Below are 288,358 nucleotides of genomic sequence, written 5' to 3'. Positions count from 1 at the left end.
TGTAAAATACGTACATGGATGTTGAACATGGCAGCTATTACTATTTCTACCCTGCCCTTTGTGTCTGTGTTGTTGATCTAAAGTCACAAATATCCTGATGCGACAGGGGCTAGAGTTACACAAAACGGACACCCAATCACTGCTTCAGAAAGTTGAGAAGTGCAACCTTCAGAACTCTCAGAAAGTTCTCATGCAGGAGGTCCCCGTTCAATGTTCCAAGGTGGTAAAAAAAGTCTTCGGCAGGACGTAAATTCCACTCAGGCCTCAGTAAAAGAGTCACATAAGTACACCAAGCCTCCTGTCCTCTCTCCAGCAGGCTGATCCTCACAATTCTCATTTCCCTGTAAAAAGGCAATTCTCTGGAAGAATTTTTAGATCACACAGCACATTTTAGAACGTCTTCCCTCCAAATGCAAACCTCTATCCTGGCACAGCCCAGGAGCAGGATTTCAGATGAAGCTCGTGGGAATGTTTGTATTGCTGAGTCTTTTTCTATTTCTCAATTCTTGGAAATGCCCCACCATGTGATCAAAACTGCTGCCCCCGTTTGCTCCAGCTTCCATGTGCCTTTTTGCTTCATCTCGTCTCCTGCTCTCACATGGTTCCCACAGATGGTTTTCAGGCCTCCCCGCACTCAGCCAAGCTGGGCTCTAACACTGGGGCTTCCACAGAAATGAGTGCTACTGGGTGCCAGGTGCTGTGCTGGACACCAAGGATTCCACCAGGAACAAGACAGATATAGCCCTGCTCACCCTCACCCTTCCCCCCACACCCTCCCCACACCAGAGCTCAAGGGCTAGTGCAAGAGACAGTAAGACAGTTGTACCTTGGGGTGCTGGAGGCTCCCAGATAGCAATTCTGGCGGCTGCTGGCAATCAGAGGAGGGGCCCATAACCTCCTAGAGAGTCAGGGAGGGCTTTTTTGAGGAAGTGATGTCTACACTGTGACGAAAAGGATGAGTGAGAAACAGTCCAGAGAAGGTAAGTGGGGGTAAAGAAGGGTCTTCTGGGCAAAGTGTATCGGTTAGTGTATGCTGCATGACAAACAGCTCCAATAATCTTATGGCTTAAAACAACACAGCATGGGGGTGGCCGGTTAGCTCAGTTGGATAGAGCAGTGGTGCTCTTAACAATAAGGTTACCAGTTCAATCCCCGCATGAGCCACTGTGAGCTGCGCCCTCCACAACTAGATTGAAACAACTACTTGACTTGGAGCTGATGGGTTCTGGAAAAACACACTTAAAATAAATAAAAGTTGGAAAAAAACACACAAAAAACCACAGCATGTATTATTGCTCACAACTTTGTGGGTCAGCCAGGCAGTTCTGCTGATCCAGACCAAGCTTGGTTGATCTCCACTGGTCTGATTCAAGTATGTGTGGTTCACTGGAGGGTTGGCTGGTTAGTCAGCTGTTGGCTGAGTAATAGGTAACTGGGCCATGGGCCTCTCGGCATCCAGCAGGCTAGCCAGGGCTTGTGGTCATGGGATTAGCATAACATCATTTCTACCATGTTCCATTGGTCAAAGCAAGTCATAAGGCCAACACAGCTTTAAGGAGTGTGGGAGGAGCTACAAAGTTACATTGCAAATGGGCATGGGTAAAAAAAATTGGGACCATTTTTTATATCAAACACACACCCAGAGGAAACACAATGGGTAAAGCCTCAGCACCTAGCCCATTCCAAGAACAACTATGTGGGTCTAGGGGTGTTCAGGGTCAAGGAGCCTCCAAAAGCCAGACTAAAGAGGTCAAACTTTCACCCCTGGCCAGTGGTGAACTATACAGGGTACTAGGCAAGGAAATGATATCTGATTGCACTTTAAAACACTTTGATGGCCACTGCCTCCCTCAATCCAGACCTCTGGAGATGGAGAGTCCCCTGGGAAAATTCTGAAAACAAAGAGACTACAGAGAGAAAAATGCAAATCTGTTTTAAACCCATCTCCTCGAAATCCTATGTCTTGCTCAGAGGTAACCCCTGCTACTACCTTGGTATGAATCCTTTCAGATCTGTGCCTTCACTACGCACACACACACACACACACACACACACACGATTTCTGTCTTCTCAGAAGTGGGGGGCATATTCCTCAAGTATATTCTGGCTCCTTCATTTTCACTGCTATATACTGTTCCACCATGTGAATAGACCACAATTCATTTGTCTACTCCCCTCCTGATGGGCATTTAGGTTGTTTTGAAATTTTGCTAAGATTACAGTGGGCATCCTTGTATGTCAGCATTAGAATTTCTGTGAGAATCTTCCTAGAGTAACATGGGTGGGATGTGGCATGAGTATCTTTAGTTGTGTTAGATGTTACTGAATTGTTACTAAAGTGGCTACCAACTGACCCTCCTAGCAGTTATGCATTTCTACACGTCCTGGGCACTCAGCACTGATAGACATTTAAATATTTGTCATTCTACTGGGTGTGAAATACAACCTCATCCTTGCTGCAATCCACTGCGTCATTTGAAATGGCTGCAGAGTGTTCTACAATAAAGCAGGAATTTAGCCAGACCCAAGTAATTCACTTTGAAGTTAGTTCTATTTTCTTTTCTTTTCCAACTATTGCACTTCTAGGACAGAGAAGTTGCTGGGCTCAAGGAAAAACCTTTCCAAAGCAGGCTGCACCCCGATTTACACCCTGGCAGAGGCAGCTAGGGCCCCTGCATCCATCTCCCTGCATCCTTGCCAACCCTTTGTGTTCAATTTTTGTCATTTTGATGGGAATATAGTATCTCATCATTGTTTCAATTTGACTTTTCCTGAATGCCAAGAAGGTAGAGAATATTTTTCTGTGTTTATAATATTTTGGGTGAATTGCCCATTTGTACTTTTTGTCTATTTCCCCAATGAACATTGTGGACATTTTTGCTAATCAATTTTATTTCAAAATTCCGCTTTTTTTCCCTTAAAGATTTCTTTCTTTAAAAATGAAAGGACAGCTACAGTTTGACCTAGAGATCTCTCCTCCAATCAAACCCCACTGGCCAGCCTCCAGGTGCCACTTTTTGAGAAACTGAGGCCAGCAGTGGCGAGGGAAAAGGAGAAGGCGCTGGGGCTGTGGAGCTGGAGGGCCTCAGTGGCTGCGCACAACCCAGCTGTGCCCAATTCCCCATCAGCGTCTCTAGTCCCTGGTGAGCAGAGGGTGCAGGAGGGACCACGCGTCCCAGCCCCCATCATTTCACCACAGGGGCTGAGACCCAGAGAAGTCAAGCAACTCATCCAAGGTCACACAGGAGTGGGTGGCTGAGCTGAGGCACCAGCACACAAGGTAGGGCTTCAGGCCCCATCCCAGGCGTCCTGCCCCAATCAGTAGCTCAGTCTCCCAGCCCAATCAGCGGCTAATTGGAGTTGTGGGGCCAGGCTACTGGTATATAAGACCAGCAGGCAGGCCTGGCAGCCTCACGTCTGCGTCTGCGTCTGCCTCTGCCTGTGCAATGGCTCCTGGGAGTGTGGCCTCCAATGACAGCTCAACCTCCTCGACCTCCTTGGCTTCCTCAGTCTCCACAGTCTCCACATCAGGGTTGTCTGGGACTGAAAAGCCAGGTGAGCAGGGGGGCACAGTTCTTCTCTCATCCCTGTAAGTCCATTCCCTGGGTGTCTGGGACCCTTCCTTCTCCACCCTACTTCTCCTCTCCCAGCACTCATCCTAGAGGCTGTTGGGCTCAATTACCTATTTGACCTAAGAGCTGATGCCAGAGGCCGGGGCCAGGTAAGCCTGAGGCTGAGGCTGGCCCAGCTCAGGGTAAGAGGCAGCGCTGGCCTCCCCAGCTGGAACCCATTTCCTGTTGGGGGGAGGGCTGGTAGCCCAGCTGCTGCTGCAGGGCAGCTACTTGGAGGTTCCAGAGTGAGGAGTGTTTCCTACAGGACTGGACTTTGGATTTAGGGCTGCATCCCAATTTTCAATCAACAAACAATGTCTTGTGGTTTCTCTGGATATGGGATCCACTGAGGTAAACAGACCCTGTTCATACCCTACAGGAACTCCCAGTCTGGTGGACCAGCCTGACTCATTAATGGATGCCATTTGATGATGTGGCCTGTGCTTTAATGGTGGGAACCCAGAGGGCTGTAGGAGCCCAGAGAATTCCCCTGACCCACTCTGGGAGGTCAAGGAAGACTTCCTAGAGCAGGTGACCCCTGAAGGAGGGATTAGCCTCACCCTGGGGAAAGAGGGCGGTAGAGCAGGGGAAGGGTCTGAGTATTTGTAAAGGCTCCTTCAGAGGAGGAGGGCGTGGGTTCCAGGGGTCTCAGAAGCACCGGGAAGAGCTGCCAGCTCTGGCTTGGGAAGTCAGGGCAGGTGTTTAAATCACGGTGCTGTTTGAGCCTTGAACATTGAGTGAAAGCTGCCTGGGTGAGCATGGAGGAGAAAGAGCGCTCTGAGGGAAGAGCGTGGGCAAAGAGCCAGAGGTGGGAATGCTGAGGGAGCATGTGGGGAGTTGCAAGTCTTTCTAGCGAGGGGCAGAGTTGGAGAGAACAGTGGTGAGAGGGGGGCAAGGGCCAATCAGACTGGGCCTCCCAGGCCTTGGTCAGGTGTGTCCATTCTTATACTGAAGGCAGCCAGGAGGTGAGGGATGTGAGATGCAGTGATGAGAATGGATTGGAAGGGAACAGAGGTAGCAGCTAGGAATCTGGGACCCTGGGGATGGAGAGGAGAGGCCAGAATGAAGGGAGAGATGCCTAGAGGAAAGGACAGAGTGGGTGTGGTGGTGAAGAGGAGGGGAGGTGTCCCGTGGGTGCTGGCTTGGGTGTCTGGACAGAGATGGGGGGAGGTGCCATTCCTGGGAGGGAGAAGATGGAGGGCAGGTGTGGGGGAGGTGTGAGTTTTGGTCCTGACATCTGGAAATGCTGCAGGCATTGAATAACTGCCAAATAAGGTGCTGAATCCAGCTGGAGTGCCTCAGGAGGGAGGAGACTTGGGGGGGGAGGGGCTCCCTGGGACAGAGCATGGTTTGGGGGAGGCACGACAGTGGTTAGAGCTGTCACCCCAGGCCAGGCCCAAAGACCCCTCTGGAAACACTTTAACACTGCAGCTGGGAGGGCTCAGACCTCTTTGGAATCCCCCATCCCCACTGTGCAGATGAGAAGACCGAGCCCAGAGAGGAGGGCAAATTCCTGAGGTCCATGGGGTGACTAACCCAGGGCTGCACCGATTCACTGGCTTTGGCCCCAAAATGAATATTCCCAAACACTGGGCTCCTCCTGGCCTGGAGGCAGCAGAGGTCGAATTGGATTAAGTCTCTTTACAATTTTGCTCAAGATCTAGAGTTTTGGGGTGTGTTTGTCTTCTTTAAAATGCGTTTTTTAAAACATATTTTAGCCAATTGATTTCTGTTTATTAGTCTTTAATTTTTGCAAGTTGATCAGAAATCAACATTTCTAATCACCACCTTTAAATCAGGTTTCATATTTAAACCATTTTTATGCACCTTGTGGTGACTGACATCTCCCGCTCACCCCTTGATTCTATTCTCTTTCGTAACTTTTTTTTACAACAGTTTATTGAGCTACCTCAATAAATCACATATGATACAATTCACCCATTTAAAGTGTACAATGGCTTTTAGTATATTCACAGTTGTGTATCTGTTTCCACAGTTGATTTTAGAATATTTTCATCACCTCAAAAAGAGAATGTGTACCCACTAGCAGTCACTCCCCAGCCCCAGCCCCCCCACACCCAGTTCCTGGCAAACACTAACCTACTTTCTGTCTCTATGATTTGCCCAGTTGGGACCATTCATATAAATGAAATCATACAATATATGACTTTTTGTGACCGACTTCTTTCACTTAGTGTAGTGTTTTCAAGGAAGCACTTTATTCCTTCTTTTGACTGGATGATATTCCCTTTTATGGCTATACTATATATATTTTTTTATCCATTCATTAGTTTATGGACATTTGGGTTCTTTCTACTTTTTGACTGTAATGCGGCTGAACATTTGTGTACAGATGTTTATGTGGACATATATTTTCTTTTGGGCATATACTTAGCAGTGGATTTCTTTTGTAATTGTATTATGAAAACTTTCAAACGGATACAAAAGTACACAGAGCGGTTCAATGATGCCACTCCACCCCTCATCTAACTTCAACAGTTATCAGCTTATGGCTCCTCTTATTTCATGTACTGGGCTATTCCAAAGCAAGTGTCAGTGCTATCATTTCATCTATAAATAGTCCAGGATTTATCTTTAAAAAATAAGAACATCTTACAAAATAATTGCAATACTATTAGCATATCTGAAACAATATAATCAATATTATGATCAAATATTTCCTGTGTTCACAATTATCTAGTTGCCTTTTTTTCCAGTTGGCTCATTCAAATCATGTTCCATGTCTGAGCAAGGACCCCACTTTGTATTTGGTTGAAAGGTGTCTCCAGAAACTTTTATCTCTGGGGACCCCTCCCACTTTTTCTTTTCCTCCTTATTTATTTATAGAAGAACAAGGATTGTGTGTCCTGGAGAGGTCCTTCCAGTCTGGGTTTTGCTGATTACATCCCCATGGCCCTTTCACAGAGGTTCTGGATTCCCTGTAAACTGGTAGTTAGATCAGACAACTGACCTGATTTAGGGTTGTTTTTAAAAAATATTTAAGTCTTTCAGTGAGCCTTCGTGGAGTGCCTGGTGTGTGCCCAGCCCCACACCAGGCTCGGGGAGACAGTGGCCAGCCAAGCAGCATGCCCTGCCCTTGGGCTGCTTGCAAGCCAGTGGTCAGAGGCACCAATGGGGTTTATTTGATTCCCCCAGGCCCCTTGCCGTGGGGCCTGGCTGGTGCCTGGTGCATTCTTCACCTACCATGTTTGTTGTCAGCTGGGCCTGAGGGTAACTGGGCTCTGGGTGATATCCTGCTGTCCATCCACAGGCCCGGGCCATAGCAGCGTCCGAGTGCCACGCCGCCACCCACCTGTGCTCCGCATGGTATTGGAGGCACTGCAGGCGGGAGAGCAGCGCCAGAGCACCTCAGTGGTGGCCATCAAGGTTTACATCCTACGAAAGTACCCCACGGTGGATGCCATCCGGCTCAAGTATCTGCTGAAGCGGGCCCTGGACACTGGCATGCAACGCGGCCTCCTTGTCAGGCCGACCAACTCCAAGGCCAAGGGGGCCACGGGCAGCTTCAAAGTGAGCCTGCTGGGAAGTGGGGGGAGCGAGGGGAAGGGAGAGAGCGACTCTGCCCCAGGGTTTGAACTTCAGTTCCAGCTCTCTCTTCCTGGCCTCTGTGTGCTATTCTGCTGGAAGGCCTTTCCCCCCTTCTTCTCTTCTGGTTCTTCCTGAGTCTTCTCAGAGACCGTCTCCTCCTGGAAGGCCGGGGTGTGTGTGCCCTGCCCGAGTCCCCACAAGGCTCTGGTCACCCTGCTGTGTCCACCTTCATCCTTGTTGGGTGTGTTCAGTGACCAGGGACCATCTCAGCTGTGCTCCCTTCTGCAGACACCCCTTCCTAAAATTCCTAACCACAGACGAGGCAGCCCCCACTTGGGCTCTGACAGCTCACAGTTGGGGTTTTCTCCCCATGCTCTCTGGCTCTAAACCAGAGCTGGCATTTCCCTGAGCCACCACATCCTCCATCCTCCTCTTTCAAAGGGGGAGGGTCCCAGTCCAGCATTGTGACTGTCAGCTGCCACCAGGGAAATCTCAGGGATCCAGACATGGGGTTTTCTTGTCACTGCTGTACCCCAGCAAGTAGCAGTCGCTTTGATAGTCGTAATGGAACACTGGTAACCAGTGGCTGAGCACGGGAAGTCCCACCCTCATAGAACTCCTGGGCATGGGTCAAATCTTGGACACAAGCCATGGCAAGGCCCTGAGTGGAGTGCAGGAGACCAAGAGAGGTGCTGGAGGGTGTGTGGCTGGATTAGGCTGCAGGGTCTGGGAGCCAGTCAGGAAAGTGGACTGAGGGGATGGGAGGCATGGAAAGGGCCCCAAAGTACCATGGAGTTAGGCATGCATGTGTGCTGGGAGTGAGGGTGATTTCTGGTCTGGGTGGAAATTGGGGAGTCCTGAGAACTCGGGAGCAGGGGAGCAACATCATCAGGAGTGGGCTCTAGAAGGGCAGGGACCACCTGTTTCCCAGGGGCCCTCACATCCCCCTGATACTCACATCTTCCCTGATGGCCCCATTGTAAAGATGGGAAGACTAAGGCCAGTGGGGACAGAGAAGACTTGGCCGAGTTGCACAGATGGGGAGGGTTGTTAAGCTGTGAACTCTGAGCTATCTGGCCTTGAAGTCCATGTTCCACCAGTGGGTATAAAAGGTGAGGCTGGGAGGCTGGAGAGCTGCAGATGTGAGGTGAGGTGGGCTTTACTGGAGAGAGGGAGGACGAGTCAGAGCCATAGTCCATGAGAAAGTGTGGGTGGGGAGGATGCCAAAGGAGGTTCATAGCTTAGCCTCTCAGAAGACGAGGTCAGGGCTCACAGTGTGTACCTTTGCTCCCAGAAGCCTGGCTCTGAGGCTTCCAAATACAGGGGTGGGGGGATGTGCCTGTGCCCTCATGAAGCAGGAAGAGCATCTTGGGGGGTCTGTGGGACTCAGGTTCCCTAGCTCCTAAATGGCAACAGCTCTCCCTTGGAGTGCAATGAAAGGATTGACTGCGTCACTGGGGGCAGGCATTTGGGAGATGGTCGTGTGTCTTCTCCCCACCTCTGCCCGCCCTTGACCACCTCCTTCGTCCTCCTCCTTTCTGAATGGGGCCTTCTTCTCTGAGCCTTACGTAGGGTGTAGGAGCTTGAAATACCCAGAACTTTGGCTCTCAATCCCACCCTATTTTCTCCTCTGCCAGTTAGTTCCCAAGCACAAAAAACAGATCCAGCCCAGGAAGACATCCACTGTGACCGCCCCCAGGAAACCTGGCGAGGCCAAGGAGGAGGCCCCCAAGAAAGGTGGTCAGACCAAGGACAGAGAGGCAGGAGTGAGCAAAGCCAGGAAAGCCCTCCAACAGCAAGACAAGGCCACAAACGCCCCTCCTGGTGCCAGTGGGCCCCGTGGGAAGTCAAAGGTCAAAGGCAGAAGCAGCAGCCCAGGTAGGTGTGTGGGAGGTGAGAGGAGGGCATGGCAGTCACTGGATGTGAGGTGGGGTGGAGGGGCTGGCTCTGGGGGAGGGAGATTTCCTCATCTGGTAAATGTGCCCTGAGCATTAGACTTATTCTGGAGAGACAGAACTCATGGTAGCTTGGGGGGTGGGGAGGAGGAGACTAGTTCATTTCTTAGAGGGGTCAGGGAAGGCTTCCTGGAGGAGGTGTCCAATGAAGGCGAGCAGCCTGTGCAAAGGTCTGGAGGCATGAAGAAGGTGGAACTTCAGAGGAAGTACAAATAGTTCTGTGTGTGCAGTGTGGGAAGGGGAAGTGGCAGCCGTGAAGGGCAGCCTGGAGTCTGGACTTTATCTGGACGACAATGAGGAATCTTGGAAGGACTCTGAACAGGGAGCAGCTAGGGTCTGAGATATTTTTTTAAATGTATCCAGCCACCGTGTAGAAGATGTGGTAAAGACGAGAGGCTGATAAACCTGTTAGGAGCCTTTGTTGTGGGTGGGCGCAGAGCAGGGGGTCTACCCCGGTGCTTGGCTTGGAGTGAGGGATGGTCATTCAGGATCCGGTTGGTTCTCCAGCCATCCTGTGATGGAGATACTGTTAACCCCAGTTTGCAGACTAGGGCACCCGGATTCATAAGCTAAACAATTTGCCCCAGATCACATAGCCTGTATGTGTCAGAGTGAGGCCTGGGGCCCGAGCAGGATGGGGATCCTGGAGCCCCTGACCTTCCTGCTCACCAGCAGCTCCTCCTGAAAGGGGTCCTTCCCACATGCCCTCTCCCACCTTCCAACAGATGCCAAGACCCACAGGAAAACCAAAGCTGGGAGTCAGATTTCAAAACCCCCAGCCACCAAGGTAGGTACCTGCTTGCCTTCCCTGGTCTGGGTCTCTACCCTGCACGGGCCACAGTTTAGGGGTCCCCCACCCAGCCACTGGAAGGGTCAGCCGGGGAAGGGGGTCGTTTATTTTCCTAGAAAGTACAATTCAGTTTCTCCTCCTCTCCGGCCCGCCAGCACCCTGAGGGTCACCGTCCCTATCTTACAGATAACAGACTGAGGCTTAAAGAGGTGAGGTCACTTCTCCAAAGACACCCACAGCTAGGATTTCAACCATTCGCTCAATGGGCTCCAAGCTGTGTGCTCTAGCCTGCCCAGCTCCATTGCCTTGCTCCTTGGTTTGCTTTGTTATAGAGCAAGAGTGGTGCTGCTTCCCAAGCCAAAAAGAAGAAGAACAAGGTCCCTAAAGAGACTGCCGCCCAGGGGGCCGGGAAAGGGCCGAAAGCCAAGGCTGCTGCTGCTCCTAAGGGCAGTGGGTCCAAGACGGTGCCTGTACCACTGACCAGGAAGACAGAGGTCCCCAAGGGCCCAAAAAGGTCTGGCGTGCCCACCAAGGCCTCGTCATCCAAAGGGGCCAGTAAGAAGGCAGAACCCAAGAGCTAGGGGGTGGGGTGGGGGGTGGAGAGAGACTAAGATCCCACTGGAGTTTTTATTCCCCAAAAAATCATCACACTATTTATTTCACTGTAAACTATTTATCAATAAAGATTTTTTCTTCTCACAAATTGGTGTGGGTGGAGGCTGAAGTCCAAGGATTTGGCCAACGTTGCCAGGGCCCAGATAGGAACTCCCACCCTGGGGGGAGGTAGACTGTACAGTGCAAAGGGCACCGGAGAGGAGTTTAACACAGCCTGAGCTCAGGGACTGACTCCTGGAGGAGGCAGCTTTTGGTCATAAAGGATGAACAAGAATTGCCAGACAGATGAGGGGAAGGGCATTGCTGGCAGAGGGCCCAGCATGAGGTATGGTGGCGAAAGGGGGATTTGTGGTTTTGACAGAAGCATGGGGGGAGGGGTGGCATGAGCCACGGGGCAATGGGGGAAGGTGCAGGAAGGTGTGGAGAGGCAGACTGGGGAAGGTAGACTTTCTCTTAGGGGCAGTGGGGAGCCAGGGAGGGTTATAGGCAGGGGAGACTGATGTGTGTTTAGGAAGAGCCCTTTGACTGTGGAGAAGAGAGATCAGAGGAGCTGAGAGGAGTCAGAGACCTTTCAACAATTAGTTCCTGAGCATGATTGTGGGCCCTGCTCTCATCAACAGAAGGAAGAGACAGTTCGAAGGCCCTGAGGTGAGAACATGCTTGGCAGGCTCAAGGAGCTGCAGGGAGGCCCGTGTGGTTACAGCCCAGTGAGGGAGGACTAATGGGATGTGAAACCTGGGGTGCTTTAAAACGTCTGTGACACTCTTCCCGTGGAGGAGTAGCATCTGCGTCCCTGCACTTTGAATCTGGGCTCTATGATTGCTTGAGCAATAAAATACAGTGAAAATACATGACAGTAAATAGGCCCAGACCTTATGAGACTGGCAGCCTCGACTTCGTGTCTGTATGTATATGTTTTTAATTCCTATCTCCCAACCCTTTCCCCCTTTAGCAACTATCAGCTTATTCTCTATATCTATAGGTCTGTTTCTGTTTTGCTTTTTCATTTATTTTGTTTTGTTTTAGATTCACGTATAAGTGGACTCATATAGTATTTGTCTTTCACTGACTTATTTCACTTGTCATATCCTCTAGGTCCATCCATGTTGTCACAATGGCAAAATTTCATCCTTTATTATTGCTGAGTAATATTCCCTTGTATATGTGTACGACGTCTTTTTTTATCCATTCGTCTATGGATGAACAACTAGGTTGCTTCCATATCTTGGCTATTGTAAATAATGCTGCTATGAACATAGGGGTGCATATATCTTTTTGAGTTAATGGTTTTGTTTTCTTCAGATAAACACCCAGAAGAGGAATTACTGGATTATATGGCAGGTCTAGTTTTAATTTTTTGAGGGACCTCTATACTGTTTTCCATAGTGGCTATACCAATTTTCAACCCCACCAACAGTGCGTGAGGTTTTGCTTTTCTCCACATCCTCACCAACACTTGTTATTTGTTGCTTTATTGATGATAACCACTTTGACACGTGTGAGGTGATATCTCATGGTTTTAATTTGCATTTTCCTGATGACTAGTGATGGTGAACTTCTTTTCATATGTCTGTTGGCCTCTTTGGAGATATTCAGGTCCTCTGCCCATTTTTTAATTGGGTTGTTTTTTGAGGTTAAGTTGTATGAGCTCTTTATATATTTTGGATATAATGCCTTATTGGATGTATCATTTACAAATATCTTCTCCCAAAAGGTTGTCTTTTCACTTTGTCGATGGTTTCCTTTTCTGCATAAAATCTTTTTCGTTTGATGTAATCCTATTTGTTTATTTTTTCTATTGTTACCCTTGCCCAAGGAGACAGTTCCAAAGAGATATTCCTAAGAGTGATGTCAAAGAGTTTGCTTCCTGTGTTTTCTTCTAGGAGTTTTATAGCTCCTGGGCTTATATTTAAACCTTTAATTTATTTTGAGTTTATGTCTGTATATAGCATAAGAAAATGGTGAAATTTCAGTTTTTTGCATGTATCTGTCCAGTTTTCCCAATACCAAATATCAAAGAGACTCTACTCCATTGTATGTCCTTGCCTCCTTTGTCATAGATTAACTGACCATATAAGCGAGGATTTATTTCTGGGCTCTCTGTTCCATTGATCTATATGTCTCTTTTTATACCAGTACCTTGCTGTTTTGATTATTGTAGCTTTGTAGTATAGTTTGATATCAGGGAATGTGATACCTCCCACTTTGTTCTTTCTCAAGATTTCTTTATCTATTTGGGGTCTTTTGTGATTCCATATAAATTTTAGGATTAGTTGTTCTAATTCTGAGAAGAATGCCAGTGGTAGTTTAATAGAGATTGCATTGAACCTATATATTTTGTTTTAGGTAGTATGGATATTTTAACAATATTAATCCTTCCAATCTATGAGCAAGGTATATCCTTCCATTTATTTGTATCTTCTTCAATTTCTTTCTCAATGTCTTATAGCTTTCACAGTACAGGTCTTTCACTTCTTTGCTTAAGTTTATTCCTAGGTATTTTATGCTTTTTGATGCAACTGTAAATCAGATTGTTTTATTAACTTCTCTTTCTGATCGTTCATTATTGGTGTATAGGAATATACACAACAGATTCTGTATATTGATTCTGATCCTGCAACTTTACTGAATTCATTTATTAGTTCTAACAGTTTTTTGGTGGAGTCTTTAGGGTTTTCTATATATAGTATCATGTCATCTGCAAATAATGACAGTTTTACTTCTTCCTTTCTGATTTGAATGCCTTTTATTTCTTTTTCTTGTCTGATTGCTATGAGTAGGCCTTCCAACACTGTGTTAATAGGAAAAGGTAATAGTGGGCCCCCTGTCTTTTTCCTTTTCTTAGAGGAAAAGCTTTCAGGTTTTTCACCGTTGAGTATGATATTAGCTATGGGTTTGTCATATATAGCTTTTATTATGTTGAGATATGTTCATTCTATTGCAACTTTGCTGAGAGTTTTTATCATAAAAGGATGTTGAATTTTGTCCAATACTTTTTCTGCATCTGAGATGATTATATGGTTTTTGATCCTTTATTTTCTTAATGTGTATCACATTGATTGATTTACTGATGTTGAGCTATCCTTGCACGCTTGAGATGAATCCTACTTGGTCATGGTATATAATCCTTTTAATATGTTGTTGAATCTGGTTTGGTAATATATATTTTTTTAAATTGGGGAACAGTGTGTTTTTCCAGGACCCGTCAGCTCCAAGTCAAGTTGTTGTTTTCAATCCAGTTGTGGAGGGCGCAGCTTGAACTGGCGACCTTGGTGTTATGAGCACAGTTCTCTAACCAACTGAACCAACTGGCCACCCACCGGCAGCTCAGCTACAAGTCAAGACGATGTTTTCACTCTAGTTGTGGAGGGCGCAGCTCACTGGCCATGTGGGAATCAAACCTGTGACCTTGGTGTTATGAGCACTGCACTCTAACCAACTGAGTCAACCGGCCACCCCTGGTTTGCTAATATTTTGTTGAGAATTTTAGCATCTATGTTTTTCAAGGATATTGGCCCATTATTTTCTTTTTTTTTGTAATGTCTTTGTCTGGTTTTGGTATCAGGGTAATGCTGGCTTTATTAGAATGAGTTTGGAAGTATTCCTTCCTCTTCAATTTTTTGAATAGTTTAAGAAGGATAGGTTTTATCTTCTTTGAATGTTTGTTAGAATTCTCCTGTGAAACCACCTAGTCCTAGACTTTTATTTGTTGGGAGTTTTGTTTTGTTTTGTTTTACTGCTTCAATTTTATTGCTAGTAATCAGTCTGTTTAGATTTTTATTTCTTCTGAGTTCAGTCTTGGAAGGTTGTATACTTCTAGAAATTTATCCATTTCTTCTAGATTGTTGAATTTGTTGGCATAGAATTGTTTGTAGTGTTCTTTAACGATTCTTTGTATTTCTGTGGTGTTGGTTGTAACTTCTCCTCTTCATTTAGGACTTTATTTATTTGGGTTCTCTATCTTTTTTTCTTGATGAGTTTGACTAAAGGTATGTCACTTTTATTTATCTTCTCAAAGAACCAGCTCTTAATTTTATTGATCTTTTCTATTTTCTCAATTTCTATTTTGTTTATTTCTACTCTGATCTTAACTATTTCTTTCCTCCTGTGTACTTTGGGGTGTTTTGTTGTTCTTTTTCTAGTTCTTTTAGGTATAAAGTTAGATTGTTAATTTAGGATTTTTCTTGGTTCTTGAGGTAGGCCTGTATAGCTTCTTCTAAGAACTTCCCTCTTAGAATTGCTTTTGCTGCATCCCATACATTTTGAAAAGTTGTGTTTTCATTTTCATTTGTTTCAAGACAGCTTTTGATTTCTTGTTTGGTTCCTTCTTTGATCTATTGGTTATTTAGTAGCATGTTATTTAGTCTCCACATGTTTTTCCCAGTTTTTTTTTTTTTTTTTCCTGTAGTTGATTTCTAATTTCATGCCATTGTGGTCAGAAAAGATGCTTGATATGATTTCAATCTTCTTGAATTTATTGAAGCTTGTTTTGTGACCTAATGTGTTATCTATCCTGGAGAATGTTCCATGTGCACTTGAAAAAATATGTATCCTGCAGTTTTTGGATGAAATGGTCTATAAATGTCTATTAAGTGGGTCTGGTCTAATGTGACATTTAAGACCATTATTTCCTTGTTAATTTTCTGTCTGCATGATCTATCCATTGATGTGAGTGGGTATTAAAATCCTCTGCTATTATTATGTTACTGTGGATTTCTCCCTTTATGTTCATTAAAATATTGTTTTATATATTTGGGAGTTCCTATACTGGGTGTAGATATTTATGATTGTTATATCCTCTTGGATTGATCCCTTTATGATTATGCAATGTCCTTTGTCTTTTTTTTTTTACATTTTTTGTTTTAAAGTCTATTTTGTCTGATATGAGTATTGTTACCCCAGCTTTCTTTTCATTTCTATAGCATGCAATATCGTTTTCCATCCCTTTACTTTCAATTTCTCTGTGTTTCTCAATTTAAAGTGAGTCTCTTGTAAGCAGCATATAGATGGGTTATGGTTTTTATCCATTCAGCCACCCTGTGTCTTTTTATTAGAGATTTTAATCCATTTATACTTAAAGTAATTATTTATAAGTATGTACTTATTGCCATTTTAATTGGTTTTTGGTTGTTTTTATAGTTCTCTTTTGTTCCTTTCTTCTCTCTTCCCTTGTGCTTTGCTTGTTTTCTTTGGGTTCCTTTCTCTTTATTCTTTGTACATCTTTTGTAGATTTTTGGTTTCTGGTTACCGTGAGGCTTATGTATATCATTCTGTATCTATAGCCGTCTATTTTAAGCTGATAGGCGTTTAAATTCAAATATATTCTATAAGGACTACATTTTTACTCCCCCTTTCCACGCTTTATGTTATTGATGTCATGTTTTAGCTTTTTGGTGTTGTGTCTCCTGCTTATTGAATTTTGAGCTTGAATTTTTTTTTCCTTTGGCCTTTGCAGTAGCTTTTTAAACATCTGATTTGCTGTATTTATTAAATATTTGGCTTTTCCTATGGGATATTTTTCCTTTCTCATATTATTTTATTTCTGGTTATGGCTTTCCTTTTCTGCTTAAAGAAGACCTTTTCACATTTCTTGTAAAGTTGGTTTAATGGTGATAATTACTTTAGTTTTTGGTGGCTGGGAAACTATCTTCAATTCTGAATGATAACCTTGATAGGTAAATTATTCTAGGTTGTAGGTTCCTTTCTTTTCATACTTCAAAGATGTCCTGCTATTCCCTTCTAGACTGTAAAGTTGCTGCTGAAAAATCAGCTGATAGCCATATGGGGTTTTCTTTGTAAGTAATTTGTTATTTTCTCTTTGTTTCCTTCAAGATTGTCCCTTTTGCCATTTTAAGTACAGTATATCTTGGTGGTCTCTTTGGGTTCATCTTGTTTGGAACTCTCTGTGCTTCCTTGACTGGAAGCACAGTCCTTGACTGTGTTTCTATTCCTGGGTTAGGGAAGTTTTCAGCCATTATTTTCTTAAATAAAGTTTCTGTTCCTTTCTCTCTTCTCCTTCTGGGATCCTTATAATGTGAATGTTTGAGCATTTGAAGTTATCACAGAGGTACCTTAAACAATTCTCATTTAAAAAAATTCTTGTCTTTCTGCGGTTTTGATTGGTTGATTTCCATTAGCCTGTTTTCCAGGTCACTGATCTCTTCTTCTGTATCAGCCAATCTAATATTGATTCCTTCTAATGTATTTTTCATTTTAATGATTGTAGTCTTCAGTCCGCTTGGTTTTTTTTTGTTTGTTTGTTTTTAAAAGATTTTATTGGGGAAGGGGAACAGGACTTTATTGGGGAACAGCGTATACATACTTCCAGGACTTTTTTCAAAGTCAAGTTGTTGTCCTTTCAATCTGAGTTGTGAAGGGCGCAGCTCAGCTCCAGTTCCAGTTGCCATTACTAGTTGCAGGGGGCGCAGCCCACCATCCCTTGTGGGAGTTGAACCGGAAACCTTGTGGTTGAGAGGATGCGCTCCAACCAACTGAGCCATCCGGGACCTCAGTGGCAGCTCAGCTCAAGGTGCCATGTTCAATCTTAGTTGCAGGGGGCGCTGCCCACCATCCCTTGCAGGACTTGAGGAATTGAACTGACAACCTTGTGGTTGAGAGCCCACTGGCCCATGTGGGAATCGAACTGGCAGCCTTTGCAGTTAGGAGCATGGAGCTCTGGAGCTCTAACTGCCTGAGCCACCCGGGCCAGCCCCTGCTTGGTTTTTTATTATACTTTCTAATTCTTTGTTGAAGTTTTCCCTAAGTTCCTCTATTCTACTTTCAAGTTAGGTGAACATCTTTATGACTGTTTCTTTGAGCTCTTTATCAGGCTAATTACTTACCTCCATTTCCTTAGGGTCCCCCCCAAAAAAAAAAAAAAAAAACGGAGATTTTTCTTGTTCCTTCATTTAAGAGATATTCTTCTGTCTTTTCATTTTGTTTGACTTTCTGTGTTTGTTTATATGCATTAGACAAAATAGCCATCTCTCCTAGTCTTGAAAAAGTGGCCCTATGTAGAAGTAGCCTCTGCATAAGCTGTGTGTGCTCAGTGTGCCGGGTGGTTGGGCAGGCCGGTATGAGTCACGCAGGTGCCAAAGGCATCCAGGGCACTGGTCTACCCAGCTGGAGCAGCTGTAGTAGGGACGCTAGGTGTGTGTAGTGAAGCCCTGTTGATACCGTGTTTCCCCAAAAATAAGACCTAGCCGGACAATCAGCTCTAATGTGTCTTTTGGAGCAAAAATTAATGTAAGATCCGGTCTTATATTAAAATAAGACCCAGTATAATATAATATAATATAATATAATATAATATAATATAATATAATATAATATAATATAATATAATATAATATAATATATAATATAATATAATATAATATAATATAATATAATATAATATAATATAATATAATATATAGAATAGAATAATATAATACTGTGTATTATATTAATTTTTGCTCCAAAAGATGCATTAGAGCTGATTGTCCGGCTAGGTCTTATTTTCGGGGAAACACACTACTGCTCGCTCCTTTTGTTCGAGGCTGAAATGGACTTGGATGATGTGTCCAGGAATGTGCTGCAGCAATGTTGCAGGTAGGCCAGAGCACCTAGAGCTCCCACAGGCCCTATGGAGGTAGAATGGGATGTACACAGGGGCACTCACCAGCATCTCAAACCCCAGAAATCCTGCAGTCCCCAGAAAGCTCCTGTGGCTCCCCAGACACCTCTATACAGTCTCTCTCTCTTTGTTTGTTGTACAGAAAATGGTCTTGTGGAGAAGCAACCTCTGTGTGGGCTTAATGGGTCAGGAAGTTTGGGGAAGCCAGGTATGCTTATAGCTCCTATGATGCGGGCTCACTGGGCTGGAGTGGCTCCTGGCAGGGAGGCTAGGGGTGCATGGTACTGCTTTGTTGTTCCTGCTTGCTGTCTTTGTTCAGAAGCAAAAGGCTCCAGGCAATGTAGCTGGGAACTCACTGTGGTGATCCAGCAGGAGGGCAAAGCGCCCAAACAGAGCTCCCACGGTCCTATCTGTGGAAGTGGAGAAGAATGTAAACAATGGTGCTCCCCAGCTCATCCCACCTGGAGCGTTCCCGCAGCTCCTGGACGGCTCCCCCGCTTCCCAGCCTTCTCTTGTTGTTTAGATGCTGTTCATTCAGTTGTCTCACAGGTGTAACTGTTCTATGTTAATACATGTATATTAGAGTTTGCTCAGGGGAAGGGATGAGTTCAGCATCCTCTTATGGCGCTGACATCTTGGACCTCCTTGAATGAGTGAGATGTTTTTATACTTGCTCTTAGAATTCAGCTACCATGCTGTGGTGAGGCCTAAACAGCTGGTGGAGAGAAACCAAGGCACCCCAGTTTTCAGCCCCTGCTCTGCTCCCTGACCAGCCAGCACCAAATTACCAACCATGGGAGCACACCATCTTAGACTTGGATCTTCTAGCTCTAGATGAGCTGCCCCAGTTGACAACCCTGTGGAACAGGGACAAGCCTTCCCTGCCAAGCCCTATCTCACTCACAGGTGCATGAGCCACATAAATAATTGCTGTTGTTTTAAGCCACTGAGTATTGGGGTGGTTTGGTACGCAGCAGTAGACAACCATAACAAGGGCTGCAGGGCAGACAAGGGCTACATCCTGAAGGGCCCGAGGAGCCAGGGTAAGAACTTTGGGTTTTGTTTGAATTGTGATAAGAAGCCACCAGATGACAGTGCTTGGCAGAGTGAGTGCAGGGCCGCAGCAGGCCAGCGAGGAGGCCCCTGCAACGGTTGTCCTCAATGCAGGAGGGTGACTGTGGGGCAAGGGGTTAGAAGTAGTGGAATCTGGGTAGCTGTTGAAGCAGGGTAGATGAAATTGCTGAAGGGCTGGATGTAGAATGATGAATCCACATGTTTGAGGTCTTCACAGATAGGTGACTGCACGGCAACCATTTCCCAGGGTGAAGACTCAGCTTGGTCAGGAAGCTGCCAAGAGATGGTCCAGATGAGGGTGATGACTAAGCCAGATGGGGCAGAGGACAGGGTGAATTTGAAGGAAGTCAGAGATAAACTGTACGGGACTTAAGAAGGAAGCTGACAGGGCACAAAGGGCAACTGAGGCAGCCCAGCACGGGGCATCAGACTGTTCCATTCCTTCCCCTGCTCCCTCTACCCCACCCTCTTCTCCCCGAATCCCACCTGAGGCTTTGTCGAGCTGTGCCAACAGCTTCCTTGGCGTGTCTGTAACGTAGCTGCCAGCAGGGTTCCAAGGGGCACTGTGAGCAGACACCAGGAGATGGGCTGGTTCTTCCCCGGGTCGGGGGCGGTGTCTGGTTCAGTGTCTGCTCCTTTCAGGACTTGGCCAGGGACTGTGGGAGGCACCCAGGCTGGGTCTGGGATGGCATCACTGAGCATCTCACCTCCAGGAGATGGGGGCAGTCCAGGATCCCTGGTCTGGCAGAGACTGGACCGCATCTGGCACCCATAAGACTCGGGCAAGTCTCCTCTGCTGTGTGAGGACACTTTGCCAAAGGCCCCCACTTCCCGTGACCCTCACAGAATGAAGAAACACCCATAACTGCAAGGCAAGTCTTCAGGGCCTCAGACAAAGACTGGGGGTGGTTCACAGAGGTTGGCCACGTCTGTGCTGAGAAATGACCCCAGAAACTAGAGATTTCCTCCATTGGCAAAGCATTTCTAAACTTCAAGAAGGAACTGCATGTTAATCAGGCATTAAAACAGGCTGTGGAATATTTAACGACATAGAAAGATGTTCCTCACAGATTGTTATATGAGGGAAAAGGCAGGTTACAAAATGGTGTGTAGACCCTGGTCCTGATTTGACTCCTTAGCCCCCAGACCAGGCAAGCACAGGATTTGGAATAGCATTCTCTGAGATACTAGCCATAGGTACGTTAGGGTAGCTTTTATTTTCTTTATGCTTCTTGTACTTCCTGACATTTCTGCAGGAAACGTATTCAATCTAGAATCACACCAAAAAAAAAAAAAAATATCCCTATCAAACGTGTCAATAACTTAAATTAGAAAATCTGCTGCTTAATAAGCAGGAACCAGTGCTCAGAATAGAAAATTTGAAGATGAATTTTTCCACCCAGAAGCCACTACAGCAAAAGGCTATTTTTAAAGTTAAATATTGTTTACTTTTCTCACTTTTCTGTTCTCATCAATTCTAAAACTGGCATTTGTGGGATTTTGTTTAAATTGTATGAATTTTTCTGTCCTAGTTCTTACCCTTGATAAATGTGTGTGCTTGTTTTTCCTTCATAAAGGGACAAAACTAACCTGAGTTGCTACTAATTTGGATGTGGCTTTGCTTACTAATGACCTTTTCTGGAGCGTCGGGGATGCACTTTACCTCCAGCTCAGGCCCAGAGTCTACTGGGAGGGCTGGGGGTCTCTGGGCATTTGCTGACGTCAGGTTAGGTTAACCACCTTCATGGGCTGTAGTGGGGAACAGCCTGCCTTACTAGAAATAGTTCAGGGTTACACTGACCTTGGGGAAACTGCCCGTTTCCTCATCTGAAAAATGGGGTTAATGATACATATTTTTTGAGGTAAAAAATTCAGGGTGTGTAAATGTAATCTCTCTTTCCAGGGTGGTTATCTTTGACTTCTCCACACACTTTGGGGGCTGCTGTGGAGGCTCTGGCCTGGAGGAAGCAGGAAACAGCAATGAAGGCCCACACAACCTGGTTTATGCCCCCACTCTGCCGTTTCCTGGCTGTGACCCGGGGAAATTCCTCCTGCTGCTATTTCTACATCTGTAAAATGGGGACAGTATTATGTTCCGCACAGGCTTGTTAAATAAAGGTAAGTGGGTTGGGAGATATGATTTCTTCCTGGAGGTCACATGGGTGCCCTCAGAGCCCTGAGAATGGCAGGTGTAAGCCAGGCTCACGGCCAGCAGGCAGCTGCGTTGTCCCTTTAAACCCTCCCATCGCCGATAGCCTCTGAAGGCTGAGGCAGGTTCTGAGCTAGGCTCCCCTGCCTCCTGCTACAGCACTTCTTTTCCTCCTTGTCCATCTCAGAATAAAGGCTGGAGCCCACAGCAGGTTTTCCCATCAGGCTTTTATTATAAAGAAGATTCCAGAGCATCCCGGCCACCCCCTTCCAGCCCCTGAGGCTCCGAGCCAGGCCCTGCGCTGGCTAGGTCTGCTGCAGGGGGCCAGGTCAGCCAGAGGGGCGCTTGTGACGGGAACAGAATGGGTGATTTTCTCAGGGGGTTGGGGGGGGGGGTCTCTGCCAGGTCTGGCTGTCCTCTGGAACAGTCATTTCCAGTGTTGTGTTGGGAGCCCCTCGGTTCCCCTCCCCAGGTCCTCTGCACAAGCGGCAGCTATTCACAGTTGGCGTGTGATAAGTTTAATATATAAAAGCTTTCTTAAAAAAACAAAAAGTGGTGCTATCGTTAGGAACACTTCCAGCAAGATCAAGTAGCCCAGCTACAGCCTTGGTGCAATTTACCCCTCTCCCCGCCTCAAGACCAGGACGGCCCATACCTGTCCCCGTGTCCCTGTCTCCACCCTCCTCCCTGGCTCTGGCCAAAGCCCACGGAGACTCCCACGGGCCGTGGGCGCTGCCCACTCCACCACTAGCTGCTTAAGCAACAAAACTCTGACACTGCTTGACTGTTGTGTGCCCAGGGTCCTCTCTGGGTGAGGGGAAATGGAGACAATGTTTTGGTGGTTGAAGCAGAACCCAATCAAGGGCTGGTTCAAGGAGGCGTCCCCTCTGTCAGAATGGATGAGGTAGTGTTTCCGGCTGCAGCCAGGCGGCCTCTTTCTTCGTTTGGTGGGCCGCATTAGGCCGGGCTCTCAGCAGCGGGCTGTGACAGAGCGAGTGGGGGCACCATCCAGGCCGCGCTGGTGGACGCTGGGAGCCTTACCAGAGACTGGCTGTGCCATTCAAGTCTCTGTCCCAGAGGCTGGGTCTAGGGGCCGGCGGGAGGGGACAGAATGCCAAGGGGCCAGGGTTCCTCTGCCTGGCTCAGAGAGGCCCCTCGTTCCCCCTTCCAAAGCTGACTTTGCTTAGTCATTACCCAGCCGGGGTGACAGGCACTGGGGACCAAATGAAGCTGAGGGGCCGGGCGCCCTGTTGCGCCCCAGCACCGCGTCCGCAGGCTCAGGCCTCGCTGTAGCACTCGTAGATATTGTCCTCCATCAGAGCCACCACCTGCTCGAACTTGTGCTGCAGCTGGGTCCTCCGGGCTGTGGGGTTTGCCTCCAGGGCAGTCATAATCTGAGGGTGAAGCAGACGAGCAGTTTCATCACAGCCCTGGGCCCCAGTGGGTTCCCCCCACAGATCTTGGGGAGAACACCCTGCCTGGGTTTCCACCACTGGCAACCTGCCGCTAAAGTAAAAACGTCCTGGGATGTGAATACTGAAGCAGAAACCTCTTCCTGGGTTTTCCTGAGCAGAGTGGAGGTGAGCAGGGCTGAAATGGGGGTGCCTCACACCAGGGGTACCCACCTGCGGGCGATACCTCTTGGCATATTTATAAATCTCTGCCATGGCCACATTGGTATTGAACTCGTTCTGGTATTTCTACAAGGACAGAGAAGGAAGGAGTGGGGAGCAGTGGTTAATCCCACGATCAGACTTGGGCCCCGCCCGTCACAGGTGGTCCCGGCCTCCCTGCACACGGCCGTACCCGCGACTCCTCAGCCAGGTGCGCGTTCATCTCCTGCTCGCTGAGTGGAGTCATGTCATGGATCTGCTTGTAGTAACGCTGCACGATTTTCCGGTACTCAGGGATCTCCTTGGCGTAGAGGAGCTTGTTGGTTGGCGAATCCTGGGGAGAGAGGAGTGAGGGAATAAGTCTTTTCCTGGATAAGCCCTGGTCCCTACTGCCACACTAATGGTCCCATCAGTGACCAGGGGCTCCTCACCCCCTCACCCCTGTCCTGTTTTCTATGGCACTGTCACGGTGATGACCTGAAAGGGGACCTACTTCTCTTAGGGGGAAAAGTGCATGGGCTTTGTGCCAGCTCTTTGTCACACGCAGGCTGTTTTGTTTACATCCTTGCTTAGGGTTATGGGTCTTGGTGGCGAAGATTTCTGGAAGCCTGATTGCTGGCTCAGTGGAATATTTCCCACCCCATGTTTCCAACGCCCAAAAGTGAAACATGCCAAGTACACTCCCAATTCTTTGTCACAGGCATCCTGCCTTCTGAGATAGTGAGGAAAAGGGTGGGCATTCTCTACCTCTCGTGGCCTGTCGCTGAAAGTCATGGGCTAAATGCAGGGCCCTGTACCCACCATCCTGCCCTGCCATCTCAATGCTCACAGCAACCAGCGCTCTCTCTCCTCTCGACCCTCTGAAGCCTGCTGGCTCCTCTCCCTGCAGAAAGATGCTTCGGAGAGCTCCCTCCTGGGTCTATCTCAGAGGTCTTGGTCGGCCCTCTGCCCACCCCTTCTTCACTCAGAGCCCACTCAGATGGCTCTTGACCATCAGGAATGCTGCTTGGAGCCTGGCTGACTCTCGGATGACACGATGCCTCACCAGCAGGTTATCCACACTCACACTGGCTTCTCGGGCCTGGCGCTATGACCTAAATGTCCTGAGCTGGTGCTGGGCACTCCTGAGACAGGTGCAGCTTATCTGCAGTGATGCAGAGTTTCTGACTATAGGGGCCAGCGTGTGAGTCTCTCTCCTTGTCAGAATGTCCCCACTCATCCCACGTCCCCCAGCCCTGAGCTCTTGCAGTTCCCCTCCCAGAAAGATCTCAGTGCCACCACTGGCAGCCTGGCCCCGAGAGCAGCTGACCTTGCCTAGCTGAAGGTCAGAGATGGAGCAGGCGTCAATGAAGGCCTGTGCGATGACCGACAGGCAGGCGTCGATATGGTCCGTCTTGTCGATGTCAAAGACAAACTGGGGGTTTTTCAGGATGTTCACCCAAAACCGAAGAGGAAGGCTGTGGGATGGAGGCAACAGAGAAACTGAGCCCAGCTCAAAGGTGGGGTGGCCAGGACCAGAAGACAGGCTGGCTTTACCCTTCGAGGCCAGTTGAATCTTGTCATGAGATGGAACCTCTGGAAACCTGTTTGCTCCTCCATAAATGGGGCTGATAACCACCCCTGCTGACCAGGGTGGCAGAGCGGCTAGGAGCAAGGTTTCCTGTGTAGAGAAGGGCAGAAGGTGGAGGCAGAGTTGCAGGCCTAGCGGGGGCATGGGGACCTGAGTCCATCCTCACTGCCCATCCCTACCCTCACCCCTCACAGACAGAGCCTCTTGCAGGAGCCTCAAGCCAGGTCCTGGTTCTCATTAGAAGCACCCCCACCCCGCCTGGCAGTCCACAGATCCTCCCTCAGCTTTGCACGGCAGCAGGAAGTCTGCCATTAGCTGGACTACTGAGTCGGCAAGGAGGGTGGGGTCTGGATCCTAAGCGTTGGCTTCAGGAGGCCAGAGGGTTGGTAACAACCCCACTCTGCGGCCTTCCAGTGACTCAGCAGCCCAGAGCTTATGGAACCCTCAGAGTCCGGAGAAGCCCTTGTAACTGCACAGAAACTTCTGGACCCGTGGTATTGTTTCTGAGGGTCAGGCTGAGGTTTTCAACAACGTCTTGTTGGAATCTATGACCCCAAAAAACTAAGACATGCCTCAAAGGAAGGCTACAAACTGGGTATGAAAATCAGACCACACGGCTTTGAGCCTGGCTCTGCCATTGCGAGGGCTGCGTGACCTCGAGCAGGCGCTTCTCTGTGAGCCTCAGTTTTCTCATTTGTAACATGAAGCTGACAGTGGCTTCCTGAGGAGGGTGGAGGGAGAATGATGGTAGAGCAACATTCCTGCCCCACTCCACGCAGAAAACCTGGCTTCTAGCCGCTCTGCCACCCCAGATGGCATGGATGTATTCTAGTTAATTCTTATACTTTGGATTACTTTTATTGCTCTGATTGTACAGCTGTGGGACACTTAAAGCACAGAGAGGTTAAGTTACTTACCTATGATCACACAGCAGAGTAGGGACTGAATCCAGGCAGGTGGACTGAGAGACTGAGCTCTGAACCCCCACACTACTGCTGCCCCTAATGATACATGGAAGCTGCACAGCCCTCCCCACCTATGCACCACCCACCTGTTGGTCTTCCAGATGTGAAGGGTGTCGGGATCCGAGATCCCCCTCTTCTCAGCCTGCTCCTCCAGGAAGTCAAAGAAGTACTTGACGGCCAGCGGGGGCTTGTCTTCACGGATACTCAGAATGGCCTTGAACAGGTCATCCAGAAATTTCTGCAGCGTGCCCTACAGGGGAGCAGGGTGGCTGCTGTCAGTCCAGACCGTGTATAGAGGGTAAGTGGGCACCTCTGGTGGCTCCAAGGAGCCCACAGTGCTGGGGCTGGTGAATGTGGAAGCCATGTGGCATGAGACTGGTCTCCTAACCTCTCTGAGCCTGTTTTTCCATCTGTGCAACGGGTTAGTGAAACCTATCTTACAGGGGTGTTGAAAGGACTAGGGCAGAGAGGGGGAAATTGGTGGGGCCAGGGTGTGGTCTTTAAGGTGCCAATTGCCACCTGAACCGTGTGACCTTGGGGACATCACTGACTCCTCTGGGGCTTCTGCTGCCCTCTCGGTTACACTGGGTAACATAGAAGTCGTCTGTCCAGCACCTTTCATGGTTGTGAGCAAAACCCCCCTTGGGCAGGACCCTAAGCCCTCACCGCTTGCCCTGGGAGCCCATCTGGCCCCACAGAGGAAGAGCTCTCACCCCTACCCAGGTGAGTGTACACAGCTGACCCTCCCAAGATGTGGAGATGAGGCCCGGCCTACCTTGGTGGACAGCAGGCGAGTCAAGTAGATCTCTGGTAGCACCTTCTTGCGGTGGCTCTGCCGATGGGACTTCTTGGGCTCTGCCAGCTCGTCCGTGGGCAGTACCTGGGAGACGGGGGTGGTGGTCAGTGCCAGCACCGGGCACCATCCCTGGCCGTCCTGGGGGCAGTCCTGTCCTTTTCCTACAGGCACTGGGTCTGCATACACTTTGTGTGTACAGATGCCCAGGCTCCCTCTGATTCTGGGTCCCATCCCCGCTCCCCCACCCCTAGTCTTTCCCAGGGACTGGGAGTGTCCCCAGAGGCCCAGTGTGATAGGAAGCCAAGTCCACACCCCGTGATGGGCGGGAACCCCCAGGGCTGGAGGCTGGGCACTCACCAAATGGAAATACTTCTCGGTGTCCAAGTCTTTTACTGAGAGAGGAAAAACACACACAATAAATAAACAGAGAGGAGGTGGGAAGAGAAAGAGAAACCAATAGAAATAGAGTTCCAAAGAGACACATGGAGAAAAGGAGATAGAGAGAGAAGCAAAGAGAAAAATACAGAGATAAGAGAGAGAGACCCAGAGAGACACAGAAAATGAGACAAAGATAAAGGTAGAGGCATTGAGAGACAGAAAGATACACAAGGTTTTAAGAGAAATGGGGAGAGTGATGGAGAAACAGAGATGGTCACACATGGAGATGGGAAAGGCCCCCGGGGTGGCTGTCCTCACTCACCCTACCCTCCAGCCAGAGCCTCTGCCAACCCCGACCTCACAAGCTGCTGGGAGAGACCCAAGATCCTGCTCCTGACCTCAGGAGGGGACCCTGAAACCCACAGGAGCCAAGGACCCCAGGCCTGGCAGTTAGCCAGCCAGGCCTGGGGCATCTGAGGGTGTGGATCGTGGGACTTGAGGCAGGGGCACAGCCCCAAATCCTAGATGGGCATGCCAGCCTTCCCCTCTGCCCTGGCAGCTGCCCAAACCTACTGGAACCACATCCCGCCCTCCTGGGGCTGCTGCCCGAAGGAAATCAGCCTGAAGCCTGGCCACAGGGCCAGCCCAAAGGCTCTGCCCAAGCAGTATTGGGGCAGAGGGGCCTGGCCTGGCCCCTGCCCCCACCAAGGAGGCCATAGCCCAGCCCAGCCTTGCCTCTTGAAGCCTCAGTTTCCCCACTAGGATTGCTCAAAAGGGGCCCTAGACACCCTCCCCACGTCCACCGGCACTACCTCGGCCCAATGTGTTGTCCTTCTTGTCTGTGAGGCTCATGGCCAGGGAGGCACCTTCAGGGATCTGATAGGAGGGGAGAAGCTGAGGTCAGAGGTCAGGTTAGGGAGGCTGGGAATGGGGTTTGGTGGGGCTGGGGACCCCACCTTGTAGTGGGCCAGAGTGTTGAGTTTCTTGCGGCCATCCTCCATCACGGAGGTGTCATCCAGGTCCCGGAGGATGTAGCTCTGTGTGCTCGAAGCGAACCATTCTGGAGACAGGGAGCAGGGTGTCAGGGCCAGGGGAAGGGAGCCAGCCCGGGGGGCAGCACCAGCCTGGCCACACAGGGAGAGGCCACTTGCTACCTCTGTGGAACCTGGGGAATGCCACGCCTCTCCCTGAGCCTCTATAAAAGGAGATGGAGAGATAACTGGGGAACAGGGTGTCCCAGTCGTAAGCACAGAGCAGGAGTTCTGGAAATGTCCTCGTCCTCGGGGCTCTGTTACTATTGCTGATTAAAGAAAAGGTGCCACCTGTGAAAGGCTCACACCTCTTAAGGGGCTCCCCGCTGTCCTCCACGTAAAGCACAAGGGCCAACTCTGCCCTTCCAGGATCGGGGTGACTGAGTGCCTGCCCAGCCTCCTCTCACAGCCCACTCTCTCCTGCATGCCAGCCCTGGAGAGCCACCTGAAGTTCCCTGCTCTGAATGGACAGTCGCTGTGCCAGCCTGTTCACCATCGTAGCCTCGTGCTTACAATGAGGCCTGGCACAGACCAAGCACTCAGGAAAGGCCGGTGATCATAAGGTGAACGGCCCTCGCTTCTTGACCAAACCAGAATCCTGTGCACCCTTCAAACCTCACTCCAACATCCCCTTCTTGGAAAAGCCTTTCCTGAGCACTGCTTGCTGTTGCCCGTGCCTGCTTACGCTGCAGGGCCTGACTCCCTACTAGAGAGGAGCTCCTTGCCGATGGGCACCTTGTCTGACCAGCCGTGTCCCCGGTGCCAAAATGAATGCACATTTGCTGAACAAAAAGAGTGTATGACCAAGATGGGGGCTGGTTCCATCAAAGCAGCCCCATGCCAAGTTGTGCCACCCCACCCCTGCCCACCGAGGTCGACGTCCTCGGCGCGAGGCCACTGGGAGTAGGGCACATTCTTGCAGAAGGCCTCCAGGATCTTCTCCTTCACCTGCGTCAGCGTGTCAGTGTCCATGGCCCGCACGCTCAGCGAGTCCATGCCACAGCCCTGGAAGGACACGTTCAGGTTCTGCACGAGAGGGGGCGAAGGGTCAGCAAGTCCCCACATCACTACCTGGGGCCCAGGTGGGGTGACAACCTGCTTGGGGAGGCCGGGGCAAGGTGGGAGCCTCCAGGCATGCGAGGACCCCCTCCCAGCCAGCCCAGGAGATGGTGCCACCTTGCTGCCCAGCTGCCCTCGCCCCACCCAGCTCACCCGGGGCTTGGCCTCAATGTTCTCCCGCAGCAGCCACTCCTCGTTGAGTGTGTAGCGGGCCTTGCCCGTGATGGCGTCTATAGAGCCCTTGTTGATCTGCTGCTTGATGGCGCACAGGAGCAGGAAGAATGGCTCCCCCACGGTCTCCTGGGGTGGACACGGGCTGTCAGGGGCTGAGGCCCCACCTGCCCATCCCAGCCCCTACCACCTCCCTGCTCACCCTCCATATTTTAGCGCCCAAGCCTGTGGCCATGCTGCAGCCCCCACCTGGAACACTTTCACTACCCCTTTCCACCAATGCCTCCATTGCTGTCTGTTTAATATCCTCCTTTTGGATCTGGTGCCATCGTCGTCCCAATTCCCTGGGTGTCTCCATGGACTCTAAGGTCTAACACTGCCAACTGTGGCTGGGCACATTCATTTCATCTTCCCAACAACCCTTCCACATACTGCCGAGGCTCAGAGAGGGCAAGCCACCAGCCTAGGGTCGCCCAGCTGGGAAGTGGCAGCGCTGGACTCAAATCCTGGATCAGCTCACTCCCAAGCCTATGACTCTTTCGGCTAAGCCTCACAAGGTGAGTTCAAGTGGAACCAGAACACAGACACGGCCTCCAATAGTCCAAATCACAGCCTGGTGAGCGTGGAGAGTCTTGGACTTGACTGGGGCCTCAGATACCCCAGCCCTCGACAATTTCCCTTTCATAAAGTGCACACAGCCAGAAAGGGACTCTGCTGCCATCCATAGCCATGAGCTGACTTTCATGGTCACTTTATAGCAAGTGACCCACGTGTTCCATTGATAGTGGATATTTAGGTAAACACAGAAGGCTGATTTAAGGGAAAAAATAAGCATATAATAGTATTAGGCAAATTTGGCAAAGATTATTAAGGCAACATGCCAGATCTTATTCCTGATCTAGTTCTCCAGTTCTGGGGGCAGGGGGGAGCCGTGATGCCCCATTTTCTGGAGGAAACAGAGGCTCAGAGGGAAGACCTGGCTGAGGCCACACAAAGAGGCCAAGGGAGCTGGGTCCAGAGTCCACTGTCGCCCCTCTGGTTCCTGTTGCAGCTGGGTCTTTGCTGATGACTCAGAAGGCAGACAGTGGAGACCAATACTGGGGCGTCCTGGTGATCCCTCCCTAGGACCAGCCTCCCCTATTCCACCCCACTCCCCCACTCACCCCGAGAGGACCCACAGGGCTACCTGGCCCTAATAAGCCCCAAGGCCAGGGACAGAGGCCCCACCTGACAGACAGAAACCAAGGTCCAGAGAAAGCAATGCCTTGTTCAGGGTCACACAGCTGGTTTATGCCAAAGACAGGACTCAAACCCAGGACATCTGAGGCCCTGGTTCTGGGCTCCACCCAGGCCTGTGCCTTTCTTGCACGATCCCAGATGACTCCCTGGCCTCTACCACTGCAGGGCAGCTGGACACTGGGACAGGACCAGGGGCTGAGCAACTTGTTCTGCAGAAAAGCCCTAATCGGGTCCCTTTGGCAGAGTGCAGAAGGCCTTGACTATATAGCCCCACTGGCCTTTCTAGCCTCATGTCTCATCAGAAAGTCGCCAGACTTCTTTCAGTTCCTTTTATAAACATCCCTTTTTCCTGGCCTTTGTCCATGCTGTCATTAGAACACCCTCCCCACCCAACTTCTTACCTGGCTCATTCCACTAAGCCCTCAGGCCTCCGTTTGGAGTCACCCACTCCAGGAAGCCACCTTGAACCCTCCAGTCGGGTCTGAGGCCTCAATGGCTGAGCTTCGCAGTATTTTAATTTGTTTCCACGTCTATCTCCCCTAATGCTGGAAGAGCCTGAAGGGCCAGGCCCAGGTCTAATACTCCCACACCAGGAGCGGCGGCCCAAAGCCACACCAGGGAAGGTTTGATGACTGAGAAAACAATCTTCCATAACAAGGCCCTGGCATGGCCTCTGTTCCTCCCTGAGCTGGCTCTGGGCCCTTGCAGGAAGCCAGCCTCCTCTGAGCCTCAGTTCCTCATCTGTATAATGGATCCTCTGGGCCTGTACCCACCCTCCTCAGAGTCCCTCTGTCCACATCTGCACAAAGGACATGATAAACCTCCTGGAAATGCTAGTGGGAGGATAAAACAAAGTCCGACCTATTACAGGAAGGCTCAGAGGGGGTGGCCCCTGCAGTATGGGTGCACCGCTGCACCCGCCTCACCCGCAGACAGCTGTACATGCAGATGGACATCCAGTTGGTGAGCATCTTCTCGACCACGGACTCCGTGCGCCGCAGCATGAGCTTAGGGTTCTTGGCGGCCGAGGCGTCGATGAGGTCCACCAGCAGCTCCTTCATGATGCTCGTGTAATACTCGAGCTTGCTATGGAGCGCGATGGTCAGCAGGGAGGCCAGGCTGCACCTGTGGGTGGTCACGGGGCGTCAGCTCCTGCCGTTTCTCATGGCTTTGGGATGTGGGGACCACAAAGTGGGGCCCTGGGGCCACTACGTCACTGGTGTGCCTGTGCAGGAGGAACCCCAGCCCAGGAAGGGGTGGACCCCCAGGACCTGAGGTTGGGGGCCAGACAACTGCCCAGAGAACATGATGATTTGTAAACTGCCCCAGCCAGGACCGGCCCTGTGGCCTCAGATGGGCCCCTGTCCCGCTCCCAGAGCCTGGCAGCCTGACCTGTCGCGTACAGCGAAGTCTTTCTGCTGCTCCAGTGCGTGGACGAAGACAATGAGGAAGTGCTTGTTGTTCAGAAGTGAGGAAAACAGGCCGATCCCCTCTTCCATGTTGGGCCGGCAGCTCTCAGGGATCTGTGGACGCGACTGGTGATGCAGTTTTCACAGGGGCTCAGGGGCCCAGTGCCTCTACCTGGTCTAGGAGTTAGCACTTATAATGCCATGAATGGCTCCTTGAATGATTCCAGGGATGGGGAGCTCACTACCTTTTAATAGTGGATGCTTTCTAATTCCCTGTGATTGGAACAATGGCTCAGTTGAATTGAAAAGTGGGGCACAGAGAAGAGCAAGGGTGCCTGGAGTTAACCTAGTGTCCCCATGTGTGGGACTGTCTCACCTTCTAGGCTCTAAGCCGCAGGTAGAGTGGGATGTCCAGGGAGGCCCAATCCTCTCCCCTCTCTACCTGGCCTGGGGGTCAGCATTTATAATAACACCCTGAAGGGCTGCTTCAATGCCTCCTGGGATGGAGGGCTCACTACTATCCCATGGCAGGTGTCTCCCAGCCCCCAGTGATTGGGATCAATGGAGCAGTGGGGCCAGAAAGGGGCAGGGTGGCCCTGAGGCAGCCCAGTGTGCACGTGCACGGGGAGTTGTGGGTACTTACCTTCCACTCTCCCAGCAGCGGGTGGGTCTCCTGCACTGGGGAGCTGCCCTGGGAGTTGAGGGTCTGGGAGGGCAGTATGTAACGCTCTTCGTAGAGGGAGGAACACTGTGGAGGCAGACCCCCCAGCATCTCAGTGGGGCTGCAGACTCTCTTGACTGGCATGCAAGGGCCACTCAACAAAGGCAAAGGGACATCTTATAAAGGAAGAAGAGACAGTGGGCCGTGCCCCGGGAGCCACAGGATTCCAGAGGAGTGGGGAGGGGTGTCCCAGGGGGCTTCCTGGAGGAAAAGGAGGCGTAGAACCAGCGGAGCCAAGGTGTGCTAATACAAGAGGGCACAAGGCTTAAAAGGAAGCAAAAGTAGCGCAGTGTAGAATAAGGGAAACTGAGGCAGAGAGGCTGGCAGAAAGGAACCACGACATGGGCTTGTTTGGCTGCTGTATGGAGAACAGTGTGGACAGTGCAAGAGGGCACTGGCCACTGACACAAATGCTCTGGACAGGTCAGGGAAGGTGGGGACAGGGCCGCAGCCCCTGGAACAGAAAGAGGCATGGAAAGGATGGAGCAGAGTCCAGCGGGAAGAGGGGACATGTAGACCAAGGAAGCCTGGCTAGGAAAGGACCCAGAGATGAGATGCTGGCAGGGCACATGGGGCCTGGGAGCACCTGGGCTGCCTCTACTGCCCCCTCAGTGAGGGGAGAGGTAGGCTTGGCAGCCTAGGAGCAGTGAGGCTGGCAGCTGGCTTCCATACGGACAGTTAAACATCAAGTGAGTAGAGAAGGAAAGTGGGGGAGAAAGGGCCTCCCCTGACAGGCCCTGTGAGTGGGCGTGGAGGGTTTGCATCGCTTAAGGAGCCCACACTGCACTAGCCAAGTTTTCCCAGATGCATAAGTGCCCTCCAGAGCTGCACAGCCTCGACAGGCCCAGGAGCCGCTGCGGTGGCTGGTGAGAGCACAGGCTGACCTTAGGGAAGAAGGTGCGGGTCACAAAGTGCTTATATTCCAGGAAAGGAATGCCCTGGCTGCGGTTCAGCTCCTTGGTCAGATCCGTCATGTCCGTCTGCAGCTCAGCAAAGCCTGGCGACAGGCAGGGGGCAGTGAGTGGATCTCAAATTCATTCCCCAGTTGGGAAAGCCGAGGCCCACACTCCTGCATGGTCCCCACCAGCTACCTTTACGGATTTCCTCTCGGATCTGAGATTCCATCTCCTCCATCTGCAGCAGCGTCTTCTGCCAGTAGCGCTCGGCACGGCGGCTCTTGGTGCAGAAGACGAACAGGGCTGTGGGCAGCAGAGGGGAGTCAGGCCTTGAAAGCCCTTTGGACAGCATTTTTTGGCACCTGCTATGTACAGAGCCTGGGCCTGGAGGGAGAGGTCCTGCCTGGGGTCTCAGCTCCACCTCCTCTGGGGAGGGTGTGGGAAGGTGGCGCTCAGTCCTCCACTCCTGAGGGGGCTGACAAACTCTTCTGGGGCAAAGGGCTTGGGGAACAGCCAGTAAAATAAAGCTCAATGTCCCATTCTTATAAAAAGCAGAGAGAGCGAGCGAGCGAGCGAGCGAGAGAGAGAGAGAGAGAGAGAGAGAGAGAGATAGTGATAAACTATTTTTAGTGGCTTTCCCTAGGTGAGAGAATTATGCGTGATTGCTGTTCTCTGTTTTTTTTAGCATTTTCAATTCTTTCTACAATAACCAGATGCTATCTGTGAATTAAGAAATATTTAAAAGCAGATTACAAAGCAGTATATTATAATCACTTTCTGGGGTGGGGAAGGGACTATATATAATACTGAAATATTTCATATTTTTATACATAATATACATTCATATATACTACACACATATATAAATTTTTAAGAAAAGAGACTAGTAGGAAACATACCAACATATATAGGGTGTTAATGACGGGTATTTTTTTCCTTTTAGCTTCATCCAGTTTTCTCTAAAAATTTCTATATTGAATATTTACTTTTTAAAAACAGCTTCGTAAAGATAACAACGCACATGCCATATAACCATCCATTTAAAGTATACAAGTCAATGGCTTTTAGTATATTCGCAGGGTTATGCATCCACCAGCACCTACTTTTAGAACATTTGTATTGCCTCAAGACTCATAATCACTAGCAGTCGCTCCCTACCCCTCCTTTCCCAGACTCTGGCAACCAATAATCCACTTCCTATCTCTACGGATTTACCTATTCTGGATATTTCATATAAATGGAATCCTAGAATATGTGGTCTTTGTGACTGGCTTCTTTCATTTCACATGTTGTTACGGTTCATCCACGCTGTAGCATGAGCCAGTACTTCGTTCCTTTTTGTGCCTGAATAATATTCCGTTGTATGGATATACCGCATTCTGTTCATTCATCAGTTGATGGACACTGGATTATTCTGCTTTTTGACTGTTATGACCAGTGCTGCTAAGCATTTTCATGCACAAGTTTTTGTGTGAACGTGTTTTCACGTCTCTTGGGTAGAGAGTGGAACTGCTGGGTCACATGACAGCTCTTTAACATTTTAAGGAACTGCCCAAGTATTTTCCAAAGTGGCTGCACCATTTTCCAACCCACCAACAGTGTACGAGGGTTTCAATTTCTCTGCTACGTTGAATGTATTACATTTATAACCATTATTTTAATAGTGGTATAGCCTAGATTAACTGCCCTGAACAACCTTCTCTTGAATACCTTCAGTAGCTCCCTACTGACTGGAAAGCAAGGTTCGAAACTCTTCTGCCTGGCACTCGAGCCCTCGGCCCAGCACATCCTCCCAACATCCATCATCTTCCACCCATGTGGGCTACAGCCAAGCACACCTCTCCCCCCACCTCTGGGTGCGGGACTTACTTCCACCCCCAGGCCTTGCTCAAGCTGGACGCCCGCCCATTATGCCTTTCTCTGCCCATCTTCAGAGGCAGGTCCTCCCTCCAAGGTGTCACAAGGGTGGGCTCCTTACCGACTACAGAAAGCAGCAGCAGGACACTGCAGATGACGATGGACACGATGATGGCGGTCTCACTGCCACCCAGCTGTAGCGTAGCAATGGTCTGGTTGAAGTTCCCTACCTGGATCTGCACAAAGGTGGGGGGAAGGCGTTATAGCTTCCCTGGGCTTATGCCTTGGCTCTTCTCCTCATTAGCTGTGTGGCCTGGGGCAAGTTACCTAACTTCTCTGGGCCCCAGATGCCACATCTATAATACAGAGATAACCACACCCAGCGCCTGGGGATACTGTGAGGGCTAAATGAGATGATGCTTGTCATCCCTTAGTCCTGGGCCTGGCACAGAGGGGAAACTGAATACAGGGGGCTGTGACTATTATTATAGCCTGGGAGGAGCAGCAGAGGAGCCAGAGGCAGGGCAGTTCACAGGGCCTGGCTGCTGTCCCCAAGTATCTGTTGGTTTGTTCTGGGACCAGGGGAGCAGGTGGTGTCTGAGGACTCAAAGGGCAGAATTGGAGCTGGGGTGTGGGTGAAAGGGAGCTTTCCCAATCAAGCTGTCCCGGGGTGGCAAGTACTCCCCATGAGGAAATGACCTCCCCATCTCAGCTGGCATGCAAGCAGGTACAGTGCAGAAAAGATCCCACTTTCTGGGTTCTCTCTCCACTCCTGCTTCCCTCCCCTCTGTGACTCTGTGTGGTGGCCAGCAGCCCAGACTCGGGGTGGAGCACCTAGTGGAAAAGGGGTCCACTTATGGCCTCTCAGGGTCCAGCCCCACCATGCCTCGCTGGGGCTGATCACTGACCTTGAGAAGGTCACTAAATTCTTGCCCCTCAGTTTCCTCATCTGTCAAGTGAGGTTGTAAAGCTGCTTTGTTCTATTTGCCTGAGCTACTGAGTATGAAAATGTTCCGCTCCCATGTTCGGGCGCAAGGGGCAGCTGCTCGGGTAGATGGGGCTGGGGTTCAGGTCCACTTCTGCCTCCAGTGCCCCGTCCACTCACCGTGATGGGCAGCTGCCCCTCGGCTGTGCCTAGGGACTCGTTGACCGAGCAATGGATGACTCTCTCTGAGATGATCTGGATGTCGCAGGCCACTTGGCCTATCTTGACACGGTACTCGTGGCTCTCGAGCCCTAGGCTGTCCTGCTCCTTCTGCGGGAAAGGAGGTGGGTGCTCACTGAGGCCCGTGGCTGAGCCTGTCCCTCTTACTCCTCCTACCTGGCACCTGCTGGCACTCACATGGATGACCAGGGTGAGGGGCTCCCCAGGGTGGTGCTTGATCCACTTCTCCCTCTTGGCCGTGGAGAACTGTGGGTCGGGGAGGTAGTCCAGGCGGAACCGGCTGCCACGCTGTGTCTCCTCGGGGTCTAGCAGCTCCTCAGCCACTGCCACCTCATCGGCATAGGCCCGCCCATTGATGAAAAAGTCCACTGGTGCCGAGGCATTGCTCAGGGCCCCAGGGGATGGGCAAGTGATGAGGGTGGAGTTGAGAACCTTGCAGAGCTGGTGGGAGAGGGTCATAGGCCAGGGGATGGACAGACAGACATGGAGAAATGGGGAGAGATTGATGTTTAAGGAGACACAGAGAGACAGAGAGGGAGAGATGGAGACAGGGAGAGACGGAAAGATAAGAAGGGATGGGGAGACAGACAGGAGACAGAGACAGACAGAGAGGCAAAGAGATAAGGAGAGACAGAGACGGGGAGACACAGCAGCGTGAGGCCTGGTCAGTCCGGGCTGCGGGCCACCCCCACTCCCCCGCCTGCCTCAGTGCCTTGCCCCCCTCACCGTGGGCTGCCGGCCAATGTGGTGCACAGCCATGGATACATTCTGCACCATGTGGAAACGCTCACCAGCCACCGTGATGGTCCTGCCACCGCTGTGGGGACAGCAAGCCCCATCAGCCCAGCTGCAGCCCCAGAGAGCGAGACCCACCTGGGGGCTGGGGGCTGGGTCTCACCTGACAGGGCTGCGGCGGGGACTGATGGCTGTGATGACTGGGTTCTGCATGTACCAGAAGGTGAGGTTGCCACGCACGCAGCCCCGGTGCTCAAAACGCACACACACGGGCACTGGGGCTGGCAGCACACCCCCAGGCACCGTGCAGGCAATGCTGGTGTCCGTGCGCCTGTGGGAGGGCAGCAGACATGATCATCAGGGTCCCCACCTCTCACTACTTGCCCCCCTATCACCCAGGGGCACAGGCCTGTGCACTCGGCCTGGGTTTAAGGCCTTTTCAATCGGCCTCCACCTGGTCTTCTGCCCCCTTGTACGTAAGTCTGTTGTTTCTGTATTCCCACTGCCACACTTTGCAGGGGCTGTCCTCCCCACTGCGAACACCCCTTCTCTCTGACCCTGCCTGTTCTTCCCAATTGCCCAGTCCCACCTCCTCCAAGAAGCCTTCCCAGAGCGCCTGTCCCAACTGGTGCCCCTGGTAAGGACCCTGTCCGAGGCCTTGAAAGCCCAGACTTTTCTCCCAATCCCAACCCCAGTGGAATTCTTATTTCCGGTGGGAGTATCTGCTATCCTGAGGGCTGAGATGTGTTGGGTTCATCTTGGTGTCCCCAGAAATGCCCATCGGTGGGGCCTGGTACACAATAAGTGCATAATATAGACAGAGCTACTTCACCAAGAGCCGAGGCTCTCAGAGTATGCACAATCATCACCATTTTCACTGCAGTGGTCACTGAAGGGGCACCGACTACTACTTGCTGGGCACAGAGGACTTCCCACGACTCACTGGTACTGGTCTTACCAAATGAGAAAACTTGAGGCTCAGAGAGCGGAAACGCCTTGGCCAAGGGGTAGTGCTGGGATATCACCCCCACCCCTCCAGCCCCCTGGTTTCTATGGGCTGGAGGAGGGTGGCTGGGCTCAAGGGGCTTACACAAGCTCTGTGCAGGGCTCTGTGTCATTCAGCAGAACCTGGAGCTCGGAGCCCACGTGGAGGTCACTCCCGTGGATGGTGACCCTGGTGCCCCCGGCCTTGGGGCCCATGGCAGGCTCCAGGGAGTGGACCAGGGGCAGCTGTGGAGTGGAAGGTAGGTGGTCAGGCCTCGGGCCAACCCCTTAGGCATGCACCTGGTGGGGTGGGCGGGACGGTGGGCAGACGCCTCCCTTACCACATAGGAGAAGCGCTCCCGTGACTTGCCCTCCTTGGAGGCGTTCACCGTCACCACGTCGGAGAATGCCCCTGGGGCTGGCCCTGTGGCGCACACAATCCTGGGGGAGGCATCTTTGGTCAGGGGAGCAGCCAGCAGATCCCGGGGGCCAGGCAGGCACTGCCCCATTTTTCCTTTGAACAATGCCCCCTACTGTACCCCAGGGTGTGTGAGTTCCCCATGCTTGCACTCAGCCACCCACTCCTCCCACGCACAGCTAAGGTTGGCATTCAGCTGGTACACACCCAAGGGCATTACCCCCTTGGTTCCCTATCAGTTGGAAAACAGCCACTGAGTCTCCTAAGTTTCACCCTGGCTCTTTCTGGGGACCACCCCCTACCTTACAACTTTCCCACAATTCTGCAACTATAAGACAAGGGGTTAGACAAGATGGTCTCTTAGGACACTTGAAAATTCTCTGACCATGAGGACATTTTCTGGATGGACGCCTGACTTATGGGCTCCCGAAAGGAAATCCAATTTATTCACTCTCCACTCCTGTTTCCTAGAGCCCCCTGGGCCAGGCCCCACAGCTGCAGGCCCAGATCTTTGCACGCCACAGCAGCCCCCATACTTTCTCAACTGCGTTTTTTCCACCAGAGCAAGGCTTCTGTGGAAGTTGGGCTGGTCAAAGCGAACACGGGAGGGCTTCCCAAAGGAGCAGGCACTTGAAGGATAAGGAGTAGTGTCCTGAGCAGAAAGGTGGGAATGGCTTGAGTAAAATCCAAGAGACCTAGGAGGGAGCTACTTCTGGGGACAGAGAGATGGTTGGCACTGCCAGGTTGGGTAGGGCCTGGAGGTCACGTGAACGGCCCCAGGGGTTGCCCACTCCTTACTCCTCTGACACCGTGTATCTGTCGGCCAGTGGCTCACAGGCCACGCTGCCAATCCACACTCCATGGGCCACGTCGCTGAGCCGCCGGCCCAGGTTCCTGCCACGGATGGTCAGCAAGGTCCCGCCGTCCAAGGGGCCACTCAGGGGTTCAATCTGCCAGGTGACCAGAGAGAGGGGCAAATGGGGACCTGAGGTAGGGATGCTGGAGGCTTCTTCGCCACTGTCGCAGGCACCCAGGGGAAGGCCGGGCCCTACAGACCCACCACTTAGGGGAGAGCATTGGGGCTACCGTCACTTGGGAGGTCACTGAGGCTGCCAATGAGTATGTGTGTGTGTTACTGAGCCCACTAGGGTCTGGGGACACAGAACGTGCGGACAGAGTCAATGCTACCTGGGGGAGTGGGGTCTCCTGAGGACACCGAGGTCCACTCCCAGTGGTCACATCTGACCACACAATCCTGCATTCCAGCCAGAGCTGACTGAGCCTGGGAGGGCACCTGATCCAGGCTAAGCCAATCAGAATCCTTCCCTGAGACTTTTCATATTTAAAACAGAGGCTTGGGAGTAATTGGCAATCTCAATTATCACCATATTAGCAAGGTTTTCCTGCCCTGGCTATAAAACTACACACACTCAGCCCAGTATCTCCTCCACCCAACTCCCAATGCCCTGTCCTGCTATTTTTCTTCCTAGCAGTTACCAACTTGTATACATAAATGATTTCCTTATGCATTATTGCCTGTGCCCCCTGCCTACCCACAACAAAAACATTAGCTCCATGAGGGAAAGTATTTTCTTTTGTTCACTGCTATGTCTCCAGCACTGAGCAGGGGCCTGGCACCCAGCAGGTGTTCAATAGGTAACACTGCATGCGTGTGCCTAGGCATGAATAAGCACATGTGTTAGGGGTCCATGAGCCCAGGTGGGGCGGTGGTGCAGGTACACGTACAGGGATGTATGTACCACAGGCTTCCATGGTTGGGGGAGTGTGCTTACCGTTCGGATCTCAGGGGCAGGACAGGTGCCAGGCAGGGGCTGCAGGGGCCCCCGAAGGCGGCAGCCATCACTCCACACACACAGGTGGCCTAGGTCCTCCCGGCCCAGGCACTGGGAACAGTCGGGGCTGCCCATGGCGCAGTTATAGACCTCCACTGGGAAAGACACAGAGGCAACATGGGCCAGCACCCCCATTACTGCTCTCCCCTCCACCTCGCACTGTGGGTCCACCCAGAGGCAGGTCCTGGTTCTGAGGGTCAGGACCCAGTGAGGTTCTTAGTACTTTCTCCAACACGCCCCCCACACCCTCAGGGCCTGTGCTAAGCACAGTGCAGCTACAGCCTCATTAATATCATTCATGCTCGCTGTGATTCTATTAGATGGGAGCTGTTTATTAGCCCTATTTGACAGATAAGAGATGAGGCTCAGAGAGGTAAAGTGACGTGCCCAAGGTCACACAGCCTGTGCGTGGCAGAGCTGGGATTCATACCCAGGCCTGAGTATGTGTCAGTGGGTGTCTTTACCCCACAGCAACGCTCCGGGACGCTGAGGAACACTGAGCAATGTGGGCTCTACAGGCCGCAGACACTTGAGTGATCCAAGGAGTCACGTGGGGCACACTCTCCAGAAACCCAGTGTGCAGGCTGGTTCTAAGGCCTTCATGTGGGCACGGAGGGAGATGTCTGAGTCTCCCCATGAACAGACAGCCCTTGGAGAGTTGACTCTAACATATGATTACAGTAAGGACAACCACCACCACTTCGGGGTGCTGGCCGCCCCAGACACACTTATAAGGCTTTGAGAGCATCATATTAGCAAATCCTCACCAAGCCCTCTGCCAAAGGGCCTGTGCCCTCCTTTCACATGGGGACAATGAGGCTCAGAAAGGGAAGGGTAAGTATATGCCCAAGGTTGCATAGCCACTGGCATAGAGATGCACCGAGGGCATGATGCCTGGCCCAGAGCAGCTGCTCCATCAGTAAGTACTGAGTGACCAGACACTGAATGGCAGGGCTGGGATCTGAGTGTCCATGCGTGTTGGGGGGTGGCGATGTGGGGCATCTATGCAGTGAGCACTCCCAGGCTTAGCCCCACCCATTGCGGCTGAGTTCCTGGTGGCCATACGGGGTGGATGGGGGCTCCAACCTGTCATGGGGTCAGGGCTGTCCAGGAATCTGGCTGACTGTCCCTTTAGTTGTAGGCTGAGTGGAAACACCTGGCTCTTCTGGGTCGTGTGTAGCTGCAAAAAGGACGGGAAAAAGTATGAGGGGTGTGGATGGTGTCCAAGTCTCTGCTGGGGAGGGGATGTCATGGAGACAGATGAGGACAGGGCTACTGGGAATGCGGGAACCAAAAGGAGGAAAGAGGGAAGATGGGAAGAAGGCAGTGCAGTATCTGGACTTGTGCAGGTCTTCTCCTGCCCCCTCTGAGGCCACACCACTCACCACCACTTGGTTGCAGCGTACAGCTGATTCATTCACCCACACAGCTTCAAAGATCTCCTCCTGCCCAAAACTACATTCAAGAGCTGCACTCTGTGGGAAACAAGGGGGTGGCGTGGGGGGAGTTGGGTCAGTGCCCACTGCCCTCCACCTCCATCATGACATCGTGAACTGCTGCCCTGAAGAGTGGGCTCCATCCTACTATCAGGCCTATTCCAGGGCTGTACCCTCCTCCAGAATGTCCTTCCTGGCCTCCATGTCCAATGTTTGAGGGATGCAAGGAGAACTTTGGCTTTGTGCTCTCCACGCCACTAAAAGCCTCTCCAACATCCCTTAATGGCCTAACCTAGGGCCTTTCACTCAGCTCATAAAGTGCTAACTCCTTAGCAAGACCAACATTCAAGGTTCTTCCCAGTGAGATCCCACCCACTCTTTGAACCTAACACCCCCCACCACCACCACCTGTGCTCCTCAAGGTCCATAATCCGGCCACACCAGGACACTCCTGGACATGGCAGACTATTCTGCCCTCAGGCCTTGCACCAAATCTGTTCTTCACCTGAAAGGCTTGCCTCCCCTTTTGTCACCGAGCGAAACTCCACACAACCTTCAAAATCCTGCTCAAATATCCCACATTCAAAGTTTTCCCAGGTGCCCCTCAGATCCAGCACTCCTCATTTGATCGTTCACCCAATCACTCATTTAGCAATAAATATTTGGGTGTGTGCTGGGGGCGCTATTAAGCTCCTAAAGCCTGTCCCCCACCCCCCGTACGTCAAGAACTACCCTTATCCCGCTGCCCAGGCTCTGTTTCCACCTGTCCCCTCACCCACTGGTGAGGTTTGGGGCTGGGTCTTAGCCCCTCTGACACCTCCAAGGACAGCAGATGGCAGTTTAAAAAGCTCAGGTTCTCATTGTGTGTTCATCACCCAGAGTCAGTTCTCCTTCCATCACCATATATTCGATCCCCCTTACCCTCATCTCCCACCCCCCACCCCCAGAATTGTACACCTGAAATCTATGTAATTTTACTAACAATTGTCACCTCAATAAATTTAAATTTAATTAAAAAAAAAAAAAAAAAGCTCAGGTTCTACTTCATACAGGCCCGTGTTCGAATCCCATCTCTGCTGCTTCCTAGCTGTGCAACCCTGTGCATGTGGTCCTCCTCTCTGAGCCTTGGTTTTCTAAACTGCAATGAAATAGGCTTCCCTACTCCGCAGGGTTGCTGAGAAAACTGGAGCTCGCGTATCTTTAGTGGGTGGCATACTGTGGGTGCCTAATATATGTTGTTATTAGCATGCAGGAGGTGCTCAATAAATGTTTCTTGAGCGAATAAACAGGGTCCAATTCTCCAGTCTCATCTTGTCCTTGGCCCAGCACAGAGCTTCCAGGGAGTAATATCAGTAAATTTTTGCTGAGTGAACAAACTCAGGTTTCATGAGTGTTAGGCCAGCCACGTGGCAGGACTTCCTGTTTATGTCCCTGTCATTGGCAGATGTGACACTCCGAGGAGAAAGCAGATTCAGTAACCTCCCCCCTACCCTGCCCCCTCTCCCCCTTTGCTCTGAAGCTAACACAGGAAAGTGGCTGTTGACAGGGCTCAAAGCTCATTTGTCCTGGCAGGTTGGTCTGTCCTCTGAGTCCCTGAGCTCAGGACACGGCCACCGTAGGGACTGTAGGGCCAGCCTGTCCTGGGGACCCCCAGGGTGTAGGCTCAGCAAACAGGGCTGCTGCAGAGTGCATACAGGGGGCTCTTCCCCTGCCGGCTGTCCTCAGTGTTCTAGAAGCAGACCCAGGGACAGGAGGGCAGGGATCACTGAGGCCCAGTGAGGATAGACATGTGCCCCCCAAAAGAAGTAGCCAGGAGCCAAACCCAGGGGTTGGGCCTCCCCATGCCAGGTTCCTATAGTCCAGGGGAGCAGCACTACCCCCCAAAACATCCCAAGACCCCTGGAGGCTCGGCCCTAACCACTGCAGGGCAGAGCTTGAGGGCCAAGGGCAGTCCCTGCCTGCCCCTCACAGAGCTCCAGCCCAACCACAAGGCTGCCCGACACGTCCCAGATGCCCGGCACGTGGCCTCCACGTGTGACAGCAGGCCCCCGCTTCCCTGTGGAAGTGACAGATGGCGAGTCCCCAGGAGCTGGGGAGGGGGGTGGCTGGCATGCTTCCAGGACTCATCAACGCTTCCCACCCAGGATACTCCTCCAGGAGGGACCCAGAAAGGGGCGGCATCCCCTCCCCCAGCCCAGATGGGCAGTGGGGGAAGGGAAGGCTGGCTGCAGGGAAGAGCACTCAATTGGGAGTCCAGGGCTAGGCTGCAAGTCTAGTCCAATGTCATGTGGCCCAGGGGCATCAACTTCCCCTTTCTGGGCTTCATTTTCCCCATCTGGACAGTGGGGCATGGGTTGGCAAAGGGGTTCTCTGGCCATTCTCCAGGGAAAATGGAGACATGTGTCCAGGGGTCACAGTTCAGCCTGGGGGTGGGGTGGGGGATAGCATGGGCAGTGACTACCATGGGCTGGGGCCCGGCTCTGCCAAGGGAATTTCAGCGGGTAGGGGAGTCTGGGGATCCTGGACAAAGCGTTTTGAAACCCAGTGGGTCCTGGCCAGGGTTTCCCTCAGGCTGCTGGTGCCCTGCTGTCTGTCCCCTTGGCCTGGCCCTCACCACCCACTTCCCTTTCCCTTAGCCCCATGCAACTAGAGCGGGGCTTTCTCCAACAGAACATGGAAATTCAGAGTAAGGAAACCAAGCATGGGTGGTGGGTCCAGAGCAGGGGGCCCCACGTGGGACTGCACTCTCCCAGCCCCTCCCCCACCAGGGCCTGGCCTCCACTTACCTGGAAGAACGCAGCGTTGGCCAGACGCACTGGGATGGTCTGGGAGCCACCCGTGGGCATAGGTGCCAGGGGTGAAGGCAGGATCTGGGGGCAGTCCTGAGGGCTCTGCAGTCAAAACACACAGGGATGGGGGTGACCAGGGCATTTCAGAAAAGATAAGCTTCATGGCCACCCCAGCCTGCCCATGCAATTTTGCCTCCCTGGGGAGGCGCCAGTTAGACGGTGTTATGAGAAAACACTAGTAACAAAATCATAAGAGCCACCAGCACCAAGCAACATGTCAGCGCCTCCCACACACCATCTTATTTGATCCTCGTGGTGACCCATGGGCAGGAGGGTCTACTGGCTCCATTTTACAGATGAGGAAACTGAGGCACAGAGAGATTAAATAACCTGCCCAGTGATGGAACCAGATCCCTCTGTGGCTGTTCAACTGCATGCCTCTCAGAGGAAGCCAGGAAGCTGAGGTAGAGGGCTGGCCCCACACCCCATCTCTGGGCCCCACCTTTCTCAACTGTAAAATGGGGGGCTGCACTCTCCGAGACGCCATCCAGCTCTGGAATGCCGGTTTTCAGATGACGCATGTAAAATGATTTAGAAAAAAGAAACCCCGACTTCTGAATGGCCCATGAAAAATGGGCTGTGAGGGCCTTGGTGCCACCAGGCTCCAGTGGACAGCCCTTCCCACCGCCTGGACACAAGTCACAGCCCCTGGGCAGAGGGGCCAGCTCCCAGAGTCCCACGGCAAAGGTGGAGCCACTGAGGCTGTGGCGCATGGACTACTTCAAAAAAGGAAGGGAGAGAGGGAGGGCGGTAACCTGAGGTTCAGAGAGGTGGAGGCTGCCTGAGGTCAGAGGGCAGAGCTGGTTTTTGAGCTCCCATCTGTCTGACTCCCCGGCCAGGGTGAGGGGCAGAGACCAGGGGCAGGGACCAGGTGGCCTGAGCTAGGAAGTTTGGAGCCCCCATCTTGCCCTGAGTTCCCAGTGGGCTCTGTCCTGCTTCCTCACACCCCAAGAGCCAGACCTACTGGGACCGAGAGAGGGGCATATTGGGGACCCTGGAGCAGCCACAGCCTTACCAAGGGGCCAGCACCCTCCAGCCTAGGAGCTTCCTGCTCTGCTCTCCTGCTGCCCAAATTGGGTCGGGGATGATCCATGTGTCTGTCACTTTGAGGTCACCAGCCAGGGCCAAAGGCCTGTAGGCATGGAATTTAGAGGCCTTCCTTCCGGGGGTCTCTTCTCCTTACTGTCAGTCAGGCAGGGAGCTCCTTAAGGAGAAGCTCAAGGGCCCAGCATCAAACCAGACCTTAAAGGGACATCAATGCCAATAACTAATGGTCATGCTGATGACAGTGGCAGCTGCTTGACACACGGCCCTCACTATACCTGGACGGTTCTTAGCACTTGGCCCTGTATCAATTCACCAAATCTTCCTCCAAGCAACCCTATGAGATAGGTACTATCATTACACCCAGTTTACAGAGTAGGAAATTGAGGCAAAGAGAAGCCAAGTAGTTTGCCTAAGATGGGATAGACAACACAAGAGGGCTCTAGTTGTCCAGACCACTTGCTGACCACCAGTCCAGAAATACTGCCCAGACAGGTGTTTCCCTGGGAGCAGTGCCTGCAGAGCATGGGGGCTTTGGCAGAAGAAGCGACATGCCAGGCCTGGGGAGCTGACTACATGGTGGGGCTGGGAGGTAGGAGCTGGTTCCAGCCCCCCGGTGTTGCTGTTCCTCTCTGAGCTGCTGTCCTGTGCTGCCTCATCTGTACACCCCATGGAATTTCAGAAAATGGAACCCACAGGTTTTCAATCAGGTTTCACGGTTGCTGCCAGTTCTGCTTTGCAGCTGGCTGGAGAGCCAGTGGCTCTGTCCCCCCAACTCCTCTCCACCTGTGGGTATGTAGTCAACAGGAGGGGCTGGGGGTGAAGGTCAAGGGAGGGGGAGCTCCCACAAGAGGCCCCCAGAAGGAATGATGGGAGACCATCTCTGAAGGCCCCGTGACTCCCCTCTGATCCTTATACCCCATGGCCACTTGGATACTTGTACCCATTTTACAGAGTGGAACCAAGGCTAGAGTGCTGGCACAGCTTTGCCCTCTGATGCCTCTCCATAGGGACAGCTGGTGTATCTGCCTCCAAGCCTGGTTTGTCCTTTGGGGAACCTCTCCCACCCCTAGGACTGTGGTTTGGGAAGACCTTATTCCTTAGACCCAGGGATGGGTGGGTGCCCCAGACACTCTGGCCTCAGCAATTGGTTCTGGGAGTGTATGTGACCGCAGTTCAGCCAGTGAGACTTGACTATGGGACTTCTGCAGAACCAATGAGAAGAAGCTCTTGCTGTTTCCCAGGGCTGCCGGGGGATCAGGAATGGCCTGGATTGGCTGGGCCCATCTTGCTACCAGGAGGGAGGGCCTGACTGAGCATCGAACCCCCCCAAAGGGGTAGGGAGGTCCCTGACCACATTGTTGGAACCCCTGGATCCAGCTGTGCCTGAAGATGATGCCAACCCCCAAGATTTTTTCACTCATCTGAGCCAATGAATTCTGTTAGGACCGAGCCAGTCTGAACTAGGGCTTCCCTACTTGCTACCAAAGGATGAAGGCCTCCCTGTCCTATTCCAAGCCAAGCCATCAATGCCTCAAAAAGAGGCTGAGTAGCTTCTCCCTTTGCTGGAGCACAGCCTTCAGGCTCAGGGAACCAGGAGTGGCGACAGACGTGAGGGCAGCAATGCCGGGAGCCACAACAAACCCGAATGTGAGCCCAGCACGTGCCAGTTCCGAGGGCCTCACCTGTCCCACACTGGAACTCACAGACTCTCCCACATTTTCTACTAAGTTCAACGCTCAAGAACTGGTGTTCCCATCCAATGGGAACGTGATCCCACCTGACCTGTTCCCTTCCTACTTCCCACACCCCCCAGCCCCCCTAAACTGCCCCCACGTTCCTACAAAACCACTCTCCACACTGGCTCCTAATGAAGCTGAGCTTCATGGAGGTGTCCATGCCAGGCTCCCCAACAAGGGAGCCCGCCTTCCCACCTGCCAAACCCTCCCACTTCTAAGGCCTAAAGTCATACTCCTTAGGGAAGCCACCACTGGAGAGGCCACACCACACTTGCACAACTGAAAGTGGAGGATGTGGCCAGCTTCCTCACTCCCCTCGCCTCCTCAGGAAAGCTGGAACCCTGCTCCCAATATCCTCTATGCCCTCACTTCCTTCCTCTGGGGCCCACAAGGAAATAGGGAAGTGACGCAAGACTCAGGCCCTAGGTCCTGCCTTCCCAAGGACAGTCCTTGGGCCGAGCCCAAGCCCATCACCTCCTCCCAGCTTTTGAGGGGTCCAGGAGGAGGTACAGACCCGCTGCCTGCTGTCTGACCAGAGGCAAATTAAATGGCAAATTAAGCATCAGTTCTGAGCCTTGCAAAGGCCTAGGGAGGGGGTTGCCTCTTCTCCTTCTAGAGCACCATAATCCTCTAAGACAGGCCCTTTCTGTGCCCCCACCCCAACTCTTGACCCACAGAACCACAGACCTAGAGGGGAGCAGGTTATGGGAGCACAGCCAAAGCAATACCTCCAGGCTGGTAAGCTATGCCTGTCAGAACCAGGCACAAAGGTCCCCTCCCCCAGAGAAATTCTCTCTGTCCTACATAAACTTTAATGAGCACCTACTATGTGCCAAGTATGAAGTCAGTGCCTTACAGGTCTAATTCCAGATCCCCACCACAGCCTTTGAAATAGGCCCCATTTTACAGATGGGGAAACAGGCAGGGAAGTTTAGTAGCTTACCCAGGATCATACAGCCACAAGTCACACCTCAGGTCTTGGCTCATGATGGGAAGGGCAGAACTATGTCTAACTGGGTTTTTTCCCAGTGCCCAGTACAGATTCAGGCATACAACAGGTACTCAATAAATGGTGAACACACTGTGTTGAGGCTGGGTCCCCCTTGCCCTGCCACTCTTCTAGCTTAGAGTGCAGGAGGCAGACTGCCAGCGCAAATGCTTCCCGCTGACATTCATTGAGTCCCTACCAGCTCACAACGTTGGGCTGGGGGCTAGAAGATGTGGACCCAGGACAGGACTCAGGACAAGAGCATGAGACCTGGTTGGCCCAGACTGGAAATCCCAGCGTTCAGCACAAAGGCTTGGAGCCTCCTCTGTGGTTTGGCCACAGAACCTCCACTGGGCCTCTTTCCCAGTGAAGAAACCCACATTTATTGCCTCACTGCTTTGAGTTAAACATTGATCCTGCTAAATTCCCCATTCTCAAAGCACTTCTGAGGCTCAAACAGGAGAGCCTGAGACCGGAGGACTCCAGGTGCAGGCCATGACATGGTACCTGCCGTGGGGAGACAAGGCTTCAAACATTCCTGACTAGGTTCTCTTAAGCCCAGTGCCAAGAGGCTGGGGCTGCTTCCTGGGATGCATGTGCAGAGTGGGGCCCCAGTGACCTCCTTCTGCTGGGAGCCAGGGCACCTGGGTCATATTGACTCCCTCAGTTGTGCTATCTGGAAAATGGGTGGGAACATCCCTTTCCTAGAGAGATGAGCTGAAGTCAGGAACTCAGTACCTCACCTGACCCCTCGCAGCCCTGCTACAAGCTAGACAGCCCAGCAGCCAGCTGACAGGGGAGGAGCTCAGCAGGATCCTAGCACCCGCCCCGGTCTAGCCATCCCACCTGGTTGGGCATTACCACCCCAGGCAAAGTCTTACGAATCCTGTTTGGTCATCCCTGACACAAGGCTAGGCTGGGTTTAGAGGCTCTTCGGGCAAAGGCGAGGGGCCACCCTACAAGAACACACATCCTAGAAACAACCAGCAGTAAGGTATGTGGTATTTCCATTTGTGTTTTTCTTCCTATTCCTTCCTCTCTCACCTCACTGCACCTGGTGTAACTGCTTAAATCCAGTCATCCCGTAGCACTAGGGAGGGGCCTCCTCCAGCCAGTGCAGAATCACCCTGTGGAGCCTAAGGGAATGAGCAAAAGGATCTGGGAACGTGTGGTTCCTGAGACTAGCTTGCCCTCTTCACACAAGGAGAGCCCGGCGTTCCCTGCCCCAGGGTCCCCAGTGCCAAGTGGGGCCTTTTCAGCCCAGCTCCTGATTTTGGGAAAAGGGGAGAACATGTGGTCCAAACAGAGAGTCTTGGATTCAAGGCCCAAGCCTGATACTTCCTGACCCCCCAGGGCTGCTGAAGATGTTGAAGGTAAAATTGAAACCTAGCCAGCATTGGCCTGGTGAGTGCAAAGGTGGAAGTACAAACTGACTCGGGCTGCCTGGAGCACAGCTGAGCTAAAGGCGCAAAAAATAAATTGGCCACACTATCACCCCAAAATGCCATTTCTAAGAATTGGTCTCCGGCAAATAACCAAGGCTGTGCATAGTGCCCTGGCTGCACTAGAACACAAAAAAGAAATAGGAAGTGATCACTACGTCCAATAACAGGGAATTAGTGAAATGCACTATTATGTGATGAGCCCAGCACAGCTTTGAAATCTGGTGCCAAAAAAGAAAATTAAATGACATGGAAATGTTCTCAACATATTAAATGAAAAAAAAAAAAAAGGTAATGAAACAGTGGAAGCAGAGGGCATTCCCCAGGCCCGGCTTACCGTGGGATTTGGTGAGGCCGCACAGCGAGACTGATTGGAGACACAGGTGTGCTGCTGGATGCACCAAAAACAGGACCACTGTGCCGACAGGCAGCTGGTGCACCTGGAAGACAGGAGGCCCCTCAGATACTCAGCTCCCTACCTCCCACTTCATCCCTGCCCCCAGTAACTGCAACCCAGGGGGCAGACCCTAGCACTGGGGAAGAAAGTCTTTCTCATTATCAGAGCTGACAGGAGGGGTTGGGCACTTTGTAGGGTAGTGAGCTCCACACTGCAAGAGGTATGCAAGGAGGAAACAGGCAAGTGGGGCCTTTAGGATACTAAATTAAGTACAATGAAAGCACTTCTCTCTGCCCCTACCAGCCTAGGTGCTCACAGAGGACAGGCACTTAAGTGATGAAGAGTTTGCTGCCTAAATACATGAGTTGGCGAGTGAACAACTGCGGGTCTTGTCTGCTCCTAGGACACTATCATCTTTCTCCCAAAGGCCTCCCCAGGAGCGAAGACCTCCTCCCACCACCCGGAAGCAAGGCCCCCGACCCACTCACGCTGTGTGGGGGTACACTTGGCCGACGCGGCTGCAGTCGTAGATGGTGAAATTGGCCTTGACAATGTTCCGCCTGTTGACCCTCACGGACATCTCCACGGTTACATGGTCTGCAATGGATGAGGGGAGCCAGGGAAAGAAAGATGAGGGGGCAGGGGATCTCCACTGACATAGGAGGCCTGAGATCCACCATTATACCCCGTCAGGGCCGGGCATCTGAGGGCCCCCACATGGCTGTCCCCACAGCCCATTGCGTGGAGAGCCTACCTTGGTGGGGTGGGAAGGGTGGGAACTGGTCCTTCGGCAGGAGGTTGCAGTAGGCGATCTGGTGGCCAAAGGCAGGGCCTGGCACCCGGGCCACAGTGCGGATGTTGTTGCCATAGTCACAGGCCATCTCCATGCCACTGAGGCTGGGCAGGCTGCCGGAAATCTGGAGGATCATGCCCTAGAGGCAAGGGACCCTTAGCTGGGGGCCGGCCCTTCCCTCACAGCCCTGCCCCCAGCCTAGCAACCCCGGGAGAACAGGTGGCTAGGACTCCGGACTGCAGCCTACATGTGACCCCCCGGGCCTCAGTTTCCCCATCTGCAAAATGAAACTGATCTTACAGGAGCCAAGGAGGTGCTGCGTGATCTGGCCCGTGACCTCTCTGACCCCAACCCCTAAGACGCTCTCAAATCTACCAATTTTGTTCTCACCTCAGGGCCTTTGCACTGGCAGTACCCTCTGCCCAGATACTCAATTTGGCTCACGCACTTCATATCTTTGCTCAAATGCCACCTTTGCAGTGAGCCTCCCATGCTGACCCGGTCTAAAATGTCAAAACACCCCCACTCGATTCCCACCCCTCTCGGTTATGCTTTCTTTTTCTCCATTGTACTTATCACCATCTTGACATTTTATCTTGCTTATTCTCTCTCCCTCCGGAGCACGTCAGCCCCTCAAGGGCCAAGGGTTTGTCTGTCTTTTTCACTGATGTACCCCAAGTCTAGAACTGCTCTTGGCACAAAGTACTCAACAACATACTAGATGAATGGATGGATGGATGGATAAACCTACGTCCTGCTTGCTGACATCAGGTGTGTGAAGGACTCTGTGATACGTAATAATGGGGAGGGGGCACAGAGGAGGCGCAGGCCCCACCTGGCCTATCAGAACCATCATTGCCCCACAGGTGATAGATGAGGACACCCAGCCTCAGAGCAGTCACTGAGGGCAGGGCTGGGTGAGCCCCAGGCCGCCTGTCCCTCAGTCTAGCCACTTGGCAGAAACATCCCTGCCCTGATGCCGCCTGCTATGGGTGGGGAGGGGGCAGTGGCAGCTCTAGGCCCTCCTGGTCACAAGCAAGGGGGGGAGCCACTTGCCCCCACGCTGCAGATTCATCTGTTTCTGAGAAAGAGAAACAGCAGCCTGGTACTTGGTGGCCCCTCCATCCCCTCCCTCCCTTGTTCTGGGGTCGGGAAAAGGCAGGAAGGTCAGATGGGGGTGGGGGGTTCTTCCTTCCTGGGACTCTGGAGCCTGCCCCCTTGAGTTTAAATCCCATCTCTGCTACACCCTAGCTCAATGACCTGGAGCAAGTCAGTTTACCTCTCTGTGCCTCAGTTTCCTCATCTATAAAATGGGGATGCTAAGAGCATCCACTTTAAAGTTATCTGAGGCCTGATGGAGGTGAACATCATGCACACAGCATGTTCTGGCACTTGGTAAATGCTCAGGAAAGCCCAGTCACTCCCACTGTATTACTGTTTTTGTCTGCAGGTCCCTGGGACACTATGGACAGGAGCCCCCACCTCTGTGGGCTTGGGTGAAGAGCCCCACCCGGTATCCCCCAAGCTGGATCCTGGCCCTGCAACTCACTGGGTACTCCTGGCGCACATCAATCTCAGCAGGCAGGACAGTCATGGTGGGACAGCGGCCGGGGCCCTCACTGGCGCTGGTCCAGAAGTGCTGCTGGCTAGAGTTGGTGCAGTCCTGCTGCAGGGTGCACCTGGAGTGGCGAGACACAGGTCAGGACCCAGGGGGGCTCTCCCCGCCGCAGCCTCCCAGCCCTGCCCCTGCTGGGGGCCTCACCGTGTCTCCAGGGCGCACCAGCCACAGTAGGCGTCGGCCGCCCCCACGCACTCCTCACAGGTAGTGTGCGCGGAGCACGCAGCGACTTTCACCCTGGCCATCTGAAGGCAGAGGCAGGGGCGCAGCTCAGTGAAGCTGCCGGCCCCTCCCCCAGGGACCCAGCCTGGCTGGCAAGAGCCATGAGAGGCTGGGGAAACAGGCTTGGTACTATAAAGGGGGAAACATGGAAACAAGGCTTTTCTGCACAGGTGACATCTGTACTGAGAGGTGAAGGGGGAGCAGGCCAAGCAGGTAGGGAAACAGCATGCTCCGGGCGGAAGGAACACCATGTGCAAAGGCCAGGCAAGCAAGAGAGCTCGGGTCATCCTGGGACCTTGTCAGGCCCGGGCTCTGGCCTTACCTGGTGGGACGTCATCAGATAAAGGTAACCAGGGTCTGCTGGGTCAAACTGCATGACGTGGTGCACAGGCTCCCCGTAGGCCACTGTCACCACCCGCCTGCTGACCACCTGCATGCTCTCATTCAGGTTGATCTGTGGGGGTGGGGGGGTGGCTGTCAGTGTGATGGTGCACTGGGAGGGTGCCCATGGCAGGGGAGGGCCAAACACTGGGGAGCTGCCCCCGGAAGGAGTGGGAGGCTGACTCAGGCTTGAGAGCTCAGCCTCCCCATCCTCTCTTGGGCCCTTCCAGGGCTGGTGGGAAATCACAGACATATAGGGGCAGTGGATCCAGCCTCTATGCTTAGCCTCTGCTGTGCTCCCACCAGCACACCCTACCCTGTGAATACATACAGGCTTTACAGTTTACAAACATTCTCTGGGAGGCTGTTTGGCATCATGCCTAAGAGCAGGGGCTTGGGTTTGAATTCTGAATTCTGGCTTTGACCTTTGCAAGCTGTACAAAAGGACAAGTAAGTTGTCCAAGGCACTTCCCCTCACTGAACCTCAGTTTCCTGAGTTTAAGAGGACTCCTGATGGTACCTGCCCTGCAGGACTGTGGGGAACGAGGACTAATGAGAAGATGAACGCAAAGTGCTGATGGAGCCACATTTCTCATGCCTCCCCTCTCACATCCATTTCACAGATGCGGAAACTGAGGCTGAGAGACTTGGCAAGAGTCATAAAATGAAGACACTCAGGGTCACAATATAAGCCTTGGCCTGTGTAATCCCAGAGTCCAAGGCACAGCTGAGATTTGGGATCCAACGTCCAGGAAGGAGGAGAGCCAGGGCTAGCTGGTGTCTGGAAGTTTCTCTGGCTCTGATGGCCCCTCTGCATGTTCTCCTGAGAACCAACAGTGCCTTTCAGAGTCCCATCAAACTGCTTTTTCGACTAGCCTCACACATTCTCAACATGCTGCTTTGTCAAGGCCCCACCAGGCTCTGAGCTGGGACCAGTGGTCAATGCTTCCCTGGAGCCACCTACTTCCCAGCCCTCCTCTATGGGCTCCCAAACCTTTAGTGGCTTCCTCCTGCTCATGTAATAAACTTGTGCTGGCGTTCAAGGCCTTGATGATCTGACCCCAACTTACTCTGCCAGCCTCATCTCCACCCACTCAACTCAACTCACCGATTCCACCTCCAGGCCTTTGCCCTGGTTCTTCCTTGTGGAATATCTCTCCTCCTCCCCTTTCGCCCCATATGCAAACAAGGCCAAGCTCTGTCCTCCCAACGTCTCCTTCAAAAAAGCTTCCCACGTGTCCTCCACACACTAAATTGAAATTTCTCTCCAGGCTCCCACAGGCTGTCCCAGCCCATGAGACACTCCTGATCCCAGGAGACGTCTCGGCAGATTCTGTCCCAAGTGGTCCAGGTTCCGTCTGCTGCCCTCAGCCCCAGCCCCATGCATCCAGAAGACACTCAATTCATTTCTACCCTCCTTCAAATGTGTGTTGAGCATTTACTGTGCTCCAGGGCCAGGGCTGGGTGTTGCGCTCTCAGCTCTGAGCAGGTGAAGAGTTGGCAGGAGATAAAAGTCTGCACAGAGCAGGATGGCAAGTGAAAAGGTTGGGTTTAGGGATAGTGTGAATTTTGGGCCAGCTGGGGTCAACTGCAGCTGAATTCAACCATAGCTCTCGCTGTGTGACTGTGTTGTTTTCCCTCCCAGAGTCTCAGTGTCCCAATCTGTGAAATAGGAATCACAGCTCTGCCTCCCTTGCAGGGGTGTAAGAATTAAATGAGATGACGCTCATGATGTGCCTTTGAGGCTGGGTAGACACTGGGTGTCCCATTACGACAGCTTCATGTGTGAGGGGCGGGGAGACTCCTTGCTTTCCACATGCACAGGCACCGTCACAGTAAACTCTGACCACAGTCCTGGACAGTCCAGCTCATTTTCCCCATGACAGACAAGGACACTGAGGCTCATTCAGGGTGAGACACAACCACCCACAGGTCACACAGCTGTGAGCAGTGGAGCCAGGATTCAAATCCCACTGTCTAAGGACCTTCAATGGGGACGTGGAAGGTTGAGGAGGATGTGCCCCCGCCCTTCTCCCCGACCCCCGGCCTGGTATTTCTGCCACAGCCACTCATGGTCCAGCAAGGGCCCTGGGGCCAGGCGGGCTAGGCTTGGACCCCCACCACAGCCCTGGCCCATGGCGTCTGCCTGGGCAGCTGAGAGAATCGGATTATCAGATCTGAGTCAATTAGGCCAGGGTCTGGTGCACACTGGAGCCGTGCCAAGCAGCTGACTTTCCCAGCAGGCAAGGAGTGGGAGGTGGCTGGGGGGCAGGCCCAGGCCCTCACCTGGGGGCCCAATACAGGACCCGTCAAGTCCACTCTGCTCCATAGTGGCAACTGGATTCCTCTCATCCTTCCCAGCTCCAAGAATCCTGGGCCAGGTATTATTATCTCCAGAAACCAGTCACCTTGATTAGGGGAGGTGGGCTTTTTCAGAGGGTGGCAGGTGGGGTGGAGGAGGAGATGGGATGACAGCCCCCATTTTCAGGCTGTGGCCTTCCCCCATCAAAGCCCCACAATAGTCTCGAAAGGCAGGGCATACAGCCCTTCACAGATGGGAAAACTGAGGCCCAGAAAGAGAAAGTGCGTTGCCCAAGGTCAAATAGCCTGCAAGTGGCAGAGCCCAGACACTTGAACTCAGACCCATCTGCCTCAAAGCCCTAACCCCAGAGACCCTGAGAGAAGGGCCAGCCCTCAGCTGCTGGTTCCCTTCTCAGCATGATGAGGCACTTACTGTTATGAGCAAGAGGGGAAGAAACAGATGTGAGAAAGCTTTGTAAACTGTAAAGTGCTAGGCAAATAGGATAAAATAAAGGGTAATACTGGACCTGCAGAGGCTCTGGCCTGGGGTGGGCCTGCTGCTTCATCCCCCAACCCCTTCAGCCTCCTGCCCAAGCCCTACCTTGAGCAGCCGCCCGCTGACTGTGCCCAGGAAGACCACCGTGTAGTTGCTGACACTGGCCACGGCCACAGAGGAGAGGCCCGGGGCTCGGAACACGGGCGTGGCCTTCAGGGGCTGCAGGATGGACAGTGGGTGCTGTAGGTGGGCAGCCCCGCAGTCCAACTGCTCCGGCTGCAGCTGGAAGAGAAACAGGACATCAGACCTCAGCTCCAGAACCTTCTTCCGCTCCCTGGCCACACTGTACGGATCTCAGTCCTCAGCATCAGAGCTTTAAAATCTTGCTCCTGCTTTATACGCCCAGCTCTGGGCTGAGACCCAAACACAAGCAGGGTCCCATCCCCAACCCCACACTGACCTTTGACCTTGGCTTTAGCCTCAGAGCTGCCCCAAGACGACATTTCAGGTACCTGGGAACCATAGAGGAGGAGCTGGGGCAGGGGGGTGGGGTCAGAAGGGTTGGCGAAGGAATACAGTTAAGTGTGCAGGGGGTCAGGGAGCTCAGGACAGGGTGAGGCCTACACACCCTCACACCCTTAGAGCTGTCCCTCCTGGCTGGTCACAGTCAGGCAAAGCAGAGGAGCCCACGCCAGACCACCAGAGGCCATCCTCTGCTTCAACTTACCTGCTGACACCCAAGGGGTGTCCTTCCTGCCACAGCTATGTCTCCACAGCAAGCATAGGGCTTTCTCCTCCCAGACCCCCTGCTTTGACCCCAGCACTACCACCCCCAAATTTCCAGCAGCTCCCCCGACTTCAGGTTAAGGACTTCCTAAACTGAGGCCTTCCCCAAGCACACATCTCCTCATCTACCCATGTTACAGGTGGACAAAGCAAGGCTAGGTGTGTCCAAATGCATAGTCCCACCATCCACATTAGCCCAGTGCCACCTCTGGTGGCAAATCAGCCCCACCTCAGAGAAGCAGGGCAACTGTGCCTGGTGACCCTAGTCCCCAGGCACTTCCTGGACTTGCTCCCACCTTTCCCACATTTCTCGGGGCCTTACTGATCAAAATTTCCTTCTGCAATTTGCACAAAAATTAAAAACAGACCTCCAGGGAGTGCCTTTGAGAAGATAATTGGGCAAATCCACAAGGATGCAGAGACAAGCATAGTTTAGAAGAGTAGACGGGGACACAACCTCATGTGTCAGGCCCAAGTCCCGCCTTTCCTGGGGTGGGGGGGACGCTTTTCCTAGGGGTTATATAATTCTTCTTCACTGAATATGGATTACTTGTGTCAGTAAACAATAAGTTGTTTTAAAATTAAAATTGTAAACCTTGCCCAGGGGACATGACTTTCCTCCCTGAGCTCTAGGAGGTGTGGGAAGGAAGGAAGGGAGACCTGGGAAGCCCCATGACACCTTTGGGGGTTTTCTGCCATGGGCCCTGCGATGCAGGGTGCCAGCCAGCCAGGGTGGCGGGTCCTGGGAAAAGCCAGACAGGCACCCAGCTCTGGGTGATCTGTTGGCCAGGGCAGCAGAGAGGATGAAGGGGAAGCACGCGGAGAATCCATCTCTCGCCTGCACGCCCTGACGTTCACAAGTCATTAATTCTACACCAAAGGAATTTTCTAAAAAGACTTTCCTCCAACTTTTTTTCTTATCCTAAAAATAAAATTAAAAAAAAATTTTCTAAAGGAGAAGTAACCCGTCGTCTGCTCCGAATGATCTGTGCTCTGAGGGGGAAGCTGACTCCCCAACCACCAAGGGAAATCACAAGGCTTCGGACTGGCTCAAAAAATGGAAGCTGGCAGGCTCGGGAAATGCCTCCCCTGTTGGGGGAGGGGCTTGGAGGCCCCAGGAAGGGGGACCGTGGGCTTGGGGACCAGGCAGCTGTCAGGTCCTGGAGAGTGGCCTCAGCCGAACTTAGTCTCCTGGGGCAGTCACAGCTCCACAGGCCCAAAATACTACCCTGACCGAATGACACCGCTTGAAATTCCTCCATTAGCACTGGCCTGTCTTCAAGTCTCAGTCAGCGTAGGTCTTTCAAAAACACAAATTCCCTGGAGAGCACGAGGAGGGCTGGGCTTCCACACAGTCCCCTCTAGTCCACGAGAGCCGCCTTTCCAAGCACAAAACCAGTGAGCACCCCCCCACTAAAGTTTTTCTCTGGCTCCCTGTGCCAGCTCTCCTCAGGATCAAGCCTGGCATTCAAGGCCTTTGCGATCTGACTCCTGCCAACTGGGCAGGCCTCAACCTCACTTCTTTCCTCTGTCCCCCTCTCTGCTCCGACCCCACCAATCTCTGCAGTTCCTCAAGTGTGGCCACTTTCCCGCCAGGGCTCCTGGATCTTCATAATGTTGCTTCCTCAGCAGCCGGTGCCCGTCCCACACTTCTAAGCCTTCCATCCCCTTGCCTTACCCCATGCTGTTCCTTTTGCCAGGGTGGCATGTTTTTAGCCAGCCTTCAAGGCGTGGCTCAAAAAAATAAATCTCCCCTTCTCTGTGAGGGCACCGTGCAGTCACCACCTCCATGTATCCTGACAGCACACGCATGAGCTTCTCCAGGGCAGACCCTGTGCTCGGGGTGAGTGTTTACTAAAGAAAGAAAACTAATTTTGACTACAGTGTGAATGACTGTATTCGGCGGCTTCCTTTTCAAGCCAAGGGACTGAGAGCAACACTGCCATGCTGGGTGCTAGAGAACTAAGGGAAAAGTATGGGTCAGCTGGATGCCTACTCTACGTGTGGCAACACAGGGGAGGCAGGGGTTCAGGTCCGGACAACACCTGGCTGCTAGTTTTGGTTCCTCTAAGAAGTTCAGTTTATCCCTCTTATAAAGGGATGAGCAATAGCCTCTGGCCTCAACTCTTTCTGAGAGGACACCCCTTGCCCACTCCAGCTGGCTGCCTCCTAGGGCCAAAGCTCAGCTCTGCCCACTCTCCCATTAAAACTCTGACATATTGATTTCACTACCAGCCGTAATTGTGTTGACTTTCTCTCCCCAGGAAGTCAGATGGGGCAAGAGCATCAAAAGACCTTCTCAGGCCTTCTACATCCTGCCCACAGAGCCCACCAAACCTTAGTCCCACCACAGGTGGCTCTGCGAGGAGGATGAGGCGTCGATGGTGGGCCCGTGGCAGGTTGCAGAACTCTGTGGTTCGGTCCCAGGTAGAGACTACACCGGCTATTGGGGCCTTGTGCATTTTCCTGCCTCAAGTTTTTTATTGTTATTGAACCATGATCCCAGGCAAGTGAGGTTTCACTGCCAGGAGTGGTAAGCACACTTTTGGTTAATTAAGTGGCCGACTACAAGCAGCCCGACGCTTACTACTCCCAGACCGGGGGCTGGAAGGGCCCCTTCCCACTCACCCTCCACAGTAGCCAAAGCGAGCTTTTAAAACTTTGAAACACTAAATGCAAAGGGAGACTCTATTGAAGTAAAAGGACGTTCATGGAGTAAAGTCTGGAGTTGAAAGTAAAGTATCAATGTTGGTTTCTTAGTTTAGACAAATGTCCCATGGGTATGCAGCAACTATCTTTGTAACTTTCCTGTAAATCTAAAATTATTCCAAAATAAAAGTTTATTTTAAAAAAACATACAAAGCAGATGGTATCAGCTCAACGGCCTTCAATGGGTCCCCAGTGCCCTCAATATAAACCCAGACTTTGCTCTTGGGCCCTCAAGGCCCTGCCCGATCTAGCCTGCCCCTCTGTGGCTTCCTTCAATCCCTGTCTGGCCCAACTGTTGCTCCCTTAGCTTGTATAGCTGAAGAGGGGCAAGGAGATGCCCCAAAGACAGGACTAAAGAAGAGGGAGCAAGCTGGGACTAGGCAGGGTACAATGTAATTGGCGTCTGACAGGCAGGAGGCCTAGACAAAAAGGCCACCAAACTCTTCTGAATTGCTGCTTCCTGAAAACCCCAATTGAGAACTCTGCCCCTCACACACACTTCTTCAGAAGCTCTGGGTTAAAGGGGGAATGTTCTCAAGGTCACCCAAGGGCAAACCTGTGACTCCTAAACCCAAATTCCACCTTCCCAGTTCAGCCTGTGTGGCCTCTTGGAACACCACAGCTAGTGGGCTCTGGGTCCACTGAGCTGGCACCTCCACTGAGGGTAAACTGAGGCATGCAAAGAACCATGGGCCTGCTGTGTGCCGGCCCCGGGAGGGGTCAGGTTGGGCTTGATTCTGGGTGGGGGGCCTCTGGCCAATGGCCCAACAACAAGGAGGAAGCCGCCTGCTACTGAGAGAGGAAATATCAGTACCTCCTTGTGGATAATCAAGCTTACTTCCTGGAGGGGCCGGGCGAGAGAGGATGGCCAACGGGCCAGAAAACAACAGTCAGGAGGTCTCGCCCTGAGCTGGAGGAGAAAAGCAGATGCACCAATGCACAGAGAAGGGCAGATGCTTTCCCAGGACACACAGAGCAGTAATTCCCCACCTGGCCCCAGGCTGCCTGAGTCTGGCAGGATGAACCGGCAAATGGCAATGGGTGCAGCGCTTCAGGTGGACACTTCCAGAGCTTCAGAGACGCCTGCCTTGGTTTCCCTGACCCTCTCATGGAGGAGGTGGGTCACTCAGCCCTAGGACACTGATGCCATCCAGGCCAGCTGGGCACCATCTGGAAGGGCCGTGTGAAACAGCCCTGAGCACAAGATGTCTGCTCACCCACAATGAACACTCCTGGCCGTGCCGCCAAGCTGGACACAGATTAAAGGGACAGCCCCCAGGCTGAGGTCAGAGGCCTGGCTCGACGGAAGACCTGCTGTGTAGGCACCAAGCAGTTACCTCACAGCCATCCAGGGGCACATACACTCTTGTTGTGTCCCCATTTTACAGACAGAAGCTGAGGCTTCTGATGTGCCAAGTCTCCTGGCTCTGCACTCAAGGTAGGTTGCCCCATCCTCTCTGAGCCTCAGTCTTCTCATCCGTAAAATGGGGACGGTAACAGCAACCCCTATAACAAATGCTCCCAATTAACTCTGCAGGCCACTGAGCAGAAGCTCAGGGGTGCCTGAGGCCAGGGGAGCCCCCTGGATGAACAAGCCACTCTATTGCTTCCCAGAGTCGAGCCTCTGAGGTTGGATCCACAGCGCTGCCCTCCCCCAGAACAGGATGTTGGGAGCTAGGCCGAGGCCTGCTCCACTCAGGGCCTGCCTGGGAACTACGGCCACAGTCGCTGACTCAAGCAGCCATTGTTTTGTTAGCTGGACGCGGCCCCCCAGATACACAGCTCCCCCTTCTTGAAGCTGTTTCTCATTCCGGCTCAGCCTGGCCCCATTTCCAGCCCTCCCCCTGGGTCCCAGAGGAGCACAGTGTGGGATGGGCAGCCAGCGACTCTTCCCTGGCCCGAGTGAAAAGTCACTCCCTCCTACCAGCTCCACTGGGGGGCGGGGGGGACAGAGTGCTGCAGCTCCAGCCCCTCCTCCCCCAGAGAAGTTTCTGTCCCAGCTTCTTCCCTGAAGGAGATGCAGGCCAGGAGAAGCTGAGAGCCGCAGCTGCCTCTCCCGGGCACAGGCGGCCTTTCTCCTCCTGGGGCTGAGGGGCCCTGAAGACTGGAACTCACACCCTCCTCCCCATCCTCTGGGGGTGCTGGCCTCCGTCCCAGAGTTGTCATACAACTGCTTGTGGGTGCAATGGAGGGAACAGGGCTGGCTTGGGGCCCCCAGCAAACATTTCTGGGCCAGGTCCCATGTGCTGAGGACATGAAGATGACATGTGGGCCCCTCACTCTAGCTGTCCACATCCCAGTTCAGAGACCACCCCAAGTTGGGAAGTGACAACTTCATAATAATAACAATACAGTATAATCAACAACACAACAATAATAAGCAGCTGTTTACTTTGTGCAGCGATCTCTGCCTGTATAACCTCATTTACCCTCACCACACCCTAACAAGTTGATGGTCCTTTATAGCAAATATGTGGGGCACAGAGAGGTGAAGTGACTTGCCCAGGGTCACACAGCCACTACATTCAGATGGTAGCCTCAAACCTAGGCAGGCTGGCTCCAGAGTCCTCACCTTTCACCACAGCCCACCTGCTGCTCTGTCAGGCATTGCCAACAGCTGCTGGGAGAGTGGACCCCTGGAGCTAGAAAGGCCCTGGGTTGCAAGCTGGGGAAACTGAGGCCCATCAAGGTAATGGCCACTGTTAGAGAGCTCAATCACCTCAAACTCAGATGGTGGACATGCCCTGAGAGGGGCACGGGGGCAGGGGTGGACATGGATCTCCATTTAGCTCCTTTCCTGGGCCTGGCCTCCACTTTAAGGCCTCTGCCACTGCCTCCCCCCCATTATTTACCGATCAGAGCAGAAAGCGCTCCATGATTAATGCCCCACTGGGGCCTCGCTGGAACTCGTAATGGAGCTTAGAGCTTCCTCCCTCCTCCAGCACGTGATTTATCGTGTTTCAGGGTAAAGGACAGTGGACTGGGCGGGGTGAGCCAAGCTGGCCGGGAGACGGGCAGATCCTGGTGGCATCGGGTATCAGCGGCAGAGCGGGCAGCGCAGGGCCCGTCCTGGCGGCCTGTAGAGTTCGGTCCTGGCCCAAACACAGGCTTTGGAAGGAAGAAAACGGCTGTACTCTGGGGGTAGCCAGGATCCAAATCCATGTGGCTGGTGCCAAGAGACTTTCCAGGCCTGTCCCCAAGTAGGGACCTGCCGGTTTCCATGGCAATACCCACACTGTTGTCAGAGCTAGAGAGACCTTGGGGAGTCACCTGGTCCAGCCACTGTGGGGGCTCTGGGAGAGCGCCTCCTGCTTCCACCAGCACCTGGCAGGACTAATGTGGGGCCAGCAGCCACGGGTCCCTTCTAGAACCAGATTAACTAGGTCTCACTCTTCCCCCAAAGCCCTGCTGGCTCCCCACCGCCCGCAGAACAGCATCCAAATCCTTGGCCTGTACCCCAGACCCCACACACTCTCAGCTTCGTCTCTGTCTTCTGCCCAAGCCATGTTCTACCACATCTCTAGGCCTCTGTCCTGCTGTGTCCTCTGCCTGGAATGCCTTCCCCTGCCACATCTGTCAAAGTCCTGCTCCAATGTCCCCCTCTTCCAGGAACCCTTCCTTGATTCTCTCAGATGAGGCTGGGTCAGTGTGCGGCTCACTACAGCACGTCTTCTGTCATGATCTCCATCCTGACTGGGGGGTAGGGATAGGGTCTGATTCATCCCTATGGGGGGCGGCCATGTAACAAAGCTGAGCCCCCTCCTGTACTGCCACACTTCAGAGCACTCTCCACCAGGAGCCCAGACAGGCAGGAGATGTTGCCCAGGAGGTGCTGGGCTCTGGTGAGCAAAGGAGGAGACAGCTGCAGTCCTGGGGCCGTGCTGGGCTCTGGGCTCAGCAGCTCTCAGTCCTCACTGAGGAGCTCTCACTACTTCCCACAGCAGCCCCAGCAGGGGCAGAACTTCCCTGGGCCTCCATGTTTTCATCTTTAAAAATGGACCCATTCACCCCTTCCCACTGTGACCTCAGGGCCCCTTTGGCTTGTACCTCTTTGGTGTTTTCAGAGGAGGAAATAAAGGTGATGAACACATACAGGTTCTGCAGCCAGACACCTGCCCCCCCTTTTACCTGCTGTGTGACCTCAGGCAAGTCACTTAGCCTCTCTGGGACTCTGTAGATTGGGGATAACACTCATCTATTCTGCTTCTGGGGGTATTAAAAGATATATCATGTGTAACCACCTTACAAAGTGCCCAACACAGAATAAGTCGCCAAGAAACAACAATAGCAACAATAATGACGCTGAGCTGATAGGAGCAATTCTGGTGACAAAGTGAGGATTTCCTTGCTATCATGGCCCAACTCAGATCAGGAAGCTGAAGCCCAGAAAGGGGAAGGGACTCCCTCATCCCGGGGGACTCAGGCCCTCATGCTCCTTCCATCACCACGGCGTCTGTTCTCCCTGCAGCAACAACACAGAACCATCCTGTTTCCTTAACCTCCATGAAAACCAGCAGCTGTGGGCGGGCAAAATGAACTCTTAGAGAGGATATTTCTGCAGGGCCTGAAGCCAACTCACACATGGCCTCTGTGTTCTTCCCTACGCCACTCCCTCTTTACAGATGGAGAAATGGAGGCCCAGAGAAAGTTAGTGACTTGCCCAAGACCACAGCAAGGAAAGTGCAGAGCCAGGGTTGGAAACCAGGATGTTGGAGTCAGGGTCCGACACTCACCCACCACTCTGGGCAAGTTTCACCTGTAGGCCTGGCCAGGGCTGTGACAGATCCTCCATTCACCCTCCTAGCAAATGCCAGACAGTGCGGTGCTGCCGAGGACGGGAGGGGGAAGCCTGCCGAGCCCCCCACCCCAGTACGGTCTGTACCCCAGAGGGCTGAGGTCAGTGTTAAAGGGATATGTCAAGTCCTCATTCAAACTGACCATATCACTTATTCACACCCCCAAAGGGCCAGGGGATTCACTCCTTCCAGAGTCCAAACGATCCCGTTTTCTGAGATGAATGCAACCAGGTGCTGCCCTGCCTCTCCAACTTCCACAGGAGGCCCCATCAGCCCCAGCCCCCAACTTAGGGCCCGGCCTCTGCAGATGCCCCAGCCAGCCTCACCCCACTCTGGCTCTGACTCACTGTAGTATCAGCTCCATCTTGGGCCCGCTTGAAGCTACTATCACAGAAGGGGATCTTGTACAAAGGGCTCCACCCAAATCTTAGGGAGGTGGGGAGGGGGAGGAAGTAACTGGAGAACCCCCAGCAGAGAGCTCACAGTTAACACCAGCCATCACCCAGAGTGGACTCTGGAACGAGACAACCAGTCTGCAGATCCCTGCTAACCAGTTGTGTGACCCTGGGTCTCAGTTTCCCTATGTGTAAACTGGGGATAACAGCACTTCCTGCCTCAAGGGGAGGACGGGTATGAGATAAAAGGCACTGGTGTTTGTGAAGGGTTGGCACAGTGTCCCTGCTCAGAACTGGGGGCTCAGCGTTGGTTATTATTCGGCCCCACAGAGCTGAGCCAGCACCTACCCTCTCTGCACACCCCTCACGACCACCAGAAACTCCGCCTCTGCCCCATCAACAGCAGTGACAACAGGCCCACTCTCCCCTTCGCAGCCTATGCTCCTGCCTCTGAGTTCGCTGGGGCCCCAAAAGCACCAGACACACACTCGCCTCATCTGTGTCTCGCCCACCCCTGCTCACCTTCAGGGCCTGGTTTGATCCTCTATAGAATCCTCCCCTCCTCTGAGCGCTCCGTGCCCCATGGCTGTTCCACACACTGAACACACTTTTCTCAGATGTATTTTTTCCCTCCTGGTACTAATACCTCTATCTGCCATTTCCTGGGCACTGCATGTGAGATTTGAACCTGCCCACATCCTCAGAAGAAGACACTGACCTATTTTATAATGAGCAAGTATGAGGCCCAGAGAGGGTAAATAACTTACCCTGGGTCACACAACATACAGGCAGGAGAGCGGGACTCAACATCAGCTTTACCCTTAGGTACCTCGCAGTCCACACAGATGACGTTGCCTAAGTGGGGAGGGATATTAACAGTCTTCTGGTCCAAGCCCTGTCTTTCTCTAGGTTAGAAGGTCATCCTGGCCAACCTTACGGGAACCCCTTCTCCTAAGTCCTGCCAAGTATCTCTACTTGTACCCTTGGCCATGGGGAGCTCACTCCCAGCCCCCAGCCCCATTCCAAATATAAAGCCCATCTTGGAAGCTCTGTCTCCCTCCACCTCCACCCAGTATTTCAGCCCCTAAATTGGTTCAGAAAACGCCTTCTTGACGACGAGCACCCACCCACCACATGCCAGTTTAAAACCGCCTGAGGGTTTTTTTCCACCTTTACTATAAAAAGACACCTTGAAAATGTGGCACTGACATATCCCTGTTGGTTTTCTTTTTTATTTAAAAACACAAATATTATGGTCATTCAAAGGCTGGGGTGAAGAGAGTAAGACAGCCTGCCCTTGTCTTGCTGGGTGACCCTGTATCGCAGTTTTCCTCCTCAATAGCTGTGGCAACTTCCCAACTTGCTTTCACCTCAAACATGAGGTGAGGAAAGGGATCCATGCTACACACAATGGAGACTAATTTCCTCACTTACTTTTTCTCTCAAAATAGTCCAACAGCCCCAAATATGCCAAAAGTCATCAGGGACACAATTGGAGCCCTCAAAGGCTGGGGAAAACCAAGGTTCCCTACCTTTGACCTCACACTTTAGCAGCTCATCCCTTCTCTACAGATTCCCAAATGGAAGGTGGCAGCAGAGGCTGCATTGCCTTAAGGGTGGAGAGCAGAGGACAACGCCTGCCAAGTGAGAAGCTGGGATGACTAAATCACCCAACCAAGGCGCTGGAGCTATGGGCTGGAGAGACCCTGAAAGCCATCCTCGGAGTTTCCAGAGGTCTGGCCAAGCCACCTCATCTTGGAGGTCAGATGTCCCTGGAGAACACAGGGAAGAATGGGGTGCTGTCCCTTAGCCCAATGGCACTAACATGCCAGGCCAGACTGGGCAGCGTCCCTCCCCTCCGTCCTGTCTGAATCTGGAGCTACGTTCAGGCAGCCACATCTGTCCCAAGCCCCCTGCTTCCCTTCATGCCCCCCCCCATGGGCCATCGTGTCCCAAGAACAAGACCTGGCCTGCTGCCTCCACCGCTGCACCCAGCACCCTGTGGGCCTGGCACACACTAAATGCTCAAGAAATATTTTTGAATGAATGAGTGAATCTCCTGCCTTGGAGATGGCACCAGCCTCCCAACTACTCTCCCTGCCTCTCATCTTTCCTTCTTACTAGCCACCTAGGGACTTTCTAAAATAATTATATTAAAAATAATCATAGTAATTGCAAACAAGTGCGCCGGGCACACTACCAAGAGCTTCAAATGTATTATCTCACTGAACCCCCACAACAGTCCTGGGAGGTAGGCATTTTATTACCATCCCCATTCCACAGAGGAGGGCACGAAGGTGCTTGTTCAGATCATATCACTCCTTTGGCTAAAACCCTTCATGGCTCCCCATGTCCCCAGGATACATTCCCAATTCCCAATACAGCCAGCCTACACCCCACAGGCCCCATCCACCTCCCCTAGCCTTTCTTTCATGCATTCCCCACTCCCCCAGCCATGCTGAATCTGACCATTGTTCAGTTGCTCTAGCCTGTCTTGCTGTACCCTACCTCCAGGCCTTTGCACAGACTGTTTCCTCTGCCTGGACCCTTTCATCTTCTCCTGCTGACCTAAGGTGGCCAACTCCTGCCCATCGATCCACCTCCACTTTGATAGCACTCCCCAGGAAGCCTTGTTGGCCCTCTCCCGGCTCCCTCTGCCCAGGTTCTCTCATTACAGTACTCATTGCCCTGGGCTGTAACAGCCTGACCACTGGTCAGGACTGTCTGTCCTCTGCTTGCCTGCAGGGTCCACAAGAGCAGAGACTGAATCACCATTGGTCTGCAGTACACAGCACAGGGGTAGGCACACAGTAGGGGCTTAGGAAATGTTTATTGAGGCTTCTATCTGGGGCTAGAAGTGGGAGATGGTGGAGTCTTCACTGCTGCAGAACAAGCCAAAACAGGTCACTGTTTGCTATTCAGGACCAAACCCAGATACCTGTGCTAATAATGTCTCCTGTAATAATAACAAGAACAGCAGACCTCTATCAGGTGCTTACTATGTGCCAGATACAAAGGGCTTTATATCAATTAGTCCATTTAGTCCTTAAAACAATCCTTAGAGATTTATTTTTACTATTCCCACTTTATAGATGAGGAAACTGAGGCTCAAAGAGGTTAAGTCCCTTGCCAAGGTCACACAGCTGGGAAGTGACAGAGTAGGGTTTGATCCTGGGGTGCAAAGTCCAAGCCTGTAACTGGGAGCTGGCAATAGCCTGGAGCAAGCATAACGACCACCCTCCCCACCCCACCCTCAGCTGTGCTGGAGGCTCAGATCCCGGGGGCTTGGACACATCTGGGAGATCCTGCCCAGTGGTACCGACCTGGGCCCACAGCTGGGTATAGGAAAAGGGGGAGAACACAGGAAAGTGGCTGAGGAGGGCTGAGAATTTGCCCAGCCGTGGGTTCAGGAGGAGGCCCTTGGCCACTCTGTCCCTGGGGCTGTGTCCCTGGAGAGGCCCTGTCCCAGTAAGGAGAAGGAAGCCCCAGCCCCCTTCAGCAGAGTGAGTCACTGCACCAGGCCAGGCTGAGAATAAGGGACCGTGGGAACCAGGACGGCTCCTGCCAGAGGGGGAGGAGGAGACTATAGCCGCCCAAGAGGACAGACTCACGCTGACAGTATGGATGGACACACGGGGCCTGGAAAGGCCAAGGAAGTCTCTAGTTCCAACAGTTCCGTAGAGGAGGGCTGACTCCCCATTCACCTCCTTTAGTCCTGAAACAAAACTCACCCTCTCAAACACAGCCCATTGGGGGATATGGCTCTGGTGAGGGGAATAGTAGATGTCCCAACCACAGCACTGGGCAGCCTGCCCTGACCTGGCTGGCCCCTGCGGGTGGCAGAGCTGCTCCCTGGGACAGTCTGCTCTGCTCACCCACCGTGACCTTTATTTTCGGGGCAGCCAGCCAGCCGGGTGGTGGGTAGCTGTGGGAGCCCGACTATAGGAGAAGGAATCTGGGTTTTCTCAAAGCCCCAGTGTTGGGCACACCCACAGGAGAATAATTAAGCTCATGAGATTCTTGCCACAGCCTGAGGACCACCGAAAAGGGATAAGGCAGGGCTTCCCTAGTCACCAGGAGAGGTCTGAGTTTGGCATTTGCAGAAGGAGAGGCTGGGGCTTCCTAGGACGAAGCCTGGGGTTCAAATGGAATACTCAGACCAGGAAAGTAGAGTATGGAAAAGGCGCAGGGCTCCACCTCCCAGGATCCCTGGAGAAGTGACCGTTTGCAGGTGGGCTTCCTTAAAGGGAACCACAGTTTCCTCCTGCACCCTTGTCATGTACCCACAATGTCAAAACAGTTACTCCAACTTGACCCCTCGACACTCCCCAACCCAGGCGGGTACCTGGGCCCCCTTGCCACCCAGCTGGTGTGCCCTCACACCTGGCCCCCCTCCTCATTCCCTCCTGAGCCCACTGCCCTCCTGCCCCGTGCATACCCATGTTGCACATAGAGCTGTTCACTTCCCTCCACCCTCCTGGCCCGGGCACCCGCCCACCCTAGCCCTTGGTCAGACACACACTCACTTGCTGTGCGTTCTGTGCTGCTGCCTTTGAGGCCCCAGATGCACACCTGAGCTGTATATGTACCTTTGGCTGTCTTCAGCGCTCTCACCTGAGTACCCATCGGCAACCTGGGCCCCTCCCACACACCTAGGTATGCCCACCTGTAACCTAGCACTCACTTGAGTACGCGCACACTTGGACCATATTCGCCCCAGCGCCCACATCAGCTGACACATGTACCCTCGGAAGTACACCTAGGTCCCCGCAAATGCACCTGTGGCCCAGAGTACACACCTGTGTCCCCACACACGCACATGTGGGTCCCAGCACGCTCGCACCAGTGACCCGCTCAGCGCACAACCCGCCGAGTTACCCGCACGCTCTCCCTCGGGAGCCCTCGGTTGGTCCCCCGCACCCGCATTGCTTGGGCGTACCTGGATGTTGCGCTTGCGCTCGCAGGCCGGCCCGGTGCCCTGAACCACGCTGTCGAGCACAGCCACCACGTCGGGTGCGGGCTCCACGAAGCAGGCGGTGCGCGCGGCGCGGATGGCAGCTTGCACGTCCGCAAAGCGGAAGGCGCAGAGCGCGGCTGGAGCCGCGCGAGTCGCGGGGGACCCCTGGGGCCGCTCGAAGACAGCAAAGAGCAGCTCACGCGCGGGGAAGACCGACACCAGGCGGCTATAGAGGTCGCCGCGGCCCGCGCCGCCCGAGCACTGCAAGCCCAGCTGGATGTAGGACTCAGTGAGCTTCTTGGCGTCGCCGCCGGCGCCGCGGGGCAGGCAGATGCGTGCCAGCAGGCTCCGCGCCTGACTCTCCTTGTCACCCGCGCGCGCCTCGCTGTTGAGTGCCAGGTATGCGTAGGACCGGGCGCCCGGCGGCGGGTCCGGCGGGTGCAGGAAGGCGCGCACGAAGCCCAGCTTGTGTTGCTCCTTGGCGCCCTGCTTGATTTTGAGAATGTTGTCGTCGGAAGGGTTGAGGTCGAAGGTGAAGAGCTTGGCCAAGTCGCCGCGCGCATCCAGGGAGCGGATGGCGATCTCGGGCGTGTTCTCGAAGCGGTGGTCCTCCAGGCTGCGGTTGCGCGGGAAGAAGGCGCTGCCGTAGCCGGTGTACGTGGCGCCCACCAGCAGGCGGCTGCCACCCGCGTCAGCGGCCGGAGGCAGCACCAGCCCCACGGTGGACGCGTTCGGGTGGTTGGCCGCCACGTTCAGCATGCTGGGGAACACTGTGACGGGCTCGGCGGGCGGCGCGGCGGGCGGGAAGAGCACGGCCACCGCCGAGATGTTGCCCCGGCGCCGTAGCTGGCAGAAGCCCTGGTAGATGGAACCGCACACGACCACCAGGCCCTGGCCGGGGTCCAGTTGCAGGATCTTGTTGTAGTTGTCGGTGAGGCGCCGCGGGTGTTCGCACGAGGTCTGCGGTAGCTGCGGGGCGTGACACAGCGGGCTGTCGGCCACCGGCCCCACCGCCGCCTCGGCCTCCAGGCTCAAGTTGGCGCCCGACAGCTGGTAGAGGCGGTTGACGGCCGCCAGGTACACGGTTCCTGCCGCGCCGTCCAGGGCGAAGTTGTTGGTGGGCGTGGGCGAAGGGAAGCGGCGCTGGATCTCCAGGGCGCTCGCCCGCGCCGCCCCCAGGAGCAGCAGCAGCAGCAGCAGCGGGCAAGGCGGTGGGGCCCGGAATGGCGGGCGCGGCGGCAGGGGGCTGGCCGCGGCGGCCGGGGCGCTAAGGGGTGCGCCGCCCGCGGCGCGACGAGCCATCCGGGCGTGCGCGGGCTGCGCTGCACGGCGAGTGCATGGGGCGCGGCGAGGCCGGGAGCCCGGAGCCCGGAGGCGGCAGGAGGCGGGGGGCGGGCCCGGGCCGCGAGGCGCTTCCTGCCCGCGCCAGCCGCCCCCGGCCCCGGCGCCCCGGCCCGGCTGAGCCGCGCCGCGCAAGCCGGGGGCGGGGCGGGGGCGGCTCCGTTGCGGACACGCCCTCGCGCCGCGCCCCGCCCGGCCGCGCCCCGCCCCCGGACCCCCTCCCGCCTCCCGCCCACCTCCCCTAGAGCCCGGTCCCGCTCCCCCGGGGGCCCGTTGGCCGCGCCCGGCCCTCCGGCCGACGGGCCTCTGCTCCGCTGACAGTGGGTCTGGCCGCCCCGCGCCCTCCAGGACCCAACCGCGCGGTGTGGCTCTCTTCCCCGGCGCAGCCTCCGCCTCCGTCGCTTGTTCCTCTCTCTTCCTCCCTCCTGGCCGCTCGGCCCGTCTCTCTCGGGCTGGTTTTCTGTTTTTCTTCCTCTCTTTCTATCCCACCCGCCCCTGATTCTGTCTCTGCGTGTCTCCGGGTCTCTGTCTCTGTCTCACCCCTCCTCCCTTCCCCGTACGTGTTGTCTCTTTTTCTCAGTCTCTGGTTCTCCTTCTTATTTCTCCCCTTGCATTCGCTCTCCCTTCTCTGTTTTTCTGTCTCTGGCTTACTCTCCGTGGCTTCCTCGGCCCCCTCCCCTTAGAACCCCCTGCCTGTCTCCCCTCCCTCGGACCCCTCTCTCCTCCATCCCTGCCTGTCCCCCCTTCGCTGCCTGTCTGCTTTCCTGGTCCACTGCCCTCTCCATCTCACACTGTCTCCCCTTTAACTCCCTTTTGCGGGGCACTGTCCAGGCCTTAGGCCCCAGGCCTGGGCACCCCCAGGGCCAGCAAGGCTGGTGGCACCACCCCCTCAGTCCGCATGATCTGTCCCCCCAAACCCCAGCCCCATAAAAGGAGTTTTATAAGTGGTGGGACAGAAGGACAGAGCTCAAGGGTCAGGCATATAAATCAGGAAAATGGAGAGAGAACCATGTTGGAGCATGTGCGGCCGCGGGGCAGCCTGGGCTGGCCACACCCAGAGTGAGGCCTGGGCCCTGTAGGCTGCTGCTCTCCTGTCACCGCTGTTCACCAGGAGGCACTTCCCCTTTGTGGGGACTCTGGAAGGACCTAACATCCTCTCAGATTTAGTGGAAAATCAGCCACATGAGCTGGCACTGGGCTGAGTCTTTCACCTGGAAGGAGTGGGTAGGCAATGGGATGGGAGGCAAGCAGTGATGACCTCAAGGTCACAGAGCCCATGTAAGGAGCCCCCACCGCATCTGGCCATGGCGGGTGCTCAAACAGGGCTTGCGTGCCAGGCTCTGTGCCAAGCACTCTACCTGAGTTGACTCCCGTCCTCCTCACAGACACCCTTCGAGGCTGGTACTGTTATGATCCCACCTTATAGATGTAGCACCTGAGGCTGCAGAAAAGGGTCTGGCCAGAGAGGCACAGCTCACAAGGAGCAGAACTATAATGTGTGAAAGACAGACTCTGTTGGCTGTGAAACCACCCCAACACCCCCCCCCCCAAGCCAACTCTGGCCTCTCAGAACTGGAGGGGGAACTCCCATCAGACTCCTGGCTGTCACATGGTTCCCCCCGGACCCTTTCTCTGAGGGTAGCCTGGCCTCCCCTCACTTGTTCCCACCTGGCCAGGAAGGAAGGACAGGGGGCTTCTCTGTGCCCCACAGGGTAGGCAGGAAAAGCCAGGCCTACAGCCTTCCCCCACTTCCCTCGCCCAACACCCTGCCTTCCTGCCATCAGCATTTGCCCAGCACGCCTGCCTCTCCCACCCCCCGACCCACACCCGCCATCCCCAGGTCTGGTCACTTTTGATAACCAGCAGTGTTCAGCTGCAGGAAATCGGAGGCTCTGCTTCTGGCACTCCGTCCTCCTGGGCTCGAGGCCACTCGGGACAGCCCTGTAGGAATGATAACCCCACCTCCATCTCCGGTAAGGAGTGCTTGTGTTGTGCCACCCAGGAGAGCAGACTGGGCGCCTAGCAGTTGTGCAGGAGGCTGCCTGCCCTAGTGCACCTCACCCCACCCCTCCGCGGAGCCCTCCCCCATCAGTCCATCTGTCTGTCTCCCTTCAGTCTTATTTTTCTCTAGCCTTCCCCACGCCATCTCTGTTTCTGTCTTCTTGCTCCTCCCAGTTTTTCTCTCTCTTTGTCTCTCTCTCTCCCAGTCTCTTCCCATCTCCCTCTCCTTCCACACTGTCTGTCTCTTTGTGTGGTATCTCTCTGTCTCTCTCTGTGTCTGTCTCTCTCTGTCTCCCTCCCTATCCCCACCCCTCTCCCTCTCTCTTACCCCTCCTAGCTTCCTTCCTGTCTCCAGCTCATCTTGCTGCATCCTGCAGCTCCCCCCACCGAGCCCTGAGGATAATGCTCTGTTCTTGCTGCTCAACCTGGTGCACAGTGCAAGATGGTTCTGGGCGCTTTGGACACAAAACTACCTGCCAAGCTGGGTGCTGGGCAGGAGCTGCCCTGGGCTGGGGGAATGCAGGGCCAGTTTAGACTGCAGAGGGCTTGGCCAGGGTCTGTGTCCTGACAAGCTGGAAATCAAAATGCTGTGTGGCCCAGGGCAAGGCACTTGCCTTCTCTGAGCCTCAGTTTCCTCATTGTAAAACAAGGACAATCATAATAGCACACTGGCTCCCGGGAGGTTGTGAGATGTGAAGAACATAACATACCAGAAAACACAGTGCTGGCAAATCACAGGTACTGGGCAAACACCAGTTCTCTCTCCTTGCATTGAGCAATGGCCCATCAGAGCCTCACTTCCTGTCATGAGTCCCACAGCAGCTGGTGGAGTCCAGCACTGCCCTGCACGATCTCATGCCATCCTCACAGCCAGCTGACAAAAGCTGGGATCATTGAACTCATTTCACAGATGGAGAAACTGAGGGGCATTAGGAAGGTTAGGATTTAAACTCAGACCTGTCTCCAGATCCTGTGCTTTCTCCTTTCTGCCCATTAGCTGGGAACTTCTTCAGGCCAAAATGGGTCATGGTGGCAGCCACCCTATACTCCTGGCTGGGCAGAGGAGGTGCTGATAACTCTTGGATGAATGAATGAAGGAAGGAAGGAAGGAAGGACCGAATGAACCCACATTTCCCCGGCCTTGCTGAGATGCAGTGGGGTGTCCTCTCAGAAGAGATTTAAGAGGGAACCAAGGGGAGATGGACACTACCTGGGAAATGGGGTTAGGTGGCACCCAACATGAGCTAACTCTGAATTAACGAACTCAGATTAACCAACCCTGGATTAACTACTAGCTAACCCCATATCATTGTGATTCAGGCCCTTTACAGTTTTTGTTCAAGCCTTCTGATTATATCAAGGAGAGTTCTCTGTTTGGAGCTAATGTCTTTAATGCCTCTCTAACATTTGTCATTGTCCATTTTTAATACAGAGAAGGTCTCAAGCTCAGCACTGTTGACATCAGCATTCTAGAATTTACTTACAGCTCCTTGTTTTCTTTGTAATATTTTCAGGTTTTGGCAAATGATACTGGTTTTCCAAGTACTATAATGATGTAAAGCTTGCTTGGTATATGCATTTATTGAAGTTTTTAAAATGTAAATTAACTTAAAGACAAATATGAAGTAGGTCATAATCCAGGTGGTACAAAACACCTGACAGTTGGGAAACGTGGATGTAACCCAGCGCCTTTGTAGACGAGGACAGGGTGGCTCTGGTGGGGCAGGTCCTGGCCTGGTCCTTACCCTCGGGGTCAGTGGCCAGGCTGGCCCAGAGACAGCAGGCCGGGCCTGGGTGGGGACTCCCCAGCCCGCCCTGTCCATCCTCAGCTCTCTGGCTACGCAGAGCAGAACTGTGAGGAGGAAATGTTTGTCTTCTACAATTGGAAAAAATAACAGTGGGGCCAGGGCTGCACTGGGAGGAGGGGGGCTCCTGCCCTCCTGTCCCTTGGGCCTGGGCTCAGAGAACACTTTCCCTGCAGGAAATGCTCCTGACACACTGACTGCTCAGAGCACTGCCTTGGTGATAGAAAGGTGCTGGAAACAAAATCCTCTGGTACAGCTCAGCACCGCCAGCCTGAGTCTTGATAGTGCCAGAAACCATCACTGAGGCTTCTCTCGGGCTTTATCCATCTCATTTCCTCCCGGAGCAGCCTGAGAGGTGGGTTTTATCAGCCCCATTTCACAGATGGGACACTGAGGGTCAGGGAGGTGTCACCACTTGCCTACATGGCACAGCTTGCCAGCCTCCAAACCCTGCTCTTGACTACTGCGTTCCTCTAACTCTTGCCTTGAAGTTGAGACCTGATTTCCAGGCCCAGCTCTGCCCCTAGCCACTTATGTGGCGTTGGTGGCACCACCTCTCTTTGAACCTCAGTTTCCTTATCTGTAAAAGGGGAATATAATCCACCTCACAAGGCTGCTATGAGGATGAAAAAACATACAAGTGTCACAGCGCCCAGCATGTCAGGAAGTGTGGTATCCACTGACTTTCCAGCTCTGAAACATGGGGCTCCTTCCCCCAGAATCCTCAAACCAATCAACTGTACCCCACTCAGGAGAGCTCACCAGACCCCAATAATGGTATAATCCTCATGGCAACTGCCACTGAGGTGCATTGTTGGTGCCGGCCCCATTAAGGGCTCAGATGCACAAGATCACCTCATTTAATTAACCCTCCACTGGGTCTCCCTCCCCTCTTCTCATAAACCAAGGCTCAGAGAGGCCTAGAGGCCTGCCTGAGGTTACACAGCAAATAAGTAGCCTGAAATGACCCCTACTCCCTCCACACCAGATCTCCTGTCATGGCCACCGTGTCCCACTGAGTGGCCCAGGAGGAACCAGGGTGACCCTCAAATGGCAGCACTGAGGAGACAGCACCCACCATGCTAATGTGTTTCAATTGCAGACAGTTGGTGCTGCTGGCATGGCTGTTGGCGTTTCCCCACTGAAGATGCTGCGGGAGGCTAGGGGTTTTGCCCCCCTCCAGAGTTCTAGAATGTTCCCCCCACCTCTGTTGGATCCCCTCCACTGCTGGCAGCGGGGAGGGCGTCGTGGCCTTCTAGGTCTGGTTTCTGGGCTCAGGAGGGGTGGCCTGCCCTTGCCTGAGGGGATGAGCCCCTGGTCGTTTTTCTCTGTCTTTGTCTCCTGTGGGGCTGGAGGAAATGGTTCTCATTCCTGCGTGTGAGAGCAGCCCTTTCGACTCCAGTGTGTCCTTGCCCTCTGTGGTGGGGACCCAGAGCCCCCGTGCACCCATCCCAGGCGTCTGGCCTGCTGAGCCCCAGCGTGGCCCCTTTGTGCTCTGTGAGTCGGATAATGGGCAGCATTCTCAGACATCCAGTCATGGGTCTGGGCCCGGGAAAGGACCCCAGCAGCTCCACACTAAGGCTTCTGTCCAGCAGCCACCGCCCCAGGGGCCCCCACCCACATTCCCAGGCTGCCACCATCTCCCGGGGACAGCGCCTGGGGCGGGCTGGGGGCAGGCAACCCCTAAGCAGACCGTAGGTGCTCCATGAATGCGTCCCCAATGAGGGGAGCCACAGGGAGGCCGGAAAACCCAGAGCTGAGGAATATGGGGAGTCATATAGGCTGAGTACCCACTGTGCCCTAGACCCTCCCCAGCCAATCCTTGCAAAATCCTGACCCCCTTTATGCCCCAATAAACTTCTAAGAACTTGGTTCCCACCTGTGATGAGCCCTGGGAGACCATGGTGGGGATGAAACCATTCCTGGAAGCATCAGAGCTGCTGAGGGACAGGCAGCTAAGGGCTGAAATCCAGGTGAGCCTGTTACCCCATCAGACCCCTCTCCCTTCCAGCTGACCCCAAACCTCACCACTTGGTTGACCTGAATGCTTGTCTTCTGAAAACATTGCTGGGTCAGAAAAGGGAAAGGCTTGCCCTGCAAGGGAGTGAGTGCCCATCACCGGAGGTATGCAAACAGGAGGCCCAAAAGAGGGAAGTCCTTCTCCAGGCACAGCCTGAAACTGAAGCGATGCTGAGACTGCCCCGACTCTGGCTGAGTACTTGCTAGGTATTGAGCACACTCATGAATTGGGTCAATCCTCAGGGCAACTGAGACGTTCCTGCCATTCAGTTGCACCCAGGGCGTATGGGAGAGGCTGGCATGGATGAGCAGGGCCCAGGCCTTACTTGCCCATGGCCTACACAAGTCCCTAAAGAAAACACAGTGTCCAGAGAAGATGTTTCCTCCCTTGTTTTCTTGGTAAACTTGTATGCAGCCGTCAGGATCCAGCCCAAATGTCACCTCCTGCCTAATAAACTCCTAGGCAAACTTCAAAGCCCAGTCTAAATGGCCCTTCTTCTAAGAAGTTTTCCTTGAGCCCTGAAACAATATTAGAAGCTCACAGTATGAGGACATGTCTTCCCCAATGGACTGGGAGATCTTCCAGGGTGGGACAAGTATTCCCTACCAATAAATGTTGGGATGAATGGATGTATCACCACCCCAGGATATCTGCCAAGCAGACAGGATTGTCATGTTGGCTGCCAGAGACCCCCTACCATGGCATTGCCAGACAGCCTCTGCCAAAGCTGCCGCCTTGATCCCCATTTTGTCTATGAAGCCACACGGACCGTCCACATTCACAAGACCAGGCCACATCAGGCCATCCTGCTCTGTTTCAGCTTGAGAGACCCACTGGCCCTCAAGGTGACCCCTCACACCTGATTCTTAGAGCTGTTTTGAGGGTCCTGCCCCCTCCAGACAAAACCCTGGGAGGAATAAAACACTAGAACAGGGTCATTCATTTATTCACTCAACAACCATTGACTAAGCACCAACTATGTGCCAGACACTGGGGATATTATGGGGTCCCCACAAGCATGGTCCCTGTTCTTAGCCCAGCCTCATGGGGGAGACAGTCTTTAACCAAATAAATAATTCCATAACTGCAAAGGGCCAGCAGTCCTATGAAGGGGCGATGCCAGGTGGTTCAATGAGTTTCTTGTAGGGGAACTTGAACCCATCTTGGGGTCGGCACGGGCTTCCCTGAGGCAGTGACCCTTGAGCTGAGATCTGCAGGGTAGCGAGAAATTAGAGGGCAGGGCAGGGCCAGGGAGAGCCCTCTGACCACGCTGTGAGCTCAGGATATTGTAAATGGCTTTCAGAGGGAAGGGGCAGGATCAGAATAGACTGAGGGAGGCCAGGGAGGAGGCTTCTGTAGACGTCCAGGCAATGACAGGGGCCTGGTCAGGTGGTGGCAGAGGCAGAGGAGAAAGAAGACGGGCCGAGGGCTAGTTAGGAGGTGGGCTCACCAGAACTGGGGTGTTGGGATGTTGGGGTGAGGGTGAGGAGAGGGAGTCTCCAGGTGGGAAATTCCCAGGTCTTGGGCTTCACCAACATGGGGGGTCCTCTTTCTGAGTCACAGAGGCCTGGAGGACAAGCAGGTTGGTAGGGGAACCAGAACTCATTTTGTGGGTGTTGTTTGAGGGGCCCCCACGGTCACTGTGTGCAGACTCTGCCCCATAGACTCTATCCTGCTTGCACACCCCAGGCCGAGGGCCCTAAAGGAGGGCCTTCTCACAGACAGCTGCCAGCGAGGGTGGGGCTAAGCCTGCTGGCCCAGCTGCCAGCTGCCAGGAAGGAGTCATCGGGGGCCCCATGGGGCTGCCCTGGTAATGAGCTTCCCCCAAAGCACCAACCTGTAGGAACCCCGTCTGGGAGCTGTTGCTGGTGTGTGCATGTGGGCCGGGTGGGGTAGGGAGAGATGGGCACAGATGTGAGGAGATGTGTGTGTGGGCAGAGGCGTGACTGTTCCTGTGTGTGGAGTGACGTCAGGGTACTTGTGTACATGGATGGGGATCCGGTTACATGTGGAGGATGAGTGTACAAGCAAAGGTCTCCACGTGTGTCAGGCTGATGTGAGGGGATATACGCAAGGGCTGCTGTGGGCCCACAGTCTGTGGTTCACACTGGGGATTCGGCCACTTAAAGGCCAGCAAGACCTTCTCTGTCAAGGCCATCGGACCTGACCCTGCTGCCCCCAGCATTGGTCGTGGGTTTCCTCATGAAATTCCATGATTTTTATGATCAACCTTCAATATCCCTCTCTCTGCTTTGTAGGGTTCAGCCTGGTCTCGTGTGGCTAACCTCTGGCCTTGGATGGTCCCACCTCTGGCCTTGGATGGTCCAGCTTTAGCCTTGGACAGCCCAGCCCAGTGATGACTTAGCCTGGCCAAAGTCCCCTCCATTGAGGAACTAGGAACTTGTTCTTTAGGGACTTTTGGGTGACGCCATCACTCATCTTACTCAAGAGCAGTCTTCACTGACCACAGGACGAGGCGCCTTCCTTTGCCTGTACTTCTCCCGGGACTTCCCCAGGCCTACTTAGAATCTGAGTCCCAAAGGCCCAGCAGCCCCTGAGTCGCTGGTGTGCAGACTAAGTCCCACTACAACCCCAAACTTCCCTCCCTGCCCTGTCCCCCTAGCGATGGCTCCAGGACTCAGCTCTGGCTTCTCTTCTTCCAGGCAGCCTTCCCAGACTTCCCATGCTGGGTTAGACCTCTTCCCCTGGACTCCCAGGGCACCCATAATGCCATCGGAGCACCCACACCAGGTGGCAATGTGTCTGTTGCTCTGGCTCCCTCACCAGCCAGGAGGCATCTCAGAAGCTGGCTTTTGTTGAGGGCATACCTCTATCCTCTGCACCACCAGGTAGAAGGTTAGACTCAAACCAGGCTTACAAGGATGGGTGAATGAATGAATGAATGAATGAATGAATGAAAGAGGAGATGAGCGAATGTTCTCCATCATTTTCTTGGCTGCTGTCCTCTCTATACAGTTCAGGGAAGCCTTGACCCTCTTCCCCTCCATCTCACCCCTGCCTCCTACAGATGTCCCCACCTGCCAGAGAAGGTCAACACCCCCTGCCCTAGCCTGGGGAGGTGTATGCACCTAAAATGTAGGTTTTCTTATGAGGACATGGTTTAGCTGGGTTGAAATTTACAGGGCCACCATATCAGCCTCCCCTCTATTTCCCCAGGTCAGGACCAGGGCACAGGAAGAGTACTTTTGGGTGCCCTGCAGCATGAGAGACTATGGGGCCAGTGGGACCCAGGTTCACATCCTGCTTCACCACTTCCCAACTGTGGAACCTTGGATAGAGCCTCTCCCAGCCTCTGTTTCCCCATGTGCAAAACGGGGGTGAGGCTGCATCTCCCCAACTCATTGGCACCTCGTCAGTCTTTACACAGCCCGTGGCACGTGGCAGAAGGTCAAGACATAGAAGGTCAAGGCCTGAGGTAGAAAAATACTTTGGGAATAAAAGCAGCTAATGTTTATTGAGGCGTCCCAGGAGCGGGCACCCTTCTGAGAGCTTCACATGGATTTTTATATTTATCCCTCACAGCAACCACCTGAGAAGGGGGGTGCTTTTATTATACCCTTTTCACAGAAAGGCAAGGTGAGGCATGGTAAAGTCAAGTGACCTGCCACAAATGAATGAGTGACACAGCCTGGACTCAACCCCAGGCCCCCACTGCAGTGTGCTCAAGGCAGAACCTGGGAGGCACCGAGTGCCCTGTGCCTTCCTCCCACCCATCCAGAAGTCACCCCCTAATCACCCCCCATCAGCCTGAGACTACTGCTTAGGTCTGAGCCCCACCCCCTCCTGCCTGGACACCTCCTCCTGCTCCCTCTCCTGCTGCCTTCCTCCTGCCTCTCCTGAATCATTTATTCATGAAGCCGACAGGAATATTTTCAAATCGCAAATCTGTTTATGCTGTTTTTCTCCAACTTGAAACCCTGCACAAGCTCTTGGGATAAAGCCGCGTTCCTTTTTCCTTTCCCACAGTCTCTGGGTGGCGGGGGGCCCCACTCCAGGTACACAGGCACTCCTGCTGGACCCACCCCCCTGTTGGCTGTCCCTCTTGCTTCCCGGCCCGGCTCTGTGGTCAGACATCCTTGCACCAGGCACACCAGTGATGTGATTATTTGGTTAATGTGATTATTTGCAGATGCCTTGAGGACAGGTCCTCTCGTTCACTGCTGTGGCCCCAAGGCCAGACCCCCAATAGGTGCTCCTACATCCTTACATGAGCAACAGGTGGATTCTGGGGATGGTTCAGTGTCCAGCAGAACACAGACTTGGGTAATCCATGGTACATGTGCAGGCCTGGGTGGGGGCTTGCAGCAGCTGTCTGTGGGGGGGAGCCCCCAGCATCCAGGGGAAGCTATTTCCAGCTCCAGGAAACAGGAAGTGAATCATGGCCTGAGAAGGCAGGCCGGACGCTTGGCACCTCGGGTGCGATTGATGAGCGCCTGGACGGAAGGGCCCAGCCTCAGCCCCGGGAAGCAGGAAGGAGGCCTGGAGGAAAAGGATAGGAGGGGAGACCCTCTCCCCAGCAAGACAGACAGCCTGTGGGGCCCCAGCGGAAGACGATGAGGTCAGCAGATTCGGTCACCCAGCCCATTATTGGCCACACCTGGGCCTGGCCAGTGGGCAAGAGTCGCTGGCCACATGCCCAAACCTCCCAACCCATCCTGAGCCCCTCCAGGCTGGGCCTACACTTATTTCATTTACTCCCCACACGAACACAGGGTCTCACTGGCCCCATTTTACAGAAGGCCCAAAAGAAGCAGGAGTTTGCCATGTCCGTAGAGGATAGCACAGTACTTGAACCCAGCTCTGTGTGACCGTGGAGACCGCTCGGGGGATACAGGAGACTCCACAGCTGGCCCAGAGGCAGCCACCGAGAAAGTTGGGGGGAGGTGTCTGAGGCCCTGGATGGAGCAGGCCTGTCTGACCTCATCCTAGGTCAGTCTCTACGTGAAACCAGAGCCAATCTAGTGCCCTCCCGCCGGCCTCAATATCCCTGAACTCACTCAAAAGGTGCGGCTGGCCAGGCTGGGGGCAAAGCCAGGGGTCTGAGACTCAGAAGGTGCTCCTAAGTTGGGGCCCGGACAGGGAGCTGGGGAACCCCGTTCCTTACTGTATCACGGCCTGGGGCTCCGGGGACCCCAAGGATGGTATTGGCTGGGTAGTAAGTGTAGCACCCTGGGACCCTCTATCCCAAGCAAGGGGCCATGTTGGCCCACTGCAGGCAGGCCTGTCAGAGCTGGGAGGACTTGGGGTACTTTCACTTCTTCTACTGGACCTGAGTCACCCCATCCCTGCCCCTCCATTCCCACTTCCCCTTTGGTGTCCATGGGCAGCGTTGGGCACCCCCTGCTCCAAAAGGAACCAAGGGCTTCGGTGGCCTGAGCCCCAGCCCCAGGTCCTGGGCTTGGATGGGCCATGCAGCTACAGATGGGTGAGACCCGGCCACCGAGGGTGTGCATCCTGGGTCATGAGGTCAAGGAGAGGCAGAATGAGGCAGAAATGCACCCCCGATCCCTTGACTTGCCAGGTTATGACTTCTGGGTGGGGAGGGGTGTTTGAAGTTTTTCTTTGTGTCTGAATTTTCTAAGTTTCCTCAAATAATGTATATTATTTGTGTTAAAAATAAACATGGGACAGAAGCCATGGGTTAGGGGATGTGAGTTCTGGTGGATTTTTATAGGGAATCAAGAGGCCAAAGGGAATTAGCTCACAGCTGCACCTGCCAGGGGAAGTGGTGGGGCCCAAGGGCTTTCATGAGGACACTCAGACTGCTGGCTGCCCGGCCCAGAACCTTTTGCCTCCCTACAGCTCCATTCTGCTAACGGGAGACAGAGGCGCAGAGCAGCTGGTTACCTGTCCAGGGTCGCCCACTCAAGAAGAGTTACCCACCCCAGACCCTCCCACCCATCGCAACTTCCATGGCTGGACTCACCTGGGTGAACTGCAGGCCCTCCTCCTTTGAAAGGCAGCATTGGTGGAACTCCAGCTCTGCAATTTCCCAACAAGTCACTGCCCTGCTCGGTGCCTCAGTTTCTCCTGGTTGTCGTGGAGCATTAACTCGGGGCAGAGCCGGGCACACGAGGAGCACTGTGTAAACGTGGGCTGCTATTTGAAGGACACGGGCTGCCTGCCATGTGCCTACGGTGGGATACCCGGTTAGTGTTAGTATCTGCAGGCAAGCCCTCCTACGTATTACCCAGCCGGAAGGGTGCAGGTGTTTGTCCAGGAGGTGCCTCCCTCTGCCTCCTCTTCCCTGGTTCCAGTCCCTCTCTCCTCACAGCCCTCAAGGCCACCAATGGGACTTGGGCATGGGGAGCCTAAGCTGGAGCCTTGACTCGTGTGCCCACCCAATGCTGGTCCCCGCCTGATTGGTGAGGGGCCAAGAGGTTAAGTGAGGAGCCTCAGAAAAGGCTCTTAAATGCTGCAGCCACAGCATGATTTACAGCAGGTTTGAGTCCCCCCTGCCTATAATTCACTTCCATTTGCAGGACCCTTGGCCTCCTTGCAGAGGATGCTGGAAGAAGGCAGGAGGGGGGTGGTCGCACTAATTTTAGCATTAGTAGCTGAGTGGCTCGGGTAATTTATGGGTCTAGGGCTCTATTTTTGCCTCCATGCCCTGGGCTTATCCAGCTAAGAGACCCCACCACCTTGGCACCAACCCCAGGTCCTGCCCTTGCTAAACTGGTTAAAGGGCCTGCAAGGTACCCCCTAGGCCTTGTGCGGGTGCCTTTCAAGTTAGTTTCGCCAGGGGGTGCTGTTATCCCCATTTTACTGAGAAGGAAACTGAAAACCCAGGGAGAACTCACTGCCCAAAGTCACACACCCAGGGTGGTTGAGTGCAACCCTTGTGTGGTGTCCCATCCACACCCTCTCTGTGCCTATACCCCCAGTCACGATGCCCTGGCCCTCCTCTGTGAATCTGACTCTCCCCTCCTGGCTTTCCTTTCCCAGATCAAGATCTTTGAACTGACAGGACAACCGGGCAGAGACTGGGTCCCTGTTTCCATGCTCTACTCTGCTGGTGTCCACTGAGGGCCATCTTTAGGCCCTGTGCTGAGCTCAGAGTCTCATGCAGAGGAGAGAACCCTATACCAACACAACCAGCCCACAGTGGAAGATGGATTGTAGCTTAATAAGAGCGTGAAGGTGCTGATACCTTGGTGGAGGTGGTCAAGGAGGGCTTCTTGGAGGAGGTGATGCCTGATCTCAGAGAGACACAGGAACTAACAACTGGGGCAGATGTGGGGTGGGGGTGGGGGGAACAGTACAAGCAACAATCCAGAGGTAGGAAGGAGCACAGCAGGTCTTTCCCTGCTGCTAGCCCTTCCTTCACCCTCCGCTCCCAGATTGCCCCACCCTGACCTCTCCCACCCACGCCCATCCTCTCCTGGCCACTCCTTGGAACACCAAGACCGGAAGGCGAGGTGGGAATCCAGCCCTACAGCTCTCAGATGAGGAGAAACTGCTCTGAAGGAAAAAATATTCCATTTTTTCCGCTCCCAGATCCTGCCTGAAAAACAAAAACAAAATCCAACCCCAGCTGGGGAGGCTTTATCTGGCAACATTTTCAGTTAGGGGGCTTGCATGGTGGATTAGCCAGAACCCCCAGCAAGGTGGAGAAAGGAAACCCCGTCTCTCTCGGCCATGGAGGGGGCAAATACCTCTGTGCACCCCCACATAGTTTCACAGTGACCGAGAGCTGTGGGTGCTGGTGCTTTTCCACCGTCACTTCACTTAGTCTCCAACCAGCAGAGGAAGGAGCCACTTCCCCTCCACAGTCATAGAACTGAGCACCTAGTCACACAGAGGAACTGGGATTTGAACCTGGGTCTTTCTGACCCCAGAGCCCACTAGCTTGCCCACTTCACAGGGCTGTCCGAGCAGTCAATGAGGAAATGTTGGTGAGGTCACCTCCCACACATCCAGCTGCCTCTGTTCACACTTCCAGGGACAGGGAACTCACTGCTCACAGTCAACGATTTTCACATATTTCACATCGTCAGGAATGTCCACTTCTGCTGCCACTCCCAGCCTGGTTCCTAACCTCTGACAGGGACACTGGAGGCTCTGAACTGACAGGAACAGGACGGAAGGTGCAACCTCATAGGACACTTCAGAAAATGGGAACAAGAATGGGGAGGCCACTGGAGGGAAAGTAAAATCTGGCCCCTTCTAGCACTAGGGTCCCTTAAGGGGGTCCCTTAGGACCTCACTTCCCCAAGCCTCTCAGCCCTGTAGGGCAGCATTACCCCCTCATGGTGCCAGGCCAGGGCAGTGCTTCCCGTTTCCCTAGTCCTCTGAGGTGGGTATAAGTAGGTCCATTTTATGGATGGAGAAGCTGAAGCCTGAGCACTGGACTGATGGCTCCAGAAGCAGCAGGAGGCCCCCAGGGCAGGCTGGGCAGACCCCTGTGCAGAGGCCTGGGTGCCCCCTCCTTCCCACTCCCCTCCAGGGTTGACCTGAACAGCCCCTGGTTGGGCTTTTCCCAGAGCTGAGGCCGGAAGCACAGGTCCCGAGTGTTTGTTCAGGTCAGGCTGGGGCTCCGGGCAGGCGAGGCGGAAACGGCCGCAAGATGTTTGTCCAAGAGGGGGTCAGGCTCCAACGCCAGGAGGAAGGAGGAAGGCCCGGAGGAGCAGAAGGCCCGAGTCAGCATGCCTTGTGGCCTGGATTCTTGCTCCAGGCCTCGCCTTCCTCACCCACAGGGTAGCTGCACACAGTAGGCACTTAGTGGATAAGGAATCAGGCCAAAAGGAAGGAGAAGCTGGCACCTCCCTCAGCCCCAACCCCAATTCCCCTCATTTCCTCTTCCTTTTCCCACTCCTCCATCAATTCTTCCTTTGGGGAAACCTGATGACTCCACGTCCCAAACATGGTAAGAGTCTGCTCCCTGCTCTCTACCTACTCACTACCCAGGTCCAGCCACCAGCTTCCAGCCTGGATATTGCAGTAGGTTCCTCACTGGGCTCCCTCTTGCCCCCTGCGTCTAGCCTTCTCCCAGCCTTGGTACCAGAGGGATCCTATTACCATGCAAATCAGATCTTGTCTCTTCTTGCTCAATACTCCCCCAGGCCCTACCTCCCTGAGAGCAAAAGCCATCTGTTCTGGGTCAAACTGTGTTCCCCCCAAATTCATATATTGAACTCCTAACCCCCCAGTCCGTCAGAATTGACTGTATTTGGAGATAGGGTCCCTAAAGAGGTGATTTAAGTTAAATGAAGTCATATGGACGGGCCCTAGTCCAATAGGACTAGTGTTCGTATAAGAAAAGATTACGACAGACATGTATACACACAGAGGGAAAGAACATGTGAGGACAGAGCGAGAAGATAGCCATCTGCAGGCCAAGGAGAGAGACCTCGGAAGAAACCAAACCTGCTGACACCTTGATTTCGGATTTCTGGCATCCAGAGCTGTGAGGAAAGAAATGTCTGTGGTTAAGCTGTGGTACTTTGTTATGGGAGCCGAAGCTGACTAAGACACCATCTGACCCCATGACCTCACCAACGTTGGCTCCTTTGCTCTCTGCTGCAGCAACTCGAGCTTCCTCACTGCTGCCTGTGTGCACTAGGCATGCTCCCACCTCCAGGCCTTTGCTGTGCCCTCTGCCTGTTATGCCCTTTCCCCACCTCTTTCCAGGGCTGCCCCTTCTCATCACCTGAGTTCTTGCTCAAATGTACCCCTTCAAAGAGGCCCTTCACAACAGAGCAGATAGGACCCAAATTGAACCCCAGCTCCATCACTTTTGATGTGGGGACCCAGTAAGCATTTACTTACTTGTTTAGTCAATAAACATTCTCTTGAGACAACTTCACACCCACTCGATTGGCTGAAATTTAAAAGACTGACAACACCAAGTGTTATTAGGTTGATGCAAACGTAATTGTGGTTTCAGACCGTGAATTTTAAATCATTATAACTAGGTTCAAACACATCTTTATTAATCAAAATAGGAACCATTACAATCAACACATTTTTGCCAACGAGAAATAAGTTCATTTATTCCTGTAGCGTAAAAACTCTGTGCTTCAGGATTCGACGAACTCTTGGAAAGCATTTTCTGCATCCTGCTGATTGTGGAAGCGTTTTCCCTGCAAAAAGTTGTCAAGATGCTTGAGGAAGTAGTGATTGGTTGGCAAGACTTCAGGTGAATATGGCGGATGAGGCAAAGCTTCGTAGCCCAATTCGTTCAACTTTTGAAGCATTGGTTGTGCAGTGAGTGGTTGGGCATTGTCAGGGAGAATTGGGCCCTTTCTGCTGTGCGCTTTTCCAATGCTGGCTGCAGGCATTGCAGTTTTTGGTGCATCTCATCCATTTGCTGAGCACACTTCTCAGATGTCATGGTTTCGCCAGGATTCAGAAAGCTGTAGTGGGTCAGACCGGCAGCAGACCACCAAACAGTGGCCATGACCTTATTGTTTGGTGCAAGTTTGGCTTTGGGAAGTGCTTTGGAGCTTCTTCTGGGTCCAACTGCTCAGGTGGTTGCCGCCAGTTGTCATATAAAATCCACTTTTCGTCACAAGTCACAATCCTATCGAGCAATGGTTCATTGTTGCGCAGAATAAGAGAAGATGACACTTCACAACAACGACTTTTTTTATTTTCAGTCAGCTCATCAGGCACCCAGGAGTTTTTTCACCTTTGCAGTTTGCTTCAAATGTCGCATGCCCGTAGAATGGCCGACGTTGAGCTCTTCGGCAACTTCTCGCGTAGCTGTAAGAGGATCAGCTCGATGACTGCTCTCATTTGGTTGTTGTCAACTTCCGATGGCCGGCCACTACGCTCCTCGTCTTCAAGGCTCTTCTCTCCTTTGCAAAACTTCTTGAACCACCACTGCCCTGTACGTTTGTTAGCAGTTCCTGGGCCAAATGTGTTGTTGATGTTGCGAGTTGTCTCCGCTGCTTCACGACCCCTTTTGAACTCGAATAAGAAAATCACTTGAATTTGCTTTTTGGCTAACATCATTTCCATTGTCTAAAATAAATATAAAATGAACCACAAATAATAAGTAATTAGCAAAAAAACATAAAGTGAGAAATGCACATTAAGATGATGTATAACATAACCACATTTATTTAAGAATGTATTCCAATATCAAAGGCAAATTTCAACAATGCAAAAACTACAATTACTTTTGCATCAACTTAATAGCAAGGTTGTGAAGCCATGGGAACTCTCATACACTGTTGGGGGGTGTTTGTGTGTATGAAATAGTGCAGCCATTCTGGGAAACCATTTAGTAGTTTCTTAAAAAGTCAAATGTAGACTTTTGCAACCCAGCAATCCCACTCCTAAATATTGAAATGAAATGAAAACATGTCCACACAAATATCTACACACATATGTTTACAGTAGCTCTATTAATAGTTGCCCTAAACTGGAAACAACCCAACCCGCACAGCTGGTGAATAGATAAACAAATGGAGGTACAACCATACAATGGAATAAAAAAAGAATGAACTATTGATACATACAACTTGGATGGCTCTGAAAGCCAGAATCAGAAGTCTCCATACTTTATGATTCCAGTTAACTGACGTTCTGGAGAAGGCAAAACTGTAGGGACAAAAAAAAAAAAAAAGAGTTCAGTGGTTGTCAGAGCTGGGGTTGGGGGCGTGGATTGAGTGGGAAGGGGCCCCAGGGAATTCTGGGGAGCTGGGGATGTTTTGCCTTATTCGGGGAGTTGGTTGCAGGGTGTAAACGTGTAAAACCTCATCAAACTTCACATTTGCGATCTGTCCATTTCCCTCCATGTAAAGTATACCTCAATTTAAAAAAAAGTTTTTAAAAGCAACCACTACCCTTGCCACGCCACCTGTGCCTGACCTCAAGGTGGGCAGCGCAGGGGCCAGAGTGGGCTAGGAGTGGACCCCTAGACTCTAGGAGAGCCGCAGGAGAGGGGAGGCTTGGGCTCCTCTAGGTGGCTCTGGCTCTGGTCCCCTCCACGTTCTAGCGCCGCTCCAGCGCCCCACTACCCCAGCAGAGAAAGGCCGGAAGCGGGTTGGGCAGGGTAGGTGGGAGGCCATTGTTCCAACGTCCGCTCCAGCTCCTCCCCTTCTATTGTCCCCAGGGTGGGACCCGCTGCCCGAGCCGGGGTCCACCTGTTAGGGCAGGAAGGGAGGTGGGGGAAAGGGTCCCTAGGTTGCGCAGCGGAGAGCGTCCAGACCCTGCCATCCCTTCTCGCTTGGAAGGGCGAGACCAGCGCAGTGGACAGGGCCCTCCTGCCTGGGGTCGTTGCGCGCCTCGGCGTCCGGGTTGTAAGGACGCCCCCCCCCCCCCCCCCCCCCCCGCCAGCCCCGCTGCGCGCCTCCGCAGGATCGCACTTCTCTCTCTGGCGGTGTATGACTCATTCAGCACGCTGTCCCCAGAGAGCAGGGCCACCGTGAGCACCCCAACACATACCCATTTCCCCCCTTGGGGCCTTGAGCCCCTCAGAAACCACTGATGCCCGGGGAGGGGGACACTCCCTCGTGGGTGATCGCCTGGGTGCAAACCTGGGGAATGAAGGAAGCAGGGACAAACATTCCCGCCCTTGCCAAAGTCCCCCCCCTCCCCCCCCCCCCCCAGGCACTGTGGACACCCGGGAAACCAGACAGACAGACAGACAGGTCCTGTCTACAGGAGCCCCATTCCCACAGAGGAAGAGGGAGCAGAGCAAGACGTCAGAGACTGATATGTGCCTGGTGGGTGCAGGTGTATGGAGAGTGGAAGGTGAGGTCAGAGAGCGGCCTGGGGTGGGAGCCCAGACTCGGGGGCGTTGGGAGGACGCGGATTTGAGAGTCTCCAACTAGCAGCTTGGTGAGAAACAAAGGGAGGCAGGAAGATTGGTTCTAGTCGCTAGAGCACTGGCCCTCTCTGGGCACCCCTCGTTGTAGAAAGCATCCGGGTTGGAAGCCCTGAAATTCTTACATCTCTCAAAGCAAGATTAATTTGGGACTCCCTGGGCGGAGTCTGTCCTCTAGCCTCGGCAGGACAGAGGGAAAGTCGGGAGCCACTCCCCGAGGCAGGGAGTTTAAAGGTCTCGGACAGTGAGGATGCGCTCCGCGCAGTAGCCACTAGGCGGCGACAAAGACCAGGTTTGCTGCGTCAGTTTGTTATAAAATAATTTCAGTTGCAGAAAAGTTGTGAGAATAGTAGAGAACTCTTGTGCCCTCTTCTTACCTGCGATTCACCAAGTTTTAGCATTTTGACCCCCTCTTTGCATATTTAAGTCCCCCTCCAAGTATCGGTGAGTAAGTTGCTGACGTGATGTCCCTCGAACCCTAAACCCTTCAGTGTATATATTTCCCAAGAACAAGGGCATTCTACTGGCAACCACAGCAGAATTTTCAAGATCATGTGATTTAATCATGATGCAATAATGTTACATAATCTGCAAAACCTTATGCAAATATTGCCAATTGTCCCAAGGAGGTCTTTTATAGTGTTCTCCCACCCCCACCCCACCCACCCTAAATCCCAGGATCCACTCCAGATCATATTTAGTTGTTCATTTTAATTTTAATTGAAATCTACCCACTAAGCTTTCCTGGGCTGAAGTAACTTGGAAAAGATGGATGTAAAGAGTTCCAGCTTCACTCTTCTTAACCGCATGACTCTGGGCAGTTTCCAGGTCCTCTCCACCAAGAGGTACCAGGTTCTGGGTGGCTCGTGAGAGAGGCTAGAGGGGGCAGAGAGTGCCCTCGCATTCTGAGATGGAGTCTTTTGTTCCTTCTTGGCCTGTCCCATTGCCCCAGGCCCTTGGCCAAGAGGTCCATCACAGTCACCCACCATAGTCTTCAAATAGGGCACAACTCCTTGAGGAAGCAGCTTCTTGCTTTGGGAAAGAAAGGCAAACCCCCGACCAAAGGAGGATGAAAGAAAGGCCAGTTGGAAGTCCTGCTCTGGGTCTGGAGAGGAAGAAAGGCTCTCAGGGCTCCAAAGCCTGGGAGATAAATCCATTTGCCAGCCAAGCAGTTTCCATTTTTTGCTTGCAACAAAATTGTAGGAGGGCCCAATCCTCTTGCCAACTAATAGAAATTAATCTTAATTTCTTTAACCTTTACTATGCAAAATGGAAACAAACACAAAAGCAGAGGAACTGGTTTAATAACCCTCATTTACCTATCACCCAGTTGCAACAACAACAAAATTCTTGATGATGGATTACTACTGATTTTTGGCATAAAACTCAAAAGGAAGTTAAAATACTTGGGGGACATGGCCCCATACTCCCCCCTTTCTTTTCCATAGCTTATTTATGTGACATATGACTGTAAAACATGAGAACTAGGAAGAGATTAAGTCACACACTCATCATAGAAATAAATATTTATCCACTGGCACACAAAAATGGGCAGATCAAATCAAGAAAAATGTATTCTAATCATATTTGGTTAAGTATCTGTCAACATTTGTAATATATTTATGTTGTTTTGATCAATTGCATACTAATATTTGTAGTTAAAAATCTCCAGAACAACCTTTTTAAAACACTTAGTGACTTAGTCACAGAAAACTGAAAACAGTTTAAATTTCAGTTTATATCCCGAGTTTTTGCTACAGACAAGTAGGGCAGTATGCTGAATAAGAGTCTTTTAGGCATAAGAACATATTACATTAGGCTAAAACTTTGTGCGGACAGAATTGAACATAAGTTTCAAAGAGAAAACAATGAGGTAAAACCTCATGAAAGACCGTGTTCGTGTACTTTTCGTATGGGTGATGGTAGGTATCCAATTGCTACATGTACTACAGAGTGGTGAGACAGTTTAACTTTATGATGTCAATATTTAAAATATCCTGCAAAGTACATCCTTTACATATATTTAAACTTTCACATTGTGGGTGTCAATTTTAAAATGTGTGAGAGGGTGCACAGTGCTCCCAAATTCTTTTGGGGGGACTACCAGTAAAAGTGTGCAGTTCTCCACTGGGTGGCACCAGAGAGCTGGGTCTGAAGTGTGAGAACCCATCGCATGCTGGCGGCTACCCTCCAGACTCAGCTTCTTCTGGGTACTTGGCCCATAAACCAGGAGATTTCTACCTCAATCACTGATTATTTCATACTTGGTATCTACCTTTCCAAAGCTGAAAGCATCCTGAAGTGCCCTTGTGGGACAACTGTCCGAGGGTGCCAGGGCCCCAGCCACTGCCTATCCATTGAGACTGTGGGGTCCCTGAGAGGAACCCGGCCCTCCCTGAGCTCCCATCACGGTCCAGCAGGGCTACACCACAACTCACTGTGCAGTTGTTACAAAGGCCCAGCATAGCTGGTGCTAGAATGCGTACTCAGAGAAGGGAGTGGAGCTGCTTTGCTGGTCTGAGGGGAGAAGGGTTGGTTCAGGAAGACTTCTGAGAAGACAGGGTCTCTGAAGGAAGAACAGAAATTTACGAAGTAGACAGAGGAACAGAGGGGCCGTGGGAACAGCATGTGCAAAGGTACAGAGGTGACAGTAAGCATGGAAACGGTGACATTTGTCCCAGCTGTAGCAAAAGACATACATGGGAGCAGGGCTTCCAAATAATAGCGACACTAGTTTATGCTAATTGAGCATTTACTGTGTGTCAGGTACTGTCCTAGGTACTTTCCATGGATTCACTCATGAAACCCTCATAAGAATCCCATGAGGCTGGTGCTATTGTTATTTTCATTTTTCAGCCGAATGAAAGAGGCAGTGAAGAGGTGAAGTGATTTGCCTGAGATCACAAAGCATCAAACTTGGGCAGAAGGCCGGACTCCTGCTCTGACCGCTCTGAGGGATTCACAGACACATTTCCTCTGAGACCCCATTATCCTTCTCTACCCTGACCGCCAGGGCTTTGCAGGGCAAACCGGGCCCCTAGCAAGTTCTGTTCTCCACGCGGACTGGGTTCCCAGGGGTGGCCGGGTACAAAAGGTCACATATTAGATGTTTCCATTTATATAAAACACCACGAATAGGTAAATCCATCAAGTCAGAGTCCAGAATGGTGGTCGGGGTGGTGGAAGGAGGGAAGGGGGAGCTACTGCTTAACAGATATGGGTTTCCTTTTGGGTGATGAAACTGTTTTTCAAACTAGATAGAAGTAGTGGTTACACAACATTGTGAATGTGACTGATTTTGTTATATGAATTTCATAAAAAATAATATTTGACCAGAAAAATAAAAGACTCAAAGACGACAAATAATGTATGCTGTCTAGTATTTGCTTCAAAAGGATCCAGCATGGAGAGCAGTGGGGAGAGAGGGCAGGTATAGATGAAGCAAGACTGACCACCAGCTGGTAACTGTTGATTGGAGTTCATTATATTTATTTTTTGCCTATGTTTGAAAAATTCCTTAAAAAAGAGTTAAACAAAAGAATGAATTAAAAGCTTGCCAGGCAGACAAATAGGGTGTGTGTGTGGGGGGGTCATTGCAAGAAGAGGGAACAGCACATGTAAAGGTGAAGAGAGTAAAGTGGTACCAGGCATGAATGAAGTAAGGAGAGACGGGACATCTACCTGCAATGAAGACTGGGGCCAACCAAGTCCAAGGTCACACTACTAGTGAAAAGCCAAGCTTGCTTGCTTGCTTGCTTCCTTCCATCCTTCTTTCCTTCTCTCTTTCTCACTTTCTCTTTCTCACTGTCTCTCTTCCTTCTTTCCTTTCTGCTTTCCTTCCTTTTTCATTCTTTTTCTTTTCTTTTCTTTTTTAATAAAATCTTGGTTTTAAGCAGAAATAAGTCTCAGAGCTGCTAGGTCAGCAGTCACAAAGTCCAAGCACATATCTTACTTATTGGTGGCGCCTCATTCAGAGCCTATTTAACCTGACTTTGGACATAAATCTGACAAGTTGGGTTATATGGAATCCCAGCCCATAGAAAATGTAAAGCAGTTTTTAGAGTGGAAATGAAAAACTTTTAGGTAAGGTAATCACATTGGCAATAACGAAATGTGACAGCCACAGACGGGGTTGGGAGGACATAGACAGGAAAGCTGATTAAAAGCGAGATTAGAGTAAAAATACATAATCATCAAGGAAATGCAAATCAAAATTACAAGGAGATAGCACTTCATATCCAGAGGATGGGTATAATTAAGAAATTTGATAATGATGAATACTGGTGGGAATATAACATGGGTGAGCCACGTTGGAAACAGTCTGATAGTTTCTCAAAATGTTCAACATAGTTACTATGTGACCTGGCAATTCCACTCCTAGGTATATACCCAAGAGAAATGAAACATATTCATTCAAAAATTTGTACATGAATGTTCACAGCAACACTATTCATAATAGCCAAAAAAGTGAAAACCCAAATATCCACCATGGGATGAATGCATAAAGGTGTGGTCTGTCCATGCAATGCTGTATTACTCAGCAATAAAGAGGAGTGAAATACTGCAACGTGCTACCACATGAATGAACCTTGAAAACATTCTAAGTAAAAGCAGCCAGTCACAAAGGACCACGTGTTATATGATTCCATTTATATCGAATGTCCAGAACAGGCAAAGCTATAGACAGAAAGATGAGTGGTTTCTTGGGGCTGGGAGGGATGGGAAAAGAGCAGGGTGAAAGATAAGGGCTGCAGGGTTCCTTTTTGGGGTGGGAAAATATTCTGGAATTAGTGATGCTGGATGCACAACTCTTGTAAGTATATGAAAAGCCACTGAATAAGAACACTTTAAATGGGTGAATTGTATGGTATGTGAATTATACCAGTTAAGCTATGTTTAAAAAAGAATAAAAGCACAGTTGGCGGGGTTGTTTTAGTGCAGGGGCGAAGAGCATTACCTTCCAGTCGTCCAGGTTAGCGTCTTGGGGCTGACAACCTGGTCATGATGATTAAATGAATTTCAGCAGGAAGTGAATCATATGTTTTGGAAGAAACCTACTGAAAATGAGTAAGAGGAAAAAAATGCTTACATCAGTGCTTAAGGCAAAGTGATTCAGGGTCTCTATTAAAAGGAAGTCCTGAAGGACCACCTGGGCAGGCAGAATGATACTTCAGGGATTCAGCCAGCTGTCCCCTTATAACGCTTGTGAGGTAGTTTTCACGTTCAGGAATTACACCTACTCCTTAGTTTTATTAAGGAAAACATTAAGAAATTCAAAATTTATATACATGTTTCCCCGAAAATAAGACCTAGCCGGACCATCAGCTCTAATTAGTCTTTTGAAGCAAAAATTAATATAAGACCCGGTATTATATCATATTATATTAGAGACTCACTCTTATATTAAAATAAGACCGGGTCTTATATTAATTTTTGCTCCAAAAGATGCATGAGAGCTGATGGTCCAGCTAGGTCTTATTTTCGGGGAAACACAGTATATTTGGGGAACCAAACAAAGAGTTCTTGAAATGAAGAAAAATATGTGATAGGGCATTTAAAATGGACAAAAACTTTGTGGCTTGGTATTTGAAATTCTTTTTAGTGCTTGAAAAATCAACTATTAAAAATAACACTTATTTTTTTAAAGGACATGAGAAAATTTTAAGCTGCTTGCAACTACTTTTCATATAACCCATGAACCTTTAATAATTACAGCAAATGAGGAATTAAATGGGATAAAACTGATACTATGTGTTTTTTGGAACACTGGTTTTTGAAATACCACAGGCGTGCTGACGTGCTCTGTAAGAATTCTGACAAGATGAACATAACTCACAGATTTCATGAAGAACATATTGAGGGGGATTTGCCCAATTATCATCATTTCAATGCTCCCATTAATGTGCTGTCATTGCCTTGATACCTTGTTTTTTTTTAGTAACAGAACACCCATGTACCCACCATCATGCAGACATTTTGTTATATTTACTTCAAACTCTCTCCCTTGGCTTCCAGCTCGTCCCCCTCCCCCCACCCCCAATCCCATTTTGGTCATACCTAGACCTCAGCTACAAATTCCCATTTTGTCCTGTTCTGACATTTAACCCTCTCAGTGGTTATGGCTTATGCTTCTAAGGAGATCATGAGATGGGAACCAAGTGCTAAGAATATCATTTTAGTGCTGGAAGAGAACTAAGGTGACTTTATAGTAAGGTCAGGGAGGCCCAGAAAAAGTGATCTGTCTTCTCAAGGTCACACAAAGTCCGAAATCCACAAACCTGATTCTTTGTCCAGCAAAACGGAAGAGTAGAAGTAGCATGGGCCTTAAGGCAAAGTCAGCTGAGTTCAAAAGCTGACTTTGCCATTTACTAGTGTAATGACTTCTTAAGACAAAATCTAAGCACCTATCTGAGCTTCCATTTTCATCTGCAATGTGAAAAGCCTCTCTTCAGAGCAGCTGTAAGAATTAGAAGTAAAACAAGTGGCACTGTGCCTGGCACAGGATAGAGATTCAATAAACAGCAATTTTTAAATTCCCCCTTTTAAACAGCACCTGTTAGGTGGCGGGCACCACTCCAGGTACTGAGGACACAGCCAGGAACAGAACGATCTCCTTGCCTGTGATAAGAAATCACCAGTAAAATCTATCATTAGCAAATTGTGTGTGCATCCATTCACAAATTTTTGTTCTCTATGGCTGTAATGCTCTCTTTTGTTGTTTCTATGGTCAGGGTATTCTTGACACATACTGATTTTCTGGTTTCCCAAACCAACTCAGGAGCCAGGGGTGACCAGGGACAGGCTAAATTCTGGCTACTGGCCCTTTGTCAGGTAAGAATGGGAGACATCATGTATTCTAGAGATCCAGATGAATATGACAGGTCTCTGTCTTCAAGGAATTCTCTGTCTACTAATACTACTAATAATTGAGAATATTTATGAAGCACTTACTCTAGGTCAGTAAGACACTGTACAATTATTTCATTTAACCCTCAATACTTTCTCTTTAAGGTATAGTGGTTGGAATTCATTTTCATCATGGTTTGCTGTACATTTACTAGGAGTCTCAATAACGATTGAAATGAAGTCTTCTGAAAGAATATTTCTTTGGACAGCTTGAGCTTTAGGGCAGAAGCCTGAAATGATTTTGAATTTTGTCAAGTCCTCTTGCTGTAGCATTTAAGGATTCTAATGCCAAAGGTGACAGGGATTTTTTTGTTTTTTGTAATAAGAATTGAACTCTGAGCTTCCTATATCCTCACTTCCCTGATCTCAAATAAAAAATTTAAGCTCCCATTATAGATCAAAAGGCAAAAGACCAAATACTTTGCACAGTATTTCTCAACCAGCCAACTGACTCAAATGACATGAAAAAGAAGCTAGTTTCCTTTTGAAAGGACTATAATTATCTTTAAACACAAGGCTGGGTCACTACACCTCCCAGTAGCTTTAATGGCTTGTCTTGTAGCCACAGGGTAAACCTTTGCAGCACATTCAAATTTCTTGCATCCTGGCCCCTTCAACCTACCATTTTTAACTGTGTTACTGATTCACATCCAGGCTCCCATCCATTGCTCCAACCACTCACCTTGACCTTTTTCACTTCCGTGATTTTGCTAATACTGTTCCTTTAACTTGGAACGCCCTCCTCTCTCATCTCCACTCATGTGAAACCCAACATCTTCAGCCCAGATACCCCTCTGTCCTCCATGGAGCCTTTCCCAATTGCCCTGTCAGAACTGCTTCCTCTTCTTCACTCCCACATGTGGCTTGACTCCATTACATGTATCTCTTACCAAGTTCCTTTTTACTTGGTTTAGCACAGTCTTGTCCACAGAATGGCTCTCAAATGCTGTTGGATGAATGAAGGCTGAACCGCATAGGCTGTACCAGCGCTGCAAGAACCTCCTCACATGTGCCCTCTGGCAGTGGCACGTCCATTTGACCACCAAGCCTAGAAATCCAGGCCTGGAAGAGAGGCCAATGGGTTGGTCCAGACTTGATCCAGAGCCCCCTGTTAGACAATCCTGAAGCAAAAGATGGCCTATTACAATCTGGCTTTAGGGACACTATCAACCCTTTTTTCATCTCTCGTCAATGGACCTATTACTTTTTTTAAAAAAGTTTTGATATTTTTAATTAAAAAATACCCAAATACATTCGTATTAAGAAGTTCACATTTTACAGGAGTCAGGCATGGAAGTCCTATTCTACCACCGTTCCTCCAACTCCCCTTCCCAGAAGTAATTACTGGGGACAGTCCAATGTGCAGCTTAGTTTCTATACATTTACATACATGTATTTATACAAAAATATTTTCAACATAAATAGGAGATAATATACTATTCCACAACTGATTTTCCCCCCCATTTCATGCACTGATTTACACGAGACCGAACATTTCCTTTTGAAAGCTTTATTGGTGATTTATTTCTTTTTATGTGAACTATTCCTTCATAACTTTTGCCTAGTTTCTACTGAGTTTTCTTCTTGGTTTTTATTAACTCTTATACTGACACATTATGGACACCTATCTTTTGTTACATATGTTGCACAGACCTATTTTCCATCACATTAATTTACCATTTCCTACCAGTGTAACTTTGAGCAAGCCATTTAACTTAAGCTTCAGTGTCTTTACCTGCCAATGAGAATGACACAGTGTACGACGGTGGGAGAATTACGTGAGAACTGAATGTCAAGTACCAAACATTATGCCTGGCATTCGGTAAGTACTCAATAAATGTTAACTACTCTTCTTTACCTAAGACTTGGGTCACAAGTTGGCTAGGTGTTTAGTTTAGCTCATAGAGTTTAACAAAAACACATTGGAATCATTTAGGTGAGGCATACATTTTCTAGCTGGCCATACCCTCCTCTGCCTCCCCAATCCGTTTTCTACACCACGGCCTCTCAGGATTGTTACCAGCCTTCCACTCTCCCGTTTTTAATGGATGAAAATAAAGCTTTGAAATTACGTATCACCTGTAATCAGGGCAGCTGTGCGTGCTCAGTATGCACTACCCAACACTACAATGAATCCTTCACAGTGTTGCTTTTACAGGGCCCCTTGGGACTGGGCAATGTACAACCTGCACTACTGTTTCTAGAAGCTTAAGGACATTCTCACAGCAATTTCAAAGCTTTCCCAAGAGGCCTCTCTTATGTTCACAACATCTGCTAGGTCGGATCAAGATGGGTGTGATCTCTCTAATTTACAGATGTGGTAGGAGGCACAGAACTAGTAAGCCAGAAGTGTGGCCCAAATAGTTCAACATATAGATCAGGGCTGTGAAGGACTAAGTCAGCAGGTCACTGCTTGGTACCCTGTCAAAGGCAAGATTAACCTCTAGATTTCCAGAGGCCTCCCAGAGATCATCAAGGAAAAGTTGTAATACATTTCTACCTTGATAACAAAACCATAGATAATAACCCCTTGCATATATACAGAATGTCAAATATTTTACAAAGTATATTTATACACCTATTATAATATTTATTAACAAAGCCTTGTAAGAATGGACAGGGATTATTATACCCATGTTGGGGGTCTTCTGATACTGAATTTGGGGTCCTGCATCTAAAATACTCCCTCCAAAGGACTAAAATGTAGTCTTACCTACCAGTCGAATGGAATTGTGGTGAAGTGCCAGTCTAAAATGACGTGTAGAGAATCCAGGGAGACAGTGACAGCCACACAGTTATGAGTTACGGTTTCAAGATACTGGCTAAAGACACACACACACACACATACACACAGGCTAGACACACACACACGCACGCACATGCAACACACAGTTTCTAATGCACAAACTAGTGGAAAGTTTTCAGACTGACAGACTTTTCATTGGAAACTGAATGTGCAAAAATAGAGAGCAAAACAAACCCGAGTCCAACCACCTCGTTAATAGCTGAGGTCTTTATTTCAATTTGTATGTACAGTAAAAGTGCTGCTGAGAATCTGCAGCAACCAGACAAAACATAAATGTAATTCTCTCTCAACAATTAGCAGCTTAAGATCTATCAACTACAGTGTTAACGTTCACACGTTCACAAGTGTCATTTCTGTACTTTTCAATTCGTGCAAGTGAGTTTTTATTCTTACACACTTTGATAAAACACACTTACAATCTAGTAGTCAATCCTACTTGAGGTTATCGCCTAGCATACACAACACACAGACAGAAACGTTAACTCTTAGAGCCACATTCAAAATCCCCAGTTCCATTTGGGGGAGGGAACCATTAATTTTGCCTTTGTCAATTTGTTGATAATATTTGGTTTTCTTTTGGATGCATATTTTCCAAAGCTCAAAGGCAGCTCCTCATTGGAACTCGCTCGGAATTCAGCGTTCCAACTGACTGTACCTCACAAAATCAGAAACAAACCCAAATGCAGTGAAAACCACATGAGAATATGCTCGTCATCAGGACGTGGCTAGCAAGGAAGGCTTGATCCCAGTGCTTTTCTTGGTATCAGATTTTCAACTGGGTAGAGGGGTTACAAGGGGGAGAAAAGACCCCAGTCATTGAAATGTAAAATTTAACCTACTTTTGCTTTTTAAGGAGCCAGTGGAAAAGAAAGCCTTCCTTGCTAGGGTGCACTGAGTATATGCCAAGGAATCGAAATTGGAGCAGACAGAGAAGTACCCTTCAATTATAAAAATGGTAAAATGTTAGTCATTCTACAATCTGAACAGAATCACCCAGGTTACCACAGCCAGCCTCACGCATCCACTAACAAGTTATCCAGGAATGTTTCATTTGAAAGGGAATGCATGTAGTCTTTAAAAGAGAAGAAGCATTAAAGTAAGGGAAGTTTCCACTCACAAACAATTGTTAAACCATAGAGCGAGGTTATAGAGGAGCTTTGCTTTGAATAGACGAGAGTCCAAGAACAGCCACGAAAGAAACTCAAAGGCAACAGGTATGGGCAGCAGAAAATGGGGAAAGGCATCAAAACAGACTCATGGTTACAGATAGCATTAAATGTAGACGACTGTTGGGCCTGGTGAACAATCAAGGGAGAAGAGAGCTGGGAGGCCATTACTGTGCCTGAGCTAGCCTGAAGGTCCTTCCTAAGACAGTTTGAGAGAGGAGGATGGAAAGTTAGCAAGGGCGTGTTTGGCTGGGAGCTCAGGGGGCTTTCCAGAGGTGAAAACTTTCCTTTGATAGAAACTGTCACAAGGCAAATGGAATAACTTCAATCCATCTATCATAGTGACTTCTAGTGCTGACAAAACTTAGTAGCCTCTACTGAATTTAGGGGACTCAAAGGTTCCATCTTAGAAAAACTGGAGGACTGTGGCTAGAGTACTTTTTCAGTGACTTCGTGTGGCTATCTTCTCTGAGCCATCAAGCTAAAGCAGGAAGGGGACACTAGGCTAGTGTGGTAAGGTCACGATGTCCTTTGGCACTCCTGCCTCAAGTCACTGCAATATTTTTAGGCAAAGTTAACATTTTAAATACACAGGCTTGGGAACAATTTGTTTTTGGCCTGAACGTGAATTGGTTCCAATTACTTTTTAAAAGAAAAATCACCCCTGTGGTCCCTGCTCTGGGCACTAATTCTGAGAGATCAACAGAGCTAATAGGTGCACTACAATCATCGGGGGACAGAGTGGAGAGTGGGGTACCTGAGTTAAAATATCAAAATGATTATGGAAACAGCATGCTAACTCTGAGAAGGCCAGCCTGCCAAAGCCAAAGGAGGCTGGAGCTGTCATGTAAACCACGGTCTCAGACAAGGCAACGCTACTCTGCTTTCAAAGGAATTTCCCGGGAAGGGGGAAACAGGCAACGCATGCTCCGCTACTCTTTTTGGGGCACATTATGTGCCCCTTGCTCATTACTTGGTTGCCCAGAGCTGAGGCCAAGAGGGAAACAGCATTTGTGATTCAATACTACGACCATGAAGATTAGCCAAACTTTCTAGATAAGCTCTAAAAACCCAAGTTTCACCAGGATGGTGGAACTGGTTGGTTATAGGATGGGGAAGAAGTCTCAGTCCGTTTTTCTAAATTGTCTATAAAAGTCCACTGAGCATAGTTATGTTAATAGTTCAGTCTATCTGACTAGGAAGCTGACAACATTTTATACCCCAAATCTGGGTCCTTCTAACCTGACATTTCCTTCTCTGCTCTTTAGTGAGAATCACCTATAGTCGATTCTCACAGGCAGACAAAATAAAGCTTTGAAATTAAGGATGCTGGGGCCAAAATGCAGACAGAAGATTCCACATCACTTTGGTTTCAGTAATTAGGGGGTGTTAAAAATAAATTAAGGAAACACAAAGAATTATTTATGACTTTCATAATATAGTCTCAATTTTTCCTGAACACAACCCCAGCCCAAGGTCACTGGGTGAACGTTTTCTTGGGGCAAAAAACCTATCCTATCTTGCTGGTTTGTGGAAACAGCCTCCCCCTCTTCCCTGCACACCCCTTTCCTCTCCAACCAAGCCAAGCCCATAAAGTGGTGGTGTGGGGGCGGCAAACACCAAAAAGCAGCAGCAGCAGCAGCAGCCAGAGGAGGGAGTTTAAGCTGAATCACAAAACAAGGGCGTCAGAGGGCAGCAATTACAGCAAGTCTTCCTTACTCAAACTGTTTCAAGACAAGAGGGAACAGCACACTTAAATATCCACACATTTCTTCATTTAAAAACATCACTTCTTTATTTCAAAGGAGAAAATAAAAGACCCTCCCAACCCTTTTCAAAAAAAACCCAATAATAATAATAACAATAAAAAATCCTATTAGAAACCATAAGGAAGCACTGAGAGATTGAGTATTACATTCTTCAAGTATGCTGTTCAGATTTTTTGTTTTTTAAATTGGTGACTATACACGTATTTTTTAAAAAACCTTAAAAGTGCGGGATTTTGCTTAAAACTAAGTATTTGGAGGGCTACTTCAAAATACTGCAGTAGGACTGTGCAGTGATCCCGTTATGCCACTCTCACTTCTGTATTCTAGCAAAGGTTAAGGGACCAGGTTCAAAAGTGATCACACTTCCAGGGTTAGCATGAGTGGCCAACTTGAATGAGAAAGCCAGGGAGATCCATGTGTTCTTCCACGGACAAGAAAAATCCACCCTGAATCCAAAAATTCAGACATGGAATGTGGTAGGATTTCACAGTAAAGTTAGTCTGGGAGGGGGAGAGGTGGTGAGCCCAGACGAGGCAGGGTGTTAGGTTTAACTGGTTTCCCTCATCAGGTTTTCGCATCTTTTTAGTGGGTTTTAGTGAAGTCCTTCCAGCCACAATTTAGATGCCCTTCAGTATGCTCCAGATTATTGGTTCATGTTAAAGGACTGTTTCAGATTTGCATCCCAAGGAAAATCATGCTACATAAAAATGATCCAAGATTTTTGCCCAAAAAACTTCTTGGATAAAAATCTAAAAAATACTATTGCAATTGCGTCTCTTGAAGAAAAAAACATTATTCTAAATGTAAACAGATTCACTCAACTCTTTTGTTGTAGAAAATGTCAGAGTAGGTAAGTTGCTGTCTAATTCTTCACTGCATGCACTCGCCAGAGGGTAGGGGAGCACTGCCTTCTGTTACCAGCATCATCTGGGGGAGGAAAAGAACCGCTCCACATAGCTGAAGAGGGCATCCCAGTGCTTCCAGAGAAAGGCAATGAAAACCACAAGGAATAAAGTGCTGAACGTCCTGTTGCGAGTCTTCATGAGAGGAACTACGCAGTTGGCTACCGTGGAGACAAAGACCAAAAGGACTGCCATGACGGCCAGAAGAATGTTGATGAGTTTCCCCAGAAGGTTCCGGGCAGTGGCATTCTCCAACCCTTCCAGCTGCACCACCTGCTGCTGCTGCTGCTGTAGCTCCATCTTGGAGATGCGGGTCTGGCACGCCTCGAGGGCCTCCTGTGGGCCAGAACAGGGAACAGGTAAGCCTTCTGCTCACAAGTGCTCTGAGTGGCTGACATGCCCTGTGGGCAAGCCAGAGGCATCTTGAGCTATGACAACGATTTTAAATATGCTAGAGTGTGATGACAGCATCACAGCAGAGTGAGAAGACTCCTTTGTTTCTCCCCTTAAATTTACAATAAATTGGACAACTATAACTCAACAAAGGATCCCCTGCTCAACACACAAACACACCTGAAAGATGCATGCATTTGAACATCTGAAGAGCCCAGCAAAGAAAGCTGAGCCCAGGGCAAAGGAGAGGTACCTACCAGCCAGGGAAGAGGAGCTACAAGATCACGAACTTGCCTCCCTTGTCCCCAACCAACCCGACAAAGCCAGGAAGAGGAGACTGAGACATCTTAAACAGTACAGTGGGGCCACAAAATTATGAAATCATCCCCGGCCCCAACCATCCTCGCTGAGCCTGGTAGAGGCAGTGGAGATGCCTCCAAAAATAGTGGGACCAGCGATCACTAGTAAAAGGGAGGTGGCTCTGGGAGCTCACAAAACCAGTTTTCCACCACCTGCCACATGTCCCCCCACCAGTGGTGCCCTGTAACCGAAGCAAGCCGGTCACAGAGGGGACACCCACCACCCCAGTGGGTATGTAACATTTTCATTAACTGAAGTGATGCCACTTCACCTGCGATCCCAGAGGCACAAATAGTAAGAGAAAACAAAAACTTGTGCTGTAACACCATCTACTGGAAAACAAAAGAAAGTATCCTACCTACCAACCTGAATTGTTGAAAGCAAAACAGTATTTAAACAAGAAAAGAGCCTATTACCTCAAATGCACAGAGAAATAATCCATCAAATTCCATGAACAACCAACGTAACATGGGAGCACAGAAAGGAAATGAAAAGTCTACTGGGAACCAAACTCAAAGTCACAGAAGACTGTGATTTAATGATAGAGAATTTAAGTTTGCAGGTATGAAGAAGCTCAACAAGACAACAAGAGAACTGAGAAAGGTAGCTCAATAAACTCAGGAAGAAAATTAATGAACAAAAGGAGTACTTTACTTAGGAATACTTTAAAAGTACTCCTAAGTAAAGTACTCCTGGAGCTGAAGAACTCAATAAATGATGCAGAATGTGTTAGAGAGCACTGGAAACAGAGCAGACCAGATGGAAGAAAGAATTAGCGAGCTCACAGACAGAAACCTAAACCTAGAAATGACCCAGGAGGAAGAAGAGAGAGAACTAAGAATTTTTTAAAAATGAAAGAATTCTTTGAGAATTATCTGACTCCATTAGAAAGAGCAACACGTGGATAATAGGCATGCCAGAAGGAGAAGAGAGGGTGAAGGGAACAGAAAGTCTATTCAAACAAATAATCGGGAACTTCCCAAACCTGTGGAGATAGTTGGACTTTCAAATTCAAGAAGCTAACAGAACACCTAATTATCTTAATTCAAAAAGATTGTTTCCAAGACACAATATATTAAAGCTGTCAAAAGTTAATGACAAATATATGGTGATGGAAGGAGAACTGACTCTGGATGGTGAACACACAATGGGATTTATAAATGATGTAATACAGAATTGTACACCTGAAATCTATGTAATTTCACTAACAATTGTCACCCCAATAAAATAAAATTTAAAGACAAAGGATTTGCAAGGCAGCCAGGGGAAAAAGACTGTAACTTACAAAGGAAACTCCATTAGATTACCATCAGACTTTTTTTCTTTTTTTTTTTTTTTTCAGAAACCCTCAAGCTAGGAGAGAGTGGAATGAAATACTCAAAATACTGAAAGAGAGAAGCCACCAGTCAAGAATAAAATATCCAGCAAAGGTATCCTTTAGATATGAAAGACAAACAAAGGCTTTCCCAGACAAACAAAAGCTGAAGGACTTTACCATAAGACTTGCATTACGAGAAATGTTGAAAGGAACTCTTCTATCTGAAACAAAAAGACAAAGTACATAAAACTTTGGGTAAGATGACAAACAGACAAAAGCAGGAATTTGCAACTCTAAGAATAGAGTATTAAACAATTATAGAATAAAGGTTAAAGGAGAAAAAAAGCTTAACTTAAAAAAGACTATAAGTTCTGCAATTTGAAAATGAATGCACAGGATAAAAAGGGATAATTTCTGACAACAAAAACATAAAAGGGGAAGAGGAAAAGGACTGAATTTGCACAGGTGAATGAAGATAAGATACAATCAGAAGAAAAACAACTACTGTATGTATGAAACTTTATTTATTTTTTTACATAAACCTAATGGTAACTACACACACAAAAAAGCTAGAGCTGTGACACACATAACATATTTGGGGAAAAAAAGGAAACAGAAGAAAAATCATAGAAAACTACCAAACTAAAATAGCAGACAGAAACACAAGGGAAAAGAAACAATGGAGAGACAGAACAACCAGAAAACAAAAGATAAAATGGCTGTAGTTAAGTCCTCATATATCAATAATCACCCTAAATGTAAATGGACGGAACTTACCAATCAAAAGGCACAGAGTAGCGGGATGGATTAGAAAAACGAGACCCAACTATATGTTGCCTTCAGGAGACCCGTCTCAGCTACAATGACAAACATAGGCTCAAAGTGACGGAGTGGAAGGTGACAGTCCAAGCATATGGCAGCCAGAGAAAAGTGGGTGTAGCCATTCTTAGATAAAATAGATTTCAAGATGAAAAAGGTAACAAAAGATAAAGATGGACATTTTATAATGATAAAGGGGACAATTCATCAAGAAAACACAACACTTAGCAATTACTAGCAGACCTAAAGGGAGAAACTGACAAAACACAATTACAGTAGGGAACCTGAATATCCCATTGACAGCAATGGACAGATCATCCAAACAGAAAGTCAACAAGGAAATATCAGTCTTTAATGACATATTAGAGCAAAGGATATATCTGATATTTATAGAACTTTCCATTCCAAAACGACATTTTTCTCAAGTACACATGGAACATTCTCAAGGACAGACCAGGTGTTGGGGCATAAAACTAGTATCAGTAAATTTAAGTAGACTGAAATCATACCAAGTATATCACAACGGTATGAAACTGGAAATTAAGAAGAAAGCTGGAAACAACATGAATATGTGGAGATTAAACAACATGCTACTGAAAATACTGGGTCAAAGAAGAAAAATAAAAGAAGAGATCAAGAGATACACAGAGACAAATGAAAATATAACAAAATTTTTGGTATGCAGCAAAAAGTGGAACTAAGAGGGAAGTTTACAGCATCACAAGCCTACCTCAAGAAACAAGAAAAACCTCAAATAATCTAACATTACACCTTAAAGAACTAGAAAAAGAAGAACAAACAAAGCCCAAAGTCAGTAGAAGGAAGGAAATAAAATTTCATTTTATTATAAATAAAGGAAATAGGAGAAAAAATTAATAAAATAAAGAGCTGGTTCTTTGAAAGGAAATAAAATTGACAAACCTCTGGCAAGATTCACTAAGGAAATAAGAGACAAGACTCAAATAAATAAAATCAGAAATGAAAGAGAAGTTACAATGGACACTACAGAAATACAAAGGATTATACAAGAATACTATGAAAGGCTATATGCCATCAAATTCAATAACCTAGAAGAAATGGACAAATTCTTAGAAATATATAACCTTCCTACACTGAAACATGAAAAACTGGAAAACCTAAATAGACTGATAACTAGTAAGGAAATTGAAATAGCAATCAAAAGCCTCCTCCAAACACAAAAGCTTAAGACCAGATGACTTCACTGGTGAATTCTACCAAATATTTAAAGAAGATTCAATACCTGTAATTCTCAAACTCTTCCAAAAAATTCAAAGGAGGGAATACTTAACTCGTTTTAAAAGGAAACATTACTCTGATATCAAAACCAGGCAAGAACACACTACAAAAGGAAATTACAGACCAATGTCTCTGATAAACATAAATGCAAAAATCCTAAACAAAATACTACCAAATAGAATACGCTACATTAAAAATACACATCATGATCAAGTGAGGTTCATTGCAGGGATGCAAGGATGGTTCAACATATGCAAATCAATCAATACACCACATTAACAACAAAAAAATAAAGATCCTATGATCATAGATACAGAAAAGCATCTGACAAGATACAACACCCACTTATGATAAAGACACTCAATAAAATGGGTACAGAAGGAAAGTGCCTCAACACGTAAGGCCATATATGACAAACCCTCAGCTAATATATTCAATTGTGAAAAACTGAAAGCTTTTCCTCTAAGATCAGGAAGGAATAAGACCAGGACGCCCACTCTCACCACTGCTGTTCAACACAGTATTCAAAGTCCTGGCTAGAGCGGTCAGGTAAGAGGAAGAAATAAAAGGCATCCAAATTGAGAATGAAGAAGTAAAACTGTCATTATTTAGAGCTGGCAAGATTCTCTGTATAGAAAACCCTAAAGACTCCATGAAAAAACTACGGGAAACAATAGATATAGTAAAGGTGCAGGATACAAAATCAACATACAAAAATCTGTTGTACTCCTTTATACTAGCAACGAAGTATCAGAAACAGAAATAAAGAAAACAATTCCATTTACTTTCGCAACAAGAAGGATAAAATCCCTGGGAATAAACTTAAAAGAGGTGAAGGACCTGTACACTGAAAACCACAAGACATTGTTGAAAGAAATTGAAGGAGACAAAGAAATGGAAAGATATTCAGTGTTCATGGATTGGAACAATTAACATTGTTAAAAAAACACATTACCTAAAGAAATATATAGACTTAATGCAATCCCTACCAAAATCCCACGAGTTATGTCTCACAAAAATAGAACCAAAAAATCCTCAAATTTGTATGGAACCACAAAAAGACACCAAATAGCCAAAGCAATCCTGAGAAAAAAGAACAAAGCTGGAGATATAACACTCTTCCAAATATACTACAAAGCTACAGTTATCAAAACACTATGGTAGTGGCAGAGAAACAGACATACAGACCAATGGAACAGAATTGAGAGCCCAGAGATAAACCCACACATATATATGCAACTAATTTTCAACAAAGGAGACAAATACATACAATGGAGAAAGGAAAGTCATCAATAAATGGTGTTAGGACAACTAAAAGCCGCATGCAAATGAATGAAACTAGACAGCTATCTGACACCATACATAAAAATTAACTCAAAATAGATAAAAAGCTTGAATATAAGACCTGAAACAATAAGACATATAGAAGAAAACATAGGCACTAATCTTAGGGACCTGGGTATCAGAGGGGTGCTTGTGAACTTGACTCCAAAGAACTCATAAAACTCAACAAGAAAAAAATAAACTACCTGATTAAAAAATGGGCAGAAGACCTGAATAGGCACTTTTCCAAGAAAGAATACAGATGGCCAACAGATACACGAAAAAATGCCCAGTGTCACTAGCTATAACAGAAATGCAAATCAAAACTACAAAGCGGTAACAACCTCACACCCATTAGAATTGGCTATTATCAATAAGACAAGAAATAACAAGTGCTGGGAAGGATGTGGAGAAAAGGAAACCCTCGTACACAGCTGGTGGGAGAGTAAACTGGTCGGCCACTATGAAAAATAGTGTGGAGGTTCCTCAAAAAAATCAAGGTGCCTCAAAAAATTAAGGGACTGACCCAACAATCCCTCTTCTGGAATATGTACCTGAAAAATTTGAAAACACTTATTTGTAAAGCTGTATGTACCCCTATGTTAGTTGCAGTATTATTTACAATACCAAAGACATGCAAACAACCCAAGTATCCTTTGACGGATGATTGGATAAAGAAGATGTGATACCTACATACAATGGAATATTACTCAGCCATAAGAAATATGAACTATTTCCATTTATGACAACATGGATGGATCTTGAGAGTATTATGCTAAGTGAAAGTCAGATGCAAAAGGATAGGAACCATATAATTTCATTCATATGTGGGACACAAAACAAAAAACAACAAATGAATATAACAAACAAGCAAACACTCACAGATCCAGACAACGGGTGGTTGTCCAAAGTAGGGGGCGTGGGGGAGGAAGAATAGGGTAACGGGGGTAAAATACAAGGTGAGGGAAGGAGACTAGACTTCTGGTGGTGAGCACACAAAATAAGATTATACAGATGATGTATTATAATGTTGTAGGCAATTTATAACCTGAAATTTATATAATGCTATTAACCAATACATTTTACCCCAATACATTTTAATTTTTATAAAATGAATGCTTAGATGGATCAGCATCGTCACACCACTGTCTTTTCTGCAAATATTTTCCGAAGGTGTGGTAACCTTTAGGCCAGTAATCTACTCTGTGATACATGATTTCAAATAGAATCTAATTTTTGTTACAAACAAACAAACAAGCAAGCAAGTAAGCTAGAGTCTTGACTGTGAGAGGCCAAACGCATAACTCACTATTCCAGTAATTATTATTCACCTAAACTGCCCTCCATTGCATTCCTGTGGGGCAGTTCACAGAGGAAGCAGCGGTCTCAGTTCGGTTTGGTCTTGAACATTTTGACGACAAAACCTCAAATATATTATTTTGTTTCTCGTTTTCATTTAAAAATTATTAAGTTGCACAGGACACACATACTTGCACAACATTAAAAAAATTTCAAATAGGACACATAATCTCTCTTGATATTTTCCTCAATTCTAGTCCCTGCCCTTGAAGTAATACTGTCAGTGTGGTGTGTGCTCATCCTTTCACCTGTGTGTAAGTGTACACATATGTGTGCCTAGGGAAATGCACGGAATTGTTTTTGACTGTCTATTTTAATATAAATAGTATCACACTATAGGAACTGTATATGTACGTCAGTACATAGAGATTCACCTCATTCTTTTTAACTGCTACACACTATCATCATAGTATGAATGTCACAGTTTAGTCAGCCAGTTCCCCACTGGAGAGATTCAGCTCCCACTATTCCACTGTAACAATGGAGAGGTGAGTATCCTTTGGACATCCTCACACACACTGCCTGGTGCTTTTCAAGGCGAGTGAATCCCTGACACGTCAGTGTAAAGGGCTCCCTGCTCTCTTTTTAAGCATGCTCCTCTTTTTAAGGTTGATCTCTGTAAAGAGGACATTATGCCCAAATATAACCAAACATTACAAGTGATTGGCTCCCTTCAAGACCATGACCTTCACCCGTGAGTTTGTGTGAAATTCACTGTAACACTCAGAGGCCATAACCTATTTCCTTAGCTATGGCCAGATACCCTCCAAAATTCAAGCCCTGGGTTTTTCTTGTCTTGGTTTCAGTGGGTCCTGGTTTCCTAGGATTTGAAGTGAAGGACAGGCAACTTTAGACTGAAGCTAGCTAGAGAATGGACAGACAACGGATACTTCTCAGCTCACTATGATCTTGGGGAAAAAAAACTAAAACAGAATTCAGGGGCCTGGAGAAGATGGCAGCTGGGCAACTGATGTAGACATTCTCGATTCTTTTAGGCTACTGTAATACAGCTTTCCTGGACTGCTTCCCTTCTCTAAGACTAATTTCAAGATGCCTTCATATGAAACCACCAACTGTTCCCTTAGAAACACCTCCCAATTGGAATGAGAAAAAGTTAAATATTCTATTTTCCCACAGAACAAACTAGAGGGCCACCAGCCCTCTAAATATTACTGTCTCTTGTATTTCTCACAAGCTACCTGGCAATATGCCTGTAAAAGGTTTGGATTTGGAAGCTAGGACAAAAGCCCCCTTTGCTATAGAAGGAGAAGATATAGACGAGACAGCCATGAGACTTGTCAGAGCAGATTTGAAGCAGGAACTAACAGAGGTGATGCATGTGGTTTTCCGTAGACTGAGACCACTGTGATTCTGACAAACATTTCCCAAGATTGCAAGCAAACATACCGCCTCCAAATGGGATAGATATTTGAGAAATGCACCTCACTTGAAGAGCAGGTGAATTACAATTGGTATTCACTTCTTTTGATACGCTATCCTTCCCATCTTCTTTTTCTAAACTTCTTTTCATTGTGGTAAAATACACGTAACATAAAACTTACCATTTTAAAGTGTACAATTCAGTGACATTTAGTAAATTCACAATGTTGTGCAACCATCACTACTATCAAAATTCCAGAACATTCTTGTCACCCGAAAAAGAAGCCCCCTACCCCTTAGCTATTACTCCCTACTACCTCTTCTCACACCCACTGGCAACCTACTTTCTGTCTCCATAGATTCGCTTATTCTAGACACTTCATATAAATGGAATCATACAATATATGACATTTTGTGAGTGGTTTCTTTCACTGAGCATGTTTTCCAGATTCATACATGTTATATAGAATGTATCAGTACTTCATTCCTTTTTCTCTTTTAAAGATTTTTTTTTTAATTGGGGAAGGGGAACAGGACTTTATTGGGGGAACAGTGTGACTTTCAGGACTTTTTCCAAGTCAAATTGTTTGTCCTTTCAGACTTAGTTGTGGAGGGCGCAGCTCCGCTCCAGGTCCAGTTGCCATTGCTAGTTGCAGGGGGTGCTGCCCACCATCCCTTGCCGGAGTCGAACCGGCAACTTGTGGTTGAGAGGATGCATTCCAACCAACTGAGCTACCCATCCGCCCTCCTTTTTCTTTATTGTGGTAAAATACATAACATAAAATTTATCATTTTAACCATTTTTAAGTGTACAGTTCAGTGGTATGAAATACATTCATACTGTTGTGCAATCATCACTACATCCGTCTCATAGCTCTTTTCCTCTTGTAAAACTGAAACTGTATCCATTAAGCAATAATCCCCCCAACTCCCCAGCCCCAGGCAACCACCATTCTATTTTCTGTTAATATTTTGTTTTTACACTCGATCCTTCATACTAACCTGGATGTCCCGGGCCCGTTCATAGGACTGATATGCAATTTTCTCTTCCATGCTGGCCAATTCCTGTTTCAAGTTCAAGATTTCATTCTGATGGAGCTCTGTTAGGTCATTTAGTTGTTCTTCTAATCGTTCACATCTAAGAAGGGGGAAAAGTTAAAATTGTAGGCATTCTGTATTTTTCCTGGTATTACTCACATCCAATCCCCAAAACTCCTTCTGCAAAGGAAGAAAACAAAAGCACAAAGAAACGGAGTGGCCGGGGCTAAGAGGGCATGCTGGTGGCTACAGCGTGTCTCTGGAATGGAGAGCTGATCACAGGGCCATATCGTAGCAGCAACGTGGCTCTTCCACACTCTTTTCAACACATAGTATTTGCAGTGATGCAAGCAGCCACAGTTAGCTTTGAGCAAACCTGAATAATAAATGAGGCAGTTCTTACTCTGTTCTGAGTAGCATATGGGAGAGGCAAAAACTGGAGTATACTTTAGCAGGTCTCATCAAAAGATAAACAGCATGTAAATGGAAAGTGACCCAGCAGTCACCAGTAGCTTATTCTGACACTGGACAGGTCACTCACCTGGGTGTTCATGATCACAGCCCATCATTCCCATGGCGAAGCACAGGGTCTGGGACATCTCAGTCCACAAATATTTACTGAAAGCCTGCTGTGTGCCTGATATGTTCAAAATACTAGGAAACTATGATAAATAAACAGGAAAACCTTGTCCTCAGGAGTTTACGTTCTAAAATGGGAGGTGGGGGAGAGGAGGAAGGAGGCAGAAAAAACAAGATGACTGCAGATGTGGGTAAGTAAAGCAAATAAGACCCCTAGGGGTGTACAGCAGAGTGCCCGGAGGCTGGTTAAGCTGGAATTGTCAGGTAAGGCCTCGTCCCTGTTCAACGCTCTTCAACAAAGAGAGCTGGAACTTGAAGGATGACATGAACCAGCCTGGGGAAGATGGAGGGGCATCTCAGAGCACAAGGAATAGCGAGCACGAAGTTCTCAAGATGGGAACTGGCTTGGCAGGTTTCAAGGACAGAAAGTAGGCCAGTGTGGCTGTAACTAAGTAAAAAAGAGGGAAAAAGAAGGGAGATGAGATTCTTTGGGAGCAGGGATTTTAATTCATTTTAATTACCTTGTATCTCTCGCACCTAGGACTACATATAAGAAAGTTTACATAAAGATGGAACCTGGGCAGGGCATCTAAGGACCATCAGGATTGGAACAAGTTTAAAGGATGAGATCAGAGATTCCAGGTGGAAAAGAACATGGGTAAAGGGCAGGAGGTAGGAATGTACAGGATAAGTGAAATGGTGGCTCTAGGTTGGAGGGCGAAAAAAGGAAATCTGGTCTTAAAAGGTAGACAGGGGAGTGGAGGTTCTGGAATAGACAATACACGGGCTCAAAGCAGACTGCTGAGGGGAGAGGGTGACATGAGGAACAGTGTTAGGAAAATGGGTTATCAGGTAGAGGTGAGGAGGGCAGAGCGGGAGAGGCTGTGTGTGGAGACCCAGGAGTCAAGCAGAGCTAGCTACACAGGTAGGAGAAAGACTAGAAAGGAAAGAATAAACACGTCCCCACCTTACGGTGACTAGAACGGAAGCCTCTCTGTCAGACAGAGGGCTCATCCCAACAGAAGATGCAACCAGAGCCCCACTCGGCGAGCACACACCTAACGCTAGCACACGAGCCTCCGAGGGCTTTGTATTAAAAAAAATAGAAACGCTAGAACTCAAACATTTAAAACTGTCCTCCCCTTCCCCTTGTTTTTAACATCTATAGTACACAAAACTTTTAAGAAATACATGGAAGTTTAAGGTAATTTTTATGTTGCAGCATTACCAACATTCTCCCTTCCAATAATTATGTGATAAATAACTAGATCCTTAAACTTCATTCCTTCTCTAAGAAACAAGGATTTTCTTTTTAAAAGGCACAGTCTGATCCTTTTAACTATGTTACTGAATCCAATTTCGTTCTCCTTTATCTTTGATAGGAATCTGTACTGCTTTCTTTTGTGATGAAACTGTTACTAAAATGACTGAACAGAGTGATCAGAAAGTGTTTCCACCTTTTGTCTGTAACTAAGGCAGATATTATCTGTGATTCTACCTTTTCAATCATCTGCTGCCCAGGGCATGTGCTCGGAAACAGCTGCCACCTCTGGAATTGATTTTCTACCAAATGCCTCAATATTATGGTAATATATTGTGTTTTTATGAATTTAAGTCCACTGTTTTGTGGTGCTTTTAGTGTTTGGTGATTTTTATCATTCGCTCTCCTCACTAGAGAGGCATTTTCAAGAATGTGTCCCAATATGTCAGTCCCTTGGGTTAAGGGAAAGGCTGGGTCTGGCAGCAAAGAACTCTCCTAAGCTAAAGATTGATGTTGGTGGCAGGGTGGTCGCAACCGGACTGCATGCTAATGACAGCAGACCCAGGTGACATCTTTGGCTTCCACAGGCTACTGCCCCAACCTCTTGGCCTACAAAGTGTATAGTCTTTCAGGACTGTTGGGGAATCTTATTTGATGTTAAACATGGCTCAGATTAGAACAGATTAAAAAGTAACAGCAGCAGCAGCAGAGCTACCATTTATTCAATGCCTACCATGCAAATTCATTTCCACAACCGCAAGGAGGTAGTCGGTATTGTCTGCACTTTACAGATGAGGAAACTGAAGCTCAGAGAGGTAAAGTGACTTGCCCAAGGCACACAGCAAAAATCTGAATCTAGGTTGTTTGACTTTAAAACCCAAATTGTTAATCTCTACACTGTGACACCATTTTGAAACTACGCAAGAAGCCCAGAGAAGCTAACTCCTTGTATGCGTAAGAGTCAGATCTATAGTTGATCCAAATCACTTAACTACAAAGGGAGTTGGACAATACTGCACTGATACGATGGTTTAGATTTTGATGTCAAGGTAGAGTCAGTGGGAGGAGGCGTGTAATAAAAAGATTATGGACCTGGGGCGGCCGATGGCTCAGTTGGTTAAAGTGCAAGCTCTGGGCAACAGGGTTGCCGGTTCAATTCCCACATGGGCCAGTGAGCTGCGCCCTCTGCAACTAAGATTGAATATGGCACCTTGAGCTGAGCTGCCGAGGGGCAGAAGAATAGCTCAGTTGGTTAGAGGGCGTGCTCTTACCAACAAGGTTGCCGGTTTGACTCCCGCATGGGATGGAGGGGTGCGCCCCCTGCAACAAAAGATTGAAAATGGTGACTGGACTTGGAGCTGAGCTGCGCCCTCCACAGCTAGATTGAAGGACCACGACTTGACTTGGAGTTGATGGGCCCTGGAGAAACACAGTTTCCCTTCCCCAATAAAATCTTAAAAAAAAAAAAAAAAAAAAAAAAAAGATTCTTAGCCACACTGGTATACTGGTATTGTTCCAGCCACTATTAAGTAATATTTAATTAAAAAAAAGATTATGGACCTACAATAAAAAAGGAGATAATAACAAGTGTTGGTAAAGATGTGAGGAAATTCAAACCTTGGTGTATTGTTGGTGGACACGTAATATGGTGCAACTGCTTTGAAAAACAGTTTGGCAGTTCCTCAAAAAGCTAACCATAGAATTACCTACCATACACCAAAGAGAAATGAAAACTTATTTCCACACAAAAACTTGTACATGAATGTTCACAACAGCAAAAGAGCGGAAACAACTCAATGCCCATCAACTGATGAATGGATCAACAAAATGCGGTGTGTTCATACAATGGAATATTATTTGGAAAGAAAAAGACATGAATGACACATGCTATAACATGGCTGAGCTTTGAAAATACTCGGCTAGTAAAAGATACCAGTCAGAAAGGACCCCAAATTGTATGAGTCCACATATATGAAATGTTCAGAATAGGGAAATCTACAGAGACAGAAAGATAAATGGTTGCCTAGGGGCTGGGACAGGGCTGGGAAGATTGGAGGTTGATGAAAATGTCCTAACAGTGAATATGGTGATGGTTGCATATATCTGTGAATATACTAAAAACCACTGATTTGTATGATTTAAATGGGTGAAATGTATTGCATATGAATTATGTCTCAATAAAGCTGTTCAAAAAGATTAGGGATGTCTGCAATTTACTTCGAAATGCATTAAAAAATGAAACAGAATAGGGATGGGTAGATGGAAAGATATGTGATAAAACAACATAGTAAAATGTAGAATCTAAGAGGTAAGTATATGGGCATACACTGTACAATTTTTTTCAAGTTTGCAGTGTGTTTGAAAGTAAAAAAAAAAAGGGAAAAAATGACTATCGGTGTTATAGCCAGGAACATTGGGTTTGAGTCCCAGTTCCTGCTCATAAGCTGCAGAACTCAGGGGTGAAGCAAGACCCACAATGGGTCCAGCTGCAACAGCCCCAGTAATTCATTAATAACTACGAGCATTTGTTTACCTCTTCAAGTAATAAGAATTACCTGGAGAATGATGACTTTCTGAAAGAACAAAAGTTGCAGCTGTTATTGTGTAACTGAAATCCTCTTACACTTACACAAATAGTTGTGTTTGGTAAGCACCACCAATCTGCAGGAAACATCAGGGAGGAAACTGATAAAGCCATAAACTTTGAGGCTTTTGCAAAATGTGATGAACAAAGAAGTTGGCAAGATGCCCTGGTGTCTTGGAATGCAGATCTTCTGGGTCGCCTCAGTACCTTGAAAGAACGTTACTGCTCTGCCATTATTAAAACACTTTTCTTAATCTGTTTACCCCGGTTATGGAGGTTTGTTCCTCAGCTCTTTCCACAACCTCACAAACTGATCACGCTTAGCAATTCCACCAAACATTTTTTCAGTGCCATCAGCCTCTACGTGGCTTAACACACATGTGAAATTATGGTCTAAAAACAGGCTACCACAAAGAACCCCGTAAAAAATGATGTGGTGTTATTTTGGGTGGAGGAGTGCATGTAGGGGAGGAATTTAGGGTTCAAGCTAATCTACTTAATCACCATAAGCATCAAAACACTAGCACCACTAATAACAAGAACAATTATAAGTGCCCTCCCCCATATTTTTATGAGTCGCGTCTGCCTCCGAGGAAGGAACTCAGATTCATGAGGACATATCTACATTAATTCTCACCTCCTTCCTTCCTGGGAGGTACCTTCAATTTATAATTAAGAAATGGGAAGCTGAGGAAGATGCAGTAACTTTCCTGTTAGTTAGCGAAGTGTAGTTAGGATCTGAACCACTTGGTTTGTGCCTTGTTTTTAGATTTTTTGTTGTTGTCTTTTAAAAAACCTTTCTCCTGTACTATTCAAATGCAAAAACTGGAGAACAAAGGGAAGAAAACACCTATACTCCAGTTCCCACTGACTTCCCACTACTCCCATTATTAATATTGTAATCTCTTTCGCTTAATTTACTGGCTAGCGTTTACTTCCAGTCTGAATCCTGAAGCGAGAAGCCAGATGCCTAGGGAATCCACAGACAGAACACCTCTGTTTTGTCATTAAATATTAACACCAAACCAAAGACTGGGGGGGAAGGGAAGGTCATTTCATACAGTCTTTTTTATAGGATTCCTTAAAACCAAGAACGCCCTGTAGGGACTTTTAATCCCTTCATCTAACACTAATTAAAGCTCTCTGGGGGGACGGGGGTCCTGGATAATACTATATATGACTTTGACTGGCACATGCTTTTCATGTGACTCCATCTGGAACACAAAGTAGCATGAGATTAATAATCTCATTCCGAGACTTTTCGACTCAAAGGTCCTTTGTAAATCATTACAACTCAAAGGGAACATAGACACCTAAATTTGGTTTGAGCATAACTATTAGCAAACAGAAAGCCTTAACGTTGTAAGATCCTTTTTTTTAAAAAGGAGGTGACATCATATTTGGGCAGGTGAACTTCCTCCCCCAACCCCGGGAGCAAAATCTGCTCTACCTACAAAGTACTACAGCACATCCAGATTTTGTTGTAGGTGAACAATTCATAAACGAATAGTGATTTTGGAAAAGTGTTTCATCCACTGAATTAGTCAAAACAGTAGTCACCTTCCTAGATCAAAGATAAGTCAGGGCTCTTTTGGGTCAAATTCCTGACCAATGAGAAACTGGGTGAGTGTACGGGCTGGGAATGCTTCACCTCATGCACCCCTCTTTGGGTGTGGTCAAAAGCTTGGAGTCATCTCTGAGAGCCAGTTGTGCCTCCCTAGTTGGGCAATAGGTCACTAGGACAGGATGGCTGAAGAATCTTGTAGAGCAGGTACTGAGAGAAACAGGAAGAACGAGGTCCCTGGGCTGACACAGACAGGCAGCTATGGGAGCCGACGACTGTACTGTTTCCCAAATGCTTGCCAGGGACCTGAGGCAGCTTCTGCCAGTATTTGGCCAGAATAGAGAGACATGGGTGGGGTGGGGGGATCTCTGACATGCGAGGCAGCTTGACTACATTCTTGGCTGAATTGGGGAAAGTGGAGTTTGCCTCACCTTCTGTTACCTTATTTGTGTTGAAGCCCGAAAAGACGCTCAGGACACTGAACTAGGCTTCCGTTGAAAAGGAACAAGTACAGTCCCCCAAACCTTCAGGGCAGTGCATTATCTTAAAGACAAGGAGCAGCAGATGCCTAGAGCAGATAGGGATGAAATCAAAGCTGGAGGGGCTTTGGGGAACTCGGTAATGACAGCTTTCTAACGTCCTGACACACCCCAGACCACAGGAGGTGCTTCCACAAACATTACCTCATTTAATAATCACAACAAACCTGTACAACAGAAATCATTACCTTGTCTTTATAGAGGAAACTGAGGCTCAGATGAGTTACATAAGGTCACACAGCTAGTGTCAGAACTGACGAGCAAAATTAGGCTTGTCTGACCTCAATTCATGAATGAAGTCATTTATTTTCTCTCCTTCTGTTCCCCCCTCCAAGCTTCCTCTCCTTCCTTCTCATATTCCCTCCATTACTTACCTCTTCAGTGGCTAAACTGGGAGGAGCTCATCTGAAAAATCTCTTTTATGGAAGGTCTTACCCTTCCTAAGAGATTCTCTAATTGGGCTTTTTTCTCTCATAAACAAAGAGCTAATCTGATCCAATATTTTCAATTTGTTTTTCTATCTTGTTTGCCAAACTTAGTCTACATATCCACTGGAGATTCTCTGATCAATTTACAGATGACAATCAGAGCTAACACCTGGTAAAGGGGCTAAAACAGCTATATCTGACCATATATCTATCTTACGTCCAGTGACAGTCAAATATTTAAACAACAGTTTGTTTAGTTAGAATGCCAATGGCCTGTGCTAAGGGGTTACCTTGTTACTGACTGTTCTACTTCATGTGATGACTGCTCATGACGACTGCCTCCTTCTGTATTTTTGCTCTTATGACTCAGTTCAATTTAAAATATGTCAGGGCTTAATACAATCTCAGAAGCCAATTTCCAAAGGACAGTAATGCCCTTAAAATAGAAGCTTTCCGAGTGGCACTACTGCTCATCAGCACCAGGCGGGTTTCCAGCCGGCCCTACACGACACTGCTGTCCACGGCAGTAGCTGAGTCAGACCCTGGGCCAGACCACCCAGGGGGAAATGACAAAGGGAACTTACAATACTGGCAATGAATTGTTTTCCTAGTTGTCTCCTAATTTCAATGCATTTTGCACGGCTGAACTTTATCCTACAGAAACTCATGAATACATTATACTCACTATGGGAACAGGAGTCATTTTCTAGTTTTTAAGCAGCAAATTAAATACAGGTTAAATCATTTTACTGTGTGACCTGGCAAAAGTTACTTTGTCTTTCTGGGCCTCAGTGTACTTGTTTGTAGAACAAGATTAAACTAGGTATCTAAGGGGCCCCTCTATCTCTGAAGTACTAAGCGAACCCCATTGCCACTAACAAAGCTGCAATAATCCTTTAATGGGATGAAGAAACAAGCAGGACAAGAAGAATTTGAAGTCAGTACAGATCTCATCACTAAAAAAAATTCTGAACCTTGCCTCCTACTTTCCCAAAATATACGATCTCACTCATATCCGAAGGCTCAATGTAAAGCGCAAAGTCTAAACTCCTAGTCAAACGTTGGGGCGGAGCTCAGATCCCAGCTCTGCGACCATGGCTTTGGAGCTAAGTGCATATGGGAGCTGAAGAAGTACTATTCAGTCCCGGCACAATTACGTGGTGAAGAGAGCGTGCGCTCCACAGGCTCCTGAATGCTTCTGCTTATTCCAGCGTAAGGAGATGGTCTTGGGCAAAAATCTTGACCTCGTGTTACTCAACTGGGGTGACATGACCTTCTAATGAGGTGATAAGGATTCCCTTCTCATGATTGAGAAGGGAATCTGAAAAGTGGGAAATAAAAATGGGAATGGGGGTTTCCTTAAGTAGTTTTCCCCTATTGCTTACATACACTGTTGTACTTGCTTGAGAAAGCTTTCCAGAGCTTGTGCATTCACGGAATTTTATAAAATATGTTTATAAAAATAGTGACTCAACTTTTAGTGAAACACATGCTTTGACCTGGAAAAGGCCCGACACCCACCGCCAATGCAGTTAAGGCGTCTTAGAGATGTCATATAGTCTTTCAACCACATAGATTTCAGGGTTGAGCTTGGGGAAGAAAAACCTGTCCTGGTATGAAAAGAACACTGGCTTTGGAGTCAGATAAAACTGGGTTTGATTCCTGGCTTTACCACTTACTGAGGTACCTTTGGCAAATTTTAGAACCCACTAGGTCTTAATTTCCTTAAACTGTAAAGTAAGGATAATATAATCTACCTGCCAGGCTACTGTGAGGATTTGCAAATATATGTAAGGCACCCGGCTTTATGCACATCACAGGAGTTTGGTAAATGCTGTGAGTGGTGGTGTCCTCCGTATCATTTCAGTAACAAGCGAAACACAGTGAGGGCCTCCCTCTGTCAACGGAGATAATACTAAATTAAACCAACGCAGAGGAAATAACCAGGACTGTAGCTAAAGCAGCCATCATGTACGCACTAATTGGTTCTTGGTCAGAGAAGGGTCCCTCAAGTCCAACCCTAGCCCACTTCCTCCCTACGCGAAACGCCAAGCCTAAAAGAGAGTAGATACAGAAATTAGTAAAGAGAGGCTTTCTGCAGGCAGCTTATTAACAGTGTGAAGGAGATATGGAAAGGAGAAAAAAAAGGAGCCATAAAAAGCAGACAAAAGAACTTTAAAAAGCAAGCTGTCTAGGATCATTTACTGTAAAGTACGTGGGTATCCTTACATACCCACTGACCTGAAAGTATCACTCTCAGTTAGAACACTACCGTTTTAAACTATTTCTAATCAAGTTAGGTTCAGTGTACTACTCTGTTAAAACAAGATAAACCCTCCGAAAATTCTTAAAACGTAAAAAGTTTTAGTGCCTAAAAGAGTAAGATTCAATCTGTGGGGAAATTTTCACTTATGTGAAACAGTTCAAAGACCAACAAAAATTAAATAGATTTACTATGTAAAGACATATGTAACAAAGGAGAAATCTAGCTGCTCTATACTTGGAAATATTGGTGCAACAAAATAGTTTAGTAAAATAGTTGTGACTTTCCCACTGCCTTTCTTGAGGGGGAAAAAGGCTTTCTTTCTTCAAAATTCTGTTTTAACAAAAAACAGATTACATGTTATATATTATGTTTTCCCTTGCCCCCCAGGTTTTATCTCTGTTTTTGAAAATTCAAAGGTTTTCTTTATTCTCTCTTCATTCCATACCTACTACAGAGAACCCAAAGTACAACGAAAGAAATGCACTTCTCATTAGCTTGTAAGTGGCTTGGACTTGATTCTTCTAATGAGGTGATAAGGAGGAGCCAGTTCTGGCCAGTCTCTGAATGATTTTAAGTGGATACAAAGGTTGGCCTTGGGAGACCTGTTTTCCCTCTGATGGTCTCACACTGATCTATATCTGACTTGAAGACATAATAAACTCTACATGAATTGTAAACTCTGGAAGAATTCATATGATGTTTTGCTATCCATTTAGGGGTCAAAGCAGGCAGTTGTGTTTTTTTGAGCAACTGACTGTGGAACGCCCAGGTCTCCGTGTTTAGAGGGGTGTATTTTAATAGCAACAGTAGCAGCTGCTATCTAACATCAATCAAGCACTTAGAGGGCCAGGCACATATGTGCTCTGTGCTCTACATAAATTACTTCATTTAAATGTCACAGTAACCTTAGGAAGGACTATTATTATTCCTGTTAGAGATGTGGGAACCAAGATTTAGAGAAGTTCAGGAACTTCAAGATGAGTAAGTGGCAGAACTAGAATTTGAACTTGGGAGTTAGGTGTAAGATGGTACAAAGGACCAGGTGTTTTATTTTTGGAGTCCATTTGAATCTTTGTTAGATTGTTCACTGCATTAGATATTGTCTTCGAAGTATATTAAAGAATATATAAAACACTGAAAGAAGAATAGTAATGTAATTGCTTTTGGAACTTCACTTCTCTCTCCCACACTCACTTTTCTTTTTTCCTCCTGGAAAGTCTTAAGTTAGAATTGAAGGACAGAAGCGTGCAGAGGCAGGGCGGAATTACTGATTAGCATTTTCACCACATGAAAAGAGCTTGCTGCTGTAACTCCTCTCAGAGCTTATTGATATACGTGAATAATTTATTTTGGGCCCTGAGATTATCTCACAAAAGCAAACTCTAAAAAAGAATCACTTTTTAAAAAAAGAGATGGAAGGGACCTTAAAAGACTGTCTGTTCAACCATTGATATCATAGAAGTATTGCAATTGGAACCAGACCAGAACCCACACCTTTTAAGACCTAACCCGACCTCTGGCTCCCATAAGACTAGCCCTTAATCCGTGCCAGTGAGGAGCCTGTCTCTGGCTAACACAGTTTGGATCTCAATGAGTACTCCACGGGAGATACTAGCTCTCCCTGTGTGCGACTGAAACAAGGGGAAAAGACACACACAGAAGGAGATCAACTGAGAGTGGTCTAATATGAACATGGAGTATATGAAACACAAAAAAGATATTAGCTTCTACCTTAGTACAGATGACCACTCAAAGCCTTTAGCCTTTTGAGAATCCTCTAACTACTGTATAACCATGTCACATTTAAATCCACTCCCATTCAAATGTTGCCAATTCATAATAAAGGTAATAGACATGTTTATCTGGATTTATTTCCAGTCTAATCTTTCTACATCAACTGCCCAGATAGCGTGTTTAAGGCCAAATATCTACAGGGTTCCTTACGTTTTGGCTGGGCTGTATCTTTGATTTCTACAGAGTTTAGAGGGTTATAATAGATCTTTTGAATTCAATGTAGTATAGCTATAGGTAGCAATGACTTGTGAATCTGTGATTACAAATAAATAGGTGGAATGCTTAGAATGCTTGGGCTTCATTTTAAAGTACTAAACTGGAATGGAAGACTGGAGAGCTATGTGACTACAACACTTCATTAGTATGTGACCTTGGGAGTCATTTAACTTCGCTGGGCCTGTCTTTTGCACTCTATGATAGGAACTCATGCAGATGTCATATGACATATCTCAAGTGCTCTGGACATTCCAGAGAAAGACATTCTACAAAATCTTTAAAAGCCACTCCCCCATATCCAAAGGGAGGCGAACCCCAAACATAAATAATTTAGCATTTTAATTCCACATGACTTACCTATACCGCTCTTCCTGTAAGGCCTGCATTATTAGTGAATAGTCCCTCTGATAATGTTCCTTGAGGGTCTCAAAAGATTCCTCTAGTCGGGCCTGGGTTTCCCGGATCTCTTGGATCTCGTGTAATAGTGCATCAAATCCTGAGCTCTGCATGTCCAGGGTGTTGGTTTTGGAGCTGGACGCTCCTACAGCAATGCCTCCAGTGGTGCTGTTGGCTCCCACGGAGCCTGAAGTGGCACTGGAACAATCTTCCTCGCTACCATATTTTGGGCTTGACTGAAAGTTTGAAATCACCCCCAAAGCCTTCCCTGCATCATCCACGGGCCCTTCCTCTAAAGAGTCCTTCAGGTTAGGTATGTTGTCTGCACTGCCAAATTTATTCCGAATTAGTGAGGCGATCTCTCTGGGCTTTGAGACCACGGCGCCTGCGGCTGAATGGGTGGCCTGGGAGAAGCTGGAGAGTCCCCCTTTGACACTGTCCACCACGCCCTCACTGAAGCCAGTCACCTTGGCTCCCACGTCCTTCAGACCTTGGTGCATGTCCCTGAAGACATCCTTTGGCTGCCGGGGGATCCCATTCTGCTCCACCTCTCGAAGCTTCCTGTGATAGTGCTCAAGTTTCTTCTGTAGCTGGAGGATAGTTTGGGCAGATTTCTGGTTCTTCTTCTCAAAGACCTGCTTGATGCGGGCGGCCTGCTGCTTGTCTGCACTGTTGGCAAGCTTCAAGTACTCGGCAACATTGTCGTCCCGGGCTGTCTGTGCAATCTTGATCTGTTCTGTGAGCTTCAGGATCTTCTGCTGCAGGTGAGCGATAGCAGCCTTGGTGCGCTGAGGGTCTGGGGTCCCATCCACAGAGTCTGTGTGGATGCTGCCATCGGTGCTGGAGGCCACTGCACTGGATGTCTGGGCGAGGCTGCTTACTTCCAACCGCTCGATCTAGCGCAAAAGCAAGAGGTGGATGTTAGAAGGAGCCCAAGGAGACTACTGCTCCAGAATCAATGGGCCACAACGTACTGAAAATTGACCTCGACTCAGACCTTAGTACAGAGAGCTGACCTAATTCCTTCTGTCCTGTCCACGCCCTGTCTCCCTCTTGTATATTGTCCTCATTTAAGGAAGTATACTTGGCTTTAAGCAAAACACATATGAAAAGATTTGCACAAAAATGTAAAGTGGGGTAGTTTTCCTTTGCTAGAGGATTTAGTATAGTATTTCTTTAAATAACAAAGCTCCTCTAGTGGGTTTAAAGCATGAATTCACATTTTGCGCACATACTTTTGTTTAGAAGCATATCTGTGAAAAACAAGGTATATCTGCATTTCAATTTAATTATTATTATCATTTTAGTATTAAGACGTCGCTGTAATTCCAATCCAGATTATGGTCACCCGAAAAAGCAGGGACGAATAGATATTTTACTGTCTAGGTTAAAAAATTCAATTTTTATCAGTGTTTTTTTCCCAAAGCATGTCAGGGGTGATGGGATCATTCTTTCTATTCTAACCGGGACACTCATTGGTAGCTGGAGACAGGTGGAGGTAAGATGGGAAGGCACTGCTAAAAGGGACAGGGATGAACATGGTACACTCTTGAGAGTTAAAATCCCACATCACAAGTAACTGATAAACTTGGGCAAGATAACATGAAGACTTGAAAGGGGCAGTAAGAACAAGTCAGTGACAAAGTTCAGGCCTTTTAGAGCTCAAATTTTGTGAGTTCTATCTAATAAACAATTTTTATTAGGCAATGGACTCTAAAACATAGACAATGACTTTTCCTTTCATATGAGTGAGCAACGATTTAAAAGACTTGAAGAAAAAGACAAGCTGCTCAAATTTTAAAACTTAAACGACCATGTTTCCCCCAAAATAAGACCTAGCCAGACAATCAGCTCTAATGCGTCTTTTGGAGCAAAAATTAATATAAGACCGGGTCTTATTTTACTATGATATAAGACTGGGTCTTATATAATATATAATATAATATAGTATAGTATAATAAATATAATATATTAATATAATGATATAATATATTAAAATAAGACCAGGTCTTACATAAGATCGGGTCTTATATAATATATTAATTTTATTATATTAATTTTTGCTCCAAAAGACGCATTAGAACTGACTGTCCGGCTAAGTCAAACAGGGTTTACATTTCAAAGCCGTTAGCCAAAGCTGGAAAGAGGTTAGTTTTCCTAACTCAGGAGGGAAAAAAAAACATTCAAGAAGGCGCCCCTGGTGGCTCGTGGTGGTAAATTAGAGTAGGGCTTATGCCAAAAGGCTTTAGAAACTCTCTGTCGAGCAGTAACAGAAATAAATAATAAAATAACCATCTCAGGGTAATAAAAGTTCCCAGTAAGGATGTCTAATCACACACTTACCATCCTGGCGGTTAAGAGCACACTCTTTTCCTTGCTTACAGTCCCTAATCTGTCACCAGCAACAATTTGCTAGATATAGGTTACCCTCATATTAAAAAAAGTTGAATTACATTTTTGTGATGACAGTAATACACCAATTCTGAAATATTTATGAAATGCTAATAATTAACTTGTCAGTCTAGAGATGCATTCTCTTATTTTCATCTTGGTTGTATCTCCTCAGTTTTCCATCTGAGCAGAAATCATGCTGATCTCTAACTCTAAAACACATTTAGTTCATTATTGGATTCAATATATTACTATTGATGTGAATAAAAACAATATTTCTTTCTAGATGAACACATAAGAAATATTGTGCATTTAAGTAAAATCAAAAGGTAATTTAAAACCAAAATGAGTAAGAGGATGATATTATGCTCCACTAATACAAAAGAATATCCAGAATAGTTAGGGACTAGCACAGCAACTCTTTTGCATCACATCCTCCATCTGCCCCATTCATCTTTAAGTACATGTTAACAAGCAGTGCAAGGGCCCGAGGAAGGCAGAAAGGGAGGATGAGTCAGAGTTCCAGATAGTCAAGTTGCCAAGAGTTGTAACAAGAGCTCCTGGAAACCCACTCTCTTCAGTGCGTTACGTTCACTCTCTTGTTGTACAGGGTTCCCACTATGTGATTTTCTTTCTGAATGGGATTTCAGATGCCATAACTACAGTATGTAACATGACTCTGACTGTTTATTTATGTTTAATAGCTCAAAATCTACCACAGTATAAAAGGAAAGAGATGTGAAATACTATTAGCTCCAATATTGCCAGCTTAAGCTTAAATATGCCTGGATTGTCTAGTTTACTTAGATTCTTTGTTATTAATTTGAATATCAACTTACATGCAATCTGTTGTCTAAAGAAGTATAGATATGGAAATCAAATTTAATTATTACTCTTGGAGGATAAAAATGGATCATACTGGTGAAAAGATGGTTTTGAGACTAGAATCAAGGTTTGATTATATCTCTAAAATTGAAAAAAAAAACCACCAATAATAATTATTTACAAATGACCACAGTTTGATGTGATCTTATTTCTCTACACAGTAACTAAAGAAATAAACCATATTGTCTTTAATCTGACTTCTCTCCTACCTGGGCTATGTCCTTCCAATGCATGGTTCCCCTGCAAGAATCCAGCTGACAGAACCACTGTCTTGAGCTTCCAAAGAAAACTAACCTACAGCTTCAGTGGGAGAGTAGTTTAACATCTGAAACCATGAGTCACTGGATTACTCAGTCACTACTCCCAATTTTGGCAGGCACTGTCCTCAAAAAGGAAGGAGAGAAGAAAGAGGAGAAATTCCAACAGGGGAGTGGAGGGAAAGAGAGAAGAAAGGAAGATACATTGACCTACAGAATTACAGGTTAGCTATGAACCAAAGCCCTTCAACATATAACAATAAAAAATTAGATTCCTATCTCACTCCAAACAACTAAATTGCAAATGTGAAAAGCAAATTTTAAACCTTTTAGAAGGCAGTATTGGAAAATAGAGAACGATTTTCTTAAACATACACAAAAGGGCACAGATCAGAACAACAAGATTACTGAATCTGGCTACATTTAGGGTAGTAGTGAAGCGTGGATTCTGGCATAAACTGCTTGGGTTCAAATCTGGCTTTGCCACTTACCAGCCATGTGACCTTGGGCAAGTTACTTAAACTCTGTATCCATTTTATCAACTGTAAAATGGAGGTAATACTAATGTCCACTTTAGAAGATGGCTGTAAGGAAGAAATGAGTCAATAAACATAAAAGTGCTCAAAACATACCAGGCACAGAGTAAGCGGTTATTACTGGCTATTATTTTTGTACCATGTAACTGGTTCTTTTTAAAAATTCAATATTAGAAGATTCAACTATTAAGAGAATATACTTCCTTCCAAGATCTTTCACTTTTCAGGTACAAACAGGGGACACGTAGAGAGTTTGAACCAAAGAAATAATGTAATTCAACACTACAGTAAAATAATAACAGTCACCTTTCTGGAGAGTTGGTCTTGTGGCTGGGCAGCTGGCTAGCTCATCTCCCATCCTCACAATAACCATCTACAGCAGAAATTGTTATGACTAATTTACAAATGACCTGCCAGCTGAGGTGCCTCCTCCCACCTCCTCATAAGGCAGGCTGACAGCAGCCGTATTGCCTACTCAACAGGGCCACCCAGTGCTAGATCCTGAAGGGACCTACCAGTCTGATCACACCCACCAGGATAGCAAATCCTAGCCACTTATGGCTGAGGTTACAATTATTTGTGTAGAAAAATGCTAGGACCACAAATTGGTCAAATGTATTTTGACTCCGTATAGGTTAAGCAATGTGCTACAAAGCTAGAGATGTGTTCAAAGCCGCGACTCATATCTAACTACAATCAGCAGACTATACTGCTTTGCTTGCATTTTGTCTCGTACTGTTAAGAATTCATTTGCCAGGCGTAAATTATCTATTAACTGATCTAAATTAATTGATCAGAAAACAGCCCAAGAGAACATTTAAGCAGAGATTCCTCAAAACACCAATTAATCAGGAGCAAATAAGAGCCATTTAGAGCAGAGTATTTGATAAGCTTTATAATGGTTTACAATTTTCATTTGGGAATGAAAGTGTCAGAACATGACATGGCAGTACCCAGCTTTGAGAATGATGATGTATAAAGGCAATACGGTGGAAAGGGCATGGACAAGAGCAAAAGCACCTGGCTTCAAACCTGCCTTTGCTACCTTACTGGCTTCGTGTTTTGGGCCATATACTTGTTCTCTTTGAGCCCAAGTTTTCTTATCTACACAATAAAGTTATTAACATTTTCTCATGAAACATGAAAACATGTTAAATGTATGTTAAATCAGATTATTCCTCCAAACATGGTACATTCAAGAAGTTACCTTTTCCTATTCCTTATAATATGGTTCATTACTCAACATCCAAATTTGTAACCAGAAAAGATTCAGAAATCCCAGACCTGACACTGGTATCTTCAGTACAAGACAACATGAAGTCATCTTATCTATGCTTTATAGAGTACTGGATCTCTTTCGGGAAATTTCATATTCTGCACACTAAATAATCCACATAATTTCTGAGAAAATGAAGAAGGCATTTTAGGGCAAAAGAAGAAGTGGGTGGTGAGTGGGGAAATCTTTGTACAATAATGAATCTGAAAACAAACAGAAGTTTGACTATTTTGGTTTTTCTGAAAGTGGGTCTTTTCCAGGGCCAATTTCATAGAACAGGTTGTGCAGTGGCCTGTGTAAACTTAATGCTGGGGCACCTGTACACTCAGTTCCATTGTTCTGCTAAAATTTTATCTCAGAGCTATAGTGACCATGTTTTTGAACCAAAATTGGAGTGCGTAGTTCAATTTAAGCGCACTTAGTGGAGGCAATTCAAGTGCACTTAGTGGGGGAGACCACTCCCCAAATCCCACACAATGGTAATCCGTAGAGATTCATAATCTTGACCACCAGTCCAGGGCATGTTCTCCTTCCCTTGTCTGGCTAACTACTATGCATCCAGACCCAGTTCAGTTACAACCTCCTCCAGGAAATCTTTCCTGACAACCTCCTCTCCCAGGTGGATTGGTGGCTCTTCCTTCATATTCCCATATAGCTATATACACACATTTCTATCACTGACCTCATCACATTATGTTGAAATGACTGTTGAGGTGTCTTGCCTCCCCTGACAGTTCCTGAGGGCAGGGATCATGTCACATTCATCTTTGTACCGCAAGATGCTAGCACATGCCTTGTACAAAGAAAATACCCAGTGAATGTCTTTATTATACGCGCTCACCAGCATCTCCCTAACATGATCCTTCTGGATCTTAGATGCCAGGCAGTGACTGAGCCTATGTTACTATAAATGGAACAAACACCAGAGTTTTTGTAAGGAAACTAACTTCCAATAGGTGATCCTTATCCCTCCGAGGCTGTTGAGTAAAAACTACTGACTGGGTTGAATATCAGTTTAGATTATTAACATCCTATCTGGCCCACCCTGCACCAGCCCAACTGCAAAATATCCATTAAGGGATCGCAATCTGCTGCTCAGAATTGCTCTGTCACACGGGAAGACTGACTTCCTGGTTTATCTGAAAGACATCCTTGGGGATTACCATTGCCAGATGTACTTCAGGCCTGACGTGTGGACTTCATGTGAGCCTGGCCAGAGGATTTATGCTTCTTTTAACAGAACTTTGCAAAATGCCTCTTACGTACACAACCTATGTTAGGCATGGGAGGTACTACAAAAAAAAAAAAAAAAAAAAAAGCAAGCTCTTCAGGAGCCTCTAACCCTGGTAGTGATGGTGTTAAGCAGACAATAACGTGCTGCTTTGTCATGGTTAAGTGTTATTTTTATAAGCAGAGTCTTTGAGCTAGGAAGGAACCTAAAGGGTCATCCAGTTAAGAAAATTTATTTTACAGATGAATAACAGATTTTAAGAGAAAGATTTCTCCCCAATACCTAAAAGAAAAAAATAAGTGACATATACTGAAAATAAGGAGATGAGGTTCTGTATGCCACTGAAAGTATCCAAGCAGAGACTTCACACCTGCATGTTAAGAATGTTATATGAAGATATACTGATTGACAGTGGGAACATATGATCCAAGTTTCCTTCTAATTCTAAAATTTTAACTGTTAAAAAAAAAAAAAGCAACTCCGGCTATGGATTATTTAAAAATCATTCTTACACGACTTCAGAATGAAGAATGATAGTTTGAAGCACACAAATCTGCTAATGCTAAAATTAGTTTCTATTTTCTGAGCATGAGCTAACCAGTAAAAGGAGGTGACACAGAAAAATGTTTTCATTGCTGAGAATTTAAAAATACATACAAAATCCATATGCAGATAAGCCAATTTGTGAAACTGCCACCAATGGGTACCCCTTTACAAGTTAATTCCCTACAAATACTTTTATGACAAGTCTCATTAAAACAAAAGATTGCTAAGACTCAACTTAATCCTATTTATTTCAAGCAATTTTGATAAAACAAAATTCTAAAGCAATGGAAGAATTTGGAAAGCTCCATGGAGTCTGTGATAACCTGGCTCTCCCTGACCTGGATATTGTCGGGCTCGTTAGGTAGTTTAGGAAGAGCAGAGGCTCTAAGGAGGGGCTGTCCAAACTATACGGCCCCATCCCATTTTAGGGCCTAATTAATCCTTTCTCTCAAAATGGTCTTAAATACCACTTATTTGCTAACAACTTCCAAATGTAAACCTCCAGCCCACACTTCCCTTAACTCTAAACTTGTATGTCCAATTATCTACTCACTATTGCTACATGAACGTCTAACAGCCATTTCAAACTTACTATGTACAGAACCGAGTTCCTGATATCCCCAAACCTGCTGCTCCTGCGGTCTTTCCCATTTCAGCTAATGGCTATTTCACTAACCCCCGTGCTCAGATACAAAGCCTTGCAGTCAGCTTTGACTCCTCTGTCTCTCCCATACCTACCCAATTAAGAACAATATTAACCCGTAGCTGTTAAAACATATAGTATAGTACTTACTGTGTGCCAGGCACTGTTCTAAATCCTTTGTATGTATACTAACTTGTTTAATTCTTACAACGACACTACAAAGTGGGTATTATTATCATATTTATTTTATAGCTAAGAAAACTGAAGCATAAAGAATTAAATTGTTAAAATCACAAAGTAAAGAAGTGGCAAAAAGACAATGGTTTAACCCAGACAGTCTGGCTACAAAGTCTGCGTTGTTATCCCTTATGTACACACACTATGTTGCCGTGGCAGATGTTGTGGGCTCTACTTGCTAAACAGAAAGCAGAATCTGACCACGTCTCAGTGAATCTCCACTGCTGCCACCCTGGTCTAAGCCACTACCAGCTCTCACCTAGACTACTGCAATAGTCTCCTATTACTGCAATAATATTTTAATAGTCAATTATCTGCAGAACAGCCAGAGTGGTCCTTTTAAAATATGTCAGATCACAATAGTCCTTTTTTTTTTTTTTTAACTTTAAAAAATTTACTTAAGTGTATTTTTTTTAAAATTTACTTAAGTGTACTTAAGTGATGGGTCCTGACCCATCAGCTCCAAGTCAAGTAGTTCTTTCAATCTAGTTATGGAGGGCGCAGCTCACAGTGGCCCATGTGGGGATCGAACCAGCAACCTTGCTGTTAGAGCTCGCGCTCTAACCAACTAGGCTACCCAGCCGCCCCCACAAGTCTTTTACCTCCAAAACTTCCCAGTGGCTCCCTATCTCAGGCAGAGTAAAAGCCAAAGCCCTTTCAATGGCCTGAATGACCATGATCTGGCACCGGCATGACATGCATTACCTCCCTGACTGTATCTCCTACTACTCATCCCTTTATTCCACTGCCACCAGCTACAACGGCCTCCGTGCTGTTCCTGGAATGTGCCAGCTATGCCCCATTTCAAGGCTTTTCCACTTAGGGTTCTTTCTGCCGGGAATGCTCTTTCCCTGACGTCATAGTTTACACCATCATCTCCGTTAAATCTTTGTTCCAAAGTCACCTTAGAATGAGGATTTCTCTGATACCCTATTTAAAACTGCGACCTCCACTTCCATTATGAATTCCTTATTCTCTCTCCTGGTTTTATTTTCCACATAGAACTTTTTATTATCTTCTGACATATATTCTTGTACTCGTATCTATCACCAAAAACTAGAATGTGAGGTCCATGAAGGTACTGATTTTTGTTTTGTCCACTTCTATTTCTCTAATACCTGAAACCGTGCATAGCACATATTCACAGGTAAGTGAATAGGAAACACTTTCATAGCACAGAATCTTAATAAATCAGAGCTTGACTTCTAATGATCCTTGAAATATTGTACCTTCACACATTAAAAACATTTGGCTCAAAAATCAGGTATTTCTTAATTTAAAAAAGCAGAGAGTTGGTTTACACTTTTATATGCATCGCACTAATACACGTTAGTATCCTCTCTCTTGTTTTATTCAAAACATGAGTTAAATGCCCAACATCATTACTTTCCTATGTGAACTATTTGGATACTTCTAGGATTGTCTCACTAGGCTTACTCCTCAGACATCTTTTGAGGCTATGAAAGCTCAAAGTTCAATCTGGTTTATATGTAAATCTGATGGTGCTGATTACGCTGGGAGTAGCAAAAGTAGCAGTAATTGAGTGTTTACCATATACCTGGTACTACTGTAAGTGCTTTGCTTGTATTTTTTAGTTAATCCTCAAAACAACCTTCGGAAATACACTATTATAATCCCCATTGTACAGCTGAGGAAATTGATTCAGGAGACGTAAAGGGAATTGCCCCAAGTCATACAATCAGGAAGTGGCAGGGCCAAGATTTAAACTCAGAAGATTTGGCTTCAGAGCCCTTGCTCTTAACTACTTCACTACAATACTTTTCAAAACAGCCGTGATCGCTACCACCGAGACCAACAGAAAAAGGAGGCACTGATGATTTCTACAGAGTTACACTCTGGATGGGAATTTCGTATTTAGGATTACACCCTCCTTCCATATATGTATATATGGAGCATGAAGTGGGGTACTACGGGTGATGTGAAGGTGGTAGCAGTATGGCACTGTCCAAAAGCAGCTTATATAATGGGAAGTATAGATAAAAAGTCATTCAACATTTCCAGGGTCTTTAAAAACTTATGACTCTTCAGGTATTAGAGAGAGCGTATACATAGGCATTTACATTAACTTTATAGGTATATCTATTTTATTCTATTGTACAAAAAAGCACCTATGTTCTCAAAATTACAGATTCTAAGGAAAAAAATAGCCCAGAGTAGCACTTGTCAAAGGTTTTGTATTTTTTTTTAATGAACTGAAACTTGATCTATTGAGAAGAGTTTATGAAGAGTACAATAATGATCTGTCTCCTGTTTACATAAATTTCTCTTAAAATAATTTTTATTCAGTTGCAGGTAGCCAAGGAATGTTAGAACTAGTCATTCTTTTGCAACATAATATTTAGAATTGCTCAGAATTTTCCCATTCAGGATCTATGATGACAAACCATGATATATAAACCAACTTTCTTAAATAGAACGTGAAGAATATAATCTAGTTTATACTTCCAAGTTACAACAGAAGAACTTGTGACTTAAAAAAGAACTAAACACATCTATGAATAATTGACATAAATATGTGACTGGTATGGATTTGAGATGATAGTCCAATTGTTTCTCAGGTTTTTAAGTGGAAGTATAACCCTTAAAAGGGGTTAAGAAATCACTGAAATTCAGGCTCCACTGCATGAGATAATAAGAAGGAAATTCAACTATTCAGACTTCTGAAAAGGCAAACTGAATACTTAAGCCTTTGTGAAAAAATTACTTAAATGAGAAGGAACTAACCTTCCCAACTTGTTTCTGCATTTCTGTACTCGGTTGTGGGGGGCAGGGGGGGGGGTGGTAAAATAGAGGCTCCAGCAGTGGCAGTACTATTCTCTCAGGGAACACTAAAAAATACTTGCGGCATTCCTCTTGCAATCCACAGTCTTATCCAGTCTTAACAATTATCCAGTCTTAAATGCCAGTAGCAACCTCCTCATGGATTCTGGAATTATTCCAGAGAATGGCAAAAGAGGAGACACAGAGAACAAGACCAGCTATGGATGCAGGTCCATAATATCTTGGCCAATTCTTTCACATGTGATGAGCAACAGCAAGATTTCAATTTTTCGGATAAATTACAAATAAAATAATGGTAGATGATGAAAATGACTACTTCAGGGATTTTGCATATGAAAGGAAGAACATTTCTACTATGTATCTAGGTTATCTGCAGGGTAAAAATGTAGGGCAGCCTACAGAAAACTAGAAGCAGAGGGGGAAGGACATTCTAGTGCTATGATATTAAGAAGCAGGTTGTGGAAAAGACCGAAATTTTACTACAATTTATTTTGCAATTATCCTTGCAATTTGTTTTCCTGATGTATGAAGAAAAAGAACAAAGTGCTGTGATAAAAGGAATGAAGTAAGGGAGGGAAACCTACTTTAGATTGGGAGGTCACAGAAGAATTTTTTGAACAGGGGGAATTGAACTGAGCTCTCGAAGACAGAAAAGGAAGTTGTCACTTTAGCCAGGTCATGAATGAAGAAAAGTATTATTACTGTAGGTTACATGAGTCAAGAGAATACAGAATTCGGAATTTTATCATCATCAAGATGAAAATACACAGTTAACACGGCAAGTCAAAAAAAAAGATGAAAGAAAAAGGATTTATCTGTTCACTGCTTCTGAGAATTCACTTGGTAAAGGTTGAGACCTTTGGTTGTGTTACCAAAAAAGCTTAAGGAAGGCCAGAAGGATGGCGAGAGAGGAAAAGGTCAGTAACCAGTACCTACCTGCCCAGTAACCTAACGGAGTATATGGATAGCTGTATTTATACGGCTTACATAACCAAATGAGTCAGCAAAATGTCAGGTGTCAATGGGTCTCTTCTGTGCCCACTACAGGCAGCTAGGAAACTTGGCTCTCTCTACTGGTGAGAAGTGGGGTCCAAGAACAAGATCTGAGGGAGACTAAACAAAACAGTTACCATATCTTCCAACAATCCTTGCCTAAGTTAAGCTAAGGAAAAGGAAACCTTAATGCTTAGAAAAACATAAAAAAGAGGGTCTAACTTAAAGCAAATTAGAGCAAGGTGATTCCAGTAAGATTCTATGGATCTAATGTGACCTATTTCTTTAACTTATAATAAAACTCTTATTAAAGATTCCAAAATCAAGACTCTAAAATGTGCTCAAAGCAAAACCTAGATTTCAAAGGGAAAATGTCTGTCTTTCTTGGGGGTCCATAAATATTTCAGGGCTATTTTCTACAACTATCTTTACTCTAATAAACGCTACTATGTATTAATAATAACAGAAAAGGGCTTCACAATGATAGAACTGGGGTCTGGCAAATGAAAATATACAAATAGAACATAAAAGAGATTAAATCACAGAATAGGCAGAATACAGCACTAATAACCACTTGATATTGAAGAGCAGTGATAACGAATCCAAGACAAACACCCACCAACGCACAACTATGAAAAGAGCAGATTCCTCCATCCCGTCTTCCTCCACCTCCATAGTTATGTTCTCAGCCTATTACTATTACTGTTCCAGTGGCAACAATTCAGAGCAGAAAGCCTTTATTTTTTTTCTTCTCCACCAGAGGCCATAGGAAAAGCTGGGGGGGGGGAAAGGGAGGTAAGTATGACTGTTCAAAGAAGGGAAAGAATATCCGTCAGACAGCATCCTTGGCTCTGTAAATTCTTGGCTTCTGCCTGTTCATGGATATCTGAGAAAACTTGATAATTATCTCTGAAGGTCACAACTGAATGACCAGAAATAATGTTTTACTTTCTGGCTCCCTTGGCCATCCCTTTCAATCAAATGTGAATCTGCAAAATGTTTTAGTTACTGCCAAGAGGCAGTTCTATGTAGCTGATACAGAAACAAACAAACAACAACAAAAAACACAAGAAAAAACAAATCCAACAAACACAAGCAACACATTTATCTTACCAAAACCCCCTGTCAGGCAGTCTGCTGATTTTGCTTGCCACAAAGCTCATCCTTCATTTGTAAATTGGCCAGAGCAAGCTTGGATTGTGAAAACAAATCACAACCTCTTTTGGCCGTAAGCTCTTTCCATTTGTCCCAGCTTCCAAGCTGCAGAGGAGCTGTGGCACAGTCTGTCACGGCTGCACATACTTGGTTTCCGAGAATAACGCTGTAAATGAGGACAGCTACCACTGGGAATGCATGGCCCTCCCGAAGAGCCAGCTGAAATGAAGCTTCTAGTGGATTCCTGGGCTTCTCACCTTCACAGCCTCAGAGAAGGGCCTTTCACAGAGCAGGCAGGCACAGCCGCACCACATCAACATCCCTGCACAGCCCGCCCTCCGCAGTGGCAGTGCCGACCTCGGCCTGCATCCAGTGCCGGCACTGTCTCCTGCAGCAACTCGTAGACCTTTCTACATCTGGGAGCCTGGGAGGACTCTGCGCTGAATAAACAGAAAGCTGCTGCCAAACAAACATCTGTGTGTGTGTGTGTGTGTGTGTGTGTGTGTGTGTAGTTTGCTAGAGCTGCTAATGCAAATGAAGTTTGACTCTGAGGATGGAGATCACAGACAGTCTCTGCCTCTCTTCTCAAGCTGTGAGCATTTTTTACAGAAGACAAAAGCATCCAACTGGTTGAATTTAAAGCTACAGGGCCTTAATTCAATATTCACATTTGTCTTCTCATTTAAAAACCAGGTAAGGTTTAGAGAATAGCTTAAAGAAGGTTAAAAACATTCTAAATAAAGTAACACTGTTTAGGTAGCTTGGTTTAATTAATAAATACGAAGAAAAAACAATCTCCCCATGTTTTGATAAAAGACTAAAAGATTGCCAGAACAGATTTCCATGCTTTCCTAATGTTTCTTCTCTTATTTTTCACTTGAGGTTCACAAAGTCATTTAAACGAAAATTGAGCAAGAAAAAGAAAATTGAGCATGAGACGTTAAAGTCTTATTTACTATGGACAAAGAGAAAAACCGTGTCTGAATGAAAGGCACTGGAGTTCTCCAAAGTTTAAGCAACAGATTAAAACACCACAATTGTAAGCCCAGGCTCAGTCCTTGACCATTATATACTACTTACTGAATACTCATGATACTGCATTAAAGAACAAAACATCTTAAAGATACTATTCCTGCTCTGAAAATGTCACTTGGGGATTTAGGCAAGCTATGAGATCTGAGCTTTATTTCTTCATTTGTAAGAGTAGTGTCGGGGAATGCACTCAGGAAGAATTTTAATGATTATAAAATACAGTGTAGCATGTACAATGTATAATACCTAGTAACATTCCTCTTCGGTTAATATGGAAAGAAATCAGATATGAAGACAGATTGATATAATGCAGTGCAATCATTCTATGAAACTACAACTGTGATAATTTCTGTTCTTTTACAGTATGGAGCTGGAAGCTCAGGCCAGCACAGCAGTAAGAGGGCAAAGGTTTTTCCAAACAGCATTCACTAGTTTCATATAGCATTTTTTCATTTAAATCAGATAAAGCCCTCTAAATTGAATCCAAAGCACCTTGAATGAATTTGAAGAAAATTCTGAGTTGAAACCATGGCTCCAGAAATTTCTCTTCTATCTCTAGAGGGACAGAACTCTGAAATTAACTCTCCAGAACAAATTAATGAAGAATTTTATGACGTAATACAAGTTTTGTCCTTGCTTAAAAATTAGCTTATAAGGTTTCAAAAGGGTAAATATGTTTCTACAAAAACAATGGCAAAATACCCAATCTTCCACCACTAGCATCAAATACTGACGTTTGCTTAATTCTGTTTACTAGGATTTTTAATATATCTTCTTTTAAGATAATCATACTCATTGTAGAAAACTTTGAAAACATGAATGGGCATAAAAGAAAGCAAAAATTATATGTAATCTCACCGCTCAGACAAAAGCAAACTAGATACTGTTATGAGGCTCTTTTATCCTCGTCCCTACCATGGAGATCAATGAAGCACCTTGAGACAAGGTGCCATAAAATCAAAACTGTCTTGATGGGATGAGCTACCATATGGAAGACAGAGGCCCTGAAGAGTTGCCAGGGTCTAAAGCAAACCTTGTGTATGAGAAATGTTCATTGTATATTTGTATGAGAGTCATGATTTTACTTTTAAAAAATGATCCTTACACAGTTTTTGAGGTTCCACTGAGATGCCAGCGAATCTACGTGAGTTGCCAGGTAAGTGCCCCTCACTGGCTGCGTTCGCCCAGGTACAGCTCTTCTTGGCTCCCAAAGTAAATCTCACATGGCAATAGAACTTTAATTTTGCTGACTTTCTGGTTCTCTCAAAAAAATTTGTTTTTCTCTTGCTGATTTTGTTTTTGTTCCCTATTTATGCACAGTTGATAAGTTACTGCTCACTGATGGCAGCACTGGTTGAGAATTTGATTTTTATGGTTGACCATTTGGTAGTCTCTGTTGAAGGGTGTGAAACAAAAAGAGAACCACTTTAAAGAACAACATTGGCTTTATATATGGAGCCAATGCCTATAAAGAAGCCCTCCCAGGAAAACTGACTGATGCCTAATTTACAAGGTCCCTGGTTTATAGGTGGTAAGGACGTTTACTTGCTTCCTTGTAAGCCTTAGCAAATATTGTGGACTTGAAGATGAGATTAACTCACCCAAATTTATCAGCACTGAGGGTGAAATCTAGTGAGAGAGTTTCTTAGGTGTGGTTTTCTAACCTTGGAATAATAACAGGTTTTTAAAAATCCAATCTAAGATTTTTTATGAAAAATTCCATATAGAAACAAATATTATAGCCTTAGTAGTTGCCCAAAACTGTATGGCTCTGGACTTGCAAAGAAATTTTAAGGATGCCTATATGACTGAATAGCACTCTTACTGCACTTACATAAATAATCAGGTCAAACCTAATGAGACTGAGAATAATCTTCGGAAAGTATTCATGATCACTAGAAGGATGGGAGATTGTCGGCAGAAATTGTGAAAAACTAAAATGATGGAAGGTTTTAAGTGTCCTTTCAGGGGAATGCCCAGTGTTTTCCTGGATTCTCTGGGGGTTATCTGATTGTGTAAAGATGTGCATCTGTCTTTGGCTAGGTTATTTTGCAGCTCTGTAGAGATGGAAATTACCTTGTGGACAGTGTTGGTGATGCAATGCAAATAAATTATGTCTAGTAGAGAATATAGATTTCCTTATGTCCAATTCTCATTTGGACTGATTTTAACATCATACTGGTTCCCAATAACTAGTTAATTAGTGAGTTAAATAAAATCTTTGACACATGTTCATTTTGTATGAGTCATAATTTTACCTTTAAAAATAACCTTTAACATTTATATCCTTACCTTTTATTTCTCAAAGCATCTAATTAAAAAGCAATTCTGTAGGTGGAGTTAGCCAGCTGTAGCCTTCTGCCTATTTTAAAAGGCTCTTACAAAAGAGCTAAGAACTATTTTTAAAAGAGTTGTAAAGAACAAAAAACCAAAGAAGACTATGGATGAGAGATCCTACGTGGACCTCAATGCCTAAAATATCATCAGGCCATTTACAAAAAAAAAGTTTGCCAATACTTGCTTTAAAGTTCTAGCATCTCAGTTGGCATTGATAATCTTAATATGAGTGATTACCCTGACAATATAGAAGAGACTGAGGATTAAATCAGCATTTTATCAGGAAAGTCCAGTTAGGACCCAGACTGGGAAAACAGGCACCCCAGAATTAAGGAGCTACCCAGAGATGTATCAGAGATACTTTATTTGATGACACAAAAGGTTTCCTTAAAAAAAATCTAAAACCATTTAAGTGTTTGTTACTTTATAAAGAAACTGTTTAATACTATTCTTTCATTGAGTATGTTTTAGACATCTCAACACTGATTAAAGTTTACTGAATATACCCTTGGGCAGAAACAAAACTGAATACAAGTTTCGTGAGAATCTAATTTATGAAATAAATTTATATATTGCTGAATAAATACAACATAATCTGGGCAGCAACACAAAAAAATGACCTACTAAGTTCAGAATTATCTCTGACAAGAAGGTATTTTTTCCCTCAGTAATACAAACCGGAGGGAACCAATAGTTTCTTCATTGTGTTCAACACTGTCAAGTATGGGGGATGTTGAAAATTTCATAAGGAAATAGATTTTATCCTTCCAAAATTCCTGGGGAAAGATGTCTTTTAAAAACTTATTAACATATATAAAAGCAGAGAAGATAATGAATTCTGTGCAGTCTTCATTCAGCTTTAATTATTAACTCATGGCCCGCGTCCCCCCCTTCCCTGCAATTATTTGGAAGCAAATCCCAGACAAAAGATGTTCTTTATAAAACCAAGGCTAATTCCAGAGGCTTTCCCATATTATTAAAGCCTATTTCAGCTGTCAGACTTCATGAATACCACTTTATTTTTCGGATAAAATGCCTAATGTTCTCCTTCTCTTCCATCCTTTATTATATTACATTAATAAAGGATCCACTGGGGGAAAATGTCCGCAGACAATGGAGCTTGTTCTGTTCCTATAGAGTGACCTTCCTGACTGACTGGATAAGTTTTTCCCAAAATGGCAAAAGATGGGAAAAGTAGAGTCAAGGAAGAACAATAATAAATCTAATAAATCAATTACTATCTGCAGTCCTAGATGACAGAGAATAGATTTGCAAGGAAGGCACTAACATTAAAATACGTCGTATCAAAAAAAAAAAAAAAAAAAAAAAGTGTTGTATCAGTTGGTTGGGCATCCTCAAGGAGTAACTCTTCTCCTGCTCTCCTCCACCTTGAAACCACTTCAGCTAAAAAGTCCCTAACTACATTAATCTCCCACTGGGATTCAATAAGAGGTAGGTTTTGTTTTGACTTCAGCAGCTCTCTTTATGCATAAGCAAATCCCCATAACCAGCCAGTGGGTGGGGGAGCAGAAAAATGACAAAGCAAGGAACTGGAAAGAGTTTAAAATCTTTTGAGATTAGTATGGTCATATGAACCTCTAAGTAAGGCAAGTACTTTCTTTTTACTGCTTAGAACCAATTCTTTCAGGAAGGAGAGCAACACAGGCTTTTGCTTAGTGCCAGATCAGAGTTAGGAGGTTTTAGGAAGGAAGAGTGTAGGCACTGACCTTCTTTAGAAACGAGCTAAACAGCCTGTCCTGCTATCCGAGACACTTACCTGAAGAAGTGCAATAAGCAGCGAAGGTCGCTTATTTAGGCTCTGCCTACCTCAAAGGAATCATGCCCACAATGTCATCCACCACCTAAGGGGCTCAAAGGGGCTGCAGGGGCTGTTTCACATTGCAAAGTACCACAAAGCCATGATTTATTTCATAAATTGAAATGGTATATAATAAAATAGTCTTTTTGATGTCATGAAGCAGAGTATAGAATAGTGGTCTCCAACATCAGGTCCACAAAAGGGTCAAGTTGTTTTCAGGATTTCCAAAGGCCCAGTGGAAACTGTACATTTCCTCACAATAAAGTTGTATGGGCAGATCAAAATGACAAATATTTAACTTTGTCTGGAATTAAAACTACTCCAGATGGTACCGCTGTATTAGTGCTATTCAGAAATGCTGACTGGCTCTTCGTTCTGAGTGTTTTTTTTTGTTTGTTTTTTTTTTAAGATTGTACTGGGGAAGGGGAACAGGACTTTATCAGGGAACAGTGTGTACTTCCAGGACTTTATTCCAAGTCAAGTTGTTGTCCTTTCAATCTTAGTTGTGGAGGGTGCTGTTCAGCTTCAAGTTGTCCTTTCATCTTAGTTGTGGAGGGCGCAGCTCAGCTCCAGGTCCAGTTGCCATTTTCTAGTTGCAGGGGGCACAGCCCACCATCCCTTGCGGGAGTTGAACTGGCAACCTTGTGGTTGAGAGAATGCGCTCCAACCAACTGAACCATCTGGGAGCTCAGTGGCAGCTCAGCTCAAGGTGCCCGTGTTCAATTTTAGTGGCAGGAGGCGCTGCCCACCATCCCTTGCGGGACTCGAGGAATTGAACTGGCCACCTTGTGGTTGAGAGCCCACTGGCCCATGTGGGAATCGAACCGGCAGTCTTTGGAGTTAGGAGCATGGAGCTCTAACCGCTTGAGCCACTGGGCTGGCCCCCCGACTTTTTTTTTTTAAGGAAAATAATATATGGTATTTGTAAACAAATATTTTCAAAATAGCAGGCTCATGAGGAAAAAAAAATATAAAGAGTTTTTGGTGGACAAGGTTGATTTAAGTTTTATTTTCTAAGTGATGTCACACCTTCAATGTTAAAACACTCAAATTTCGAAAGTATAAAGTAAATCATTAGAATATGCCCAAACATATTCTATGTCTGGAAAACTACCACCTGGAGGTTAATAGGTAGTGCTCTGTTACTATACTTGAGGCTCTCAGGAATAAAAAATAAACACAATTTTCCACATCCCAGAAAATATGAAAATTGCTAAAATGAAGAAAAATGACATTCGGTGGGCTATTTTAAGCCCATGTGAGAAGAAAAAGGATTTACCTCAATTTATTCTATCCAAAGCATTACCAGCCATAAATGTCTTGGAGGTGGGGTGGGGGAAGAGGGACAGGCTGGACAGATATGAAGCTATTACAATTGAAAATAACCTGGCTTTATTATTCTTTACTATTTAATTTTCCACTAAACTGCATAGAGCCCTAATGGCTCCAAATATTCTTTAGGAACAGCCATATGACTCAATATAGAGATACAACCAAAAAAGAGTAGAAAAGCAAAGTGAAGACTGATACTATAGGTATTAACTGGCTACTTAAAGAAATGTAACTCTTTCCAAACTTCTTTAAATTTACCATCAAAAAACAAGCAAACGGCCCGTTTTTCATTCCTTTACCCTTTCTTTTGAGATACCATCATATTACAGTATTCTATTGTTTCACATCATTATGCTTGGACAATGTGCCATATTCTGTTAGTAAGATGGGGCTGGAAGGCTGCTGCTAGCAGAGGACATGGATTTGCCACCCTTTGGTCGTGGGACTTGTGTAATTTATGGAGCTTAAAATGAATCAATGTTTAGTACCTAAGAAATAGGGCTGGAAATTGCAGGGTTGAGGTTAGAGATTAAAAACTAGAAGGTGGGAGGTGGGTAGGCTGATAAATTCCTGGACATCCGATTTTTACAATTTAAGAGTTTTCACAAAGCATGATGTATTCTTTAAATATCTCTAGGCCTTCGATCTTGATTTCACTTGTCAGAATCCAGTAATAGATGCCATCATGTTCACTGGTCTGATTTTCTTAGGCTCAATCTACTTAAAATACTTTTTAAAAAGTCTAACATAAAATGACTTGTTCCAAAATAGAAGAGAGAGGGAAATATTGTTCTGAGGTTTCAGTATTCCACTAGAGCAGGGGTGTCCAAACTGCGGCCCACGGGACAACTGCGGCCTGCAATCCATTTTTAATTGGCCCGCAGCAAATTCCAAATATATATATAGTTTACTTAAATAAACCAGGTGAGGCAATATGTACTTCACCTCGAGTGAGTGGCCCAGCTGTTTGTGTATTTTACCTCATATGGCCCTTGGTGAAAAACGTTGAAAAAAGTTGGGACACCCCTGCCCTAGAGTATACAGACTTGTCACAGTATTTAAATGGGTAAATTAGCACAGGCGATTGCTTAAACTCTTAACTGTGAAACAAGGACCTATGGCCACAGGTCAACAATCTGTCGACCTAGTGAAACCACTCATAAAATAAAGCTCCCTAAAAGTAATATAAGACCAATTCATTATAATTATTTTAAAAAGGGGAGGGAGGAGAGACACACATGGAGGGCCCTACATTCACTGCTGCTCCCAGAACCACGTATACAGTGAAGGCTCAATGAATGTCTGTTGAATGAATTATTAAGAAATAAAAACAAAATTGGATCTCCTCAAATATATGCTTATTTTGTTTAAGTCTATAGCTAGTTGTTGTTGTTCTGAATTGGAACCTTCCATTTTTTTGGATTCCATGTTTTACAGGGCTACCTCTGATTGCTAGACAGTGTTTGTTTATGAATTAATATTAATTCTCTAAGGATTGAGTTAGTTTCTGAGATTCTACGGCCACGTAAAAAGTAGAGTTAGAAAAAAAAATTTCACGGAATTCCAAATTACAGTTGCAAAAGACCTTAAAGTGTAGTGTACCCTATGATTCAGTAAAACTAGAAATGTCTGAGGGAAAAAAATCATCACAATTAAAACTAGGACTAAGAAGCAATAAATACGAAAGACCTCAGTTTACAAGCCATTATTTACAAAATCCCTACGAAACTCTCATTTGTTCCTGACTTCAGCAGCTGTTCAAGAAATAAACATTTTCTATTTTCCCACAAACATGTTCTGACAAAATTATTTTTATGTCCTTACGACTTGATAAAAATTAATTTGCAAAACATTTTAAAGTTAAAATTGACAATTTGTAGACCACTAAGCTAGAGGGTTGGAAAACAGAAGTCCCAATTAAAATTTCTAATAACTTAATGCTTTCTCTTTCCCATTGAGGGTAAAAGTTTAATAAGACAAATTTGTCCATGATTAATTGATAACAAATATTCTTTCATGATAACAAATATTATTTCAGTGTCTCTTTGTAAACAAAATTGAGATAGGGATATTGTTAGGCATTTCATTTACTCTTTTCAATTACTATACAATCGTTTTCTCTCAGGGTGTTTTAACTTGTAATTACATTGTTTCTGGTATAATATACTAATATTAAGGTAATATTAGTAATGCTTCCTTTCTAGAATTTTAAAATAAAAAAATGACTAAGACACCCTAATTTTTAAAATGTATTGCAATGTAACAAGAGCTATATCTGATAAAGGTTTAAAAAGACCCCACTAGGCAAACTCTTTTTAATGCAGTTATCTAAATCACTTTATTAACAGTTAGAAATTTGCTAGAGAACCTCGCAAATTAAGCAGCATTTAATTTATAGCTCCTGTGTTTGCTTTCTCTTTCAAAAAAAAAAAAAATGGCGTTAAGATAGTTGCCATTCAAGGGAAATAAAAGAAAAAATGAACAAATGGGACTATGTCAAACTAAAAGGTTTTGCACAGCAAAAGAAACCATCAAAAAAACGAAAAGGAAACCTACCGAATGGGAGAATATATTCGCCAATGATATATTTGATAAAGGGATAACATCCAAAATATATAAAGAACTCATACAACTTAACACCAAAACACCCCAAACAATCCAATTAAAAAATGGGCAGAGGACCTGAAGAGACATTTCTCCAAAGAGGACACAGAGATGGCCAATAGACACATGAACAAAAGTTCAATGTCACTCACCATCAGAGAAATGCAAATTAAAACCACAATGAGACACTGTGTTTCCCCGAAAATAAGACATAGCCAGACAATCAACTCTAATGTGTCTTTTGGAGCAAAAATTCATAGAAAACCCGGTATAATATAATATAATATAATATAATATAATATAATATAATATAATATAATATAATATAATATATAATACCGGTTCTTCTACTAATTTTTGCTCCAAAAGACGCATTAGAGCTGATTGTCCGGCTAGATCATATTTTCACGGAAACAGGGTATCACCTCACACCTACCAGAATGGCTACCATCAATAAATCAACAAACAACAAGTTTTGGCGAGGATGTGGAGAAAAGGGAACCCTCATACACTGTTGGTGTGATTGCAAATCAAATTGGTACAACCACTATGGAAAACAGTTTTGGAGGTTCCTCAAAAAATTAAAAACAGAGCTGCCATATGACCCAGTAATTCTTCCTCTGGGTATTTATCTGAAGAAATCCAAAACACTAATTTGAAAAGATATATGCACCCCTGTATTCACTGCAGTATTATTTACAATAGCCAAGATATGGAAGCAACTTAAGTGTCCATCAATAGATGATTGGATAAACAAAATGTGGCACATATATACAATGGAATATTACTCAGCCATTAAAAAGGATGAAATCCTACCATTTGCTACAACATGGATGGACCTAGAAGGTATTATGCTAAGTGAAAAGAAGTCAAACAGAGAAACACAAATACCACATTATTTTACTTATATGTGGAATCTAAAAAACAACTGAACAAACAAAACAGAAATAGACTCATAGAGAACAAACTGATGGTTGGCAGAATGGAGGGGAGTTGGTGCATTCAGAGATAAAGGTGAAGGGATTAAGAAGTACAAATGGTAGTTACAAAATAGATACAGGGATGTAAAGTACAGCATAGGGAATATAGCCAATAATACTGTAATAACTATGTATGGTGCCAGGTGGGTACCACACTTATTGGAGGGATCATTTTGTAAGTTATATAAATGTCTAATCACTATGCTGTATACCTGAAACTAATATAATGTTGAATGTCAACTGTATTGAAAAATAAAATAAAATAAAAAAGAAGTTGCCCTTTCCATAAATCACATAAATGTAGTATAGCTGAATCATATAATGTGATGACTTCTGCTTCTTATTTGAGAATACCACTGGATTCTAATTCTATGGCTCAAAATTTTAATTACTCTTTTCTACTGTTTGACATCTTCAATTCTGATTGAAGAGGTTGAACAGGACAGGAAGTATCTTGCAGCAAACCATCAGAGAGAGACCTTTCCTAGGCTGATATTTATCTGAGTTAGTACTCTTTTCACTCATTCATTCACTCACTCAGTTATGAATAATCAGTTATAATTTCCCCCAAAGATATAATGAAAAACTGTTAAGTGCGTCGCTGAAATCTAGATACCGTATGTCTTCAGAGTACCTCTCATCCACTCGTATAATCCTATTAAAAAAGGAAATGAGTTTAGTCTGGGATAACTTAGAAAATCTGTTTAATACTTTAGTAATTAGGGCTTCTTTTATAAAGCACTTATTTATGTACTCCTAACACAACACAACTGGTCTTTAATGGTAACAATTTAGTGAGACTGAAAATGTGTCTATTTTCCAAAGAATTAACAGTACCTAGAAAATACCTTTTTATACCTAATTTTAACATCAATAAAAAAACTCAAGCATTACAGTTTTACCTTAAGACTCAGTGTTTTTAAAACTTTAGACTATCGAGTAAATGTTAAAAGTACACCTATACACCATACAGCAATACCCATTTCACTGTACATTTTTTACTGATTTCAAATTCCAACTTATTAATTGGTAGGCCATAGAGATTAAGCTCATGTAAATTAAGATATGCTACTCTCACCTAAGGCAGGTTTTGTTCCTGCAAAATAATATGTAAATTAAAGCTTTACATGTGGAATAATATTGATTATATTTAATGATACGACACTGGACTTAAAACGGCTACTTAAAGGAATTCTAGAATGAATTCTTTTGAAAGCAAATAATCACCTGACAAGAAAACAATTCTGAGATGTTTCCAATTAAAATTATACCAGCTGGAGAGTGAGAGTCAGAGACAGAACAGTTGGCCTGTTAATAGCTGTGAACCAGCTCTGACAAAAGACTGCTCACATTCTTGTATATCTGTTGGAATTTAGGATTAATTTCCAGGTGTCTATTTCCATGATTACCCAAAGAGAGAATAGCCAGGCACCACAGAATTCCACAGACCTCCACTTCTTATTTACACATAAACTTTCCAGTCTGCTACCCACAGCTAATCCACAGGAGTGGACTCTTCTGCCTTGGGGAGTCTGATGCCTGATGGGCCTATCCCAGAACTAGCCCTGCTTCACCTCTCCCATCCCCTTTGTCTATAGCTAATGTAAATCCTTTCAGAAAGGCTTACATCTTTCTCCCCGCTACTTGATTTATAAAAATGCTTGCAAAACTCCAGTTACACAAACATGTTATCTTTCCTAACTAGCCATGGGGCTGGTGGTTTAGACTTCATGTCCAAGACCGGTCTTTTTCCTCCTTTCTTTTAAAAAGACTTAGCATGGAAGTTAAAAATCTTTTGTTTAACACACTCTACCCAAAGTTGTGACTGTCTAAATCCAGATTTTCTTACACACTACTAGTAATTCCAGTTTAAGTAAAATCCCTCGTTTATTTTCTGTACATAGTTTGTAATTGAAGAATTGTAATCAGTTAAGAAATTGCTTTTTAAATCTAATAAACTGACAAGAAACAGAATATATGCAAAGTTTGAGACCTGAGTCTCTGCCCATTTCTGAGAGCCTTAGAAAAATGTATTTTATTTTTTCAGAGCAGTTTTAGGTTCACAACAAAACTGAGCACAAAGTACAGAGTTCCCATTACTCCCTGACCTGCCACATGCAGTCTCCGCCACTGTCAACCTCCCCACCAGGGGGGTACATTTGTTATAACTGATGAATCAACCCTGACTCCTTATCATCAAAGTCCATAGGCTACATCAGCGTTTACAGTTTTGACAAATGCATGATGACATGTATCCCCTATTATAGGATGTATCATACAGAGCAGGTTCACTTCCCTAAACATCCTCTGAGCTCCATCCACTCAGGTAGGAAGAAGGGGATGCAGAGAAGAGCCATAGGCTGGTAAGTGGACTGGGGTCAGGGTGGACGAGAAGATGACCAGAAGAAAAGGGTGGATAAGATTGCCTTATCCTTGAGAGGAGAAATCTGAGGCACAATGGTCAACACCTTTAGTGAGCCTTTCCGAATGGTGGGTGACAGGATGGGATGATCAAATGTAGATTCGAAGGGCGGGAATTTTTTTTTGTTTAGTTCACTTTTAAATTCCTAAGCACATTAATAGGTGCTCATAAACATATGCTGGATGAATGAGCCAGACTTAACCTAGAGTAAAACATTTAAGTTGAGCAGTGAAGGAGTTCCCTACTGATTGGTATCAGCCTCGAGAATTGATTGCAAATCCTATCTCCAGGGGAAATCAAGTCTCTGAAGATGGACCCAAGTCAACACACATTTCTTGAGTGCTAGAAGTGGGAGGTGCTCAGAAGTGAGTAAGTGTCTTACACATTATCTAATCCAGGAGAGCAGCAGATGTACAGTTAGTCATGAGAACAGAGGGAGGCAATGCTCAGAAGTGAAGAAAGACGGAGACATGCACACCAGTGATTCCTCAAGCTGTCTGAGCAGGAGACTTTCCAAGAGAGAAATGCACAGGCGCCGTCCCAAACCTTCTAAATCAGACTTTCTAAGGTGACTCTGCGATCTGTTTTTTTTTTTCCAAAGTCTTAAAAAAAAATTTCAATTACAGTTGACATTCAATATTATATTAGTTTCAGGTGTACAGCATAGTGGTTAGACATTTATATAACTTATGAAGTGATTCCCCCCTGGAAAAATGTATTTTATTTTTAAAACCAATCTATACATGTCTGTTCATGTATATTCATATACATGATATTCACCTGAGCCTCCTAAAATCTAAAGATCTTGAGAGGTTATATTGTGAAACAGCCTTATTTAGTAGATGAGAAACCAAAGGTCCGGCATGTTAACTGAATTCCCCAAGTTCCTACCTAGTTGTGATAGGGCTGGGGCGATAAACCAGGTCTCTTGAGCCTCAGTCTCTCATGAGTATTACTCTCCCTTTTAGAGACCACTAAGGCCCTAGTGGCAAAGCAGTCTAGAGCCCTTGCCTCCCTCCAAGGTGAAAATGTTCACTTTGATCAGTCATCTGAGAACCACAGCCATCTGAGAACCAATAACCTTTTTGCTTATTCTAATCCTGCTTTCAGGCCCCAAATGAAGTAATTAATTGAATGTAGTTCTTTAGGTTTTGCTCATTGTTTGAGGTATAAACAGCGACTCTGGATGTCCTGCACTTGGCTTTACTCGCTATTTCTCCTTATCAAGCTCCAAAATTTAGAGATAATCTGGCATATAATTAATTCAGCAGAGAATAAGACTGAGTCAAATGATGCACACAATTTAATACAACATAAAATAAAGAGGCAAAAATTGGATCGTTTCATAAAATAACCTCTATTTGATAAAATATGTGCATTAAAATGTATGATAAATTTAAATGCAATGATGTAGAATGTAAAAGCAGCATAGTTTAGGAAGAAGTATGTAATAAAAGTTCCATCTTCCTCTGCTGTTCTCTTAAATTTTGTGACCTGGTTGGCAGTTTTGTGCTTCAAAATAAAAATGGAGCTTTTAGAAATGAAAAGAATTACCTGAAAATGCAGAGTTTTGGTAAACTTCCTCTAGACTACCCACCCCCCTATTTCATTTTCACATACCAACCCATGTAGTCTTTACTTCTTAAAGATTTGTTTTCAAATTAACAACTTCCTACTGTTGCCCACTCTGTTCCTAATTGCTCTTTCGTGAGTATCATCTTAGAGTATTAGAGCTTTCATTCTGAACACCTCATCTCCAGGGACAGCCATAAACAGAATAAATGAAAAGCCTTTATCTCTAGGAAACCTAAAAAAATTCCTGTGAACCCACCTGATAACCAATAAGAGAGGATAATATGGGCTCCAGTTCCTCAACAAGGAGGAAGGTTGCACTATCTTTGGGGACAGGGGGATGCCAAAGATATTTAACGTTGAACTTCAACTGGGCAACAAAACAAATTCTTCTCGTTTTTAAATTACAAACAATGTTATAATACATTTATATATATATCTCTGTGAACGTCTGTGAATATACTGATGATGTAAATTCCTAGCAGTGTATCAGAAAGTATACACGGTTTTACACTTTGACAGAGATTACCAAATTGTCCTCCAGAAATTACAGCATATGTTTTACACTTTGACAGAGATTACTGTTAAGCCATATTTAAGCCAGGAGCAGAAACCTTATCTTAAAAGCCATCTGGCCCTTTTTTGTTTTTATAACTATTTATCTACTTTTTTTTTTTTAATTGGGGAATATTGGGGAACAGTGTATTTTTCCAGGGCCCATCAACTCCAAGTCAAGTAATTGTCCTTCAATCTAGTTGTGGAGGGCGCAGCTCAGCTCCAAGTCCAGTCGCCAATCTCAATCTTAGTTGCAGGGGGTGCAGCCCACCATCCCATGTGGGAATTGAACCAGTAACCTTGTTGTTAAGACCTTGCGCTCTAACCCACTGAACCATCCGGCTGCCTCAAAAGCCATCTTGTCTTGATCCTGTCTTGCCGTTATCTCCTAGGGGCCTGTCATCAGCACGCCTGAATGGTCTGGACGGCGACCTGGGACCAGGATATGGAGCTGGTGGGCTTGGTCATGGCCTGAAACCCTTTGTTGTTGAAGGGGGAACAGCCTCGTTCACCCCCTCCTATAAAACTCCACACCCCTCTTTGCTCGGGGAGGTTATGATCTTTTCCCTCTGCTCTCGCCTGACCTCCTGCTGCTCAAATGCGCCAAATCAATTCTGATACGTAGACCAATCTTGGTCTCCCGCAACCCATTCCTCCCGCCGTGCCTAACAATTAGCAAATTGTCCTCCAGAAATGACAACAATTTACAGTACTATCAACAGTGCAGGTGAATGACCTGCCAGCTCTTTGGGGTAGTTTGTTACACAACAAAAGATAACTTAGACATTCTACTATATCTTTGATATCCCTATTGCTATTACTATCCTCTCCCTCATTCTCTAGTTATACCAGCCTTTTTCCTATTCCTTGTACCCATCAAGAACACTCCGGCTTTTTTCTCCCTGTACCCTCTACCGGGAATGCTCATTCCTCAGACAGTTGTATGGCTAATCTACTCACCTCTTTCAAGCCCTTCCTCAAATGTCTCTTTTTAAATGAGGCTTCTACTTACTATCCCATTAAAAATGGCAGTCTATCCCTAGCACTTCCAACTTCCTTACCCAACTTTGTTATTTTTATAGCCCATCCCTCTCTAACATATTCTACAGTTTAATTAGGCTTATATTTATTGTCGTCTTCCCCAACTAGAATGTTAGCTGCATAAGGGCAAAGGATTTGTCTGCACTTTTCACTGTTACCCCAAGTCTATCTCAAAGTCTAAACCCTGATGTATAGACTCAATAACTGTTCAATGAAGAAATGATTTGTTTACACCACCCTCTGTTCCAGACGGGATATACTGGAGGTGTCATTTAATCATTTCTGGTATGAATTAAAATAATCTATGACAAATGTTTTTAAGCTTTAAGTCAGAGTTCTTGACCTCTTTCCCTCCAGTAGTCTTAAGGGATATAATACATTCACATGAGTTCACTAATTTTAAAGAGACGAAGGTATTTTGAGCACTGGGAATAGGGAAACACAACTTGAAACAATCTCCTTTTGGTGCAGTGTTGTATACTTCTCATCAAATCACTGCTCTAGCTATTTCTTTTTAATGGAATTCAATTAAAAAGAAAGCCTACAATTGCCAAATAATGTGGGCAGACTTTTGTATTATTCTCTTGGAATGTGACCTTTATGTGGCACTGAGCCCTATGGGATAATGAGATTGAGGTCAAGAAGCAGTATGAAGGTTTAGATATGAGGGGAGTTTTATTTTTTCTTTCAAAAGTTCACTGTTTAATATAACGACAGCCCAATGTAAATAACACTTGTTTAAAAGGTACAGCATCTATATGTGACCAAGTGATTACACATTATGTTCTAAATTGCCACTGTAAATTCTGGGCATTTGAACAATAAACTTAGGCAATATCATTTGTACAATAAACTTGGCCTATTCCTTAGGCCAAAGAATTGTCTGTAATGTTTGCATTACATATATGCTTTTAACATAAACATACAGATGTGTAGTGTTGCAGGGTTATTAAGAAAGGAAAAGAGAATTATTAATCTTTAGAACTGGTCAACATCCACAGTATTATAATTTTATGTATTTAAAATATAGATATGTTCAACATTTATAGAATGGGTTTTATAATGTCCCACTTTTCTAAAACTCTCCATTTATTTCTTAGAATCAGATACATTTGTCCCTCTTGAGTCTTCCTTCAAAATGTTCATTCTACAGTTTAGAATGACCTCTTCACAAAGCACAGTAGTTTGTGTTCTTGCTATCTGGGTTGGTATACCCAGAGAGTCATATTAAAAATTCCAGATACTGGAGCAAGTACCTCATTTCTGAACATTTTAATCTTTGTTTCATTAAGAGTATTTTAGTACATCAGAGTTGGTGAACAGTATGAGTAAGTGAGAGAGAGAGGTGGGTAGATAAGGAAGGAAACGGTTTAATCTACAATCATTTACTCAGGTACTAAGTGTGTGTGTGTGTGTGTGTGTGTATTTTATATATGTATGCAAACTTTCTCTTCTCATGAATTAATGCAGTCAATGGAGAAAATCAAATCAAATCAAGAATATTTAAAGAATGTTCTACATTTCTCTCCTTCCTCTAGACTGTCAATAATGGAGAAAAAGTAGTTAACTTCTGTTTTACTATTGGTCTCTACCCTCTGTCCTTTTAGGGCTCTCTTAAAATTCTTTCCTTCTGACCACCCCATTCAACCTGGGCTAGCATTTTTCATAAAACATAGATATGTAAACTGACCTTTTGTAACCTTAGAATAAGCAGAGATGTGCCAGGGTTTTAAAATCCAAGATACAGAACAAACAACAGAAAAAAGGGGTACAGACCAGATGCACAAATCTGTTGACAAAGTTGGCATTTAAATTATCAACCACAGGCATAAGAGAGTAATTCAATATCAAACTTCAGAGTGAAAAATCTGTTCAGATCTTAAATCCAATGGCTCAACTGCAAACTATTAATAATGTACATTAACTTTAGAATCAGGTAAAACTATAAAGAATCTGCTTTGCTTTAGCATTTCTTAGAAAATGTCTATATCATTTATAAAACCAACTCAAAAAGTATGGTAAAAATCAAACTTTAGGCCATTTTCTACGTAAGAATATGGATGAAATGTGAAAATGGTGGTTGTGTTGCATAAAGCAGATCATCTTCCGATCCAGTTGCATCTCAGGGACCTGTTCTGCTTATCTGGAGATATGAACTTAGCACTGAGATATGTGCTCACTGCTTTACAATTCAGAAAACAAGTCTTTGGGAAAAACACACTGAAAACAAGTAGCTGAGTGGTAAGAACCTTTTTTTTTAATGTGAGAAATGTTTCAAATGGCTCTAATCCAAATTCTTATTTGTTATGAACGCCTGGCATCTTCAAATTTAACCCAAGCTTTTCCCAAGCTGCCACGGCAACCCAAACTCTTTTGTTCACTGAAGGACGCACTTACTTTTGCTAACTATTTTGCCTAAGAGAGTGAGGATGACACTGATTCTACACTGAAGCAGCCCACCATACAGGAGAGTCAGAACATTCCAGTGTGCTCTGAGCATGCCCACACGGCCAAAGAGCTCCCTGCATTCTGCCCAAATAGCTGAGGGTAAAATGTACAACTAAGGAAACACGTAACATGTTTCTCGATTATTGCAACCTCACATGAGTCAGTTTAAAAATAGCAAATGCCCGTGGCTGAAATCTATTGCTGAAAAATGCTAAGTTTCAACAGCTCAAAGCATTTCCTGTGCCTGTCTATTCAACCAGCCCCCACTTAAAGCTGTAGAATTATAGAATTAAGGAAGAAAATTCAATAAAAAAAGACAGATACACACACATACACAACATACGGTTTCTGAGGAGAGTGAGGGTTCCATGCTTGTGAGGGAGAAGGTGGAGGAATATGCCGAATAACCCTCGGGTTTCTCCCAGATTTGAACATGCTGTACTGTGCCATGAGGTCAGCAGAGACTGACTCCAGCCCTGTGAGGCTGAATTCTACCCTGACAAAGCAGTATCACTGTAATATGAAACAGGAGGATCCAGGGCATGTTGGCTGCTGTACAGAGTGGCTGTTCTAGAAAGTAATGGCAATTCCAAAACAAGAGATCTCTGCTGTCACATGAGAGAATTTTCAGCCCAGTTAAGCAATACGCACCAAAAATACTTTGAATCCCAAACATAAGCAGCTCAAAATATTAAAAGGTAGGAAAGAACTTTTCTCCTTGAACCTATTTTGTGCCTGAAGGAAACACACAGGAAATAAAACATTGAAGAACTACTGGTTATTTGATTTCTATCACAAATAATATATGGACTCTAATGTGAGACAAGACCGTGCGCTGAGCAGTGTGATCCAGCTGCAGAACCCCAAACTTTCTCCGTGACTTTACAATGGAGCATGGAGGATATTCTGAAAAAATATTTCTGGTAACAGATGTATGCCACAACCAAAGATATGGTAAATAACCTCATTTCTCACATTTACCCAAAAGGCAAACTTTGCTACAAACCTAACGCACATTCTTGTTTCTTTTCAGGACACCAAGAATGTATACAAGTGCACTGTTAGAAATAAGGGAAACACTAAAAAAGGTCTTAGATATGAAAAGGAGCCAGAACACAGAATTTCTGTCAAGAGAAAACATAGGGCAACAGACATAGTCCTTGACATCTGTGGTCTCCCTTACATTATGGAAGTTCTACTATAGACCAAAGTGATCCAATCTTTTTCACAAATAAAATGGAGCCAGGAAACAGTAGTAAACACAGGGTATGGTGATGAAATAAAAACTGCGTGATAGCACCAACAGGAAGGTCAATTTGTTAGAAGTTCTTCAATAGTTTAGTGTTAGCACAGATTGAATGAAGTTGAAATTTTAAATAAATTGAAATTTTATCCTATGTCATACTATCACTTAAAAAAAAAAAGTCTGTCAAAGCTCACTGTTACTTATAGGAAAAAGTCCAAACACTTAGGTATGTTACACAAAGAACATGACGATCAGGTCCCCACCCACTGTTCTCATTCCATCTCTCCCGTTATTGAACAGTCATTATTGCCATTTTACATGCAGAGAATGGAATAATAGAGGTTAGTTACTTGCCCATGGTTACAGGGCTAAGTGGCAGGGCTGGGACTTAAAGCCACATCACACAGTTGTGACTCCACGTTCTCACCTACTATGCAGTTTATGTTTACGATAAGAGCTCTATCTTTAAGGAATCAGTGGAGGCAGAACATGAGCACCTACAGGGATGTTCAGAGGAAGCGAGGAAAGTGTATCACTATGTGCTGGAGAAAAGATTCAAAGTTACAGGCGGAACTTGAGCTGAGCTAGTCATTCAAATATTTGAGGCACTGTTTGGGCTCTGGAGAAACGTCAGAGAACAAACAGATTATGCCTATATTCTAGCTGGGGAAGACAGCCAATAAACAAATGTAATAAATACATAATATATTCACTGGTGATAAAATGCTATGAAGAAAAATAAACCAAAATAAAGGGGATAAACGATAATGGGACCTCTCTGATAAAATGATATCTGACCAGAGATCTGAATAAAACCATGTGGATATCTGGGGAAGGCTATTCCAGGGAGAGATGTGAAGTTCGCGGGTCCTGAGACAGTACATGTTACATATCTGACATATTGAGGGAGCAAAAAAAGGTCTGTTAATACATAATGTAAGTGGGGTGGGGAGGGGGATAAGGAAGAAACAAATAAAGGAAAAAAAAGAAAGGCTTTTATTTTACTGCAAGATACACTAGCTTTAATTTTATAAATATTAGTTCACTAATCTCACATTTAAAAAGGAGATATATATATTCTTACTATTTACAGATTTCCAAGTTTTTTGGGATCTATATTTGTACCCAAACACCTGACAAATATCTTACAATTTCTAATACTATTTTCCCATTCTTTAAGAAACTTACTTAAATAAAGATACAATCCAGCATCTTATTTATTAACTCTAGGAAATAAAAATATCACCAAATAGAAAAAAAAAGAGTAGTTTCAAAACAGGTAGTTTTTAAATATTGGATATGCAGTCTCCCTTATGTTTAGTAAGTTTTGCTTTGGGTCATTTCATAAGGATCTCTGAAAAAACAATTTACTTTAAACACAAAATTTTATGTTGGTATCTAGACTATCAAAAGAAATTTTGATTCCTGTATTAAAATACACAGGGAACAGTGCCCAGAGAGGTCATTATCATCCATCGAAAAGGAATAATTAACTGTATTACATTTTTGAGTTCTGAGAGTCTTTCTTATAATCTTAACACAATATCACAGAAGATAAATTTGTGAGGGAAGAAGTAAGACATTCCTTTGGTGTATGAGTTTTAGTCCAGTGCCAAAGCTAGGAGACAAAGTAATGTTTTCTTCTATGAATCACAATAGGAACAAAAGTGGGCATCTGGTAAATTATATAAACCTACACAGGTAGATATAACACTCTATAGCTACAGACTTTAGGCCAAAAGTGAACAGGCATTAGTAGGGGACAAAAAGAGTTAGTCATACCTCATCAATAAGGGAAAGGGATAAAATTTTTACACCTCTGAATTATTCTCTTCAAAGTCCAAGATAAAATTTTCTAGTGGAGGGAGCCTATATTAATTTATTAAATAAGTGTTATATGTGCCAGGCACTGTTTTTGGCATTTAGGGACAAAAAACATAAATAGATCCTGCACTCTACTGATTTTAGAGACTATCTGTATTTTCTAGACTACTATTTCTCAACATGTAAAAAAACCTCACATCCTCTTCAGTATATTATTATTCTATATTCTATGTACTCTCACCAGCCAGGAATCTTTTATTATGCTTTGCTTTCTGTAGTTTGTATTTTGAAAATAAGAATTATACTTTTTTTTTTTTACAATTATACATCTCATCAGAGATTCTGATATCTAGAGCCTCCTAGGGATATTAAGAAGTACTATTCAGATCAAACACATCATTTTGTAGTGTGAAACTCAAGGCATTCAAAGGAGAAGTGAATGACGCAGTTGTGGCCACATCCGGTCTAGAATCCATGTTTTCTGATTCTCCATTTGTGTTCTTTATACTACACCATGCTGTTGCCCATCAAACATCTTTTTTCCCACTTCATGCATTCATTTATTCATGTTACAGCAATTTGGTTTCTCTTGCTTACTACTGGTTAAAAACAAAGGAACAAAGAAATGAGCAAAAAACAAAAACAAAACCACAAACATCCTCAATTTTTGCAATGTACTCATTTTGTAGGATATTGCTGGTTTGGTATTTCTGCCTTCTACCTCCACTATACAAATCCTCTGCGAGGGGCTTTTTGGGGACAAATTACTTCTTTGGATGCTGTGTGACAAGATGATCAACAAGATTCCTTTCCAGATCCAGAATTAATTCTGAGGGGGCCGGCAGTGCTATATGAGCTCTTTTGTGTATTTTTTTTTTAATTGAGATATAACTGACGTGTAACACTGTAGTTTTAGGAATACAACATGTATTTTGAAATTATTACCACAATAAGTTTAGTAAACATACATCACCACACATAGTTAAAAAAAGTTTTCTTTCTTTTAAAGATTTTTATTAAAATACAGCTAACATACAATATATCAGTCTCAGGGGTATACCATAGTTGCTCAACATTTATATACCTAAAGAAGTGATCACCGCGATAGTAAGTCCAGCAGCCATCTGACACTGTACCACACTATCATAGTATTACTGACTATATTCCCTATGCTGTACATTACATTATTTGTTTTATACCTGGAAATTTGAATCTCTTATTCCCCCTTCACCTTCTCCCCTCCTTTTAGAATTTTTCAATTACAGTTGACGTTCAATATTCTTTTATATTAATTTCAGGTGTACAGTATAGTGGTGGACATTCATATAATTTAAGAAGTGATCCCCATGACTAGTCTACTACCCACCCGGTGCTACACATAGTTCACAGTTATTACCACATTATTGACTATATTCCCTATGCTTTACTTTACATCTCCAAGACTATTTTGTAACTACCAATTTGTACTTCTTAATGCCTTCACCTTTTCCACTCTGCCCCCCAACACCCCTTCCATCTATCACGCTGATAAATCTAGTACCCATCTGACACCATACATAGTTATTATAATATTATTGACTATATTCCTTATGCTATATACCCTACATCCCCATGACTACTTTGTAATAACCAACTGTACTTTTTAATCCCTTCCTCTTTTTCACCCACACCCCATCTGGCAACCATCAAAATGTTCTCTGTATCTATGAGTATGTTTCTGTTTTGTTTTGTTCACATATTTTGTTCTTTGGATTCTGATATAAGCGAAATCACATTGCATCTGTCTTTCTCTGGCATACTTCACTCAGCACAATACCCTCCAGGTCCCTCAATGCTGCCACAGATGGCAAGAACCCATTCCCCTCCATGGCTGAAAAATATTCCACTGTGTGTATGTATCACCTACTCTTTATCCATTCATTTATTCATGGACACTCAGGTTGCCTCTGTATCTCTGGTATTGCAAATAATGCTGCAATGAACATATGGATGCACACATCCCCTCCAAGTAGCGTTTGGGTTTCTTTGGATAAATACCCAGAAGTGGAATTACTGGGTCCTTCTTTGTCTTGTTATAGCCTTTGTTTTAAAGTCTAATTTGTCTAGTATAAGCATTGCTACCCTAGCTTTTTTCATTTTTTTGTTTCCATTTTCATGAAATATCTTTTTCCTATCCTTTTACTTTCCAGCCTGTGTGTATCTTTCAATCTGAAGTGATTCTCTTGTAGGTAGCATATATAAGGATCTTGTTTTCTTATCCATTCAGCCATGCTATCTTTTGATTGGAGCATTTAATGCATTTACATTTAAAGTAATTGTTGATGTACAGTAATTGCCATTTTATTATTCATTTTATTCATTCATTCATTCATTCATTTTAAAGAAGTACCTCTAAGATTCCTTGTAATTCTGGTTTGGTGGTGATGAACTCTTTAGTTTTTTCTTGTTTGGGAAGCTCTTTATCTGTCCTTCGATTCTAAATGATAGTTTTGCTGGGTAGACTAATCTTGGTTGTAGGTTTTTGCTGTTTGTCACTTTGAATATTTCTTGCCAATCCCTTCTGGCCTGCAAAGTTTCTGTTGAGAAATCAGTGGCCAGTTTTATAGGAGCTCTCTTGTAGGTAACTAACTACTTCTCTCCTCCTGCTTTTAAGATTCTTTGTCTTGAACCTTAGGCATTTTATTAGGTTGGTGCAAAAGTAATTGCGGTTTTTGCAAATTTTTTTTTTTTAAACCTTTTAAACCACAATTACTTTTGCACCAACCTAGTATGATGTGTCTTGGTGTAGGCCTGTTTGGGTTCATCTTGTTTGGTACTCTTTGTGCTTCCTGGACTTGTATATTTCCTTCACCAGGTTAGGGAAGCTTTCTGTCATTATTTTTGCAAATAGATTTTCAATTCCTTGCTCTCTCTTTTCCTTCTGGTACCCCAATGATGCAAATGTTGGCTTGCTTGATGTTGTCCCAGAGGTCCATTAAACTATCCTCATTATTTTGGATTCTTTTTTTTTTTTTTAATTAAAGTTTATTGGGGTGACAATTGTTAGTAAAGTTACATAGATTTCAGGTGCACAATTCTGTAATACATCATCTATACATTATCATATTGTGTGTTCATCACCCAGAGTCAGTTCTCTTTCCATCACCATATATTTGATGGATTCTTTTATCTTTTTGCTGTTCCGATTAGGTGTTTTCTGCTTAGTTATCTACTAAACACTGACTGGATCCTCTGCTTCAGCTAATCTAATGCTGATTCCCTTTAATGTATTCTTCATTTCAGTTATTCTTTATTTCTGACTCGTTCTTTTTTATGGTTTCTATTGCTATTTTTATGTTTCCTATCTCTTTTTTTAAGTTCTCCCTGAGATCACTGAGCATCCTTATAACCAGTGTTTGGAACTCTGCGGCTGGTAGATTGCTTGTCTCCATTTTGTTTAGTTCTTTTTCTGGAGCTTTGTTCTGTTCATTTAGAACATGTTTCTTTGCACATTTTGGCTGCCTCCCTGTGTTTTGTTTTTATATATTAGGTAAAGCTGCTATGCCTCCCAGTCTTAGCAGAGTGGCCTTATGTAGTAGTTGTCCTGTGGGGCCCAGTGGCACAGTCTCCAATCAACCAAGTACTAAGAGTAAGAGAATCAAGGTCCTCGGCCAAGAGCCACAGCTGAACTCTGCGTTAAGGGCTAACATAAACTGCTAGCCATGTGAGTGAGGCCATTTGGGCCTTCCCAACATCCCAACGGGCCAGCCAACACAATGTAAAGCAGAAGAACAATCTGGTCAGTCCATGACAAATAATAGTCATTTTATGCCACTATGTTAAAAAAAATGTTTTAAATTAACACCACAAAAATGACTTCTTAGCAATGTGCACAGGTCTATGAATTTGAAAACAAGCAGAGATTCATACAACCACCAGCGCAATCAGAGCAGTTCTATTGCTCTAAAAGAATCCCTTGTGTAGTTGTACCTAATGCCACTGCTAATCCATAATCCATTCTTTTCACCAGTTTTGTCATTTTGAGAATGTGATATAAACAGAATCATACAGTATATAACTTTTTGAGATGATTTTTTTCTTTTTTACTCAGCACAATGCCTCCTCTGAGATGTAGCCAGGATGTTGTATGTATTAATGGTTCACTTCTTTTAATTGCTGAGTAGTAATTCACTGTATGGATGTACCGGTTTGTTTATTCATTCACTGACCGAAAGACATCTGAATGGCTTCCACTTGGGGGCAATTATGAGTAAATAGAGCTGCTCTAAACATTAGTGTAAAGGGTTTCTGGAAATGTAAGCTTTCATTTCTATAAGTTAAAAACTTGGGCTCACAATGTTGGGTCACATGGTCAATGTATGTTTACCTTAAAAACAAAATCACCAAACTGTTTTCCAGAGTAGTTGTACCATTCTCCCTTTCCTATAAGTAAGCTTGAGAGCTCCAGTTATTCTCTGTATTCTTGACAGCATTTGGAATTGTCAGTTTTTATTTTAGTCATTTGACTAATGGTATCTCATCATAGTTTTAATTTGCATTTCCCTAATGGCTTATAATGCTTAACAACTTTTCATGTATTTATTTGCCACTGTACATCCTCTTTTAGAAAATTTGACCATTTTTTAATTGGGTTGTTTCTTTACTGGTCAGTTTTGACAGTTTTTAAAAATATGTATATATTCTAAATATACAAGCTTTGTCAGGTATGTGATTTGCAAATGTTTCTCCCAGGCTGTAGCATGCCTTTTCATTCTCTTAAGAGTGTCTATCATTGATTAAAATTTTTTAAATTTTGAATTCCTGTTTGTCATATTTTTCTCTAATAAATCGCACTTGTGGTGTCATACCTAAGAACTTTTGACCTAATCCAAGGTCAAAGATTTTCTATGTGCTCTTCTAAAAGTTGTATGTTTTACATATAGATTTATTGTCTACTTTGCGTTAATTTTTGAGGTCTAGGTAGAGGTTCATGTTTTTGCATGTGCATGTTGAATTTTTCCAACATCTTTTTTGGGAAAACACTATCCTTTCTCCCTTGAATTGTCTGCATTTTTATCAAAAATGAATTGGAAATACTTACATGGTTCTACTTCTGAACTTTGTATTCTGTTCCATTAATCTATGTATCTATCCTTTTGCCAATATGATACCATCTTGATTACTGTAGCTTTACAGTAAGTCTTAAAACTGGGTAGAATACTTCACTCAACTTTATTCTTCTTTTCTAAGATTGGTTTGGTATTCTAGTTCCTTTGCCTTTCCATATAAACTTGTCTATAATTACAAAATATCTTGCTGAGATTTTTTTATTGGAATTTTATTAAATCTATGGGTCAACTGGAGAAAAATGACATCTTACTCTACTGAGTCTTCTAGTCCCTGAATGACATATCTCTGTATTTGCGTCTTCTTTAATTTCTTTCATCAATGTTTCAGCATTTCAACACAGAGATCCTGTATATGGTTTTCAAATTACACTTAAGTATCTCTCTCTTGCTGCTTTTATAAACAGTACCCTCCCCCACCCCCTGCAACTGTTCAGTGCAAGTACATAAAAGCTCAATTGGTTTGTGTGGGTTGACACTGGGTCTTTCAACCTTGCTAAACTCACTTATTACTTCTAGGAATTTTTTGTGGATTCCTCAGGATTTCCTATGTAGATAGTCACGTAGTTGTGAGTAGGGTCCATTTTATTTCTTCCTTTCTCATCTATACACCTTTTATTTCTTTTTCTTGCCTAACTGTACTGGTTGGGACTTAAGTACAATGTTAAAAAGGAGTGAACTGGGATGACATTATTTCCTTCTTCCCAATCTTAAAATGAAGAGATTCAAGCTTATACCATTAAGTATGAAGTGAACTGCAGCTAAATTTATTTCAGGTTAATTTTATGACCCACGATATGGCTTATCTTGATGAATGTTTCATTGGATCTGAAAAAAATATGAATTCTGTTATTGTCTGAAGTGTGCCATACATGACAAAAGATCCCATTGGTGGAAAGTGCTATTTAGTTCTACATCCTCCCTAATTTTCTGCCTACTAGTTTCTATAGATCACAAAGAGGAGTGCTGAAGTCTCCAATTATAATCATGGATTATAGTTCTGTCCATTTTTCTTCCAGTATCCTGAAGCTCTGTTGTTAAGAAAGTATTTGTCATATTTTAGCAATGTTAGGACTGTTTTCTTAGTAAACTGATTTTTTTTTTAATCCTTATGCATTATCTTTATTCCTGGTAATTTTCTTTAAAGTCTGTTTTGTCTGATATTAATACATAGCCACTCTAGACTTCTTTTGGTTTATGTTTTTCATGGTATTCTTTTTCCATCCTTTTTCTTGTAATTTACTTATATCATTTATATTTGAAATGAGTCTTTTTAATAAACAGGAGATAATCAGATTGTGCTATAAAAATCCAGTCTGATAATCTGTCATTTAATTGGCATGTTTACACTATTTACATTTAACGTAAATTACTGATATGTTTGGATTCAGATCTCCTGTTTCATTTGTTTTTTATTTGTTCTGTTTTTCATTCCATTCTTTTCTCCTTTGCTGCTTTCTTTTGGGTTATTTGAACATTTTTTAAGTATTTCACTTAAAAATACTAACAGTAATGGGTGTTGGGTGTTTTTCTGTTTAAAATATACATAAACATATATGTACATAAGCATATATGTTGATGAAATGCACTAAATTCAGAATAGTAGTTATCTCTGAAGAAGGGGGAATGGATTGAGGAGTGGTACACAAAAATAAACTCTATCTGAAGCAAATACTTCAAACTAATGAGTTTGAAAAAGCCTGGTAATGGTCTTGGGTGTTTTTCTGTTTGTTTAAAATATTTTATAACACAAAAAATATTGTTCTTTTGACTATATTTTTTGGTAAAGTTTTTTTTGTAAGTGGTTGCTCTACGGATCACAATATTCATGTACTACTTAGAATCAATATTTTACCACTTCAAGGAGAAGGTACAAACCTTATCATCAGGGTTCTTTAACCTTCCTTCCTTATGTATTATATCTATATACATACATGTCCTATCACACAATGTTATAATGTTTTGCTTTCAACTGTCAGTTGAATAATTCAAGAGAAGTATAAACATTTACTCAGATATTAACCATTTCTGTTGCTCTCCCTTCACTGCTGATGCTCCAAGTAGTTTCCTTCTGTCCTAGAACTTCCTTTAGAAATTTACAGCAGGGTCTACTGGCCACAAATTATTTTAGTTCTCCTTCATCTGAGAATGTCTTTATTTTATCCTTGTCTATGAAGAATATTTTTGCTGGATATAAAACCTAAGTTGATATCCTGCCTTCCCCCCACCTGTCATCCCCCAGAACTTTAAAAATGTAATTCCACTTCCTTCTGTCCTCCAAGATTTCTGAGGGGAAATCTCTGCAATCATTCTTTTCAGTGGATTCTTTTTCAGTTACTGTATTTTTCAGATCTAAAATTCCCATTGGTTATCTCTTTTATTCCTTTGTAGAGAATTTCTATCTTTCTCTTCATTTCAAGAGTGTTTGCCTTTAATTGTTGGAACATTTTTATAATAGCTCCTTTACATTCTTTGTCATAGAATACTTATGTCTGTGTTTCCTTGGCACTGGCATCTTTTGACTGATTTTTTTCCATGTGCTTGATTTTCTTTTTTTACCAAATGCCAAGTAATTTTTTATTGTATCCTGGACATTTTAAACACTGTTATGAGGTTGTAGGTAATTTTAAAATTCTATGGAGAATTTTTCTTTTAGCAGGCAATCAATCCAGTTTTCTTCAGGCCATAATTTCTGACCAGCCTTTGGTGCACTGTGGTTCCTGAAATTCAGTTAAGTTTTCAAAGTCTTTGCAGTGTTATTTAGATCTGTCCCACATGTGCGCCAGTCTGGTATGTGGGCAGTGATCTAACCTAAACTTCATTTTTCAAAGAGTAGGTATGGTGTGTGCGGTCGACTTTCTGCATGCACATCACATGGGTAAGTCCAGAAGTTCACAGTAAAATTTAAAGAGTTTATTTCCCACGCTCCTCCCTCTGATAATCTCCCTAGAATTTTCTAGTTCTCTAGAGTCCCCCTTTCCTGTCATCTAGCCAGAAGCTGGGGCTTTTTACTTCATTGTCAAAAAGATGAAGGAGAAAGAAAAAAAAGCAATTGGGGTTCATTCCACCTTTTTGGGACCAAAGCGCCACTGATTAGAGGTTGTGGAGCAATGGAAACTTTCAGGCACTGTTGATGGGAGTTTAAATTTTTGGAATCACTCTGGAAGCAATCTGGCAATGTCTTCTTAAATTGAAGGTAAATATACCGCACAACCCAGTAATTCCATTCCCAGGTGTATATACTGGAGAAACTCATGTCTGCAGAAGATATGTTCAAGAATATTCACTGAAGCACTGTTTATGAAGCAATAAAATACTGAAAACATCCTCTATATCCATTAACAAGAGAATCTATCTAAATTGTGATATATTCATACAATAGAATATTACAATTAAAATAAATCAGAATTATATGCATCAATGTGAATACATTTCAAAATCTAGATATTGAGTGAAAAAAGGAAGTTATAAAAATTACACACAGAGAACCATTTACATAACATTTAAAACCATGTAAAACAACACTATATATTATTTATGGATACATGCATATGCAATACAAGTACATAAGCATATATGTTGATGAAATGCACTAAATTCAGAATAGTAGTTATCTCTGAAGAAGGGGGAATGGATTGAGGAGTGGTACACAAAAATAAACTCTATCTGAAGCAAATACTTCAAAATAATAAGTTTGAAAAAGCCTGGTAATGGTCTTGGGTGTTTTTCTGTTTGTTTAAAATATTTTATAACACACACAAAAAAAGGAAAAATTATGAGAACATAAATATCAGTTACACTGTGAACACTCAAACGTTAAAGATGAAAGAACACTAATCTGATGATGTATTATCTAAACATATACACACACAAAAAAAAAACTGTTTAAGGAGAACTAGGGGTTGTGAAGGTTCAAGTACATTTCGAAAGTATGCACATGAGAGAGTGAATGTGAGCACATGTGAGAAAGCTGATGAGCAGGCTAGCTCCTGTCAAATCCTAAGTAAGGATCTCCTAAGTAAGGAGGGCTGTAGCTGTCAGTGAGCCCTGCTCTGCCCAAAATCATCTGCTACAAGACAGTACAGCAGGTTATTTGGCACATGTAGTCTGGCAGTGATTCTACTCAACAGTGCGAACTGTGTACCATGTGGAAGTGCTCTTGGAACCTCTGAGAAGGATAAGACTCAACTCAGCAGTCTTGCTCTAGAGTCTGTAGACCTCAAGTGGTATACTATGGCCAGAGCAGAAGCCGGGGTTTAATTCATTCTATGCCCTATTCTGCTAGCTCTAATATGACCTGGTGGGAAGGGGGTGGGGAATCTGTCTTTCTAACCTTATAAATGACCCAGAAGTCTGCAGGTCACCTCGATTGAGGCTGTGGATCTCTTACAAGGAAGAGTGAGCAGGTAACGGGCTCCAGGATCACCAAGTTCACGTGGTACTTACAAACATGGATGCCAAACCATCAATTCTACTGACTCCTCCACATCTGTAACTGGCAGGACAGTCTGCATCGCCTAGGTAGCCTACAGAGTCACTCAGGGCAGAAAGGATGCCGCAGTCATTGCAGCACGCAGTTGCCTGATACTTTAGTTATCCCCTTACGCTAGTAGTATAGCGTTAGGCAAAAACAAGTCTATGGAGTTGAATCATTGTGACGAAACTTCTCATTTAAAAAAACGAAGGTTGGACTAAGTACTGATAACCATTATTTTCAAGTATGAGCACCTTTTTTTCTTTCAAATATAAAAAACTTCAAATATACAGAAAAAAACAGAATGTTATAATAAACATCACACAGCCACCACCTAGATCCATAGATCCAAAAACTGTTAGCCCTCTAACGTATTTGCTTCATCTACACACACACACGCACACACACTCACACACACAACGCTTACACCACTAAAGTATATTACATGATACTCCACACCCAAATATTCAGCACATATCTCCTAAATTTGAGACCATTCTCCTAAATAACTACAATACCATCACCACACCTACTAAATTTACCTTAATTTCCTAATACCATGTAATAACCAGTGATATTAAAAGGTTAAAAAATGTACAAACTTCCAATTATAGAGAATATAGTTTTAATAAACCCTTTTTGAAAAATACATATGGGACATATGGACTACTGACAACAGGTCCACTGTCACCAAACGTCTAAGCCCATAGGCTTGAAACCATAGGTCTATGATTCATGTATCTTACACCAAGAAAAAAATATTATCTATAACATATAAACTCCAGAACTGTACTTTTTTCTCAAAAGAAAGTTTTTATTTTCACATCTGGTTCCTCAGTTCTAATATTATACGTTTCAAAAGGCGCATCTCTGCTCAGGTGCTAAATTCATTAGAAATACTGAGGCTTGGAATGGATCTATTACTACTCAATTCTGTTGTAATACCACTTACCAATTAATAATCTACCTAACTTCCAAAAAAGAACTTACAAAATTTACATATTATTTATAAACTCAATGAAAATTATAATTAAAGAACAAAAGATATATCGGGGGACAGAAAGACAGATAATTGAGTCAGAACCATAAACTAAGGCTAGTTACTACAATTGAATACTTTTGAATTTTCTGGAACCAAAGCACAACTGAAAATACTCTGCATTTTTTCATTAGCTGTTTAAAAAGTGCTTAAGAATTTATCAGCACACTTAACTGGAGAAAAATCTTGCATGTGGACTTTTATATAGCAAAAATTGACTACAAGTTCAAATCTTTAACAATGATTTCTACAAAAGATGTAAAAACATTCTTTATGGGGAATGCTTATATCCATCTATAACAAAAATCAAGGGCTTATTATAAAATCAGTTCAGTGAGTGAGTTTCTATAAGAGACAAGTGGAAATCTGACTTGATAATTGGAAGAGAGCTGGGATAGTCTAAGGAACAGATGGGTAGCATTTTCTTGAGTATATTGTTGCAAAATATCGGATCTAATCTGGGTTTTTGACAAAAGTTGGTCAGCATACAGTACAAGGCTGAGGTCATTGGTCTGGTAATTTATAATCTCCATGTAGTAACAGCCTAAGAATTTTCCCCCCAATCCCAGTTTCCCTTTACACCAAACAGGTTCAATGCCCTGTGTTCACAAGGGGTGAGAAATCTGAGAAGGATAAGACTCAACTCAGCAGTCTTGCTCTAGAGTCTGTAGATCTCAAGTGGTGTATCATGGCCAGAGCAGAAACGGGAGTTTAACTCATTCTATACCCTATTCTGCTAGCTCTAATACGACCTGGTGGGAAGGGGTCATATATGAAAGGAAGAAAGATGCTGGAAACCTAGGTAGTTGAATTTCAGATTTCCTGCTTTTAAACACTACATAGGAGAGGGGTGAACTAGGTTTTAAAAATCATACGTTTGGTTCCCTTTTCCTACTACCCATCATTTATTAAATACGTATGTACACACATGTGCACACCAAATTAGCTCACAGCATTACCTTTCTCTCAAATAATGTTTCTCAATCAACTGCCCTTTCTTCTGAATCCCAGTTCTGTCATTTCTGAGAAGCAGAACAATAAACAAGAATGGCTCAGGCCTTTGTGATCTCTGAGACTCTTACCTCATCTTCAAGCGCTTCAGACTGCCTCACATACAGCACGGGCTCAATGTGCATTATTAGCTTGGTGCACAAGTAACTGCGGTTACTTTTGCAGTTACTTTTGTACCAACCTAATAGTTACCTTTCCTAGACCGATTTCCATCACAGATCTGTTCTCATAGACACCAATCATCACAGATTTCTATGCAGAAATTGAAAGTTTGCAAATCAGAGTTAGAGTTCAAAGTTCTCTGCTTCCCCTGTGCCAGCTGACGACAACCCCAACAGCTGAACTCTATCAAAGAGAAGCATGTCTACTGCTTGATAATGGAATAGCGACAGCAGGGTAACAACTAAAGCTCGAACTTTGTACTTGTCCTCAAGAAGATAATGGCACAGGATAAATCAAGGAATAAAAACTGTTCTGCTCTTTTCTTGTATTCTTTTCGTGTACTCTTTTCCTGGTCTATTAGTTTTATAATTCCAAATAATGTTTATCAACTCCACCACGGGAAGGATAAGAAGTGTGCAAGCAGCGGAGAGGTCAGGACTATGAAGTACTCAAGAGATGCTCAGTTCCGTGACATTTAGGAATTAACTGCAGGCCCCTTACTGGTGGGATGAGAAGGGTCCTCAAAGGGTATGAACATGAGAAGTAATTCTAAGAAGTGACCACCTCATGATTCAAGGCAAAGTCTACTCTTCTCCACAAGCTGTAGCATTATTTTGGCCTTTTGCACTTACCTCTGCTTTCCATCGCGACTTCATTACTTCACTCGTATTCTGTCTTCCCCGTTCCCTGAACAAAAATTTCCAAGATTCCACTGGATACATGGATAAACCTTTATAGATCTGTGCTTCATAACATCTAGCTCTTCTGGGACTTGCAAGTTAATCAAATGGGATACACTTTGACCTTAACATCCGACACTGTTCCACCTCACCTCTGAGATCACCAATCTTAGGACTCATCAACCCTTTGCAATTATATCTTAAACTTACACGTCTAATAAGTTAAATCTCATTGGTGCTATCCCTATCCCCACCCACTTCACACACCTGGATGAAAATCATACATTTCTCATGCTCTATCTCAACCACTTTTTTTTTCTATATTGGCTTTCTTTATCTTATAAATTTGAAGTAATTTTTGCATACTTAAACTTCTCTCAAAATTTCTCTATGCACTCATCTGATTAACTGTAGATTCCATAGACTTGTACCAGCACAACTTCACTCTCTAATTCCATATTGTAACTTCTCCTTGGCAGATGTCTCATCTATTACTTCTGGTTTCCAAATGTCAGCTTTAGGCAAAGAACTCTCTGACCTAAATATCAACCTCACACTCCTTACATAATTTACCTACAATGCTTTCATTTCTGCCATTTACCTCTCCTTTGAAAAAAGGGTTAAGAATCATTTCCTTTGCCAAGACAACTCAGAGGAGAAAAGACAGTCTTTTCAACAGTGGTACTGAGACAAGTGGCTATTAACATGCAAAAGAATAAAGATGACCCTACCTCATACCATACACAAAAATTAACTCAAAATCAATCAAAGATCTAAATGTAAAAGCTAAATCTTTGTGACCTTGGATTTAGTCAATGGTTTCCTACATATGACACCAACAGCATAAGCAACAACAAAAAAATAGGCAAACTTCAAAGAACACCATTAAGAAAGTGAAAAGACAACCCACAGAATGAGAAAAAAAAATTGCAAATCATTTATCTTATAAGGGATTGTATCAAGAACGTATAAAGAAGTGTTACAACTCAATATTAAAAAGAAAACCCAATTTAAAATTGGGTAAAGGACCTGAATAGACATTTCTCAAAAGAAGATGTATAAATGGCCAGTAAGCACATGAGAGGATGCTCAATGTCATTCGCCATTACAGAAATGCAAAACAAAACCAGAATGAGATACCATTTCACAACCACTAGGATACCCACAATAAAAAAGACAGATAATAACAAGAGTTGGTGAGAATGTGAAGAAAAACGCAAACTTCTTGGACTGCTGGTGGAATGTAAAATGATACAGTCCCTTTGGTAAACAGTCTGGCAGTTCCTCAAATGATTAAACATAGAGTTACCATATGACCTAGGTACATACCCAAGAGAAATGAAGACATATGTTCACACAAAAACTGATAAATAGATTTTCACAACAGCTTTATTCATAATATCAAAAAGTGGAAACAATTCAAATATCCATCAACTGATGAATGGATAAATGTGACATATCCACACAATGGAATATTATTTGGCAATAAGAAGGAAATACGGATACATATGACAACACAGATGAATCTTGAAAACAGTGTGCTAAATAAAAGAAGCTAGTCACAAGTACCAAATCTTGTATGATTCCATTTACATAAAATATCCAGAACGTACAAAATCAAGAAAGACCGAAACTAGATTAGTTGTTGTCTAAGGCTGAAGTAACAGGGAGATTGGGCAGTGATGGCTAAGATGTGTGGAGTTTCTTTTGGGGGTAATAAAAGTGTTCTAAAATCAATTGTGGTGATGGTTGCAAAACTGAATACAGTAGAAGTCATAGAATTGTATAATTTCAATGGGTAAATTGTATGCTGTATGAATTATATTGTAAGAAGCTGTTAAAACTTGTTAAATTTGTTAAGAAGTTATTAAAACTTAAAAATCACTCCTCTATGTAATATTTCTAACAAATTGTTCTCTCCTCAGCCACCCCAACTCTTAGGACCAATATAGGTTTACTACACAGATGTATTTGGTAAGGGACGGAATGGTATATATTAAAGAAAGGTCCTAGCCAAGGAGAGAAGAAAACATAGACTGAATTCTAGTTTTGGCACCAACTACCTGTGGATACAAGTCTCACCAAGCCCCAGTTTCCTCATCTTTAAAGCCTCTTATGATAAAATTCTTGTCTAAATCAACTCTCTTAGAAAGATCTTCTTGTAATTTGTACAAATTTGAACTTATATAGGGGGGCTGGGATAAGGGATATGGAAGGAATTAAACATTCCTATCAAAAGACTTCTGTAGAAAAGTGTCATCTGTACTTCATGGTATCTGCCATGGTGAATCTGTGGAATAAGCAGCTACTCCTCTATATGTTTATGTGAAATATTCAGAGCCAAAAAATAAATCATGAAATGAGAAAAGTTGTAGTCACATTACACAAATGGCACTGTAGAATATGAGAGATTGATACCAGAATTAAAAATACTTATACAGCTGTTAGGCTGCAATGCGCCATGGATTCTTTTGGATAACAAAACATCTCCTCATCTTAAACAATATTATTATTATTTTCATTACAAATACTACTATCAGTAACCACCAAAAGAATAGTGATCTTTTATGAAGTCATATACATTACTTCATTCAATCCCCAAAATACCCTGCAATCTTGTTATTTATTGACTTCATTTTTTAAAAAAATTTTTATTGGGGAATATTTGGGAACGGTGTGTTTTTCCAGGACCCATCAGCTCCAAGTCAAGTCATTGTCCTTCAATCTACCGTTTCCCCGAAAGTAAGACCTAGCCGGACTATCAGCTCTAATGTAAAATAAGACCGGGTCTTACATTAATTTTTGCTCCAAAAGACGCATTAGAGCTGATTGTCCAGCTAGGTCTTATTTTTGGGGAAACAGGGTAGTTTTGGAGCACACAGCTCAGCTCCAAATCCAGTCGCCGTTTTCAATCTAGTTGCCGTTTTCAATCTAGTTGCAGGGGGCACAGCCCACCATCCCATGCGGGAATTGAACCAGCAACCTTGTTGTTAAGAGCTCGGGTGCTCTAACCAACTGAACCATCCGGCCGCTCACCGGCAGCTTGTTGTCTTCAATCTAGTTGTGGAGGGTGCAGCTCACTGGCCCATGTGGGAATCAAACCCGCAACCCTGTTGTTAAGAGCTCGCGTTCTAACCAAGTGAGTCATCAGGCCGCCCCTACTGACATCGGGCTGCTCCTACTGACTTGTTTTTAAAGATGAGGAAATGAAGGTTCAAAAAAGGTCAGCACTTTGCTTACCTTCGCTATACAACCTATCTTTGATATTCTTATAGCTTGACCTACCTCAAGTGGCAAACCAAATCCCCAGGGAGATGCTTCATTTTATTCAACTTATCTTAAAGGAAACTTGCTAGCTTCATTTTCTTCCAATGTCTTTAAAATCACATTGTGACAGCTCAACAGAATTGGGTGGCTTGTGCACTACATGTATAACATCCACATACCACCTCTGGGCCTTGGCTCCTGCAGCTCTCTCACCCTAGAATGCCCTTCTACTTCTCTACAGATCCAAGATCACTGTGATCTAGAGGCCCAAATGCCATTGCCCAACTGAAGCTTTCTCGAAGTTCCCTTTGTGTAAAATGTCTTCCTATTCCCAACTCTCATAGCATCTCATGAGTAAATAATAAAATACCTACACTGGTCTAGATATCCTGATGGGCATTTGAGTTAGTTATAAAAATTTACTCTTTTATTATATGTTGCAGACCAAGTAAATTAATTGTATGTATATTTCAGTCAGTGTATAAGAACTGGCAAATAGGCTAATCTGTCTGTAAAATGCCCAGCGCTGCTAAAGAAAAAAAAATCTTGACTTGGTAGGTTTCATTTGTTTTAAAAAACAATTACAGTCATAACAGCATCTAATGAAACTGTACATAGTGAAAAGCCTCTTTAATTCTAGTGACACCAAAGGGTATGATTTTAAAAGAATTTCTTTGGAATTATCCAAATTTCTAGATTAGTTAATTTGACTAACATTGTGCTCTATGCATGAAGTTAGATGACAAATGGATGCTCACATTGATAAGATATTTAAGTCTTAAATTTCTCCTTATAACTTTAACACTGGTACTAATTAGGTGCCTAGAGGTCAGAGAGCTCTTGTAGCAATTTCAGAGGAAGATGTAGGAGGGTGGGATAGAGGTTGGTTTGTTGTGGGAGTTTTTAGAAAACCAAGTATTCTTAAGTTGAGAGAACCCATTTATCTTCACCACTTTCTAAAGAAAGTGAAAATAGCATACATATGTAACCTTAGTATATTACTATATATAGTTTTACGTATACTCAATATAATCCTCATAACAGCCTTAGGAGGAAGTTATTACTATTAGTGTATTAGTATGAAACTTGCTCAAGAGAACAGAACTGAAAGCTAATAAAAGAAGGGTTTTGAAACCAGGTTTTTTAGCCTATAAGCTTATCTGTGGTTTTAACTACTTTTATGATTATTTTTGTTAATCATTTAGAGTGCAACAAAACTCTTCAAGAGACTTCCCCCATTATCACACAATAATGAAGAGAATAAAATTTCTTAGAAAACATGCACATCACTGTCATGTGATAAATCAAATTAAGGTACCAGCTACCACTGAAATCTGGAGGCACTGCAACCTAGTAGGAAAGTTTTTTTATTCAGGAGTACAAAAACAAAAAAATGAAAATATTTCCCCGAACATTTTAAACATGCATCCACATTATTTGAAACTCACTCTTCTCTTTGACTTGTATAACGAAATTGTAAAACATTTTGTTGTCATGTCCTGCACCAACTCCTTACCTTCTTTTGTGATTCCCATAGTCAGAACCTATTCCCAACAGCTTCTCAGCCACAGTCCTAAAAGCAGAGTGCTTTCCTGCACAGCTCAACCTCTGCCAAGAGCAGCTTCACATTTCTCTAAGCCTAGTTGTTTCTACAAGAATCCTCCCCTTCAGAGCAAATGCCCTGATGGGAAACCCTGTATCTTTAGAGTTGGGGTGTACAGCCTCTAGGGGAGCGCTGCCAGACATTCTGCATCCTAAGGGTTTTGCTCTCTCTCTCTCTCCATTTCAGCAGCACAAAGCATGTCCTTGCTACGAAAGGAGAGAGACACGACTGGATCTCTTTTCTTTTTGTCTATTTTTTTTAAGTCCCTGAAAGGAAGGAAAAGAAATTAAGTACTTTTAGAAAAGATTTAATAAATAGCTTTAAAACTAATTTAATTTTTTATAACATGCAGACTGATAACTATTGTGTAATATCAAGTATTAGAAAACCTGGTCCTAAATAAATTCATTCCACCAACAGACTCAATGATAATGAACCAATCAGCTTCTTTTATGCATTTGTATAATAGGTGTTTTTCCATAAGAATATTGGGAGGCTAAGGAAATTCAATACAGCATTTCTAGCATTCTTAAAAGAGAAAAACGGACCAATATAGGGAATATCTGAAATAATTTTAGTTTTAAAATTCAAGGAAATCAGACCAGTTTTATTATTCTGTACACTTGCCCCCCTTACCTTCCTTTTGAGAGCGAAAGGGGAATGGGGCCAGGTCTGCTATGCTCAGTGTGACAGCACCAGCAGCTGTGCATGCCCAGTACATAGTAGGCATTCAGTTGAAGATAACAGCATGGAACAGCAGGAAGAACACCTACTTCTTTCTAATGTGGCCTCTTATTAGCTTTGCAACCTTGGGCAAGCTTTTCAATCTGTGTCTCAGGTTCCTCAACCAGTAAAACAGAAATAATATTTACTTTGTATAAATGTGAGAATGAGATGAATTAATGTATGAGAGCTTTTTTTCTAAGCACATAAAAGGCATTCAATAAATGTTACTTCCCCACATATTTGAATCTAAAACCTAAATTTAACTCTGTAACACGTCCTCCATTAATGTAGGATGCAAAACGATTCCTAAAAATGAATTCATAGAGGCCCCCCACCCTCTATAAATTACCCACCTTCTTTTAAAAAATAAATACAATGGCTCGACCTTTTTTGAATCACATACCCCTTTGAAAATTTGATGCAAACTATGCATTCTTTCTCTAGGAAAAAATGTACACACACACAGGCTGACATATAATCCTAAGAAATCCATGGACCCAAGATTAAAATACATACCCATATGTAATTTTTTACTTTGGATACCACGAAGCCCAGGACCCAAACTGTTATTTAACTTCATCAGGTAGCCGCATCCAAGAAACTATACCTACTCTAGGTCAGATTGTTTTCTTTTGGGTAGAAGGAGAACATTTCACATGTCTCAAAATCTTTCAAAATATTCATACCCTTTGAACCAGAGAGTCTACTTTTTTAGAAGCTTTCTATGGAAACAGATCTAAATGTTTTAAAATTTTACATAAAAAAACAGAAAAAAAAATCCAAACCACTGTGATGTCTTTCCCATCTTCAATTTTCAAGTTGAATTCTCTGTAAGACTCTAAGCTGCCTGCCCACCTTCTTCCACTTACCCTTAGGAGAATGAGGCTTTAAGACCCCTGTTCCTGGAACCTAACTGCCTTTGCACGTATGGGAGGGGTTAGTATAAGATATTTATTTAACTTATGCATAATATAAAAGTTTGGACAAATTTAGACAGAAGTGAATGTTTACATTACAAAAGGACCATCTGAATCCTGACCCACAATATAACAATCCTCTATTACCCAGCTGTCAGCAGTAAAACTATGCCAGTTCTCTAGGTACCATTCTGGAAGGAGAAATGATCCTATCAGCAGGAATGCTTTCCATCATTCTCTGAGCCGTGTAACCTTCTCTCTTCCCCTCATACTTGGATTTGGGTTGTGAAACCCATCATTCATGACATTAATATTCCCATATTCACTAGTACAGAATTGTTGGTGGCTCATTACATAGATCCCTGTAGAGGTTTGAAAAAACAAAAAACAATACAGTCATTCATCACCAGAATCAATCCCAGAACTACACGTTATATTCTTGGGAGGTCAGTCTTTAAAGCTTCCAATCTGGATTGATGTATCCCAATTCTACAGCCATTTGAAAATCATCAATGAATGCTCAAAAGGTATATTAATAAGGCTAATTTAGTCCATTGAAACAGTAAGCCCCAAACATCTAAATGAGAAAAAAACCAATTTAAAAGAAAAAAGTACCTAAAACACACTATAAAATAAGTAGCCAAATACCATCTCTTAAAAGAGGGGACATAGTCTAACGTATTTTGTTAAATAATTACCTAAAAATGTACGATCTTCCAAATGACTCAGGTTTTTATCTAAAGTGCTAACTATATACAGCCAAACTTCCAAATTATAAGATGTACTAAAAGAGTAGAGTTTAAAAAGGCAGTAAACAAAGAAATCACTATCTCTAAGGTACATTTTATGTTCCATAATTGACATCAAAATGAGATATTCTGGAAGTCAATTTTTACTTTTAAAAAGCAATATAGATGGAAAAAGTCCTTAGCAAATTAAATCTAGTGACATATATACAGAAGGTGCTAAAAAAATGTATACACATTTTAAGAAAGGAAAACTATTAAAATTGTAATACTCAATATATACCGATAACAAAAGATGAATACAAGTCACATTTGACTCCTGCAATTACAAGAGGTGCTCAAAGTGGTTACCGTCAGTGTCCAGACACTTCTTGAACAACCTATTATTTGAACAACACTGACCAAAGTGTCCACTTGTATACATTTTTTTGGCAACCTCAGTATAAAGTAAATAATAAATACACTACAACCAAGTGGGATTCCATCCAGGAATGCGAGGCTAGTTCCACGTATGAAAATCAATCAATGTAATTCAGCATACCAATAGACTAAATAAAAAAACTAGATGTTATATGAATAGATGCAGAAAAAGCCTTCATTAAAATTCAACATCTATTAATGATAAACCTCTCAGCAAACTAAGAATAGAAGGGAACTTCCCTAGAGAAGGGTATCTATGAAAAACCTATAGATGACATCATACTTAATGTGAGAGAATAAATGCTTTCCCTCCCCAAGATCTGAAACAGGATAAGGACGTCTTTTCTCACAACTCTTATTCAACATTGTACTAAAAGTCTCAGCTAGCAATAAGGCAAGAAAAAGAAATAAAAGGCATACAGATTGGGAAAAAAACCCGTCTCTATTCATAAGTGACATGACTGCCTATTTAGAAAACCCCAAAATATCTACCAAAACAAAAAACAAAAACCCAAACAACAAAGCCAGTGCACACAATAAAAATAATACAACCTCCTTGAACTAAAAAGTAAGTAAGTTTAGCAAGGTCACAGGATACAAGGTCAACATACAGAAGCTAGCTGTATTCCTATGTACCAGCAAAGAGCAACTGGAATCTCAAAGTTAAAAAAACAATACCACTTACAATAACACCAAAAAACCCCCAGAAGTACTTAGATATAAATCTAACAAAGTATGTGCAGGATCTCTATGTGAAAAACTACAAAACACTGATAAAGCAAAGAAGAGTTAAGAAAATGGAGAGATATGCCATGTCACATATTGGAAGACAATATTGTTAAGATATCAATTCTCCCCAGTTTGATGAACACAATCCCAATCAAAGTCCCTGCCAGCTTTTTGTAGACATCATCAAGCTTATTCTAAAATTTATATGAAAAAACAAGAAGCTAGAATTGAGGATTACTTGACTTTAAGACTTACTACCATAATCAAGGTAGTATGGTACAGGTAAAAGGATAGACACATAGATCAATGGGATAGAAGAAGGAGCTAAAAATAGGATCTCACAAATATAGTCAACTCTATTTTTACAAAGGTGCAAAGGAAGTCAATGGAGAAAGGATGGTCTTTTAAACAAATGGTGCTGGAAATTTTTTTTAAAGAACCTTAACACATACTTTATATCTTACATAAAAATTAACTCCAAATGGCTTATCTGTGTAGGCCTAAATATTAAATGTAATACTATAAAATTTCTAAAAAACATATAGGAAAAAAATGTACATGACCATGGGTTTGGCAGTATGGTTTTACATGTAGCACCAAAAGCACGATCCATTAAAGAAAAAACTTGATAAATTAGATTTCATCAAAATTTAAAACTGTGTTAGGTACTTGTGATAGAAAGAAAAATGGATAGTATTAGGCTGGTGCAAAAGTAATTTTGGTTTAAAAGGTTAAAAAAATTGTGAAAACCGCAATTACTTTTGCCCTAGCCTAATACTTGTAAGGTATAGAAGTGGTCGAGTAATAGGGCACTTTTTGTTTGTGTCTTATAATGGGAAGGATCCTCTCAGGTTAGCAAGGCTGTAACTAATTACAAGAGGAAGTACAGATATTAAAAGTTATGAGCAACACAAGGATGACGACGGTAGTACTTTAACCAATTCACTTAACCTCTGCCCTTCTGTTGTGTCCTATATAAAATAAAATCAGCAAGAATGTACCCAGACTGAGGTTAGCAACTTGTATCAAAAGACCTTGAAGACGCCTTGTAGTGTGCAATACCTGTGGTTCTGGTAAATGTTCAAATCTAATATTTTGTTTCTGTTTTTGAAGTCCCCGCTCTAGATCTACCTAGACAACTGCAACAGATGCCCAGCTGGTCTCCCTGCTTCCAGCCCCTCTCTCCCTGCAACCCACCCTACGTACAGCCACTAAAAATGAACGTTCCTCATTCCACTGCTCAAGCAGCTCTATGAGCATAATGTGATCTGGTGTCTAGGCCTGAGAGCTTCAGGTTCCTTATCTCTAAAGGGGGGTGCTTTCCTCACATGGTTGTGAGGCTCACATGGGATAATGAACATGACAGTATTCTGTAAATGTTCATTATGATTATTTTGAATCTCTCAGGCTTACCAAATCAAAGTTAAACCTTTTATCTTGGCATTGAAACTTTTCCTTAACTAGCTGTATCTCACTTATCTCTCTGTCGCTCCTCACCAACCACCTATATAATCCCCTCATCTCCATCTAAGTCCTACCTGTCTTTTCAGAACCACTACAAATGCCTCCTTACCAAAGCTGCCTTCCCCAGACTCCAGCTCAGGGTGCTTCTCATTCCTATGAACTCTCTCTAATCCTTCCTTCTTACTGACCCCTAATAAACATCTTCAAACAGTAATTTTCATAATTCTTCCTCTCTTAAAAACCTACAATGATTTCTCAGTACCTTTAGAATAAAATCATGGCTATAAACTAGACTCACTAAAAAAACAATGGCTTATTTTATCTTAGCCTCTTTGAAATGTAATTAGTCTTTTTACAGTTTATTCTATTGTTTTTAACTCAGCTGAGTTCATCTATTAGTTTCCAAATGATTTCATGTCGTGTGCTTTCAAATGAACAAGTTTGTGTGAGGTTTTTTCCAGTTTTTGAAAATTGTAAAAACTCATAACATAAAATTTACCATCTTAGGGAACATTTTTCTCAATCTGTTGAGATGTGCTTCCAGGCGTGTCCTTTGTTTGGCTCAAATAAACTCATAAAAATTTTTTAAAAATTGCCCTCTTAATCATTTCTAAGTGTACAGTTCAGTAGGGTTAAGTATATTCACATTGTTGTGCAATAGATCTCCAGACCTTTTTCATCTTGCAAAACTGAAACTCTGTACCCATTAAACTCCCCATTTTCCCCTCCCCACCAGGTCCTGGCAACCACCATTCTACTTTCTGTTTCTATGAATTTGACTGCTCTAGGATCCTCATATAAGTGGAATCATACAGTATTTTTCTTATTGTGACTGGCTTTTTCACTTAACATAATGTCCTCAAGGTTCATCTATGTCGTCACGTGTGTCAGAATTTCCTTCTTTTTAAAGGCTGAATATTATTATTCCCTTGTATCTGTAGATCACGTTTTGTTTACCATTCATCCATCATGGACACTTGGTTTGCTTCTACCACTTGGCTATTGTGACTATTACTCTAAGCCAATTTTGTTGGGTTAGTGTTCTCTTTAGAGGACCTGCAGGAATATTAAACCACTTCTACCAGGAGTAAATATAAAGACTGAAAGCTAAAGATGAGCTACTGACTATTTGAAATAAGTAAGGAGCAAAGAGAAAGTGGACAATACAATAAACACCTTCCACTTCCTCGAACTCTTTCCTTACTTCTGTGGAAGTGCCAAAACCAAGTCAAAAAAATTCTGCTGCTTGATACAACCATTAATCCCTATGTGAGCTAGAACTGTTCAGTAGATCTGAGAGTAGACTGGCACAAAGATAAGGAAAAAGTAATGCCCTGATGTGTGGGATGCCATGCCAGAATGCCATTCATTCATTCATTCATTCATTCATTCATTTATTCATTCATTCACACATTCATATCCACAGTCATTCATTACATATTTTGAGTTTATGGCATTTGTAAGACTCTGTGCTGGCACGCATGTAGAATACAAAGCTGACTGTGTTGCTGAAAAGCTGTATGGAAACTAATGCCTAATGGGAGAAAATATAGGCTTGAAAAGACTTGGCACATAATAAGCAATCAACAAATGTTAGCCATTGTTACCAAAAAATTAAATAGTAATTTAGATGATATAACAATGTTCACTAAACAATTCTTGTGATAAATGCTTTTTAAAAACAGCTTTATTGAGATATAGTTCACACATCACAGAGTTTTAAAGTGTGCAATTCAATGGTTTTTAGTATATTCACAGAAATGGTTGTAACCATCACTACAATCAATTTTAGAACATTTTCAACATCTCAAACAGGAACCCTGCACTCCTCAGCCATCACCCTCCTATTCCCTCGTCCTTCCTGGACCTAAGTAACCACTAATCTACTTTCTGCCTCTATAGACTTGCCTATTCTAGATATTTTATACAAATGGAATCATATAATATGAAGTCTTTTGTGACTGGCTTTTTCATTTAACATACTTTTAAGGTTCATTCTTGTTGTAGCATGTATAACTACTTCATTTGAATGCTCTTTTAAAGTGAGGCTGTCTTTTAAAAAGCAAATGATGTATCCCTAATTTTAAAAATAAGTATTTCCATTTGCTTGAGGTATGTTATAATAGATGCCATGACACAGCTCTCCCTCCTAAACCAGTTTGAATATATTTTATTATAAAATAAAATTTAAAAGTCCTCAAATAAAAAAAACTTCTGAAAATCATTTTAAAAAATGCCTTCATATTTAGACATAAGGACTTTAATGTGTCCATCAGTTTATTATAAAACAAAAACAAGTTTAGTGAGAAGTGCTTAGCGAGAAATGATTTAAGCAACTTGATCTAGGTATTTTGTTTCCATTTATGATAAATCCCACTGATTAGATGTTTCTTTCCCCCCTCCTATTGTCATCTGCCCTGAGAAACTTACACCACCCATTCTTTTTCTAACTCATGAATAAGATTTGAGAATTAAATTGCAAAGAATAACATAGATCTGGTTTAATACTTTACACCACAGTCCCAAGTGAAATTAATCTATCCCACAGGAGAAAATCAAGATAAAATATAACACTACTATTTATTTAGTTCAAAGTATTTCTAGTCTCACATTTAGGAGAGCCAGGAAAGCAGTGTTTCTTCATCCGTAAAATAAGGGGTTGTATTATGTAATTTTTAAGGTCTCCTCCCTCTTTAAGAGACTATGACTTACTCTTTAATCCTTTTGAAAACCGGCATAAAAAGCTGTACTATGACTTGCCTGAGGCTAACAGAGAAGCTTGTCAGCGTGGCTAGGGTTAGACTCCTGATTTATCCCTGCGTTCACTGGGGATATAGAAATATGTCAGACTCAGCTCTGACCTCACAGAGTTCACAATCTAGTAGGGGAGGAAGGACACGTGAATGGTAATGGACGTGACAGAGTTTTAGATACAGAGCCAAGGGACGGTAAGAGAGTAAGAGCCGGGAATTTTGTCCTTTCTTCTTCCAAGTCCACATCTCTCTGCCAAACCAGATTATTTTACAAAGCAATCTGGGTTAGCCTTCATACAGCTATGCTCTTACATTAACATCTGAAAATTATATATAGTTCTACATTTTTATTCTTGACCAGGAGTAAAAATGAACCAAGAATAATTAAATCACACTTCTTATGGCACATAAGCTACAATGATTTAAAAGGAGGTAAAAACTGTAAAATTTATTTTTAAAATGCTCTTCATTATTAATTACAAACTCTCCCTGGATCAGAAGCAATGAAGAATATTTTTTTCTACCTTTTCCTTTAACAATTAAAGGTCTTTCTAAAGTGATAATTACCAAAGGGTTATTTTAGCCAACATACTCTTTACTTTCTCATTTTATTATGTTTGTCATAAATTCAAATGGGTCTACCCTGCATTGCATTTTTAGTACAAATGGAACTTTTATTTCCCTTATATTATTAAAAAGGAACATTCTGTCATTGACAAGCACACATTTTTGTCTGAGGTTATAACTATTTGGGGCTCTAAGGAATTCTGTAATTATCTCAGGTCCAATTAAATGAAGGAGCAAAAAAATAAATAAATAAAACTGTAGATGTATTTTTTGAGGCATTAAGAACATAGGTTTAATACAATACAGTTGACCCTTGAACAACACAGTAGGGACACGGACCCCCATGAAGTTAAAAATCCACATGTAGGGCCGGCCCAGTGGTTCAGCCAGTTCTCCTAACTCCGAAGGCTGCCGGTTCGATTCCCACATGGGCCAGTGGGCTCTCAACCACGAGGCTGCCGGTTCAACTCCTCGAGTCCTGCAAGAGATGGTGGGCTGCGCCCCCTGCAACTAGCAATGGCAACTGGACCTGGAGCTGAGCTGCGCCCTCCACAACTAAGATTGAAAGGACAACAACTTGACTTGGAAAAAAGTCCTGGAAGTACACACTGTTCCCCAATAAAGTCCTGTTCCCCTTCCCCAATAAAATAAATCTTTAAAAATAAAAATCCACATGTAACTTTTTGACTCCCCAAAAACTTAATTACTAACAGCTTATTGCTGACTGGAAGCTTTACTAATAACATAAAGAGTCGAGATAACACACATTTTTTTAAATGTTATATGTATTATATACTGTATTCTTACAATAAAGTAAGCTAGAGAAAAGGAGATGTTGTTAAGAAAATCATAAGGAAGAGAAAATATATTTTATAGTATTTATTGAAAAAAATATGGTTATAAGTGGATCCAAGCAGTTCAAACCCATGGTGTTCAAGGGTCATCTGTATTTGAAAATACAACCAAAATACTCCTAAGCTACAGATTTTAATTTAAAAATCTCACCAATTTATAGAGAATCTAAACTGAAAAATTTCCCACATCCATAGGAAACACACTCTGAATTTGGGTTCAGGGATACTATAGTAAAATTGAATTTGCAAATGCAATTCGTACACTTGAAGAAAAAGACAGAGTATAATTAGGTCAAAACCAAAATTAAATTTCTTGTCCCCTAAGCAGTCATAATTACCACTTTAATAAAAATGAAGAGATGTGGACAGCAGAAATAGCACTGTCCTTGGGAGATCAGATGAATCAATTAAGAAATGTGTGTGCTATTAGTTTTCTGTCAGAATACAATTTATCAAAATCTCTGGATCTACGATGGCCATCTCTCTTAATACTTTCTTAATTCTAATGGTCCCCAACTAGAATACTCTCAGAAATCAACTTGACCATAGTGAGAATCATGGGAATAGTAAAAGAGAGGTATTATGGGAAGGAAGCATCTGATTTCGGCTTAAAGATTGGATAAGATAATTGGAAGTGAGCTGGGAAGGGGAAGATAAAGTGATCTAGGCTGTAGGAAAAACCTGAGTGAAAAACAGAGTGAACGAAAATGGAGCCTATATAGGAAACAATGAACACTTTGATTTGGCTGAACTTAGGCTCACTGGATGATGAAGTTAGGCCAACTGGTGCTAAGTCATGAACGGGCTCCAATAATAAGCTGAGGAATATGAATTTCACTCTGAGTACAGAAGGAGCAACTGAAGGCTGTACTGCAAGAGAAAGACATACAAGTAAGAGACACAGTTTAGAAAGATTTATGTGGTGTACAGGCAAAACAGATTTGGGGAAGGCCAAGTTGGAGATGGTAGGAAATACTGTGTTTCACCAAAAATAAAACCTAGCTGCACAATCAGCTCTAATGCATCTTTTGGAGCAAAAATTAATATAAGACCCGGTCTTATTTTACTATAAGACCGGGTATATGGTATGAGATATAATTAATATAATATAATATAATATAATATAATATAATACCTGGTCTTATATTAATTTTTGCTGCGAAAGACACATTTGAGCCGATGGTCTGGCTAGGTCTTATTTTTGGGGAAACACGGTAGCACAAATCAGCCCCTCTCTTCATCTCCATTGTTAACCACCCTATTGCAAACTACCATTATTGTGTTCCTCCATGGTCTCCATGTACGTGTATCTTCAATTGCCTAGTCTCCATACTGTAACCCTTGACTGATCTTTTAAAAATATGTATCAGATCATGTTGCTCCCTATTTTAACCCTCAAAGGGGGCTACCTATTGAATTTTAGAATTAAATCCAACTCCTTATCATAGCCAAAAAATTCCTCCATGATATGCACCCTTCTTCATCTTTATCAATCATTCTCATTCATTAATCCTTACCTACCTTGGCCAAGTTCTCCCCTGCTTTTAGGACTTTTGGACTAGGGAACTGCCCACTTCCCTTTATTCCCTTATCCTCCCTCAACATACAAGTCTGTTCTTTGCCTTTATATCTCATCTCAAATATCACCTCAGAGAATCCTTTCTAACCACTTTTATTGTATTGCCTGGATTTACCGTCTTCATAGCACTTACTAGAATCCGTAATCTTGTTTATCCCCTACAATATAAGCGCCACGAGAATTGAAACTTTATCTTTCTCACTGCTATATTTTGTGTAGATGGTACAGAGTTGATCTTCAATAAATGTTTACTGAATTAACAAATAAGTAAATGAATAAAATAAATGGAACTGAAGCTCAGCTCAGAATGAAAATCTCAGCTGGAGATATTGATTTGGGCGTCTTCCACACGTGAATAACAAATGATGCCAAGGAAACAGATATTACCCATGGGAGGTATAGAGAGAAAATAAAAGAGAGCTTAACACAGAGCCCAGAGGAACTTCAACATTTAAAGAACGAGCAGAAGAAGAGGGGCACCCAAAAAGGAGTAAAAAGGAAGGGCCAGAGAAAAAGGAGGAAAACCAGAAAATATTCCCAAAGTACTGGATGCTGTAGAAGAGCATTCTTTACTAGAAAGGCAGCTTGGCATTAAGGAAAAGTATATAGTCAAAGAAGTCACATATATAGTCAACAAACATTTTTAAAGTACCCACCATGTGCCAGGAACTATACTAGAACAAAAAAATTAAATAAGAAAACAGATTAATCACTATTTAATGCCTGTTCAAAGATGGGTACAATCTTCTCTAAGTGTGCTATGAGCAAGTCTCAATCTGGATCTTTCTTTTCTTTTTTTCTTGGAACAGGACTTTATTGGGGAACAGTGTGTACTTCCGGGACTTTTCCAAGTCAAGTTGTTGTCCTTTCGGTCTTAGTTGTGGGAAGGTGCAGCTCAGCCCCAGGTCCAGTTGCCGTTGTTAGTTGCTGGGGGCGGAGCCCACCATCCCTTGGATTGCGGGAGTGGAACCGGCAGCCTTATGGTTGAGAGCCTGCGCTCCAACCAACTGAGCCAGCTGGCTACCCATGAACTGAGCGGCAGCTCCTTGACTTCATTCTAGTGGTGGAGGGCGCAACTCACTAGCCCATCTGGGAATCGAACCGGCAGCCCTGTTGCCCAGAACTCGCACACTAACCAACTGAGTCACCTGTCCGCCCTCAATCTGAATCTTAATGTCACAACTGCTGAGAGGATTAAATGAGATCTTGTTCATAAAGTGCTGAGTATAATATCTTTAACACAATAGGCACCCAATAAATCACAGCTACTACTGTGTTTCCCCGAAAATAAGACCTAGCTGGACAATCAGCTCTAAATTAATATAAGATCCAGTCTTATTTTTCACTATTTTGCTCCAAAAGATGCATTAGAGCTGACTATCTGGCTAGGTCTTATTTTCGGGGAAACATGGTATAAAATGATCTTCCCCTCACGGATGAAAAAAATGTACCAAAATAATAGCACACTATAGCAATTTATAGCAATCTTCCTATGGGAATAATCTGATTTTTTAAATCCCTATCTATTCTGAGACTACTAACACAAGCAAAGGGACAAGATTCATTATGGAGAAACTACTGAGAGGTGTCATCTCAAGGTTTTTTCCTAAGATTCCAGTTTGGTTTCAGCACAGACACAGAAGCAGCATTTAACTGACTTAAAAGCAGCTCAACAGACTCACTTCAGTGCACAGCTATTTATTTAGTGACCCACCCCCCAGAGATAACTCAGGGAAGACCACATACCTGCCTTCCCCCTCAAAACACAAGCACCTTGGTTTATCTTATTCCAGAACAAGACTTCCCAACTTTTCTAAAACTAGACAGATTAGAAGAAAAAGAACTATCACAGGCCAATTATATCTCATTTTTTGTGCTTTTATTTGGTCAGATATTTTTGGTTATCTCCATGAGAGTCAAGAGGTTTGTCTGTTTTTAAATAAAGAACAAAAATAAAATGAGCTGAACACCGATTTCTCAGAAACACTCAATGAGAAAAATGCCAGAATCTTTCTCACTTAAATTCCAATTGGGAGCAGGAGGCTGAAATACCATTAACCAATAGGAACCTGAATTTTGCATGCCATGCAATCCAACCCCCAACCAAAATGCCTCCTTCCTACCAGCACACACTACTTTGCATTGATTTCCCTTTACTTTCCTCGTTGCCTAAATTCCAGTGATCAAGGCTCCAGTGGTATCTTCTGGCCAAAGGAAAATTATTTTTCTTGCTTCTTTTGTTCTTCTCTAACAGACTGCTAGTTCTTTTGTCCAGACCATGTGGGCAGCAGGGCTAAAGGCCTCTGCCAGTTGTACATGCTTAGCAAGCAAAAAGTAAACAAGACACATTCTTCTAAGCTGAAATATTCTAAAAGCAAACTACAGCATTAAGTTTCTGAATATTCTCAGGTAAATAGTCTATTAGCAGAGTATATGGATAGACTGAGGTCTGGAATGAAAACAAACTAATTCAAAATTTAAACATGGAGTGACGTTTTTATTTCATTTTAAGGCCAAAAGAACATGAAATAGAAAACTAACAGACAGATATCCTAATCATGATTTTATCACTATGAAATCGTGCTTGTTGTGCCTTTGTTTACTCGTTGATGAAATAAGGCTACAGATACTTTTCCCCTTTCTGCCTTCGGTATAGGTTGAATTTCATAATATCTGATCTTTCTGTAGAACAGCGTAATTGCAAGAAGTATACTACTTTCTGAAGGTAATATATTCCCTTTTAAAAAATTATTAAACAGCCTAACTCCATCCTAACAGGGTTTCGTTTTGTAACTTGTGGGTGTTTTCTTCTGAGAATCTAGCATTAAATAATTGTATCTTGATTTGGCAAATCATTTGGAATTTAATGACTTACAACAGAAGCACAACATTTTACATCATAATATCCAGCCTACCTAGCAGCAGTAAATCAAGTAAGAATGGTCATAGAATTAATATAAGACCGCTTTATATTATATTATACCCGGTCTTATAGTAAAGTAAGACTGGTCTTACATTAATTTTTGCTCCAAAAGACACATTAGAACTGACTGTCTGGTTAGGTCTTATTTTCGAGGAAACACGGTAAATTTATAGCTGTAAAACTAAATTCAGTCTTCATCTTTAATTTCTCTGTATTTAACACTAATCACCACTTCTACTACTTGCTCAAAACTTCTACTCATGACTTCAAGTATTCTCTCTAAGCTACTATCACCACTATTTCCTAACCCCAAATTCTCTATTTCCAAATATAAAATCTCTCTACTTTGCCATTCTATCTTCGCCAAAGACATGAACTTGAACTTATACCCAAACCAACTAACCACTCTTCTGCTTGCCCCCAAATTCTATTTCCTTAACAATTTTATTCCTTATCACCCAGAGTCTTGGTTTAAAATGCAAATCTTTCATCTTATTTTTATTAAATTCTGTTGATCCCTCCTTCTAAATAACAAATGTTTTTACTTTTTTAATTTCATCATTCATGGCTAGATTACTCTCACAGCCCACTTACTGCTTATTCTCTCAATCCTAGTCTGTTCACTCTCCAAACCATCCAATATTCTCTTGTACTGTTCAATATAGTAGCCACTAACCACAGATGGCTGGCTATTCAAATTAAAATTAAAATCTAAAATTCAGTTCCTCAGTCACACTAGCTGCAGTTGAAGTGCTCAACAGCCACATGTGGCTAGTGATTATTATACAGGAAAGCACAGATAGAGATACATTCCCATCCTCACGTAAAGTTCTACTGGAAGGAGCATTTGTAATCTTCAACAAAACTTCTTAGCACACTATGTTACATCATGGGTTTTCTTCTATTTAAGAACATGGGCTGGATTGCAAACACTTAACCAAGCCAGTCCGGAATCTTTATCCTGGCACCTAAACCCTCCAGACTTAGCTTCGTCAAACTACTTCGTCTATTTTCTTTGCCAACAACACATACCGTGTTGGCCAAGCTGCTTTCACTGATCTCGTAGCGCACTATGCTCCCATTATTACATTCATTCATTCGATAAACAATGTGTGAGACACTTCCAGGTTTCAGGTACACTGCAGCAAAGGACACAAACAGTTTTGGACTGATTCTTTGTTTCCTCTCCCTTCACTAGCTCTCTGTCCATCTATCTTACAAGTTCTCTGAGCACCAGCATATGGCCTACATTTGGACACAATTAAATAGAACTTAGTTTTGGCTTCTTTTGTGCTTTGTCTTCCCAACTGAAATTTAAGCTACTTAAGGAATTGGGCATTTACTATCAAAACAGTGTTAATGTCCACTGAATTTAACTAAAATCAAAGAGTTATAAGAAACACTGGAATGTTATTTTATATCTCTACAAACTGGGACAATAACCTTTGTCCTACTTTATAGGATCAACTGAATGAGAGATGTGAATAACTTTGATTTTTCTTGATAGCAATAAGAAATCTCCAGGGATTTATTATTTATAAAAAAGCTAACAATAACAACTGGGCAAAAGATTACGGTTTTGTTGTTGTTATTACTACATACAAGGGAAATGAGGAAAGCACTTCAAAATACTTAAATACTAAATTTCCTGTTTGATAACAAAATACAATGTTCCATGGAATACTGTGTTCTTAATTCGGGATAACTCCTTCCTTGCATTTTTTTTCAGATAAATGATTCATTCACATATTCAATAAACAGGAACTAAGCATCCACTGTATTCTAGGTTCTGGGGATACATTAATAAACAAACAAAAACTCTCCAAGGGTTTACTTTCTTGGGGTGGGGGAAAGGAGCAACAGACAAAATAAATTAGTAAACTATATAGTATATTAGAGTTATAGGATATTAGAAGGTAATAAATGCTGGGGATAAAAAATCATAAAACCATACTGTAATTTTATATTTTAGAGTGCACAGCGAAGGTCTCACTGAGAAGATGACATTTAAGCAAAGGCTTGAAAGCAATGAGCAAATGAAAGAAGCATTTGGAAGAAGAGCAGCCCAGGCAGAGGGCAAAGGTTCTGAGGGAGGAATATGCTTGGTATGTTACAGGAATAGCAAGGCAGCCAGTACGGCTGGAGGACAATCAGCAAAGGGGAGAACAGAATATGAGGTCAGAAAAGTTCACGGAGACACAGATTGTGTAGAGCCCTAAAGCCCATGTAAAAGTGAGCAGAAAAGGAAGACTCCAGGTTTGATCATAGGAATGGCATCATTGGTTTCAGTTTCAACAGTATCACTCTGTCTTTTGTGATAAGCATAAACTCTGGTGGGGCAAGAGTGGGTGCTGGGAGACTAGGTAGGAGGGTGATGTAGTATTCCAGGTGAACAAGGATGGTAGCAGAGATCAGAAACAGGCAAATTTCAGATATATTTAAAAGTGGACAAGAGGATCTGCTGGTATATTGGGAGTAGAAAGAGGCATCAAGGATGACTCAAAGGATGGAAGTCCCTTTAACCGAGCGGGGAACACCTAGAGAACCAGGGAGGAGAAAGGATATCAGAAACTTAGTTTTGGACTTATGAGATTTGAAGTGTCTATTAGACAGCCTAACGGAGATATCAAATAGGCAGCGGAATATACAGGTCTAGAGTTCAAAGAAAGATTAGGACTGGGAACATGTATTTGAGAACTGTCAACATATAGATGGTATTTAACACCGTAACACTGGATGAAATCACCAAGAAAGTAGTAAATTGGACTGAGCTTAGGCTACTGCAATATTAATTAAAGATCAGGAAAGATTAAGTGACTAGTGAAGTGGTGGGAAACCCCTGAGTGTGGTATCCTGAGAGGCAAGTACAGAAAGTGTTCACTGAGGATACAGTGACTAACATGCCAAATGTTGCTGAAAATCAAGAACTAAGAACTCAGCATTGGATTTAGCGATAGAGGACACTGGAGACTTTGGCAAAGCACAGGCAGGGGAGCAGCACAGGTGAAATTAGCAACAACAATACCAAAGGTCTATATTTTCAAGCCGTCGAAGCTGTAGAGTTAGAGTGGTGGTACTCAAAAAGTAACAGTCTCTCTCACTGCTTACTTCTTTTAAGGGGAACTACTTTTACTGGAGTAGAAGAAATTGGAAAAAAGGGAGAGGGGCATCTCTTGGGCACGTGTGCCATTATCTCTTCCATGACTTTTCAGGTGGTTGCTGAATACCATTTGTTTGTCGTATGAGTTGTGGTATGTTATTTCCTTTTTGTTGTTTTATTTGAGGGTAGACACAGGAAATATTTGGAAGCTAGTGGTAGAAACAGCTTCCATTTATCAGCTAAAGCACTATTCCTAACAACTTAAATCCTAACAACTTAAATAGTAGCAGACAAAAAGTTGTTTAAACACGCAGCTAATTTAGAAACCAGAATGGGGAATTCCATTGAGACTGTCCCTTAAGATAAGCTATTTTTATAGCAGCCTTTTGCGCTTTCCCTCAACTTGAAAAATAGGCAAGGCGGCTCTTAAAGCCACTATATATATTCAAAACTTTACCAAGTCAAACACAAATGCGTTTTTGTTATCCTAACAGCTAGGTTATGTTTGTCAAACCTGGTGACAGTACTGTGTCACTACTCTCTTCAGGTGAATGAAGTATGAGTCCTTTTTCTCAGTTTAGCAAGATTCTGAAAGATGTTAGATCCCTAAGAGTCTCCATATTCCCTAAATATCTAAATGTATTTTCTCACTGAATAACAGAAAAAGGAAATTTCATTAAGATGTTTCTAAGTAATAATGTTTATTTATGTAGGAGTCTAAATGACAAAATCAATAGAGGAACAATTTCCTACATCTCAAAAAGTCTACAAAAAATACAGTCAGAACACAGAAAACTCTCCAATAGTTACTACAGCTCTCGCATTTTTTGTGTGATTATTGTTTTCACATAATACAGTACCATTAAAGGTGGTAGGCTATCATCCCTTGACACAGAGCTTTATTTATTGGGGTGGGAGCTCTACTTTCCAATATGCATCCAAACAGGAAAAAAAGGACTGAAAATCACTTTAGTGGCCTTGACTATTTAAAAGTACTTGATAGTTGTAAAATGTGGTCTGGGACATTACCTTATATTTAAGAGTTTTAAATACCATTCCAAATGTATTCACATTCATTGTTTACTTGTTTCTATGAGATAAGTAAGGTAAATATCATTATGCCATTTTAAGATTCAGGAACTGAAGCACAGAGAGAATATTTGTCTAAAATCACACGAACTAGAAAAACTCTGGGTTTCTCCTTCTGGGCTTTTCTTATTACATCAAAAAGATGATTTTAGAAATGTGGATACCTATAATTCAAGAACCAGAATGAGGCTGCCGATTTATTGTCATTTCTGATTTTCAGACTTGTCTGATAACTGGCACAGAAGATAATGTTAGCAGAGATTAAACAAATATTTATTTGTTGTCTATTGAGTGGCAAGTTTTATCGGACAAGAAATTACTCTGCAGCAGAAGGGAGGCTGGATTAGAATAGAAGCAGACTGAGGTGGGGATGGTAGCAGTAGTATGGGAACAGATGGAAGAAAGTAGAAAAGGAGACTAGCCATTTTTTTATCATTCTTTATACTCAAATTCATTCATGAAACAAATATTTATTTAGCACTTATCAGGTACCAGACACTGTTCCTGGATATAGAAGTTAACAAAACAGATAAACACTCTTATCATAAGGTTTACACAGGGTGGGTGGGAGGGACAAAAAAGTAAGAAAAATATATAGTGTATTAGATGGTGATAAACATACTGGAGGGTACAAAGAAAAGAAATGAGAAGGGAAATAAGGAATGCTGGGGGAAAGTGTGTGTGTGTGTGCAGTGAGTGGTTTCGCTATTTTAAAGAAAACAGTCAGTCAAAGCCTTGATGAAAAGGTGACCTCTGAGCTGAGACCTCAAGGATATATGAGAGCATTCCATGCAGATATTTGGAATAAAAGCCTTATGGGCAAAAGGAAGAACAAGTACAAAAGACCTGAGCAAAACTGTGGTGCATTTGAAAAACAGCAAGAAAGGGGTACAGCTCAATTGGTAATAGTAAGAAATGAAGTAGGTATCTATCTTTATACACAATCTATTAGGTTGGTGCAAAAGTAATTGCGGTTTTAAAGGTTAAAAGAATTTTTTAAACTGCAATTACTTTTACACCAACCTAATACTATCTACATTCACTATGTTCCAACTTCTCTCCAAGTGAGAGTATACATACAATTTATATCGTATGCTCTAAAAATCCTGAAGTCCCAATAGCTGGGTGTTATCTGAATAAGTGATCGACAACATCATTTCATAAGATACAAAACTCAAATAATCATTCACCACTAGATACTGAATAGACTACACTGGGTCAAATTTCCGATTGTATCCAAAGAGAATTTGTAACTGAGACCAACCTAAGTCTCAGCATATACGACTCCAAAAAGAGAATGGACAGTTACACTCAAGTGTTGTTTGAATCATTTCATTGTCTACCTTCAAATAATTAGAAGACAGAGAAAAAATGTTAGACGAGTATGTTAAGACTTGCAGTCAAAATTTCATATACTAAACAGTAATATTAAAACAATCCACATATATTATCTAGAAGAACATTTCCTGGATTTACCCCTCTATTCACTCCACAGAAGCTAAGAAATTTAATTTGGGAACCCAATTACCCAGTTAAATTTCCCCATAGAAAATATAAGCTAACTCTTACATTAGATTTTTGAAAGGATGTTCATGTTAGAATTCCCTGAAAATAACAGATATTGAATGTGCCATGCCTCTCTCTCCCTCTCAACAAAATCCTATCTGGTGATCCTGCCCCCTTCCTGAATACTTTCCTCCTGTCCTCCATCTACCTCAATGATTTGCAAAGGAAGGGTTTCCTCCAGGAGTATGTAGCAGACTAGTGAGGGATTTTTCAAATCACCTCCCCAAATTACTTCTACCTTGAGCTTAAGTCACATTCTTGAAGTATGTTGGGGATATCAGGGGAAGGGAAAGTTGAGAACCACTGATCCAAATCCTCTAGGTCCCACTAAAATCCCACTTCTCTACATGGCTTTTCAAGTCTATCTCAGGTTCAAAAGAGTCAATTCCCTCTACGAAATGCATATAACTTATTATTAATTTCATAAAACTGAAAAGTTTTAGTTTTTCACATGTCTTGTCTCCCCAGTTATGATGAACTTTTCCTCTAGTTTTTTTTTTTTGTCTAAGAAAATGGACTTGAGTTCCAATACACCATCACATGAAGAAAAATTTGTTGTGTATAAATTTCCATTGAGAGGAATGTGTTTTCATAAAGAAATTTCAAATTTTCTACTGAAAAGGAGGAGGTAAGAGAAAGGTTTATCTTCTCAGTGCCTGGACTCTAACGCGTAAGTGTATGACTTAACTCACTAAGTTTACTTGCTATTCTCAAATTTGAAATATCCAGAGCTGGCTAGGAACCAAACTCTACGCCTATCCATTAGAACATATTTATTTACTTATGCTCAGAACACTGCTTAAAATGAGATCCCTCCGGGTATAAAATGGGAAGTTTTCTCTGGTGTTTTGTTATCTAAAGTAATTTTTCTTAATACTATAACCTGGACCCAAACAGACCATTGCATAATTTTACATTTCAAAGGGATCCTAGATAACACCTTTCAGATGCAGAGAAAGCTTCAGAGAGGTCAAATTACTTATCCAAAGTCACACAGCCAGCATGGTTTACTTACTTTCTTCAGTGACAATACACCTTTGAGATAAATTTTATTAAATGAAAAGGAAATCTATGAAATAAATGTTTATTGTATGTACTACCTCTGGATTTTAGATATTGCTGGCTTTAAGATGGATTCTTCTCAAACATTAAATTTCCAATAAAGATAGACAAAATTATCTGCTTCTCACAAAATATTTGATGGAACAGATTGAGATTTAATGGAGATGTCCTGTGCTACCACAGGCAAGTTCCATTTGCATTGTTTTCTTCTTACTCAACATGTTTTGCAGAATTCTGTCACAGGTCCAAGTATACAGCAGAGGTTAAGTCCTAATTAAACCTAGGGTGTCCAAAGGAGCAAATTAGTTTCATTTCCTCATGTAGGCCAAAATGATTAAAAGTAAATCAGAATGTTTCATATGAAGTATTACATGCAGCTTACATGTATAACTATAACAAGTGAAATGTGTTCCTGCCTTTATACACCATTCCCAAAATGTGCTTTCAAAGTAGTATTATTAGCTTGCTCCAAAGAGGTTCATTTTAAAGAATTTTTAAAGTGTTGGTAATTCTACACTACAAACTCACGTGTTACACAAAAAGGTTATCCTCAATCTGTAAATAACAAGGGTGACTGCGATTAAAATACCAAGCTCAGAAGAATATCATCTTTCAATCATCAACCTTTAAGTCAACTATTGGCAGTAGTTTCCACCGAAGAATAATGAGCCTGAAATTTACTTCTACACTGTGAACTTTAACATATCTGACGAGGGCTATTATTTAAGAAAGTGTACATACATGGTAAATAGTTTTCAAAAGCAAGTCTCCCTCCCACCCCCACACCAAGTCTCCCACGTCCTCTTCCCAGAGGCAGTCACTTTTACCTATGCAAAGGTAGCCTATGTATATAAAAAAGGGGTGGGGGGTGGGGGAACGTGTGTGTTTCAAAGTACAGTTTCAAAACACAATCACTTTTTTTCCAAAAATACTTACAGAATGACAGAATAATGAAAATACCATCACCTCAAATTCTTAAATTAATATAGTGCTTTATAGTGTTCAAGGCACTTTCAAATATGTAAGTTCATTAATCTTCAAAACTAACAGCCCTTGGTAAACATATTTCAACTTCAAAGAATCATCTAATTGAATCATTTAATAAAATCATCTCTCTCAAGAAAATGATGCTCAAATCAAAACAAATGATAGTTGTGTACTTCAAAAACCAAAAGGCAACCACACTTCCAAGGAGATTTAAGTATCTTCTCAGTAGCACATTCCACTCGCTCAGATCTAGTCAATATTGCTATTTTTAAAATGTAAGCTGGCATCCATATCACAAAAATATTTCAGTGGTAAGACACATATTTCTAAATTAGTTTCTCTATTTTAACCTATTATTGCCAATAAATTTGAGTAGGAATGCCATTCTCTAGTCCTTCCTTACCTATTCTCACCACACCTACAATGTATGGAATTTGATCTTACTCAGGGTCTCATTTCATGTAACATCAGAGCATCGGCAGTCTCCCTATTTTGGTTATGTGACACGTCACAATGATCCTATAATGCTGATGACACCACTACATGATTTAAGCCTCCTAAAAGTGGGTTAATGATTGACTGGAAGATATAACATTTAACTGCTAGCAAAATAGAAATATAAAACATTGCATTTCCAAATATGAAGCAAGTCAATGTCTGAGGTAACTTAGAGAAAATTAATGAAATAAAAACAGCATGAAAAAAGAGATGTATACATTTTTATTACTTAGAAGAATCCATCCAGTACTGACTCCCTTGCCTATGTATTTGAATTAATTACATAGAGTAGCACTTCCCTGTACCCATATAATACTTATCATTAAGAGGGTTCAAAATGCTTTTTAAAAATTGTGGTAAAATATACATAAAATTTACCATTGTAGCCATCAAAACACTTTAAAAAGACCCTATTTAATTTACTTAAGATGGAAATGAGAGATCCCTATTCCTCTTACAAATATGAATATATTCACAAAAAGATCAAATCGGTCATGTATATTATCACAGGTCACAAATCCAAAAGAAATCAGGTAGAAATTCAAAGGAAACTACTTTTGAAAAAATAACAGTTTATATTAAGAATTCAAATTATGATGAACACTTCTCTAAATCTCAAGTTTCTTAAGCTGATACCAACCTGCTACCAAATAACAGGACACTATCAAACGTAGAAAGGGCAAGAATAGTGTGTGCGTGTGTGTGCGTGTGTGTGTGCAGCATAGGACATGAAGAAGTTTACCAGTAAAAGAGAGTACTCTCCAAGACATGAGGTGGGCTGACCCAAGCGACGGAAGCAGCCTTGCCTTACATTGTATAAAGGTTATGCAAGAATAATAGTTTTAGATAAAAATGTTTTCAACTGCTCTACAAGTCTGGATTAAATGATTTAAATAAATAAACAGAACTGGGGGAAAAAAACCACAACTCCTATTTTTTGGACATTAATCTCTTCACAGGCCAACCCAGGACATATGGGCATGATTTTTATCTTCTATTATTTTTTTCCACCATATGAAACATTTTAATATAGCAAAACTGAGTAGGAAAGAAAATGTGGATGACTGAAAAAGAATCAAGTCATCATTGATTTGCTGTTAATTATCTTTTATAGAAACTGGATTGTGTGGCTATCCTAAAGAAAGTAAGCCTCCCATGAAAATGTGAACCCCAAACTGAGATACTATTCAGATGCCTACCTGGAAAATTAAAGTTCAAGCTATTTCCTGAGAGCAACCTGTATAGCACTTATCTTTCGTTTCAAAAAGGTCAAAATATATGTTCACATTTTCTTACACATATGTAAACCAACAATGGAAGGATAAACAAGAAACTGGTTACCTACGGAGGGAAGGATATGAACTAACTGAAAACACATGGTTGGAAGCAAGATTTCAGTTCGGTAATTTTTAATTTTTGAACAATGGAAATGATTACCATTCAAAAGTAAAATAAAAGGGTATAATATTTTAATGAAATAATCAATCTTAAAACCATTTTTCAAAGACTCCTCAGTTTTTAATCATACCTTCTAAAAAACTAAAGTTCCTGGAAAAGAAGGAAAAAACGGACTTCCTATTACCCATTTAAAAAATGTGTGTGGTGCGGGTAGAGCTGGAGTGAGTCAAGACAAGACTTTCTGAATGTCTAACTCATTGTATTCCATCCCTTAAAAATTATTATAGAAACTCAAGAATAAATTTTTCTCCTAACAGAAAAATTTTAAAAGGCAGTACAGTTTCAAGTTTCATATAAATGCATGCAGTTAATCTTCAACTAAATGTAATATGGCTTTATTAAATCAGTCATCTTATTCCAACTGACGATTCTCTGGCCAAAGAAAACAACTTTAACTGTGGGAAACATTAAATTTTACTGATAAATTTAAACTCTATTAGATACTAATTTCAGCTCTCTGGTAAAGGGCTGTTCAAAGGAAGTTACCAAAGTTATTTACTATACTGTTTTCTATAAGCATGGATAAACATATGGAGCAATATCAGAGACCATGATAGTAGAATGACTGACACATCAAAAGTTTATAGAGGCAGTTGGTGTGGGGACACAAAATGGATTTAGAGTTAGACCTAAGTTTGGACCTGACTCTTGGTCCAAAGATCAGTCTCCTGCTGATCTTGGGCAAAAGACTTAACTCCTCTGAACCAGTTTCTTTAATGACAAAATGAAGCCAATACCACCTAACTTAAAGGATCATTAAGAAAATTAAATGAAATGTCCACATTGTCAGGTTTCAGACTATTTTGGCTGGCTCATGCAGAGCACTTAGTTAGGGCAGGGAAAAAAAGCTTTCCTTAGTTAATATTTCTGAAGTCACATGTGAGAAAATATAGGAAGTAAATAATCTAAAATGGCAAGGAAAACAGAGAACTTCTCTGGGAGTCAGGTAACTAGGATCTTGTCAAAGAGAATAAGCGTTTCTCTCTAAAAAAATGAAAATTTTTACTTCATCTATTTCTTAATTTTCTTCCTCCTTTTCACTTAGTTCAAATGTGAACATCCATTAGCCTAGAAGAATCATTTGAATATTCTAAGGAAAATATCCAGTGCAAGTAAACATGACTGTATCAAACTCAGGATAAAAAGCATCTAAATTAGATACTAGGTCTAAAATCACTGGAAACGCTTATAAATAGTTTCAGAAATTTTCCAACAGAATTTAAAGATGATCACGAGTACTTCTTTTTGTCAAAATAGGCAATTGTTTGAAATACGAGATCTCAAGCTCACTCTTGTGGAAGATTATTTATTTGCAAAAATACTTGTTACTAAATACTTAAAACTGCCATTGCTCAACTGTTCTTGACCTACAAAATACCCATTTCACTTGAAGTGTTCAACGTGTGTCAGAAATACCATACATTAGGGTACGACACAGGTCCTCTGTTCTCAGGTTAACATGGATTTAGCTGAAAAGAACAGAATAGAGACCGTGCATTCAATGCAATTAAAAAAAAAAACTTACGGACATAACTATTCAGCTTCTCCATATTTAGGGCCATACCGACTGAAACAATTAAGAATATTATTTTTTCAATTCATTACTGAAACAGATACTAAATTAAGGGCATTTGATAGAAAACAAATTTCCTTAGATTAGATCCTGACCATCTAGTATAGTACCCAGAAACCACGTTAAAATGAAGGAAGGACATTAGAAATTAAAAGAGGTTACGTCTTTGAGTGTTTTTATAATGTTCCTTTTATTTCTTTATGTTATAGAGAAGATGTGCTTCTAAGTCCCCCCAAAGTGCCTTTTCTATGTATGTGCCTTTCTAAGCATGTATGTAGTTTAAGTCATACATGTAGCGAAGAGTAGTTTAAGTTAAAAAAATAATTGGGAGAGAAATATTGGTAGCAAAATACCTAGAATGCAGTTCTTTTCTATTTAGAAAATTATCACCTGGCTCTCAACTGTTTTAGATAATCTTGTGTAGAAATGTCACTGCCCTAACAAGCCACACATCTTCTGCTTTTGAAATGTACTACATATTTAAAAATACATGAACTAGAGGTTGTTGAAGTAGAAACAAAAATGATTTTTTATTGTTTAGGAGAAATTTGGGGGCTTCCTATCACCTTCCCTCCCCACCTGGAAAAGGAAGAAGGAAAGCAAGGGAGCTTTATTTGAATACACCTAAGAAGTTCCTGTTAAGCTTGGAGACCCAAGATAAAAGATGAAATTTGACATGGAGATGGAGGCAAGAGCTTTGTTCATTTTTGCTTGAATACACACTTTCTACACTGAGGTCACCTATGAGGAACTAAATAAAGGCCTTCTGATAATAACACATTTTAAGATTTAACAATTCTAACAATCAAGGAAATGAAGAATGCCTACTGATTTACTATTTGTTTAAGCTACTGTCTGCAGGGAATGAACTGTGACACAATTTAACCACCAACTGCTATATTTTTAAAAGAGCTTTCAAAGAACAAACTGGTTTTTGAAATCAAGCTCAATTCTCAGCACACCTCTTTCCAAACTAGTTTCTGCACTTGCTAAAAAGAGAGCTCAAAGACCGGGTGGTCAAGAGAAAGCTGGCCACTGCCAGGACTGATTCATAAAATCAGCAGCCCCTGTTCAAAAGGGGCTTTGCTCTTTTTTAAGAAATTTATGTATGATTTTCTTAGATTAAAAGAACTTTCCCACCAAAGCTATACACAGGAAACCTGTTTATCAAACAGAACTCTGTAAAAATTTATTTGAGCCTCTGGTTACTGCTTTCTACACACTCCTTCATTAAGTATGCGAGTTTCTTAACACGATCGCTCATTTTAACATTTTCATGCGGGTCTTGCTGATTGAACTATTTAAGGTAGTTTTCTCCAGTTTAATACTAAATTTTGTATGAAAGCACTGATTCCACAGACCAACAAGGTTTTCTCATCTTGGTCAACAAGCTGCTAGATTAACTGCTAATTAAATATGCACTTTTTACCCACTATTCTCTCTTTCATGCACACCCTCTGGAAATTGTATCTGAGAAGCAAACTACAACTTTCTCCATATTCACAGATGACAGCTCTAGTTTTAAGGGAACAAAATCTGGGGTTGCCAGGGCAGTCAGCCTTAAACCTTTGTGTCTGTCAGAGAAAAGAACAAAAGGCAGCGCTTCCTCCCCCAACCCCTCCTTAGCGCTAGAGGAAGGCAGGCTTGACAGAACAGTGCTAGAGAAAAAGGAAGCCATGCCAAAGCGAGGGAGAGTTTTCCCTAAACACACACACAGGGCTACTCAACGCTACCCACCTTGGATAGCTGCCTCCTCAGGCTAAAGCGCTGGACCATGGTCACCCTGAGTAATCTTCAGACAAAGCAATCCACGAAGGGGCAGGGTTTTTAAAAAACAGCCTCTTGGAAAAGTCGGTGGCAAAACATTTTGAAGACTGTCACAGAAGTCCAAAGAATTTCCCGGGGAGTCTTAGCCAACTTGGAACCACTTCATTGTTCTATCGGGAGCTACTGCAAAGCCTAAGCTGGAGCGGGCGGGTGGACCGCGGCTGGGAGGGGCTGAATCCTGGAGCGGCTTCGCCCAGTGCCAAGCGCTGCTAGCACTTCCTGTGAGTCAGCCGTGAGGGGTCCAGACAGAAGGACCACCCCTTCCCTTCCCACCACACCATGAGCCCAGGATGCCGCGGTGGTGCCACCTGAGACTCTGGGACGACAAACCTGATGTTCTGGTCTGTGTGGGAGGAGAGGTGGCGCGCCGGGGTCAGAAAGCTGCTGCCTCCGGTAGAAAACTGACACTCGCAACAATTCCTCCCAGGGAAGAGGGTCCCCTGCAAATTGTAACACCCCTTCTCAACCTCCACCTCAGGTAACACACTGGGGGAGATGGTGGGAATAAAGAGACGTGGCAAAAAGCCCCCGACTGTACCAGCTCCGCTCAGAGAAGGAAAAACTCCTCCCAACCGAGCTCGGCAGCTGTCCGGCTTTGTCTCCCGTCATTGGCCAAGCCTTTCCTCTTATTCACAGGGTGGGGTCCCGCCCTGGGAAGGAATGTCAGGTGCAGAGGCGAGCTCTGAGGGTGACTTCAACTTCGTTAGGAAGTTCGACAAATTAAAGCTGCCTCCTGGGGTGATCGCCCTCACTCATTAGAACAATGTAATTTTTAAAAATCTACACACAAAACAAAAGGAACAACTTAGAGTAAATTAATGCAGGTAAAGAGGTTATGAAAAATGGCAATACGAGGGCAATTCCAAAGATAAAAAATACTTTGCTATCATTTGCCAGTTTCTTCCTATCTATTTGATTCTGTTTCCAGACAACCAATATAAGGACAAAGCTTCATTTAATGAAACTTGCTACTCTACATGCTCCTCTCTGAATTGTCCACTACTTCTGAATGAGTTTAATAACTGACCAGGGCAGTAGTTGTTGGCATTTATTAATCTTTCCCTGCTCCAGTGATTCTCAATTCCATGTAAGCACGGTTACACGTTTTACGCTGCATACAGCCTTTGGTGGGATGATCCTACTATGTGCAGTCTCTGTGTTAAGCATTTCACATCTATTATCCCAGTGATTTCTCAAGTAACCCTCTGAAATCTGTATTAATAGCCCAACTGTTCAGATAAGTAAAGCAGGAATCTTCTCTCATAATATGAGTGAACCATATAGTGTTACTAATTCTTTTTACCAGGCAAGAAAAGTGAAAAGGGAATTTAAAAAGAAAAAAATAGGTCTTTATGCAACGGTTATTCTCAACTATGCTAATATCACATATTACTGGTTTTCAATTATCACCAAATATGATGTACAATTTTTAACAATTCACTTAAAATGACACACACACACACACACACACACTTCACACTACCTTAGGGAAGAGTAGAAAAGATATACCAAATTCAAATAAACAACAAAATGCCAAGGTAAAAAATTACTCTAACCAAAATGTACATATAAAATTTTTATTCCAAAAACCTTAAATGAAAAATGATGGAACATATTTAATCGAACTCTTTGTGAAATTCTTAAGCTAAAAAAACTTTTAGATCAACAACTATGACTGAAAGTGAAGACTCCTTCAATCTAGGTTCAGACTATGCAATGTAACCTAATATTTAAATTAACTGATCGAAACTTAATTCCAGGTGAAAAGTAGGTTGACTGAGAACCTGAATTCTGTGCTTTCTTTGTTTTTTAAATGGTAAGAGTACCAATACCTCCAGTTTTCTCCTACACAGAATGAAACCAAGTACTCAGAAAACTTTTCCTGAGAATACAGGAAGAATTAATGACAACATGTCAGTGGAAATAATGAAATTCCTTATAGAAAGACATACTGTCTTTAAAGATAAACATGAGGTATTTCTGATATAAGCAACAAGAATCCCAGATCATTGTTGTAAAATTACTTCTAATCCCACATCACCCCCCAAAAAAGGAGAGGATGATAAAAGGAATTAGAAAAAAATGTCACGTCTACAGACCAGGGTACACATTAAATATCAATCATAAATCTTCAAAGTTCCAGATATACATAAAAAAAGACATGGATTAAAAGGACAGTGTCATCAAAAGGATGGAACTTAAAAGGATGGAACTCATTTTTGTCTATTAAAATAAAAATAAAACTCTAATTGTTTAAATGATACAAAACTTGTTAAAAATCATCTGAGTGCATGATTGAAATTCATTCCTTGATAAAAAACTAAAAAACTGAAATGATCCACTTTACTCTGTTTTGAGGAGTCTGACAGATTTTTGGATGAAAATAGGAGATCAAAATCAAAGGTTACAAAAGAATAGCAGAAAAGATAGAAACGCATAACTAGAGAAAAATTAACAGCTCTATAATCATTCCCTTATTACTCTAGGACCCAAATAAACAATGTCATTTTCAGTAGTCTGTGACTGAAAATCCACATCTTATACTCTATGTGGAGACAAACAAAAACTGTCCAGGGAATTCTCAATCCTTTCTTGCACTCTTCGTGAATCTGTTAAAAGCTATGGACTCAGTCACTGGAGTGACATACATGAAATGAACAGACATACACAGTATTTTTTATACAATTTCAGACCATTCATGGATTCCCCTAAAGCTCATCCGTAGACCCCACATTAAGAACTGTGCCCCTATTATAACTAAGAGCTGAACATCAATCACTAAGCGGTCTTGTCTTGTTTCCACCATAGGTTAACAGTTCTTAGTAAAACTGGGAATCAGAAAAAAAATCCTGTCTTTGACATGTTGGCCCCATTCCCCAACACATTTTCTTTACTTGTATGTAAAATAATAATCTATTTCCAAAGCCACAAAGGGCCTTTATGAAATGGTCTTTTAAGTTTTTCTTCATCATGTAGGGGAAAAAAAAGAAAATGTTATTTTATTCTCTTTGTTTTACCCATCATATATAACCCCACACTAGAGATAACAGTAATATTTTATCTTACTGTATGTTTTCCTGAACATGTATAAACATATACATGTTTGTTTGTTTTACAAAACTCTGATCTGTTTTCTGGTTTGTTTTGTCACTAAAAAAATATACCACAAATACCTTAGATGAATACTTATAAAATTTAAACAATCATCCCAATTTAGATGGTTTCTATATTCAAAACTCCCTTTGCACCAGCTTCATTCTTAAAATTCTCTATAAACACATTTTTAAAATAAGTTGATATTAAAGTTTTATATTATTGAATATCATGTACCACAAACTACATTTTTACAGAGAAGAAAATAAAGTTCAAAGAGGTTTTCAAACTTGCTCCAAATCACAGAGTTGGTATTAGAGTCAGGACTAGAACCCCAAATACCCAGATTTCACTACATTGCTTTTTCTTTCTATTACATCATGCTTCTTCCTATTTTTCATAATCTAAAATGCTCTAAAAAAGAACACTACTTAAGATACTCAGGTAGCAATTTTTTCTGTAAGCTGAGTAATTATCCCATTTTAAAAACATGAACTTTTATACTTTAAGTTATGAGTGAGTTTCCTACAGCCTGGCACATCTGAAGTAGTAATATGTTTACAGTTCCTCCTTTATCTCTGTGATATCCAGTCTTCTAAGAGTTATATTAAATAAATCTTATTATTCAAACACCACTGTGTGTTTTAACCAGCTTTCTGTGATAACCCAGAAATAACTGCGCAGTGCCAGCTACCAATCCACAAAACTACAAGCCTTTAACCTTTAATAGGCTTTCATTATGCAATACCATGTCATTTCAGAAAGCCCCTTTTCATTCATGCTAAACAAGCATTTATGACACCAGACACTTGACATGGAATGATACATTTCCCTTATGTAAGGACATCACAATCTAGTAAGGAAATAGAAAACTTAAAACAATTGTCATAAATGTGGCAAATGCTATAATAGCAGTGATAATATAATGTGGCAAGTGCTATCATAGCGGGGACAGCAGCGGCACAAAGGAGGGAGTGATGAACTTTCTGGGGTAGAAGAAAAGTCTTACAATTGGAGTCTTTAAAGTCGAATAGGAATACTGCAAATGAACAAAAAAAGGGGAAAGGCATTCCATGCAGTGGAAAAAAACACAAATTAAAGACACAGAGGTGTGAATCAAGTGGTAAGTAAAATTGTTTTCCCACGCTAACGCATGTTATAAGGCAACATCTTACAAGCCTGGAGTGTTCAGAATATTATTTTGCTTGTGGAATGGGAATGTAGATTGTAACAAAATTCATTCATTCCTCCTTTCTAAATTTCACCTGTTTGTTAACTATTTTTCTTTAAACTGCCCAAATTGGAATAGCCCATCATTTATAAATAATAATGTGATAAATTCTCTCTTTACAGAAGTTATGATTCTTTTTTCATTCTTGTCTACCTTCAAAACAAAGAGGGAGGAAATCTATTTTCAAAAAGTTTCGTAAATAGTGCTGCCAGTTTCAGGATTCCCTGTGGCAATTCAGGCCCCTTAAATGATATGAGATTTCTGTCTTGCAGAAACAAATTTCTTTTGGGAATCCCACAACAGATACCACATTTTATCTACCTAAGATGAAGTAACTTGTGTAGTTATTTACAAAACTCCAAGCCACTGTCAATACAAATAACCCTGAAAGTAGTATAATTTATTAAGTAGTAAGAAGTTCACAGTTGTTGATGATCAAATAATTTGAATACTTGATCGTATTCAATTCCATAACTAACTCATCGTGATGGCTGATTTAAACAGCAGCCAATTATGTCAAATAACATTTTTATTTTGGTAAACTGGACATGACTCTTTGAAATATGCTAAATTAAGGTTGCCTCCTTTTATACCAGCAATGTTTTAGGGTTTGAATTAATTTCCTCCAAAAAAACGCATGCCATCCATCACCTGCAGTGAATACATACATGGGAGAGAAGAAAAGGGAGAAGAGAGATGGGGACAGAGTTTATTTCATGCCTACTAAGTGCCTAACAACTAATGTAATATACAAAATATTTAAACACTAGAAAATCAAGTCCTTAAAATAATTGACAAGGTGTTTCATGTGCTGGTCCCTGCTTTCCCTCTTACACTACTTTCAACTTAACTCCAAATCTCAGCTTAGACTTCTGTTCCTTCAGGAAAACCTTCTCTATCAACCCTCACCAATTCCTTTCTCCACTGTACCAACTGACTCTTCCTTACCGTACTGGATTGCTTTTCCTTGTCTGCGTCCCCCTCATCAAAACATATGTTCCTTAAGGACGGGGACCTAATATGCCCATAGTGGTATTCTGGCACCTACTTACGAGGCCCTTAAATCGTTATTGAATGAATCACTTAAAATATAAGGCAGTGGCTTGATGGCTCTATACAACTTTAAGTTCCTAAGACATTTTGGATTTCCTTCTCTCTCCCTCAACCATCTCCCATCCCCCAAAACGCCTTGATCTTTCCACCTAATTAAATTCTACCTGTTCTTCTATGTCATTTTGAAGGAATTAATTTTACTATTTGTCAGTTATTTATCTCCCATTTATAAATGACTCCTTATAACTTAACATTTTCCAATAAAATATTTCCTATAAAAACTTAGAAAATACAGTAAAATATAAATAAGAAAATTTGTTAATAACATCACCATACAGAAGTAACCACTACAAGTGTTTTGATAAATTTTCATTTGAGATTTTTATTTTTAATTATATAAGTAATTTATGACTGCTTAATTACTGTAACCACCTGTTACCAGTTTATCCTTCCTTTACCAAGGATTTATGTATTATTTACTTATAAAAGTATGCAGTATTATCTGTAGGCTAGCTTGCTTTGCTTTCTAACCCAACTCATATACAAATTATTTAAAACTTTTGTTATGGTTTGAATGTTTGTGTCCTCCCAAAATTTGTATGTTGAAATCCTAAAGCCCACTGTGATGGGATTAGTGCTCTTGGTTAAAGAGAACCCACAGAACCCCCTATCTCTTTCCATGTGAGGATACAAGGAGAACTCTACAGCCAGCCCCAAGGAGAGCCCTCACCCAACCACGCTGGCACCCTGATCTCAGACTTCCAGCCTCCAGAGCTGTGAGAAATAAATTCTGCTCTTTATAAACTACCCAGGCTATGGTATTTTGTTGTAGAAGCCCAAATAAACTAAGATACCCTTTTTAAAAAATTTCAACAATTTGTTTAGAAAATTTTGTCAGTACATATGGATCTCCACTATTTAATTGTTGCACAGTATTCCACGGTATAGGTAGAACAGATTTTGCCATTTTCTTACTGACTATTAAGATTATTTCTACATATTTGCTAGTACAAACAATACTATCTGTACATGTCTACTTTGGGATGTGTGATTTTTTTTTTTCAGGATACTAAGATATGATCCTACTGCCCACTCAAGGTCTAGCCCAAATTCACTTATTTTAGAAGCCCGCCTCGTCCACTTCAGTTCACTGTCATTTCTATTTCTGTTTAACTCATACTGATAGGTCTTATACTTCTGCATTTGCTATTAGGTCCTGTACTGTTTTTCAGTTTTTTATGCATTAAGGTTGTCTTTGATCAAATTATAAATGAGTACCTTGGAGGATTACATCTTATACTTTGTGTATCCCAATTGCCTAGTACCTTACACATAGTAGACATTTAATAAATATTTGAGAAATGCCCGAAAACCTTAAAAGAAAACATGGTCTCACCTGATAGGATTGATATGTAACTATTCTATTACCTTATTTATTTATTCCAATATAAAATATTACGTAAACTCTAACATTGGGCTATCACAACTTTAGATTTCATTTTCTCTGTAGACATGAACCTCACCAAAGAACAAAACTAAATGTCTCACTGAAGTTCAAAATATTACACCTAGGGCTGGCCCGGTGGCTCAGGCGGTTAGAGCTCCATGCTCCTAATTCCGAAGGCTGCCGGTTCAATTCCCACATGAGCCAGTGGGCTCTCAACCACAAGGTTGCCAGTTCAATTCCTCGAGTCCCACAAGGGATGGTGGGCAGCGCCCCTGCAACTAAAAACGGCAACTGGACCTGGAGCTGAGCTGTACCTTCCACAACCAAGACTGAAAGGGCAACAACTTGAAGCTGAACAGCACCATCCACAACTAAGATTGAAAGGACAACAACTTGACTTGGAAAAAAGGCCTGGAGGTACACACTGTTCCCCAATAAAGTCCTGTTCCCCTTCCCCAATAAAATCTTTTTTAAAAAAAATTTAAAAACAGTATTACATCTATGATTCCCTTTTACCTACATCTTATGAAAGGATACTAGGGAGAGTGACATCAGTAAAATGGCAGATTAGGAAAATACAGGCCATTCTTCTCCCACGTTGACAGAGTGAACAACAATATCTAGACCAGAATACCACTGTGAAAACTCAGAACAGTTGAGAAGCTACAGCACCTGGGACACTGTAAACTCAAGACCGCATTCCAGGGAAAGGAGCAGGAAACTGTGTGACTTTGGTGCACCCACTCATGCTGCAGCAGTGGGGGAGGCCAGTGTGGACAGGGAAGTAACCACAAAGAGAGTACAGACTATATGAGGTCACACAATTAAGTTCGCGAACTCGACCTACAAAAAGTGCTCATACCTCATTGCTGAATGTCACTACGGTCACCGTCCAAGTACTCCCCTTGGGAAGCTATGCACCGACGCCAGTGCCCAGACCACCCTTCAAAGCAATTTTGGAACTCTTTTTCTGGAATGGCCATCAGAGCTGTCATCATATTACCCTTGATGTCCTGAATGTCATCAAAATGTCTTCTTTTCAATATTTCCTTTATTTTTGGGTAAAGAAAGAAGTCATTGGGTCCAGATAAGGAGGGCAGGAAAGGTGTTCCAACACAGTTATTTGTTTACTGGCTAAAAGCTCCCTCACAGGCAGTGCCGTGTGAGCTGGTGTATAGTCATGATGCAAGAGCCATGAATTGTTGCCAAAAAATTCAGGTCTAACTTTTTCACACAGCCTTTTCAGCACTTCCAAATAATAAAACTTGGCTAACTGTTTGTCCAGTTGGTACAAATTCATAATGAATAATCCCTCTGATATCAAAAAAAGGGTTAGCAACAGCATTGCAACAAGTTCGCAAACTGAATTGTCCAACCTCATACAGTAAAGGAAGTAAAAAGTATTTCAAAACATAGCACTACCAAAATATCAAGAAAACACAAAGGAAAGCAGTGAGAGAAAAAAAAGGAGGAACAAAAAAAGCTATAAGATACACAGAAATAATTAACAAAAAAACCTGAATACAGATGCATCCAACAGCTTTATTCATAATTGCCAAAATTTGGAAGCAACCAAAATGTTGTTCAGTAAGTGAACAGCATTTGGATAATGGATAAAATGTGGATATCCAAACAATAAAATATTATTCAGCGTTAAAATGAAATGAGCTATCACGCTATGAAGACACACGGAGGAACCATACATGCGCATTATTAAGTAAAATAAGCCAATGTGAAAAGGCTGAATACTGTACAATTCTAACCATACGACATTCTGGAAAAGGCAAAACAATGAAGACAGTAAAAAGATCAGTGGTTGCCACGGACTGGGTATAGGGGGGAGGGATGAATAAGCAGAGCATCCAGGATTCTTAGGGCAGTGAAACACGCTGAAGGATACTACAATGGTGGACACGTCATTATACATTTGTCTAAACCCACAGAATGTACAACACTAATGTAAATAATGGACTTTGGGTGATTATGATGTGTCATCGTAGGTTCATCAACTGAAACAAATTCAGCACTCTGGTGGGGGATGATGATAACGGGGGAGGCTACACATGTGTTGGGGCAGGTAGTATATGGGAATTCTCTGTACCTTCCTCTCAAATTTGCTGTAAACCTGAAATAGCTCTAAAAAAGAAATGTTTTAAAAAATATAAATGTATTTAATTCCTCAATCAAAAGACTTGCGTGGATTAAAAACAATGAATTACCCAAAAAGGAAATTAAGAAAATAATTCCACTTAAAATAGCATCAAAAACAATAAAATATTAAGGATAAACCTAACCAAGCAGAAATACTTGTACACTGAAAACTACAAAACATTGCTGAAAGAAATTAAAGAACAGACAAGTAAAAGGAAAGATATCCTGTGTTCATGGGTTGGAGGACTTAATATTAACATGTCCATACCATTCAAAGTATTCCAGAGATTCAACAAACTCCCTATTAAAATTCCAACAGCACTTTTTGCAAAAATAGAAATTCATCCTGAAATTCATATGGAATCTCAAGGGACTCCAAGTAGCCAAGACAATTTTGAAAAAGAACTAGTTGGAGGAATCACACTTCCTGATTTCAAAATATATTATGAGTACATAGCTACAGTCATCAAAACAGTGTGGCAAAGGACACAGTTTACTACACAGATCAGTATGGTAAAGGACCAACAAGGCAACCTAATGGAAGAAAATATTTGCAAATCATGTATCTGATAAGGGGTTAATGTCCAAAATATATATGGAGCAACTACAATTCAACAACAAAAACCAACCATTTTTAAAACGGGCAAAGGACTCAAAGAGACATTTCTCCAAAGATGATGTATAAATGATCAACAAACAATAGGGAAGGATGCTCGACATCACTAATCATGAGAGGAATGCAAATGAAAATCACAACGCGGTATCACCTCATACCCAATAGGATGGCTACTTTAAAAACGCAGAAAACAAGTGTTGGCAGGGATATGGAGAAGTTGCAATCCTTGCATACTGTTGATGGGATTGCAAAATGGTACAAATGCTGTGGGAAAATGGTGTGGTAGTTTTTCTTAAAATTAAAAATAGAAGTACCATATGATCCAGCAATCCCACTTTAGGTTTATTTCCAAAAGAATTGAAAGCAGGGTCTCAAAGAGGTATTTGCACACCCATATTCGTAGCAGCACTATTCACAATAGGTGGAAGCAAACCCAGTATCCATCAATAGATGAATGGATAAACAACATGTGGTATACAAACATACAAGGGAATATTATTCAGTCATAAAAAGGAAGGAAATCCTTGCTACAAAACGGACGAATCTTGAGGACATTATGCCAGTCAGAAAAAAGACAAATACTGTAAGATTCCACTTATATGAGGTAACTAGGGTAGTCAAACTCATGGAAACAGCAAGTAGAATGATGGTTACCAGTGGCTGGAGGGAGCGGGGAAAAGGAAAGATTTTTAATGGGTACAGAATTTCAGATCTGCAAGATGAAAAAGTCTGGAGATCTGTTTCACAACAGTGAATATACTTAACAATAAATTTGTACATTTAAATATGGTTAAACGGTAAATTTTATGTTATGTGTATTTTACCACAATTTTTACAAAAATTAAACTAACCATATTTCTATTTCCAAGTATGCCCCCTGCTTTGGCACTTTTGTTTCCTTAACTCACTCTTTCCTTTTCTTGCATTTAGGCATGGAGATCAACCAACAGATGCCTTTTTCCAGAAAGATGAAATATTCTCTAAATAATAGAACATTCTCTCCAGATAGAAATGAAGAGTTTTGACAATGACACATCACTGCAGAGCTTTCAAGACCTAGTACCAAAAAAATTTGGCTTGGTGCCAAGAATCCTTATAAATTAACAACTAGCTGCTCCTTTTTGATTTGTTCTTCACACTAACTTGTTACTCATAATAACACAATGTTAAAAAATAATCCTTTACAATATAATCAACTTTAGTCCTCATCTAAATTTTATTTCTCATACTTGGCATTTTTAAAAGGACAATAATTACATTAAAAATAACTACAACACTAAATGAAATAATTGTAAGTCTGGGGTTTTGTTCTCTCGAGTGGTACCCCATGCAATTGTTTACAATGCCCAGAGTATGTTGAACATGAACATTAGCCCAGTCAGAGAGACAAAGGAACAACTCTTTCCTCACAGACTACAGAAATATCCCTGGCAGTGAAAAATGACATCAAATGATAACACTGGTCAAAAGAAAAGACGCAAAGACCACACATATGAATGGTTAGCAAACCAAGCAACAAGCGAGGGTTATTTAGGATTGTCATGCCTTCCTATTTAGAGAACCATTTAGCATTATGAAATATCATTCTTTATCTTTAGTAATACTTCTTGCCTTATCGTGATATTAACATAGCTTTACATCTTTCTTTTGGTTAGTATTTTCATGGTATTATCTTTTCCAATGTTTTTACTTTCATCTTGAGTGCTGTGCTGGAAGATGTGTTTCTTTTGTCCCATGTTTTCTTTATTCCTTTATTCTTTTCTTGTTTCTTTTCTATTTTTAATATTCCATTTTATCTCTTGTATTAGTTTGTTATACATTTTTCTGTTATTCTTTTGGTGCTTACCCTGCAAATTATAATATACATCGTTAACTTATTACAGTCTACCTCAGCCACATTCCAAACAAACCAAGACCTTAACAAGTGAACTCCATTAACCCTCCCCACTTCCTCTTTCTATTGTTATATATTTCATTTCTACAATGTTTTAAACCACAGGGAAGTCATATTATCATTTTAAAGCTCAACTATTAACTAACCTAAGGAAATACATATGAAAATGTAACTCTGTAGACAGAGTAAACAAAACTAATACTATTCCAGCTAAACTGGTATTTGCTGGAATCCTCCACAGATGTACATACCCTGGCAGCCCGGTGCTCAGTGTACTAGTGTCCAAATTCACAGGCATCATGTATGTCCACGGAATTGACAGCCTACAGCCTCAGTAGTGTGTAGCTTCTAAAACATCCCAGGAACCCTCATGCAGCTCTAGGACCTAGTGGTTATACTAAATAGGGGCGTCAACTCTCCTCCTTACTTAGCAGGACACTGGCACTTTGTGTCATCCTTTCCTCCTACTGGATTGTTTCCAAGAATGCTATAGAACGAACTCTTACGTTGTGCAGGAGGGTCTGTTGACTATACTGTTAAGGCTCCTGGAGAATGAATGTGCTTCATGAAAAGAAAGGAATAAACCAATAAAGATGACATGAAATCAAGGAAACGGGATCTGTTATTTATTAACAGATGAAGGAGTCCCAAGACAAACGGTGCGCAATAGTCTTGCAGAGCAATCAATTCAGACCAGAGGAAAAGTGAGGGTTCCAGAAGACACACCACTAAGAAAAAAATGAAACCGAGACGAGTACATGATGTTTTTGAAAGTACTGAGAGAAGATTTACAGTTCTTTCAGAATTTGGAGATGACTCAACTGTAGTTATAAAGAACAGTAAAAATTGAAACAATTAACTCCAGAGACACAAAGGAAAAAAATGTATAAAAAAGGGAAATGTAATCACAATACACTATAAATCATAACTTGTAAAGAATCTACATCAGCATACTGTAAACAGTCTATTGAAATTTAACTAAAATTTTAGTAAGATGTGGGCATGAGAGATAAGACACCTAAATCATCATCTTCATTGTAAGAAATAAATAGATATTTAAAACATTAAAAATAGCATAAGGGATTTATTTAGAAAACATTTCGATAAACTCCAGAATAAAAAGTTAAAAGTTTAAATATGGTTGCTTGAGGGAAGTAGGAAATAAGACAGAGAGTTCAGGTTATTAGAACCCTTTAAGCTTTTTTAAAAAAGTTTTAAACTATGTGATAAACATAAAAATTAAAATAAATTTTCCTTGGGTTAGATATGCTGAAGAAAATACTTGTTTGTGAGAGCTGAGAACCTGAAAGATGGTAGGTGGTAAATAAGTCTATGAAAATTTCACACAAAAATTTAAAATAATAGAATCACAAGCAAGTAGAATGTTTTACACTTCTAATTGTGTTGAAAAGAAAAGAGATGACTTTTAATTCTTGGTTTCAACAATTCTCTGAAGGACTAAGGATACAGACATATATCTGAAATAATATTAATTTCTTAACTTCTTTCTTCCTGTAGCTTATTGTTGGCCTTAAGTCACAATTCAGTCTTCCTTTGTCAGAATGTTTTTCAGAGCTTCCAGCTGGGATTTCAAAAATGGTACTAGGACAATACACAATTCTGTATTGAATTGTGAAGCCACAGACAGTGAATGACAAGCAATACAAATAGGAAGGGAAAAAAAATCACAAAGGTACAAATCTTTAAGGAGAAAGATAAAGACAGTATCTACAGAAAAACATACACTTAAAACACTCAAATTATACCCAAAAAAGAAGGGCTTTTGATATTTTTCACACTGAACATGTGATATTATGATTTATAATATATACATATTTTGGTCTTCTGTCCAGGTTCCTATGAAATAGTCCTAAGACTGGGAATTTCCTAACGGGAAGAGGAATGGGATCATCTTTTGTTATAATATTTGGTCTTTGCCCTCAGTTCCTGAAACAGCTTCAGAGCATAAAGGTGAAATGGGTGTCTCATTCATAACAAGCCCCTTTCAACCACACCTGAATTTATAATAATGAGGTGACTTTTTGAAAACCCTAAGTCACCTAAGAATGGGAGATGGTTGCCAGAGGAACCAACCAGATGATTTGAGGGTTGGAACTTTTAGTCCCACTCCCAGGAAAGGACAGAAAGACTAGAGATTGCGTTCAAATCACCCTAGGCCAATGATTCAATCATGCCCATGTAATGAAGCTTCCATAAAAAGCCCTGAACTACTGGGTTCTGCGAGCTTCCAAGTCAGTGAACACACGGATGTCCTGGGAGAGAGCATGTTAAGCTTGCACCTCTTCCCACAGACCTGCCCGTGTAGCTCTTCCATCTGGCTGTTCCTGAGTTATATCCTTCTGTAATAAACCTGTAATCTAGTAAGTAAAATATTTTCTGGAGCTCTGTGAGCCACACTAGCAAATTAATCAAACCCGAGGAGTGGGTTGTGGGGGGACCTCTGATCTCCGGCCAGTTCGTTGGTCAGAAGCACAGGTGACAACCTGGACTTGCTGAAGTCCCGCTGGCCGAAGGTGGGGAGGGGCACTCTTATGGGACTGAGCCCTTAAACGGTGGGACCTGACACTATCTTCAGATAGCATCAGAATTGCAATACATTTTAAGGAAGATTTTTTTTTTTGCCAGTTTCAATGGCAACTAGTTCTTATTTTACCTCATTTTTAGATAAATCCCACTAAAAGAGTAAAAAATAACTACTCAGTAAAGTTAGTCTAGGTGCGCCAAAGTATGACTCATCTAAATGAGACAATTTATTTATTCAATTGATTTTATTTAGTAAAACACTAGAGCTACAAATCCTCACCAGGATGAAAACAAGATGTAAAAGTCAAGCTAGTCTTGATTTCTGCAGTAATCCATAAAAGATGATGACATAGAACGATGAGCAAAAAACAAAGGATACATATCACAAACTAGTATGTAGATAGACCCACGGCAGGTAATTTATACTGCAATTTAAATTCTCCTGAGCTACAATCGCATCATAAAGCCTTTATTCCTGTTCAAAATTAAATGTCTGACAACAGAAATAGCCTGAATTCCATCTTTATGCAGAGAAACTTAAGAAAGTTCACCTTATACCCTAAGGCTGTCTAGACAAACATTCCGAACACTAACAAATATTTATCTGCCTTAAACTTCATTTGATTCTTTGGTATAACTCATCACAAATTATGTAAAGACAATATATGACACCCAAGGAATATGGAAAATGGAAGACAGCTTATCAAACAAATGTTTCAAGTCATAAACAATCACTCTTAACAATGACAAAATTGGGTAGATTGTTTTCTTCAGCTATTTTGCATCCTTGTAGCAGACAACAGTTCCAAAGAATAAAAAACCTGGACACTGTTCTTTTGCACAGAAAAATGTATAGTTGTGCCCTGAACAATCTATAATCATCAGAAACAGTTTAATATTGTTGGAAAGCCTCTCGTGAGTTTAAGCCAGAAAACAATATTTAAGATATTCTAGTCCTACACTTTAAGGTGGTTATTTAAATGGCTATTTGCATACATATTTAACATGACTTTTATTAATAAACCACGAGAATGCTCCCTACGATTATGTTCTAATAAGCTTCCATTTCACTCACATTCTAGAAAACATTTTCCACAGAGCACCCATATGGGAGAGGTTACACCGATCTCCACTTCCTCTGATGTACTACTGCGTTAAGCTTCTTGTAAAGAAATGCTCAGAAGTAAACAGATCAGAATGCTGAACGTCTTTCACTTCTATGGCCATTCATTTTGTGTATATATTTTTTTTTAAAAAAAGTGCTGCTGAGATGGAAATCTTCTCAATAGATGCAGGATTAGCCTTAAAAAACAAATCACAAGTTTTGGTGATTCTAGTATTTGAGACTCTTAAATTCATTGGTGCAGAAGGGCTTTTGCCTCTGTGTTAACAATGAGAGAGAACAGGGTATTACATAAACCAGGGAAGAAAGCCACCACCACAACAGAAACTTAAGCACGTACTCTATAGCACTGCAGCCAGTCACAATGCTCAAACCAAGATAAGGATGTGAAGAAGCTCTGAGTTTATTGCCGACTTATCTCTGCTAGCTGGATTTCACTGAACAACTATTCCCTCACCGAAAAGAAAAAAGAAAAAGGAAGGGGGTGGGGAGGCTAAGGTTTTTTTGTTTTTAAGGTGATACAATTTTGAGCTTAAAAAGGTGAAGCTGTTCAATTTCTACTGCAGAATAATTATTCTTACTAAAATAATTTTATATGTTACAGGAAATTTAACAAATTGAAAATATATTTACTAAGTCATCTGTGATATTATACACTTTAAAATAATTGTTCATCCTTCTAAACTTATTTTCATGTTCTCTCTTTTTTTTGGTATAATGAAGCAGAGTAAGATACAGTCCATCGGTTGATACTCTTTACTGCTTAATATTTACTCTCCCATATAATCAGGCTATACACTTGGAAAGAGGACTTGAAATTTTTTCCTATGTGGAGATGGCTTGAGAATCAGAAACCATCAAATTTCTAAAGAAGACCGCGGGAAAAGTTCTGAGCAGAAGATTCGAATGAATAAGTTGAACAATCTCCCAGTGTATTACTGAGCCAGTTTTTCATCCACAACCTAACTTTTCTGCAGTGTTTTAAATTTAAGTGCTCAAACTGTGAATTCCTAGCAAAAGTCACAGAATCTTAGGAGGAATATCAGAGGAAATTTAGTCCAACTCTTGACTGAAGCCATGGATATTTTCAACCAAATGCATGATGCGCGGTTTTCTAGCCTTTGCCTGATCACCCCAAGACAAACTACCTCAAAGCTGAACAGTTGTATTGTAAAATCATCTTATATTGTTCTACTGTCACATTCCAAAGGCAAGTATAAATGATTTTCATACTGTCCAAAAATTCTTTAGAGGGGAATTACTCTAATGTTTAATCTTGGTCTAAATACAGGATATATGCACCCCAGTGTGTATACAAGACAATCCAATAGGTTGTGGAAAGAAAACATTACCACTTCCACTTATAGTTTGTATTGCATCCTTTTAAATTTTTTTTTGTTATATGATGTACATAATATATACGAGCAATTAAATGTGTATAATTTATAACTAAATATAAAAATGTTAGAGATGCTAAAAGGTGTGGGTAAGCAAAATTATTTGGAGGCCACTATACTAGATAGTTAATGCCCTTTATTTTTTAAAGAAATATTAGGTCATAGGGGGCCTACCTATATAATTATGGATCTTCAACAGATATTAAATACTCATAATCAGTGTACCATCAACCATGTATAATTATTTAGCATCAGAACTTAAAGGGACCAAATAATCTTTTAAAACATCAAAATAATAAAGTGATTTTCTCACCAATAAAGTACAGAACTAGTGGCAGAGAAATGGATCATCCTACTCTCCATCAAGCTTACAATATGCATGCAACTGTGCGTACACACACACACACACACACACACACACACACACACCCAGAGGCAAAGACCAATGAGGATATCTATCTTTCACTATCCCTCCAACCTAACTCTAAAACTTAATTCTAATTTGATTGAATTTACATTTAAAGGCATAAGCTGGATTCCTCAGAATAGTAACACTGGAAGTGATCCCAAGAAGATATCAAATGTATTTCAATTAATATTTAATGTGATATTGTTGGGGCGGTGGGATGGCTCAGTTGGTTGGAGCGCGAGCTCTGAACAACAGGGCTGCCGGTTCGATTCCCAAATGGGCCAGTGAGCTGCTCCCTCCACAACTAGACTGAAGACAATGAGCTGCTGCTGAGCTGCTGGAGAGGCAGCCGGATGGCTCAGTTGGTTAGAGCGCGAGTTCTCAACAACAAGGTTGCTGGTTCAATTCCCGCATGGGATGGTGGGCTGTGCCCCCTGCAACTAAAGATTTAAAATGGTGACTCAACTTGGAGCTGAGCTGCGCCCTCCACAACTACATTGAAGGACGACTTGGAGCTGATGGGCCCTAGAGAAACACATTGTTCCCCAATATTCCCAATAAAAAAAAAATTTCTCTTTAATTATAAAATGATATTGTTACCCTTGAAAATAGCTTCATTTCTATTACAAGAGTTAGTTACTGGGCTTCAAATCTTGCTTTAATTGTTAAGATAAATTGTTTAATTTTTTTCCTTAGGTGTTTTAGGAAAATTAATCTATTTAGATGTATCTTCCAACTAGTTGGCAGGCTACCAAATTTTTGGCAGTCCAGATCCTTCTAAGATCTTCTACACTCTCTACTTTTATATTGCACTTTTCACACTAAGTACATAATAAAAATTTATAATACTGAGGCATCTGAGCTGTAGCAGAATGAGCAAAGAACGTAGACACAGCCGTGTACTAGCTCTCTGCTTTTAGGCAAATTAAAAAATTTCCCTAAGCCCTAATTACCTCATCTGTAAAAATGGAGATCAGACCTACTTCAAAAAGCTGACATGTAACTTAAATTACACTACACTACACTACACTACACACACACACACACACACACACACACGAAAAGGTCTTGCATATATTATATATTCTACAAACTGAGTATGATACCATATAATGATATTAAAAGAAATTCATTTCCATAAAACATTGTTGCAAAGATTACTACCAACTACATGGAAAAGATTCTCAATTATCAAATGAGTCATTAAAATTCAGTATTCTCAGGGCAGGTTTCTTGGTGTTTTATTGCAATAAGAAAGATGACAGAGGGTCTCACCTTCATCCCCCTTTCTTAACTGTAATTCTGCAACATTATGTTGTGGTTATTGTGAGGCTTTAATGTGAGCTCTCTTTTCCACCTTACCCTCAACCTCACAATGCAGAAATAGCTCCATGGAAACTGTTTATTTAACTGGCTATCTCACTAAATAGAAGAGGTCTTATCTTACATACTGTGTAAACAATTACTCTTTTTTCTTATTATTTTGTTTCAATATCTGAGAATCCAGAATGTCATTGCTTATGTTTTAATGAACAGTATTAAAATAAATCTAGGGAATCATTATAGTATTTTATTTCCACTGCTACTCATCTGAAAAAGATGACAAACTATTTAAAAGTAATAAACAAAAAACAAACAAAAAAACCAAACAAGTAGTGATGAAATGAGCCTTTGTCACTGCTCTTAGATTTCTGCCCTCATTCAAAAAAACTGATCTAGTTACCAATATCTGAAAAAAGGAAAAAGTATCTTATCCCGTTCTTGTCCCCTGCTTGACAGAACTGGTGTTCTTTGATTCTCTAACACAGTCAAGGGTGTAAAGAGGCAAGAATACTGAACACAAAATCAGAGGTAACCCAGAAACCTGTGGTATCACTCATAATTAGATGTATAACCTCAGGCAGGTTTTAACGTCTTTGGAACTGTAAACTGAGGACTTTGATCAGGATTATCCCTATGAGTCTTTGCTAATCACTTGGCAACAACCGGTGATCTACTGGCTAAAAATCATTTGTGTTGCAAGGGACTCATTTTGTAACCCAAGGTTTCTTAATGCTAAGCTTCCTCATTATTACAATTTTGAAATCTGTGTCAGGGCTCCTTATCCCAGTAAGATGTTACTATGATAAAATGTACTTATCAGTTCTTAATACATATTTGACTTGCTCTTTGCTGAACTATATTTTTATAATCTATAAACCAACAAATTCTTAATTCTTTTCACAAAGAGATTTGTCATAATAACAATAGTTAAACATCAAATATCTCTTATATATGTAAAATGATTCTATTAATAAAATATATTTTAAAATCTCTATATAGAAAATGAGATACAAATTAATGCACAATATATATGCATCTATGTACACACACACAGTCATTTGAAGTATAAAAGCTTGAAAGTGAAATCTAGTCTGCTCCCATTGATTGACCAGATCATAGGTCATGATGATGTAACATCGAAAAAAGTCAATTGTTCACAAATACTAAGTCCAACACTGTGCTAACTTGGCGAAAGTCACTTTTCCTGAGATAAATGCTGTACTATGATCTCTGAAGAAAAATCAGCCTGTTCTAATGATTACCTCATATAATATATGATCCTGGTCTGTCCTTCTGTCTGTCTGTGTATCTACCTACCTATGAGTCTTTGGAAGCTAACACTCATAAGACAAGACCTTGTGACAGTGTTGTGGATAAACAAAATAGTAGACGTTGGATGCCGAAATTTTCCTCCTCGCTCCTAACATTCAAGGCTACTGATAAAGTACCCAAATCTCTCGTAAATAGAAGAGGAAAGCAGAAGTTAGATCACATACTATATTTCTTCCCCCCCCCTTCTTCCACCTCCCCCACCATCCGTCCAGTTCAAGCCATTGTTTCTCAGTCTAGTTGGGTAGGACACAGCTCCCTGGCCCATGCTCGTATTACGAGCCTTGCGCTCCCCCGGGCTCAGGCAGTCGGTAGCCAGTCATGACGGCAGCTCTCGCCGGCCTCCAGTCACTCACGATGGCTGCAGACCACTCACACTGGCCACTGGTGGCTCATGGCAGCACATGGTAGCCCACAACAGCACACAGCAGCCCAGCTCCAGGGAGAGCTGCTGTTCACAATCATAGCTGTAGAGGGCGCTGCTCACTGGCCCATGTGGGAATCGGACCAGCGACCTCAGCTTTAGGAGCTCAGCGCTCCAACCACCTGAGTCACTGGGTTGGCCCCACTACATTTCTTTAGAAGTCTAATTATTCTAACATCTGTATCTATTTTACAACATAAAGGAAAAGAAGGTTAAACTTCACTTAAAGAGAGAACTTGACTTTGTATTGCGTTGAGCCTTCATCATAAAAGCTGCTGCTTGGAACAGAAGGAATGTAACTCAGATTAAAAAAAAACAACCCCAAAACTTTAAGAACCATCCCTATGATGATACACTTTGCATGACACTTTTACCAAGGTCAAGAACACCCTATTTATACCTCCAATTTCACTGTTAGGACAACCATATTAAATGTCAACATAAGATCATTAAGGATAATCATAATATCTTTTGGGCCATGACATAAATATACTCTATTAAAGGAAACACATTCTGAACCTCAGGTGGGGTCAATAAACCTGTAAGTTACATGCTTTGGCAACCAAGTTTGGCACTATAAAGTATCTTTAATAGAGAGTAACTAAAAAGCCAAAATACATCTCATATTTAACTTATTCCCACCTTTCCAGTCCCGTATTAGTCCCTTGACGGAATAAAATGTTCCTTTTGACAGTGTCAGCTACCTGACACTAAACATACAGAAATTAAAGATCTCTATTAGTTTTCATCAGAAAAATACAATTTTTCAAACGTTTTGTGGGAAAATGGACATTATCTTACTAGCTCTCCTAAGCAAATGTTTAGGTTTTAAATGTTACCTTTATTTTTTATTCCAATGTTGTTAAATCCTACCTACTCTTTTATTGTCTGTTCCATTTCCATCGTTATCATTTCAGTTCAATATTTACAAAGCGGATCTACTACTATATCAGTCACTGCAGTCAACTCTATCTATCTCCTAATGATCTCCTGAACTAGTTACTTCTCAAGTTATAATCCCCTATTTATCCTGTCAGTAGGACACTCAAATTCACTCCCCCCTACTGATCCTGGCCTAGGGGCACCACCTTGTGGTCAGCAACAGGAACTACCCTTTCCAACACCTTGTTTCTCCCCCCTTGAGAGAACAGTACACCTGCGATTTCTGGTTTTGCTCACAGTTCAACCAATTCAATCTTAGAACTCTCCCTTTCATTTGAAAAAAGCAGGACATCATCTTGCTGTGATTTACCATGGAGGGCAGAGTCCCTCACCTATAAACCCTTGGTAATCCACAAACTAAAGACAACAAATTCTTTGTTACTGCTTAAGAATAGAAAAAATGGATTTTGAGAGCTACTTCAAACATGAACTCCAAGCAGCAGCAGCACTGAGCTGTGTGCCTTTTCTGATGTTGGCCTTGGTAGGGAAGTCCTTCCAGGTAAGCCCAGCCCCAATTCCACTCTGTGGAGATATGCGCCATCGGGAAAGCAGTCTCAAGTTCCTGCTGATCCTTCTACTTCTGAGGAGCCAGTCTGCAGGCAGAGAAAGCAGCTGAGGCAGTGGCGCATGGGACCTCCAGCGCAGGAGAAAGGTGACAGCTGGTGCCTTTCCGTTCCCTGCCCACAGCTATCCAATTCTGTTGCATGGAAAACCATATGTAGACCTGGAAACCATGATTCTGTCAAGTGTGGTTCAGCCACCAAAGAATGGGAATTACCAGGAAGAATAATCCTACTCCCGTTCCACCCTACCTGCCTGCCTCAACCTCAACCCTTCCTCTAATTTCCAGATTTCGCCGGGCACTACAAAAAACTCCCTCTGTCTATACTGCAAGTGACCCCACACAACTTCCCCAATTACAGCCTAATAAAGGTATATTGCTTTTTCTAAATTCACCTATAAACAGGAAAATGATGTAGTGAGCTTTGAGTTGATAATAACCTTCCTTAACAGAGAACCAGGATCACTAACCTCAAACTTTCCCTTAAGCTTCCAAAGTTTACATCTACCTTCTCATTTCTCTCTAATTAAGAATTTACGGCAAAAAAATTTCATTCATTATTAATGTTTATAATGTAAGGATATTTAAATAGTATTAATTGGTATTATTTCACTAGTTACCACTGTAATTGTGAAATAGCGTATAATATTTCATCTAGATTCTGGAGGAATGGAATCTGGGGGCTAGCCTGGGAATCTACAAACCATTTCTAACACTGAAATTCAAATCGGCTTGTCCCATAGAAACGAACAATTGAATGTTGTTTTGTAAGTTCGTGGATTCTTATACTACATGACAGTAACTTCTTAGCTCAGCTCCCTAATACCTTAGCTGTATTCTTCCTATTTTATTCAATCTTGAACATAAATCTATTCCAAAAAAATCAAATATGGTATTCTCAACATGCAAATCCTTTCTAAAAATCTGTAATGAGGGCTCCCTACATCCAATCACATTATCAAAATTATTCAGTTTCACATTCATAATGCTAAATCAAGGACATCGCCCCTAAATTTAAATTTTAAAAATCAGCTATATATCATCATACATTACTCCAATCTTATCTCTCATTAGTTCCTCCAAATGTCTTACTAGTCCTCATACGGGTTAGGCTGCAGGGTTCTATGTGGGATATACTACATTGGTGCAAAAGTAATTGCGGTTTAAAAGGTTAAAAACAATTGCAAAAACTGCAATTACTTTTGTACCAACCTAATAAAGAAAACTAACCATGGTCCTAGCTCTCCAGGAGCTCACAATTGGGATTTTCTTTTTTCTCCGGCTTTTTCTATGCAAATCTCAGCTATTCTGAACCTTGAAATTTGCATGTATTGTGTTGTCCTAGGGTGGAGATCTACACTGACTGTGCCTCACACTCCTAAGACATCCTCCAAGGAGCACAGTCTTTAAAAAGCCCGTCAATAACTTGACCCTATACTTAGCTCTCCTTTTCCTGAACTTCTACTGCCCTTAATTTCAGTAACATCTGATTATATGTTGTTCTCTATCAAAGCTTTAAACTACTAAGAATGGGTTGTAAATATGCTGTAGGTATTGACCACCTCAACCCTCCAGGTGGTCCAGCAGGGCCTGGGGTGATGGGATCAAATACCTCACTGTGGACATCTCAGCACTTTACCCTGCTGTGCTGTACAGGTATTTTAATTTTCTATGTGAGCCACGAAAAAGAGTGGGAAGTACAGCAAGTTTAATTTGAGGCATTTTCAAATTAGAAGTAACATTAAATTTAATGTTAGAAGTAACATTAAATATTATTTAGTACCATGACCTCATCTTAAAATGGAAGGAGATGAAACCTAGAGAATTTAATTTGTTTAAGGTCACACAGATAATTAATAACAGAAATAAGACATTCTTAGCATCTAAAGCCACAGGCTCCTGGCTTCTGGGCTTGATTATACCACATTGCTTCTTTAACTGCCACTTATGTAAATCTTGCCACCCCTACAAGACTGTAAAGTCTTTAAGAATAAGACTGTAACATGATTTATATGTAGCTCTCACCTAAAATGGAGGTGGGCAAAGTATAGGCCACAGCCCAGATACTGTCCGCCACAGCCAAACTCAGGAATGCCAAATCATTTACACATTGTGGGTAGCTGCTTTCATGCTTCCACGCAGAGTTGAGAAGTTGCAAGAGAGATCACGTGGCCGAAAATATTTACTATTACTACCCTGTTATACCCGGTCTTATAATAAAATAAGACTGGATTTTATATTAATTTAGAGCTGATTGTTCAGTTAGGTCTTATTTTCGGGGAAACACGGTATTTACAGAAAAGGTTTGCAGATCCCTGACCTAAAACAATGCTAGGTCAAACACTCAATAAACATTACTGAACAAATCTGTGAACAAACACTGGGGTAAAACATTTCTGATCCTATGATGCTTTATAAAAGATAAAACAAGATCATGTAAACGGAAACACCACCATGAAAGCTTTCAGAACACTTCACCAGGTTCGCATTTTCGTCTGTACAATTTTTTTCATATTCCACATCACAGACTCAAAGAACAAAGTTGGCAGAAGCACTAAAGATCAGGTACTTAAGTGACTTGCCTAAAATCTTTCAGCTAGTAAATGGCAAATCCAGGACAGAAGCCTTTAAAAAAAAAACAAAAAACTCTTTTCTATTATAATCAAGCAAATTTTAATAAAACAATTCTTTTTCACTCTTTGAAGATGAGGCATAAAATTTGACTTCATAATGTTACAAGTAATCTGAGTATTAAAAACTTGATTTACCATAAAACAACAATTGTAATAACACAAAAACTTTAGGGAACCAAAACTACTCTGAATTCACAGGCCTCCTTTCTCTTCTAATTCCACTGTCCATTTCTCCCCTTGATGTTATCACTTTATTTTTAAACATTAACACTATCCAAATACTGTTGTGTATTTACACACTGCATTGAAATTTCAAAGCATTTACTTAAATACTCTCAATTAACACCATGAAATACTTGAATTCTGGACCACTATGAATCTCACCATTGCTTTAAAACATGGCCTATCTCAAACCTATTGTCATAAAAACACGTATCCCCCAGAGAGCCAGCCATATGACTAACTCTTTCATCTTAAGTCTTCACTCAAATGTCACCTCAATGAGACTTACATTCCTCATCTCTCTTACCTCACTATTTTTTCCTTTTTTTCCATAATGCTTATCTTCCAACATATTTATTATCTATTGTACGCTATCTCCTTTAATAGAGTAAGCTTCATAAGAGCAGAAATTTTTGTCTGTTTTGTTTTTTCTGATGTCTCTTAACTATCTAGAACATTGCCTAGTACATAGTATCTAATAAATATTGATGAATGACTGAATGAATGCTACTCCATTTCAAAAATGTATCCATGTACATTCTCAAACTCACTGATTACACATCCTTTCTTGCTCCCTATGCCTATTTACTACTCACTAATACATTGAACAAATAAACCAAGGGCAGAAGATTGGGCATGAGGAATTCAATAAGACAACCCCTGCCCTCAGGCAACTCTTTTCAGCATTTCCACCATCACTTCCTTGATCCAAACTAGGACTTCATCTCACCTGGACTGCTATGATAGCCTTCTTACTCAACTACCTGCATTCAGTCTGAACCTACTCCAATCCCTTCTCCATGCTGTAAAGTGATATTTTCTAATCACAAGATGGTATTGCCCACCTTGCTTAAAATGCTTTGATGGTACTCATGCCTCACAGGTAGACAAAACTCCTTGCCATCGCCTGCAAACCTGATACGCTTCCTGTCTCTCTCTCCAGGCTTTACCAGCATGCACTTTCCCGTGCACACACACAAACATGCACACCTGCCATTCTATCCCTCATAAGCAAGAAACTTCCTCCCATCTCAGGGCCTTCGAACCTCAGTTCCCTTTCCATCACCTAATTCCCGCAGCTTGTCCTTTAGATTTCTGTCACTTCCTTAATGAGATCAAATGTCCCTATAAAGGCTCTAGTAGCACTTGTCACATTTGGAAATTTTAGATTTGTTCAAATGGTTATTTCTTTAATACGTGTCCCCATCTGATTATAAACTCCATGAGAGTAAGGATCACATCTGGTTTTGTCCATCAGGTATCAGCAGGTCTAGCATTATCAGATACTCAAGGTATACTTGCTGAATGAATGACTGAATGAAAGCATAAACCAAAATATGAAAATATTAAAAACTTCAGAGGAAGAATAAAAAGTGGGCGAAAGAAGTGCTAGTTGCTATGAGGCAGGGAGTGGCACAAGGTAAAGAAGTCCACATAGGCTAAATCATGGAAGGCCTTGCATGTCATTTAAAAAACTTTCTTTACCCCTCAGGTAATGGTGGAGCCAGTGAAGGGTTTTTAAGCCATGAAAATGACACAATTCGTTTTGCATTTTAGATAGTTCTCACAAGGTGCATGTAGCATGGAAAAAGGATTTGAAATGGCAATGAGATGGATGAAGGCCCAAACTAGGGCGCTGATTTAAAAATGGAGAATAGGGGTAATCTTGAGGATCATGTGACTGTAAAGTGAAGAGAACTCCAAGGTTGCCAACGTGGGTGACTTATGGCTCCAGAAAGTCAGATTCAAATGATTATCAAACTCATGGGCTGACTGCATTAGAGTCATTTGAGGCCTTGATTAAAAATACATATTTCTAGGCTCCATACCAGACCTTCTAAATCAGAAATTCTATGAGTGGGGCATGGAAATCTTATTTTCAACTAGTGTCCTAAATGATTTCTACTGTATTCACTCAAGTTTGAAAACATCTGCAAACATCTGTTTGAAAACGTATTAGAAGATAAAAAGCTTTATGAGATATGATGATGAGTTCAAATTTGGAAATGATGAGTTTGAATTGCCTATGCAGACAACGGACAGTCAGATAACCAATTCTGAAGCTTATAGGACTGGTCAGGCTGGAGACCAAACTTTGGTGGAAACTGAAAGTATGACAACATTTAAGCTCACAAGGGAGTGAACAGAGTGGTATAGGCTATGGTTAAAACTCTAAAGGACACAACACTTAAGATTGCTTATTATTCAATAAATACTCTAAAATGCTATTTTGCATGAGGTATTTATGTGAAAAAAGTCCTGCTAGGTGTTAGGAGGGATACAAAGCTAATACATGACACCTGTCTTGCAAGCCCTGCAGACAGTTCAGGGCCTCTCAATGTATCAGCGAAAATGTCAAAGGCCTTAAATTCAAGTCCATTGTATACTTTGAAAGTTTTAAGTTTACTAAGAAAACACTAACTAGTTTTATTCTCAAAAGTCTTTAACTTAGAGGATATCCTTACTCCCTATTACCCATCAACATCCTGAAGCCCCTCCTCCTTCAAAACTTTCAAGGATTCCTCAGAACTAATTACTCCTTTCATAAACACGTTTTTTTATACTGCTTGTGGCACGTATCACATTCTACCTTGTATGATATTGTGGAGGCAGCATGGAGCTGCAGAAAAACAACTAACCTACAGAAATCAGAATTTTCACCCCTTACTGTGACCTTAAAATCACTTCTGTTTTCTAGCTTGTGAAATAACGACAATAGGAACTTTCATTACCATCTCACAGAATTTTAAGAATATCAAGTGAGATGATTCATGTTAAAGTGCTTTATTAAAATGCACAAGTTACTTTCTCAATGTACATCTTATCTTTCTTGCTAGTTTTAAAAATCCTTAAGAGCTAGGATCAAGTGTTATGCATCTATATGTCCAGCACAGCATTTTTCAGAATATCTTACATATAGCAGGCAGTGATAAGTTTGATCAAATATGTTGAACAGCTATAAGATGAAAAAGAGAGACAAATTTATACCCTACCTCATTCCAAAAATGATCCGAACCAACTGACATGCATGCTTCTTTGACCACTGTAATTAACTAAGTATCCCACCAATAAATTTTGTTTTCCTTGCTCATATCATTTCCCTTTCTGAAATAACCCTTTCTCCTATCCTCATGTACTCACATATCTAAATCCTATTTCTCCTACAAGACCCAAATCAAAACATCCACCTCCTCCTCTTAGCTTTTTATTCACTTCAACCCAGAACGATCTTTCTCTTCTCAACTCGTCCATACCATTTATCATATAGATACTGTTTTGTATTGTTTGCTATATCACTAACTAAACTGTAGGATCAGAAAGTTTTCAGAGCTACTCTAGAGAACTTTAAACATAAATAGTAGGTATAAAAGAAACAATCTTACGCGGTGGCCATTTTTTTTTTTTTTAAGATTTTATTGGGGAAGGGGAACAGGACTTTATTGGGGGACAGTGTGCACTTCCAGGCCTTTTTTCCAAGTCAAGTTGTTGTCCTTTCGATCTTAGTTGTGGACAGTGCTGTTCAGCTTCAAGTTGTTGTCCTTTCAGTCTTAGTTTGTGGAGGGTGCAGCTCAGCTCCAGTTGCCGTTTCTGGTTGCCGTTTCTAGTTGCAGGGGGACAGCCCACCATCCCTTGCGGGAGTTGAACCGGCAACCTTGTGGTTGAGAGGACGCGCTCCAACCAACTGAGCCATCTGGGAGCTCAGCGGCAGCTTAGCTCAAGGTGCCGTGTTCAATCTCAGTTGCAGGGGGCGCTGCCCACCATCCCTTGGGGGACTCGAGGAATGGAACCAGCAACCTTATGGTTGAGAACCCACTGGCCCATGTGGAATCGAACCGGCAACCTTCAGAGTTAGGAGCACGGAGCTCTAACCGCCTGAGCCACCAGCCGGCCGCTGTGGCCATTTTTAAAAATCTGACAGAAGGCCCTGAAATAAGACCACCTTATATATGAAATGCTAACCTGAATCTTCATGAATTAATGTGAATAGCTGATTGTTTCTATCAAATTATACGTACAAATAAAACTGCTAACATTTTAAAGTACAGAAAGAAAAACATATACTACTTCCTGTACATTCTTTGTATCTCCCAAGTACTTAGACCAATGTCCAATACATAAAAATGGAGAAACACTTTGCTATGGGAGGTAAAAGCAGTTTTTAAATCAGATAGTGCCTAGCACACCATTGTTACTAAAACCTAGCTAATCAAAATATAAGTGGCCTAGATTTATTATTTCAGTTCTGAAACACTCTAGTTGTGAAACATGCCAGCTGGGAAACCATGGGCAGACTTAACTTCTTTATGGCTCTGCTATTTCATCAGTTAAAAAAAAAAGAAAATAGAAAAAATAGAGCAGTTTTAGAATTAAAAATATATGTATAATGTGTTTAAACACATTGCTTGACATATAATAAGCACACAATGAATAGCAACTATCATTATTATCACTACCAACTAGGGACTCCTAAATATTTCTTGGTTATTATTTCATATATTATTTTATGTAAAAGAAATTACATTAGAAATTTAAATATTTTCATTTCTCCATCTCCAACTCAATTATATAAAAATGGTTAATACAAATTATGGTATTACAATAAAATATGTTGTAATATTATGCAATCAGTAAAATTCTGTAAAGAATATTTATGGATATCTAAAAATGCTTATAATAGAATTTTAATAAAAAAGAATACAAAATGGTGCATTTAATAAGATTCTGGTTTTATTTAAAAATATTAATCTTAATAAAAATAAATTTAAATTTTATTTCATATATTTTTTCATACGTAAGTAGCATATTTAATAGAAAATGAAAAATACTGGCAATAGTAGTTTCTATTTTTTCTTCTTTCGCTTTTCTGAATTTTTAAAGTGTTCTACACTGAGCATGTTTATTCTTTCAAATTTAAAAATTTAACCTTTTAACTTCCATATAAAAAATTGTTTATAACTGTATCAATCTGCCTTTGTGCATTTAAAGATGATCCTTAAAATGACGTTATTTTAACCACATACATATGGCATCTGTTTATAAGTACAAATATATTTACTATAAGAAATGAAAATATTTCAATACAAGTACTGGAGCAGACTGATGTGTCAATAAGATTTTCCCAGGAAAAAGACTGACATTAGTAAACCTGAAAAGGAAGGAAATACAGAACCTTTGAGTTCAACATGTCATGACTGTTCCAACCAGGTTCCATTTCCATCATTAGGTCAAAGCTATGCTTTGCATATAGTAGGCACAAATAAATACTTGCCAAATTTGAATTTTCTTTAAAAATGGAATCTAAATTGAGGATCAAGAACATACTTTGAAAACCAGACTGGTTATGTGGCAGATGGCTAACGCAGAACCAGGTGGCTTTCAAACACAATGGATACACTGAAAAAACATCAACTCCACATTTGCCTTACTGTTGTGTGTGTGCATGGTTTCACTCAAGTCTGTAAGAATGCTATTTCACTTACACAGGACAGAAATATCAGCATACTTAAATGTTTATCACCAGTATTCAAATATTTTCATTCCTCAGACCTTTGAGTTAATAAAGAAAATAAAGCTATAAAAACAAAGGAGTCAATATTTAGAATCCGAAACTATCTCACACGTTAAGAAACAGCAGAGTAGAAGCTTTCCAGACTCATCTCCACTTAACTTGCCATATTATTCTTAAGCTCAGTTTTCTCTGAAGACACGCAGATTCCATGCCCACAGGATACTCAGTGTTCATGGCTAGTACTTCCACATCCATATTGCTCCCACATCAGTTTGTTAGTTATACTCATTACAATTAGTTTAAATAAATATAATAATATCAGATATGAATTTCTATGAAAACTGTGACATGCTTTGGAAAGACTCAATAAAGGCAGGTTGCTTTTTAAAAAATAAATTTAAGGTGGTCAAGGCATATCAAGAGATTATTAAAACCTAAGATTCTGTTTTAAACTGCTTCACAAATATCATCAGATTATCACTCCACTTTATAAAAAGTAAAACTAGAAAACTGTAGTTCATGCAATGATTACAAGAAAGAAGCAGAAGTCCAATCAGTAGATTTATATTTATATCTTAAAATGTAAGACCTTGGTTTTAAGTTAAATAAAATATTCAAAGTATGTATGTTTCAGTTTTTGATAATATTTTGATAGTAAAAACTTTGACTTTTTGACTAATTGATAAACTATCTGATCCCAATTATGTTGGCTAAGAAGGGAAGTACAATTCTTAGGTTCTAGAAATGAACCTAACCTAACAAAGAGAACATAACCTACATGTTTCTAAAAAGCAAACGAAAACCTAGTGCCTTCTATCTCTAGACAATAACATCAGAATTGATGTTATTGCATTCTGATTTTACACATGAATAACTAACTTTATCTCCCAGACAGGTGATTATAAATAAAAATTATTTATTAAAATATAAGAAGTCACATACTCAGATTTCATATAATTAAACAAAAAACAAACTTTGGGTGAATGACTATTCTACTTGTGAAGCGCTCTGTCATATCACTTAAATGTCTAAGAAGAATTCACTTCAATACTTAGAAATAACCTTTTTAAAATCATTAGCCAATCTTTATAAACTTTATAAAAAATGCTGCCAATAATTTTTTCATGTCATTAGAGAAACATAAATTAAAAACCCCAATGCAATAATACCACTACACACACATTAGAATGGCTATGTTTAAAAATAATGATACCACCAAATACTGGTGAGGATACGAAGAAACTGAAATTTTCATACACTCCTGGTAGAAATGCAAAATGGTACAGTCACTTTGAAAGGTAAACATAATACTGTGATAATATATATTTGGTCTTTGTTCAGACCCCTGACAAAGAGCTCCTAAAACCCTTGGAATCACAGGAGTATAAGAGTATCTTTTATATGCTAATGAGATGACTGGTGACCCTCTAGATAGCTTCAGGATAGGTGCTAGTCCCCAGAAAGACCAAGGCATGATTAAGGGGTGAAACTTTCATCCCCACCTCCCAAACTTCTGGGAAGGGAGAAGTTTTGGAGATTTGAGTTCATCACCAATGGTCAATGATTTAATCAACCATACCTATATAATGAAGCTGCCACAAAAAAACTAAATGGCAGGGGTGGGAGAGCTTCCAGGTTAGTGCACACACGGCTGGGGGGGGTACCTAGAGAACACATGGAAGCTCTGTACCACCAAACCTCCCCCCGCCCATTCCTTGCCCTGTGCATCTCTTCCATTTGTCCTGAGTTGTATCCTTTATAATAAACCAGTAAATGTAAGCAAAGTGCGTTCCTGGGTTCTGTGAGCGTGAGCCATTCTAGCAAATTACTGAACCTGAGGAGGGAGTCATGGGAACACCTGATTTATAGCTGGTTAGTCAGAAGTACATGTGGCAACCTGGAACTTGTAACTGATGTCTGAAGTGGGGGCACTCTTATAGGACTGAGTCCTTCACCTATGAGGTTTATGTTATGCCCAAGGAGTTATTGTCAGAACTGAATTGAATTATAGGACACTGAGCTGGTGTCACAACTGGCTGTCAGTGTGGGGAAAAAACACACATTTGATGCCAAAGTATTCTGAGTAAAAAACAGTGCAGATACATTTACCATATAATTCACAGAAATGAAAACATATCTGTAATACCTGTAAACAAAACTTCATAGCAATTCAATTCATAATAGCCAGAAAACAAAAATGATTCAAACATCCACCAAATGGATAAACAAATAGTTACATAGTAGAACACTACTCAGCAATGAAAAGGACCAGTGCAACAACACAAGTGAATCTCCAAAGCATCATGCTAAGTAAGAATCCAAACACAAAAGACTACACCGTATGATCCCATAAATATATTAAATTCTAGAAAAGGTAAAACAATAGTGCTAAGAAAGCAGATAAGTGGTTGCCAGGGGTCAAGGGTTGGAGAAAAGAGGACTGACTGCAGCAAAGGGTCATGAGAAATCATTCTGGGGTGATGGAAATGTTCTATATCATGACTGTTATTACATGACTATACATTTTCTAAAACGAATCAAATTGCACATTTAAAATTGGTGAGTTTTATTGTAAATATATGTCAATAAAGTTCTGCCATCCAGCAGACCCCCAAAAAACTGTTTATTAAGAGTAAATTATAAGAAAACATATGCTCTACTGCTGAAAGCAAAACGTATATTGAATGCTGATGTGGCACAGTATATTCGAAAATTTTAAGCAATTTAGTATATTTCCACGCTAAGCACAAATCCAGATTCTAGAACTTTATTCATTATCTTCCTTAATGTAAGAAAGTCAATTCATGTGCAAAACCAAAGCTAAAACAAAGTCTCCTTGTTCTTCTACCATAAAACTGAGACTTTTAATACATTAAGAGCACATACGTCAAGAATACTGAAGGTTTCAGCAAAAAGGAATTATAAGCATGCATTCGTTAGCTGCAGTAATTATTCATCTCCTTTGTTTAATGTAAACGGAAACTATCTTTACCACAACTTTGAGATAACTCTTGCTGAGATACCTCTTTTTAGTTACCAAAGAAAAGTTTGGAAAATCCTAGATACAAAGAACAAGAAGTAACAGAAACAACAACTCGAGCAGACTTACCCGCTCTGCAGGCGCCTCATCCCCTGGCAGACATGCAGCGGCGGCAGCAGCAGCAGCACAAGCTATTTCCATCACAGCAGAGCTGGAAGGAGCATCAGTAGTGGATGAAGACCTGGGTCGTCCAGACTGCGTAACAGCTGCCATCTCCTGGCCAGATTTCCTGTTGATTTGGGGACTTCCCTTTGGGGCCTCTGGCTTGCCCCGCCTACTATGCAAGCTCGTCCCTCTCTTCATCTTGGGTGGCACTCGGATCTGTTGCAGGACACGATTCAGAGCTGTGGGGTGGGTGGGGACACCATCAATCTCAGCACATGCATTCTGGCTTTCCAGATCCATGTCAGGTTCTGGATCTGCCTGAATTTGTTGCACATCGTGTGGAGACACTGATGACCTCCTGCGCTGGTGCTGGAAGAGATGCTTCAAGCCTTGGCCAATCACATTAATGTTCTCCAAAGCATTGTGAGTCATTTTAGACAACTTTTGTTCTGATTCTGTTTGCTTTCTGGCCTCTGCATCTTGGGATTTGCCTCCAGGATCAGGGTCCTCACATAACTGTTCACTGCCCGAAGGCTCCATCAGTAGACTTAATATGCTTATTTGCAAACTCAAAAAATTTTAAACACACCAGCACTGTCAAGTTAGGTAGGCATTTGCTTCAATAGCAACTACACATGCAGCAGTGAGACGGAGGCTCCATGCCTATCTAATGTTTAAAAAAAAAGAAAGAAAAAAAAAAAGAACCTCATATTATAAATCCATGCAGAAACTCTAGTGTTAAAAACAAAGAAAAACATGCAACTAGCCAAACAAATAAGCACTATCATTAAGCAATCTTTAATCAGAAGATTAAAAGACAGTTTTCTAGATAGTGGGTAATGATTATTTGCTAGAATAGGAGAAAAAGCTCAGACCCAAGTACACAGAAAATGAAAACAGCAATTAAAAAAAAATCCATACAAGTTTCAATATATGAAGAATTGAATACTAAAGGGGTCGTCTTGGAATGGAAACCATAATACTTGACAAATAGCCATTGCTTGGGAAATCAAAAGAATAGACCATTCAATATGTATAGTCTTGCTGAGGCAATTTAATTCCTGTCATTCATAACCATAGTTAGTTATCCATATGCTGAAACTCAGTAAACTCAAACAGTAATGAGAAGTGGACATCCTAACCTAACTATATGTGGATTTTAATGGAAAAGAGGAATTTCTTGTTACCATTCATATTCATCAAGGTCACTGGTAACTGGGGTAACAAGTTTGCTTTTTAAGAAGAAAATTGAAATAAAAATCTTGTAAATTGAATTCTCTGCTGAAGCACAAATGACCTTCTGGTACCATATGAGTGAATGATCCAGACAGAGTCTGTCTTCAGAGAGACTAGAGCGTTGCTTAGTACCAGTTATCAAGAAAAGAGATTCTAAGAAATCCCTTTCTCTGAATAGTATCATCCCTGACAGAAGTTTCCCATATATATTCACACAAATTCAAAAGCAAAGTAACACAGTAACTGGTGTATAATAAAAGAGGAAAGAAAAAGAAAGGTCAAATAACAACCACACACCAATATTAAATGCAGGAAATTAAAAGGCAGCTGAAACTAAGAAATGTAAGGTCAGCACAATCGCCATGGTTATGGAAATCACATGCAAAAAAAGAGGAGGGGAAATGGTAGGCGTGAGATTTTTTCATAATAGAAAGTGTTTATTTTTATATTGAGTTTCTGCAAATATATAAAACAAAATTGCATTAATGCACAGAACTTACTAAAGAGGACAAAATATGGTGTAGGAAGAAGTTCTTTATTTCCTATTTTCCCTCTATTTTTTGTTCAAAGGGCTTTAAAACCCCCTACCCTAGCACGTACACTGAACAGTCTAAGTTACTATCAATGAAACACTATGGTGGCCTGTTCTGCGGAAATGAGGACTCCTTGCCGCCAAGTAGCAATCTAGAAGGCATAAATTAGCCTGATGTAAGAGTTCTTGATAACTCAAGGCCACTAGAATTCAGAGGGACAGGAATGCAAACCCACTAGTTCTCTTCCTGGTAACTACTTTCAGAAGACCTTCTTACCATGTATATGGGCGCTGTCATTAGGGCTCTGCTGTCCATGTTCTTTCAAGTGTACGCATATTTCCCCATCTCCTGACCTCTTCATGAGTCAGAAGCATACACAGTGTGACAGGGTGAAAGACATTTATCGTTCCTCTTTCTAAACACCACAAAATTCTTTGCTCCCAAACTAGGCAAAAAAGTAGCAGCCCTAAGAATAGGAAATTTCACTGCCTTTCACTCAAATTCTTTGTGGTCACAATGAAATCTTGCCACACCATTGGGGCGTCTTACCCTTTTCCAGACTGCACTGCTTTTGTTTTTCCTTTTCCCTTTGGGAAAGCCAAGAAAGAAACTCTTAATTCTTACTAGTTAATGATTGTCTTGGCCTCTACTGGAGTTTTCTGGAGCTCCTTGTGGGCAAAAATGTTGCCATAGTATATGTATTTAATTATCCTCACCTTCCCTCATGAGCTTGTAGGGCAGACTATTAGTTAATTGAATTATTCCCACTCTGCAAAGCACTGAGCTCCTCAGAGAAAAATTTCCAAAATAATCCAACTAATACATCAACTAATCTCTTGCACTGGGCTATTTAGACCCTGAGAAGATGGGAGGATATGAAAGCAGCAGTCTGATAATGTGGAAGTAATTTACTTATTTCCTTACTTATATTTCATTACCTAAACAATACAACTGATTTTCTTGTTTTTTGAAGTAAAATATATAAAGTAAGTTTCTCCCACGAGAGTAAAAGCTACCATGAATAAAGGAACAGTGTTAAGGTAAGTTGGAAAACCAAATGATCTACTTGTCTCTTATGTAAAGATATTAAGAATTTATTACTCAGCAAATCTGTTTCTTTGGGCAGTGTCATAAATCAATCAAATGGCCATCTGCTTCTCATTTTTAAAATGAAAAATATGGTACATTTTATGTCAGCAACTTCATTTGAGATTTCACTAACATTTGGACATCATTTATGTTCATATAATTTGAAATGACGATTGATTACAAGGAAATGCTGGCATTCCTAAGAAAACCTAGAAATGGTGTCAATTTCCAAGCCAAAGCTTGCAGAGGCTATCTATCCACACAGCTGCGAAGATTACGTAATAGAACAGTAATGAATTCTGCGATTTCTAAAGGCAAGACATAACCATACTAACTAGCAGAGGCTTATCTAACACAGTACCCTAAGTCGTGCTTTAAACATCAAATGGTAAGATAAGAATTTTTAAAAACAACCTATTGCATTAACAATAAAATGTACTGTATTTTGCCGTGTGTAATGTGGCTTTTTTGCCCAAATTTGTGAGGGAAAAATAAAGATGCACATTATACATGGGTAGTATTAATTCCTTATCTATATAAATGTTTTTAATTCTTTTATTTATGCTTACGGGTTAAAAGTGTAACTCTAGAAATCAATAACAATGTCGGTATGCAAAATGCTCTGGGATACGATCATCAGTTTTGTTGAACTTACGACAAACTTGCAACGAGGAAGAGTTCCTGGCCTTCTATGATGCGTAAATATCGTAAATTTGTTACCGGTACATAAAATTTCTTCTACCTTGTAGCTGTTCTTGTGCTATATAATTATTTGTTACATAAAATTTCTTGTACCATAATATGTGAAAAAATAAATGCTAAAATTTCTTTATAATACAAAAAACAAATACCTATATGTAAACAAATAAAAATTTGAATTAAAATGAAAGATTTTTTTCCCCCTGAAAGTTTGGGCCAAAAACATGCATTATATACTGGAGCGCATTAAACATTGCAAAATACGTTAATCTGGTACTTACACTTGTAGCTATCATCTGCATTACTGCTGTGATTTCAACAAAAACAAGAAATATGGTCAAAATTTTGAAGCTAGCTAGAAAATCTTTAAGACCACCATTCAATATAAGCCAAATATTAAGGCAGGTAAAATCCTGTGCCAAAAATACCAAAGACAGTAATGCTATAACAATTAACTCTATAAAATTGCTGACAGTAAGAATGCAAGCACTAAAGGAATTCAATAATGGCAAAGTTTTTTTAGGACTCCTCTATTTTCTTCTGTAAGACAGTAAAATTCAAATAAATAATAACTGTTCCTCGGTTTATAAAATTCCCCAAATAAATATATCAAGATCCCTGGTTTAACACAAACAAGTTCAACTGCAAAGCTAAGTGTGCTTTTGTAAGAAGGAAATGTTAGCTTCTCTTCTGTTCACTCAGCTTCTCTGAAAAGTGAAGTTCTTATAAGTAAATCAGAGGAAGTGGGGAAAGAAAAAAGGGAACAGAAGGACATGGCAGAAAGGGGGCAGAGAGAAGGTGTGAAAAGTGGGAAAGAGATGAGGAAAAGATAGCCGCCTACAGACCAGGCATTTCAGTTAATTTTGTTAAATTCTCAGAATTTTTAACAATTTTTATACAACAGTTTTGCCAAAGACAAAATATGCCGTTACCGTGTTTCCCCGAAAATAAGACCTAGCCAGACAATCAGCTCTAATGTGTCTTTTGGAGCAAAAATTAATACAAGACCCGGTCTTATTATACTATAAGACCATGTCTTTAATATAATTTAATATAATACAATACAATACAATACAATACAATACAATACAATACAATACAATACAATACAATACAATACAATACAATACAATACAATACAATACAATACCGGATCTTATATAAAACAGGGTCTTATATTAATTTTTGCTCCAAAAGACGTATTAGAGCTGATTGTCCGGCCAGGTCTTACTTTCAGGGAAACACGGTAGTTCACATTCAAGAAATAAGTAGTTCTGAATTAATATCAAGAATAAGTTTTAAAATTATGTTTTTAAAAATCTGTCAAATGTTTAGAAGGATATGCTAAAAAAAATTCCAAATTATATACAATTATTATTTTTTTCCTTTAAGTTTTTCTTTCCAATTTTTTGGCTTTTTTTGATAGATATGGTCATCAAAGATTTTTGGTTTGGCTATGAACCAAGTTATTTCAGTGACTACAAAGAGCTGGATACTTGCCTGTATCACTCTTCCTCAAGCACTTTTAAGGTACACAGGAATCCTTTTAGGAAATGCTGAAAAGCAAACATAAAAAATACAAAGTAAGAAACTTAAGAGGGTGTGTGTGTGTGTGTGTGTATATATATATGTGTGTATATATATATGTGTGTATATATATATATATATATATACACATATATATATGGTATAACTTATCTATTATATACAAAGAAAAAACTGAGTATATATATATATATATATATATATATATATATATATATATATAAAATGTTATCTCTCACTGGTAGAAATAGTATTTTTCAGTATTTTCTGCATTTTCAAAAATGTGATTTAAAAAATTGTAATCAAGGAAGAAGGTATTTTAGAAAAAAGAATGTTAACTTGTCAGCACTTAAAAAAGAAAGTGGTACATATCATGAGTAGCAATAAATATTTTTACACTATGATATGGAATTAGAAATGTATATTTCATTAATTCTTCTCTTAAAGTAACATGAAACGCAAAACAAGTACATGAAAATCACACAATCTTATAAGAAAATGTTTTTTCAAGTAGCTTACAATTCTGTATCTGTAATTTTGCATTCAAAAGCAACTCTAAAAACTACACCTACCATGTACAATTGAGAATCAAGATGCACCAAAACTGAAATTTTCTTGGAAAACTAGCTTCTGATAGCCATTATCAGAGAAGCAATTTAATTAGACTAGTATTTTGGGGGCACCTGCTATATGCTCAGCATTATATAGACCAAGTAAAGCATATTATCCTGCCCTCAAGGAACTCACCATCTAAGACAGAAAGTAAGATTTATATACTTAAAACTTAAAGAAAATAGCACAAAACAACATAATTAAAGGCTAAAATGTGTGAGGAAAACTGCAATTACCATCAGAAGTCAGGAAGATCAGTTAGATGTGTTTGGGACATTTTCATGAAGGAGAAAGAGGCTTTAACTGAGCTTTAAGGTATGAGTAGATGGATAAGCAGGAAGATATAAGCCAAGACTTCCAGCTTAAAGAACAGTAAATACAGCATATTTGGGGGCTAGTAAAGAGGCCAGATGACTGTATTGGTGGATACACATCTCTGAGTCATCTGGAGAACTGGGTGGCTGGTGGGCAGATGTAAGAGAGGACTTTTTTTTTTTTTTTTTTTTTTTAGTTTCAGGTGTACAAAACAATGTAAGTTAGACACTTACACCCCTCACAAAGTGATAACTCCCCTCTCCCAACGAGAGGACTTTCTATCATATAACCTTTTGTATCTTTTGAATTTTGTACCTTATGACTATATTATGTATTAAAAAAATAAACATATTTCAAAACAGAAAATACATGTTTTAATCTCTAGGGTAAACATTTAAAAAACAGTAACAGAGTTTATAACTACTATGCTAATAGAAAGAAAAAACAGAATTGAAAGACCCAAATAAATGCAAAAAAAGAGGGAAAGCAAGATCACAAACAAGAGAACATACAAAAAGCAAAATGTAAGATGCCAAATGTAAATCTAAATATTCCAGTAATTACATTAAATGCAACTGGATCAAAAGACAAAAATTGTTATTAAATAAAAAACAAAATTCAACTATTATGGTGCTTACAAGAATCACACCTAAAATATAAAAAGGACAGTTAAAAATAAAAAGTATAGAAAAGGTGATACTGGGCCGGCCCAGTGGCTCAGGTGTTTGGAGTGCCGAGCTCCTAACGCCGAGGTCACCGGTTCAATTCCCATATGGGCCAGTGAGCTGAGCCCTCTACAGCTAAGATTGTGAACAACAGCTCTCCCTGGAGCTGGGCTGCCGTGAGCAGCCGTGAGCAGCCGTGAGCAGCCGTGAGCAGCCGTGAGCAGCCAGAGGTCAACGTGAGCTGCAGTGGGCTACCGTGTGCTGCCATGAGTGGCCAGCAGCCCACGAGAGCTGCTGTGAGCAGCCAACAAACGACCAACTGCCCCAGCCGGGGCGGAGCGCAAGGCTCATAATACCAGCACGGGCCAGGGAGCTGTGTCCTACACAACTAGCCTGAGAAACAACGGCTTGAACCAGAGTGGGGGGGGGGGAGGTGGATGAAGGGGGAGAAAAAGGTGATACAAACATAAACTAAAAGAAAGTTGTTCTAACTATATTAATAGAACTCAAAGTAGACTTTAGTGCAAAAAACATTAATAGAGATATAATTCATAGGATGAAATGTATAATTCATCAGGAAGATGTAACAAATTAAAATTTGTATGCATGTAATAACACAGCCTCCAAATATATGAAGCAAAACTTAGCAGAACTATAAGAAGTGAAAAATACCCATAATCATAATGGGGAAATGTTTAACATCTCTCTTGGTAGCTGATAGAACAAAAAGGAGTAAAAAGATAAAAGACAGATCTGAATAGCATGATTAACAAACTGCTAAATAGACATTTATATAACACAGCACCCAATAACCGCAGAATAAATAATTTATCAAGCACAAAGAGATCATTTACAAAAATTGATCATACGCTGAGTCCTAAATCAAGTCTCACAAGTTATTCTCTGACCACAATGTGGGTTCCTAAAGTTTAGAGAGGGTGGAGGGAATCACTCTTCCCACCCTCAAGCACCTAATACCCTGAGGGAGGAAAAGCCTTCTCTCTGACTAAAGGAAATACAGTCACAAGAACATGGATGAATCCCCACAGCAGTTATGAAGATTAAACCACAAATTTTGACCAATTGCTGAAGACTAAATATGAGAGTGTAAAGTCTCTAAGACCCTGGGGGCTGCAATCACAGGAGAGTTTCCACCCTGTATTACAGACTTTTCCTCCAGGAACTTCAAAAGGCTTTCTAAAGCAGGGGGGGGAACTGAGAGAATGCAAAGAAAGCTCCTCATCCTTGCCCTTACTCACCCCTGTGGAGCTTGGAGAGTGGAACCAGCAGCCAATACCAATCAACCCAGACTTACTTCCCCTAGCTCCCTATGGAACAAAAGACTTTGTATGCAAGGAACAATTAATCAAGGCCTGTACCCTGAAAACACTGGTTGAATTCCACTGTACCTGTGGAGGAAAGTAAAGGAGACTGACATACCCACTCTTGACTCTCTAAAGTAACAATAACCTTTATGCAGAGGGGGCAAGGGCTTTAAAAACCTTAGCTAAAAAACGGAAGGGGTGGTTGAAACAAACGTATGCTAGACACAACAAATGGGGAAAAAGAAAAAAGGGTAGAAGCTCCATCCCTGGAAGTGGAGTGGAAAGTCTTGTAAAGGCTTCACTTCCAAGACACAGGTTCTAGTACCTGCCTAAATCTGAGGCTTAATAGATCATCATAGAACTCCCTCATTCTCCATTACCATGCTAACAAGCTTTGAGCAAAAATCACAGTGGAATACAGCTGCAAGAGACAGATTCACTCTGAGAAACAGCAAAGGGAAAACCCAAAGCCAGGCAGGGAGATAAGAAACATTAGGGCAATTTGAAGTCTCTGGTTCCCATGGCAACTACAAATGTCAACTCTGATAACCATAGCAATAATAAATTTCAAACACAGCCCAACCTCTACCAGATTAACACAAATTCTACCCTAAAGGACTAGAGAAGGAAACTTGCAGTCTTCTCCAAGCACGTCAAATACTGATACATACCTCAGTATTTCCTGTGCTGTACAACCTGTTTAGCTGTCCCAAAGCCAATCTTAGGTCTCCCTGGAGTAAATGGATGAATGCAAAGTTTACCAATAAAATTTGGCCATGTTTTTCAGATTTTAAAAGAAGTCACCAATTTATGCTTTTTCCTTCACTGTAGGTCATTTGAGATGATTTCAATGGTAACACACATACTTTATGCTTTGTTACACTGAAATTTTATTCAACAGTTCTATTCTCGAAGTCATTATTTCTTCTCGTGCTTCTATATTATAAAGGGTAACATTTTTCCAGCTACCTCCTAAGGGAATTCATGATTTAGCAACATCTTTTCCCAGCCCATTCACAGTCAAATCTTTCTCGACCTCGTTTTATACACCACTGACCAAATGCACAAACCCAAGAGTTGAGAGCAAAATGCAAAAGACATGATTAAGTTCAGTAGACATTTACTACTTTGAAGCATGTCCTCTCCTCAGTCACAAATAGTTTTATCAAACTTCCTTGTGTTTACTCATTAAATATGGCCAAAGAAAGAAGATGTTACTAAAGCACAGTGACCACAAAGAACAGGCAGCTAAGGCTCCTTGGCTAAAACTGTTTTGTGAATGGATGAGTATTCTCAATATTTGTGAATATTGTGAATGGATGAATTTTGTGAATGGATGAATATTCTGAATATTTAATATTCTCAAGTATGAGAATATTGAAATACTAAGACACAGTGTAATACTAAGTCAAAGTGAGACTGTCTGGTAAGTAGTTGATAATAATTCCAGGATCCTTTCATAGGTTGTATTATATTTAAGTGTTCTATTTACTGCCTGACTAAAAAACTAAGTTATATGCTCACAAAACTGCTTAGAAATCTATTGCGTTCTCTAGTACTTCCAATTCTAAGCAATTGTTTCTCCTAACGAAGAATACTTCACAAAGAATAAAATGTTATATAGTAATTGTCCAATAAGGGGTCAGGTGTGTTTGTATGTCTGTATGTTATAAAATTGATTCTCCAAGGCTAATGGACATTCAGAAGGACTTTTTTTTTTTTTTTTTTAATCCTGGAGATGGCTACCTAATTCACAAAGAAACAATTTAATTTAGCACAGTGATTTAAGAGCCTGGGCTTTGGAGTGAGCCAGTGTTTTAAAGCCACTTTTTATCTATGTATCTTTGGGTAAAGTCTTATATATCAAGTCACAATTTCCTCACTGATAGAATGGCAATGAGACCTACTTCCTAAGATGTGAGAATTAAATAAGATAATGCACAGACCATATTTTTCTATTTCTGAAACCAATAATGTCTCCCTAAATGGTATCTAGTAATAGTAACTGGAAGGGAAAAAGAGAAGAGAAAATGAAAGCATGTTGCTGCACAATATTTGGTCACTCAGATGTCCAGTTCTTGGTTCACAGCTCCCAAAACCCTTGGAATTTCCTAAGTGTTGAGAGTGATAACAGTGTCTTTTGTTATGGTTAATAGAGTGACTTTTGGAAAACACCTAAGGATGGGGGCCCGGTTGCCAACGGAGCCAACAACATGATTAGAAGTTTGGAACTTTCAGTGCCACTCCCAGACCTCCCAGGAGGGGAGAGGAGCTAGAGGTTGAGTCAATCACCAATAGCCAAAGATTTAAGGCATCATGCCTATGTAATAAAGCCTCCATAAAAACCAAACAGATTAGCATTCAGACAGCTCCCAGATTGGTGAACACACGGAGGTGCTGGCAACCTAGAGAGGGCATGGAAGCGCCATGTCCTTTCCCCATACCCTATCCTGTGCCTCCCTTCCATCTGGCTGCCCCTGAGTTAAGTTAGATCCTTTTATAATAAACTGGTGATCTAGTACATAAAATGTTTCGTGAGTTTTGCGAACTGCTTTAGCAAATTAATGGAACCCAAGGAGGGGGGAACCTCCAATCTGTATCCAGTCTGTCAGACACACAGGTAAATCACCTGGGCTTGCAACTGGTGTCTGAAGGGCAGTAGGGGACAGTCTTGGAGGACCGAGCCTTTAACCTGTGGAATCTGATGCTATCTCTGGGTATAGTGTCAGAATTGAGCTGAATTCTTGGACATCCTGCTGGTGTCTGAGAATTGCTTGGTGTGATGTGGGACCCCACACACACATACACTGAAACTAGGTCTCAGAACCAATTTAAGCTCTCTCCCTTTTTAGTAATAATTCGATTGCCCTCACCCCCTCCCCAGCACCTCTTTCTGCCCTCAACCCAACCATAGGAAACTATCCAAGTGCATTAGAAATACCTAGATATGATAACCAAAGTTACAAGCCAATTAAATATTTTAAGTTTTTGACCCACGACACACCAATTATATTCCCATAATTTTTGTATCATTTTACTTCTCACTAAGACCTTAACCAGATAAAATTCAATTCAGGTGATTCAATTCTCTTTTTAATCTAAACCTAGTATTTACATATTCAGTGAAATGTAGAACAAGTACTCAAGAACATTCAGGCAAATCCGGAACATTTTCAGTGGTGAGTGTAGTACATTCTAAATGTTCAAAACGTTATTGCTTTAGATTAAGTAAGTATATAAAAAGAAAAGTCAGAATTCTAGCCCAAGACTATAGGTATCACTAAAGTACAGCCTTTTTATTCTATTAGGTTTCAACATCACCAAAAAGTACCAAGTTCTTACCAACTTTGCTAGGATTCATAAAATCCAATAAAACATAGCATCTGCCCTTAAAGAAACTGAAAAATCTAACATGAAAAGAACAATGGTAATAAATAAGAACAAAATAAATGTTAGTCCTCAACAAATGATTTATGTGATAAGCATTATATTTGAAAGCATGAAAGGAAAGATATAACCAATACCAGATCAAAATTATTGGGGTTGGAAAATGTTACACTGTGGCTGATGTGTACTATGTAGTTAGGCCTACTATGGATGCTTTTGTACTGAACATGCAGACTTTTTTCTTGTTGTTATTCCCTAAATGATACAGTATAACGATTTACAGAGCATTTACATTGTTTTAGGCATCATAAGTAAATCTAGAATTGATTTAAAATATACAGGAGGATGTACATATGTTATATGCAAATACCACATCATTTTCTATAAGGGACTTGAGCATCCTCAGATTTTGGTGCCCGCAGGGGGATCTGGAACCAACCTCCCTTGGATACTGACGGATGATTTTATTTATGTCAAAACTCATTAAGTTAAACACTTTAAATATGTGATATTTATTGCATGTTAATTATACTTCATTAAAATTGTTTTTAAAAATTTAATAAAGTGATAAAGAAATGAACATTAGTTTTAAAACCTAGTCAACACTGAGCCACAATCTGTGAGACAAACAGGGGAAAAAAAGGAAAGCAGTATAGAATTGCTGATAAGAATCAAACAGTCCTAAATTTGAATATGTTTCAATAATTATTAGCAAAGGCAGTTTTGGCTCTCTAAGCTTCAGTCTCATTTTCTATAACAATGGGATAATAATATATACCTCATATGGCTGATGTAAGGATTAAAAGAAATAATATATGACAAATACGTCTGCCATTTAGGAAGTACACAATTAATGACAGCTATAATAATATCTCTCTTTTTCTAAATCTGGTGGACTGCATGTTTCTTTATAGGTGAGGCCTACTTAATTCTTGATTTACATACAACTGTGACAAGTTTAATTATTTAAACAAAGGGAAGACTATAAGAAGCAGTGTATACAAATAAAAGAACTTGGAAAGCAAGGGAGAAGGAAAAAGTACATTATAGTAGAATAAATTGACTGATGGTCCTACTGAAACTCTTACATTATCAAGAACAAACTTCATTATACATGGAATACTATCTTTACTATCTTTAAAAGGGTGAAATTTTTTTTTTCTTACAAGGCTGAAAACGAACACACATTTCAGAAAAAATATTATTCTAAAGTACTTAATTTCTTTGAAAGTTTTACTTCTTCAAGAGGTAAACTTTACTAATCTGGAAACACTTGTAACTCTCTAATCCCTTTCAACATTGAACAAATGAAACATTACTATATAAGACAAAGTAAATTTCCTGTAACTCTAAATAATTTACTTTGGATGATTCTCAATAATCCTGAAGATATAAATTCCTTCAAAACTGAAACAAAATGGTGTATGAAATAGCAGTACATTTTGCTATTACGGCTCACTTGCCTACTAATTGTTGGCCTTTAAGCAAATTACAGCAGGTCCTCAAATAACGTGGTTTTGTCCAACGTTGATTCATTATACCATTGATGAGGGGGGAAAAAAATCAATTCCCAGCCAAGGGCATTGTGTGTGGAATTTGCACATTCTCCCCATGTACTCTGGTTTCCTCCCACATCCCAAAGATGTGCACGTCTAAATTGTCCCAATTTGAGAGTGAGTGGGTGTGTGTGAATGCATCCTGCGATAAAAGGGCATTCTGTCCAGGGTGGGTTTCAGCCTTGCACCCAGGATAGGCTCCGGCTACTCAAGAACCTGAACTGTAATGAGCGGTTTGGAAAATAATCATCTTGTTTTTATTCAGCTTTCTTAGATGTATGTATAGCTCACATTTATTTCAATGTTTAATATTAGAAGTGTTTTGAGTCTTTATTTAAGTTTGGTCACGTTTTTGTGACCAGAAATATACCACAGGAAGTTAACTCTTATTTATATCAATTAGTGTATGATAAAATTGGTTTCACTATACATAATTTCACTTAAAGTCAAAGTTACAGTTTCCAAGAATCTATCCATGACATTGAGAGTTTACTGCACTTAACTTGATCTCTCAAGTGTGGATAAAAATATTTCTCATCCCATAGGGTTACTGTAAAGAATAAATGAGACAATGAATGCATAGAAACCACTTTATATAGTGCTTGGCACAAAGTAAGCAAACACTCAATAAGTGTTAGCTGCTATTCTTTTTTTACTACTGTTAAACATGCATCACATAATGATCATGAAGTAAATTTAACACTAAGATTTAGAAGGATTATATTTAATATATATACACCCACACAACATTTATGTGCATCCATTAGAAAGGATTACATTTAATGCAAAATTGTAAATTCTATTCTAATTAACACTAGTTAATCTAATGTCAGATTAGACATTATTTGAAAACTGTTAGTACTTTACGGAAATGTCCTCATACCTTTCTTAAAGATAGATGTAAAATCAGTGAGAAGTCTAAATCCTGATAGAATAAACTGTGGAAGGATACTACTACCTCATCAATTCATGTTCTTCTACTTCCACTGTTCAAATATGGAATGTCCTATTCTTTTGTCTATCCTTTCCCACAATTCAACTAAATAAATGCCTTCAAAATGCAAGACATTGTAATATCCTAGCTGGATCAACAAAAATTAGAAAAGAATTCTGCTTTTTTCCCCCTATGCTTTCCTGAAACCAGGCGAGCTTATTTTACTCATATACTTAACAAACTGTTGTTAACAGTATCTACTTAGGGGAAATATATATCTACTTAGGCCAGAGTTAAGATGTAGACATATAATTTCACATTTGGTCATACTATCACACAAAGTACCTCCCGTGAAATAATCTGCATCCAAAGTACTGGCATTTGCTGCTGAGGTGAAGCAAAGGTTTAATCACAGAAAATTAAACCAGTGGACCTAAGTAAGAAATGTTCAACAGTGGGGCTTCTTGGGGTGTTTTTTTCCTCTCCCCAAGTAATCTATACAACAATTTTCCAAACTATATTCATAATATATTCATCCCCAGAATCACTACTCAGAAGCACATAAATAAACCATTGCACAGCCAGAACCAACCAAACATGTTTTGACAGATCCAGGCCAACCAATTGCAAAGCTTCTGAATATGCACCCCCACCGCCTATACAGCACCAGCCTTTGGCTCCAGCATATGTCCCTTTCCTTCCTGTAGTTCTAGTTCTGGCTTTTGAGGAAAGAAAAATAAAGCTCTCGATTGAGTGGATCAAACTTCCAGCAGGGTAAATTTAAAAAGACTGTCATATAAATCCCTTCAAAGAAACATCTGTTCAATAGAAATGAATGCAACTTAGTTATAAAAGACAATACAACAAAATTCAACAAATTTTAATGTTTTTAAAGATCAAAAGAATAAGAAATTATTCAGATATGCAACTTTCATCACATTATAAACCAGCTAGCATAAATAGAGAACAATATGGCTCAAAGCCAAACAGCACCATGCAGAGGGCTACTTTTAATTTTCTGTCTATGCTGATTCTATTAGGTAACATGCTTCTGAACAATGAAGTCATTTTTGTCTTAACATTTTAAAAAATTCTAGAATAAGAATAGAAGGTTTATGGACGGGGAAGGTTTATAGATTGTTGGATGGGGTAGTATACTATTAATTAATTGCAAATATCAATTAACAATGCAGCCTTAATTATTTCCAACACACAGGAAATATAAGCAGGAGAACAGTATTTCTGGAAAACATTAAAATTAATGATTCAATCATTCATTTAGCAAGTATTACCCCATACCTACTCTTTGGTTAAAACTGCAGTATACACCAACACATGTAAAAACCTAAAAAATAGGAAAAGTACCTATAAGCATATGGAAAAGCAATTCCCACATGTATTTTTATTTAAATATTAAGAATAAAATAATATTAAACTAAATACAAGAGGGTATATCTAAATCTATGCAATAAGTTTTCTCCTTCACCAACATCTCCTTTCGGCTATCACCAGAAGGTACTTCAAGTCTTATATATCTAACACCTAATTCATGATCTTCACCTGAAAAAAAACACACACAAAAAAACAAAAAACTTTTCTTTCAATATTCCTTTTCTCAGTGAGGCGCACTAAGTTGCTTAAGCCAGAAACCTAGGAGTCCTCCCTCTCTCCCTCTTCTTATTTCACCCATCACCAAATTCTGCTGACTATGCCTCCTAAATATTCTTGAATTGATTCCTTTCCATTCCTCTCTACCAAGACCACTTTAGTCTAAGCAAGCCACCAGCATCTGAACTAAACTAGCTTCCTAACCAGTACCCCTGCATTCACTCTGGTAACCCTTCAATCCATACCCCTTCAATCCATTCTCCTCCTTACAGTAAGAAAGCAAATCTGACCCTCCCCTTTCTTGCTTACAATCCTCTGGTGGTTCCTCATTCCACCTAGAATAAAGGCAAAAACTTCTTAACATGACCTATAAAAAGCTGCAAAGGGCAGGCCTATCTCTCCACCGCAAACCTCGTTCCTTCTCCCTCTAGCTCTCACTTCCCAGGCCATATTAGCCATAATTAGGTCTCTCATTTCACCCTTTCCCCTTCTAACACGGGGCCTTTGTACCTGCTGTTTCTTCTGCCTGGACATCCCACCTCTTTGCCAAGTTAACACCTACTCTTCCTTCAAATCATAAGTACCATTTTTTTTAGGATGCATTTCTAACCTGGTCAAATTTCACTAATATCTCTTATACCGCCACCGACTGCCTACAAGTCCAGTTGCCAGCAAACACAAAATGTTCAATACCAAGTCAAGCTCCCATCATCATGATCCTTACTATATTTAATTTCCTTTAGCAAGGTTACTTTAACAGGGATAATGAAGTTTATTCACCATAGGCTGTGTTCTGATGGCTTCCTATTATATAAGGTAGCCATCAAAAAGTCAAACTCCAACGAATACTTGAAAATAAAGCAATCTAAATCTATTTGATTATAGTTTTCATAATGAAATTACTAGTATTTTTTTTTTTTTTTTTTGCTTTTCATTTTCAAGTCCCAAAGCTAAAACAATGACAAATCTCTGGTTTATCTTGAAATCTGAACCTGTTACTCAACTTATCTCAAGGTAAATTATTGAAAAAAAAGTCTATCAAATAATAACATTTAAAGAAGTTAAAATCTCTAAACATTAAAAAAAAAAAAAGAGCTCAGTGGGAAAAGAAGAAATCAGGGCAATGTTTGGATGAAAAACCCTCTTCCACCATACAAAACAAGAAGAAAGACATCTTCCTCATGAATTCTGGCAAGGTCAAGTCTCAGCCTTATTCACAAAATTCTTGGATAGCTTCCTTGGCCTAAAAAAAAAAAACCCACACTATTTCACAGTGACTGAGTAAAGCCTGGATATGGATATGGTTACTTAGAGGAATTGCCCATTTTGACGGTAAGCAAACAGTTCTGAATGGTGTTTCAACAATTCTAAGTCATAAAAACAGTGGGTATTATAATTCATGACAAAATAAAAAGACAAATGACTGAAAAAAATGTAACACATCCTATTATATAGAGGCTAGATTATCAGAAATTAACAATTTATAAAAAAATAAACATTCCTTGAGAAATTATGAGAATTAAAGAGAAACAGCGGTTCTTCAGATTCCAAAATGGCCAAATGACTTAGAATGAAAATTTAGTAATAAACCTAACTCATTCTTCAAAGTTATTAATCTCTTCAAACAAGGTCAACAATAGCCTACCAAAGCAAACAATGTATAACAATTATAATTCTATTCTCTTGAAAATCTATATTCTCCTAAAATAACTGTATCAATACATAAACCTCTCATTTTACAATTTTTCTCACATACATTTTTCTTAAAATTCTGGCATCTGCCACCACTTATATGACAGAAAAAAAGAATAAACAAGCAATAAGAAAATAATATTAGTGGTCTCATTACACCACTGGTAGGAATACAAAACGGTACAGCAAAATGGAAAAGTTTGGCAGTTTCTTACAAAATTAAACATACAGTTACGATACATCCCAGCGATCGCATTCCTTGGCATTTATCCCAAAGAAATGAAAACATATATTCACATAAAAACTTGTACACAGATGTCTATGGCAGCATTACTGGTAATACCCCAAATGGGAAACAATACAAATGTCCCTCAATAGGTGAATGTTGGAACAAATTCTGGTACATCCATACCACGGACTACTACTCAGCAATAAAAGGGAAGGAACTATTGATACTGATACATGTAACAATATGGATAGATCTCAAGAGCATTGTATTTATTAGTGAATGAAAATAAACCAATCTCACAAGGTTATGTAAGATTCTATTTACGTAGCATCCTCAAAAATGACAAAACTAGAGATGCAGAACTGATTACTGGTTGCCAGGGAACAGGGACAAGGACAGGGGTGGAGGTGGTTTCCCAAAATAAAACAATGTTTTTAATTTATCCAATAAACATTAACTGCCCTTCTGAGTTTTAACTCTGGCCCTGTCTCCAGTGAAATTATCTAACTTCCCCCCTCAGCTAGCAATTCACTAAATTGATAGTCGCTAGCTAGTAAGGGAAAATATTCAGATGAGGTACTTCCGTCTCTGAGTCATAAAGATATTCTAACAAGAGCTCTAAAAAGTAGAGTAAGTGTACAAAGTTGAGTCTCAGAACCCATAGCAACTCCAATCTTAGCTGCCTAAAAGAGAATCTAACTATCAGTACAGAAAATGCAGACTACGTACAGGGGCCAAGAATGGCACACTGCAAGTGAGTGTTAGCTCAAAAATATTACAGTCAAATGGACTAAACATTACTGTATTTTCTTGATTCTAGAGCTCATCAATTGATTAAAAGACACACCTTTACTTGCATAACAGCTTTTTGAGGGGAAATACTACCATATTAAATGAACATAATTTCAAAACATAAAAATACAAAAAACATTCCTCTTAGAATTGACAAAATCAGGGATTTATGAAATACTACCAGTGTGCCTAACCAACACCTATCATTTGTTCCAAATTTTTCTAACTCAAAGTTGGACCAAAACACTACTCCTGGACCTTTATTTATCCCAAAATCTATTGTGCCTTCAAGATAAAATTTACAATAACCTATTGATGAAAGCAAACAGAAGTAATCTTTTGCAAATATGTGGTTAGAAAGCAAATGTGTGAAGTGCAGCTATAACAAGCCTGAGCTCTACCCAGAAGAAGGCTTCAAAGCATTGCAGCACCAACCACCATGAAAGTAATTTGCTAACCTTCATTTCCCTTGAGTTATAATAGAATCTATGCTTAGTGTCATTGTAAAGATTAAATAGAAAACACTTAGAACCTGGTATGCAATAAGCACAACATAAGTATTAGCTTTAAAAAAGAAAGAAAGAAAAGCCTTAGGAAATGACAGGCACCTATGTAGACACTGGTGGCAGCATTCGGGTTCTCACTCAGTATGCTGCAGCAGGCGGTTCTCATTACCCAGGTACAACCTTAACTTCTTTGTGGGAGGTTCTTGCCACTCAGTTTTTTGCTCAGTCTGGTAAGAAAATTACCAATCAAGCCTAAATAGAAACAAAGTTATAGGAAGCAGGAAGAGCCAGTAAATTGAAGACAAAAACTAATACTAATATGAAACTACTGTTAGTTATAGATTTAGAGAGCTCACATTTGTACAGCATATTGTAGTTTCAAAGTACTTCTTAATACATCATCTCATTTGATCCTCAGAACAATCCTATGAGATCCTTGCTGTTATCTCACATTTTATAGATGAGGGAAATGAGGCTCTTAAGTGACATTCTGAAGGTCACACAGACAGCAAGTGAAAGGGCTGGAACTTAAATCTCCCTATTGCTCTACCACCGCTGCCTCTCTAAATGCGGACAAGTTTCACAACGCTAAGACTACAGATTTCAATAGTCAGGATACGTCTGGTAACATTTGTAAAAGATAGAAAAAGGCTTAGAGGCAAAGTGATGTGTTAGAAAGTTTTGGCTGTTTTTTTTTTTAATCTAGAGAAATGATATCGAATTTTCATCAGTGGTATGTCTGGTGGATGAGAATATAGGGTGTCTCCCACTTTCAGTGTTATACATATCAATAATCCTTGTACTTCTTAAAATACCATGTTTCCCAGAAAATAAGGCCTAGCCAATCAGCTGTAATGCATCTTTTGGAGCAAAAATTAATATAAGACCCGGTCTTATTTTACTATAAGACCGGGTCTGATATAACATAAGACAAGGTATAATATAATACAATACCAATACTTTTTGCTCCAAAAGACTCATTAGAGCTGATTGTCCGGATAGGTCTTATTTTCAGGGAAACACGGTAAGTATTATAATTATAACCAGGAAAAATAAGAAGGCTATCACAATAACTCAAAGGGGAGGCAGGGGAAATGATGAAAGCTTGGATTATAAACTCTGTAAGGGCAGGAAACCAGTTTGTCTTATTTACCACTATATCCCTAGTACTTTGTACAGTGCCTAGCACATATTAAGTGCTCAATAAACATGTCAGAATAAGTAAGTGAATGAGTGAACAAATGAATATCCTAAAGGCTCAATGAAGAAAAAACATTTCAAAAGTAAAATATACACTCTTTGATCAACATCAAGGCCAGGAACATGAAGAAATCAAAGATAACCACAAGTTTCATGGATTAGTTGGCTAAGTGAATCATAAGCCATTAATCAATATAAGTAAAATTAGAGGAAGTATAGTTGTATGGGAATGCAAATAGATCATAGCAAAATGCCAATGAATTTGGTGGAAGATGTTGAATTTCAGGAACCAGTAGGGAGTTTAGGCTGAAGGTACAGATTTGAGAATCACCCATATGAAGCTTATACCAGAGATCAGAGCTACCGCACACCACAGTTTCTGGACTCTACCGCTCTTCATCAATAGCAGAATAGGATATGCAGATCAAAATAGAATATAACCACTATTCTGGTGCCCTGATACCTTAACCTGATCTTCACCCCACTAATGTTTAAACTGAGATTATGAAATAAATACACTTTATGATTTAGAGTCATTCATTCTCATGTGCTTTAATAGGATACGAAGGCCCCACAGCTGCATTTTATATTTTCACTATTTGCTACAGACAATTCTGGGCTCACAGATCCAGGGAAGATCAGAAATTCAATACACTTGGTATTATTTATCATAAACATACAAAATTCATATACTGGTTTAATTTAATATTATTCACTGGCAAACTGTCATAAAATAATGGTTTGTCCCATTCTACTGACTTCATAAAGTTTCAGTTTGTAGCTTGAAATACTCTTGATAAAACAAATGCTTTGAGAGAGCACTCTTTATCAGTAGACAATATTTTTTACAGATGTTTATCTCATAAGAAGACAGAAAAAAGGTTTTTTTGGATTCTTTTTTCATCTTATTCCAGGATTACAACACACTTCCAACTATCTTCACCCATGCAAGTCTCTTCCCCCTCCAATTCATTCTGCCTATGAATTGGGGAAGGGGTACACCTCCCCATTTCCTTTGTTTCAACTCTACCTCTCAATATTCATCCTTCGCATCTTAAAAGAACCTTACTTAAAACTAAGCTCGAAACGTCAACAAATGGGTAGGCTAGTCTCATAAATACAGAAACATACAATGTAAGACTAATTTGTCTTCATGCTTTCATTCATGTTATTTTCATCCCTGCAATGTTATCGCTTTTTTCCAACATTTATCCAAATAGAGGCCTCAAATCAAATCCTCCTCTAACCACTTCAGTCACCTAGTCTTTCCCTTATTTGAATTTCAATAATATAAATTGAGTGTCCTTCAAAAGTAAACTGTGTTTCCTCATGTTGGAAAGTAGGCTTCCAGAAGAAAGGTGTCACATCAAATTCCAAGTCCCTAACAATAGTGAGCACACAGCTGGCATCCAACAAACACTCACTAACTCTGCAGCTTAGACCTGTGGCTTCCTGATCCTCCTTAGCCTCCACATTGTCATGTACCAGGGAAAAAAATATTATTTTGTTTTTAATTTTACTAGCAAATATTAGACCATCTAGAAGAATGCTAATGTGGGGGCCAGTAAACACTGACATCAGTCTTAAACTGAAATTCATGGCCAAATCTATCATCTCATGTCAGGACCATAAGAAAAAAAAGCCTAATTATTAAAACACTGGAAAAGAAAGTTATTTTTGCAAAGTAGAAGAGAAAACGGCAATTGTTCTTGCAGAATACTTGAATAAGTAATGCAAATTCTCTAGCTACACAAAGAAACTAAGCAAACCCTAAATAAAATCAGATTAGAAATTTGACGGTCATACCACACTTCTTCAGTACACTTGACATTCATTGTCGAAGCATGACATACTTAAAACATGAGGAAAATATATGAAAATGTTGAAAAATTGGGTCAACTGACCAGAATTTTCTAAACCTATCTCAACAAAACTATTTTCTTAAATAAAACAGCTTCAATAGTATTTTTCAGAACCTGAACTATACTGCACCTGGTACCATTTAGGAATATATATATGGCCGGAAAAATGACCAGTCATTCCATGAAGACCAAATATATATTTCCTATCATCTATATATCACTCCATCCTCTTTGGATAAGTGCTAAGAAATGTACTTGTTGATAAGTATCTAGTCCCAACCTAGTGTGAACAGAAAATCTACTCTATCAGAGTAAAGAAAGAACACAGGGCCAAGTAAATAACTGAAGCCACAGAGAGTGGGTTATTTCACAACAGTTGCTAATTCAGCCTATTTGGTGACTGTTTTCAAAAAGCTGACTTCAAGGCCATACTGAAACAAAATTTTAAAAAATAAGGCTAAGAATGAACTGAATCACTGAATCAGAACTAGAAGGGACTCTAATGATTTTAAAGATGAGAAATTAGATTCTAATTAGGTCACACAGGTAGTTGGTAGCAAAGGCTAGAACTAGGCTTCTAATTCCTGCAACAGGCATTTACTGAGAGCCTAATGTGTGTGGAGAACTCGGCTAGGCCAGTGCCCCCTCTTGTATACCAAGATACTTCCCACAGATGTTTAAAAACATTTAAAACATTAATTTAAAACTTACATTCTCTCCAAGGAAATTTCTGTTATTAGGGCAAGACAGTGTCCACATCTTGAACAAGCATGTTAAAATAAGCAGGCAAAGAAAAAAGCTTTAAAGTTGGAAAGAATTTGGAATTCCAAACAATTTACCCGTCCTGTCCTGGCTATGAAAATTCACATGCTGTTGTTTACCATTAAAAAGATTATGACCTTCAAAAGGCATCTCTACCCATGACCCAATACTTTAAGAAAAATGAGCCCATCCTGTTGGAAAAATGATCTGTTTTTGTCACATCACACTGAAGAATTAGCTCTGTCACAGGATTAAACTACAGCCATCTGAGCACAGAAGTCTAGGCAGAGAAAGAAACAGTACTGAAATTTGATAAACACCCCTCAGGAATATGGCATTTAGCTGTTTCAATGGCGTGTTTCATCTAACGATCTCAAAACAAATGTTATTTACATTAGCAAGAATCAAAGCAGTGGCACTGTGACCCAATAAAGAAACATATCAATGACCTAGAAGGAATTCAATACTGATGTTCTGAATTCAACTCTCTGCTCTAAAAACAAGATCCGGTTTTATGTAATAACAGTGTGGTATGATAGGAAATATATATTTGGTATTTGTCCCTGGCACAGAGCTCCTAAAGCCTTAGAATTTCCTGAGTGATAAGAGTGTCTTTTGCTATTCATAACAAATTCCTTTCAACCATACCTGAGCTTATGCTAATGAGGTGGGCTCCAGACAGCTTCAGAATGGGAACAGGTTGCCAGAGGAGCCAAGCATGTGATGAGAAGGTTGAAACACATTTCATGCTCTGCCTCCAACCAATGCCAATGATTTAACCAATTCATTCCTAGGTAATGGAACCTCCACAGAGACCCCTAAACAAAGAGGTTTGGCGAGCTTCTGGATGACGAACACATGGAGGTACTGGGAAGGTGCTGGGCCCAGAGAGGACAAGAAAACTTCCCATACCTTGCCCTATGCATCTCTTCTATTTGGCTGTTTCTGAGTTGTATCTTTTATTAAAAAAAAACACACACCTATAAGTGTAATTAAAGTATTTTTCCCAAGTTCTGTGAGTTATGCCAGCCAATTTTCAAATGGGGGGGGTCTTAAGAACCCCCAAATTTGTTGCAAAGTATAGGTGGCCCAGGACTTGCAACTGGCATCTACGATGGTGGCAAGTCTTGTGGAACTGAGCCCTTTAATTTGTAGGATCTGACACTAACTACAGGTAGATAGTGTCAGAATTGAAATGAATTGTTGGACACTGTTGGTGTTACAGAACTAGGCAATTAGTTGTGGTGGGGGGAAAAAACATACCAGTAGTTAATTCTTAGTCTGTATTTGTAAAGCTTGGAAATACAAATGGATTTGTTAATATTATCTCTCCTAGTTTACCTTGCCACATATGAAGACCCAAAAATGTAAGCAGTGTTGTCAGAATAGTTATTACTAATAATTAGCATTAATTGTATGCCATCTATGTACCATGACTGTGCCAGGCATTAAGCTTAGGATAAATTATTTCCATTGTACACAACTCTGAAAGGTAGATACTGCCCCCAGTAGCAGATGAGAAAATTAAATCTCATCGTTAAATTTCCCACTGCACAAGGCAAGTGGCAGAGCTGAAGACTAAACCTACTTTCAACATACAAATCAATGCCTTCTTCTACACTATAGCAAGCTTTACTTCTTGTTATGTAGTATAAATTATAAACTCTATCTAACAATCCTCGAGGATAACATGTCCCCAATTATGCCCTTGAAAGACTTAAGAGATGGAAAGCCTTCTGCTGAAAAAAATAATATAAATAAAATAAAAATGAAATTCCATGTATAGATCTAGTATTCTATTTTTCTACTTTATACATTTTTAAAAACTGTCTTTTCAGGATTGTATTCTCTTGCTGGTTGGCAAACATTTAATTTTTGTCTTCCCCAGTTATTAAGGAACTAAAGTCAACAAGACTTCATCACTTTCTCATCGTTCCCAACATTAGCACTAAGGAGAGAGGGTACTCGAAATCAGAAAATCTTAAGAGTTGGAAAGGACAAGAAAGCTCATGTCGTCCAAACTCTTGCAGGGACACTTTTATAATATCTCCAGAAGACAATCATCCAGGCTATCTCTAATGACAGCGACCTCACAAATTAGTTGATTCCACGGTTGGACAAATCTTACTGGGCAAAAGGTCTCCCCTACCGGGATGAAATTCACTTCTGAGGTAACTTCTACCTATTGCTGTCCTCTGGAGCAATACAGATGTGGAGTCTGCTCCCTCTTGCTTAAAACAACTCTTCAAATACAGTTAGATAGCTAAGTTTTAAATATTATCTTCTATACCAAAACAGCTCCTAATTCTTCAACTGTTCTTCATTAGATATAGTGGTTACAGCTCTCAGTATTCTGGTCACATTCATCGGACAATTTAGATGATCATTGTCTCACTGAAATGTAAAATCCCTAAGTGGACACAATAATGCAGATATAATCTGACAGTACAAGAACAAAGGGACTATTCTCTTAATCTAGCACTGTCTACTGTAAATGTTCATCAATTTTAGTCTCTTCTCAAAGCCACATCATACAATTACCTTACGTTATGGTGGCTTTTAAATGAAAAACAAACTATTTTGGGCCAGATCATTTCTGGCCCAAAGAGTAGGACCTTACATTTTTATCACACCTATCCTGCCACTTTCATACTTCATCCTGTCTTAGATCACCTTGATTTTCTTTGATGTAACATATTAGACAACCCTCCCAGTTTTAGCATCATTTACAAAATTTTGGGTAAGCATGCCTATTATTATACCATTATTCAAGATCTAGATCCATATAGCTTAGCAAAAGCAGAACTCACAAATCCTATAATCACACTGTGCTTTATAACAAAACAAGTAAGCAAACCAAATTTAAAACACTAATAAATTGGGAAAAGGTATTTGCAACACATCTAGTAATAAGCTGATTTCATTACATAAATGGCTCCTACACATTCATAAGGGGAAAAAAAGAAAAATCAGTGAAAAAGAACCAAAGTCTAACATGAACAGCCAATTCACTGAAAAGGAAAGATAAATGACTTTTCATATAGATAAAAAGATCTTCAACCACACTCATAAAGAGCAATGTAAATTAAATCTAAATGTGATACCATATTTTAGATATCGAAGTGGCAAAGATCAAAATGTTTGATAACACATCTAATTTGTAAGGAGTGTGGGGGAAATAAGCGCTCTCGTAGATTGCTGATGGGAATGTAAATTGATTCCAACTCTTGAGAGCACAATTTGGAAATACTGTAAAAAATTTAATTATACCCACCTTTTCTCTGGAGCATGGATATTCAATGAAGCATTATTTGTAATAGCAAAAGTGCTAGACAGTTTTAAACCCAACAGCCATTTCTCCCTTCTTCCTCATTAATCAGAACTCATGTTTTGTTCAGGGTAGTAATGTACCTAACCCCTAGAGATTTCTCATGATTGGTTGAGGCCAAATATGGTTATCACATTCTCTTTGCCAGATAATGATCACTCTCCCAGACAAGCTTGGGCTCAGGGGCAGCAAGGTGACCCTCACTAAAATGTAAGAAATGTTATATAAAATGTACTGGGTTGTCTTAATGCTGTGTGGGCATATGGGAAACCCAAAGAAATACAATTATGTTAAATACATAAAATGTAATACTATGCAGCTATTAAAAAAAATGACACAAGTTTGTAAGTAGTGATATATTTTATAAGGAAAAAAAGCAAGGTGTATTCAAAGGAACTGTTTGAATAGTAGGCTTCCAAGTGAGTTTTTCAAAGGTGGGATATAAATAAATACCTGTACACATATATGCATGTAAAATATCTCTGGAAGGATACACAAAAAACTGGTAAAATTGTTGATTCTAAGTGGGTCTGGACATCAGAGATTAAAAGGGAGATATTTTTTCACTTCTTAATTGTTTCAAATTTGTGTATTTCTATTCAAAAAATGTTTGAAATAAAAATAAAAATTGCTTTTAGACTTACATTATGCAAAAGATAATGTGAAAACTGGTCAAAGCTGATATTTCTACAAAATCCCTAAAAATCGTTTCTGGCACAGTGCCCTCCGGCCTATAATCAGTACTCAAATATTTGCGACATGAATTGCTATGGAATCTATCCCTGACACTGCCACTTACGGAGTCTAAGAATCTAAAAAGAAAATACTAAACTTCACATATTTGAACCTCTCTCTTCACAGTCAAGGTTGGTCAGATAATTGCTTAACTCTGTTTTCTGTCTTCTCTATAATATTTGAGCACTGACCTAACCATCAAAAGGAAAGCAGCTCACAATAGCCCTCTCTGGGTTTTCCATGTGCACACACAACGTTAGGACAATCAGTAAGTAGTCTGAGACCACTAACAAATTTTGGCCCCAATCTGCTACTTCACTTCCACTAGAACGTATGCTCCATTCAGACAGAAACTTTCATCCATTGTATCTCCAGAACATACAACATATATGAAAGTACTCAATGAATATATTTTAAATAAACCAATGAAGAAAAAGAGATCTTCCATAAATGCCAAGACTAAGTTACATCTAACCATAACCTATCTACTTTGGTTATTTGTACAAGTTCATCTGGCTGAGGATGCTCCGTAGACTGGATACTTCTTCTAAAGAATACATAGGAGTGGCTCTCCTGCCTTTTTCGGCCATCTCGGGGCCTGTGGAGGACTGTGGGAACAGGACTTCTAAAACGTCAAATATGTCTGGAAGGCTGTGGTCCAAGGCCATTTTTGCTAGCTATATGCAGGGTCTCCAGAACCGAAGAGAGCACACAGCTCTTCTTAAAATTGAAGGTGTTTATGCTTGAGAAGAAACTGAATTCTATCTAGGCAAGAGATGTGCTTACGTGTACAAGGCAAAGAACAATACTGTTGACTCCTGGTGGCAAACCGAACAAAACCAGAGTAATCTGGGGAAAGGGAACTCATGCTCATGGAAACAGTGGCATGGTTTGTGCCAAATTCCGAAGCAACCTTCCTGCTAAAGCCACAGAATCCATGTAATGTTGTACTCCTCAAAGATTTAAACTTATTTGAAAAGTAAATAAAGTGAATCTATTCTCTTTCTTTTTTTAAAAAAAGGACAGGAGTGTGAGGAGATTCTCACAAGCCCCTCTGAAAACCCAAATATTAGTATTTAATGTGTCTTACAGCCCTATAACCTAGGAAAGAAAAGTAGCTAGCGGACAGCCAATTGGTTCCTAGACAATCCCCACATTTCTTCTTTTTCATAATAACTACTAAGGATGATTTGAAAACTCTGAAGGCATTAAACAAAAAATTAGGAACTAAGAACCAGTGGTTTAGAATACCCTAAACATCTCAAAGTATATTTTCCAATATTATTGTAAATGAACAATTAATCAAGCCAGTTGCTAATAATATTAGTTAAATATTTTAAATCTTCTCCTGTCAGGGCCGTTACTTAGACTTATAGATTGTTACCTAAGTGCCCAATCTCATCAGCGTTTAGAAATGTTTTGCTATTGGAAAGGCAGCATCTCCAAACAGACTTTTACCTCCGCTGACCCACTGAAACTAAAGCAGGGCTCCTCACAAAGTCCGCTGGGCTCCCCTTTCCTTGACCTATAGCTCAAGGATAGATCATCCCCCTGTGGCTAGAGCTCGGAATGTCCCTTGTCCCACCCAATTCCCCCGTTTTAGAAAATTACCTTGAAACTTATAATACCCTTAGGCTTACTGATCACAATCTCTATGATCTAGCATTCTTTCCAGGCTACTCCCATCCTGGGTTGCTGACTCCACCAGAGAATCACATGGCCAGAGGAAAGGCTCCAGCAGACCCCCGGCACCTCTGGAGGAGTGGCCAGATTTTCTCTTAAATACCCCAAGCTGGTCTGAGAATGTTAAGGCAGTTTTTGGAGGTGTTAACCCCCTGCCTTCTCAGACCACCGGTGTTCTGATAATAAACGCTTGTTCTAACAGCCCAACTCCTGTGTACTCCTTTATTGGCTGAGCAGCGTAGGCCTCAGTTGGCCTCCATTTCGAACTATTCTTACCGAGTTTACCAGTAACTACCACAGCTAAATCAAATGGTTTTCAGCCTTCATCTTAACTGTAGTATTTGACACAGTTGATCACTCCCTATTCCTTGAATCATTTTCTTCATTTGGCTTCACGACACCCTCCACCGGGTTTTCTTCTGGCTGGTGTTACCAAGTCTCCTTTGATCGTTTTTCCTCACCTCCTCCAGGACCTCTAAACGGTTCTACTCCAGAGTTAACTAAGTTCTTCAACCTCGTCTTTCTTCTGTCGCTGCTCACTCCCTTGGTGACCTCATACAGGCTCCTGACTCAATACAACCTATTTGTCAACACCCAGTGGTACACCTCCAGCAGATCTCGCTCCTGAATTTCAGATTCACAAACCCAACTACCTAGTCAACATCTCTACTAAGTCTAACAGGCGTCTGTAGTGTCGTATGTCCAAAACTGAGCTCCGTTCTTCCCCTCCAAACTTGTTTCTCTTTCAGGCCTCATGTCAATAAATGGCAATGCCATCCTTCCCAGAACTCAGAGCAAAAACCCTGGAGTCAGCCTTAACTTCTTCCTTTCTTTCTCAGGACACATCCAATCTATCGGCAAAGCTAGTTGACTTTACTTGAAAAGAATATCCAGAATCAGACTATGTGTCACCATATTCACCGCTACCCCCAGTGCAAACTGTCATCTTCTCTCACTTGGATTATAGCAACAGCCTCTGAAATGGTATTCCTGCTTTTGCCCTTGCCCAGCTCACCATCAGTGTATTACCAACAAACCAGCCAGAGGAATGACAATGTCAAAATGGAAATCAGATCATGTCATACCACTGCCCATTTCACTCAGTGTAAAAGCTAAAGTCCTACAAAGAACAATGGGACTAGCAGCAACTGAGAGCTTATTAGGAAAGGGCCCCACCTCAGAACTGCAAAGCTGGAACCTGAATTTTAACAATTCATGTGCACATGGAAGTCTGAAAAGCACTTATATAAGGTACGACGATATAAGCACCACCCTCCCCAATCCTTGCCACTCCTCAGGCAAGCTTCTGTCTCAGGATATTTGCACTTGCCATTTGCTATACCTGGAATGCTCTTAAATGCTCTCACCTCTTTCAATCCTTTACTCAAATGTCAACTTATTTGTGAGGCTGTGAACACTCAATCCTTCCCCTCAATATGTCCTATTCCTCTTTCCCACTTTTACTTTACTCATTAGAACTTGTCACCACAGGTTAAAAAACTGCATTTTTATTTATCTTATTTATTTTGTTATTACATACAATGTATAAAATAAGATCTAAGAAGGCAGAGATATTTGTCACATTTTCTTCCCCAGAACACAGTAAGCATTCAATAAATATTTGAAATGCACAGAATAAACAAATAAGGTTTGTTACAAAGCACTATCCAATAAATCATATAAAATGGTCCCTTACCACACAAACTAATGTTTTCTCAGCATCACATTCAACAAATCCACTTCTAAAATATACTGAGCCCTACAATGTAATTAGGCACTGTAAACACTACTGTTTATCCATAATTAAGCATAGAGATTTAAAAATCTTATTCATGATTCATGATAGGACTGTATCATCAAAAAGTTTGCAGAAATAAAAAAACTGAGTCTTTAAGAGTGAAAAGAAGACAGATGCCTACAGTCCTCCACAATGCAGTAACAATCCTTTGTATCAACAAAATAGCCTTCCACACAGCTTTTCTCATCTGATCATCAACAATCGCATGAGGTTTGTGTAAAACAAATAATGATATGGGGGTGGCCGGTTAGCTCAGTTGGAGAAAGCGTGGTGCTAATAACACCAAGGTTGCAGGTTTGATCCCCGTATGGGCCACTGTGAGCTGCGCCCTCCTTAAAAAATAAATAAAAGTAATAATAATAATACACCCATTTTAGAGATGAGAAAACACATACTTTATCTCTCAAAGCATGGCAGTAATAATGTAAAACTGGGACTGAAGTCTCTTGATTTTGAGTTCAAAACTCTGTTTCACACCTCTTCTTGCAACAGATTACAAAAGCATATAGCCATATGTTATACTAAAGATACTAAGCGTTCCCAAACCATCCAATGTCTGTGCAGAATGGGAACAAACTCAGTTCAATAAAGTCACAATCTCAACATGAGGAATAAGAATTAAAACTGCTTCCTATCACTTATAAGTCTAACCCAGAGTCCAATGACATTTAGGAAGAATGTAAGAAATTAGCTGTTACATTGCACATCAAGAAAGTTCTTATTGAGTTATGACAACTTCTAGAAAAAAAGAGAATAGGATAAAAGAAGATGGAAGAAGTGAATGAATGAGAACTGAGTTCTACTGAGGAAAGTCATGATTATATCATTTTATACTGCTCTGAGTGCCTAAGTGATGGAATTTTGCAATAGAAGAAAAAGAACATACCTCCTCAAAATCCCAGCACAACAGCTTTCTTTTCTTTGCATAGATGAGAATGAAAAGTTGTAATCCAAAATGTCTCCCAAAAAGTTATTTTTTTAAAAGACATAGAAATAGAAGATCCATGTGTAAAGAGATCCAATCTGGGAGGATGGAGACTGTCTTCTAAATCTTGTGATCAAGAGCAGCTGTTGACCAAGTGTCAGCATCTGAAGAAAATGCTAATTGTGGGTGTGTCTTCTCGAGAGAGTAATACCTGCTGGGACAGAGGAGCAAGAGAAGGAGAAAGAAATACTACTGAATGCAAATGACTGGCTGGCAAACCAGTCACCAGTCCACAAAATTTTTCAAGTTGATATTAGTGAACATTAAAAGATCAAGTGGAGGTAACACAAGTGGGCAAGCCCAACTTACACTGGGGTTATCAATGACGGCAGCAATCAAAGATAGACTTCAGCAGGTGAGCCAGCTCTCTGATTAATAATAAATAAGCAGTATAATAAACAAAATATAAAAACCTATTTCATGTTTTTTATAGCAAGATGATGGTCATATCATACAACCAAACACAAATAATATTAGGTAATGTGGCAAACAGACCAAGCTCTCTGGTACCTTATAAAACAAATTTTGTAGAACTACTAATGAAGATGTCTATGTCAGCAGAAAACATAGAATAATCACGCAAAAAAATGTAAGTAGGTCTGGCAGATAAACATAGTTAATGTGGACACTGAGTGACATCAAAGTTAATTTGACACATACGGTGGTTTTGTGTACCCTTGTTAGATATCTTACAGAATTAGGAATCTGTTATTTTGACAGCAAATTAAGGCAGTATTTCTTAATACCTGTCAAATTACAAATTACAGAATATATAGTAGGCTGAAATGAAATACAAGGAATGGGATTAACAGCAGGTAAGATAATGCAAGGAAAAAAGTGAAAGTAAAGACATCACAATAGAAACTATACAAAATGAAACCTGGGCTACAAGACCAAGAAAAAAGAGCAGAGCATCAGCAAGCTATGGGACAAACTCAAGGAACCTAATATATGTGTAATTGGCATCTTGGGGAGTGGGTCGGGGGGAGGGTGGAAGGGAGGGCAGGATCTGAAGAAATAATATCCAAAATTTTTCCAAATTTGATGAAAACTATAAATCCACGGATCCAAGAAGCTCAACAAACACCAAGCACAAGAAACATGAAAAAAATTAAAACTCCACCAAGGAATAATCAAAACCAAATTGCTTAAAACCAGAGATTAAAAAAAATCTTAAAAGCAGCCAGCGGAATACAGAGCGAGAGAAAATATTTGCAAATCATATATTTGATAAGTAATTAATATCCAGAATATAGAAAGAGTGCCTATAATTCAACCACAAAAAAACGAACAGCTCAATTCAAAAATGTGCAAAAGACTTGAGGAGACATTTGTCCAAAGAAGACCTATGAAAGGCCAAAAAGCATGTGGAAGATGCTCAATATAGCTATTAGGGAAATGCACGTCAAAACCCAGAGATATCAACCTCATACTCATTAAGATGGCTACTAAAAAATAAATAAATAAAGAATAACAGAAAATAACAATGTTGGCAAGGCTGTGGAAAAACTGAAACCCTTATGCACTGCTGGTAGGAATGTAAAACGGTACAGCTGCTGTGGAAAACAGTATGGTAGTTCCTCAAAATTTAAACACAGTATCACCATATGATACAGCAATTCTGGTTATACAGCCAAAAGCAGTATAAGCAGAATATTGAAAAGATATTTGTGCAGCTATGTTCATAGCAGCATTATTCACAACAGTTAAAACATGAAAAATACCCAACGTGTCCATCAATAGATGAACGGATACACAAAATGTCATATATACCTACAATGGAATATTATTTGGCCTTGAAAAGGAAGGAAATTCTGACATATGATACAACATGGATGAACCTTGACAACATTATGCTAAGTGAAATAAGCCAGTCACTAAAAGACAAATATTGTGTGATTCCAGTTATATGAGGTACTTAAAGTAGTCAAATTCAGAGACAGAAAGAATAGTGGTAGCCAGAGGCTGGTGAAAAGTGGGATGTTGAGTTATTGTTTAACAGGTATAGAGTTTCAGTTCTGCAAGATGAAAACAGTTCTATGAATACGAAGAGTTCTAAGTATATGAATGTACTTAATAGCACTGAACAGTACACTTAAAATGGTTAACATGGTAAATTTTATGTTGTGTGTATATCTGAATTTTTAAAAATTGAAAGAAAAATAAAAGGCAGCCAGAAGGAAACAACCACACATTATATGCAGGGGATAAAGATGAGTGCCAACTTCTCACTGGAAACAATGCAGGCCAGAAGACAGTGACGCAACATCTTTCAAGTACTGGGGAAAAAAAGACGTCAACTTAGAATTGAACAACCAGTGAAAATGGCATCTATAAATCAAGGTAAATTAAAGAGTTCTTCAGACATACAAAAGCTCAAAGTATTCATTACCAGCAAATCTGCACCAAAAGAAACGTTAAAAGTCCTTCATTCAGAAGGAATGTACCAGGTAGAATTCTGGAACTACAGAGAAAAGTGAAGAGCGCTGGAAATGGTAAATAGAATACACATACGGTACTTGACAAAGGCTTTTATTATGATAGCAGATTCATCTACATTATTAAAATAAGGGAAAAGAGCACTAACAAGAATTTTCATAATACACCTGTATTACGAAAAATAATAATAAAGTATCTTAATAGAATTCATCCCCATCACAACATTCCTATAGAGAATCAACATTATCTTCTTACAAAAAGAAGTCCCAAGGCATAACCTATTTGTCCAATAATAGAAAGTGAATCCTTTAAAAGTAAAATTAAAATCTTGGTTCCAGACCAGTGTTCTGTTACACAAACCCTTTTAAAGGGTTTGCCTACAGTGAAGTTACTTGGGATAATGTATGATGGTTAATATATAATTTATCTATTTACCATTGCCTTCAGGGAACCCTGAAGTTACTTAGAAGTAAGCTACAAAGACAGCAAAGAACGTTCCTTGCTTTCAAGAAGTCTGAAAAACAACATCTGATTTCAACGAATTGGGTCAGGTTACCCCAATCTGGCAAAAGAAAACTTTTACCAAGTCTTCCTGAGGAAAGTGAATTTATCAAAGCAAAAGTGTCAAAGCAATAACTGCAAAACAAAGCTTCAGGGTTGGGTGCTCAAACAGGAAAAAGAAAACACTAATACTTAATGCCACTCTATCATAGCCCAAACCTCAGAGGGAATGTGGTTAGTAAGAATAAAATCTCTGTAATGTCATTGATGCCAAATAGATTACAGAATGGGAATCCTGCCTACTATCCCTCTGAATACATAATGTTAAACACAATTCACACACTCAGAGACTCCTCAAGACCACAATCAGGTCTTACAATCCAACCTCACAGTGAGAGACTACTTGCTGTTCTCAGAAAGGTAGCTAAATGGTATAATTCAGCATGTTCCTCTAACAGAATTCTGGGGTACCTACTGTTACCCCATCTGCACCAAAATTCTTTACTCTGTAATGAAAATTATGGGATTTCAGTACTCACTGATGAATACCATGCCATGAGAAAGTAGCATTCTTTCAGCACTTTACCTCAAGTAAGTCATTGGGTAACTTTCCTTTAATATGAAAACAAAATTTATCAAAGAAATACTTTATATACTCAAGAGAATTTAAAACATAGGTTCAACAAAAACTTATACATGAATGTTCATTATTCATAATGGCCAAAAAGTGAAAACAACTCAAATGACCATCAATTGATGGATAAACAAAACGTGGTACTGCCATATAGTGCATTCTTATTCAGTCATAAGAAAGTCATTAAGTATTGAAACATGCTACAACATGGATGAACCTTAAAAACATGAAGTAAAAAAAATCAGAAACAAAAGGCCATATATTATATGGCTCCATTTGAATGAAATGTCCAGAACAGGCAAATCCATACAGACAAAAATCAGACTAGAGGATGAGCACAACTGCTTAATGGATATGGGGCTTCTTTTTTGAGTAATAAAAATATTCTGGAATTAGATAGTGGGGGTGGTTGCACAACATTATGAATATTCTAAAAGCTTCTGATCTGTACATTTTAAATGGTTAAAATGAATTTTGTGTTATATGAATTTTATCTCAACAGAAAAAAAAAGAAAGTTTAGTTATCAAGCACCCATATCTCTCACTACTTAACAAAATGCTGTGTTCATAAAAATCATTCAAAAATACTTTTTAAAATTTAATATTCTGGAAAAAGCAAAACTGTAGAGACAGTAAACAGATCAGTGGTTGCCAGGGGCTGGTGTGGGGGGAGTTAAATAGGTGAGGCACAAATTTTTTAGGGCAGTGAAACTATTCTATATGATACCGTCATGGTGAACATAAGATATTAAAAGTTTGTCAAAACCCACATAACTTTAAAGCACAAAGAATAAACAATGTATGCAAATTTTAAAATAATTATTTAGGAGATAAAGGGATCTCAGCATGGAATGCAGAATGTGACAAAACAATTTATATCTATGACAAATATGAAACCACCTCACAAACGAGACGGAATAAGGTGCTGACTTAAGTAATGGTGGAAATGAGGAATCTGTAAGACTAAAGGCAAAGGAATCATCCACGAGCACTGTGCTCTAGTTGATACCGTTTTCCCACAGGTCACAGACTAAGCATTCTAAAACCACTGCCCATGTTTACTAGAATTAAAGAATTAAGTAAATGGATGGCAGAGGACAGAAGCCAGATTTCTGACTGGTGAAGTGGAGGAGGTTAGAATGAACAATGTGGTAAGAAATTACAGTTGGAGACATCAATACAAATTCATGTTTAGCTTAATATAGAGACAAATGATTACATACAGAAATATTTATAGATGTGTATACAAATAGCTCAATATACACACACATAACTCCTTGTTCAGTTAGAGGGCCTGTAAGCAGCAATACTCTAGTAGCAACTAGCACATTTAGCATTAAGATCTTAGTTTCTAATCCCATTTTCCTAGGGAAAATGACCAATTATAGGACTGGAGCATGATATATTAAAGATGAGTCTGAAGCACTTTGTGTTGTCAGAAAGAAAGTGCGCACACACACATAATCATGGGAGTATGTCAAAGGGAAAGGATACAGAAGCCAACTGAAAGAGCTCCCAGTGACCAAAGCTGGAACAAGTTGAGCAAAGAAATTTATGTGACACTCCACCCTTAAGGAAGTGGAGCATAGTTAAACGGGGGTGACACATAGTGACTTTCTTCCAGAGTACAGAAAGGGAAGAACAAAAGGGTAACTTTATAGTGAAAAAAACAAATACTACCCCAAGCTAGGGGATCGGGGTTAATATTAACACTAAGTCCTAACAATAATACATACTCTCGATATGTGATGAGAAGGACACTTTACCTCTGTGGTCTTCCTTCCAAAATCACATTACATCAGTCTAATCCTTAGAAAAACATCAGACAAATCCCAATTGAAGGAAGGACATACTACAAAAACACCCGATCAGTTATTTTCAAAATCGCCATCATTAGAAACAGGGAAAAGTCTGAGAAATTGTCATAACCAAAAGGAGCTAAGGAGAAATGACTATTAAATGCAATGTGGCATCCTGAATGAGATCCTGGAACACAGAAAAGAACTTTAAGGAAAAACCTGTGGAACTCTGATAAGTCTATCAAGTATAGACTTAGTAATAACATATCAACATTGGAACACTAATTATGACAAACGTACCACACTAACGGAAGACGTTAATAATAAGGGCAAGCGCTGTGAGACAGACAGAAACTCTCTGTACTGTCTTCACAATAATTCAGCAAATCTAAACGGTGCTAAAATGAAGTTTATTCTAAAAGTTTTTTTTTTAATTGTAAATATTTATGATTTAGTGCATACCTAAATTTTACTCAGTGTATCTGGGACACAAAAGTTGCCTAAAACATGGTCTTGGCCCTCAAGAAGTTTGTTGTCTCATTGTGAGGTAAGACAAATGCTCATGAAACAAATATAAAACACAAAAATAAGAAAACATTGAGAAGTACAGATAAAAGTACATTAGAAATATAGAGACGGTCTAGAATTTTGAAGGAAGACTTCATCAAGGAGATAAAACTTTAGTGTAACCTTAAATGTACTTCAGGGTACCAAAGTAAAAAACTACAATGATAAACTGGTACACTTACAAGAACTAGAAGGGTAAATAAACAAGAAAAAACTAAAAGAAATGAAAATATTTAGCCCTGAAAAGTGAAGACATAAATGGGAGACCTAACAGCAGTGTTCAAATACTTGAAGGATTACGTGGTAGAACTAAAAGAGTTACCTCATATACCCATTGAACTCACTAGCTGACCTCTAGTAAAATGTGACCAATACTCAAGGACAAAGAGAATGACAGCTGTTCAGTCGAGCCCCAACAGGAAATGGCAATTTGGAAAGACAGGAAGCAGGTGGCCTAGTTCTTCTCTACAACTTTTCGAAGGACAGTGTGCATGTGAACCCAATGAAGTAAAAGTTCAGATTTGAATCCTGCATTGACTGACCACTTAATCGTGTGCCAGGTGCTTCCATATACATTATCTTATTTAATATTCACAACACATCTATAAATATTTATTAATGTAATAGAGGCTTAATGTAAAAATACAAAAAAATAAATGCCAGGAAGCAGGAACACATTAAAACTCTCTCCCATCACCCACTGTCTGATAGGAATTTGACAGCTGTTTTAAAAAGCAAAATTGTTTGAAGACCTACATATCTACATAATAATTTATTTCCTCTTGCTCCTTCCTTCAGTTAAGCTCAGTGGCTCTCAGTTAAGTGCATAAGAATTATGCATGATTATATATACAAAAACATGTACACTATACTTTTTAAGCAATTCAAGGGATTTTCAAGTACAGTTATCATCTTAATGTGATTTTTGTCTCATGTACCAACTTTAGAACGACTCCTGGGGATGAGGTGCAACCCCACTGCAGGCGTATTCTGTGGGCACTGTGAGGCCGCATCACAGAAAGAAGGTGGAGAGGCTGAATCCTATTACAACATGAAGAAGAATATTCTAACAATTAGAGCTATCTAAAAATGGCATAGGCTACCTCAAAGTAATGAATTTTCTGTCATCAAAGGTGTTCAAACAGAGGACGAACAATCTCTGAGAACATTTTAGGAGAGCAACTGGATAAGAAGTTCTCTTCTAAGTCTTAGATTCTAGAATGGGTACACTTTTAAAACCCAACAGATGGAGGACAACCTAGTTAAGAACAACACAATGAAAAATGACACAAAGGCAAGAATGACATGGTATGTGGGGAAGTTCAATGTTGGGGAACATAGAAGCTCATTTCCACCTACTGATCCTCACATATGCTGTTTCATGTGCCAGGAAAGCTCTTCCATCTTTTAGGCCACGACTCAAATATTTTCTCTTTAGTGAGGACTTCCCACCACCCCCACCAGTCACTCACTTGTCAGATCAGCTAGTTTTATTTTTTTCATAGTTCATATCATAGTTTAGCAAACTTTTTCTACAAAGGATCAGACTACACCCTGCAGTCCAAATCTGGCTTGCTCCATGTTTCTGTATAGACTATGAGCTAAGAACGGTTTTTACATTTTTAAATGGTTGAAAAAACTATCAAAAAGAATATTTTTGGGGTGGTAGAAGAGGGAAAGGGGGGGGTCAAATATATGGTGATGTATTATAGAAATGTACACTTGAAACCTGTATAATTTTACTAATCAGTGTCGTCCCAATAAATTTAATTAAAAAAAGAAAATTTTGTGATGGGTAAATTACATGAAATTCAAATTTCAGTGTTCAAAGTTTAAATATTTACTTTCTGGTCCTTTACTGAGAAAGTTTGCTAATCGCTCATTTTTTAGCATTACCTGTAATTACCTTGTCTGTTTGCTTGCTTGTTATCCTCATTCTTTCACACACAGAATAAAACTCAATGAGGGCAGGGACATTGTCTGTTTTGTTCCCCCACTGTAGCCCAGTACTTAGAAAAAATCCTGGAACAAAATAAAGGCTCAATAAATATTTGATGAATAATTAATGAGGGATTCATAAATGCCACACTGAGGAGTTTAAACTTAGACCCTCAGCCGTGACAGGTTTTGTACATATAAGACAGGCATAAAAACTCTTGCAGAAAAGGGGAAATATTCAACTAGAGAAACGGAGTAAACAGCTTAAAGTAATGGTTGTCACCGACTAGTCCAGATCATTGGTTTTCTTCATCAAACTGTACAGGTATTTTTGTACTCATAAAAGATTCTCAACTACTGCAAGGTGTCACAACATTGTCAGGTGACTGTACTTCTGTTTATCTTAAGATGCAAGTACTCTTGAGAAATCTCTCTTCCTATACATAGTACCCAGCACCTGCACCATGCCAAATCTTAATACTCATAACAGATCTAGATCATGTGCTAATCAATTTTCTAGTATCTAAAATTTTCCTATGCTGCTGATCAGCGATCTATTCTGTAAGCAGCTGAAAACTCTTTAGAAATTAAAAGGTTACCACCCACAGGCCAGAAGCAGCTTTTTAATCTTTCTATACTAGCCAGAGAGTGGGTGTGTGATTTCAAAAAAATACAAGCCAACTCTGTTGGTAAAGGACAAGATATTGTTGAGTTAAGATCCTACCTATAACCATCATTTGTTACATGACATTAGTAAAACTACCACCTACTCACAATTGGAGTCTCACTCTTCTAATATACAAGTGGAGGAAAAAAATGTATCTACCTTCTGGAGGAATCTTGTCCTTAACACATTAATATTTCCGTAAGGTTCTTTTCTCCAGGCTTTTCAATAATTTCTATACACAGGTGACTTCAAAGACAAGGGTTTAGTTAACCAATCACTTCCAAAAGTCAAGCCACTGGTCATAAGGCATACAAAGTTTTGTTTTACTTTAAAGCTTTTTATGCCCGAGTTTTTTTTGTTTCTTGTTTTGTTTCGAGAATTAGCTAATTTATGAATTCGGACCTTTAACAGAAATGCTTATGTACAGGTGCTTCTGATGAGTATGTCAGACTTACAGCATCCATTTTGAATTAGTGTGTATATGTTCATCCTCCTTTCCTCTATGACAAGTAAGGTTGAAAAGGCAGCCTGCAAAAGCATTGGGCTAAGATCTACCAAGACTAACGTGTAAGGTGTCACCAAAGCAAAGGGGGAAAATTGGCCAACAGCTAAAGTGAGTGCTTTAAGAAACTCTGCTGCAGATTCACCTGGGGGATCCTCACTATCAATGTTGTTGAGGAAATGAACCCAACCAACCGCTGGACTAATACTACACACACCTCTGCTTGTACTAAAAAAAGGGAAATTTGCAAGATATAAACGGATCTCTGGCCCTTTAGGGAAGGTGCGTCCTTTCTCCCTTCCTAGAAGGCCTAATAAAAGGACCTCTGAGACCTAACCCAGACAGCTTCGACTCCCACCTTACACCACCTAAGCGCCCCGATTCCGGCACAGCCGGTTCCCTCCACTCTTTAAACAAGTTGAAAATCAAAACAAAAGGTGCAAAACTGGTTTCAGGTGGCAATGGGTGAACCCTAGTGGCCAACTTCTGGGGACGCCAGGGCAAGCAAGGGATCACAGGACCTCAGACCCCCACCAGAGCCAGCTCCCAAACAGTCCTCCGGGCTTCGGCCCAACTCCTCACACGGCACTCCCTTCCCTCGGTCCTAAAGATGGGGTCGTGGGAAGGGGGTGAGGGGACGGAGTTTGGGAGAGAAACCCCAGGGTCAAAATGACAGCGGATACAGCCAGGAAGGAAAAAGGCCCGGTGGGATGCTGGGGGTCGAGTCCTAGGCCCGGGGCTTTAGCCCCGACCGGGTGCGACCGGGGGTCCAACCGCGCCAGGCCGCGGGCGGAAGGTCGGGCCCGAGTCAGCGGTGCCGCGGAGCTACGCTCCCCTCAATACTCTCCCCACCCGGGGTGGAGGAGCCGTGAAGGGCCGCAGCCAGAGACCGGGGCAGGGGTACTCACTCACCGGCGGGGAGGGAAGGAGCAGCCGGCGTCTCCGCCAGCGCCGTAGCTCGAGCTCAAGCGCCGGCTCCTGCCGCTGCGGCCGCCGCGCCCGGTCCATCCCCCACACACACACACCCCTCCCGGCCCTGCCCCCGCGCCTCCTCAGCCGCTGCAGCCGCCGCTGCAGCCGCCACGGCCACCTAAGCCCCTGCGCGGGAGCGCGAACCGGCTCGAGGACTGAAAAGCGCGTGCGCCCGCCGCCGCCACCGCCCACAACCTCCGCCCCCGGCCGGCAGCGTACGCGCGAGGCGGTGGCGGGCGCGCGCGCGCCGCAAGGGGCGGGAACAGGACGCGCAGGCCCAGCCCCGCCCTCGGTCCGCCCGCCCACCCACGCGGTCGCGGGGCAACTGAGCTGCCCCACGCAAGTGGCGGTGGGCTGCTGCAAGTGGACTCCTGCTGGGAAATCTGTAGGAACCGAGCTCCTTTAGTCTGGCCCCTCTTTCTGGGGAGCGAGGACCTGAAGCAATGCAGGTTTAAGCGGATTTCTGGCCGCTGCTCTGGATCACACACCTGTTCTCCCTGCCTTGAATGGAAAGGCCTTCCTTCTCTGATCTAGCAGGTTTTCGTCGGCTGTTGGGAAAAGGGCAGAGGCTATTACTATTTCGCGTCTGATATTACCACTGAAAGAATCACAAGCAACCAAGTGCCGATCCCTTTATTATTCCTTTTTTCCTAATTCATTTATCCGTTCATCACTTATCTATTGAGGCTTCTCCCGTGTGTTAGGCCCTGTTCAAGTTGATGGGAATACAATGTGGGGATACGTAAAACAAAGTCCCTGGACTCATGAACGTAGATCTGGTGGAGAAGGAAAACGTTAAAGGGAGAGTTACACAAAATTAAAATTTGCAATTAGTAAAATCTCTTCTTAGAGGTACATGGTGCTAAGAGAACCTATATGGGAGGCGGGGTGGGACGCAGAGATTGATTTAGTCAAGTATTTTCAGGCTGGAAGCTAAACGCTAAGTTGGAAGGAATTAACTAGGTCCAAAGGGTGAGAGAGTAGCATGACCAGAATGGAACACTGGAAGACCACTGAATGTGGAGTAAAGTGTGGGAGTGAGGAGAGAACGGCAATAATTGAGGTAAGGATTTTGAGACTACACAGTCAAGGCAAGGTCAACTGGTGGTGGTGGTAGAGAAGAGCACTTTTTAGGGAGTAAAATGGGCCAGACTTGATAATCTATTCGATGAAGAGTGAAGGCCAGGGAGGTGGCAAATTTGACTCTTAGATTTGAGGTTGGTGGGGGATGCAGTTATAGATCTCAGGAACACTGAAGGAGGCCCCTGAGGAAAGTAACTAAAACTGGATAATAAACTTAAAAGTTAAAACTGTAAGTAAATTTCTAAAAGAAAACAAAAAAAATTTTGTGACCTTGAGATAGACAAAGATTTCTTAGGACTCAAAAAGCATAAATGGCTTTTTGGTCTCAGTGGCAGAAGCGCGATGACGAAGGGCACGTCATCGTTCGGAAAGCGTCGCAATAAGACGCACACGTTATGCCGCCGCTGTGGCTCTAAGGCCTACCACCTTCAGAAGTCCACCTGTGGCAAGTGTGGCTACCCTGCCAAGCGGAAGAGAAAGTATAACTGGAGTGCTAAGGCGAAAAGACGAGATGCCACTGGGACTGGTCGAATGAGGCACCTAAAAATTGTATACCGCAGATTCAGGCATGGATTCCGTGAAGGAACAACACCTAAACCCAAGAGGGCAGCTGTTGCAGCATCCAGTTCCTCTTAGTGATTTCAACGATTAGTTGCACAATAAATGTTTTGATTTTAAAATAAAATTAAAAAAAGCATAAATGATTCTAAGTTTAACTTCATCAAAATTTAAAATTTTTGTTCTTTGAAAGACACCATTAAGAAAATAAAAAGGCAAGGCGCAAATGGGAGGGGGGAATTTGCAACATAATATATCTGACAAAAGACTTGTAGCCAGAATATGTAAAGAACTATTGTAACAGAATAATAAGAAAACAACCCAATAAAACAACGGGCAAAAAGTTTTAGTAAATGTCTCACCAAAAATAAAATGTAAAAATGGTCAATAAGCTGCAAAAAGATGTTCAACATTGTAGTAATCCAAAGATTTGCAAATGAAAACCACAATGATATACCACTACACCCTCACTGGGACAGCTGAAGTTAAAAAGACTGATGACCCAGTAATCCCATTCCTAGACATCTCCTTAACTATACTTAAGCTCCAAATAGACAATAACAAAGTCATACTTCCACCTAACGTGATACAACTAACCTTCACACAACCAAAAATGCTTAATACTTTCCCCAAAATAAGATGCAAAGTCCTTGGATGTTTCCTTTCCGCTTTTGATATTCTGTAACTTAACACTGTGCTATAAAGTTAACTATCACTAATACATCCCTGTTGTGTAGTGGCAATCAAATTTTACCATTGGTAATCAGGATCAGTCAACCCAGCCAGCACAGGAACTTCCTTCTTTGCCTGTTCATTCAAAGGCATGAAATGCCCAGAGTGACCAGCTGACAGTTTCAATCTCCAGTTCAGCAGAAACACTGTTATGTCTCCTGGTGGAAGCATTCTTCCCTTGGAACTAAGACCTCTAGAGCAGCAGAGCTTCTGAGCACTTCTCCTTCCAGGCAAAATGAGCAACCAGGTGTACTGCTTGAAGTTCTGCCAACAGGAAGACTTCCTTCACTATTTTTCTTCAAGGATATCCCAGAAAGGGACTATTGTGCTGCCACAGTCCGTTTTCATTAAATGCCCGCATATTGTGTAGAATCATCATAAACCAGGCTGTTAACCAAACCTGGATTTTCTTTTCCCCAGTCAACTGGTCATAGGGAATGACCCACGAGATGGTAAGTGTGGACTGAGAGAGAGAAGATAATGTAGCGGGAGTAGAGGCCATGGACATTTGGGCCACTTCCTTATACAATTTACTTATGCCTTCAGAGCCCACCATTCAAGCCCAATCTCACATATACCATTTCATTGATAACGGAGTGTTGCTGCGTGTGTACAACTTTATAGCTCAGTGGATCAGACAACACACTGTGCATGATGGGTAGCTCACATGGTAACTTGATGGTCCATGGTTAAGAGTTCAGTGTCTACGTGTCTACTAAGGCTCAGTAGCAAGCCAAAAGCTGTTTCTCAAAAGGACAGTACTTATCTGCAGAGGCTGGCAGGGCTTTGCTCCAAAATCTTAAGTGTCTACACTGTGATTCACCTATAGGAGCCTGCCAAAGACTTGAAACAGAATCTCTATCAGCCACTGGCAGAATGAGGCTCTGGGTTTGGTTTTCAGAAACCTTGGCCCTAAGAGTTTCTTTCAAGACAGAAATAGGAGCTTTCAGGTCATTTATGCGTAGCTTGAGCTGGGAATTTGAAGCCCTGAGCTCATCCTTTTCGTTCCCCACTTTCTTCAGTGAACTTAGGAGCAACCAACCAATCCCACTATATCCCTTAGTTGGACTAAAATGTTCTAAAGTAACAAATACGTGGTCACTCAGCATCTCGCTTCCTATTAGGCATTTGACTAGGGGTATCCAATGACTCATCATGCCATGGACGACCAGTGCCCTCTTTATCACTGGAAATAGAGTCATTAGTGCCATTAAATCTAACCAGGTTAGAGAACCAATTCAAGAAAACCCAGAACTAATTTAAAAACATCCTTAAGATTCTGTTCCTTTAGAACCACTTTCAGTACCAAAATCTGTTATTAGTCAGGGTTCAAACAGAGAAGCAGCACCAGTAGGAGCTATATGATCACAAAATACTATGAATATTTAAATTTAAAAAATTATCACAGTAAAAGACATTACCATTAATCCCCCATAATATACTACCCCTCGCTTTGAAAACACATACTCTATCATTCTTGCCACTTTCTGAAGAAGTTCTAGAAGTCCTCTTTCCTGAGTGTCTTTAATTGCACTGTCGTGGCTGCCTTGATGTCCTAAATCGATTCAAAATGTTTACCTTTCATGGTCATTTTGACTTAGGGGAAGAGTCAGAGTCGCACGGTACCAATTCCAGTGAATAAGGTGGATGAGGACACACCGTAATGTGTTTATTTGACAGAAATTGCCATATACCAGAAGCAATATGTGACATGGAGTGTTGTCATGATGGAGGATGAAAGAAAGACACTCATGAAAGAGGACTTCCAGAACTGCTTCAGAAAGTGGCAAGAATCATGGGATAAGTGTGTTTGAAGCTAGAGGAAGTATTTTAAGGGGGATTAATGGCAATCCCCCTAAAATGTCTTTACTGTAATACATTTTTTAAATTTAAACATTCATTGTATTTTGTGATCACACCTCCTATAGTAAAAGATTTATTTCAGGAATTGATTTATGCAGTTGGGGGTGGGGAGGAAGACTGGTTAAGCAAAGTGAACTCCAGAGGGCAGGCTGTAGGAAGGGCAGAATGGAACTCTCAGGCAAGGGCTGATGCTGTCATCCCAAGGCAGAGTTTCTTCAAGAGGGCCTCAACTCTGCTTTTAAGTACTTTCCACTGATTGAATTAGGCCCAACCAGATTATCTAGGATAATCTCCCTTACTTAAAGTCAACTGATTATGGACTTAAATCATATCTAAAAAAAAATAAAATAAAATAAAAAGTGCCTTCATAGCCACACTTAGATTAGTGTTGAATATTGTGGAATAACGGGGGACTGTAGTCTAACCAAGTTGACGCCTCAAAAAGACTATCACATGAGTGTTTACCCAAGAGAAATGGTAAAATATATCCATCCACACCAAGCATTGTAAAAAATATTTATAGCAGCTTTATTCACAGTATCAAAATATTGGAAACAACTCAAACAGTCATCAACAGATGACTAGTTGAGCAAAATGTGTTAAATCCATACAATGAAATACTACACATCAATTAAAAGAAACAAATTATCTATATACTTAACATTGGATGAATCTCAAAATAATTATACTGAGCAACAGAAGCTAGAAAGAGAAGAATACATGTTGTTATAAGTCTACACAAAATTCTAGAAAATCCGAACCAATCTATAGTGACAGCAGATCAGTGGTTGCCTGGGACCAGATGTGGAGAAAGAGGTGAGAGGTAAAAAGGTACAAAGAAACTTTTAAGGGTGATGAGAATGACCTGAATCTTGATTATGGTGGTGGTTTCATGGGTGTATACATACCATGTTTCTCCGAAAATAAGATCTAGCCAGACCATCAGCTCTAATGCGTCTTTTGGAGCAAAAATTAATATAAGATCCGGTCTTATTTTACTATAAGACCGGGTATAATATAATATAATATAATATAATATAATATAATATAATATAATACAATACAATATAATATAATACTAGGTGCAATATAACATAATATAATACAGGGTCTTATATTAATTTTTGCTCCAAAAGACGCATTAGAACTGATGGTCTGGCTAGGTCTTATTTTTGGGGAAACAGGTACTTCAAAACTTATCAAATTGTATACTTTAAATAGGCGCAATTTATTATTGAATATACAGTCTATCTAGCTTAGTAAAGTTGTTAAAAAATAATTCACTTGATAGGATTCATAGCAGATTAGAAACAGCAAAACAGAGGATTAGTGAACTGAAAGAAAGACAGCAGAAAGTATTCATATTAAAGCATAGAAAGAGAAAAAGACTCAAAACATAGAAAAGAGCATCAGAGATACATGGGACACAGTGAAAGATAGTGCTGCAGAACAGAGGCTATATACAATGGGAAACAATATTGGTGAGTTATTAAAAATATCATATAAATGATTTTACTCTTGGTGAGGCAGTATCTAGCATTTAGACACTTACCCAATTAATTTTAAGAGTATAAAAATTGGGGGCAGCCGGATGGCTCAGTTGGTTAGCGCGCGAGCTCTCAATAACAAGGTTGCTGGTTCAATTCCCACATGGGATGATGGGCTGTGCCCCCTGCAACTAAAGATTGAAAACGGTGACTGGACTTGGAGCTGAGCTGCGCCCTCCACAACTAGATTGAAAGACAACAACTTGGAGCTGATGGGCCCTGGAGAAACACACTGTTTCCCAATATTCCCTAATAAAATTTTTTTTAAAGTGTTTTCTAAAAAAAAAAAAAAAAGTATAAAAATTGGGACACTATTCATTTGGCAAAATTTGGTAACATCATGGCAGAATATTTATGCAGAAATCAAATATCAACACCAAAAAACCACTATTACATATTACTAGGGATTAAATACAAAACCCACTTATTAAAATATTAGGAGGTGCTATAAAAGAAATGTTTTGGTATAAAGGAAGAACTACTAAATATTATTCATTAATTTAGGTTCAATACCTAATATATATATATATATATATGTAGTACAGATAATAATTATAATTAGATTTGTAGATTTCTAAACTTAAATACTTCTGTATGTGAACATTTTGGGGAATTTTTTTGTACACTGGAGAAAGACTTTTAAAATTTTAATAAAATATTTACAAACATTGAATTTGACAAAAATAATTTGAAAAGCCAGAAATATGACAATGGTGTAAATACACGTGGAAATTTTAACACGGCAATAGAAGATCTTTTTAAAAAAATTATCCACCATTCTATATTTCTTCTTTAAGCATTCCTTAAACTTCATAGTGAACAAGGCAGTCAAAGTCTCCTTTGGCATTATCTAACTTAAGATATATCTTCCTAGAACTATATGGGTTCTTTTTGGCTTCAGTTAAACATCTGGGTGTATTGAAAAACTGAATATAAATTTGAAACCACTGTTAAATATGTGATGGGAAAATTGAGTTGGTACTATCATGCCAGTAAAAACTAAATTACAAAGAGTATGCAATGATTTTTTTTCTAATTAATTAATTTTTTTTGGAGGGAATATTGGGGAACAGTGTGTTTTTCCAAGGCCCATCAGCTCCAAGTCATTGTCCTTCAGTCTAGTTGTGGAGGGTGCAGCTCAGCTCCAAGTCCAGTCACCGTTTTTCAATCTTAGTTGCAGGGGACGCAGCCCACCACCCCAAGCAGTAATTGAACAAGCAACCCTGTTGCTCAGAGCTCCTGTTCTAACCAACTGAGCCATCCAGCTGCCCCCTGCAATGATCTTTTTAATGATGATATTAATAAAGAACATAGGCTCTAAAATACCAGACAAAGTTATACTTTCAAACATATCCATGTCTAAATTTATTAGCTTAGTACTGACTTGGCATGATGCTTTGAATAAAATTAATGGCTTAAGCAAAACAAAATGATACAGAAAATTCAATGTACAAAAGAAATTTTGATATACATAATGCTCAAAAACCTCAAAGGGATTAAAAAATTCTTTGAAGTAAAATTATATGATGCTTATGAAAAATAAATTATTGATTTTTGAAATAAGTTGCGGAATATATATATATACACATATATACATATATATGTGTATATATATATATACAATGAAATATTACTCAGCCATAAAAAAAGAATAAAATCTTGCCGTTTGCAACAACATGGATGGACATAGAGGGTATCATGCTAAGTGAAATAAGTCAGACAGAGAAAAACAAATACTGCATAATCTCACTTATATGTGGAATCTAAAAAACAACAAATGAACAAACAAAATAAAACAGAAACACTCATAGATACAGAGAACAATCTAATGGTTACCAGAGGAGAGGGGGTTGGGGAAATAGGCAAAATAGGGGAAGAGGATTAAGAAGTACAAACTTCCAGTTGTAAAATAAATAAGTCACGGGGATGTAATGTACAGCATAGGGAATATAGTCAATAATAGTGTAATAAATTTGTGTGTGACAAGATATAACTAGATTTATCATGGTGATCATTTTATAATGTATAAAAATATTGAATCACTATTTTGTACCCCTGAAACTAATATAATATTGCATGTCAACTGTAATTCATAAAAATAAATTAATGTATGAAATAAATTAAATAAGTTGGAGAGCTTCTTGACATAGGTTTCAATTTCTCCAACATAGGAAATACTAGAAAAATGAGATTTCAGTTGCAAATCCCACAACCCAGCTATGATCCAAAACTAAATTTTAAATCAAGTTATTTTCTATCCTACATTGGAAACTGCAATTTCATTTTTAGAATTGAAGTTTATAATGCTGAAAGAAAATAATTATTTTTGTCGGTCTAATCTACATCCTTACTATTCAAAACATGGTCTCTGGACCAGCAGCATCAGCGTCACCTGGGAGCTTGTTACCGTAAAAATGGGAAATCTCAGCCCTGCTCCAGAGCACCATATTCAAAGACTTCATTTTAACGCAACTCACAGTTGAGTCATATGCATATTACAATTCGAAAAGCAATAGACTAGATAACATACGTCATTTGAAGAATTACAATGAACATGAACTGCAACAACTATTAAAAATTTAGAGTTGAAATTGACTAATGAATACTAGTGGTACTATTGATGGGAAATGAATGCAGAGGAACTAAAAAACCTTAAGTTATTTGGTAAAATCTAGCATAATTTCTGTTGAATTATTGCAATATCTTTGCAGCAATAATGTATTTCCTCATGTCTCTCAGTATATGTTTAACTTTGCTAACAAAGATTATAAGAATGTAGTTAAGAATGTAGAATGTAGAATTCTACATTAAAGAATGTAGCTTCACAGGATTAAAATTTAGTAAAAACTGGTTAAGGTATAGAGTAAGAAATAAAGACTGTCATGTAACGACCAGGACATACTGGAGCAAGTAAGCATGGAAACCGTCATAGGGAATTTTATTTCCGTGAAGGCAAGATAAGTCATTGTTGTATAGCAAACTGTCACATGCTAGTGACTTTGAATTTCCAGTTATCGTGCTAGTTTCTCTCTCTCACCTCAGGGCCTTTGCTTCTGCTATTTCTGGTGCCTGGTACACTTGCCTCACCAACAGCTGACCTTTCTGTCTCAGCTGAAATGCAATTTCCTCAGAGAGGCCTTCCCTGACCCCACAAATAAGGTCAGCTTCTCCCATCAAACACTCAAAGCATCCTGAGGTTTCCCTTTCTTAGCCCGACATACATGTAACTTCCCCCTTAAACATCTGCTTTCCTCTCTAGACTGTGAGCGTCATGGTACAAGGACTTTGTCTCTGTCGTCCTGAACTCACTGAGCCTCCACGTGTCTTCGGGTGATCGGTACTAGCATATACCTCAGAGATACCGCGGTTTGGTTCCAGACCACCACAATAGAACGAATCATAATGTTTTTGCTGGTGGAGGATCCATGGTGCAACATCTGTGGAGTGCAATAAAACGAGGTGTGTCTGTAAATGTTTATTGGATTAATAAATGAATAAATTCATATTCATATTAAATGAACCATGACCCTGCCTTATATCTGTACAACGCTTTATTCTTTTCAGCACACTTTAACTTCCGTTAGCCCATTTGAGCTTCCAAAGACCTAGATCTACCTAGTTAGCTTCTGTCACTTCTACCTCTTAGATAAAAGCATGGGCTACAGATGGATTGCCTGCCTTCTCGTCCTAATTCTGCCACTTCAGACCTGTGTCTTGGGCAACTTACCTCACCTCTCTGTGCCCCAGTTCCCTTATTTGTACTTACCTCATAGGTACACTGTGAGAGTAAACAAACACAGTTGACCCTTGAACAACGTGGGCGTTTGAAGTGCTGACCCCTGTGAAATAGAAAATCCATGTATTAAAAAAAGAAAAAAGAAAAGAAAATCCATGTATAACTTTTGACTCCCCAAACACTTTACAGTCACCCCTTGGTATCCAAGGGGGATTGGTCCCAGGACCCCCAGCAAATACCCAAATCCGTGGATGCTCAAGTTCCTTATATGAAATGGCCTAGAACAATACATAGAGCTGGCACTCCACATCTGTGGAATCAACCAACCACAGATCAAAAATAGTATTTTCAATCCACAGTTGGGAACCCATAGATGCGAAACCTGAGATACAGAGGGCCGACTGTATATTTATTTTTAAAAATCCACGTATAAGTGGATCTGTGCAGTTCAAACCTGTGTTGTTCAAGGGTCAATTGTATGTACACATAAGCTCTAGGACCAGTGCTTGCCACTTAACAAATGTTAGCTATTACAGGAGTACCGTGAAGATCAAGAGTGTTGGGGCCAACATGAAAGATTAGGCACCCGCAATATGATCTTGCGTGAAAAAGAAACCAGTTACAGAAGACCACATACTATGTGATTCCGTTACAGGAAGTTCAAAGACAGGCAAAACTAACCTATGATAACAGAGATAGATCACAAGAAGAGGGGTTGGGGGCCACCATATTGACTGGGAAGGGGTACACAGCAGCCTTCCTGGGTGCTAGAAATGTTTGGTATCTTGATCTGGGTGGTAGTTACACAGTGAGCATGTATGTAGACAGATATTCTTAAGATTCGTGTGCTTTACTGCATGTAATTTATACCACACTTAAAAATTTAGGCAGAAGTAAGGAATTGTGACCAATTTCTGTTATCTTGGCATAGAAGACTTCCCCCAACTCCTTCTCTGCCTCCCACCAAGAACCTCAGAGGGGAGCCTTGGTGAATTTTAATCTTCCTTTCCTTGATTCGTTCCATTGACACCCATAAAACCAAATTTCTTTCACTGACCTGGTCTTAACCTTGAACGGGATAGAATAAGGGCACAATCCAGGAGGCCCAGCAGGTAAGGTGGGAGTGTGAGTACAAATGGCCCTCGCCATAATATCAGGACAATCAATGGTCTTCCCTGGGAACCAGATGTTGCCAGTGGGATAAGGCCTTAGCGCCAACTCCCTCCCATGGCCCCCACCTCATCCAAGCAGAGCCAAGAGTATAGTCAGCTCCAAGAGAACAGAACTCTGACAACTTCTAGGCTGGGGCCTCATGTCAGAATTGCTAGTGGTCAGGATGTCAGATGTATTGGTCTATTTTGGTTTCAAGTGATAGAAATCCAAAGCAAATAGGCTTCTGAAAAATCAGAGCAATTTATTGAAGGATACTGGTATTTATAGAACATATCCATGCAAATGGCAAGGCCTCAGAGACACTTGTGCCCGGGAGCATTTTCTCTCTTCTCTGTTTCTCTTTGTTTTATTATATCAGACCAGCTTTCTCCTCATGATGGAGAATGTGGTTACCATCAGTTGCTGAGCTCCACACATGGTAGCCTCACACCAGAAAGCCTACATCCTGCTTCCCTTAAATCCAGTCCAGAAAATCACAGGCGAGGGCTCTGATTGGCCCATTTTGTGTCCAGTGCCCACCCCTAGATCAATCAACTGTGGCCATGAGTGTGGGACATTGTCACTGGCAACACCCACCAGAACCACATGGTAGTTAGAAAGTAGAAAGGAATAGTGCCCCAAAAGAAGGTATTGTTCCCAAAAGAAGAAGGGGCACAGAGCAGGGTAGACAATGGTGGAATACAGAGGGGCACAACTTAATCCAGAAAGCCTGGTCTGGTTACTCCACTAATTAAACCCCATTGTCCAGGGATCCTGAGATAAAGCCAACAAGGCACTACCTTTGAGATCCAACCAGCTCAGCAAGTGGTCAGAGAATATTCCAGAGAAAGACTGTTCCTCTCTCAAGGTAGGATACTTAGCTTTATCAACAGGACAGGTGCAAGAGAGCAGTGGAAGCTCACCAGGCTGAGATCCCAGAGACTGGGCCTTAAGCTGTAACCAACTCAAACTATGACCAAGTATAAATCCCCTTCCGTCTCTGGGCCTCAGTGACCTCCACTGTAAAACGGAAGTGATGGAGCCAACTGACTAGAGTGACAGCAGAGTTCCTGATTGGCCAAACAGCCTGGATTTAAATCTCAGCTCTACCCCAGAAGCTGTATGCTTTTTGAGATGATGATGATGATAATGACGACGATGACGATGATTACTTTTTATGTTGAACATAATCTCAAAATTACAGAATATTTGCAATAATAAGTCAAAGAACTCCTATATACTCTTT

The 288,358-nt window shown here is 42.4% G+C and overlaps 4 protein-coding genes and 2 pseudogenes across 23 annotated transcripts; 3 read left to right on the top strand and 3 right to left on the bottom strand.

The window, feature by feature from the left end:
* The first annotated feature begins 3,446 nt into the window (after positions 1-3,446).
* H1-8 (H1.8 linker histone) lies at positions 3,447-10,486 on the top strand. The gene is made up of 6 exons (XM_074312183.2): positions 3,447-3,555; positions 6,883-7,142; positions 8,798-9,038; positions 9,275-9,285; positions 9,849-9,902; positions 10,238-10,486. Exons 1-6 carry the CDS (start codon positions 3,447-3,449, stop codon positions 10,484-10,486), a joined length of 924 nt encoding a protein of 307 aa, XP_074168284.2.
* An 11,082-nt stretch (positions 10,487-21,568) lies between these two features.
* PLXND1 (plexin D1) lies at positions 21,569-71,026 on the bottom strand. The gene is made up of 36 exons (XM_019746786.3): positions 69,553-71,026; positions 56,033-56,209; positions 53,072-53,203; positions 52,672-52,772; positions 52,459-52,588; positions 50,871-51,048; positions 50,605-50,713; positions 50,057-50,159; positions 44,444-44,548; positions 41,607-41,696; positions 41,308-41,401; positions 40,162-40,316; positions 39,167-39,318; positions 38,292-38,391; positions 38,057-38,196; positions 37,130-37,297; positions 36,958-37,048; positions 36,409-36,672; positions 36,172-36,321; positions 35,188-35,302; positions 33,405-33,512; positions 33,198-33,310; positions 32,236-32,340; positions 31,576-31,706; positions 31,110-31,308; positions 28,927-29,073; positions 28,584-28,740; positions 27,640-27,743; positions 27,496-27,559; positions 26,663-26,697; positions 26,285-26,389; positions 25,596-25,759; positions 24,284-24,431; positions 23,168-23,308; positions 22,987-23,061; positions 21,569-22,755 (listed from the first exon to the last, which is right to left on the bottom strand). Exons 1-36 carry the CDS (start codon positions 70,870-70,872, stop codon positions 22,639-22,641), a joined length of 5,787 nt encoding a protein of 1,928 aa, XP_019602345.3. The 5' UTR covers positions 70,873-71,026; the 3' UTR covers positions 21,569-22,638.
* A 15,663-nt stretch (positions 71,027-86,689) lies between these two features.
* On the bottom strand, positions 86,690-90,210 carry LOC141567222 (histone-lysine N-methyltransferase SETMAR pseudogene; annotated as a pseudogene). The gene is made up of 3 exons (XR_012489691.2): positions 89,911-90,210; positions 88,224-88,305; positions 86,690-87,723 (listed from the first exon to the last, which is right to left on the bottom strand). The product of XR_012489691.2 is annotated as a histone-lysine N-methyltransferase SETMAR pseudogene (transcript).
* A 9,209-nt stretch (positions 90,211-99,419) lies between these two features.
* Positions 99,420-276,635, bottom strand: TMCC1 (transmembrane and coiled-coil domain family 1). Of its 19 annotated transcripts, XM_074312955.2 has the most exons (10): positions 276,382-276,635; positions 274,269-274,384; positions 266,324-266,573; positions 240,404-240,459; positions 239,185-239,210; positions 235,311-236,013; positions 123,918-124,852; positions 112,294-112,429; positions 105,331-105,374; positions 103,104-103,418 (listed from the first exon to the last, which is right to left on the bottom strand). In XM_074312955.2, the coding sequence occupies exons 6-10, from the start codon at positions 235,884-235,886 to the stop codon at positions 103,244-103,246; spliced, it is 1,866 nt and encodes a 621-aa protein (XP_074169056.2). In that variant the 5' UTR covers positions 235,887-236,013; positions 239,185-239,210; positions 240,404-240,459; positions 266,324-266,573; positions 274,269-274,384; positions 276,382-276,635; the 3' UTR covers positions 103,104-103,243. The 19 variants fall into 19 exon arrangements, with proteins under 19 accessions (XP_074169052.1, XP_074169051.1, XP_074169050.1 ...); XM_074312951.2 differs by lacking the exon at positions 105,331-105,374 and having other exon boundaries at positions 99,420-103,418; positions 274,259-274,384; positions 276,382-276,632; XM_074312950.2 differs by lacking the exon at positions 105,331-105,374 and having other exon boundaries at positions 99,420-103,418; positions 266,324-266,576; positions 276,382-276,632.
* On the top strand, positions 262,596-262,922 carry LOC148758238 (large ribosomal subunit protein eL33 pseudogene; annotated as a pseudogene).
* A 1,207-nt stretch (positions 276,636-277,842) lies between the features above and the next one.
* On the top strand, positions 277,843-278,218 carry LOC141567108 (large ribosomal subunit protein eL37-like). Its single transcript, XM_088798894.1, has one exon. The coding sequence runs from the start codon at positions 277,867-277,869 to the stop codon at positions 278,158-278,160; it is 294 nt and encodes a 97-aa protein (XP_088655020.1). The 5' UTR covers positions 277,843-277,866; the 3' UTR covers positions 278,161-278,218.
* Positions 278,219-288,358: the final 10,140 nt, after the last annotated feature.

The sequence above is a fragment of the Rhinolophus sinicus genome, chromosome 5 (assembly GCF_057876585.1).
Source record: "Rhinolophus sinicus isolate RSI-liver-muscle chromosome 5, RSI-T2T, whole genome shotgun sequence".
Lineage (NCBI taxonomy): Eukaryota > Metazoa > Chordata > Mammalia > Chiroptera > Rhinolophidae > Rhinolophus > Rhinolophus sinicus.
Note: the sequence above shows the minus strand (reverse complement) of the source record. Positions and strands in the feature narration are given on the sequence as shown.

Excerpts from the sequence above, each read along its gene's own strand:
- PLXND1 (XM_019746786.3), bottom strand. The coding sequence starts at position 70,872 with ATGGCTCGTCGCGCCGCGGGCGGCGCACCCCTTAGCGCCCCGGCCGCC. Across the intron at positions 44,549-50,056 it reads CGGCCTCACCAAATCCCACG|AGCCCTCAGGACTGCCCCCA; the intron begins GTAAGCCGGGCC and ends TTTTGACTGCAG. Across the intron at positions 25,760-26,284 it reads CTCGCCTGCTGTCCACCAAG|GGCACGCTGCAGAAATTTCT; the intron begins GTAGGCCGGGCC and ends GCTCCCCTGTAG.
- LOC141567108 (XM_088798894.1), top strand. The coding sequence starts at position 277,867 with ATGACGAAGGGCACGTCATCGTTCGGAAAGCGTCGCAATAAGACGCAC.
- H1-8 (XM_074312183.2), top strand. The coding sequence starts at position 3,447 with ATGGCTCCTGGGAGTGTGGCCTCCAATGACAGCTCAACCTCCTCGACC. Across the intron at positions 3,556-6,882 it reads GTCTGGGACTGAAAAGCCAG|GCCCGGGCCATAGCAGCGTC; the intron begins GTGAGCAGGGGG and ends GTCCATCCACAG. Across the intron at positions 7,143-8,797 it reads GGGCCACGGGCAGCTTCAAA|TTAGTTCCCAAGCACAAAAA; the intron begins GTGAGCCTGCTG and ends CTCCTCTGCCAG.
- TMCC1 (XM_074312952.2), bottom strand. The coding sequence starts at position 235,886 with ATGGAGCCTTCGGGCAGTGAACAGTTATGTGAGGACCCTGATCCTGGA. Across the intron at positions 112,430-123,917 it reads TTACAGGAAGAGCGGTATAG|ATGTGAACGATTAGAAGAAC; the intron begins GTAAGTCATGTG and ends CCCCCTTCTTAG. Across the intron at positions 103,419-112,293 it reads AACGGGCCCGGGACATCCAG|GAGGCCCTCGAGGCGTGCCA; the intron begins GTTAGTATGAAG and ends TCTGGCCCACAG.